Source organism: Dermacentor albipictus, chromosome 5 (assembly GCF_038994185.2).
Source record: "Dermacentor albipictus isolate Rhodes 1998 colony chromosome 5, USDA_Dalb.pri_finalv2, whole genome shotgun sequence".
In the NCBI taxonomy this organism is placed as follows: Eukaryota; Metazoa; Arthropoda; class Arachnida; order Ixodida; family Ixodidae; genus Dermacentor; species Dermacentor albipictus.
The window spans coordinates 39005418-39293775 of NC_091825.1; the positions used below are offsets into that span (position 1 = coordinate 39005418).

Sequence of the window (288358 nt, forward strand, 5' to 3'; positions counted from 1 at the left end):
TAACAATATGATAAAAAGCAGGTAATGAGGCTAGCATGGAACATAATCCTTCAGCTCTAAACAGTTTTTGGGCCCGCATCATTCCCTCATGACATAAGGAAACAACTTGATTGCAGTAATGGCTGCATATTATCTGAGTTGATTGAAACAAACAATACGTAAGGTTGCCCTGTATGTAATTTTATCAGAGTGCTTTTTAGATGTCCTGCTGGCGACCCTGGCTGCACGATGTTTCTCATGCTTTTTGGCACGATTCCTTTCTTTCCCACTCCACTCTTTTTTTCTGGTTTTCTCCCCTTTCCTTTCCCCTTGCGTAAAATAGCACACCTGATGTATCAAATCTGTTGAATTATTGTGTGTATCAAACCTGTCAACATGTGGGCTTGTCTTTGGTCTGTGTTGTATTTTTGCGCTGTACAAGTCAATTCAAAATGAAAGATGGAATGTCCCTGCCTTTAGTTTAATTTTATATGTATATGTATATCTGTATATATATATATATATATATATATATATATATATATATATATATATATATATATATATATATATATATATATATATATATATATATATGTGTGTCTCTCTCATGTTTTGAAATATATGTACATTCAGGAGTGCCTGCATGCTCTTCTCCCCTGCTCCAGGGACGAAAAGGAGAGCCTTTTTATGTACCATAGTAAAACATTACATAACTTATCATATGGAACTGTCACAATACAGAGTAGCAGTAGTCCATATTACTAACCCATCCCAACATAACTATAAATTAGCACATACCGACATGCTGTGAAACAGCTGTTGCAAAGCCGCTGGTGCTGGCAATTTCCGCAGCACTGCAGTGGTACAACCAAGTGCCACTTGTATAGTGACAAATGCATATGCATGTTAGTAACTCACTAGTTGCTGATAATTTCATAAGCTTTACACTACACAATAAAGTAATCTAGACAACTTTGTTGGAAGAAATACACATAATTAGGACACCATTTATACACTAACACGATTAATTGCCCCCAATCTCTCACTCACTAAGGGATAATACTACTGAAACATTGGTGGAGAGCTCAGAATAACACAGCCCATAAAGGACAAGCTTTCTTTGAGGAAAAGAGCTATAACAGCGGTAAGTTTTCTTGATCATTTTATGAGCTAGCTTTGATTTGAATGTCATGCAGTACTATGGCAAGCTTACCCACAATTCAATACTAACAAGAAAGTTCACTGCGGCATGCATCTAAGCTTACTAAAAGGCATAAACTCATTTTCGTGTATGAGGTGCGCAATGGAGTTCATTTTTGACAGATCTGACTACTGCTGCAGTTTGAAATCTAGCATTTGAGATTCTTGAAGGCATGTAAAAGTTGCAGTTAAACCGCAGTTATTCGTTTATTACACCAACCTATTGTTCTGTGTACGACAGACTGGTAACACGGAATAAAGCAACATTTTATTTTGATAATATTTCTCTACTAAAAATATTCAAGCGATAAAGACATTTTGATCTGCCATGCAATAGCAAAATACACACATTACGCTTGTAACCCCCAGAGGAAGGCTGATTTAGCTATTCATATGACATTATGCAGCCATGAATCAGTCCATGCCGAGTTGCAAAATACACGAGACTGGTTTGGTGTGCTCTTGTGTTTCCTAGTGTAAACACCAGCGTGGTCTGGTGTTACCTGGTGTACACACCAGAGGCCTGGTTTGTTGTGGTGTGCATGCCACAGTGGCTTGGTGCGCTGTAGTGTGCACATCAGAGGAGCTTGGTGTGTTGTGGTGTACACACCAGAGTGGCTTGGTGTGTTCTGGTGCACACACCAGAGCGCTTGGGTTGGTTCTGGTGTACACCCCAGAGCGGCTTGGTGAGTTGTGGTGTGCACCTCAGAGTGGTCTGCTGTGCATACGACGGTCTAGTCTAGTGTTGCTAGGTGTGCATGTCACTGCAGGGTAGATGCTGTCTGGCGTACTTGCTAGTGTGCTGTGATATAAACTTCAATTTTGCAGACCTGCCTCGGTGTATTCTTATTAATGGTTTGCGCACGTTGAAGTTTGTATAAATGCTAAATTGACTGCTTTCAAGTTAGCACAGCCATCAGATTGAAATTTATTTTCATTATTTATTTCAAGATTCTGTAGCGCCTAACGGCCATCGCAGGAACAATTCGTACAGAATGCAAACTTAGCAAGGAATAATAAAGCGAAAACAAAAACAAAACATGGTGGATGCAACTTCAGTGGCTAACGTATGCAATATTGAAGAATTCAGCATGATCACAAAGAATGGACATGGCTGGGTAAATCATTACGCAGTTGTATAGTGGGGACAAATATTTTAATGTCTCGCTGTGTTGATGAGAATACAAAATTAGTCAGGATAGTGTAAGGTGGATGTATGTCCACCAGTTGTTATGAAGCTGCTAAAAAAAGAAACTGTGGAGAGGTAATTACAGCTTGGAAAAACTTCCATGACTTAATGTGGTGTTAGGAGAAGAGAGTGGCAAGCTGAAGATTTAAAGGACGGTAACCATTACAATGGAAACTATTGCATGAGAGCTGCGCCTCCAACTAATGACAGAAAACGTGAAGCGAATTATGACATGGTGTGCACGAACACAACTTCTGAAGTGAAGGCGCTAAAAAGACGATGGACGAAGGAGGAACACCCCCACACACAGGGCGCCCACTCAGTAAAGAACTCCATGTACAAGAAATATACGAGTGTGTTCCGTCTTCGTTCATCGCCGTTCTAGCGCCTTCACTTCAGATCGTACTTAACCAACACGCCCAACTATCCATCCAAACACAAAAGCTTCAATGACCAGGTACACGAAGTTACGCATTTGCTTGCGAAATTCAAGCATACGTGACAAAGATGGTTTAGAAAATTCTACATGTCGGGTGTATGTGCATATATATATATATATATATATATATATATATATATATATATATATATATATATATATATATATATAAGGGGGTTGGTTGGTATGACATCGTTCTGCTTGCTGCGCTATACTGTTTATACGAAAGACAAAAAATATACAGGTGCACATGTGCGCACATGTATGCCTGTCCCTTTTGGTCATTCGTATAAACAGTATAGTGCAGAAAGTGGAACGATGACACACAGCGCATGGGACGCATGCGCACTGCAAAGATTCGTGAGCCGCAAGATAAATACACAAGGCACGGATGACCGGAGCGCAACCCAGGCACATGCAACACATGAACACAAAAGCGAATGCAGACAACATTGGTGTAACCTGCACCACACGAGCGATTACCCGTCGAAGATTTGATGTTTCTGACTGAAAGAGTTAAAACACGCGCAGAAACATCGCACACTGCACACGACAGCTGCAGCAAGTAATTTGAAACGAAGTGACGGCGCGTGTACCATAGGCAGGAGTGCAAAACGTCATGGAGGGGCTTCGAAACAAACATTCGCTCTCTACCGAAGTCAAATCGTTGAAATCATGGCCCGACGACGGCTTCCTAAGAATAACATAACCGTATCTCGAAAGTCATGGTTTTGCTAGCTGCATTTGTGAGAAGTTATTGAAAATCAGAAATACCTCATAGAACTTCTTTCTGTGCTGAACTATAGCGGACAATAAAGAAAGTTTGAGAGTCAATTTTGTATCGCAAAAGCATGGGTAGTGGTGCTCAAAACGACAAAAAAAGAGAGAGTTACTGGTTAATGTTTTAGGCATCATGGAGGCCACAACAACCGCACACGTCTACACAGCCCTGGGACCTGTTGGCAGCGTCACCCACCGCGCCATTTGAAACGAGATGCTACACGTTGATTCAACTGTCCTGTTCTCAGCATTGAACGTGCTGGATGATTGTGAATGCTGCTGCCACGTGTTTGTGTAATCACGTGGTTTTGCGTTTATAATGAAATGTGACTTAGTTCGTGCATACAAAAGTGTCAGAAGATAGCTTGTGTGTCTCTCTGGAAACTGACCGTGTGTGTGGCGCGACAGGCGAATGTGGACCAACAATTTTCATGCCATAGACCTTTGTCTCTGGTTTTCGTGAAAAGTTGGCTGAATATCGCAAGGAAATGCGTATTATGCGTAGGTCCTCCGAATACGCAACGGAATGTATCCTTGTAGTAACACCGCAGCACCGGCAACTTGGACGGCAATTTTCGAGTGCGTCGTAATTTTGAAAAGGTAAGCAATCGTGCTTGCTAAATACTCGCGTGTTGTGCCGGCTTTCCGTGTGTACGTGAGTGTCTTGCGAACGTTGGCAATACAACTCCCACGTAAACAGTGAAACGAGCACCTGCTGAGCGTTAGTTGTCAGAATTTTAGTTACGCATATTTATTTCCTCAATGCGAAATCAAAAAATCTTGATAAGTGTTTCCTTCCTGTAAGAAATAATACGTTCGCAAGTAATCGTGTTCGTAATGTGCTCCTTTAGCGAACTCCCGATTTTCTGCTGAAGTTGTATAACAACGACTCATCTGCTTTTTAACCGATTATTAGCGCTATGGCGTTTCCTCGCTTATGAATGCGTCGACGTTATAAATGATCAAAAGCGTGGCAGTTTGGGCGAGTTGGTATGTCATGACTGTTTTAGGCTTGTAGCGCAGCTCGGAAGAGCACAAAAGGAAGGAGGTAGGGGTAAACAAAGGGAACGGAAAACAGAGTGAGCGCTAACTTCCAACTGACAGTTTATTTCGTGACACAAGACTACTTATACACTCGGCAAACCATATGACATCAGGAGATAACAATGAAATGAAGCAACAAAACCGATAGTAGCCAAGTGGTAACATATTCAGACAACCTGTGGCTGCAGTCGGAGACACGCCAATTCATTGTTTGATAATGATAATGAAGGTGAGCTTACAAATGCATGGCCCAGACCATGGCCCAGCTCACAAGAGAAATCATCGAAGCAAAGGCTATTATTTAAAAAGGCTATCATTTAAAAATTATTAATAAATTATGGGGTTTTACGTGCCAAAACCACTTTCTGTATATGAGGCACTCCGTAGTGGAGGACTCCGGAAATTTCGATCACCTGGGGTTCTTTAACGTGCACCTAAATCTAAGTACACGGGTGTTTTCGCATTTCGCCCCCACCGAAATGCGGCCGCCGTGGCCGGGATTCGATCCCGCGACCTCGTGCTAAGCAGCCCAACACCAACACAGCTGACCACCACGGCGGGTGGTCAGGTATGTATGAAGTGAACGTATTCCAAAAAGTACTGTCTCGGTACCATTCGTGGATACGTTTATTGTCATATTTCCTTACACAGCTTAGTAAGCAGGCTAAATATATATATGCAACTTTACTCAACTTGCTGCTTATTTGTGTTCTTAGACGTTATGCGCACATTATACTGTTCTATAAAGAGGTATATCTAACATGTCCTGATGTTTACTATATTTTCTTGCATCAATTGGTTGGCTGCAAGTAAGTTTATTTTTGGATTGTACACTATATATATATCGTTTTTGAAAGTGTTATTTTTTGAAGCTGTTTTTTTTCTGTAGCTTTTATTGCAGCATTTTTTCTGTTTATTATGCTTGCTCATGTAAGAATTCAAAGTGTAGGGGCGAATTATGTCACGTGTCTAAGTGTACAACGTGCGTACCATTGTTTAATAACCTAGATGCAATTATTTGTGTGTTGTTTCCAGAATAGCTGCCACTGGCAATAAACATTTGGTAACCATGGATTCCTTGAAATCATACACGAAGGCCCGTGTTCACTGTGCTGCATTCACTACAGTAGAGAGGTTCCTAGTAGGCTCGCATTCAGTCGACGCTCGCGCGTCCTTCGCAATTTTGACCTCGATAGCACATTCTCCATACAATGAATATGCTCTGCGAGATCAAGTACGGGAAGTACGTGTTCTTTAACGGACATAGTACAGATTCCGCATACAGTCTTACATTTTCTGAATACGGGAGGAACCTGTATTTTAACTGTTATAGTGCAGGTTCAGCATACAGTGTGTTCCGTTGTCTGCATGCAAGAAGCACCTGTACTTTAGTGGTTTTAGAGATGGTTCAGAATACAGAGTCTGCCATTTTCTAGATACAAAAGCACTCGTATCTTCTATTACGGTCTGCCTTTCTCGGCTGTTCATTTTACGGAAATGACCGTTCTTTAATTACGGAAAAGTGTTCGGTGACACATTACCAGCAGATTTGCCGTAATACGAGGAAATTATTTTTACAGTATGCTCTTGCTGGCACTCCATTTTCCTCCTCACAATTTATGGCATATTCTCGTCCACTTTCCGCCGCCTGGTTGCGCTGCATCATAGAGTATCCTACAATTATTACTAAAGGGAACTCTGTTGCTGCAATAAATCCGCCAGCACTTCTTCCGGCTTTGTTTATTACGCTTTAAATGCTTTCAATGGAGTAAATATCTCAGCAATCTATACTTTTATAACTGCAGGAGACGCAGAGTACACGCAAAATCGCTTTTAATTGAGACGGTTAAGCTCATCGAGGTGGCCGAATCGAAACGCACCTATAGCGTCTCAGGGCACTGGCTTCTCCGCGATAAACTCATAAGGCTGTTTGTTGTCGCTTGTGAATGCATGCGTCCGTGGCATAATGGTTTCGTTATCGAGCCTCTTTTCATGGAGATCCTGTGCTAGAATCCTGCCATCGCAATATTTTAACAGTGCTTATATATATAGTTATTCCGCAGTACTGTGTCGAAAAAGACGAGTGTACAAAGTCATGAAGCCGTTCGAAGCCAGAAGGGCGAATTTTGGGCAATCTATGTACCTTCTGTATTTCACATGCTGGCTGAACCACCCGCATTGCAGCTCACGTACAGACTAGCCCCATAGTTTATTCTAATAATTATCGTATGAAACTCTATGAGCTGCAACCTCCTCCTCGCGTCCTTGATCCCCCCGCTGCACTCCGTGTTCGCTGTCACCTTTCGTTGTGCTAGTTCGCTCATTTACGCCGAGGCTGACACTCCACGCGGGAAGGGGGGCCTAGGAGCGGCGCTCTAGAATCGATAGATATATTAAAGGTGCTCAAGTGCAGCAAAAATACGATTAGCAATGGGAACGCCGCATTAAAGTTAGAAGGACAAGCAGGAAAGGAAACACCTGTTAAAATGGCCAGCCTCGCATTTTCCCGCACATGTATCGGGGACGGTGTGTGGCAGTATCACTATAAAAACATCTGTACTTTATTATTTTCCTGCAGCCAATCTGTCACAGTGCGTTTTAATGGATATTGGTATAGGTACCCGTAATATTTGTCATTGCCCTATTTTTCACCACATGCTCCCACGCACAGTTATTCGCCATCACCGAAGTATCAGTGCCCACCGTATTGGACAGTACTTGCGAAACTTTAATGCCGCAGAGTATTTCTGTACAGGTCTGTTTGCGCCAGCGCCACGTTTCCTAAAGCAAGTTGGGACCATAATTTGTTACCAGAACAATTGGTTCATTAACAGAAGCTCCTGAAACAATCGTGCGAACCAAAATTCTAAACAGGGACATTTTCCAACGACATTCTGCCATCTGAGTTGGTGGTACGTTTAATATGATGCCTATTTTGACAGAGTACGTTGTTTTTGTTGCCTTATAGGTATTCAACATTGGTCTCGGCCTGTACTTCTCCGTGAGAAGGAAGATGGGCTCAGCACGCACAAGTGCTGAGGTTTTTCTGGGAAGCCGTTCCTTGCGCGTGCTTCCGCTCGCCGCGTCGGTAGCAGCCAGCCTAATATCTTCAACTTCACTGGTGGGCCTCACGGGACATTTCTATGCCTACGGCTTTCACTTCATATGGACACGCCTTGTTGCCGTTCCAGTAGCGCCCGTAGCCTCTCGGGTGTTTCTACCGGTTATTTATGATCTCCGTGTGACTTCCGTGTTTCAAGTAAGTTGACTAACTTTCTCGATCCGCGTACTGTATATATATAACAGCCGCTTTTCGCAAAAAGTAGCACAAAAGGAGTGAGAAGAAATTGTTTCGTTTTTAGGCATGAAATGTTTTTATTTTTCTTCGGCGACCTTCAAGTTACCTTGAGCCATAAGCCAGAGCCGCTATCAGGGCACTCAAACATGAACCCCCGGGAAAGCTACGAAAATGAAACGAAATTATTCCGGCAAGCAGTCAAAACTTCAGAAAATGCGGTGCGTGGCCCCCAACCATGTTTACAGGACAGCGTTACTTAAGCTAGTGACTGCCCAAACGACTCACGGAAAATTTTTGCTTCTAAGTTCTTCCCAATATTTTTTCACAATATCACTCAAGCTGTAATTACCAGTAGGCCGAAGTTTTCATCGTGATTTCCAATAGCGACGTTCAGAAAGTTGATACAGAGCACCATACCTGTTCATTATCAAGCTGAGGGCATTGAAAGATTTGCATATGCGCGTTTGAACGCCAGTGTACCGCGAGTTCCACGGCGCAGGTTTTGCGTAACCTCAAGAGGTGGTGAAACGCTCCGTGAGCCCCCTGAAGGCGATTTCTTCTAGCTGGGCAGCACACTATATCTCCCTGGCATCTTTCGCTGCCTGTCGTGCCGCCTTTGGCGGGCTTTCTTCTTCTAGGTTGGCAGTGTCAATATGGACCAGGGCGCTATAACGTAAAACTATTCCAAACTTTTCTATTCCAATTCTGCTATCAGCCCTCCACGATTGGTCAAAAACATTTTTCGACCACCCCCACTTCACCTGTCTGTCACGCGACGTCACGAAAACCGCGATACCTCCCCATTGGATATGATGTGTACACACTGATTATGCATGATTTGACAGAAAAAAGAAAAACAGTTATTTCTGATTCGACCACTTTTCGCCATTAGCCCTCGGCTATTGGTAAAAAGTTTTCGGGCTGCACTCACTTCGCCTGCCCGTCACGCGACGTCACAAAACCACAAGAACTCACCGCGTCAAAGTGACGTGTACGCGATAAAGATGCATTATTATGCCGAACAAAACTGAATTTTCTTTGGAATAGCCGCAGGCTGCCCCGTTCCGAAAGGAATAGAAGATGGCTGCCGCCGATCGCCCAGACGCTGGCTACTCGCACCTGCCGGAGAGCATGTGTGTATTTGCGTATAATAAAGCTTCTTGCGTGGCCGTGTAACGTTTTCGAGCACTTTCGGCACGTTTACCCCCTAATTCTGCCAACTCTTCTTTGCTAAGGGTCCGTTTTAGCGTCATTCTGGAGCTTCCGTTGCATGCCCCCGCAATTTTCGACCAGCCACCGCAAGCTAAGCAAGGGAAAGCCGACCAATCGTAGACGCCGGCGCCACCCTCCTCGTCCGGTTATCGACTTTCAGTGTAGTGGCTCGGCCCCATCGAATCCCTCTCCACTTGAGCGTTCTCCTCGCCTCTTGTCAGCCAATTAGATACGACAAGCCGCTCAGTCTAGGCAATGTTATTCGTTTTTCAAGCAAACAAAAGTGACCTCCTATGAACGAGGAGAGCGTTTGATTGGTCTGTTCAAACAACCCTGCAGGTGACCGCCCGGTGCTTGCGTTGGCGGGTACGCAAATTTGACGTCAGGACATTGGAATAGAAACATATTGGAATAGTTTTACGTTATAGGGCCCCAGTGTACAGTATGGCATGGTGCTATGTTGTGCGGTGTGGTGTGGTAATTTCAGACTGTATTGATTTTGTGTTGTTGCCCAATCGGTGTGTAACTGGCGTATTACTGTATTGTACTGTATACTGTTTGTATTGTTTCCCGCTTGTTGTGTAACTGGCGTATTAGTGTACTGTGCTGTATACTGTATTCCTGTATCTTGCTGATGGAACGCTGTCGCGTTCCACTCTTGAAGGCGAAGCTTAAGCGTCCTCCAATTTTTTAATGTTGTGGCTGGTATCACCTCGAACCAATCTGCTTTGCCGGCCATCATTCATGCGCACATTTACTCTCGTATATGGGTGAGCCAGAAATTAGTATTGATTTATTGTACAACCATCTACTAAATAACTGCGCTGTGAAACCTCAATTGTCCTTGAACACTCACAAAAATATACATTGCTAAATGCAAAAAAAAAAAAAACTGCAGTGTGCCATGCATCGAATGCTCTTTAATAATCTCCAGGTGGTAAACATGTTACTACGGCACGCCTCATAAGCTTATCTTGGTTTTGGCTCACAAAACATTTGAATATAATTCTTAATTTTCACCCTTTTCACGTCACGAGTTAAAAACACTTGCCAAATGCTACGGCACCTCGGACGTAAAAAAAGGTGACTCATCATTTGAAAAACCCTCTTTGCGATGGCTCAGTGCAAACCACTCACGCGTGCAAACGCACTGTAGGCGCGGTGCCAAAAGCTGAGATTATGTGTTGGACGTGACTGAAGCCACTCCATTAGCTCACGCTTGTTTAAGTGGTTCCAACATTTGAGAACCCACCATTGGCGAGATCTCGTTCCGCTGCTTCCGATAGAAAGTTTCTGCACTGCTTTTTTCTACTGTGCCTTTTCCATGTGGATTCTGCGCTCGTCAAGAACACGCACGATCAAGCAATTCGTAGACATCCATGTTTCCCGAGCGTGAGTGCATTCGTAGACTGTCGCTCAGCCTCAAACGATCAATTAACTTCGTCGCTAGATGCTTTTGAATCGATCGCGGGGAATGCTATCACGGTGCTGCGTTCCTCGTTGCCCAACGCGTTCGAACACCTGTGAATCTGTTTTAATACTTTTTGGCAAGCATTACAAAAAGAGGACGGACGTGGGGCTGCCACGTATCGGACGACAACACTTTTTCGAAGACGTCCGGCAAGCTCTGCCAGGTAAGTACGGGACTAGTATGAAGGTGTGGCACGAATACGTTACGGAAAAAATTACGTTAGGCCGAATTCACACTGCCGTCAAACGCACCGTCCCATCAGTCACTGTAACGGCACCGCTTTTCATAATGGGAGAGTGTTTTGTCACCAATTTTTGTTCAAAAATAGCACCCAGGGCTCCTTGGTTTATGCTCCTAAAGTAGCCGGGGTCCTATTTTTGTAAAAAAAAATGGTGAGAAACCACTATTTGTGACAAACGCCAGCGTCGTTACGGGACGGGTCGTTGAACGGCTTTGTGTGTCTGGCTTACAGCTAGCGCAAAAATAAATAATGTGAAAGAACTGAGGTACGCTACATCGGCGATGCCGGTATGCGCAGGAATAAGTTAAGGGCACAGTATGAACACTAGCTACTGCATGTGAATCTCTTCCTTTTTTTGTGTTGTGTCACTCTGTCATCAGGAGCCAAGTGCACATAAAATCCGTGCATGATGTTATCTGCCATATAAACTTGCCCAAGTTTGCACAACTCACGCCGTATCATCGTGAGCGCTATACCTCAAAGGTCATTTTCGTAATTTTGCGAAACTGACATTAGATTTTTTGTGTGATATAAACATAGTAAGCACCCAAGTTTGTAATTTGTTCATACTGCCTTGGTATGCTAAAACCACAACATATAGCAAGTGATATTTGTCTTATCTTTCTGATACAAGAAATCATTCATAAAAAACACTGTGTGTGGTACATTCTTTTGCGGAAGCCGCTCAATTTCTTAACTATGGGTTTGTAATTTATTGGATATTATCTTTAGCGTAGGTCCTGGTAGAAACAGGTCTTTAGGCAGGATGGTTGACGCGCAAAGAGCTACACAAGCTCTGAACTTATTCAAGAAACTTGCCCAAAAATATTTACTCAGTAAGCCTAATTATATGTATTGTGAACTGCGTATGTATTATTATTAGCGGAGAATTTTTGGGCCTCAGCAGCGTCATGTTTGCCATAGGGTTTCACTTACTGGTACAGCATTGTGTTTGAACAGGTGCATCGACGTAAGTTCGCCATCTATCACTACACATAAGTGCCAGTTTCTGTAAGCAAATGTCTCTGCCCTAAGAGGAGGGTTTTCCGGTGGGCCACCTTCAGCCTGCAGTGCTTCTAAAACACGGCTCCAGGAAGCTCACGCGCACAACTCTACCTTCTCTTTTTCATCTTGTATCGTAGCAACTAGGCAAGCAGAACCCAGTGATGGTAAAACTGTAGCAACAAAGGACATTATTTTTAACGTTTATGTATATATCAAGAAAACTAATGGTTCACTTATGGCCAGGTACAGAAATTGAGCGTGTGAATATCATGGAATAATCGCAAAAAGTAAATGAGCAAGTTAGATTGGAGTCATCCTTTCGTAAAAGAAATAATAAATTATAATGTTTTTCTTAGCTCAGACTTTTACTTAGCTCTATGTTTAACTAATCTCCCTGCATTTGGAGGTGGGCATTAAAACAACTTTTCTCATGTAGCTGTCACTTCACATTGCTTCTAAGAGTTGTGCCCCCAGGTCCCACTTCCTCCACAAACGAGGCCACTGCAAGGTAACTAGCCTTGTCTCATACATATCTAGGTTAACTTGAATGCATCATGATTTGACGCATGGGTTGATAAGAATCGCCGCGTCTGAAAGTGTTGCCAACATTTGTATGAGTCAGTCCAGCTTCAACAACCCTCCATTATAAGTAACAGCTTGTCTGACACTCATTTCTGCTTTACGGCGCATAAGGTGTGAATATTCGTATTTAATTTTATTATTATTAGGTTCGTTTATTTATTCCTGCAGTGTGCCGCCGGCAACCCGCTTTCAATGTGCTGAGTTTCGAAATTTCAGATTCTATTGTTCTTAATCTCGGCCAGTAGCCGCTCTAGGAGCGAGTGACGTCACAGGCTGTATCTTGCCCAAGACATGATAAATAGTGTACACCCAGGGAAATAAGCACAGATACCACTTAGCCGTACTATACGATTCGGCCTATGCTACTTTATTCCTACTGTATACTCAAGTTATGTGCCATGCGATTTCTGAAACCTCTTTCATGTGTAGCTTTCAGCCCCCGATACTGCAAGCCTAACTGCTTGCCTGTCGTTACCTAGGCCATGCCAAAAGTTTTCCTTCGTATCCAATGTGTAACTTGAGCCAGCTGATTCCAGAAAAGAGAGAAGTGTTAGGTACAAGTCAATAACATTGTGCTATCACGTGCATTTTGTGTGCTTGTGTAAAAGGCAATAGGTATCACTAGGCTTATCTCCACATTTGTCAAGGCCTCCCACTCTGAGCCTAGCTGCCAGCTGATCATTGCTCAAGCCACGGGTGGCATCACAGGCTGCACCTGGCTCGAGGTGGGAGTGCGAGAGTACTGCCAGAGAAATAAACATGAATGGTGGGCACACGAAGCACTTTACTCAGGCTATGACACTTTATGCCTGTTATCTATTCATGCAAATTGTTATGCGAGTTAATTAGTCTACCCCCTTCCACGTGCGACTTTCAGTACCCAATAGTGAGAGCCCTACTGTTTGGCAGGTCTCTACTAAAGCAACGCCAAACGTTATCGCCTGCAGCCAGTGCATCTTATCAATACTCTGTCACAATGCTTACTTCGTATATATCTGAAGTGCCATGATGACTAAACGAGATTATGTGCAATGGATCCTAAGACCTGCAAATGTATTACTGTATCTGTTACACAGGATGCCGTGGCATTGAAGTAGTCTCCACCTATTTGGTTTTGCTGCCAAACTCACTTACAGTTCCAGTGTACAGCTTGAGGGACAACGTTTGCGAGGCAGTATGCGGCACTTGGCTGAAAGCTACTTATAGGTTTATATTAGGAAAATATTTTCTGCAGCGTTATACACGTATGTGTACGATCATGTCTTAAAAAGAAAATAGTATCTGTGCTACATTTTGATAACCAAATACTGACAATGAATCTGAGTGGAAAATAACAAACTTTAAAAGGAAGCTGTCTTGGGCGCATCAAAAGATCAGCACTCTGGCGGTAGAAAACAACAATTTCACAGCTGGTAGGCAGCGTAAATATAACGGATGCTATAGATTTAACTATTCTTTCATACAAGTATGACACTCTTTGCTTCATTGTGGCGCATCACTCGTGCAGGCACCCCCCAATACCTCAATCCTGAACAGGCCACCTGTTTAAAAAAGTGCACTATGTGGGGTTCACCATGGAAACATGCCACAGTTATGAAGACATTGAGGTTCAAACTTTCCAACCAGTCCCAAGGGTACAGTGTAGCTCTTCAGTGTACTCTCCAGTGGAACTCCAGTGTACTCCAGTGTAGTCTCCTGTGGGAAATCGAGGGGTTCAAGTCTGTCCATGAGATCCTTGCGGGAGCTTTGGATCTGCTTAAGATAAAGTGTGCCTGTGTTAAAAGAAGCTATGGAGATACTTGTATGTGTATTATATTTGCTTTTGTATTCAGCTAGATTGATTTTTACAACAGCATCGCCATGATGTATTAATGATAGATGAAATGCAATATGCCAAATGTTTAGCTTTTGATCTATCAAGAGGGATGTTGCTTGGTAGTGTTACCGTTCCGCTGGCAAGCAACACATTGCCGCAGCCATTACATGCTGGAGTGGCTCCTTTGTTGGTGTTATGTGGATTATTAACACGTTGGAAGCAGACAATTGCTTATGAGCACACTAGTCACTAATTCGATGCTGAAAAGAGTAAGGATAAGCTCGACACAATTATCGATGCCCGTGAAGCTGCAGGTGTGAAGATCTATTGCATTGCCAGCGACATGCCCCCATGCGATCGACCGTTGTGGAAACTAGAGAATTCAAATAACTATTACCAAGCGACATAGTCATGCGCTGGATTTTAGAGGGCAACTACTGAAGAATTTTAGAGGGCACCTTGGAAAGGGGCACGAGATGCACTTGCCTGCAGATGTAGTGAAAAAAAACAACCAATTGCCAACAGAAGGGTTTCTATTGCGAATCTCGAGCAACTGTGTGAGCTTCAAGAAGGCAGCGAGTGGTGCCTTGCTCCCAAATCGAAGAAATCTTGCGTAAGTGAAGCGCACTGCGATAAAATGAAAGTAGGTCCTGTCTTGCCTTTTCTGAACTATGACAGTGCCGTTGGCTTGTTTGTCATGCACAAAAATGAAGTTTGGACAAGAATACAGCGACAAATGTTTGGTTTTTGAGAAGATATATGCATGGTTCATGCTAGTGACATCCCAAAGACGCAAGCAGGCTAGAGACATTTCTGTGCTCAAGGAGACACTTTTTGATGGGCTTATAACCACTGTAAGTCGACGCGAGAAGTCAGGCACCGAGCCATACTTCCATGCATTTTCAACTTCTTGTGCACTAGCCTGTGCACATTATTCTTTCTCTACATCCTCCGACCCGAAGCAGTTGTAAGCCAAATCGAGTTGGTAGGTTTTCAGCGCTGGTCTCCACATGAACTTTTGATCTTCTCCTGACTCAACAGGCCCGCACTACACCGCATTCACCGGGAATATATCTACTCTAGCAAGGGACCAAACGCATTTCGAAATGTCTGGTTTTTTCACAAGAACTATGTAATCCACTTTTAAGTCATTGCTGGCACCCGATAGGTAGAGATGCAGTGAACGCAGCTCGAGGACGCACTCTTCTCCACCGTGCCCACAGGCGGTAAGGCAGTTTATGACGCTACCGCAAATTCTTGGTCAGATTGCCCATCGTTGCTTGCACCACCGAGCTTCATACTACGAGCTGTGTCTTCCTGCAGAAGCAATCAATGAACGCCCGACGGGATAATGGGCTGGGTATATTGATGAAGGCTTCGTCGCGCGAGTACGCCTGTAGATCAAGGGTCAAGATTGATCACAGCTACCATTCCAAGCCGTAATGTCCCAGTGTCTTCATTATGCAGGCAGATATTTTCAACCACTTGGCAAAGTGGCCTTGTTTAAGCGGGCCGAAGTCTCCCACCAACCTCCCAAACAGGGTGTTTCTGGCACAATGATTTTCCACTGGAGCTGATGTTTCGCGAAGAAGGACGCAAAAGGCTTTTAACATTGCCTTTATACTCTTAAATTCTATAATGCATTTCTGAAGGCCATTGTGATATCCACTCATAGTGTGAGCGGCACTCCTTTGCGAACTAGAAAACTTCGGAACGCTATAAGGAAGGCTTTCGTTGGGAGCCCGCTTTTCAATTTCAGGTGTACTGCTAAGGTGGGGGCGCATGTGACTGGCAGATTCCATCCTTTGCAGGCGGTTACTGCCAGTCCTTTCTGGTTATTGTGGAGTGGTTGTGAAAAGTCTACTCCAACTACTTCTAATGATATCGAAGAAACAGCCCTATGCAGTATCAGGCAAGCACACCACTTTTGCTGGATTCATGCGAGAGCTCGTACACAGAATGCAGGTATTGAAAACTCCTTCGATTTTCCTCCGAGCACGGATAAACCAGAAACACTGGTGATCTTTTATCACGAGGGTCGAAACACGTCTATGCACTGCACTACAGTGCACTTCGCTGATTACCAACGCGGTGAAGTCGTGCTGTCCCGATAAAATAATCTTTCAAGTCTTAGTGCTTATCAGCAGCATTCCCGTGCAAAAGTCGTTGTATATAGGCATTAAAGGCCTGCCCATAGGCACGAAAAATACAGAACGTTTCGACGTTGATGAGCTGTTCGGCTGATATTTTGTTCGTAGTCGCTGCTGCTGGCATTTTTTAACTTGGATTCAGAAATACTAAGAGCCAAGCTACGACGCCGAAGTTTTTGCATATCGTTGAACTTTCTGATATCAATTAGGATGTTAGCGTGACGTTGTGCCGGAAGACCAATACCATACTTGGTGGGTCACAAATTGGCTCGAAATCATGGTCGGGCCTATAAATTTCATATTGTTCTTCAGGTCATGCTACCTTCGGCTGTTGTAAACATGTGGGTCTGTTCCACCAGTTGCTGCTGTCACACAAGCCTCAAGCAGATATTCACCGAGTTTATAAGCAGGATGGATTGTGATCGCCTGGAAAGTCATGCCACGTCTCCGGCATTATCTTTGGCATCTCCGGTAGTGGCGCCTATTATTTCTGTCACTCTATGCTTGACAAATTGGCATAACTTACTGTATAACCCATGGATCCAGCCTAATACGATCAAGGAGTCCAACAATATCACATAGGACGGAAATCTTGAATACAGTGACCGGATAGATTGAGTTAGCCTTTCTCCAACGAGTGCTGCGATGAACTCAAGTCTCGGCAGTGTTAGAGCCTTTATCGATGCTATTCGTCATTTGGATGCTTCGGTCGACGTGACTGTGCTGCCAGGTACGTAGACTATTCTCATATAAGCGTAACCTGCATATGCTTTCAAGCAGGCGTCAGCGAAGATGTGAAGCTAACTAGTCTCTATATCTGCCTCCAGGCCAGCTCTTACACACCGTCGTATCGTCACAAAAGTGTGTTGGATTGCGTTTGCGCATCATTATTTTCACTGAGTCTTTATCTCCTCAGATAGCTCTTCTTACCATGAGCTTTTTAAGACCTAAAAGCGCTGAAACAGGAGCGTTGCTGTCCGAGGGAATGGTAAAAGTTTGCCAAAGGGATCGAATATTTGTAATTAGCTTTGTTAGAATGCGTTTCATATTGCCTTGGACTTTATTATATTTTTTTTGGAATAGGGAATATGCAGATAATTCACAGAGGTCGTGCCCTGTGTCTCAGGGCAAGCCTAACATGGACGTTTTTTGTGCACCTTCTGCTTCTTCATTGCGACGAGACACCTTTCGTTGTCTTTTGTCATTCGTTTTCCACTAAGGGAGATTCATGCTTGCGTCGCTGATGTTGTCCTTCGACCTCTTATAGTGGTGTTAACCTTCTTCAGTAGTGTTTGCACTCACAATTGTCAACATAAAAAGCTTTCTTCAGGACTGAGGGTAATGCAATGTGTTCACACCGTTCGGTGTCTAAGTGATGATGGATTGTCGCCATTAGCGGAAACGGACAAGATGTTGACAGAAAGCGCACCCTACTCTACGATGCCATTGCTCTGGCTACCGCGGACTGTATCGAACCAAAGTGAGCGCAATGCATCTACATCAGGCTCCCGCATCTCGATTTGTAGAAACGCCTTTTCTACGCTCGAGGTGACGGCTTTGAGTTACCACGGGAAGTGTATCAAACGTGCAATAGTACTGGATTCAGATTTTCGCCTTCGGCCAGGTCATTAAGGGGTGAGTGACCTTCTGCATGCGATGAGGCAGAATTCGGAGCTGCGTAGTCAGTGATTCCTTGCTTTTCACTTCCCTATGACACACATAGTAGGCAGCTCGTTCGTTAGGAATGCTTTAGGGCAGAGACTACGCGTGTCATAGCAAAGGGTATTCTCTTATGGCCATGTGGTATCTCTGTAGCTGTCCATCATGTAAGGATAGCATTTAACTAGCTTGCCTAGGCGAGTGAGAGCAGTACCACGGTTATCTCCGAGTGAATGCTGGCGCTCTTCTTTTCCTGGTCGCTCTACAGTATACCTGCTATTAGAGTTGCTGATCGTCTCGTGAAGTCGCTCCAGAGACTCGTATGTGGTTGAGTTGTTTCGATCAGTGATACGTATTGCTGCGAATTCTCAAAATGACTGCAAAATGTGCGAGGTTTCTTCGTCCTCAGAAAGAAACCGCTTGTTTACACAGATCATAAAATCAATACCGCGTTCGGTGAAGGCTTTGTATCGACTGTGCCCATGGAGTCTCCATCCGGTGGCAGAATTTATTACGACTAATCCTTCTACATTTGCACTTTGTTCGAGTTCTCCCGTCATTACCGTCCAGAGAGGATCTGATCCAATTAGGAGATCAAGTCCGTGATAGGCGTCTGCACCAAGAAAACAACGTTTATCTGCAATAAACTTGCCTTTAACTCGCAGCCATCTCCAAAAGTTGCTGTCATGGATAGTGCAGAAACGTCATGGCAGATAAATGCTACAATCTTTGCTGGCACCGTGCAGGCTTGAGTGTGTTGCTAGCTACCCTACAGAACTTGCACGATTTTACACTTTTCAGCGCATGACCAAGTCCTACTTGCAAAGGTCTGGAAAGCTATGTGTCTCCTAAGCGATCTTCAGTCGTAACCTTATCGCGAGATGTTCTTTGAGAAATGATCATTGGCTACGCCCATCCGAGATACCTGCAACATTTCAAGAGTTAGCATCGTGATCGGCTCAAGCACAGAAAAGGTAAATATATACTTCCTTGTCAACGCTAGAAATAATGCCCAAAGACTCATTACTTCAGAGTATGGCGTTTCACGAAGGAAATATTGTGCTGCCAACAGATCTCGCTGTAATGTCTTGCTTCTTGTAATTATGGTCACACAAGCTGGATGCATGTCTTCCGTGGCAAAAGGAACAATGAGATTTACCTGAGAAGACTTCGACTGGTGATCTCGTGACGTACACCTGTAGCAACGATCGTCCTTAACTAGCGGTGGGTTTTTCTCACCTAGAGAAAGCTTAGCTTCAAAGTTCCATGTGCAATGCTTATTCGATCTTAGAAGAAACACTTGCGTCCTGCCGAAAACGCGTTGTCAAGAACAGGAGCAGTGCTGCTGTATCGTGACTTGTAGATGTGTACCATTTGAACGTCTGCCCTAGCTGTGCAACACAAATTCTGGCTTTCTAGTTCTACCCCAGTGAAGTTGAGCAGGTCTATCGACTCAAGTTCTAAAGAAGTAGCTACCATCTTTTGTCGTGAACTATTTCCCAGAGGGTTGGCAATCGCAGATCCTCTTAGCGCCTCTCTCAACCTTTCGCGCACAAAAGCAAGTGCAATATTACATGGAAGGGTACCGCATGATGTCTACCAGCATGGCCTGAAAACTAAGGGCTGGCACGTTCAGTGCAGATATGAAACGAATATGCAGTTGCGTAGCATCGCACAACTTCCGGATCGCTTACACCGTTTCCTGATACGACGTGCGGAAGGTTTCTTAAGACAGACAAGTGATAATGTTTGATCTTTTTTCCGTCATCGATCCTTTCCGCTAGAAGCTCGACGGCGCCCGCGTAACAATATTCTGTGGTTGGTAACGCAGCGGTCACCCTTGCTGCCTCTCCCGCGAGGTAATTCCTCAAATAGTACACCTTGGTCGTGTGCGATAGTGTCTCATTGAGATGAGCAGTTTCCTAAAACTCTCCCAGAATCTTCTAGATTGGTGAATGTCTCCCCTCAAAGTCGGACTGTTGAGCTTAGGTAATCGTGATGCCGAATACAACGTCACCATGTTTCCGCCAGATTAGGTTGAGCAGAAATTACGTGTTGTGGCTTGCCTTCAGGTCGCCACAAGACGTGACACGTGTTGGGGCGACCTGAAGCCCGACACGGGTCCTCCTGCAGGGGCCTCTTGCATCAGCTTGCTGCTCTTGGCACATCGAGCTGCCCCCTTGGTTTTAAGGTAGCCCATCAGTGAAACCTTTCAGCTGTCACTAAAAAGTCGTCTGGCTTCCCCGGCGATGCTGAGCGAATCGGTCGCCTGTCTCTCGATCCTTGACATCTGCAACGTGAAATGGTCGAGTAGAAGTTCGCTGGAGGGCTCGGTTTGTTCCCGGGTTTCGGCAGCACAGTATAAGAAAACTATAAGACGACGCATGATGTCACACACAGGATCATGTTTCCTTGCTTTTTCAACTTCTTTTCATGCAGTCCTAGCCTGTGCACATTTGGTCTTTTTTACTGGGGTTATGAAGTTCTTTGAGAACTTGAATATCGCTGTAAATTATTGCGGTTGGAAACCTGTTCAGACACGAATTATGCTAACGACAGTCTCAATGATGCAGCTCCAAGAGCATTTTGAGGTAAATGAATGTTTTTCTTTTGTTGTTGTTGTTCTGCTTTCTCCTCTTCGCCAGGATTTCCTAGAGAATTTGTTTGGCATATACGAATGAATAACGCCGTCTCATTGCTTCGCACGTTCAAATATCGCTTAAGCAGACGTTCATTTTTGAAATACTTACGGCCGAATCCTTAAAAAAGAACTGCTTGTGCTAGGATGATGAGCTACTATTGGGATTTTTGGACGTGAAAGTGCATTCATGCTCCGGCGCTAAATTTCACTCAGCACCAAGTGGTGTGAGAAACATTGCTATTGAAGAAGGCTTTAAGTGTGTCTGTGGGTACGCAGTAAGCGAAGAACTTCAGAACATGTCATAACTGTGCAGCTGCTATTATTGGCAGCATCATAGACCTTCCAGAAAAAGACTGGCTGTTTCTCGAGTCTTACGTGGCTCATAATGTTGCACTTATGTCACATTCAAAGGCAGCCTTTAAGCTACTGAAGGTTTATGAGCTCTTTGTGTGCAATGGGGAAAACCTTCTGCAGGCCAGGGTTTCACTTGTGCAGATCAACAAAATTTCTTAAGGTAATGGTGGCCAAAGTACCTACCTGCCACAATGTACAGCGCAACCTCGTTACAGTTTTTCTGAGTTAACGAATCCAGATTTTACTTAGAAAGACGAACGAGGTCCCCTTTAAAGAGAGCCCAAAGACAGAATGCACAAGCCAATTCAACAGCATGCGTAAGGCCACCAAGACAGTTCTTTAAGGACGCACTATGATTGTTGTGGGTGAACAGTGCACACCATGCAGACAGTCGGTCTGTTCAAGCCTGTTTTAACTCTGGGCAATAGTCCGCATGGAATTTTGATGTTTGTTGACTAGCATACAAACAGTTCATTTTTTTCATCTACTGCATGTGTAAAAAGGCGTTTCACATGCGGCACAAAGTTATGCACCCACTCGTTGTCCTGCCGTTGACTGACATGCTTTTGTCAGTGATGCTACATCCCTGTTGCCGGTAATACTAAACCAATATTCATCATCATCATGATCATCATCGTCGTCCTCTTTTATGTCCACTGCAGGGTGAAGGCGTCTCCCTGCCATCTCGAATTGCCCCCGTCCTGCGCCAACTGATTCCAACTAGAACCCTCAAATTTCCTAACTTCATCGCACCATCTAGTCTTCTGTCATCCTCTACTGCGGTTCCCTTCTCTTGGTACCCATTTTGTCACCATGATGGTACAGCGGTATCTACTCTGTGCATTGTATGACCTACCCAGCGCCATTTTTTTCTTTTAATGTCCATTAGACTACCGTCTATACCCATTCGCTCTCTGATCGAAACCGCTCTCTTTCTGTCTCTTAAAGTTACGCCTGTCATTCTCTGTTCCATCACTCTTTGTGCGGCCCTTAATTTGTTCTCAAGCTTCTTTGTCAGTCTCCAAGTCTCTGCCCCATATGTCAGCATAGGTAAAATGCACTGATTTTATACCTTCCTTTTCAATGATAACGCTAAGCTTTCAGTCAGGAGCTCACGATGTCTGCCGTATGCGATCCAGCCAATTTTTATTTATCTCGGAATTTCGTTCTCATGGTCAGGTTCTCTGTGATTAGTTGACCTAGGTAAACGAACTCCTTCACCGACTCTAGAGGCTGACTTGCAGTCCTGAACTCTTGTTCCCGTGTCCGGTTGTTCATAATTTTCTTTGTCTTCTGAATAATATACTTCAACTCCACTTTCTCACTCTCCCTGTTCAGTTACTCCATCATTTGTTGTAACTCGTCTGCAGTGTTGCTAAATAGAGCAATGTCCCTGGCAAACCGAAGGTTGCTGAGGAATTCGCAGTCGATCGTTATTCCTAAGCCTCCCCAATTGAATGACTTGAATCCTTCTTCCCAGCAGGCAGTGAGCAGCAGAGCAGAGAGTGTGTCTCCTTGTCTGACCCGTTTCTTTATAGGTATGTTCCTACTTTTCTTGTGTAGAATTAAGGTAGCTATGGATATTTTCCAGGGTATTAACATAAGTGGTCTGCGCTCCTTGATTACGCAATGCCTGTATGACTGCTGGTATCTCTACCCAATAAAATGCATTTTCGTAATCTATGAAAGCCACATATTAGAGACCTCTGGTGCTCTGTGGAGTTCACGATAAGCTGATTAATGAAATAGATGCGATCCATTTGACAGTATCCCTTCCTAAAGCCAGCCTGTTTTCTTCGTTAGCTAAAGTCCAGTGTTGCCCTTATTCTATTGCAGATTATTTTCGTGAATTAATAATATGATACTCAGAGTAATCTAATGGGCCTTTTTATTTCTCAGTTATTTACCATCTCCTTTTTTGTGGATTAGAATAATATTTTATTTCATCCAGTTTTCTCGGACCGTTGCAGTCGATACACATTTTGACAGAGAGCCGCCAGTTTTTCTAGCATTATGACTTCTCCAAATTTGGTGAAATCAACTGTTATTCCGCCTTCTCCTGCCGCTTTTTGCCATTTCATATCCTGTAAGGCCCTTCTGATTCATCTCTAGTTATAGCAGAATTTTCTGTGTCCTGTTCATTATTGTTTCCAATGGAGTACACCTGAGTGTTCTGGCTACGGTAATGGTCAGTATAGAATTCTTCCGCTGCTTTTATTGTACCTTCGAGAGAACTGATTAAATTACCGTGGTTATCTTTCAGTGCATACATCTTGGTCTGTCCTATGCAAGTTTCCTTCTCCCTGATTTGACGAAACGTCAATTTTTACGGCTACTTCAGTCTTTCTCACGTTATAATTTCGACTGTCAGTTATTTTGGCCTTGTGGATCAGTTTTGACAGTTCTGAGAATTCAACCTTTTCTCTTGAGTGGATGCTTTAATTCTTTTTCGTTTCTTTATTAGGTTCTTTGTTACTTAGGGGAGCTTGCCTACTGGTTGCCGCGGTGCCTTGCCTCCAACTTGAATTGCTGGCTCTGAAGCCAGCCCAGTTACGGTTTCATTCATTACCTCTATGTCATCATCAGCATCTCTGTGTTCTAAGCCTACATATTTGTTTGCAAGTACCAGCCTAAATTTGTCTGCATTTAACCTTACGGCCTCTAAGATGACGTGTTTCTTCTTGAGGAATTTTACTCTTTGTCGGATCAAATTGAGGTAAGTCCTAGCCCTCACGATCCTATGGTGACTGCACTTTACCCTACCTATCACTTCTACATCCTGCACTATGCTGCGATTGGCAGGAAATATGAAATTATTTTCATTTCTTGTTTCACCATTAGGGCTTTTCCAGGTCCACTTTCTGTTGCTACGTTTCCTGAAAAAGGTTTTCATTATTTTCAGCTTATTCCTTTGTGCAAATTCTACCAGCACCTCTAGCGTTTCTGGAATCGACGCCGTAGTTAGCATTTGCCCGTTCCCCCGTCTGCCTGTTTCCTACTTTTGCATAGAAGTAACCCATTACTACTGTATACCGAGTTCGCCCTTTTCTCATTGCTAATTCAACATTTTCATAAAACTGATCTACTTCCTCATCGTCGTGACTGAATGTTAGAGTATAGGCTTTTACTAACTTTATTCTATACCTCATATTAAGTTTGATTATGACTACGGCTACCCTCTCATTAATGATGTGGAATTCGTCAATGTTGCTGGCTATGTCCTTATGAATTAGGAATCCTACCGTGTAATGCTTCTTATCAGGGAGACTTCTATAGCAGAGGACGTGGCCGTTAGTTGGCAATATATCAGCCTCACCAGCTTTTCTCATCTCACTAAGACTGATAATATCCCAAACAATGTGTACTAGTTCCCCAAAGGCCACTGCTAAGCTACCCTAACTCGATAGAGTTCCTCTGTAAAAGGTTGACAGGGTAAGCTTCCATTGGTGACCTCTCCGAACCCAGAGATTCTTAGCACCCTCTGCTGCATTACAGGTCTAACCGCCGCCTTGGTCAGGTTCACCGCCGCTGCTGGAGAGTGAGGGCCATTGGTTAATTGTAGATATCATCAGGGTGGTTGTGACAGAATAATGCACCAGTGATGCCAATTCCTGTGCTGGGGAGGGAGTGTCTTTGTTCAAGCTTAATGGGCCTTCCTAATTTGGTTGTACCAGGATTAGTATAGCCCCACTCGCGCTCGGCATCTTTTGTTGGTGTCAGGGGTCACTCCAAGCCTGCAGATGTAGTGCACTTGAGAATGTCAAATTCAGATATACCATCGTGAAAAAAGAAGTCCGGGAGGGGGGGGGGGGGGGCAGGTGGGCGGAGGATTTGAACTTCACGAATACCGCAAGCGAGCATGCGATATAGCTTAGTATGATAACATCGGAGACAATTTGTCGTCAAATTGCACAGGCTACGCTGCTGCCGAAAAGTACGGCCCATACGCACCTACATGCGGAAGAGATCCGCTGATTTGTCCGCCCTTTGCGAGTTTGCTTTGCAGGTTGCACGATGTGGTGTCAATTCTCCGTTGTCCTAAGCGCATGTTTCCCGACTCTCACGCATGCACGCAGTCTTGAATGTGCCTACCTACACGATATATTTTCGATGAATTTGAACAGCACTTAACACTGGTGTGTGAAAACACAGAAGGGAAAAGCTTTCAGCGCTTACCGAGAGGCCCTGAGTCACGTATGATCCGCTCGTCGCGTCTACTTGTCGCTTGGCGTCCGAAAGCTAGCTGGTTGCAATTCATTAGTGTGCTGGCCAAGTGAACTTGTGGAATAATGAATACTGATGTGTTAATGAGGGCTCATGTTTCCCAATGCGAAGCAAGAACTTTTAACGATCACAAAAAGAAACTGTTACCCAGCGAAAGAAAGAACGCAATGAGCAGTTGCTGTTTTGGGCCGCCCCATTGTGCGCAACGTTCCTAGTCTTTTAAAATCAGTTTGTCTTTCGGTGCTTCCTATTAGCATTTTAAAATGTTTATCTTGTTCTTGTTAACAGCGCTTTTGGAACCTTGTCGAGAAACGAGCAAGATGCATGCTGATTGGCAATAGGAAAGTGGTACAAATGGAGCACTTACATGAACTATTTTGGTGACAGAAAAAGAAGAGTGGTCTCCCGTACACCACAAGTTAGTGATAGCATGCAAGTACCGATAGAAAAGTAGTTCTACACGCGGGACGAATAATGGTTATTTGCACTGGTTATCTTGTTTATTCGTAGAGCGTTAAATTTATTGAAAATGTTTGCAAAGTCCGTTGAGTGTTTCCGCGCAATGTGGGGTAGCCGTAATTGTAGGAATAAATGTTGGTGTAACTGCTGCAGCGGTGGGAATGACAGCAGAAATACAATTTCGAGCTGATCTTTTAGCGATCGAGGATGAATCTGAATGGTTATCGGCCGTACACTAATTCTGGAGGTCATACATAGTTCGAGAGTAAAATCGTACATTATTGCGATTATTCTAGAGGAAGGCAAGACACTTTAGCGGCATACATACGAAAGAACATATACTGGGCATCAGCAACGGTAAAGCAAGCCACACAAAGGTAGAAAAACCTTGCAGCTACGGAGTCAGCTGCGCCAGTATTTTGTAGCGATGCCTTTTCCAATTCTATGCTTTTTCAGGCTCTTCGCGCTTGGCCAGTGGTCAGAGCAACGGTCTGCCCACATTATCAGCGGGATCAGGCGGCCGTGTGTGGTGGATGATAAGAATAGCATAGAATAAGGCATAAGGCATCGCTACAAAATAGCTGCCCAGGGGCCCTATAACGTAAAACTATTCCAATATGTTTCTATTCCAATCTCCTGACGTCAAATTTGCGTAACCACCAACGCAAGAACCGGGCGGTCACCCGCAGGGTTGTCTGAATAGACCAATCAAACGCTCTCCTAGTTCATAGGAGGTCACTTTTGTTTGCTTGAAAAACGAATAACATTGCCTACACTGAACGGCTTGTCGTATCTAATTGGCTGACAAGAGGCGAGGAGAACGCTCAAGGGGAGAGGGATTCGATGGGGCCGAGCCACTGCACTGAAAGTCGATAACCGGATGAAGAGGGTCGTGCCAGCGTCTACGATTGGTCGGCTTTCCCTTACTTAGCTTGCGGTGGCTGGTCGAAAATCGCGGCGACATGCAACGGAAGCTCAAGAATGACTCTAAAACGGACCCTTAACGAAGAAGAGTTGGCAGAATGAGGGGGTAAACATGCCGAAAGGGCTCGAAAAGGTTACACAGCCGCGCAAGAAGTTTTATTATACGCAAATACACCCATGTTATCCGGCAGGCGCGAGTAGCCAGCGTCTGAGCGATCGGCGGCAGCCATCTTCTATTCCTTTCGGAACGGGGCAGCCTGCGGCTATTCCGAAGAAAATTCAGTTTTGTTCGGCATATTAATGCATCTTTATCGCATACACGTCACTTTGACGCGTAAGTTCTTGCGGTTTGTGACGTCACGTGACAGGCAGGTGAAGTGGGTGCAGCCCGAAAACTTTTTACCAATAGCCGAGGGCTGATGGCGAAAAGGGGTCGAATCAGAAATAACTGTTTTTCTTTTTTCTGTCAAATTATGCATAATCAGTGTGTACACATCATATCAGATGGGGAGGTATCGCGGTTTTCGTGACGTCGCGTGACAGACAGGTGAAGTGGGGGTGGTCGAAAAGAGTTTTTGACCAATCGTGGAGGGCTGATAGCGAAATTGGAATAGAAAAGTTTGGAATAGTTTTACGTTATAGCGCCCCTGGTCTCTAAGATGGCTATTTAAGCAACTTTATTTTGTGCCTAAAGTGGTGTAGCTACTGAAATGGCTGACCTACAAAGCCGTTGTGTCAATCGAATGCTAAGGTAAACGCGACACAGCAAACCAGTCAATAACCTGCAAGCGGATAAGTTTCACTTTATCGAGCGCACCACGACAGCCGACGTATCGAGGGAGTGAGCTACAGATTAACATATCAGCTACACATTATCATTGAGGCACACATTGTCACTCATCAATGCGGCGCACATTAACAACCTACACTAGTAGTCCCGAGGGAACTTTACCGTAAACTGTTCACAACACGTCGATATCGCTCAGTTGCGAAATGACAGCGAACGTGCGCGAGTGTGTACTGAACCGGTTTAGCTTAGTAATCCTTTAAATTACTTAGCTTGAGATGCAACGGCAGTCTTAGCATAAGATGGCAGCGACCATTACCCAATGTTCCCCACAACTCTTCGCCATGGCCTACAGATTGCACAGCGCTATCTGCAAGCCATTTAACTGGTTATCTTACCTGTAGCACAAATGTAGCAGGTTGAAGGAATTATAGCAGCACTACCACCATTGAGAATCTTAAAGTGAACTTCTAAACGTTAAACACAGACTGTCTTGCTGTAAAAAACTACCAACAATACTATAGAAAATGCTTGAGGTTAGTGAAGATTTTGGTCATCTTTATTGCTGTTCTACGGTTCGCTACAATTTTACACTTTTTTGTTTATAGAGACGTAGTCTGTTGACTTTTCATTTTGCTTAAAAGAAACACTAAGATGGTTTTTCGTTTTTAGCCAAGAATAACCCTTTTTGCTCTATTCAGCTGTCATTTCAAGGCGAAAGGTGTTTTGGTTTGTTCTGCTCTGCGTGAAAATGCCATGGTTTGTGCAGTCATCGAAGGCTTATTGAAATGTGAAATTGGCTAGTCAGAATAAATGGCTATGAAAAGAACCGTGTAGCCATACATTTCTGAACAGCGCAAACGCGTGCAATTTTTTTTGTGTGATCTATTCTGAAATTCAAACGTCAAACACTTTCGCGCTTTGCTCAGACTTTGCCAACTTGGATCGCATGCAATGGCGGTGCCCTGATCTGCGGGGCGACGAAGACCGTACGTCGTCCACCGGAGTCCTTCTCTTGAAGCCCTACTATGGCCAGTCTAACAGGCCCATGGCGTGACGGCTAGTGCCCGTTCCGATGGACTTCAATAATTTTTTTTTCCATCCATCCATCTATCTATCCATCTGTGCGCTACACATTTGTGCAGCGCAGTTCAAATGTGTAAGCCTCTTTCAACACCATTACTTGTCAAAGTTGTTATTGATGTGTGTTTAGGCTCTGTAGTAATTTTAACTGTTGTTAATGTAACGCTGTTTACTTTTCAGCTTCTCTGTGTTAAATGTTACCTCATTTTAGTGTTTATCTCGGTGACATAGTTTTATGTATCATGCCTAGTACTTCTAAATTCTGTTGAAAGTGACATTTATGTAGAGTGGCTAGGAGAAATAAATGCATATTTTGAAGTTTTTGTACGAGTGTCACTCGTTTTTGCACCTAGCCGACCACCTGCATCTTATCTGGAATCCGGTGCCTAAAAGTGGTAACGAAGCCATACAATGACTCCTACGCATTACCTGTCCTTGTGCAGTGTGGTATATGGTACACGGCAGCGTATTTCGAAGCAGTCAGATAACACAGAAGGAAAAAAGGTTATTCTTGTTGGTTTATTCTGTATTCTCTCGTTGTTTCGAAGTGCGCTGAATATATTCCACGGCGACACTACAGTACAGTGAAGGTCTGTCCTCTCGCTGGCGATACTTCAATTAAAGCAAAAAACCAGAATTGAGCTACCAAAGCACAACCATGGCCCAAAGCTAGTTGTCTTGTGAGAAACGAAAAGCAGCGCAAGCCTGTTGGTTACGGCAAAGGCAACATGTACATAACTCTCACTAACATGTTCAATCACATGATGTGTGGTGTCAGTTTTTAAAAAAGAGGGACTTGCGGTATGTACGTCTTTTTGGCAACCACTGCTATCAGCTTTGCGCTAGATTTTTTTATAGCTTCAAAATGAGAAACACATACATTCTTTGAATCAGTGCAACAGTACGGACTGAATATCACCCAAAACCTCACTGGCTTGAAGGTCTGTGTGAAGCAGGCAAATGAAAGTGTCGCGCGCTTTTTATGTATTCATCACGCAAATTTCACTCACAGAACAAAACATAGCATTCGATGCCAGAACGCAAATGCGGTACGTATTACGCATGCATTGGGTTAATTAGCCGAGCAAAAATGAGCAGCATGGTCCGATGTCCAATGCACTAGCTGCGGAGGAGATTGAGGCGTTTCACCATTAGTAGTGCCCTAATGCTGACCTTGGTTGTTCACAAATTTATTGTAAATTATGTGATATTTCATGCTGAGACGACGATACTATTCTGAAGCACGCTGTAACGGGAAGCTCCGGATTAATTTTATAACACCTCGGGTTTTTCTACCACCACCATATGAACGGTACGCAGGCATTCTTGCATTTCTGCCTCACCAAGATGTTGCGGCTGCGGGCGGAAGTTACTCCCGCATCCTCGGGCTTAACAGCACAACACCGAAACGGCTAAGCTACCACACCAGCATCACGGGTTGGCTTGGTTGTTCACAATGCCTAGGTGATAGTATTTACGCATCCACGATGATAAAAGTACTTCACGTATTGCAGGAACAGCAAGCGAGATTAGCCCCTTCACGCCAAGCTATCACACTGGTACGCCCACTCACTCAGCTATCTGGTGCGTCCTTACATACAGCGTTGTCGTCTGCACCTTATCGACAGCGGCCCAATAATTTTGGTGCATCGCACAAACTTGCAACAACAATAATGAAGGAGGCGCAACATCGTACCGTGAAGTGCGGAACGCCTCTGCGGACGTAGTTGCAAACGATTCGCTCCACCAACAATTATTACTCGGCTGCAATGCCGCACATGCACTGCACATTATCTTCACTTTTTACGCAGTGTCAAAGAACTCCCTACATACAGCGCGACTCTACCTCAGGCTGCACAACTTTAGCGCCAGCAGGGCGCAACAAAGTTTTATCGATGCCAAATCACACCCACTCTTCAGCTTACGCGGCCACAACCGTCGGTGCGGAAGGGCTCGGTTACGGAGTAAGCGGTGGCGTCGGAAAGGCCGACAGAATATCGTGGCGGCACTTCCCCTACCGTTGGTTGGAGAAGGGTAAAAAAACTGGTGTAGAGCGAATTGAGAGTACTTAACTCCGGGTGGCGGTAGTAATATGGAGAGGGTATAGGCGGCACGAGAAGGGACACCATTGGGCGACACCCTCATTGTGTGGCCTTCGTTTACCTCACCGCACTGACTGGCCGGTTCCTGAGGTGTTTTGGGACACCGTATGAAGGTCAGTTTCGCATTCCATGAGGTGGTGAACCTCATTTTCCACGTGTGAATGTGCGCTGCGCTTGTGTCTCATTTTGAAGGCTTACAATAAACGGTGGTATGACTATTTACTTGTAGCGCTCTGCATTAATAGTGGGTTCACATCATATTTACGGAGGCGAAAGCTATAAAATACGCAACAAAGTGGCCTAGAAAATTTCAAGGTGAGGTCTTCTACAGTGCGGAGTAGCAAGGCTGTGTGTTCCGTCGACATACTGGGTGGCGTTATGAACTCTGGACCTAGGAGTAGAGTAACCTATGTCACTCTACCCAGGACCCTGGAGGCAGCATGGACCTGGGGGTTGGGAATTTGAGCAGCATGGACTGCAGGAAGCACACACGAAAAGGCGACGCACTTACCTAGTAACAAATCCGTTTAAATAAATCCGCTACGGAGCGGTCAGCTATACACGCTTCGTCTCGGAGAGCACACAATCAAGCTTGTCCAAAACCTCAAGGCTGGAGTCCGTTTGCGGGGGTGTCTTTTAAGTATTCTGGAACGCCCTGGCTCAGGAGAAGGAGAGAGCGAAGGCTCTCTAATTTATCGGCCTGCAGTGGCTTCATCAAGACTTCCCAATGGACTTTCTAACGGCCCCTGGCCCAACGCACAGAAAGGCCTTTCAATGCACACACGCACATACTCACAGACACCACCGGTGTCTCTGTAGACGAGTAGAACAAAGAGGGAATGCACACACCAAGCTTAAACGCCCTACACACCGAACGGAGGCAGCACTGGCGAGCCTAGACGCACACACCAGGGTGTCGCGCGCGCCATGGGGAAGGAACGAGAATGCGCGCACAAAGGCTAACGTCTATTCCTCGTGGTGGCATCCTAGGCGTGTCTTTCGTGGTTGTTGCGGGCTCGGCGTATTTACAACGTCCGCGCTTTCGCCGTTGCTTTGGTGGTATTTCATCAATTTTTCACCACAGAGGCCGCCGTAACAGTGGTTAGAACTATTAGACTGCGGTGTAGACTTCCAAGTGTCAGCAATGTAGACTGAGTAATAAATGCCTCGAATACGAACGAAATTAAGGCGCATACATCTTTTTTCCTAATCATGCAGAGCTCTAGCCAAAGCACTTGGTCCTCCTTACGCGAATTCAAGCATCATGCGCCCTGACCCATTTCTGCCATGTTATTTGCATCGGAGTAATATATTGAAAAGTCGGGTCGCTTGTAAAACATTTCAGATTATTTCTCTACAAATGGGGGAGCGGGTGGTAGTAGTCGTGTCACATTAGACAAGCGAGCACGTTGCATTTTGGTAGATGTTCTTCTGTATGCTGGACCCGTTCTGCCGCCAACGACTCCCCCGGATTACCTCCTAACCCTTCGCATCCCCAACACGCTCCCAAGCCCCCGTATTTCTTAAAGATTTCATTTTTCTCTTTCTTTTTCTTTCACCCCCCCCCTTTTTGTTGTGTCTTGGTACGGCCCTGGCACCCCCCTGCTTTTTTTTTTTCCTTCTTTTCCCCTTTTTTCTGCTTCTATTTCTTTTCTTTCCTCCCCGCGTGCCCACTCTCACGCTCTTGTCCCTTCGTCTTGAGAATGAGGCTCACAGACGTCGGACGGCAGCGCCTGTTCCCTCTTGTAATCTCTCTCTTTAAAACCAGCCGCCAGCGACAACACCCGCACGTGACGTCACTGCACTAACCCTTTAAAACTAACACGCCGAGGATGACGAGGCCGCCTTTGACGAAGATAGGTCCACCTATCGAAACGTTGGCCAGCCTGTCTGAGGTACTTCAACCCTGTTTTAAAAAAGTTTATACCACAGTGTGCCATTCCATCTGCCAGCCCCTTTCTTGTTTTTAGAAGACCAGAAGTAATCATTTTAGTAGAGATGTGTGCTACGTATATTGTCAATTTATTGAGAAATGAGTTTAGCTGTTTTGGCTGAAGGTAATTCTTTCTTCGGCCAGTAGTAATAAAGTAGAATTTGTAAACTCCAGCAATATATTCAATATTATTACACTGCTATAGTGTCCACGCGCAGCCAAGCATCAGACCCAACTTTGAGGCGTTTTATGAATAGGGCACTTATGTCATTTTGATACGGGTTAAAGCTCATGTTACGTTGCCAGTTGAGGCTTGCTAGTTAAAATATGGCAAAAGGAAAATACTAACAGTATCAGTATAATAATAACGCCAATGTATGTACTACATGAGGGAACAATGCTGGCATTGATATTAAAGTATGGTACGTGGTTTGTATTCCTTATACTATACCTCTTTTTCAGTGTATGCAATTGTCCAGCATTACGTGTTTTATATTTTCAGTATTGTTGTTAGATGCAAGCAATGTTTTATAGTGCCAAAAACAAATTCTCTTATTCCTTTCAGTACGTTAAGGTCCGGTTCAATTCATCAATTTCGCTGACTGCCTGCGCCATCTATGTTCTACTCATGGTAAGCAAGTCAATGCGTGAGATGCTACACCTCATTCTTCTAAACATGATGAGAAATTCACATTGCTTTAGTGGGACAGCATGGTGAAACAAAACATCAACGAGAAAATTGCGAGGAACGCTAACCACGCACAATTTATTGCTATGCCACTTCATACCTCGGTGGCCGCTGTAGCGAGGAATGAGTTCGGCAGACGGCGCCAGTGCACCGCGCAAACACGCCTCACGGGAGGCTGGTGACGATTGGCGATCATTTTTTTTTTTACAATTTCTCAACACCGGCAGAATCCAAAGTCGATGTTGCTTGCTAGACTACGGTCACCAAATCCGCTCTTTGCATGCGTTCCGCGCCTCCCGGTACGCACTATCACTCGTCACTCGACACCACGTGGGCTTTCCTTAGCACTCGAAAATGAAAATAGGAAGTGATCGTCGCCCAGACGCGTAGGCGAGCAGACGCCACTCCACAGACATACCACGGAGTGAATATTACTCCGCCTTTACAAACATCAGCGGTGTCTCTAGCAAGTGAAAATACCGGGAACCACTGCGACATCGTGCACGGCACTCCCACTCCCAGTTGGCCAGCGTGGGCAAATTATGATCATCGGCGGAATTCGAACTCTGCACTTACAAAACTGCGTTCTCCGAATCGAGCTCAGCATCCGTACCGGATCCGGCGGACTCAGTGACTCGTCACCTGACACTGCGTTGGCCTTCTGACCACTCAAAAACACAAGGAAAACCCAAGCGGTTGCCACCAGAACGCGCATGGCAGATGACCCCTGCGCAATACCCATATTTTTGGGGCAACTTTCAAATATACCAAACAAGCATATGGCCTTAAAAGACATATGTCATGGCATTCTTGAGTTGTATCTAATAGTAGGTGCCTCACATATATAAAAAAAGCTTCAGATATAATAGGTGGTGCCATACGTTTTCCCCAGTTTTGTTCAAGAAGCCCTTTACTCAATTTCGCTCGCAATATTTTCTAAATGTGGGAAAAGAAAGTACAAATTAAAGCATCAGGGTGAAAGCATTTCAGTAAATAAATAAAGAAAAGTCGTAACAGGCATTACTTTCAAATGTGGCATCCTGCACGAAACATAGTGACGAGCACATACCTTGTGTCAAAAACTCCGTCAGGTGTTGATACATACTAGTGGCCAACACGCCATTTACACGGGAATTCGCAAGAACCCATGCATCCATCCTCCTAATGGCCTATTAAAGGAAATTAAAAGGTTTTCGGTTCTGCAGTAGTTATACCTTGAGCAATAAAAGTTTGCTTGTTCTTTAGAAGCCATTTCGTTTATTTTTTCTTTACGTGTACGTATGGGCTGGAGCACAAAAAAGCAAGGCTGGAAGAGCCTGGTTGATTCTTTAAATCTGAATATTTCACTGCATCCAGTCTCGTTTCGCCTATGCAATACCGAAGAGTCGTTTGGAGTTAGCTCCACGGCGTCGGTACACGGATCTGCGTTAGAAAAAGCCCAAAGGAAGCACGAAACGTAGTGCCTGCATAGGGCCGGTCGCGATGTTTGGCATCGCCATAGGGGAGGGATTAAACAAAACAAGCAGTAAATGCGCGCGGAAGCACGGCACGGTTTTCGGCCAATGTAAGGGTCGAACGTCAAGAAAGCGCACTGGGAAAGAGTACGGCGGCACTCTGCAAAGTTCGCATTACTTTTAGTAGTCTGAGGGACGTTAACTACAACATGGCAACAGAAGCTGCCACTGCTGGCGTACACGCCTAGGATGGGCCGTATTGTAGATACATGTCTTTACATATTATATTAAGATCTTCTTTGGGCATCTTGTAGCTTTATTATCATAGATTTGCAAAGACGTGTAACAGTATCTGTAAATAAAATACATGATACTAAGTATTGTGTTCCACTAGTCAGAAGTTACGCTTATGACGGAAGTTAAGGTTTATTCTAAGAGATAATACCTTTGTGTGAACTTATTTTTCTAGTAATAAGTAAACACAATTGAGAAAGTTGAATTCAGTGCTGCAGTAGTAAAAGCAATGAATAATGTTTCATTACATTTTGAACTATAGTTATGAGGCGCAATACTCTAGCTGCGAAATGGCAGACAAGGCAGTGCTCATCACAAATACCATTTTGCTGAGAAAGCCTTGTTGGATGGACTTATTTGGAGAACTAGGTTCTGAACACATGTCATGAAATGAATTGGTGCACCACCTATAAGTTCAGTACAGCCTACAGAACATCGCTGGCGTTTTACTCCTTCGAATTAAAAAAAAAATCACCCGCTGTCAGTGTTATAATTGTAGTCATTGAGCTGGAGCACTCGAACGGGTGGCCATTACTTGCGCGAGAAATCAAGATGAGTTGTCAACTAGGTATGGGTGAGTTCAGTGTAGTTTAAAATTAGTCTACAACTAGCCTGAAGAGCTCGTGTCGTAAAAAATGCTGCTGGGTGGGCGCGATCTTAGAAGAAGGAACAACGGGGTGACGCAAATATTAAACTTTTACAAGTTTAATTGGCTCATTGTATTATCAGGTATGCACCGTTTTCGCGAGTGACATAACAGATGGTAATATATGTGTTAGAGCAAACGCATAATACTCATGCGTTCTCGCGTCTGCTTTAACACATACACTCACATTCCAAACGACACCTTCAGGCTTCTGCACCACGAAAATCATGTATTCACGAAGAAATAGAAAAATGAAAAACTGTGCTACCGCGAAAGCTATTCACCTTTAATTGACTTTGTAGCTGCTGCTTTTGTGGCTATATGTCTAACATAAGAAGAGTTCGACCCCTCACGATATGTTTATTATACATGTCGAAGAAAATTGTGGGGCTCTCGAAACAATTACGTCAAGCTCATCTGCGATAAAGTTCATCCTTTCTCGAGACCTGTGGCGCGCTCCTGACCTGTTTCACGCGCGAGAACTGCAAATAGGTTACGACCTATTTACCGGGAAAACACGGGGAAGGCGAGAGATGGATATACGAGATGATGAGCAAAACGAGAAAAACGTATAAGTGGAAACCAACGTTTCGGCAAGTGGACTGGTCCTTTTCAAGGCGACATATGCTTTCCTTGATATAGTATGTAAAGGTATTGTTATCCTATAGAGGAGGACGCGTAGGGCGGGCGGGTGCGGCAACGACCGAAGGAGAATCATACCTCATGTATATGTTCGAGACATTGCAATCAACAGGGATCAACGTTTAAAAGCGCGCTCTACAATCTATTCGATATGCAAAATTTCAAACTATAGGCAACAACACTTAGTCTTTTCTCATTCTTTCTTTCCCTGTTTTCCTTTCTTTCTTTATGTTTCTTTTTTATTTTATTTATATATTGTCACAGCCTAGTAGGAGACGGGAAAGCCGGCGTAGAGGACGTATGAAAGCACTTTATCAGACAAGTAAACGTGACGTCGCTCTCGTCTCTGTATTTCCACTCGCGCGCTACTTCACCGTCGTTCTCATCGCCTGGCACATACCCGCGGCGACCATATAGGATGTGGCATTTGCCCCCTCTTTGAAAAAAAAAAAAAAAGGCATCATCCCGTATCGCACAACCGCCGCAGGCTGTGCACAGGCGGTGCAAAGTTGAGGTCATGAGGAAATGTATGGCTTCATACGAAGCACGTGCACAACCTTGGGCAGATGCCGCCGGCGTTTGGAGCAGTTATGGCTGTCGGGGACAGCTTCATAGTTCACATCGCTGATGCGGCGCACAACTGTGTACGGTCCAAAGTATCTTCGCAGGAGCTTCTCAGACAGCCCCCGCCGACGAATTGGAGTCCAGCCCCACACCTGGTCACCGACGTTGTATGTGAAGGGTCTCGGCCAAAGATTGTAGTGTCGGGCATCGTAATCCTGTTGTTCTTGGATTCGCAAATGCCCAAGCTGCCTGGCTTCCTCTGCGCGTTGAGTAAACTCCTCGACACCAGTCACGTCGTCACCTCACTCGTGTGGCTGCATTGCTGCCAACATTATTGTCACTTCGCGTCCGTAAACGAGGTTGAAAAGCGTCACGCGTGTTGTCTCTTGGCGAGCCGTGTTATACGCAAACGTAATATGCGGTGAAATCTCATCCCAGTTCTTGTGTCCGACGGCGATGTACATACTCATCATGTCTGCTAGAGTCTTATAGAGTCATAGTCATACGTTCTGGCAGCCCATTGGTTTGGGGATGATAAGCCATGGTCTTTCGGTGAGTGGTACCACTTAGTGGCAACACGGTATCGAGAAGCGCAGCCGTGAACGCAGATACTCTGTCTGTTATGACCACTGCTGGAGCGCCATGCCTTAGGATGACGGCTTCGACGAAAAATCGCGCTGATTCGGCTCCTATTCCCAGTTGGATAGCACCTGTTTCGGCGTATCGAGTAAGATTATCCGTGCCGACGATTATCCATCTATTTCCGGCAGTAGACAGTGAAAACTAACCCAAAAGGTCCATGCCAATTTGTTCGAATGGCACTTGCGGTATCTGAACAGGATGCAGCAGTCCAGCTGGCTTGCTGGGTGGGGCTTTGCAGCGCTGGCAATCCAGGCATGTCTGTGTGTAACGTTTCACGATCTGCACAAGTCTTGGCCTACAGTACTTTTGCCTAATTCTTGCCAATGTGCGGGTGTATCCCAATTGACCAGCGGTCGGCTCGTTGCGGCAGGCATGTAGGACTTCGTCGCGAAGGGATGCGGGAATGACGAGTAGGTAGCTGCTGCCATTAGGTGAAAAGTTCTTTCTATAGAGAACGTCATGGCGTAAGCAAAACGAAGGCAGCCCTCTCGCGAATAACCTCGGCACGCTGCTTGTTTTTCCCTTTAAGTAATTGAAAAGAGAAACCAGTTCTGCGTCCTCGCATTGGTGGCGTGAAACGTCGACAGTATCTAGCACGCCTAGAAAACCCGCGTCATCATCGTCGTGGACTGCAGTCTCAATAGGAGATCGAGAGAGGCAGTCGGCGTCGGTGTGTTGTTTCCCAGATTTTTACACAACCGTGAAGTCTAACTCTTGGAGCCGAAGACTCCAGCGGGCAAGCCGACCAGCTGGATCATTTAAATTAGTCAGCCAGGAAAGTGCATGATGATCACTAACAACGGTGAAACTCCGACCATACAAATATGGCCGAACTTTCAGGATGGCCCACACCAGTGCGAGACATTCTTTTTCTGTAGCCTCCGCCCAAGATAGCGTCCTGCTGGCGTAAGCAATCACTCTTTTAGGGCCGTCCTGTCGCTTTACAAGCACTGCACCAGGGCCTACATTACTAGCGTCGGTATGAAGAATCGTAGGAGCGTCTTCATGAAAGTATGCGAGGACGGGAGGCGTCTGCAGCCGTTGCCGTAGGTCGTGAAACGCGCGTTGCTCGTCTTCACCCCACACGAAGGGGATATGTTCTCTGGTGAGACGTGTTAATGGCCATGCGATGCGCGAAAATTCCGCAATAAACCGTCGGTAGTACGTGCAAAGGCCCAGAAAACGTCGCACGGCCTTTTATCTGATGGCGTTGGGAAATTAGCAACGGTAGAGCTTTTATCAGGGTCAGGTCGGACACCTTCACGACTAATAACGTGACCGAGAAATTGAAGTTCTTCAAAGACGAAATGGCACTTTTCAGGTTTTAAAGTTAGACCAGCTGAGCGTATTGCTCCAAAGACCGTCTTTAGCCTCCGTAAGTGTTCCTCGAACGTGACGGATAAAACAATCACGTCCTCGAGGTAGACCAGACAGGTTTGCCATTTGAGGCCTGAGAGTACAGTGTCCATTAGTCGTTGAAACGTTGCTAGCGCAGAACACAAACCGAAGGGGAGCACCTGAAATTCATAAATTCCGTCGGGTGTCACAAAAGCGATCTTCTCACGGTCTCTTTCATCAACTTCTATTAGCCAGTAGCCGCTTTTCAAGTCCATCGACGAAAAGTAACGTGCGTTTCGTAGCCTGCCCAGTGAATCGTCGATACGCGGTAGCGGATAAACGTCTTTCTTTGTGATCAGGTTGAGTTTTCGGTAGTCGATGCAGAAGCGCAGGCTGCCATCCTTCTTTTTCACCAATACGACAGGCGAAGCCCAACGACGCTTAGATGGCCGAATAACGCCGTCCTCAAGCATCGTCTTCACTTCTGTTTGTATTGCCTTGCTCTCTTTCGGTGCTACACGATAAGGATTCTGCCGAATTGGTCTGGCGTCGGCTTCGGTGACAATACGGCGCTTAGTGAGCGGCGTCTGGCTAAGTGGTGACGTGGATGAGAAGCAGCTCTTAAACAGCAGCCTTCTTAAGAAGCAGCTCTTAAGAATGCTGCTGCGTTCGACAGGCGATAAGGTGGGACTGATATCAACCATAGGGGCAGGCATAGCCACGGTGAACATCGCGTGCTCTACTTAGAGGCAGTCCTGTATTGAGGTAAATTCGTCGAAGTACGCAACAGCTGTGCCTTTAACAATGTGTCGACGTTCCCTGGTAAAATGCGTCTGCAGGAGTTCAGCACGTCCATCGTGTACGTTAATTACGGACCTGGCGATGGAAATGCTTTGACTCAGTGCCAGTGCGTCGATGTCCTCAGCGACACCAGTCCCAGTGTTCAAAATGTTGCCGATTACAGGCACGAGGGAACAGCTTCGCAGCGGAAGCGTGACGTCGTCGTCGTCGATACGTAAGCCGGGTCGCTGGTGTTACGCGGCGTCGATGTCATCTGAACTCGTAGAAAATGTGACGACGAGGTCACGGACAGTGATCACTGCACCCTACTCTCTAAAAAAATCCACCCCCAATATAGTTCTTCACAACACTCAACGAGAATGACGATGGTGGCGATGAAGGTTGCGCCGGCGAATACTATTCTGGCTTTGCATTTTCCAATCGCCGTCATCCACTGGCCGCCGGCAGTTCTGATGTTGGGCCTGGTCCATTGCATCTTTACTTTTCGCAGCCTGTCGGCCAGCGTTTGACTAATTATCGAAAATCGGGAACCAGTATCGACGAGAGCGGCCACTTGGTGGCCGTCAATGCAAACGACAAGGTCGGCGCTGACGTCGTCGGTTACAGGGGGTGTGGTTGGAGTCCTCGTAATCTTAGAGTCATCGGTCGTCGATGATGGCGGCTTTGGGAAAGATAGGCAGTTTGCGACCTCACCCCCGAAGGTCGCTGCCTCCAGTTTCCCCGGCGCGGGCTAGGGGACCTGCCCCTAGAGACGTCAGAAAAATCGCGATGGGTCGGTGGTGTGTAACGAGCCGGAGAAGAGGAAAGCGATTGAGGCGTCGCTGAAGCTTCCGACCGAAAGTTTGCAGAATGTTTCGTCGCAGGTACATGCAGCATCAAACACAGCGTAATTGCAGCTGGGAAACCTTACATACTCATCTCCGCGGTAGTGCCACGCGTGGTAAACATGTCCAGCTTCGCCGCAATGAAAGCATAGCGGCCGACGGTCAGCGGTGCGCCACAAATCGGTCTTTCGAAGCGGGTAGCCGGACATGACGATTCTGGTAGACAGGCTAATGACGGGTAAGCACCTTATGACACATACCGAGTGGTAAGTGAAAGCTATTAAAGTAACAAAAAATTGGTAAATATATCTCACCATTCTTTTGTGTTCCTATCAGTGTGCCTAAAGGATGCTTGTGATTTGACAGCATATGTCCAGCTTTTATGCAGGAAGTTAATTTTGTTTTGCTTTGCGGACGTAAGGTGAGAAGGAGGGGGGACGTACCTGGTTACCATGCAAAGGTAAATGGGCCCATCCTCAGTTATCCTCAATCAGTGCCAAATAGCACCCGTACTCCATCTCACAAATCATTCGCAGGAGCGTGGGTGCTGCAGTACTCCTTAGCCGATAGGAAGGCCGACTGCCGCTCTAGATGTGTTCATGCGTGCCACGTCGTCTGTTGAGAGACTTCTGGATTCACGGTATACAAAAGGCACGCGCAGGAAATTTCTTAACATGTCATGTGTCACTGTAGTGTATCAGGTACAAACCGGAAACGAAACTGTGTAATCCTGCTACCGATAAGGCAGGTACGCTCGAATCTGTACCTGTGTGCGCATCGTATCTTTGGCAGTGCTGCAGATTACTTGTGAGATTGAGCATACTCACATCCACTGTCCCAAGTTGGCAATAAACGGCCAGAGGCTGACAAACCGCAAGGAATGGAGGGGGGACCAAAGCTGTATATTGTTTGAAAGTAGGTCACTACCGGTCCAGCTCGACTTCATTGCACTCGAATATTATTGGCGTTTCCAGATAAGCATTGGTGCTCTCTCGATCTTCGCAGCAAGCCTGGCAATTTTCACATGTAAGTAAAACGAAATGCTGTATCTAGATTTTATGTGCTTTCGTGGCAAGTTTTCTATTTAAGGAAACCATTGTAGGTGGTCTCATTGCATTTTCCCGTAGTAGCGATGCTGAATTGCACAGCAGTAAAACTGTGAATAACGAAGCTAACTTTTTATTGGGTGAAACTGTGCTTTTCAAAATCAAGTTACACAAACGGCGCAACGACAGCGGCGAATACTTCCGACAATCGTGCAAATATATTCTGTGGCTCAAGCGCGTCGGCTTTTATACATGAGTAATCAAAGGTTGCACGGTGACCTCTGATGTCCGCGTTTCTTCACAAAAGTACCACACAGTTCACGTCACGCATACAGTAGCATTACACAAAGTTTAATGACACCGGATAACGGATATAATCATCGATAATACCCGGAATACTTCCGATACAACCAGTCACCCGAAAAAGAGTTTGTCATTTACAAGTTTGTTATTAACATTTTGTTATTTGTTAGCAAACAAAAATAAGAAATAAAATTGTTATTTCCTATAAAAACCATTTTTGCCATTCCAGGTTTACTCCTAAAAGATTGCATGTCTTAATTTAAGCAATAGACTCTTTTAAAAAGATTTTTCGTTTGTATATTTTCATTCCGCGCAGTTTTTTCGATATTAATTACTGAGCTGCAGAATTATTTTCAGTGTTCCTTTTTGTCATTTCTTATTGTTGATTACGTGATGTAGACTTATATTCTCTATAAAGCTATTTCAATTGTATTTTATATACTAGCTTAGTTATTATTTTTATTTGCTCTTTTCTGTATATTCACTACAATATTGAATAACCAATTGCCCGTTACAGTCCTTGACAATCAGGCCCCGGTCTTTCTGTTTTATACTACCTGGTAACTTCTAAACTAACTCTAAAAGCATTCTGATTCTCGCACAAAGCAGCATGGGCGCAAATTCCACATCTTTGAAAATCAGTAAACGAGGTCTGCTGCCACAGCGCTCATGTAGGGTGCCTGTGAAAATTCAAAAGGATATTCCCGTTCAACCATAAGTGTCTTGCATAGGGTTTACCGCGACGTAAATAATCCTATAAAAGCCGGAATTCTCTGTGATTGCGGAGACATTGTACACTGGAGAGCACTTTACATACGTTATGGGACTTTACATGGCAAAACCACAGTTTGATGGTGAGGCACGCCACCGTGTGACTCTCGATTAGTCTCAACCCCTGCAGTACTCAAACGTGCGCGTAAATTTTATTCCACGACTATTTTCACATTTCCACAATGTGGCCGCCTTGGTCGGGATTGAACTAGCAACCTCCAATTCAGCAGCAAAAATCCATGGCCAATAAGCTGCCGCGTTTGCACAGGACAGAACTTTTACAATGAAAAGGCTCTTATATTTATTTTTATTTTCCTATCTGCATTACCGCTTGAAATGTATCGGTTGTTGGCTCACTTGAAGGTGCACCAATATTCTCATTGCAACAAATATCCACCTTCCAGTGCATAATTTCCGCAATAAGTGAAAGCTTTCGCTGCTGTTCTGCCAATATCGGTCGCTACTGCCTGGTTTGTTTTGCGCCGAGTAACGTGTGCCTCTCCCGGAGATAGTGCGATAAAGATAGGGCGCATCCCGGAGGCTATGAAATCTGCAGTTGCGTAAGTCGCGAGGGGTCGCATGGCAGAAGACTCCGCGGAGGGACAGATTGTAGGGCAGTCACATAATCGCCATGATGCAAAACATGGAATAAATTATAAGGATTTTTATAGCATCTAAATGAATATTTAGCGAAACGTTCGCTTCCCATAAAATGAAACACGTCCACTGGGTTTGTGTAATTATTGTCATTGCATGTTTTACTATTGTAACAAAGTTTCGGGGTCAACAGTTATGATTTGAGAAAGGAGAGTTTTCTTTCGCCTACGGGAGACACAACCTATAAGCTTCAAGAAAATTGGGAAGACATAAGAACAAGAAACCTGCACGAGCTTTAGTAAGTCAGGAAACATGTCTACAGCGCCAACTGCCATATGCTTGCCTAGAACCATGGCACTGTGATCTTAAGAGCAATAACCATAATGTGTATAATGTCAATGTGATGTAAGCATAACTGCGAGTCGGCGAGTGATGTAAGCGTCCGTCCTAAGCGATTGGGTGCAGTCGCCACGATTTGTCCCAAAAGTGTGACAGGGAAAGGGCAAACCAATCGCTGGGGCAAAGCCTGCAATTACTTCCAAACAGTGTTTCCTTTGTGAGTGTGTATTTCGGTAGTTTGCCAATAATTTTCATTCCTGCAGGCACCTGTAATAATAATAATAATAATATATGGGGTTTTACGTGCCAAAACCACTTTCTGATTATGAGGCACGCCGTAGTGGGGGACTCCAGAAATTTTGACCACCTGGGTTCTTTAACGTGCACCTAAATCTAAGTACACGGGTGTTTTCGCATTTCGCCCCCATCAAAATGCGGCCGCCGTTGCCGGGATTGGATCCCGCGACCTCGTGCTCAGCAGCCTAACACCATAGCCACTGAGCAACCACGGCGGGTTGCAGGCAACTGTAAAGGGTAAAAATGTACCGATTGAACCCGCTTTTACAGCTTAGTAGAAGCGCTTCAAATGTCAGTTAGGGCATGCTATGCGTACTTCATACAACACAGCATTCCTCGTTACCAAATCGACCTGCTGAAGAGTCCGCCACAGTTGGTCTGAATTCTTTGGCAGACAACATTTTGCCTGGGACTAAAGTCAGCGCCAAGCGCGACAGCTGATTGCTCATATTGTAAGATATTTTCATAGGAATTGAGTATCTGCAACAATGGCATTTTTATTTCTATGTATATTGTAGCCTGCGGTAAAAAATTGGAGGACGCTTAAGCTTCGCCTTCAAGAGTGGGACGCGATAGCGTTCCCGTCGACCCGCCAAGGGGTATAAGACAATGCGCTACGGCACAGCGATCACTTACGATGCGCCCCGCATCGGACTTAGCGCCCACCTATCACGCGGTGAGCGTCGAGCAACGCAGCGTTCGGCGCGGCAACGAAACATGCGCCTGAGCGAACGGAACGAACCAAAGAACTCGGTGTCTCGGAGGGGAAACGATCTACGCCAGCCAAACGTCGTGATCGGCACGGGCAGAGAGATAGATAGTAATCTAAACCGGGAGCACGGCGAAGCGTCGTCAGGGGAGAGGGAGTCCCGCGACGCGCCTGGCAGCGGTCCCAATGCGCGCGCGGCGCGCCTCCTGTCGGGGCAGCGCCGTACATTGAGAGGAGGGGGTCTTCTGTGTTTGCCGCAAGATGGCTCTGCGTGTGCGGAAAGCGCAGAAGAAATGCAGCGGAAACGCACTTCGCAGCTCGTGTAATTGTGACTTCTGTACGTTACATGTTCATAATTACCGATATACACCGCAGTATAACTTTCCACGGCTCGTTTCGAAGGCAACACCGCATTCACTAGAGGCGCGTTTGCACCGCTTGGAAGCATCGAACTCGTGGCTGAGTGGTAGCGTCTCCGTCTCACACTCCGGAGACCCTGGTTCGATTCCCACCGGGCCAATCTTGGAAGTTGCTTTTTATTTATGAAGCGCCTGCCGTGATTTATAGCTCACGGTCAACGCGGCAAACGCCGCAAACGCCGACGCCGACACCGACACCGACGACACCGGCTTTTCTGCGACACGAGCTCCTTAACGCTGTCGCGTTAAAAACTTCATTCAAATGAAAACGTAAATGCCTTCTCTAGAGCATAATTCTACAAGTAGCTTAGCTACCTTACCGTGCATAGGTAACAACAAGACGTGTTTGTCTGACAGCTTCTCGAAGTCCTTTCTGGAGGAGACACTGTTTCTGGGTAGAGCCACAACAGGCGGTAAATATGTGCGTTTGAAGCAGACGCGCCATACTTTTGGCAGTTGATGGAGTCTTCAAGTGTTAGGCTCAGTAAATGTAACAGCACATACGAGTCGTTAACCCCGTGCAGGTCGTAAGAGGTTTTACACTTTGCGGGCGCTAAGGAGTATGGCTACACAAAGCACCTTTGTATTGCTAAAATGACAAGCACGGCTTGCGCTCGGCTGTTTCATCCAATAAATTTACGTGCATGAAATCTAAAACTACATGCTATGATGTGCTTGCGAATTTATCATCAACATCATCATCATCATCATCATCATCAGCCTGGTTACGCCCACTGCAGGGCAAAGGCCTCCCCCATACTTCTCCAACAGCCCCGGTCATGTACTAATTGTGGCCATGCTGTTCCTGCAAACTACTTAATCTCATCCGCGCACCTAACTTTCTGACGCCCCCTGCTACGCTTCCCTTCCCTTGGAATCCAATCCGTAACCCTTAATGACCATTGGTTATCTTCCCTCCTCATTATATGTCCTGCCCATGCCCATTTCTTTTTCTTGATTTCAACTAAGATGTCATTACTCGCGTTTGTTCCCTCACCCAATCTGCTCTTTTCTTATCCCTTACCGTTACACTTATCATTCTTCTTTCCATGGCTCTGTGCGTCGTCCTCAATTCGAGTAGAACCATTTTCGTAGGCCTCCAGGTTTTTGCCCAGTAGGTGAGTACTGCTAAGACACAGCTATTACACTTTTCTCTTGAGGGGTAATGGCAACCTGCTGTTCATTATTTGAGAATGCCTGCCAAACGCACCCCAGCCCATCCTTATCCTTCTGATTATTTCCGTCTCGTGATCCGGATCCGCCGTCACCATCTGACCTAAGTAGAAGTATTCCCTTACCACTTCCAGTGCATCGCTACCTATTGTAAATTGCTGTTCTCATCAGAGACTGTTAAACATTACTTTAGTTTTCTGCAGAATAATTTCAAGACCCACTCTTTTGCTTTGCCTCTCCTGGTCAGTGAACATGCATTGCAATTGGTCTCCTGAGTTAATAATCAAGGCAACATCATCAGCGAATCGCAAGTTACTAAGGTATTCTCCATTAACTCTTATCCCCATTTCTTCCCACTCCAGGTCTCTGAATACCTCCTGTAAACAGGCTGTGGATAGCATTGGAGAGGTGTATCTCCCTGTCTGACGCCTTGCTTTATTGGGATTTTGTTACTTTCTTTGTGGAGGACTACGGTGGCTGTAGAGCCGCTATAGATATCTTCCAGTATTTTTATAAATGACTCATCTACACCCTGATTCCGTAACGCCTCCATGACTGCTGAGGTTTCGACTGAATCAAAAGCTTTCTCGTAATCAATGAAAGCTATATGTAAGGGTTGGTTATATTCTACACATTTCTCTATCACTTGATTGATAGTGTGAATATGGTCTATTGTTGAGTAGCCTTTACGGAATCCTGCCTGGTCCTTTGGTTGACAGAAGTCTAAGGTGTTCCTGATTCTATTTGCATTACCTTAGTAAATAATTTGTAGGCAACGGACAGCACGCTGATTCGTCTATAATTTTTCAAGTCTTTGACGTGCCCTTTATTATGGATTAGGATTATGTTAGCGTTCTCCCAAGATTCCGGTACGCTCGAGGCCATGAGGCATTGCGTATACAGGGTGGCCAGTTTCTCTAGAACAATCTTCCCACCATCCTTCAACAAATCTGCTGTTACCTGATCCTCCCCAGCTGCCTTCCCCCTTTGCATATCTCCCAAGGCTATCTTTACTTCTTCCGGCGTTACCTCGGGGATTTCGAATTCCTCTAGACTATTTTGCCTTCCATTATCGTCGTGGGTGTCACTGGTACTGTATAAATCTCTATAGAACTCCTCAGCCACTTGAACTATCTCATCCATATTAGTAATGATATTGCCGGCTTTGTCTCTTAACGCATACATCTGATTCTTGCCAATTCCTAGTTTCTTCTTGACTGTTTTTAGGCTTCCTCCGTTCCTGAGAGCATGTTCAATTCTATCCATGTTATACTTCCTTATGTCAGCTGTCTTACGCTTGTTGATTAGCTTCGAAATTTCTGCCAGTTCTATTCTAGCTGTAGGGTTAGAGGCTCTCACACATTGGCGTTTCTTGATCAGATCTTTCGTCTCCTGGGATAGTTTACTGGTATTCTGGCCAACGCAGTTACCACCGACTTCCAATGCACACTCCTTAATGATGCCCACAAGATTGTTGCTCATTGCTTCAACACTAAGGTCCTCTTCCTGAGTTAAAGCGGAATACCTGTTCTGTAGCTTCATCTGGAATTTCTCTATTTTCCCTCTTACCGCTAACTCATTGATCGGCTTCTTATGTACCAGTTTCTTCTGTTCCCTCCTCAAGTCTAGGCTGATTCGAGTTCTTACCATGATGTGGTCACTGCAGCGCACCTTGCCGAACACGTCCACATCTTGCATGATGCCAGGGTTAGCGCAGAGTTTCTGGTCTCGCCGTTCGGGTTCCTACACGTCCACTTTCAGCTGTCCCGCTTGCGGAAGAAGGTATTCATTATCCGCATGGTATTCTGTTCCGCAAACTCTACTAATAACTCTCCCCTGCTATTCCTAGTGCCTATGCCATTTTCCCCGAATGCCTTGTCACCAGCCTGCTTCTTGCCTACCTTGGCATTGAAGTCGCCCATTAGTATGGTGTACTTAGTTTCCACTCTACCTATCGCCGATTCCACGTCTTCATAGAAGCGTTCGACTTCCTGGTCATCATGACTTGATGTAGGGGCGGAGACCTGTACGACCTTCAATTTGTACCTCTTATTAAGTTTCACAACAAGACCTGCAACCCTCTCGTTAATGCTATAGAATTCCTGTATGTTACCAGCTATATTCTTATTAATCAGGAATCCGACTGCTAGTTCTTTTCTCTCCTCTAAGCCCCGGTAGCACAGGACGTGCCCGCTTTTTAGCACTGTATATGCTTCTTTTGGCCTCCTAACTTCGCTGAGCCCTATTATATCCCATTTACTGCCCTCTAATTCCTCCAATAGCACTGCTAGACTCGCCTCTCTAGGTAACGTTCTAGCGTTAATCGTTGCCAGGTTCATATTCCAATGGCGGCCTGTCCGGAGCCAGTGATTCTTAGCACCCTCTGCTGCTTTGCAGGTCTGACCACCGCCGTGGTCAGTTGCTTCGCAGCTGCTGGGGACTGAGGGCCGGGGTTTGATTGTTGTGTTCATATAGGAAGTTGTGGCCAAGTACTGCACCAGGGTGGTCAATTCTGCTCTGGTGAGGGAGTGCGTTACCGGTTCTGGTCACCGGGACTAGGCCACACTCCAGGCCTGTTTATGCAATTTTATCAACACGCGAATTTCTTTTTTTTATCCGGTGGGAAATTGCCGGCACCGGGATTCGAACCACGGACCTCTTTGCACGCGAGGCGGGTGTTCTACCTCTACGCCACTGCTGCACCAACAGTGCACCAGTGGCGTAATTTATGGCTCACCGCAAACCTTAATCTGTCGCTGCATACAAGGTGATGCCTTGTCCAGATCATGGCGGAGCTTTCTAGCGCAAATTGCCCTTGAGCTTCTGGGATTTACTGCCCTAGAATTGAACTTCTTAGAATGTTTTCTAACATATATATGCGCACTTCAAGCGTAGTTTTGCCGTCGCGGTGAAGCTCCGCATAACTTCAGGTATAGGTATGCTATATGCTACGTCCAGCTATCTTACGCGAGCTCTATGCGGGCTATGTTGCCAGACCATTTTATTCATAAAGCCGCTCATACTCGGGCTTATATTCCCGAGAATATTATAGCTCAGAATTTAGAGAAAGGCATGCCACAAATAAATTTCATGAAACAAAACACCGACAGTATGCGCATTTTATCCTAACTCTTCTCAGACTTTATTATTCAAAATGCTCAACCATCCCTGAGCTCAAACCTTAAATTGATGTATTACCATTGGCGCGGTTGTGCATTACCTCCCGGATCAGCCCATGAAAGAGGTTTGAAACATACCAGAGACGAAAAAGTGGTGACAGATTCGCTAAAAGAGCCGTTGGCTTTTATTATTACACATCGATCAAAATGTCCGATGGCTAGATTAAAACAAAGAACCCCCACCACAGCAGCTCGTTTTTACTTGGTCATCTTACGTTAATTTGAATTCATACTGCCACTACAGTTGCAAGTCTTACAGTTGGTGTACTATTCTAACATGCTGCTGTTGCATTTGTTATTTCGGCCTCACGTGAAGGCCGTGAATTTTATACCTACAATATAGTTAATATTTAGGTCTAACGAATGCGAAGTGCTAAACAATAATTACATTTCAAATGTATAACTTGTTTTTTATGATATGCTGCGTTTCTGGTTAAATTATTAAAATAGCGACAGTGCCAAAAGAAACATAATATGCCGTTTTTTTCAGTACTCGGTGTTCCTCTACTATGGTGCAATTTCGGAATCGGTTTATGCAGCACCGTATACACCGCACTGGTGAGTCCTCTTCTCCAGTACACTAACTCACTATCGATAGTCTGCTCTTGTCTCAGCGTTGTCCCCTGTTAGCCTATACACGCTATCGTCACCCGCACCTAGCATTCTCAAGAGCTCTGCGCTTATACGGTGAATCAGGTAATCCATTGCATGGGGCAATATTTTCAGCAGGCTTTACACCACGCTGTAGAGTATAATATTTACGATATATGGTGTTGTGAAAGAAGTGCGAATAATGAGTACATCGAAAATACTGACCATCACGGGCAATCGTTTTAGTCCGGTAATTTGATTATTCAAGGCAAAGTAGGCAAGGGCAGCGCACTTAAGGTAGCTTTAATTATACCCGCCGTGATTGCTTTGAGGCTATACGGGTGGGCTGCTAAGCACGTAGTCGCAGGATCGAATCCCGGCTACGGCGGCAGCATTTCGTTGAGGCCGAAATGCGACAACTCCCGTGTACTTTGATTCATGTGCATGCTAAGGAAACCCAGGAAGTCGATATTTCCGTAGTCCTCCCCTACGGCGTGCTTAATAATAAGATTATCGTTTTGGCACATAAAACCACCGAATTTATTTCCAACCTTTTTGACCTTGAATAACCTGAGACGTCTTTGGTCTTAAAATATTCGTTACTTGCCTATATCTGTCAGTATTTCCACAGTTATAATCCGAGAAGTTAAGGCTCTACGAGCAGGCCCACTTTAGTTAAGGCTTGAAATCCACAGTACAGTTTGAACCAAAAGAAGTTTTCCCTACTCAAGTGAGTAATATAGAGAATTTGTTCGAAATAAGACCAATGCGTTATAAACGCTTTAATTATTGTGCTCTAAAACATATATTCCGACACCAAATTTTGATCGGACAGTTTTCAGTACAACAATCAGAATTTTGGACACACGCTAACGCACAGTGCGAACAAGGATAGGCATAGATAAGGTTGCTCATGAAGGAATACTTTGTTTTCATTTGTCATATTACCTGCTTGAGTGACTGTTTTCCTGCGCTTTCTTTTTTTGACAACAAACAAGGGTGGGCTCCGAGGTGTCGTGTGGACAGATTGCGTGCAGCTGCTCTTCATCCTGCTGGGGCCAGCGACAGTCATTACCAAAGTGATTATTGACTCGTGGAATTCAACGAGCTCCATGCAGCCACTCAGTGATTTCAATCCTTCGCCGTACATCTTCAAGCAAGGCTATTTTTTGTATTTTATATAAGAGAACTGAATTAATGGCTCTTGGCTAATAACTCGTCGAAGTGTCGTAGGATTTTTTGGTGCTTGTAGTAATACGTGCATACTTTTGAGTCTGGATTTAAACCAACGTACAGTGGTCGTATCGCATATGCATCTATTCAACATTTTCTTGCGCTGGTGGCCACAGCAGATACCAAGCAATGCTGAGCACAAGAAAATGTCATACGAGTTCTATGGGAGGTCCATTCACCGAAATTGTCGTCAACTATATTGTACCAGGCGCGAATCGGTAACAATTTCCACTAATCATATAAACAGCCATAAGGGGAAACAATAATAGTAAGAAATTTGGTATTTGAACTAATTTACTTGCAGGGTAATGGTTCCTCCGAGATTTTTCAACAGATGGAGTAGAGTGTATTGTATTAGTTGCCAAAGGACCAGCGCGCCACAATTGCGCAAATGACTACTGCTATCTATGTTGGCGCCATCTATCTATGTGATTTTGTAAAAAAATAGCGAGATAGTCACCATGAGACCCATTAGCCTGTACAGGCCTCTGTAATAGACACCTCTGTCATGTGAAACGCAAACGTTCTACAACTCAGGTGACAGCTACATAGCAACAAACAACAATGTCACGTACCAAACATCAGCAGCAATAGCGGTAGTGTTGTATTACTGGATACGGCGACATAACGGATACGAAAAAAAAACTGCCATCATTTGGACTGGACCTTTCCGACAGCAGTTTATGAAACATAACCGTTTACTTTGAATGTTATGAGAAAGCCAGACAGGGAAATTGCGTAATAACTAATATTTATTTATCAGACTAAATCAGAAAAATTCCCTGTGGTATAGTACAAAACTATTGACGACATTTATCTCATGCGCTCGCGAATGTCGGAGTGAATGTAAAGACAAGCTTGACAGCTTCCTTCCAAGCAAAAATCGCCGATCATTCTATATCGCTGTTTTTTACAAACAGAAAGAGACTGCAAAGAACGGGTACGCTTTCGTCATTTGGCGGTTGATTCGTATTTCTCACTTTCACTGCAACTTTTACTTCTCCTATTGGAGTAGGTTTTAGAGCTTACTAGCACCCTGTCTAACGGAGTTACCACCGACTTTTATTGCACACTCCTTATTTATTTTATTTTATTTATTTATTTAGGCATACTGTAGTCCTCACTTGAGGGCCATTGCAGGAGAGGAAAAAAATAAAAATTTAAATTTCAACATTGACAATACAACGTTATACATCATCGTCAAACACAAATTACAGGCAGGATGAACAAATACACACAGAATATCAGTAAGCATGATCAAGTCTCAATTATCCGGTTGCCTGTTATACAATTCTAATAGACTATGAAATTCGTTAACATTTTGTGCTGTTACACTGCAGTCCGGAAGGCCATCCCATATATTAATAGACGAAGGAAAGAACGAGTATTCAAAACCATCAAGGCGTGTTTTATAAGGCTGTACACTAGCACTGTGGTTTAAACGCGCACTGTGTTTTAAAGGGGGGCGAATGTACGTTTCTTTGTTTATTATTATTTGATTTCTGGTTATCTGGAAAAATAATTTCATTCGTTGTTTTTATCGTCGCGTTTCTAACAGTTCCAAGTCACAACATTTCAACATGTGTGTTACAGAATCGGCTCTCCCATAACACGAACAAACAAAACGCACCGCGGTTCTCTGAATTTTTTTTAGTTTATTCTAGCAAGTAGAGTTGGTGAGGGCTCCAAACTGGGGAGGCGTACTCCAAAACCGGGCGAAGAAATGTTTTGTACGCAATGGGCTTCAAATGTGTTGGTGCATGCTGCAACTTTTTTCTCAAGAAGAACAGTTTCCTGTAAGCCCTAGAGCAGACCTCCCCCACTTGGAGGCGCCAGCACAAGTCATGATTAATGATCACCCCTAAGTACCTAAAGCTACGTACATTCAACAAAGAGTTATCACCAATTTTATAGTGAAAGGAAGGCACAGTTTTCTTTCTTGTTATATGAGCAAACATCGATTTCGAATAATTTTTTTTTCCATTTCACATTTTATGCACCAGCCATGTAAACCTTGGAGGCACCGATTAATTTTCCTTTGGTTTGTTTTATCTGCCACAGTCATATAAAGCAAACAGTCGTCGGCAAAAAGTTTCATTTTAACAGGTGATTCCAGAACACTGGAAATATCATTGATGTAAATCAAGAACAATATAGCAGCCCCAATACTGACCCTTGTGGAACCCCAGACAATACTTCTAGTGGATTAGACATGATGTTTTCAATCCGGACGGATCGTACACCACCACTCAAATAGGCTGCAATCCAGTTCACAATGTCTCGAGCAATACCTCCGTTCTAGATTTTAAAATGCAATTTACCATGTGGTACATTATCAAAGGCCTTTGCGAAATCTATGCAGATGACGTCACTTTGTTCGCAGGCATACCAAGCATACAAGATAAAAATCATGAACCGTCTCAATGAGTTGCGATATAGTGGATAATCCGCTTCGAAATCCATGTTGTGACGAAAAGAAAAAGTTATTGGCTTCAAGGAAAATAATGATATGCTTTGCTACTGCATGCGCTATAAGCTTACAAATCACAGAATTAAGCGATATGGGACGATAGTTGCTAACTTGATTTCGACTGCGGGGTTTAAAAACTGGAATCACAACACGGCTGCGCCAATCTTGAGGTAGTGAACTGGTTTCCAAGGATTTTCCAAAGATTATGGTTAAGTAAAATGACACCCATTCAGCATAACGCCGTACAAATTCACTTGGGATCCCGTCTGGCCCGCTTGCTTTCTTGGCATCAAGCGTAAGCAATTGCTGCAGTATGCCAGCCTGAGTGATTCCTAGTGGGCGCATTGCGCAGGCGCCCAATTCACGGCGCTCATTGTTTCCTTGCTCTGTTCTCGTCTTCGTAAATACTGACTGGAAGAATACGTTGAAGCAGTCTGCTATTTGCGTCATTTCCGTGACCATTTGAGATCCGCTTTTTATCTGGTTTATCTCTTCTTTTTTATCCCTTAAGTGCATCCAAAACTTTTGTGCATCCAAATCTTTTATTGATTCCCATAAGATTGTCGTTCATATCTTCAACATTAGGGTCCTCTTACTAAGTTTAAGCCGAATACTTGTTCTGTAGCTTGATCCAGAATTCCTCTATTTCCCGTCTTACCGCTAACTCATTGATCGGCTTCTTAGATACCAGTTTCTTCCGTTCCTTCCTCAAGTCTAAGCTAATTCTAGTTCTTACCATCCTACGGTAACTGCAACGCACCTTGCCCAGCACGCCCACATCTTGTATGATGTCATGGTAAGCGCAGATAATAAAGTCTATTTCATTTCTAGTCTCGCCATTCGGGCTCCTTCACGTCCACTTTTGGCTGTCCCGCTTTCGGAAGAAGGTATCCATTCTCTACATATTATTCTGCTCTCCAAACCCTACTAATAATTCTCCCCTGCCATTCCTAGAGCCTATGCCCTATTCCCCCACTGACTTGTCTCCAGACTGATTCTTGCCTATCCTGCCATTGAAGTCGCCCATCAGTATAGTGTATTTTGTTTTGACTTTACCCATCGCCGATTTCACATCTTTATAGATGGTTTTGACTTCCTGTTCATCGCAACTGGATGTAGGGGCGTAGACCTGTGTGACCTTCAATTTGAACATCTTATTAACTTTCACAACAAAACCTGCCACCCTCTCGTTAGTGCTATAGAATTCCTGTATGTTAACAGCTACATCCTTATTAATCATGAATCCGACTCCTCGTTCTCGTCTCTCCGCTAAGCCCCTGTAATACAGGACCTGCCTGCTTTTTAGCACTGTACATGTTTGTCTCGTCATCCTAAATTCACTGAGCCCTATTATATCTCATTTACTGCCCTTTAATTTCTGCCATAGCACTACAACATTCGCCTCGCTAGATAACGCTTTAGCATTAAACGTTGCCAGGTTCAGATTCCAGTGGCGGCCTGTCCGGTACCAGGGATTCTTAGCACCCTCTCCTGCGTCACATGTCTGACAGCCGCCGGAGTCAGTTGCTGTAGCAGTTGCTGCAGCTTCTTTAAACCTGTAGAATGTACACGACCGGTTGCAGAGGTAATAGGAGCGGTCTTGAGGTCCTCTGGAGTCCGGGTTTGATCCATTGAATGTTGCGATCGTAGTCCGGGCCAAGTTAAGGCACAGTTAGGGCACCAGGTGCAGTTAAGAGCACATGGGTTTTATGTGTACTTCCCTTTAACTGACATGATGATGACGATGACCTTGATGATGGCGTGATGATGACCTTGATGGTCAATCCCCGTGAGTGGGTATGCACTCACGGGGATTGGCCAATAGTTGATGATACTTTACATATCTGTTGAGGTATTGAATTTATAAATGTTTAATTATGAGGCATAAATTAAAGCGAGAAGAGCTCAAAACAATTCAGCAGACAGTTACTCAATGAAAAGGACGAAAAGTAGACATAATATAAATGAGGCAACAAAGGAGAAATGATATGAATATTGCGGTCAACAATAAAATCGGTTTGATTCAATTATGAATTTTTCTAAGGCAATGCATATATTTCTCTGCGAGTGTACAAGCACAGCCGCTCCGAAAGACAGCAGTACCGGAGAATTCAATGACAGGCCGAGCTGTTGCACTACTCGCTCATGTCTAAAAGCAGCGACGCGCCAGAAGAAGAAGAAAAATTTACAAAAGGTCGTATGTGATTCCAATTAGTATGTTTGGCAGTAGCATACAGTCAACCGCAAAAGTTTACGGACCACGCGATTTCAGGAAACATTCAATTTTTCGGCAGCATCTAACAGTATTCACTAAAACTGAACACCACAATGTTGTTCCCATATGCGGGTTGAGGCTGTAAATCGGAATACTAGGCTGTGTTGTGAGGCTGCGCAGATATTGAGCTCGTCCTCAGATCTCGTGCTCTGTACAATTTGTGGTTGACTGTACATGGCGAGCACGTCGCCTGGGGGGCGATTTAGGTAATCAGTCGTTTCGTTGGTTCGGGGTAGATATTGTTACGTAGGAAGACACCGACGAAAAGCTATTTACAAGTATATTTACAAGGCAATACGCCGCATTTGACCAAGAGGAAACAGCCCGCGCTAGCTTCCAATCGTCGTCTTCGTCTTCATCCTGCTCGGCTCTTCGTCATTGGGAATACTACCCCGTAGCACTACCCCCGGCGGCAAAAGCGCCGTCCCGGAGCGACTAAAGGCTGGACTCTGAAGCAGTGTAGTAGCTCTTGAGCCTACTGACGTGCACGACATCACTAGATGCCAGAGTAGATGACGAGGTTGAGCTCACAAGTGCAATTTCATAAGTCACAGGCGTCACCTGGCGCAGCACGCGGTAGGGCCCTGTGTATCGCGAAAGGAGCTTTTCGGAAAGTCCAACGTGACGACAGGGCGACCACAGGAGCACGAGTGCACCAGGCGAAAACTGCACGTCATGGTGGCGGGCGTTGTACTGACGCTGCTGCGTGGTTTGCGAGTCCGTCAGTCGAGTACGGGCAAGCTGGCGTGCATGATCGGTGAGGGCGATGGCGTCGCGCGCATACTCGGTTGTTGAGGTCGCTGCAGGAGGAAGTACCGTGTCAAGGGGCAAGGTCGGTTCGCGACCGTAGAGTAGATAAAATGGAGAAAATCCGGCGGTGTCGTGCCGGGAAGAATTGTAAGCAAAGGTGACGTAAGGAAGGGCAACGTCCCAGTCGTGGTGGTCCTTCGAAACGTACTTGGACAGCATGTCGGTAAGAGTACGGTTTAAGCGCTCTGTCAGGCCATTGGTTTGAGGATGGTATGAGGTAGTCAGCTTGTGTTGAATAGAGCAGGAACGCACAATGTCGGCGATAACTTTCGAGAGGAAGTTACGACCACGGTCAGTGAGCAGCTGTCGCGGGGCGCCATGCACTAAGATAATGTCACGCAAGAGAAAGTCCGCGACGTCAGTGGCGCAACTGGTAGGTAGAGCCCGCGTGATAGCGTATCGGGTGGCGTAATTAGTTGCGACGGCTACCCATTGGTTCGCAGAGGATGACATGGGAAAGGGACCGAGGAGGTCTAATCCAACACGAAAAAACGGTTCCACAGGGACGGTGATCGGCTGGAGATGATCGGAAGGTAGCACCTGAGGCGTTTTTCGACGCTGGCAGGGATCACAGGCAGCAACATAGCGTCGGAGGGAGCGAGCAAGACCAGGCCAATAGAAGCGGCGGCGGACGCGGTCGTACGTGCGGTTTACGCCAAGATGTCCTGCAGTGGGTGCGTCATGCATCTGAAAGAGCACAGTCTGTCGTAGATGTTTTGGCACGACAAGAAGAAGATCAGGGCCATCAGGGAGGAAGCTCCTTCGGTACAGAATGCCGCCCTGGAGGACATATCGGCGAACGGATGCGTCGGTAGGTGTAGAGCGCAGACGCTCGATGAGTACTCGCAGCGATAGGTCTCGGTACTGCTCATCGGCGATGTTGGCGAAGGCAGACACAGAGAAAATGCCGTCGTCGGTACTACTGTCGGCGTCGTCAGGCTCGTCTACCGGGTAGCGAGACAGGCAGTCAGCGTCCTTGTGTAGTCGGCCAGATTTGTAGGTGACAGAGAACGAATATTCTTGGAGGCGTAAGGCCCAGCGACCAAGTCTTCCTGAAGGGTCTTTCAATGAGCATAACCAACAAAGCGCGTGATGGTCTGTGATAGCGGAAAAGGGTCGGCCATATAGTATGGGCGGAACTTCGCAACCGCCCAAACTAGGGCCAGATACTCACGCTCAGTGATGGAATAGTTGCGCTCCGCGGGCGAGAGGAGCCTGCTGGCGTAAGCAATAACACGGTCGTGGCCACGCTGGCGTTGTGCCAGTACTGCGCCAATTCCGTGACCGCTGGCATCAGTACGGACTTCGGTAGGCGCAGAAGGATCGAAATGGGCCAGAACGGGAGGCGTTGTGAGAATATCGATGAGAAGCGAGAATGCAGAGGCCTCGTTATCGCCCCACTGGAAAGGGGCGTCTTTTTTCAAAAGCTCGGTTAGTGGTCGTGCTATGGCCGCGAAATTTTTGATGAAACGGCGGAAGTACGAGCAAAAGGCGATGAAGCTGCGCACATCCTTGACACACTTCGGAACAGGGAAGTGCGTAACAGCATGGATCTTGCCTGGGTCCGGTTGCACTCCGTTCGCGTCAACGAGATGTCCAAGGACGGTAATCTGGCGACGGCCGAATTGGCACTTCGATGCGTTGAGTTGCAGACCGGCTCGCCGAAAAACGTCCAGGACTGCTGAGAGGCGCTCGAGGTGCGTAGCAAATGTTGCGGAGTATACTATAACGTCGTCCAAGTAGCACAGGCACGTGGACCATTTGAAACCCTGAAGAAGGGAGTCCATCATGCGTTCAAAAGTGGCAGGAGCGTTACATAGGCCGAACGACATCACCTTGAATTGATAAAGACCGTCGGGTGGTACAAATCAGTCTTCTCGTGGTCGAGATCATCCACGGCAATCTGCCAATAGCCGGAGCGAAGGTCAATAGAGGAGAAATAGCGAGCACCGTGGAGGCAGTCAAGGGCGTCGTCAATCCGAGGTAGGGGATAAACGTCCTTTTTGGTAACCCTGTTAAGGTGCCGATAATCCACGCTAAAGCGCCATGAGCCATCCTTCTTTTTTACCAGCACAACCGATGACGCCCATGGACTACATGACGGTTCAATAATGTTCTTGGCAAGCATTTTGCTAACTTCGGTGTGAATCACTTGACGCTCAGCCGGTGATACTCGATACGGGCGGCGATGAATAGGAGGGGCATCTCCGTTATTATAGCGATGTTTACCTGATGTTGTTTGGGCCAAAGGACGATCGTTAATGTCAAAAATATCTTGGTAGGAAATCAGAACGCGGTAGAGCGCACGAGCGTGCTCGGACGGCATGTCGGGTGCAATCATTTTCTGTAGGTTGGCGATGGTACAAGTTGCCGACTGCGATGGTAGAGGAGGATCGGTTGAATTGTCGTCTACTCAAATCGATGCTACAGAGTGATCCTCCAATGAGCAAAGTTGGGCGAGCGACATCCCGCGTGGCAGCACTTGTGTCGTCAAGGCAAAATTGACCACTGGCAGGCAGACGCAATTCGCCGTAATAGATAAAATAGTATGAGGTAGTGCGATCCCGCGTGTAAGGAGGACCTCTTGCATAGGCGCCGCGATGTAGTGACCGTCGGGCACTGGTGGGTGACACGAAGTCAACGTAAGTCAGTGCCGAAGGTGGCAAGCGAGCGAAGTCGACAGAACTGAGGCAAGGAAGGTGTTGTTCAGCGTGATCCATAACAGGCCGGTCGAGGCGGAGAGTTCTGGTGGAGCAATCGATGAGAGCAGAATGTGCGGAGAGGAAGTCGATGCCGAGGATGATGTCGTGGGGACAGTGAGCAATGACTGTGAATAGCATGGTAGTGGAGCGAACGGCGAAGGAGACGCGGGCGGCACAAATACCAATTACGGGGGCTGTTCCGCCATCGGCGACACGGACAACAGGCGTCGTGGCGGGCGTGATTATTTTCCTCAGCCGGTTACGAAGATCCGCGCTCATTACCGACAAATGCGCCCCAGTGTCTATGAGAGCTGATACAGGAACACCGTCGACTTGCACGTCAAGAAGGTTCAGATGAGTGGGCAACGTCAGGAGAGGATTTGGCGGCGAAGGGAGCAATGTAGCGTCACCTCGAGGCGCTGCATCGTCTAGTTTTCAGGCTGAGAGCGGCGTCCGAAGGGAGTCGGTAAATAGGAACTACGGGGCTGGGGAGAGCGAGATTGTCGTTGTTGGGGCGAAGGCGAACGAGAATAGGGGCGGTTCGGCGCAGGAGAATCGGTGGCGGCATTATCTGAGCGGGCAGCATAGGGACGAGAAAGGCCACCTGGGGGGCGAGAGTAGGCAGTATATGTAGGCTGGTTCAGGGAACTCCAGCGACTGCGGCAGTGCCGAGAAATGTGCCCAATTCGATAGCAGTGAAAACAAATTGGCTTGTCGTCTGCAGTGCGCCATTCAGAGGGGTTGCGGAAACGTGGTGGGTAAGAAGGTGCGGGACGGGGTGGAATCGAAGATGCCGGGTGGGGATCAGGGCGATGGGCCGAGCAGATGGTGTGAATACCCATTTGGCGAACTCCTGGCGGAGAACTGCCTGGATCAGGGAAACAGTGACTGCAGGTGCATTGGAGGGGCTGGAGTTGAACGCAGCCGGATAGGCGGCCTCGATTTCACGCCGGACAATCCTGGTAACTTCGCCAGTGTTGTTGGGACGAGGAGCGTCGGCACATGAAGATGTCGCTGGGGTGTTGAGCAGACGGGCAAACTGTTGGTCGATACGTCGGCTTTTAGCGAATTCCAGGCGGCGGCACTCTTTTATAACTGCATCCACCGTCGCGACGTTGTTAAATACGAGCAAGTTGAAGGCGTCATCGGCAATGCCTTTGAGGATGTGGGAGACCTTGTCGGACTCAGTCATGTGTGCGTCAACTTTGCGGCATAGAGCCAAGACGTCCTGAATGTACGTGACGTAGGGCTCCGTTGACGTCTGCACACAACCGGAAAGCGCCTTCTGCGCGGCAAGTTGGTGACCGTAGGGGTTGCCGAACAAGCCTGGAAGCTTTTGCTTAAGCGAATCCCAACTGGTGAGCTCATCTTCGTGCGTCCGATACCAAACTCGAGGTGTGCCACCGAGGTAAAAGACGACGTTGGCGAGCATGATAGTTGGGTCCCACCGGTTATTGCGGCTGACGTGTTCGTAAAGGCTGATCCAGTCCTCGACGTCTTCCCCATCTTTTGCCGAGAATACGCCAGGATCACGGGGAGTGGAAAGGGTGATGTAGGTCGTCGAAGTGGCAGCAGGTGTCGGAGCCGGTGGAGTCGGGTTGGCGTCTCCGGGAGCCATGAAGGTAGGCTCGACGTACCATCCACTGCGAAGCTCCGTGACGAGGTACAGGGAACGTCCACCTCCACCAAATATGTTACGTAGGAAGACAACGACGAAAAGCTATTTACAAGTACATTTACAAGGCAATACGCCGCAGTTGACCAAGAGGCAACAGCCCGCGCTAGCTTCCAATCGTCGTCTTCGTCTTCTTCCTGCTCGGCTCTTCGTCATTGGGAATACTACCCCGTAGCAATATGCACGGATAGTGTGACGGACAACGCTGTATTCACGTAGAAGGGATACTACGGCTTTGGAGACGAACGAACGTTTGCGATCACTTGGTAGCTCACGAGGCTCACCGCGCCGTAGAATGAGGGGACGAAGGATGAACAAGGTGACTTCACATAAGGCGGCAGACGGAACCGCTAAAGTTTCGGCGTAGTGCGTGAGGTAGGTCCACCGCGACGACAACCAAGCGGTTGACACTTGGAGTATTAGGAAGGGACTCGTGCAAATTGATACAGAGATCGAAAGGCCGGGAGGGGCAGGGTAAGTGTTTTAAGTGACCGAGTGGGCGCATAGGAGGGCTGTTGTGACATTGGCATCGGAGCACGAGCTGATGTACTACCGAACCAAGCGTTACATTCCGCACCAGTACCACTGAAGCTGCAGGCATGCGTAGGTATTTAATATCCCGGCAGGGGCGCATTGAGGGTTCGCATGAATGTAGGCACCGATGCCTGAAGTAGACGACGAGGAATCACCAGCAACCATCTATACCAACACATAATTGTGATGGCACAGAAGCCCATCACGGATGGTAACCTGATCAGCAGTGGGGTTCGTGGTTCGCGGCGATGGGTCAGACAGGAAATTATAAGAGGCTATCCAAGGATCTTAGCGATTCTCGAATGGCGTGATGGCATATGTAAGGGAAGAAAAATTGTGCCTGAGAACAGACGCAGCATCAGATTCATGGGGGAGTGATGAGCGCGAAATGGCGTCGGCATGCGCATGTTTACGTGTGGACCTGTAGGCAACACGCGCATCATAGTATGGGATACATAATTCCTGACGAGTGAGGCGACCAGACGGATCCTTGAGGAAAGTGAATCAACACTTGTCAAAGGCCTAGTCAGGTGGATTTTAGTGCCGCCTTTTGCCTTGGCACCAAGAGAAACCGCTACTGAGCGTTGTTTCGTCAATAAACAAATAAACAAACAAACACAGGGCATGGTGATGAGTCACGAAATCAAATTGATGGCCATAGAAATTAGGTCGAAATTTTCCGATTGTCCAAACGATGGCTAAATTTTCTTTCTCCGTAACGAAATAGTTTGCTTCTGCTTTAATCAGGGCACGGCTGGCGTAAGAGATGAAACACTCGCTGAAGCCGGACTCATGTTGGGCAAGAATCGCGCCGAGGCCAACACCGCTAGCGTCCGCGTTGATTTCTTTAGAAGCGTCCGGGTCGAAATGGTGCAGAATAGGAGGGAAATTTAGGACATGGCCAAAAGTTGCAAAGTCGTTGTCGCAAGTGGGAGACCAAGCCAAAACGTCTTGGTTGTCAGTGCGAAAACCTGTAAAAAGTGCAATAATGGACATGAAGTTGAGGACGAATCGGCAAAAATACGACCGAAGGCCGAGGAAGCTGCAGAGTGCTTTCATTATATTCGCCATGGGAAACTCGGCATGGGCTCGAAGCTTTGCAAGGGTCGGAAAAGGACACCAAGCTTGCACACAGCTTAGGAGTCATTTAGCTGGACACTGTAACAAGTGTCAATGCACCCCCTTATTTGAAAAGACTAAATTCATAGGGAAAGGAAAGAGCAAGAAGGAAAGGGAGATAATAGAGGCCTTTCATATAAGAAAGGAAGGCGATAAATGTGTGAGCACTCCCTCTCTTGCCTTGTCGGGAAAAGAAATAACATTTTTGGAAAAAAGATTAAAATGATGATTTGCAGATGTTTTTGTGAATGATGTGCGCATGCCTATGCTGATGAAAGCTATAAATGTCCGGTGATTTTCAAATAAACTTCCAGTTGGCAGTCAGCGCTTGTCTGTGGTATTTGTTTCCTTGTGTCCTCGTCTTTTTCGCGCTGTTTCACCTCAGTTCTAAGCCATTTCATACCTCGAAGCAATTTGTCCATGAGTGGATAGAAAGTATGAGGCGCATTACAAAGACCGAGTGGCACTAAAGTAAATTTTTATAAACCGCCATAAGCTGAAAATGAAGTCTCGGGGCAGTAAACTTCTTCCATCGGTATTTGCCAGTACCGTCATAGAAAATCCATGTTAGAGAAAAACTCTGCTCCTTGCTGACAGCAGAGGGCGGCGTCGATGCGTGCCAGGGAATAAATATGTTTGCGGGTGATTTTATTGAAGTAACGCTAGTTCACACGGAAGCTGATGTTACCGTCTTTTTTCTTCAGCACTGCAAATGAGGAGGCCCAAGGGCTGCGTGAGGGCTATATCATACCACGGTGAAGCATATCCTCCACCTGGTCATCAATGACAAGGCGTACTGCGAGTGGGAGACGATACGTGCGCAGGTGCAGATGTGCATAGGAGTCGGTGTACATGTGGAGAATGATCACAATGGGCGGCCCAAATAAGGTTGGTGATGGTCAGAGGATATCCATAAACATTTAAGGAGCTTTAAGATCTGGGTGAACAGGTTATCGGAGAGTTGGGAATTAGTTGGCACGTTGAAGACGTCTGAGGATGACAAAGAATCTGAGCTAGGAGGAGTAAAGCTGGCGACACGTTATTCGGTCATGCCGTCAGGCAGTTTATGATAATAAACAGAGTTCATGTCTTTAAGTACACCCTGAGAGCCACCAAGGGCAAAAGTTGCTCATGAAGACAACTAATTCATAACATAAATGGCTCTTCAATAGTATTCAATCGTGAGAACAACCAAAGGAACAAGGAACTTTTTGCGAGAAGCGAAGGAGGGGGGAAACAGCAGTAGAATAAGCCACAGAGTCGCAAGAGGGAGGCCTGAGAACAGAAGATAAAGGAGGTATATAAGTGCCTGCAGCGACAATCACTGTGGGAAAAGCTGAAGAACACGACTCAAATGGGGCCTAACACATCGGCGTTAATGCATGTTCGGCACGCGCACAGTCCACAAAGGCATCTTATGTGAAAAGGAAGTGCCAGCTTAGATCGACTTCGTGTGAACAAGATGAAAAGATTACAAATTCAATGACATCCAAAGCATTCTGAGTGAAAAGCCGAGCCGTACGCGACACAGATACACGTGGTTGTCACATGCATGGAGACGTGCGAAAATGAAGTCGTAAACTTTCACCAATCTCAACATCGTTCACCACTGAGCACAGAGACAGCCGATCCGGCATCAGCAAGCACTTGTGAAGTGGCATCCTCAACATATACGATGATCTGGTTAGCAGGAAAAAACTGAGGCCTTGAAGCGATCGACACCAGCGCATTTCTTGCCTCCGGAACTGCAATGGTCAGTTTACCGCTTGGACCGACTGGGCTCAACGGAGGATCGGGGAAACTGAACGGCGGCGGGCATACGGCGGAGTGCGTGGGCCGAAGGCGCGTTGACCGGGCGAGATATATTTAGGTGCTGGGCCAGACGAAACCAGGTGTGGTAATGGCTCATGACGAGCGTATCCTTGATTTCGGTCGCGGTCACGTGCGCTGAAGTTGCGCCTATAGCAAAAGCGTGCTACATGGCAAGGAAAGTGGCATAAATAGTAGATTGGCTTGTTGTCCGCAGTGAACCAAGAGTGTTCAGGCGGTGCTGCGGGACGCACAAAGGGTGAGGGACAGCACGTATATGCGACTGCACCATGTGGTTGCCTGGTATTCGCGGCATATGAAGCAGGAGGCTTGCCTTTGATTTCAGCGTAGATAAGAGGGTCGGATACAGGTTTATGCTGTTGTACGATAGGCATTAGCCATTGGGTATGTGGCAGAACCTCGGAAAATTGAAGTTGGGGGACCTGTCGAACCGCTGGAGCAAGTGGTTGCGTAGGCCCCGGAATGCAGGTCACAAGGGACAATTGACGTGCCACTTCCTCACGAACTCACTGCTGTATTTGTTGCAGTAACGAACTGTGGTCAACAGAAGCATCACGAACAGCGATAGCCGAAAAGCTGACTGTATCAAAGTTAGAACGCCATGTTGAAGCTCGCCTTACCTTGGTCAGACCTCAACTACTCCGGCTACACTATGGGGTTTTTTGAAAATGAGCATGTGGTAGGCGTCGCCCTTGATTCATCTGATTATTTGCCTTAGTTCGTCAGTTTGCGACATGGCTGCATAAACGCGCCGCAGCAGTTTACGACATCCACAGTGCTGGCTGTAAATATGTCACCTAATTGCTGGCCGCGACCGCGCAAGCGCTCTATTTGCGGAGAGCTTGCGTGCAGAGGGTCAGCCGAGTACTTCCGCAAAGCTCCTGCCAAAAGACGACCAAGTTACAATGTTAGTTTCTTGGCTACGAAAGCTTATATGGGCCACATTGCTCAAGTAAAATATGGCATTGTATAGTTTCGCGGCGCCGTCCCACTTGTGCCCACTCACTTCTTCGTAGAAAGACAGCCATTCCTCCATGTCGTGGTCTTTGGTGCCGCTGATTATAACAGGTTCTTTCTTCGTTGGAACGCTGCAAAACATTACTTGTAGAGACTGGAGGTAAGTACGGTACGGAGTTCCAGCGTGAAGACGGAAATCAGCTGCCTCCACAAAATACAGAACACATTCAGTCAAGGCGTGATTTATCACAACGATCAAGCAGCATGAAAGCAGTCCGGTCAAAGGCAAAGCAGGGCGAGTGTCTTTAAAGGGACACTAAAGCGAAGCAATAAATCAGTTTAGGCGAATGAAGCATTGTCTGAGAATCCTGCGGGCAGTCATTTAAAAAAATAGTTTATTATTAGCTGAGAAAATGAAGGTCCAGGTATAAGTATTTGAATTTTGCGCCAAAACCCCAGCGCCGACACGTCAGCGTGACGTCAGGGATTCCGAAGTATGTTTTCGCATATGGGCCGCTTTGGCTCAATAAACGTTCCCGAAACTTGCCATGCTTAATATTTGGTTCTTTTAGAACATATTGTTACGTAGGAAGACACCGACGAAAAGCTATTTACAAGTACATTTACAAGGCAATACGCCGCAGTTGACCAAGAGGCAACAGCCCGCGCTAGCTTCCAATCGTCGTCTTCGTCTTCTTCCTGCTCGGCTTCCTGCCGAGAATACACCAGGATCACGGGGAGCGGAGAGGGTGATGTAGGTAATCGAAGTGGCAGCAGGTGTCGGAGCCGGTGGAGTCGGGTTGGCGTCGCCGGGAGCCATGAAGGTAGGCTCGACGTACCGTCCACTGCGAAGCTCCGTGACGAGGTACAGGGAACGTCCACATCCACCAAATATGTTACGTAGGAAGACACCGACGAAAAGCTATTTACAAGTATATTTACAAGGCAATACGCCGCAGTTGACCAAGAAGCAACAGCCCGCGCTAGCTTCCTATCGTCGTCTTCGTCTTCTTTCTGCTCGGCTCTTCGTCATTGGGAATACTACCCCGTAGCAATATTGTAGTCAATCGGTACCGCTATATATAATTAGTAGGCCCTAGAAGATGCCATCAATATCCACGACTTCACAACCCCCAGGTACGGGAACTTAAGCAGGCGTCACCACCCGTATTTCGTTCTTGCGCTTTTTCTGGCTTACCAAACGTCTTATCGTTGTAAGAGTGGTGTTTTTGGTGTTGAAGGACGGTAATTTACTGATGCAGAAGAAATCATTTTTCCACTTGAGGGTCCCTTTAACAGGGCTCATTACCATCTTTTGCAGGCTTTGTAAGTATGCTACACTTACTATTAAGGGTACTTTTTATATGAAGACCCTATATACGCCTAGTAGGTTGTACATACATGTGCAAAGCAAGCATATGTTCGCAAGAAGATGAAGGCTTCACGTTGCTGTAGTTTGGACTTTGTCTTCTCAGGACGTCGGCTCCCGCGACATTCCTTTATGGACCACTATTCAAGGACATCAGAGATTTTAAGGATTCTTTCGTTAAGAAAGGCTTGGCGCTGTCAAATATATCGAACTATTTTGCTTACTCAATAATAGGTCGAACATTTAGGTGAAGTAGAGGAAAAGAATGCCACAGGAAAGAAAAGAGTGCTATCTTGGAAACGTAATTCAAATTATGTATTCAAAAAACGGCATATTACTGGCTGGCAAGCATTCCAGGTAAGTATGCAATTAAGTGCGAGATAAATAGGGAAAGCTAGAGCTTGACAGCTCTTATATAGCTTGCAATCAAGCGATCCTCGATTACAACAAAAGGTGAATAGAGACAGTGGCTGTCTGTGGGGTGAAGGGGGCGAGCGCAACCTCCCCCCCCCTTTTATATACTTTTTGGTTATGCTATGTCACTTTAACTGTACGAACAAATGAACACAAGGAGCGTGTCGCGTTCGGAGAGAAAGATTTGTACAAAGGAATCATGCCTTGCGAGACAAGTATAATGGAATGGTCTGCACAGTCCGCTTCGACCCGACTTTAGACAGAAAAAAAACATTCAATGCGCCGGTGAGGGTCGGAGACTGGCGTGGGTTCCTTGCATCCATCGAATACTCCTGTTGTCGTCGCCACCTGCATTCATATTTTTCGGCGTGGATAGCCTCCTGTATAGCAGCTATGCTAGTATCGCATTACTAAGCACTTCTGGCACCAAGACTTTCCATGAAAGCTATGTGATGTGCAAGTGTCGTTAGAACATTGCGGTACCACCGCAGGCGCGCTTCCAGGGTTTTGTATACACAGCCGCAACACGTCACTCACTGGAGAGGGTTCTGACAGAACTATCTCAAGGGAAAACTTCCGCAGCGTGTTACACTCCTATAACATGTGAAAGAGAACTCCTGCTGTGCACTTGGTAATACGATCGGAGTGGTCAGATTTCTTTCAAGCCATAACGAGCCCCAATGTGAAGTAAATGTATGGCTAGCCGTTGTCTGCGAGCTTCGAACTCCGCGCTACGTTGCCGTCTGGCATCCTCGCATTTCTGCTTTCGCAGTTCGGCTTCTTAGGCTCGTCTTTCAGGCTTAACTTTTAAGTGTTGATGGCATCTTCTAGGGCCTACTAATTATATATAGCGGTACAGATCGACTACATATGAATGTACTTCATGCACTTGTATAGCCAAGTAAGTCTTGCGTCTACCACGTTTTCCTCTGATTTACGCTGCACCCTATCAGCAGGGGAAAGAAAGAGTCGTGGTTGAATGCCTTCCTGACGTAGCTTCGCCTGTCGCACCTTGTTTCTCGCTTGGCGAGCATCCTTGGCCGTAGCGTACTTCCAAGGGGTTACGTAATGTTTTAGTGATGGTTCAGATCACTCTTAGTGAGCGTGCTCTTTATAGAAGTGCGTACTGTTATATGTTGTATGGTTGATTTCATTGACCGTGTAGTGTTCGCTTTACATTGTAGCGCTTGTAGCATCTGCCTTAAATGGGTATGTGCCACTGCATGTTTAAAGCGAAGCTGGTATGGCTATGGTTACGTGCAACATTAATAAGCGCGAGCAAGACCAGTTATCATTACCAATGGCTCGTGCCACTGCTCGCGCGTTCATCGTCTTTTTCCACAGCTGGCTGTGTTGTCGCTGATCATGCCAGCATTCCCACACTACCCCTCGTGATCCTGCCAGTGCTCGCGCCATCGTCATTGTCTTCTTCGATAGCTCACTCCGATGGCACTCATCATCCCTGTCTTCGCAATTACTGCTCCTCCCTCTGCGAAGGTGCAGGCGGCACTGGCCCACTGCCAGTAGCAGTGGTGATTTCGGTGTGAAATTCTTAGCTTAAATGCGTCGCGAAATAAAAGGACGAATATATATAACGAATGGTTACAACGAAAGTATAGCACTAATGAGCGCAAATGCATATAAACTGTGTGTGCATACCCTTCATCAGACAATAGGCAAAAGACAATAGACAAAGACAGTAAATGTGTTCCTACTTTTGTCCAAATTCTCCCACCTCTTTGTCGTGTGCTACATAGTTTCGCTAGTCATCCACCTTCACAGAGTGGAAAGGCTGATGATTTCGCTTGCTTAGGGGGGCTACGAGTCATTTGCTTACAGGCGCATGAGCCATTGCTCGTGATGATAGTTCCTTTACCACTCGACCAGACGCCGCTTTTTTTTTTCTTGCGTGTGAGTGGTTGCAGCAAGCCACTTAAGGCTTTCGCACTAATAAAAGGGACTATTATTGTTTCCCTTTTAGCCGTCGTTCCCGTCAATGGAAGCAGAAGCCTAACATTACCCATACTTAACAGAATCCTCTACCATTCCACCTTGATCGCTCGCAGTGGTTTACAGACTACATTCCCTTACCAAGTGTTCCTTATCAATCACCCAGACTAAGAAAACATACTCAGAAAAGCTCTCGCCACATTGCATGCCGTCATATTTCCTTTAAACGTAACTGGTAAAATGGAATGTACCGTCCCCATTTAGTCGCCGTTACTCTGCCCTAGAACCCTGCAGTGGCGAGTCCTCGCCCACCACGCGGAAGGAGGTGCGTGCTCGCGCCCCTAGTTGAATGACTGAAACAGTTTTTTTTTAACGCGACAGCGTTAGGAACCCGGTGTCACAGAAATTTCGGTGTTAGTGGCAGCGGATATATTTAGGCATTTATATATAACACGTCTTGCCATATGAATGTACTACATGCGGGTAATATTGCCAGACTATTCTATCACTAAAGCTCCTCAAGCCTTGTCTTACTTTCTTGACAAAGTTCTTTCTCAGAATTTTGGGAATGGAAGTCCACAAACAAATGTCATGAAAGAAAACACCGACAGAGCATGCCTTTTATGTTAAATCTGCTGAGACTTAAGTATTCAAAAGTGCGAAACAGTAACAGAAATCGGAAAGTTACGTATATTTTTTGGCGCGGCTGTGCACAAACTCCAGAATCGATCCACGCGACAGGCCACGTTTCTACCAGAAAGCTCGCCTTCGTGCATAGAGTTAGCCGCCAGCGTTGCCAGGAAAACATTACGCTTAAATAAGCTGCAGCTGCCGGGAAACGTGAGAAGCAGTCACGCATCTGTGAATGCTATCCCGTTCCAGTCTTAAAGACGAAGTTTAAGCGTGCCCACCCCTCCTACATTTTTCTAGCTTATGGTCGGTAATATTTAGGTTTCAAGCGGATATTCTCCCGTATACGTAGAATATTTCTGAAAATGGGAGATTGACACCTGCCCACAGAGAAGGTGAAGAAGAACTTCGAGTTTTAACAGCGTGAGAAAGCGGTGACAACGAGGAAAACATACGTAAAAGAACACAGCGTTAGAATACATCAGTGCGTATGTGCTACTTTCCGCAGTCCTTTCCCCGTTAAGCATTAAACAAGTCGCACGAGCTTGGCCAAATAGAACACTCCTCAGCAGGCTCGACAGTAATTCTTGCTGCTGCAAAGTCCATCGTAACAAAACATCGGGGCACTCTTTGGAGCGGCAACAAATGCAGGCCAGCGGTTGTCAATAGACAGCCAGCTTCGCACTCACTTGGGGTTGCTAACCTTTATTTCATTGCGATAAGTTAATAGTAATGATAAGTTCTTGCGCTAGACTTCACTACAGTGTTTAAATCTGGCAGAAACATCTGGTGCGCAACGCAGGATGCGCGATTGAGTAATTAGGGATATCAACGATCGTTGAAACAGTGTTCACTATGGGGTCATCAAGTTGTGCACAAAATTTTGTCGTGTTTCTTGTTTTATTTTGCCAAAGAAATAATTTTTTTTACTCTTCTTCTATCCCTATCTCTCACCCCCTTCCCCTCCCCCCACCCCCCAAAAAGGCGGGGTGCTGCGTGAGGTGTCTTCAAGAAAAATAAGAGTATAAGTTATTTGCCCCTTTTACCCTTCTCCCCCTCCCCGTCCAAAACAACAACAGTCAGGCATTGCCGCTACTCTTCATTATTTTGTCACTTTGTTTTTTTTTCTTGCCAAAGAAAAAGCTTTCTACCCTTGCCCTACCCTCTCCGTAATTCGGTTTCTCTGGCCCCCTCCCCTCTAAAGAAAAAACGCAATGCCTGGCACTGCCATTGGCTGCAGACCTCTGGGAGAGCCGTTTTCCTTACAGTGAGATGAAAAAAAAAGACGTTTGGAATAGCGAGTTTGACACGGTCGACTTTCAGTTCACTGTGTGCTCTCGCCGCTTTCGCCGAAGGTGTCCTAACGGCGCCCGTCGTAAGAACAGTATTATAAGTACTTACAACGCGATTGCAAAAGGTGCCCTATCTGTTAGGTTAGATCATGTTTTCTTAGCCAAGCAAAGGAGAATTTGTATTCGTGCAGTGATAGATGTTCGTACTTCATTCTTTTATTTCGTTTTCTTGTGAAGAGTACAGGGATTACAGGGCCGCTATTTTGTAGCGATGCCTTATGCCTTATTCTATGCTATTCTTATCATCCACCACACACGGCCGCCTGATCGCGTTGATAATGTGGGCAGACCGTCGCTCTGACCAGTGGCCAAGCGCGAAAAGCCTGAAAAAGCATAGAATCGGAAAAGGCATCGCTACAAAATACCGGCCAAGAAGTGTTGTTTGAACGGGCATTACTAAGCGAATATTTCTCAGGCCATTGGCGGAAGCATTATAGCTAATAAAGTTTCTTTTTTGCAGAAGTTGGTAGTAGTGTCTGTGGTTTCTTTTTTTATTATAAGCACGCAGTTCGATCTCACCCACGACGAGAATGTATGGAACATTATATCTTCGACAACAGCATCTTTCTACCGAGTAAGCATGGATCAAGTGGTCGTTCAGAGATGCTTGGCTGCCAGGACGCTTGCCAGTGCACAGAGGTAAAAAAATCAATATGGAGTTTCAAATATGTAGTCTATAACTGTATTAAGATGCTCAAATTTATTGTTTGCCCTAAAAGTTCGTAATCTCTTTAGTGTGCGCTAATTTCAGGCTAGAGACTCATGTACTCGTACACTGGGCTGACGCGAGATATTTTCCAGATAGATTTCACACCACCTACCGAAACAAAATCTGACATTACGTATAGCCAGCCTAAATGAAATTCGCGGCACCATTATCACTTTAAAACATATTCAAATATTTGCCAGCATTCTAGCATTCCTACAAGAAACCCTGTTACAATGATTTAGGAAAATTTGAGTTGTGTCTTTTTAAACGTTATGTGGCAACGTCTCCAGAGCAGTAGCCTGCAAAACTGCTACAGTGCTTACAGATGCCCAGTCCCAGTTCTGGAGCACTTATTGTTTGTGCCGATTAGAGCGGAACACAATATGTCGTGTTTCTAGCTGGTTAAAAGACAAACATTACGTAGTTGCGTCGTGATTTACTTTTATCTATAGCTAGGAGTCAAATCATTCAATTGCCACACAATCACGAGAACACAAGAACGTCCACACTTCTAGCGTCAAACGTGTAATACACCTGACACCATGCAATTGTGAAAATGTTCCCCTACAAAAAAAATGGTATGCATAAAAGTACACCTTGTATCCTTAAGCGGTATCTACTAAACTTTTTTTAAGGAACAATGGAGTACAATAAAGCGATGCTGGCCAACGTCTACTCCCCAGTTTTAAGGTCATATCGATATTTTTTTTTACATGTCTTCGGCTCTCTAATAAAGATAATCATTTACGGCTTCACTGCCTTATGGTTTTCTCTGTTTTAGCGTTCTGCCAGTGCAGTCGCTTTTTTGCTTCCAGTTGCTCGTTGTCGTCGCGTAGAAGCGCGATACAGTTATTAAACGTTTGATCTTCTTTTCCACATAATAAGTGACTTATTGTGACTTCAGTATTATTCGTGCTTTAGCTAACTGGTTTTCTGATTAACGATTTGAAAAAAAATTGTATTGATTAACGACCATACACGTTCGAGCTCGGCGTCTAAACCCGGCCCGCTAATTTGGTACGAGAGTAGTGCAGCCGAATATCTTCCAGAGAACGACAGAAACACGATGCGCTATTGTGTGGTTCCATTGACAGGCGTCACGCGATATTCGGGGTGAAAATAAACAAGATTACTGCGCGATAATTGCAGTAATAGCTGTGTCTTACCAGTACTCACCTACGGGGCAGAAACTTGGAGGCTTACGAAAAGGGTTCTACTCAAATTGAGGACGACGCAACGAGCTATGGAAAGAAGAATGATAGGTGTAACGTTAAGGGATAAGAAAAGAGCAGATTGGGTGAGAGAACAAACGGGAGTTAATGACATCTTAGTTGAAACCAAGAAAAAGAAATGAGCATGGGCAGGACATGTAATGAGGAGGGAAGATAACCGATGGTCATTAAGGGTTACGGACTGGATCCCAAGGGAAGGGAAGCGTAGCAGGGGCGGCAGAAAGTTAGGTGGGCGGATGAGATTAAGTTTGTAGGCATGACATGGCCACAATTAGTACATGACCGGGGTTGTTGGAGATGTATGGGAGAAGCCTTTGCCCTGCAGTGGGCGTAACCAGGCTGATGATGATGATGAATTGCAGTACATTGAGCACAGTTAGCTGTGACATCGTAAGTGTTCCGCCGACTCCACCACGTTTCATGATATATGCTTCCTGTTCTTGTTTTGCATCTGTCCGTCGTCTTTGCTCAAGCTCTCTTACCTGATAATATGCCTTTTTGTAGAAAAGCGACCACTTGAATTCCCTGAACGCTCGCTCGAAGAGTAGCCATGTTTTATTGTGCTGCTCTTGACAGATTCGCTTTCTACTTTCAATGTTTTTGCCCATTTATCTAAGGGCCATAGTTCGGAATGGCTAACTAACTAAGTAACCATTTTTTTCCTACAATGACACATCTGCGCAGAAAGGGCAAAATCACGTTCAGTGCTGGCAATAAAAAGAAAAAGGCACCAAAGCATATTTTATGTACACTTTAGGCGCCATTATGGCTTCTTTATTAGGTTTGCACGGAATATTACAGCTTCATCAAACTTTGTTTATTCTTCGCAGGACTGCTCTCATAGGCTCCTTCCTATTGGTTGCTGCATATGTTATTCAGTTATCCATGTCAATCGCCTTGGTACTTTGGTTTCGGGGCTGTGACCCTCAACTTTCAGGTGCAGTCAAGAGCTACGACCAAGTAAGCACCGTTTTTTTTTTCAACCTACAATTCAGTAATCAAATTGGCATTATGGCTCTGCAACTGAGCTTCAAGGTTGGAAAACTGAGGTTGCCAGTACGAAAGCTGCTTACGGGAAACTTATTGTGGTGGTGCACAAAATTGCATTGCGTTATCTAGCAAATATAAACAAATGACTGTTTACGTTTTGTTTTTGTATTTTTTTGTTTATAAGTCGCGGTGAATGGTGGTTTTGCGTTGCGCTGCTAAGCTTGTGAGCGCTGGATCACATATCGAATGCGGCGGCCCCGCATCGACGGGGCCGAAATGCAAGAAGCGTCATTGTACCGTGCAGTGGGAGCAGGTTAGAAGCCCCAGGTGGTCAAAAGATTCGGGGCTTCCAGTGTACACCACGGCTCATAAAGATATCGTGGTTCTCCCATGTCAAAAAAAATCAATGAAATGTACTCGTCTTTTTACTCTATTTTTTGTTATTTAAAAGCATCTTACCGTTGGACATATTACAAAGTGGTCTTTCGCACGCAATCGTGGAACCAACTGTGCGTTTCCTGGCGCATGAATGAGTGCCTGCGTAAACACACAAATAAGGCCAATCAGCAAGGAAAAGATAGCCATCTGTCACTCCATTGCGTCGATAGGGGATGGGTGCTATTTGTGAAAGCATACGTCATACTCTCAAATCAAAATTATGAGCGAGCACCACTGAATTGTTCCACAGCCAGAAGAGTGGCGATGCTCGTGCAAGCATTCCATGAATTTCGCTCACCCTGACCGAGTATTCATGTATATCAAAATTAATTAAAATTGTGAGGTTTTACGTGGCGAACGCAATATCTGATTATGAGGCACGCCATAGTGGCGGACTTCGGAAATTCGACCACCTGCGATTCTCTACCATGCACCTAAATATCGAAAATATTACATCGTTTATTTCCACGCATGCTCCCTTCACGTACTTTCTTTTTCTTGCGAAGTGGCACCTATATAGGCACCACGAAGGAATAAACGTTTGGTTGTTTCTCTTTTCCTTCGTCTGTGACACTCTCACCTTCGCCTATGCGCTGTATCTGCTCAGGTACACACAAAGCTGTTCAATCTTTGCCGTTGGGTTCAAAAAGAGCTGCAGGTTTTCTGTAATTGAAAGCACTTTCCATGTCCACAGAATTCTGAGCGATAAAATTTGACAAGCTGTTAAGAAATCTTCTTATACTGTGTTCAGATGTGGGATTGTTTACGATCATATATGCAAACTAAAATGATTCAAATTTAGAGCAATTATCAAAGTTAGAGAACGCAGTTCATAAATGACTGAAAGAATAGTAATGAAACTCGCTTCAGAAAGATATTCTTTCTTTAGGTTTTACGGAACATGCGCAGTTAAGCCGTCGTCTGCTAGAAAATGGCCCATCACCACCTCCGACATCCCTCGAGAAAATAAAGCTTTGTTGCGCAACAGCAAAATATCCGATCCCCCCAATCGAGTTTCGGCAAGTCAAACACGTGCAATTCACTTACGGTGAACGATGCTTGCCTCACGTGAGACACTTAGGGTAGGTGGACTACAAATAGGAAAAAAAAAGTTCGGGTTACCTTTTGTTTTTACTAAAATGCTTAAAAACGCAGTAAGAACTTCTTCTGGCTCCATATTTTCTTGGCTAGCAATAATGACGACACTGAAGCTAGCAGACCTATTAAATAAAATATAGTAATACAATTAACAGCTCACTCGTTTTCTCTCAATGATTGAGGCAAATAGAGTCAGATGGGGGGAGGGTGGCAAAGTGAGTCAACCTCCGCGAATATAACAAACGACTACAAGCCAAACAGCACAAGTATTTCGGCCGCGACGCAGGTTGGCCGAAACACTGGTAAGGGTCAGCCAAAGTTAGTGCGTGCAATTCTCACAGAGACCCTCGCAATATCTTCCTCTACAACATCTTCCAAACTAAGCATCGCCAGTCGCTTTTGGTGAAAATGCCGTGCCTGTAGCAGACTTTGTTTGACGGGCTCAAGAACACAATGTTCTCTTTCTTCTTCGCTTTCTTTGGCCTTGCTTTTGAACTTCTGCTTTCTGGAGCATCGAGAATTTGACGAATCTGATCATAGTAGGCAGATTGCCAAAACAAACTTGGCCATGTAGAAGACATTGTAGGTAACGCCAAACAACCATCTCTCCATTCCCAAAATGTTGTCTATGAGCTATCTTTATGGGATGTTTAAAACCATGCGTCGTCCTAGTGTTTTCTTTTAAAGCGCTTGGAAATCACACTGAAGTACTCTTCCGCAAGCCACGACAACACCTCATGGCACACGAAAAGCTTACGTGTGCCATGCACGAATGAATCGGGGTCACTGTCATGAAGCTTTCAGCCCTCTCTGCAACTCATTTTGAACCCAAGAAGTCACGGATGTGTTTCTTTTCTCCTGCGCGTTGTGTGCGCGTTGAGACGCTTGGTGCGTTTTCAGTTGCCCTGATTTAGCCACATTCAAAATGAAGGCAAGAACTTTCGCTCACAGGGAGTGCACAAAAAGGAACATTTCACCAGAGGGATTATCACGCTCTCTCGTTTCAACACGTTATCACTCTTAAGTGTATGTGCCAAATTTTTGTACCCACGATTTGCACTAGGAGTGTAAGCTGGCTCCGCTCATGGTCAAGGTGGGGGATAAAATATATGATTTTAACTACAGGCGTCACACTGTACTAAGGCGGGAAATTAGACTCGCCAAACTAAAGTACTAATTTATGAAGAAAGAAATACTCATTATTAGTACCTAAAATTGATTTCGTATTCAAATATAACAAATCACTTGGGAGTCCAAGAAATTTACTCTAGATGACTGCAAATACAGTTCTGCGATAACAACCTGTAGAATGAGTGACACAGTATCGAAAGCCATACTTGACATCACGATATGTACACGAAAAGGGCACGTAGCTTTTGCAAGATACGTACCACCTGTGAGTGCACAATTGACAGATTCGCACGGCAACAGATCAGTGCACATGTAGCATAGCTCTACGGATGATCAGGTAATACAGTGTTTACAAGAAATAACATTGGACATAAGTAGTGGACAACACAATCTATGAACGTTACTATAATGCATGTTTTGTCTATATGTGAAGCACCCAATTATTTTTCTAACAGATTTTGCCGTTTTACGTTAAGACATACCTTGTGCATTTTCCTGGATTCACCGGGATTTTCCTCGCTGCCATTGTGAGCGCCGCCACAAGGTAACGTTGCTCAATAATATTTCGTCAATGTATTCATGTGTGCAAAATCTTTTTTCTTTCTTTTGAAGACTATTCAAAGAATGTTCTTTTTTATTTTTACAGCTCCATATCATCAATCATAAATTCTTTGGCCACAGTCATATATATGGACATCCTACCTGCTTATTTCAAGGAAAATTCACATATCCGCTTAGTAACGCAATCTCTAGGTGCGTAGGTATTAACAGTTTCTATTTGTTGCATATTGCATATATTGCAGATGTTATTTTTACAGGACAAGTCACTAAGACATGAAAACCTTTATTTTAGATTGTAAATAATATTATCTGCTAGATATATGTGAATTTCTTATTACTAAGTCCAGTGCATCTGACAGCCAGTATACAAGTGACATCAAGAAGTTTACACCGAATGTCAAGTTGAATACATTTACGCTGTACAGGATCATCATACTGACGGCTGCTTGAAGGAGATTTGAAAACTCTTGGGGAGCAGCCACTTGTAAAGATCAACAAATAAATACTATCGTAATCGCAAGCGCCGCTCTAACGTACTACAACATTAACTTTATTCAACCGTCCTGACTTCAACTCAATAAAAATGGTATTGCCAATTCGACGTTTATGGAAGGAGGGATGGCGCATGGACCTTGCTCCTGACTTCGTTTGCTTCTTTACACTCTTCGCACTTCGGAAAACGTATAAAATATGAATGCGCGATATGGCACATTGTTTGATGAACAGTGCGTACATGAGTGCACATTCAGAAAACGCACCGCTTTCGTAAGCGAATCCCGATGCCACTACAATCGTTTAGGCAAGGATGTTGCACTGGCTTTTTTCCCTCTCCTCAGAGGACACATCGCCTCTATTTGCAATTTAGCTAAGGTAATAGTGTAACCATATACATTGTTGTAATCTCCTGTCTAGTTCAATACGACTGGGAGAAGTGCAGGTTTGATTACGGGCTGCCTTCAATAGCAACGGTCAACGTTGACACGGGGTTTATCTGCGATACCGGCTTCGTTTGCGGTTGCCCTACAAAAGTAAGCCTATTTGTTTGATGTTAAGGAGACAAAAATTGAGCATTAAATAATTTTTATCAATAAGCGCATATTCAGAGTCAGATGCACTGATGGCGTCCGTAGAAACTGATATGACGTGTTAAACCTAAGTTCTGCTAGAAAGGGACACCTGCTCTTGCTAGGTGTGGACGGAAGGCTATTGTTGGCGTTCGATTATAGGAGCTCCCGGGCTTATTCACTATTCATTTTAATGCAAACAGGAAACTACATGCCCATTTATTCTTGCAGGCGGGTTTTTTGTTGTTTCACTCAGCGACTGGTTACAAGGATTGTGTTCGAAAGGCTGCTTGTCCCTAGGGTCATCATCGTGCTACGCAAGTAGATCGTAACTACTTGCAGTTATTGGGTGACACGGTGGCAATGCCGGCTAGGTGCCACACGGTTTGTCTACAGTTAGTAACGCGTATCGCAAACCTATAAATGACACATCACAATTACAGAAAAACTTGGTGAGGCTTATTCAAGAAATAAAAAAAATCACTGCGGGCAAAAAATGTCGATCTGAACTGAATTATTTCCTTGAAAGTTCTTAAGTTTCTCGTAGAAGCGGAGAATAAAATTACGAGGTGCCTCTCAGAATTATCTGCCTCCTCATAAAACTATGGCGCTACAGCGCTGACAGGTCAGGTTTGGTTACACATTAACCACGTGATCAAACACTTTTACTACACAAATCTTTGGTCACGGCCGCATACAAAAAAATAAATAAATGAAACAAGATCGAGGCCTTTCATAGACGCATGATCGATGCCACCTTTGTATCTCTACTAAAGGACATATTTATTTGAAAAGTCGAAAAAACAAATTGCTACGAATAAATGATTCAGCGTAAAGCAGTAAGGTTTGTCTTTCCGAAATATTGCACAACTGACTACCCAAGCCAGCTAGCAATTGAACACAATTTTCAGACGTTGCAATTAGAAAGCAATATCCACATACATCAATTTTTTTTCTTAATAAAGGGAAATTGTCTCTTTGTTCACAGTCTTACATACATCCACTTACCGCCAGCAGAACAAGGCATTGTCACTCTGTGTCAGTACCACCTTACAGCGCCAGAACGAGCGTTTTAAGATATTCTTCCTTTCTTCGCTAACACAATAAGACAGTGGTACTATCTACCCATTGAACTGACCAGGATTGACTCCACTGAACATATATCTAATAAAGCTGGCTTAGTTTTTCGCGTTTAATTACCCAGTTATTAAGCCTGCTGCCATATTAACACGGTATTGTTTGTCTTGGTGTTGTTTTGCCCGTTTATTTACTAGTTATACATTTTTACTACTGAAGCTGTGTTGCATAAAATGAGTTGCTTCATTGATTGCATGTAGCAAACTCATTTTATGCAACACAGCCCGCATCATTATGCAATTAAAATGCAACAGAGCCCACAAATCATTTTATGCAAGACAGCCCGCATCAGTCCCAGACTGATCCCTCAGGACCTAAATAAAGTTCTTGATACCATACCTTTGCTTGTATGGTGTCCCATTTTACTTCTCTAACGTGCTTGACGCAATATCTTTGTGTTTTACATTGATTCTATCTATTCTCTTTAGTACAGTACATTACCCCTCCTGCTTGGCCCTTCAAAGCCGACACTATTTCATGAATAAACTAAAAAAATAAGCTTATTTAAATTTTTCGAGAGAAAGTGTCATTGAAAAGAATAAAAACCATCCTGAAAAGCGCGCAAGTCAGCTTTCAGTTTCTGTATACATAAAACATTAAAAAAATGTTTGCAGTCTGAAAGAAACCCACGATAGCCCACAAAAGGTGCCGTGGGACTAGTATCGTGGTGCTTTAGGTATCGCGAGATTTATTTGCAATATATTGCAATGGTGCAATAAAAATAATTATTAAATAGTGTTGTTTCTTAATTCACCCATGTAGCCTGATGTTTTTATTATGTTCTTTTTCTCAAGCATTTTTTCTTGGTGCGGTCATGACAGTGTACAGCTGTATATGTGTAAAGATGTGATCGGTGACAAAGGTGAGTGCTTTTGGATAGTCTGCTGCCTGTAATTCAAAATTTCGTGAAATAATATGCACGTCAACGAATAACTTCTATATATATACCGGAACCTCTATCTGTGTTTGACAAGCGATAGCAGTTTAAAAAGCACTTTCTTGGCTCCACCTAGATGTGTGACTATTCCGAAGTGCTGCGTTCTTGGAGCCTGACTAAAAGAAACATTTGTGTTGAATAGGTCGTGCGGCAACTTATACATTGAACATGCCTGCGATGTAGCGAAAAGCCAAGCTATGAGATATTTTTTCAATTATATCCTTATTTCCATTCAGGAAAGTGTTCAGTGCACCTGATGTTCCCGCTTTTTCATATCTTTATACATGTATGCATTTGAATGCTGCTCTCCGATACATCAGGTAGAAAACTGAAACAGATGTTTTGGATATATCCCCGAATTATTAGTGAGAATAATAATAAAGTGCCTCATCACAACAATCTCTATTGAATTAGTAATGGAAGATGTTACACTTGCTTCCGACGGTGTACTTATGTTGTAAGAAATAATTTCTTCCACCAAAATTAGTCGTCAGCAAGCAAAGAATGGCGCCCCCTTCTCCTTCTCTATTTTAAAAGTTTTCTCCCAGATACTGAACCTCATGAGCGTATAACGTTTCCAGCGTCTAGATCACTACGAATGTCTTGATCACAATAATATGAGCCATGCGGCTGTAGCACCCGACGCATTGCAAGAGTAATTAGGTTTCAATCTTGACGTTTCCTTTGAACTGCCAGTATTCCTTTCTCCTTGAACATATCAATAAAATACGTACAACCTGAATGATTGAAATTATTTATTCTTACTGAACTTACAGTGCACAGCAAAGTAACGTTAACATATTCGATTCCCTGCACTTTACAACATGTCTGGAAAATCAAATACTCTAGGAAACGACTAGCTGCTTTCAACTCCGTTTTGCCACAGAGTAAAATAATGAAAATGCGTAGGAGCGCAACAGATAGGAGCATTGGTCACACGCACTTTCAATATGTAAATTGTAGTAAGGCTTCTAAAGAATAGTTTGACGGTGAAAACGCATACATTCTTCTGATGTCCCTGAGGTGAAGCACGCCCACATAACACTGTGTTCATTATTCAATATAATAAGACATATGAAAAATGAAAAGTTGAATTTTAATGCTGATATGGCATGGCTTGGATAATATGTATTCTCATGAAGCATATAGTCACGCTTGACTTCTGCCCTGAAAATGTCACCCACTACAAAAACAGCTCAATTATGATGTCCAATTACAGGTATGTCTAAGCCGCTGGAATTTTTTCTTAAATGTTTAAAAACATCGTACCAATCTTATTAATGTTTGACTATAGAATCACTGGATACCAAATGCCAGGAAAGGTCTGATCTAAAATATTTCACTCGTGCAGAGAGTATCACGGCAGTGACATAATGAGAATTGTGTGTAATGAACATGAAAGATTCCTACTAAGCTTTCTTCCGTCCAGGCTATGATTATGGTCCACTCCGCCGCGGCCGGTCCATTGTTGGGCCTGCTGATTCTCGCTGTCGCATTCCCATTTGTGCACGCCAAGGTACGTAAGGGTATTTCTCTACTGCACTCTCTCGCTAGCGCTACAAGACTGTGTACTTAGGTATCTGAGCCCTCCCTCAAGCAATTCGTTTTTTCTTCTGTTTAGACATCTTCGAGAGTTACTTTGTAAGGTACAAATTTGTAAAACAAGTATTTTGATGTATACCCCTTTGTAGAACAGTAATTGGTTAAAAAAAATGATCCGCTATTCTCACTCGCGAGTTCCGAACACATAACAGCGGCAGTGATATTGCTGCTTATGGTACATTACGCACAATTTTTATTTATTTAAATAATAACCTTCAGTTAACGGTTGTATATCATTCAGTAATGAGATTTTACGTGGGCACACCACGATCTGGCTACGTGGCATGACGTAGTGAGAGATTTCCAAAATTTGGACCACCTGGGTTTCTTTAACCTGCGCCTAAATCTAAGTACACGGGGGCTTTCGCGCTTTGGCGCAATCGAAAGGCGGCCGCCCTGGCCGGGATTGAATCCCTCGACCTCATGCTTACCCAAGACCATAACCACAAAGCAACCTCCACGAGCATATATATATATATATATATATATATATATATATATATATATATATATATATATATATATATATATTTATATATAAATATATATATATATATATATATATATATATATTTATATATATATATATATATATATATATATATATATATATATATATATATATATATACATACACTTGTATTGACGCAATATAATGCAACTGTAAAACTGTGAATTACAAAACCAACTTGTTATTGGGCGAACTTATACCCACAAAAGCAAGTTGCACTCCAGGCACAGCAATAGCGATGAGCGCGATGCTGAGTTGTGCGTATCAGTATGCTTGGTAAGGTGCTCACTAATCCGTGTAGGGCTAGACGGGGTCAGATTTTAATTACATATTTAAATCCTGCAATTGGCAACATCGGAATGTTACGACTCTAATTCAAAAGAAAATCAGTGACTCTGCGAAAAATTCAGAATATCGGAGCGTTTCTAAGTCCAATAAACGTCGTAGAGATTTCAGGCGTCTCCATTTGACCACAGCCGATATATATCGGAACATGTCACTCCACTTCATACTAAGCTGATCTTCTTCGTACATTATATTTGTGTTGGCGCTTCATCGTACAATAAAAAATTTGTTCTAAAGCAATACTAGGCACAGTTACCAGGATGTGGTACCCGCTACAGTTTTTATGGGCTTTAGCTTATGTATTTCACTTCTCGCCGTACATCGGGGAGCCTTCAGACACAAGCCGCAATGTACAGTGAACCTCCACAAACTGCAATGTTCGCGGACTTAAGAGCTCTTGCTATAAATTTATTTTGACATTAAACTGCAGACTTGACATGTGCATATCCTTGTATTGCCTTCCAGCTACCCGCTAGAACTCAAAAACTGTCATTTCTCATAGCAATATCAGTCTTTCAAGCTTCTGTTTTTCGGAAATCTCAGAAGCAGCTGTTGCTGATTCCAGAGACCATTAGCCGGCTTATCACATCTGGAATAGCGAAAAAGTCAAATGTGCCCGCCATCATTCGCACTGGCAGGCGATTTTCTACATTTATACAAAGACTTACACGTTACTCCTGTAGCCCCTCGCAACGCTGTCACTTAGTAATTGGCTACATTTCATCAGGTAACATAAGCTGACTAGCAGACTTCCGTGGCCATGGAATTAGTTGCCGCAGTGAAGATGTCAATTTTGTTCTTTGCAGACACAAGGTAAGCAAGAATCAATGTTGGACCAAAAACCGATTTTTCTAAACCTAAGAAAGCAAAAGCACTGTATTCAGGGTCGGAAGAGATCTCGGAAGAGTATACAGATAAGGCTCGCAGCATAAAAAAATGTTTGTCGCATATTACCTATAGATAAATCCAAGTGCTAGAAAAGTGCACTACAGTACCTAGATCGGGGAGTCGGTACATCTGCAGTATTAATTACAGAGCGCACTAAAACACGGACAAAGAGAGACGAAACACATGCGCTTGCCTTTCGTCTATCTTCTTTGTTCGTGTTTTCCCTGTGCGCTTTAAGTAGCAATAATAATGAAGATGTTTACATCATAAGCACGAGATAGGTTACCTGAAGGCTTTGCAAATAACTTTTTTTTTATTTTGCCGTTATCCTGGCAAGTGACAGTACGTTGTGTGGATTTCCCTAGGGCGCCGGAATATCGACAGTGCTCACGTTCGTCGGTCAGTTATTCTTGGTGTGGCAGAGATTACGCGGTGGAGTAAGGTCACCCCAAATGGAAGTCACGCTTGACTTCTGCCCTGAAAATGTCACCCACTACAAAAACAGCTCAATTATGATGTCCAATTACAGGTATGTCTAAGCCGCTGGAATTTTTTCTTAAATGTTTAAAAACATCGTACCAATCTTAATAATGTTTGACTATAGAATCACTGGATACCAAATGCCAATTACCTTTTCTGAATTTTCAAACCCAAAATTAGTGACCATATTGCTGAAAGAAGATAACTGCAAGGAAGTGTTACATCTGTCCTAAGGAGAGAAGACACATTCCAGAGGAATGGTGATGACTAAAAATCACGAAACACGCCACCACTCAGTTGGTGGCGCAAAGTTTTTCAATGATAGCTTTCTCTTCATAAAGAAATAAATATTCGGACAACATTATAGGTATTAGGAAGCGCTCTTCTTGCACGATAAGCGACTGCAGCAGTAATTGACTGCGCATTTTGATTTTTTCTGTAGATGACTAGCATGGTATGAAATGAAGCGTTCAAGAACCAGTCTGAAAGCGCAAGGTTTAAGTCCAGTTCTACTTCTTGATAAAATTCTTGTTGAAGTAAAAATATATATTTTGAGTACCCTTCAATTGTCATAATAACAACCGCTGTTATTGTGAGCTCGCTCAACATTAAAAAAACACAAATGCCTAGTTTTTGGAATCAAAGCATGCATAGAAAGAATTCAGAAGGCAAGATCGTTTTTAAATTGTTTATGATTAGTGTTGCTACAGTAGGTACAACAGTTACGGATCACCTGCTACTGAAAAGTTTCTTAAAATATTTCATAATTTAGGCTTCCTGAAGGTTACCTGAAAGCAGCCAGAAATCGCAGAATATAGGAAGAAAACCGCTAAGTTCGCATCAATGTCACACGATGATAATTAGGCAGTACATGAGCATTGCCAATGTCCCCTAATACTCTCACTAACTTTGTTCTTCCACCGAGAACAAAATTATGCCTTCAAAATGCAGCCATCTATAGGGCAAATGCTAATTCGAGAAAGAGAATTTTAACATACAGCAAGCACTGAATTTTATGTAGACTCCGAAGAGCCGCTCACAGGTTAAACTTCTTTTTTTTTTCTTGCACAGGTTGCAGAATGATGGGAACCTTTTTCTAGTGTCTCCTTTCTGGGGAAGTTTCATTGGTTCTTTTTCTACGGTCCTGCTTGGAGTGCTCGCAAGTCTCGTCACTGGTATGTGCAGAGTCCTGCTTTAGGAGCGTCTGGCTGCGCAGATTATTTGCTACTAGCATTTATTTGAGCTTTTATAACCCCAGCATTGTTATCTGATGACACAATTCCAACTTTCTTTTCAGTCTAAGCAAACATTTCCTAATCAGGTATTATGTTACTGGGAAGATTGTTTTCTTCATTTAGTACATAGCTGCTATATTCTCAGGGGCTGGTTACTGATTTAATGTCTTGGGTGGAGAGACAGGAGATGGTAGATAAGAAATGGAGAGGATTTTTTGCGTGTATATGAAAGGACAGCGATAGCGTGCTGGCATTTTAGTGTCTTTTACCATTTTCTCGCTTAATAGCTGAGATCACAGTAGACTTTGCTTTTGATGTAGCTGAGAGAGGTAGCGCTTTGAAGCGCGTCGGGGCTTATGATTACTTTGCGAGCTCTCATAAAAACCTCGCTCCCTCTTCCAACTTTTACGTTCCCAGCTTGACCTAATTAGGCCTACCCGATGTGCAAAATAATTTATTTTAAAACCACATCGCTAGTGGATCTCAAGGGCCTTTTAGAAATTATTTAGCGTCCTTGGATTATTTTAAATCATGACAATTGCTGCTTAAACTGAACAGCCATGCGCATGCGTTGCAAACAGTAAACTTCTGAACAATGTATTTCTGCATACTCAGGTCTTCTGCGTGAAAAGCCATGAATGAAATCAGAGTAAATACATATACCCTAATTCGTTCTATGCTTGGATATGGCTAATTCCGTTCGCTGATTGTGAGTTCCACATGCAGTTGGTGCTGGCCACTACAGGTGACATTGCAGGTTATTGTAATAGGAAAGGTTTTTGGACCTCTTGCACATTTTACCCTGCATGTAACGAGTGGTTATGTAAAAGTTCCATGCTGGTGTATTCCTGAGAACCGCAGGAACATCGTCGGTTATACTTGAGGCCCTTGTAACTACCATTTCTTTACGCACAATCTTATGCAAGAAACCTATTTCGGCAGTGTGTCCCACCAAGTAACTATTGCACTAATTTGGCTGTTTTTTTCTGGCATTGTTTACTTGATAGGTTTTCTTTGTGTGAATTTAAAAGGCTTGTAAAATCAGCAAATTTTGGAGAATATTTTAATGTAGCAACACGTGTTCTCGCGCTCGGCATTTCCAGGGCATGTTTAGAAAAGTTACGGCATGTGCATTTTTTATTGTTGGAGCCCGACGTGGTCGTCTTGTTACAGATTTATCAGTAGTATTATTGACGGTATAAGCACTAGTTAGCGAAGTTTATATAACACCAACTTTACTCGAAACACAGTTCCTTGTTTACTGTATCCAGATATGCACTTTTAGCTGCATCATGGGACGCTGTTCTTCGCCCGAAAGTGCAGAACTATCTCAGCATAACGTTAGGCTTATCTACTAATCTAACCACAGGAGCTGTGACATAACCGTGGTGCGGTGAAATTGTTTTACTGTTCACTCGTTCATTGGTGTAATCTTCCAAAGGAAAGCCACGTATTATTCGTGCTTGGGCACAAGTTATTAAAATGACAATTTTCTTGTTTGTCGGGTAGAGAGAACTGTAGCATACAAAATGATGTACCAATCCGAGGCGAGCTGCATTATCTCATGATGTGGTTAAAAGCAACGCTCTTCTAGCCTGTGAAGTGCAGCTAGTTTCAGCTGAGTTTGTAAGTCTGTCAATACGAGTCCTACTCGTTTAATCTTCTTAATATATTTGTAGACGCAGTGGCACACATTGCGGGGTATTTTATCCATACAGTGTGCGCTAATTGCGGTGCTCGTCGCGCACAAAGAAGCAAAATTCAATACAACAAAACAACTCAATACTGCCTTCCAAATTGTTCACGTTTCATTGTGTCAATTATCGTCCAGGCTATATTTCAGCCTTTTTTGGGTGCCTCAGAAGCTGTCGTGCAACTTATCTCCACGAGTTTCACTAATTAAGCACCCACTAAAAGATAATTGGTGCTTCGTGCGTAACTTTATGTATATGATGCACATTCTCGGGTCGTCACTAAGGTACGTTACTTGTTACAGAGCACTGTAGAACGGATTACAGCGGTGGCGAAATGTGTTTGCAAATATTATCTAACGTGAGTTCAAGATTGTGACTACAGCTAGCAGTCAGATGAGGTTACCCTAATAAGGGACACAAATGTAACCTCATGGCGTGCCTTGGATTATTTACGCAGGGGAGTGCCGGAGCGCCAGTAGAAACGTCCTGCACGTAAACCGCCGCTTCGCGATAATGTGGCAGAAGTTAGGATTTATCAGTTCAACTGAAGGTGAATGGGTAAGCGTACCCTTGTTTTGTTGCACCTGTCTTCCTGAAAGTCAAAACAACTGTTAAAAATAATTAGGGGCCCCATTTTTAATTTGAGCAATATACTTTGATGAATCCGGAAAACTGCTTCTCGCGTGATTACACATAAATTTCTTAAGCGTTTACTCTCATCTATTTGGATAACGTTCGCACTACATAGCCTATATAGCCTACATAGGCTTAAGTAGTCGTTGTTAAAAAATCTTCATGCGAACAAAAAGCATTTCTATCATTTATATTTCTCGTTATATATATTTTGTCTTTGTTCAATGAGATAATGCATACCAAAAAAGTAGAAAACGAAAAAGCCCTCCAGACTCATCGTTCCTTATCACGCCTTAAACATGCACTAGTAACAATCAGCAGTTGCATTTTTAAACGTGAATTTTTTCCTCCCGCTACACATGACATGAACAACCTGCCACGGTTCGCATGCCTTTCTGCTCTTTTTTGCTCCTTCCCACAGAGTTTCTTCCTACAGTATGTAATTTGTCGAGCGCCGTATTTATGATTGAAAAACTTAACCCGTTTTTATTACTTTTTCTGAGTTGCTTCTGCATTGCTCAATATGCCTACACAGCAATGCAGAATATCGTTGCTCCTTCAATAATATCGTAGTATCGTTACTCCCCTTGCACCCACAATGCCCTAAAGTACAAAAATCAGTAATGGTATATAAAAATGGAATTTACAAAAAAGAAATTCTGCGGCATCAACTCGGCGACGCGAGTTCCGAGAACATACCTTTGGGCCCTGCTTCTTCCCCCCGACCTCCTCGTTACCAAATGCTGTTCACATTTCCCGGCTGAAGCCGTATTGCCCTTATAGACCCTGACCTTCGTTGCAAGTGCCAGCACGGTAATTCCACCACCGAAGGTTGATGTTTTGGAGTTATTCATAAACGGATGGACGCCAGGTTTCCCAGAGCGACGAAGGCGACGATGAGGCCGCTTACACATGGCTCGAATCAGACATCGTCTCTTGCCCTAGCTTTCCTTGTAAATATGTTGTAAATATATCCTTCGCCTACATGTCACTGCCGTCACAGTATTGATGTAATAAAAGGTGAGCATGACTCATCTAATTAATTCATGCAGGCTAGTTGATTGCTTGCCAAGGTCCCGTTTTAAAGGAAATGCCATTAAATCGTCATCATCATCATCGTTAGCGTCGTAGCGTGCCACTTGTGATGCGAGACGCATGCAGCGTAGCGTATATACACCGTTTTTATGCGAAGCATATTACGAGAGCTCAACCCAGCTCCTCAGGCGCGGCGGTGTCGCCTTGAAACCACGTGACACCGTGACGTCACGACAGAGGAGAAGTGGCTTTGGCTCAACTCTTGCGTGACGGGCTGGGTGGGAATCGAACCAGGGTCTCCGGAGTGTGGGAAGGAGACGCTACCACTGAGCCACGAGTACGATGCTTCAAAGCGGTACAAAAGCGCCTCTAGTGAATGCGGTGTTGCCTTAGAAACGAGCTGTTTCTAAGGCGTGCGTCTCTTGCTCAGGCGCAGATTTCGTTGCCGCGCCGAACGCTGCTTTGCTCGACGCTCACCGCGTCCAATGCGGGGCGCGTAGTCGCTGCCCTGTAGCCCATTGTCTTACACCCCTTGGCGGGTCGACGGGAACGCTGTCGCGTTCCACTCTTGAATGTGAAGCAGTAATGCATGAGTTGCTTCTTCGTCTAGCCTAACCAAATATAGCCAAGCAACAGCAGTTCACCAGGCTAAACAGTGGTTCAACAACTAAAATAAAGGCTAGTATGCTTCGCATCCTGGGCTTAACCTTACCTAAGCCACAGCCATTTTTTTTTTCGTAGGCACCACCATATTGCTACGCAGTGGCGCCCTCTACGAGCAGTCGGCAGGCTTGCTTGGGCGAGCGCTCCGTTGTGCATGGCAGGTGTCTGTTGTCTGGTGTGCATGGCAGTGTCTGGTGTAGTTTTTGCGCTTGCATGGTACTTTTAGTGTGACGTGGCGTCTTCTACGTGGAAAACGATTCTGTGAGACGTACTGAAGTGCTTTAAGTCGGTATGGCCGGACTTTCTGCTGGCGGTGAGGCGGACGAAGCCAGCAGCGCGATTTGTGCGCGCATGTTTGAGCCTTCAATCAGCCTCGGAGGCCAATTGTGTATTTCTGAAAGTTCTATTCATTATTGTGACGTTATTGCAGTATTATCTGCTAGTTCTACGCTGTGGTTTAGGACCAACGAAACACGCGACGATCATAACAGCATGGGTACAGTTCTGCTACGTCAAGAGCTGTGCTGTGATACTTTTACAAGCGTTCAAAGTATTAGTTGCATATCAGAGTGCGTGAGTACTTGGTTCGGTGGATCAGGTACACATGAATAAAATAGTTTTCGTTAATACCTTTCAGTGTGAACTATACCTATCCAGCAAAGTGACCGTTTACAAACTGCCCGAGCCGAGCGTCCTCAGCAGTTGTAGGTGCTGGATTAAATATATATTTCTTCTGTATAGCACTTGGTCCAAGCATGCGGCATCAAATTTCATAGATGTATAATCGTTGTGCGGCGTGACTGTGCGAAGTTGTACTGCAGCGTTAGCACGTTTTCTCTTTCTTTTTCGAGAAAGAGGATGATAAGCAATTTTTTTTCGAGTTGTGTTTGTTACGTTCTCTACGATACATTCACACGTATTACGGAAATTCTGCCCTCAAAAATAGCCATCACATTCTTTTCATGTGATTCCACTCGAATATTTTGGCTTTACACTGCAAAAAGGCAATGCGGAAGCGCATAGCTTATATATGTATCATGCTGGTTCGCCAGCCGCAGTGATCGCTGTGTTGAGCAGCGGCATCGGCTTCATGCAGTAAGCTAACGTAAACTTATAGTAATTTCAAGTCTACTAGACTTTAAATGCTTGGGAACGATGCTAGTGTATCACAAATATTTGATAGCGCCTGCTGCATAGACGTTTCATGATTGCCTTAGGCTGGCCGGACATTAGCATGCGCTCTTATGTTGTAGTCCTGAACCAAGCGATCAGATAGTGAGCAGATTTATCACTTCATGCTGGCAATACAGAGACGCCGGTTCTCTGCGTTGAATTAACACGGATATACGCAAAATAGTTCACGACACATGCACACATCGAGGCTGATAATACCCGCCACATCTTCGCGCACCCAAGACATATTTTCGCGTATTGTAGTTACCAATGCACCGAAAGGCTTCTCTGACGACCTTATATGAACGGGTATTGCGTAAATATCACAAAGCACGAACTAAAACACCCCGAAATTCCTGTTCCGCAGCACACGACACTAATACTTTCAAGCAGATCCGCGCCGGATCGCACAAGCCAGAGAGGAAGAAGTATTATACTACTTTTATTTATTTATTTTTTATTTATTTAATAATACCTCAAGGGTCCAAAATAGGACATTACATGACGGGTGGGCATGTAAAAGGCGGGATTGATGATGTGGAAATTAGAAAGATGAGTGGGAACACTCAATGGCAGATCTAAAGCGTGCTGTATCGCGGATGAGTGCAGCTTGTCTGGGAAGGCCATTCCAGTCTCGGGCAGTTCGGACGAAGAATGACTGCAGGAACGTACTGGTGCGGGCTTGTGGTGGGATTACGGAGTTCGGATGGCCTGTTCGACGAACACGATGAGCCAGCTGGACCAGCTGGCTGTCACGAGGTATGGAATAAAAAAACCTGTGATAGAGGCATACTTGCATCAGTAGTAGCATTATTAGAGTATTACAGTATTTGCAAAAAGCCGTGCAATACATGGCGAGAAAGCCGGTAAAGCAGGCAGTACGCAGGGGGACCCCCTGCGTACTGCCTGCTTCCCACATCCATCTCCTCAAGGCAGATGAGGAGATGGATGAGAATAGAGAACGCGTCGAAGCAACCGGCACATAATGTGATGTTGATACTAGGCTGCATAAAATGGAGGCTTTCCAGGAAGAGCTTCTCAAATAGGTGCAAAAGCTCAAAAATGAGCTGAACAGAGAGTGTGATGCGCAGAAGGTAGTTGAAAAGAGACTTGAAGCAGCCGAGGAAAAGCTGAACAGGGCCGCCATTGTGACCGAGAATATGCGTGATAATGGAACGCAGACCCCAGACGTGACAGGCGAGCGAGGGCCAGCGAAATACGTGGAACGCACGCAGGGTGATGAAGGGTTAGCTGGAAAGAGCGACACCTACCTTGAGACCGCCACGCGAAAGAAGCGGGAGCCCAGATGACAATGCCCCTTTCGAGTCCGAATCACGCGGAAAGGACAAAGGGAAGCAGGGAAAGGTAGGAGAGAGTGAAAGGGTGATTATCGCTGGTGACTCAAACCTTGCTGGGTGCTTAAAAGCAATTGTGCAGAGGGTGAAAGGCGACAAAAGAGTGGAGGTAGGGACATTTCGAGGGCGGACACTGGGTTCGGTCTTGGAGCGAGCAAAAGAAACGCTTGCGGAAAATGCCCACGTGCGCAACCTTGTCATAGTAGCAGGTGGGTTAAATGACGTCCTAAACAGCAAAGGGCCAGGACTAGCCCAGCGCTTGGGGAAGGGGGTGGACGACTTGCGCGAGCTATCCCCTCAGGTGCAGATCTGGGTGTGCATGGTGCCGGAGGTGCCTGTGCGTGACAGTCACGTACAAAGAGCCGTAGTGGCTGCTAATGAGGCAGTATGGCAAATGAGCCCAGAGAAAGGCTTCGAGGTTGTCGAAGTGAAGAGGGAAGTGAGAAGTTGTGGTGGTTTTAAACGAGACGGAATCCACTTCAATTACAGGCTAGCACGAGAAGTGGGCTGGCGACTTGGAGGTCGCGCTGTTACTATTTAGGGGGCCCGCGGGTGCTCAGGAGGTCAGAGTAGATCGTAATGAAGAAGGTCCCCCAGGGAAACATCAGAAGAGGATCGCCATTGATAAGAGAAAAGCTGGAAAACAAGAAAAAGAGCTCGCCATGCAATAGGCTACATAAACATGCAGGGCGGCAGAAGAAAGGAAAAAGTGGGCCGAGATTGAGGAACACTTACATAGAGAACAAATAGTGGTGTATGTGGTTACAGAAACGCACCTGAGAGACTCAGAAGAGTCACCAGTCATTGAGAATTATGCTTGGGAAGGGTGCAACAGAACTAAGTCGGAAAGAAAGGGAGGGGGAGTCCGGAACGCTCATCCATCAGGGAGTCAAATGGAAAAGAGTAAATTCAAAATGTCAAGAGCATCTTTGGTTATCAGTTACAATGAGTGGGAAAAAACTTGGCTGGGCGTTACGTAGTTGTGGACCGGAAATAATTGCACAGAGAATAATAAATAGTTATTCGAACGCATAAGCGCAGATATTAACGGTTTCGGGTATGATGCTCAAATTATCCTATTAGGTGACATGAATGCCCACATAGAGGATTTGGATGGCTATACCGACAACAACGGGAAGTCAATGCTAGACCTTTGTGAACAACATAACCTCGTGATCGTGAATACAGGGCCTAAGTGTGAAGGACAGATCACTTGGAAAGTGGGAAACCGGCAATCGACCATTGATTACTGTCTGATGACAGAAGGAATTCATGATAAGTTGAGAGAAATGGTAATCAATGAGGAAGGGTTTAACAGCATAGGGAGTGACCATAAACGAATCATGTAGAAAATGGTATATGTACTTGGGAAAGAGAGCAAGGAGAGCAAAATGACCAGTCCAAATTTGAACGCTGAACAAATAGCAAATACAGTCACTAAAGTTCCGGAAGAACTTGAGAAATGGCCAAATAAAGAGTGGGAATATGTTAAGCTTCTAAGTGTGATAACAACAGAAATACGGAAAGAGAAACAACATGTTCGTTGGAAAGGAACAAAAAACCGAAAAGCTGGTGGAACAGGGAGGTACGAGAAGCGATCGCCGAACGACAGAAAGCATCTCGAGAGCACAGGCAGGCAAAGAACCAGTAAATGGGAAGAACCAGTAAATGGAAAGAACCAGTAAATGGGAAGAACCAGTAAATGGAAAGAACCAGTAAATGGGAAGAAAAGAACCAGTAAATGGGAAATATACCGGGAGAAAAAGTCCATGGTTCAAATACTGGTGCAAGCAAAATTAAAAAGTGAAAGTGAACGTTGGTTGTCAGAAATACGTGAGAAAAAAAAGGCCGCACCTAGAATATTTTGAAACCACATAAAATTATTAGGCAGGAAGTCAACAAAAATACAAGATATCCTAGACGAAGATTAAAACAGACTAGAAGGAGAAGCGGCAATAAATTACATCCGGAAAGCAACCGCCGAAACATTACAAGGCAATCACGAGGTTGTACTTGATGAAAAAAAGAGCATGAAAGAGACCCAAGTGCAAAAGGAGCTGGTGCTGACAAATTTAAACTGGAAGAAAGTGGAAGAAAATATTCCTAAGCGCACAGCCACAGGGCTAGACGAGGTTCCCGTTAGGCTGATCAATGAACAATCACCAAAAAGTAAGGAACCTCTGGTGAAAGCAGTGGAAGAAACTTTAAAACATAGACGAATACCAGACTAGTTGGCGATAAAGTAGAATGAATTTGATTTATAAAGGTAAGGGGGTGAAAGACAGAATTCACTCGTATAGACCGTTGACCATTACATCGGTAATATACAGGCTAGCAATGTAGGCAATCAAATTAAAGCTTCAAGCATGGGCAGAAAATAATGACATTTTGGGAGAGCTTCAGAATGGCTTCAGAATAGGTAGGTGGTTGGATGATAACTTGTCTGTTCTTACTCAGTCTATTGAAATACCAAAAGTAGAAAGCAGACCGTTGTATGTGGCCTTTTTAGACATTACAGGAGCCTACGACAACGTAGACCGCAACATTTTGTGGGATATTCTGGAAGGGGAAGGCTTAGGTAACGATTGTCTACAGCTTTTGCGAGAGATTTAACTAGATAATGCCGTTTGCGTTGAATGGGAAGGGATGAGGAGCGCGGAGAAAGTTCATGTCAACAAGAGACTGAGGCAGGGGTGCCCTTTATCCCCACTGCTGTTTATGATGTGCATGGTGAGGATGGAGAGGGCGCTAGAAAGATGTAATATCGGGTTTAATCTCTCATACAAACAGGCGGGTACAGTAGTTGAGCAGCAACTCCCAGGTTTATTTTATGCGGACGACATTGTGTTGCTAGCTAACAAACAAAGTGATTTGCAACGTCCATCTGTGGACAGGAAGGCAACAATTTAGGTTTGAAATTTAGTGTTAGAAAATCAGGTGTTATGGTATTCAATGAAAACAGTGAACAGACAGCGGATATACAAGGCCAAGAAATACCTCGGGTAACCGAACATAAATACCTTGGTATATGAATAAACGAAGGCAATGAATGTATGGAAACACAGGAAAAAACCATAACAGTAAAGGGGAAGAGAAATGCAGCCATAAGGAAGCACAGAGCGCTATGGGGATATAATAGGTACGAGGTCCTCCGAGGTATTTGGAAAGGTGTATTGGTTCCTGGACTTACTTTTGGAAATGCGATTGTGTGCATTAAATCAGGGGTACAATCAGGACTCGGCGGGAACCAAAGGTCACTGGGTCGCCTTGCATTGGGCGCTCACGGGAAGACTAGAAATGAGGCTGTGCAATGAAGTGAGAGAAGCTAGCAGTAAAATTGAGTATGAAGAGCGGCTGAAGAATATGGAGGAAAGCTAATGGGCTGGGAGAGTGTTAAGTCAACTGTAGAGGGAACACTTTAATTCACAGTGGAGGAAAAGAACTTGGAAGCTTACGAGCAAGTATGCGGCCTGTAGGTTGGGCAACACAGCAACAAAGAATGTCAAGCGGAAAGTCAGAGAGGCTGAATAATTCTCATGGGTGGCGGCAATGAAAACGAAACCTGTGATGAGTAACTACTTAAGAGGAAAAAACGAAATCAGGAAAGAAACCATTTATGATAAATCAAAGGGAAGCTCATTACTTTTCGGAGTGATATCGGGATGCCTTAGAACACGCACCCATAAAGCGATATATAAGAAGGAAGAAGAAGCATATGCTTGCTGCGTTAAAGGTCGGGAAACAACGGAGCATGTTTTATTAGAATGTGAAGACGTCTACCCAGCGGTCGATTTAGGCACCACTGGCCTCCTTGAAGCCCTTGTGTTCAGCGGGAGCAGTGGTAAAGCAAACATGTCCGCAATACACATTAGTAAGGGGCGATTGGTGGATTGCTGGAAGAAAAGTAGGGAAAGGACAAAAGACGGAGACGTACAAACGAACAGTTCGCAATAGGGGATCAGAAAATTTGGGCGTGGTAGTTCATAGTGTTTTGTTTTCTTTTTAATTGTTTAACCTAGGTAGGATATTAGGCAGTATAGTAGCAAGAGCTTGGTGGTGCAACCCACCGTCCCGTTCCAAAGGGGACGCTCTTAACATCCATCCATTCAACGATGGAAAGGTCCGAATGAGTTTCTTGCGCCGTCTTTCCCCTTTTCCGCGCTCCTCCCATGTACATGCACGCTCTGAACACACCCTCGGACCCGGAATGCAAGACAGCAATAGCAACATTGGAAAAGTCGAAGGAAGAAGCAAACTAAGCTTCACTTTAAAAAACGTTGTCCTAATTTGTTGGCGTAGAGCGGCGTGTCGTCGTGATACCGTCAGTCGAGACCGTGTCAGGACCACACGACTTCTTCGTGTCTGCGTTAAGGATTAGGTTTACATCCTCAGGAGTCTTATCAATCGTCGATTGGAAAGTACGGTTGAGAATCAAAAATACGGATTGCCAAGTTATCCGTCCTAAAGACAGAGTGGAAGTGGGTCTTAAAGAAGAAGCTATAGCCTGCGTATCAGAAATTGCAACATTATTTATTCTCAACGTGTCCAAGGATGACCCAGGTGGTAGGATAGCTTTGCGAAATTTACGAAGATTAGTCTTCATTGATTTCGCCAAGGTTACCTTGTAATAAAACGCTTTTTCAGATTGAATTTTACAACAAAGTTTTTTTTTGGATCCAAGGAACAGCATGAGTTTTGTTGAGTAGCCAGTGCGCTTTGACCGGCGTAATCTGGTCACATGAGGTGATGAATATAAAAGGTACGATGGAAAGGAAATTCAAGGAAATTCAGTGTTTGTTTTCTTTGTTTTTAAAGTATTGAAAAGGTTGATAGATTTAGTCACAATATTTTTGAAGGAGCTTGTCACGGTTTTAGTTCCACTGGTGGGACTTATTTGCTCAAAATCACCAAAAGAATCGCATAAAGCGTATGTTATTGCCAAAACCACAGTCCGGTTAAAGTCGAGAAATGTGCAGTAGATACAGCGAGACTTAAGACGACGCCTAAAACTGCAACTAACATAGCATTGTGGTCAGGTAGTCAATCAGTAACATCGCGTTCATAAGCGGCATTAAAAAATGGCTGTGGCTTAGGTAAGGTTAAGCCCAGGATGCGAAGCATACTAGCCTTTATTTTAGTTGTTGAACCACTGTTTAGCCTGGTGAACTGCTGTTGCTTGGCTATATTTGGTTCGGCTAGACGAACAAACAACTCATGCATTACTTCTTCGCCTTCAAGAGTGGAACGCGACAGCGTTCCCGTCGACCCGCCAAGGGGTGTAAGACAATGGGCTACAGGGCAGCGACTACGCGCCCTGCATTGGACGCGGTGAGCGTCGAGCAAAGCAGCGTTCGGCGCGGCAACGAAATGTGCGCCTGAGCAAGAGACGCACGCCTTAGAAACAGCGCGTTTCTAAGGCAACACCGCATTCACTAGAGGCGCTTTTGTACCGCTTTGAAGCGTTGTACTCGTGGCTCAGTGGTAGCGTCTCCGTCCCACACTCCGGAGACCCTGGTTCGATTCCCACCCAGCCCGTCTTGCAAGAGTTGAGCCAAAGCCACTTCTCATCTGTCGTGACGTCACGGTGTCACGTGATTTCATGGTCACCGCCGCGCCTGAGGAGCTGGGTTGAGCCCTCGTAATATGCTTCGCATAAAATGGATGTAAGGAAAACATGATCAAGGAAAGAAGTTTGACAAGTGCAATCCCGAACGATCTTGTGCAGGCGACAGGACGATGAAATGTGGACAAACTCCCGCCCGATAGCTACTTCGTGTCTGAAACATCAGTCGAACTGCAGGACGCTGTGCACGCGTTTCCGCTGCGTCGGACTATATTTAGGCATTTGAAAAACGCCACATTTATTACGGATGCAATAAAAGAATTATATTAAGTAAGTAAACAGAGGCCTCACTTTCTGAGGCTGTATGGTCATTTCGGACAAACTGCGTCAAGTGGAGGTCGACCCTTTCGAGCTAACAGCGCGCACTGAACACTTGCTGAAGAACAAGTTTCATATTTTTCACTATGGGTTCCCACCATGCAGAATTTGGAAATTTGTTCTGCTCGTTCACTTTACGCAGCGAAGCAAAGTCGTAGGCCATTGAAAAAATCAGCTTCCCACTGGTCACCTATTATGCCGCTATTTGGGAAACTATTTTGTCTCGTGCTCATCCAAAGAAACTCGAACCGCGAGAGCAGCACGCAAGGCTCCCCATGGACGCACGCAAAAATCACAGGCGTGCGTAGGTGGCGGCTCCGTATGCATTACATACCGTTCGTTTTGAGTTCTGTACATGAGCACTTTGCAGAACCTAGCGACCTTACGTACGCAGCGCCATTGCATGAGCTACATACGCAGTAGCAAAACTGTCTATTAATTTGCAAGACGCTAGGCTCCTTCAAGACCGAGGAAGCACGTACTCTCGTGTCAACTTAGAGCTAGATTCACGCCATGGAGCGGTTTGATACTTGACAGTAGAGAGAAAGAGAAAACTTGATTTGGTCGATTAAGGGTTTAGCGTTCGGTCTTCGTCTTCATCGCTGCAGACGCTTGACATTCTTAGCAGGGTTGGGCCCCTAGTCCAGGGCTCCACTGAGCCGCGCTGCTTCGCTTGCAGGCTGCACCATTGCCCTTTGAGTGGCGAACTCGCAGCTGGTGAGCCGGCTCTCCCATTGCTCCGCACTCGGGGTTTTGTGTTGGTGAAATGTGTAGTTACGTTTACACTACCAGGCTATATGGTAAAGCGTGGGGGTTACCCCGCACCACGGGCATGTGTTCCTAAATTGTGTAGGATACATCTTGCTTAGTATGTGTAAGTTAGAGAAGGTTCCCGTTTGCAGCCTCCGCCAACTAGCTGCTTCTTGCTGTGTTAAGGCTTTCTGTGGCGGGGAGTATCTAATTCTCTTGCCTCTGTGGTAGCTCAGTAACTCTGAATAGCCGATCTCCACGGTGAAGTGCTGTCCCAGGGCGTGCGGCCGCTCGACTCGGCACGTGATCTCGCGAGCCAAGCAGTCTGCCCTTTCATTTCCTTCTATCCCCGTGTGTGCCGGAATCCAGATTAGCTTATGGGTTGCGGTGTGTCTGAGGTGTTCTGCCTTGCTGAGGATAGCTAAGGCAGCCCTGCAGATTCTACCAGTTGTGTAGTTCCTGCATGTCTCTTTTGAATCCGTTAAAATGATGATTGATTTGTCGTTTCGATAGCCCTCAGCCACCGCCAGCGCAACAGCGACCTCCTCCGCTTCCACTATTCTGGCGCTACGTGTAGTTGCGCAGGTGATTAGCTTGCCTGCGTTGTCAACCACTATTGAAGCTTCCTTAATGGTTTTGTATGTCTCTTCCATGGATACAGCGTTGCAACCGTCAAAACCATGTTTTCTAGTTTGGGTAAATGCCTTTCTACATAATCTGCCCGCGCCTGCCTTCTGGCCACGTGAAGATTTGGATCCATGTTTTCCGGAATGGGATTGACTTGCTGGGTCTTACGGATCTCGTCGGGTATATCGGCGGATCGATCGAGATGCCTCCTTGCGTCGCGACCTTACCTTGTCAGGAGCGCTCTTCCCGTAGCCGTGTCTCTGAGTCGGTGAAACTGTGCTCCAAGCTGTGCTTTTGCCGGTTCGGCGAAGGTGTTGCTAATCCCTAGCTGTAGCAGCTTGTCGTTCGGTGTGTTTCTTGGTAGGTGGAGTGCCGTTTTGTAGGCCTTCCACAGGATTCTCTCTGCTTGTTCCGTTTCGCTCTTCCCGTAGCCGTGTCTCAGAGTCGGTGAAACTGTGCTCCAAGCTGTGCTTCTGCCAGTTCGGTGAAGGTGTTGCTAATCCCAGCTGTAGCAGCTTGTCATTCGCTGTGTTTCTTGGTAGGTGGAGTGCCGTTTTGTAGGCCTTCCACAGGATTCTCTCTGCTTGTTCCGCTTCGCTCTTGATCATGCGGTGGTATATGGCAGCGAGTAGGTTACCCTGCTGACTGTGAGGCTTCTGACGACTTTTAGCGTGTCGTCTTCTTTCATCCCATGCCTTCGGTGGGAGACTCTGGTTATCATTCTGCCTACCTGTTCAGCCGACTTGCTGAGCAGGCTGAGTGTGTGGCTGCATTTCCTGCTTGCTTGTAGCCACATTCCCAGGACTCTTATCGTGTTCCTCTCCGGGATGTTTTTTCCCCTCCAGTTTCACCTCGAGCGGTACAGTAACGATTGTCTGCTGGCTACCTACACACCATGCTTCTGTGCTTACAATGCTCCAACCGGGTTAGAGGAACTTTATAAGTCGCGATCACGACCAATCTTTTTTTTCTTGTAACCTGTGTGTATAACTTGTAGCTCATTGCAGGCTGCATGTTTAGCTCAGTGGCGACTATCTTTTGGGGAACAGTTCGGTTCAATGCAACTTAAATGGCGAAACAGAAGGTGCAACCTGACCTGCGCTCAGCTTTACCCCATTCGAAAATTTTCGACAGGGGGTTGTTTTAAGCAATGTTTGTTTATCGCAAAATCGTGTTTTGCAATTGTGAAATTTTTCTAATCTTTTTAATACCGATATGATGGAAAATTGTCAGTCCGGCTTTGTTCTGCGTGTTTCATTGCAGTGTTCATTTCCGTGTTGCAGGTGGAACCGCTTAGCCAACATACGAAGACCACGACTGCTTCAGTTTTGCCGGAAGAGCAGAATGCTGGGAATGAGTCCACAGACGTATGAATAAAAGAAAGTTGGAAAATTTACGCTATATTCTTAGATGTATGTTTGGACGTTACCAGCTGGTTTCTGTACAATACTTCTTAGGGAATGGAGCACGTAAATGACATGTGGATTTTAATTCTGGTTTATATGCACCTGCTTTTGCAAGACAGGAAAGAATTTCACATTACGAAGCTGAAACTCGCTACTTTTAACAGTAACGAATCCAAATACAATCAGAGGAATAACAAAACTATGCCACCTACTTTTTCAGTATGCGTATCTTTTGCTTATTTCTCGGAGTATACATCCATTTTTCTCAACCATGAAAAAATACCGGCGCTGGAAGTGTGGTTGAAGAAGTTAATACATGCCTGCTTTACGACCATGTGAGTAACCTTGCCAGTTACGCTCATTGTTTCCTCTACCACATACGTGATACGTTACGTAATACGTAACGTAATATACGTAATACGTAATACGTGTTACGTTACCGTGATCAGGTATATATACATTAGGTCCACTGCATGTGTGCGCCTTGCACCGCTATATGCGGGCCGCTACCATGATTTCGTAGCATGATTGAAGCCCGGACAAGCCCGGACCACCCGGTTTAACCTAAATTCACCTGTTTTACTTGCCCTCCACCATCTCAGCAAGAAAAAATGCTGAGAATGGGTTGTTGCGTACTGCGATATCACTCTGACGCCAAAGTATCTGCGATGCTTTGTCGTACGTATTCAGAGTATCTGCTTCGTGAGACGCTGCGAAGCCTACAGAAATGGCATATTTATTTATTATTTATTTATTTTGATTTATCAATAGGTCGCGTCTTCAGCAAACCCAAAGAGGGAGCGGGCTTAGATCCTCGTAGGCATGTAACAAGATAGAACAAGTTCCCCAAAACAACAGGAAGACATGAGGTAGATCAGAACACTTTTGAACAACAAGCACATCAATATTATATTACCTACATGGATACTCTTCCCGTACACAAGAAGACAATGTCTAGCATTATAGATCGTATGCTATACGTGAGAAAAATGTACAGACGGAAACAATACAACACTACAAGATATTTTCTGCAGTTTTACAGCAGGAAAAGTAGTTATACAGGCTGCATTACCTGCTCCACTAGTGAACAAAGCTGATCTGCATTTGGATTATTTACAGCTTCGCATGGTACCACATTCCTAGTGTTCACAGCGGGAGGGAAATGGGAAAACTTAAACGTATTGCAATGCGTAATAAAGGGCCGGATGCACTTATCGTAGTTTGCGCTACTAGACCAACGGCCAGGCGGATGAATATAGTCGTCTTTTCTTGTTTTGATGTGTCCGTTAAAGAAGAGATAAAAAAAAAAACTTCATACGTGCAACATGACGCCTGCAGCAAAGATTTCACAAATGCTCTTGATTGCGCACGTCCGTTGCACTGTCGTGCCAAGAATACTTTGTATAGATAATTCTAAGAGCCCTTTTCTGTAATCTTTCAAGGTTATCGCTAAGGTGCTTTTTATGACGGCCCCACACTATGCTTCCGTATTCTAAGATAGATCGGACCAGAGTTTTATAAGCAGTTAATTTTACAGCCTGAGGTGCTTTACTGAGTCTTCTGCGTAGAAACCCTAATTACTTGAATGCCTTGGCGCATGTATCGATAATGTGGTTATGCCATTTAGGGTCTTGCAAAATGTGACATTCAAGTATTTTGCTTCGTCGACTGTGCAATATTCAAGCCTTTAAGATTGTACGTAAATAAAGCTCGTTTTTTTCTTGGTTAGGCTGATGAACGCTAGTTTAGACGCATTTATTTCCATCCCCCACGTGTTGCACCATTGGGCAATGCCTTGTAAAGAAGAAATAAGCTATTGTTGGTCGTCAGTACTGCGAATTGCAGTATAAATGACAGACATCTGCGAAAAGTCGCAATGTTACACCTGGTTCTGCACAAGAAGAGATGTTGTTAACGCATATAAGAAACAATGTTGGTCCTAAAACAGACTCTTGGGGTACACCGGACAAAACGTTTAGGCAGTCAGAATATACATTGTTGAAACTTACATACTGGTACGATTTGTATGGTAAGCCGAAATCCATCTTATTACTTTGTTATTCATGCCAATCGATTCAAGCTTGGCTATTCATTTTGAATGAGGTACGCGATAGAATGCTTTCGCAAAGTCAGAGTATTGCGTCAGCTCTAAGTTTAGAATCAATTAAGCCAGCGAAGTCATGAGTAATTTCCGCAAGTTGCGTTACCTTGGACAGCTCTCCACGGAAGCCGTGTTGTTTAGGGTACAGTATATTGTTATACTCTAGTTAGTCCATGATGGCTTTGTTGAGGATATGCTCCATTAATTTGCAACAATAAGTAATTATTGATATGGGTCAATAGGTTTCCACAGAATGTTTGTTACCATTTATATGAATTTGGATTATGCTAGCGCGTAGCCAGTCTGTCGGAACTGCACCGATTTTCAGTGAAAGCGTAAATATTTTAGGGAAAAAAGAGGTAAGTTCTGCATAACGCTTTAGAAACGCAGTTGGGATTTTATCTGGGCCAGGGGATTTCTTATCATCTACTTGTGAAAGCAGGTTCAAGATACTTCGTTCTGTTATCTCGATTTCCGGCTAGCCTTCTCACGTTGAACGAGTGGTACATGGACTGGGAATGCTGAGGTGAAGACAGATGGGACAAAAGGAATCGAATGTGTTAACTATTGCGTGCGTATTTTCACTGTTGATTTCCATCTTACGGATTGGACTGTCCGGCTTAGCAAGGCAATGCGAAAGTTTTTTTTTTGGTTGCTTCGTTATGAAATTTGTGAAAGTGTGTCAAAAGAACTTATTTCTTTCTTGCCATAACAGGCCTCTAATTTCGTGGTAATATATATTCATTACTGTTGGATCGCATTTACGCTTCCGGATTCTCTTCAGCCTCTGTTTGATATGAACAATTTGTTGCGTTATCCAAGGATTCCTTCGCCTTGTACGTTTACTTTTCGTAGGAATATAAGTTTTTTTTTCATAATTAAAAATTGCAGTGGTAAATTTTAGCTACAAGTTCTCGACATCATCGGAAGGTACCGCGTAAAAATTGTTTTAATGCATTTCAGCTAATGAAGAATGCTTTAATCGTTTCCTCAACAATAATATTTATTAAATATATGTGAATTTTCAGTGTTACTTTTTGCCAGGCTAGGATTAGGAAAATACATTAGAATCAATTTGGAGTCACGTATTTCATCTTCCACCTTAACGTCGTTATCTACTGTGCAGGAAATCAATGAAATGTCTAAAATATTAGAAATAAGCCCTTGGATGCGTGTCGCTTTCGTTACACATTAGGATAACGAAAACTTAGCATGCAATCAAAAAGTCGGTCGACGCTGTTTGCTTCAACAGCGTCGTTGCAACAAGTACTAGCTTCAACAGCGTCGTTGCAACAAGTACTAGCTTCGTCCAATCACGCTTTTTCTCGAGGAGGTAGTTGTGGAATTCCATAAGGTAAGTTTCAGGTGCCCCAGGTCATCTGTATACTCCACCTATTAGTAGAGGTGTGCTTTCTAATGTGGCAGAGCACCAGTGACTCTCGTGGTTAGGTGTACTTGTGCCTCTTGGAACGTTATACTACGCCCATAAAGAAAGCAACATAAAGAAAGTCCTCCATAAGAAAGCAACAAAATCCCCATAAAGAAAAGCGTCAGGCAGGGAGATACGATCTCTCCAATGCTACTCACAGCGTGTTTACAGGAGGTATTCAGAGACCTGGATTGGGAAGAATTGGGGATAAAAGTTAATGGAGAATACCTTAGTAACTTGCGATTCGCTGATGATATTGCCTTGCTTAGTAACTCAGGGGACCAATTGCAATGTATGCTCAATGACCTGGAGAGGCAAAGCAGAAGAGTGGGTCTAAAAATTAGTCTGCAGAAAACTAAAGTAATGTTTAACACTCTCGGAAGAGAACAGCAATTTACAATAGGTAGCGAGGCACTGGAAGTGGTCCAGGAATACATCTATTAGGGCAGGTAGTGACGGCGGATCCGGATCATGAGACGGAAATAATCAGAAGAATAAGAATGGGCTGGTGTGCGTTTGGCAGGCATTCTCAGATCATGAACAGCAGGTTGCCATTATCCCTCAAGAGAAAAGTCTATAATAGCTGTGTCTTACCAGTACTCACCTACGGGGCAGAAACCTGGAGGCTTACGAAAAGGGTTCTACTCAAATGGAGCGCGACGCAACGAGCTATGGAAAGAAGAATGATAGGTGTAACGTTAAGGGATAAGAGACGAGCAGATTGGGTGAGGGAACAAACGCGAGTTAATGACAGCTTAGTGTTTAAGGGTTACGGACTGGATTCCAAGGGAAGGGAAGCGTAGCAGGGGATGGCAGAAAGTTAGGTGGGCGCATGAGATTAGGAAGTTTGCAGGGACGGCATGGCCACAATTAGTACATGACAGGGGTTTTTGGAGAAATATGGGAGAGGCCTTTGCCCTGCAGTGGGCGTAACCAGGCTGATGATGATGATGATGACTATTTTGTTTAGCGATGGCCACTTCGCCTCAACCGCTATCACAATCTTTGCAAATTAGGCTATAATCTTCTGAAATTATTTGTGAATCGTGGATAGAGCTAGGAAGCCACGTCTCGGTAATCACTAAAATATCAGGCTCGTATGCCAATAAAATGTCATCTACTTTATCTGTTTTGTTCACGTTGCTTCGAACGTTGAAACACAATGAAGATATTTAAAGATTTTTAATAAACACAAAGATATTTGAACTAATATCCTCGCGACCAGTCATCTCCGAACGAGCTAGTTTACGATGCATCCTCTTTTCCACGTGCTTATCCCATGCGTATAGCGTGTCATTTATTTTCAGCCTTTCCAAAAGAAGCAAAACCCTATCATCGCATGCACGGTTTGGTTTTGAGGATTCCGATAACTTCGTGCGCGTTTCACGAACTGCAAATGAAAAATCCTGCGACACCGATGAGTCTGTGCCTTTGAGCATTAAACAGTTGCGCAGAACTGTCATTTTTTCGGCAAAATAAAAAAACAGCAGTAGGACGGGTTGATGTCGATTAGCTAATCTTTCGCCAACGCGATGGACGCGTTCCACAGTTTTAACTTTTACTTTCAGGAAATTGTTGAAGATTTTGTTCTCGACATATTTCTTTAAAGATGCAAAACCTTTATTGTCACTTTCTGGGATACCATATATCACAATATTGTTCCGGTGGCTTCTGTTCTCGGAATCGTCCATATTATAGTATAATTGTGTGACTTGCTTTTGAACTGCACTATTAGTTGTTTCACACTTTCCAACTTTTTCTTTGCAGTCTTTGAGTGTTGCAAGCGTGTTCTCAATGAGAGACAGTCGTGTTTGAATGCCCTACATACCGATTTGAAGTTCAGTATGGAAGCCCTAATTTCTGTGACGGTATGTAAAATCTGTTGCAGAACTTCAGAATCAAGATCAAGGTTATCCTCTGCATAATAATCAGGACCTGGGTTTTCCTCTATGTCGCCAGACATAATTAGCAATAAGTGAACCATGCGAGACACATTCATACAACATGACCACAAACAGGCAGGGCTCGGCAACACCACCAGACATGTACAGCTAGTTCTACGACACTTCGTAAGACGATATTTTTCACCAACCTGTACACAGTAGAGCACGAAAGTTAGCATCGTGTGGAATCAGGTGTTGTCCCAATTTATGCAGTTCCTGGGAGGTCGCTAGAGTTGCTGGATTGCCGAAACATTTATCAAGATGGATCACGTTGGGCGTTGCAGAGTCAAACCGCAACAGCGATATGGTTGCAACAGGGGCCAGGTCAACTTGATACGATGCTGTCGATGTCACAGACGCTGTGTGTCGGAAGGGAGCCGGAAAAGAGGCATCACCGCGCAAACCGGGTCCGAGGAATACATGTACACAGTAGAGCATGAAAGTTAGCACCGTGTGCCTTGCGGTGCCACCGAGCCCACTTCTAGGTTATACGAGTGGCTAACAGCTTCGTACCACATTGGGTTTGTCACCGTTTTAACCACGTTTACAGTTTGCTTGCGCATGTTTCTTTCCCTTCTAAATGATGTCACGGAGATTCCTCGCAATACGGGCTTAAATGGTGTGAGGTGCTTGTAAAACGACATTCTAATAAAAAATTGCATTTTAATGTCAGTGCTCCGCTGTGTTGCTTGTCGTTATCTTTACCTTGTTTTTATTAGCCGTGGACTATCTTGTCAATAAAGGGCAATGGAGCCACATTGCGTAAGAAAAGGTACCGTATCACATAAAGCTGCTCCTTTAGCATTTGTTTGCAATCTGTTGAACTTGAATTTTTGTACCCGAAAAGCAAGCATAAAGTGGTGACTAGTAGCGTTGCCTCAAAAAGGCTAATCGAACGTCGTGTCTGCTTAGACGAGGTGACGTTTATGTGCTTTTCAAGAGAATATCGTGGCGCACCTTGAGAAGCGTTACCTGTCTGTTCGGCTGATCAGACACAAAGAGCGGGTTGTGGAGAAGGTGTTGGTAAGGCCACGCAAGGAAGTGAAGATAGATATCCAGGTGAGGAGAGTAGCGCCAATGTGTGGGATGCGTCCGTTTCCCTTTGCTCAGGTTGCTCTGGCTGGTCGAAAATCGAGATAGAGTGCAACGGGGAATTACAAATGCTCATAAACAGGTTCTAAGCGACGAACTGTTTGTAAGAGAAAGGCCATATATGTACAGAAACGTGCTGGACATGGTTATAATGCCACACAAGGAATTTTGTCAAGCACGAAGAAATTCATTTTCACCGGGAACTCCGAGTAGCCAGTGCCAGAGCTATCGGCGGGCAATCATAATTTTACAACGAAGATGTTTATGACTAGGGTTCCGTGCACTTATCGTGCCCATCAACAAACCTGTGTGAGCGAAGAGTATCATCATCCGCAATGACTCGTGCCACTACCCGACCACTCGGCGTCGTCTTCTAGCACAGCTGGCTCGTCGGCGCACCTCGGCGTAACTGCGCCGTTAGCTCCTGCGAACGCTCGCGAGTTTGTCGTCATCGTCTACTTCGACAGTTTGCTCCGTTGACGCTCATCATGCCAGTGTTCCCATATTGCCGTTCGCTCTGCGAAGGCGCTGACGGCTCTGACCCTCTGCCAATCGGTGCGGTGACTTCGGTCTTAACTTCTTTGCGTCAGTGCATGGCTCCAGCCTTCGTGGACGTTTTTGACCACTGGCTCCGATGCCCCTCACCATGATAGTGTTCTCAAACTGCCCCCTCTGTGAAGGCGCTGACAGCACTGGCCCACTGCCAGTCGCTGCAGTGATTTCGGTCCCAAGCTCTTTGCCTCAAAATTTCGCGAACTGAAAACACTAATCTATATAACGTGAATATAGCACGAATTACCACGAATGTATAAAATATGTGTCTAGGCACCTTTCCTCAAGATGACTACCGATCATGAAAATAAATGTGTTCGTACCTTTGTTCAAAATTCTGCGTGAGCTCTTTGTGATGTGGTACGCAGCTTCCCTGGTCATCCATGTTCACAGAACGGAATGTCTCACGTTGTCTTCTTTTAGGGATGACGAAGTCTCCAGTTATTAAAAAAAGTGCAGTTCCGCACTATACACATCGATGATAAATAGATTGTGACACCTTCTGATACGTTTGATACTCATAGATACACTGAAGAAATATTTTCGTGATGGAAGGTCATTTGGTAAGCTATGGTAAAAAATGTATAAAAATTACAGAATGATACCATTTCTGAACACAGCTTCTGGCTGGTATTAGCATAGAGCAATGTGACTCCATAATGTGTCAGTTTCATTTATGTCCCAGCGATGGAAAGAAGGATTGTAGAGTAATAAATGACAAATTGCACATAAAATACCCCTTTAACAAATTAATCAATAAGTCATAAAACAGCAATATATCGAAACTGTGAAAGGACACGAGAGCAAGTAGGAACAGCGTGGATTGCGTTATCGAGTGGCTGGTAAAACTTTTGACCAATCAAAATAAATAAGGCACATTCACAGCACTGACTAGAAAGTTGTATAAGATCGCACCGCCAGAGGCCCTTGCGTTGCTGAAGGACCTCACCCTTCTTGCGCTGTTATGTACCCCATTTTCATTCCGATGCATATACTTTGCGTAGTTTTCGAAGCCACGTCAGTTGCTTGAAGCTTGCCTCACTTCGCTGCAGCTTCCCTCACTGCCTGCTCGCTTCGTTTTAGCGCTTGAGAGTGTGTACAGCGAAGTTGTATATTGCTAACCAATTCGTCCATCCGTCAGTCCGTCCGTGTGTTGCTTGCAACCCAAAAACTCCTCCGGCGCAACCCGATGCACAGGCGCGCAAAAAACAACAACAAGGGATATAGAGGCGTGCGATTGGCTGCGCCACTAGTGACGTCGTTGCTTTCCGTGGCGGCCGAGTGCATGTGCAGCAGTTTCGTCCCAGCAACGAAATGGCTAAATCAAGCGCCCCACGTGCTCCCGAAGAGCAGACACCTTTTCATAAAGGCCGATCCACACGACGGACCAAATTGCTCTTTTGGACCGCGGTCCACGCATCACGTGATAGGACGTCACCAGTTCGTGCGTACGGCCGTTGGCCCGCGCAAGACCGCGGCCCTCGCGGTCCAACAAATCGGCGAGGCTCTTCCCGCTTCCGTTTTGGCGGCGGACCGCATGCAAACCGCAGCAATTTTGGCTTAGCCAACCAATGTTGTCCGGCAACAGAGTGTCTTCAGCAAAATCCAATATAGTTTTTGGCTCAGCAAAAGCCAGTCAAGCCAGTCGTTTCATATCCGCCGTTCCGCCTACACGTGCGTGCAGAAGATAATTTTTTAAACATCGTGTCCTCTTGGAGTGACGAGGAGGTTTTTTTCATTTTGTATGCCTCGTTGAGCAGTTCCCGGCTTTGTGGGACTCGAGCCGGAATGATAACAATGATAACACTCTGGTCGAGAGTGTAGCTGGTTGGTCTGCTCTGCCGTCTGCGATGGCGGTCCGCCGTGTGGATGTGCTCTGCGCCGGACTGGGCCGCGCCGGGCCGTGACGTCGCATCACGTGACCGAGCAGCCCGCGGACTTGGTCCGTCGTGTGGATCGGTGTTAAGCAACGCCACGAGCAGAACTGGGAAGGAGCTCGTCTAGGCCATGCCCATGCACCAATTCGGGCACAAGAGCAGGCCCGTGGGACTAAGCGCAAGCAGCAACTGCGTGCCGGGGTTCCAGCAGCCTACCAAGCCGTCGTTTAATGAACCGTCCGGATTAATCCAGTGATAAACACCGGAGCCGCACGTTTCAGCTTCACTGGTTTACCATCTGTACGGAGTGTTTAAGCGGTAATTTTTTGCCAACGGAATACCTCATGTATGCCATACGTAGAAGAAGCTGCGCTTGGCGAAAAAGCAACGGCCTGCACTAGCATCCGAACGTCGTTATCGTCTTCACGTCAATGGCCTATTTGTCGTGGTAAATAATGGTCTTGGAGTGACCACCAGCTACTTCGTTGTCTCCGCTTCTGGCAAATCCGGTTTGGCTCGGCGGGCCTCGCCGAGGGACACTGAGCCCTGCTCTTTCTTGGAACCAAGGTGGCTGCCCGACTGCGGCGCCAACACAGCCACCCGGAAAACCTGCTTGTACTCTTCAAAGCCAGTAGACTCTTAGACCTCAAGCTATCAAAACACGTATCACTTCCCTTCACGAAACCCCACTCCCAGCAGCCGGTAGCACTAGGAGCGGCAGAAAAACCATAACTCCGAGCGACAAACGGCTGGGATCCAAATCTAGCAATCCTAAAATTATAAGAATCATAAAGATACAGCCAACCAAAAACCCTACAAATGCTAAAACTAGGTACTCGATCAATCAAAAACTTCAACAATCATAAAGCTGCACGACTTCTAATACTCTATCAATGATAAATCTCCGACAATCTAAAAACTCTAGCAATCCTAAAACTAGCAATTCTAAGTCTTTTGCAATCGTAAAGCTCTAGAGAATCCTAGCAAACCAAAACTCCAGAAAACACTAGCAATTAAACTAATTTAGTAGTCCTAATACTCTATCAAATTCTTGCTATCCTTCATTATAACAAACTATAGCAATCCTAATCTTTGAGCAAACTAAAGAATCCAAACTCTAGCAATACTGAACTTCCAGCAAACTCTGGGAATCTTAAAAATGTAGCGAACTGTTGCAATTCTAAAACGCTATCAAACTTTAGCAACCATAACATTCAAAAATCCTAAAACTAAAAATGCTAAATCGCTAGCAAACTTCAGCAATCCTAAAACTCTAGCAAACAATTTGCAATCCTATTCTCTAGCATTAACAAGTAATGCGGAAACTGGAGCAAAATTCAAGCAACCTTTGAATGATAGGAAACTCTTGCAATCTTAAATTCTAGATATTCTAAAGCGCTAGTAATCCCAGCACTCTAGCAATCTTAAAGCTGTAGCAATCCTAAACCTCTAGCATTCCTAGAACGCTACCAACCCTTATACTGTAGCAATTACAAAACTCTGGTAATTGTAAATCTCTGACATTTATAAAAATTTTGGAATGCTAATGCTCTTGCAATCATGAGTTTCCATTAAACTAAAGCTCTGGCAATACTCTAGCAATGCTAAGGCTATATCAGTCCTAATACTCTAGCAAACTCTACAAATTCTTAAGCGCTAGCAAAGTTTTACAGTCCTAAAGCTCTAGCAAACTCTAGGAATTCTAACACTCCATCAATCAGTACACTCTAACAATTCTAAAGCTCTAGCAATGCTCAAACACTAACAACCTCTTCCAATCCATAGCGCCAGCAAGCTCTAGAAATCTTAATAATCTAGCAAACTCTGACAATACCGAAACTCTAGCAAACTCTAACACTCCAAAATTCCAGCAAACTTAGCAACCCTAAAACGTTAGCCAACTCTAGCAATCCTAAAGCTCTAGCAAACTGTAGCAATCCTATTGCTCTAGAAATCGTAAAATTACCACTCCTTATTCTGTAGCAATCCCAAATTGAAGCAAACTGAAGCAATCCTATACGCTAGCAACGCTAAAACTCTAGGAATTGAAAATTCTAGCAAACTAGCAATAGTGAAACATTCGCAGTCCTGTTACTCTACCAAGCTCAAGGAATCAAACTCTAGCGAGCTCTAACAATGGTCAAACAAGCAAACTCTGCCAACTCTCTAAATTTAGCAGTCTTACTACCCCAGCAAAATCTACCAGTCGTTTCACTCAAGCAATAATGAAACTCTAGCAGCCTCTGGCTAGCCGAAGTTCTATCAATCCACCAGAAAGCTTAAAATCTAACAAACTCTAACAATCCCGAGACAGCATATATTGTAAACATGTAGCAAACTGAGGTAAACTCTATAAAAAGCCAAAATTTCTGGCAATCCTTAAACTATAGCAAACTCCACCTTTCTTGAAACTAAAATTATGGGGATTTAGATGCCAAAACGCCTTTATAAATTTGAGGCACGCCGTACAGGGAGACTGCGGAAATTTTTACCCCATGGGGTTCTTTAACGTGCGCCCATATCTATGTGCACAGGTGTTTTCGCATTCCAGCACCAACAAAATGGCGCCGCCGAGGCCAGGATTAGATTCCGCGGCCTCGTACTTAGCAGGCAATCCTTAAATTATAGCAATCCTAAAACTCTAGAAGTCTCTAGCAATCCTTAAATAAAGCAATCTTAAAGCTCTAAAACTCTCTAGCAATCCTAAAGCTCTCGAAAACTGAATGAATGCTGAATCTTTGGCAAACTCTTACAAACTCAAGTAATACTAAAACTCGAACAGTCCCAAAACTTTTCCAATTCTAATTTCTAGTGCTACTAAAACTTTAGCGAAATGAAGCAATTCTAAAACCAGCAATTCCAAACATCTAGCATACTCTACAAATCCTTAAACATTAGAAAACTCTTGTCATCGTACAACTCCAGCCAGCTCTAGCAATCCTAAAATTCTAGCAATCCCTAAAGTAATGCAAATTGTAGTTTCATTTCATTTTATTACCCTAAAGATTCATGACGGGTATTACATAAGTGGTGGGTACATGTATTTTGGCGAACAAGTGTTAACACAATGAAACATGACTGGCAACATTATAGGCAAAGTTGGATGAGCACGTGATGGCTGCGATGTCGTTGGGTAGGCCCTTCCAGTCTGCTGCAGTATGGGAAAAAATGATGCGGCAAGGGAGTAGTTCGGGAACGAGGTCGGGAAACTTGAAGCGGATGACGAGCGCGAGGAGATATGCGGGCTGGAGGGATGATGTAGGGTGCGCGACCTAGTGAACTATGGAAAAATTTGTGAAACAACCAAATGCTGGCAATGCGGCGATGAGGTGATAAGGGCAATATGTCGGATTCAACTTTCAAAGCTAACACACTGATGCCGTAACAATATGATGAATGGGTGAATCTGTCTGCTCTGTTTTGGACTGATTCGAGTGCATTGATAAGGTAAGCTTGGTGCGGTTTCCAAATGGGTGAGGCATATTCTAATTTTGGTCTGACAAGGGATTTGTACGCTAATAACTTCACATGTTTAGAGGCTTGGCGGAGATGACGTCTTAAAAATCTAAGTCTTTTATTAGCGGATGAAATGATGTTCATAACGTGTGTACTCCAGGACAAGTCGCCACACAAGGTAATCCCTAAGTACTTGAATACTTTGTTTAGCGCAAAACGACAGACACAAGAAAGACGAAAGGACAAGGCGCCTTGACCTTGCGATAAATTACACAATCATCGGCGAACATGCGAATACTACTAGAGACATTCATTAGTAAATCGTTAATATAAATTAGAAACAGAAGCGGACCGAGGGCAGACCCTTGCGGAACACCTGACGTTACTGGGATAGGATTGGAGTTGTGGTGAGCGGTTAGTCAGGAATTCTGTCCATTTAAAGATATTAGAGGGGAGGTTCAAATATGAAAGTTTTAGTAGTAGGCCTTTGTGAGGAACCTTGTCGAACGCTTTTGCATAGTCTAGAAAAATAACATCGCTCTGTAGGTGAGAGTCAAGATTAGCATGCAAATTATGAATAAAAATGGCCAACTGTGTTTCGCATGAGAAGCCTTTTCGAAAACCGTGTTGCGCAGAATGAAAAAAGTTGTGACAATCGAGAAAGCTCATGACACTGGAGTAGATGACGTGTTCCATGAGTTTGCAGGGTACGCTGGTAAGGTAAATGGGACGGTAGTTAAGGGGTGAATTTTTTTACCTGATTTCAAGACTGGAACGACCTTACCGCTTTTCCACTCGCGTGATAGTTGATCTGATAACAGTGACTGTGAAAAAAGTAAGCATAAAAATTGCGCGCAAATATCCTTGTTATTTTTTAAAAGCTTTGGGTTAATATTGTCGATACTGGATGAAGATGAAATTTTCATGGTTTCAATTAGAGACGAAATGCCAGATGACGTAAAGACAACTGGCAGCATAGCATAATTTATCACTGAGGGTGGTGCTGGAAATGATGGCAGTATTTCAGTTTCTTTAGTAGATACGGATGAGAAGGCAGAGTTAAACATAGTAGAGCACTCAGCCTTAGTGAAAACTGTGCCTGACTCATCTGTGAGGGTTATTTCTGGTGCGTGATGCGGATTGATAACTTTCCAGAACTTTCTGGGGCTACTAGTTAGCATATTCGGCAAGTCCGAGGGAAAAAAGTATGCTTGGCATTAGAAATCGCAGCGAGATATGATCTTTCAGCTTCGGGATATTTCACGCATGCGCTATGCATCCCCTGAGACCTGGCTGAACGGTAAAGACGCTTCTTTTTGTTCTCCAAACGTTTCAGTGTTTTAGTAAACCATGGCTTTTGTGAATTAGAGTGAAAACTGGTTTGGGGGATGAGTCTATTAGTTAGATTTTCTAGTTTGTCTTTGAACAGTAACCAATTTTCTTGAACACTGCGGTATTGAAAACGTGACGAGAAGACTTTAAAAAACGCGTTAAGTTCATTATTTATGGCATTACAATTTTCTTTGTTTTAAAGACGGATGGTTTTATGGTATTTGCGGCGCAGGTTTGGCGTAAGGAGAAGGTTAGCGTGAATTACTTTGAGGTCGCTTATTTCAGGTTTCAGGTATTGGAGGAATTAGAGGGCAGTAAATGGAGATATAATAGTGCTCAGTGAAGATAGGAGGCCAAAAGAAGCATACACGGTGCTAAAAAGCGGGCACGTCCTGTACTACCGGGGTTTAGCGGAGAGAAGAGAACTAGGCGTCGGATTCCTGATTAATAAGAATATAGCTGGTAACATACAGGAATTCCATAGCATTAACGAGAGAGTGGCAGGTATTGTTGTGAAACCTAATAAGAGGTACAAAATGAAGATTGTACAGGTCTAAGCCCCTACATCCAGTCATGATGACCCGGAAGTCGAAAGCTTCTATGAAGACGTGGAATCGGCGATGGGTAGAGTGAAAACTAAATACACTATACTAATGGGCGACTTTAATGCCAAGGTAGGCAAGAAGCAGGCTGGAGACAAGGCAGTGGGGGAATATGGCATAGGCACTAGAATAGCAGGGGAGAGTTATTAGTAGAGTTTGCGGAACAGAATAACATGAGGATAATGAATACCTTCTTCCGCAAGCGGGATAGCCGAAAGTGGACGTGGAAGAGCCCGAACGGCGAGACTAGAAATGAAATAGACCCCATACTCTGCGCTAACCCTGGCATCATACAAGATGTGGACGTGCTCAGCAAGGTGCGCTGCAGTGACCACAGGATGGTAAGAACTCGAATTAGCCTAGACCTGAGGAGGGAACGGGAGAAACTGGTACATAAGAAGCCGATTAATGAGTTAGCGGTAAGAGGAAAAATAGAGGAATTCCAGATCAAGCTACAGAACAGGTATTCGGCTTTAACTCAGGAAGAGGACCTTAGTGTTGAAGATATGAACAACAATCTTATGGGCATCATTAAGGAGTGTGCAATGAATGTCGGTGGTAACTCCGTTACGCAGGACACCAGTAAACTATCGCAGGAGACGAGAGATCTGACCAAGAAACGCCAATGTATGAAAGCCTCTAACGCTACAGCGAGAATAGAACTGGCAGAACTTTCGAAGTTAATCAACAAGCGTAAGACAGCTGACATAAAGAAGTATAATATGGATAGAATTGAACATGCCCTCAGGAACGGAGGAAGCCTAAAAAAAGAAGAAACTAGGAATTGGCAAGAATCAGATGTATGAGTTAAGAGACAAAGCCGGCAATATCATTACTAATATGGATGAAATAGTTCAAGCGGCTGAGGAGTTCTATAGAGATTTATACAGTACCAGTGGCACCCACGACGATAATGGAAGAGAAAATAGTCTAGAGGACTTCGAAATCCCACAGGTAACGCCGGAAGAATTAAAGAAAGCATTGCGAGATATGCAAAGGGGGAAGGCAGCTGGGGAGGTTCAGGTAACAGCAGATTTGTTGAAGGATGGTGGGCAGATTGTTCTGGAGAAACTGGCCACCCTGTGTACGCAATGCCTCATGACCTCGAGCGTACCGGAATCTTGGAAGAACGCTAACATAATCCTGATACATAAGAAAGGTGACGCCAAAGACTTGAAAAATTATAGACTGATCAGCTTACTGTCAGGTGCCTACAAACTATTTACTAAGGTAATCGCAAATAGAATCAGGAACACCTTAGAATTCTGTCAAGCAAAGGACCAGCCAGGATTCCGTAAAGGCTACTCAACCATAGACCATATTCACACTATCAATAAGGTGATAGAGAAATGTGCGGAATATAACCAACCCTTATATATAGCTTTCATTGATTACGAGAAAGCGTTTGATTCTGTCGAAACCTCAGCAGTCATGGAGGCATTGCGGAATCAAGGTGTAGACGAGCCGTATGTAAAAATACTGAAAGATATCTATACCAGCTCCACAGCCACCATAGTCCTCCATAAAGAAAGCAACAAAATCCCAATAAAGAAATGCGTCAGGCACGGAGATACGATCTCGCCAATGCTATTCATAGCCTGTTTACAGGAGGTATTCAGAGACCTGGAGTGGGAAGAATTGGGGATAAAAGGTAATGGAGAATACCTTAGTAACTTGAGATTCGCTGATGATATTGCCTTGCTTAGTAACTCAGGGGACCAACTGCAATGCATGCTCACTGACCTGGAAAGGCAAAGCAGAAGAGTGGGCCTAAAAATTAATCTGCAGAAAAGTAAAGTAATGCTTAACAGTCTCGGAAGAGAACAGCAATTTACAATAGGCAGCGAGGCACTGGAAGTTGTAAGGGAATACATCTACTTAGGGCAGGTAGTGACGGCAGATCCGGATCATGAGACAGAAATAATCAGAAGAATAAGAATGGGCTGGGGTGCGTTTGGCAGGCATTCTCAGATTATGAACAGCAGGTTGCCATTATCCCTCAAGAGAAAAGTTTATAATAGCTGTGTCTTACCAGTGCTCACCTACGGGGCAGAAACCTGGAGGCTTACGAAAAGGGTTCTACTCAAATTGAGGACGACGCAACGAGCTATGGGAAGAAGAATGGTAAGTGTAACGTTAAGGGATAAGAAAAGAGCAGATTGGTTGAGGGAACAAACGCGAGTTAATGACATCTTAGCTGAAATCAAAAAGAAGAAATGGGCATGGGCAGGACATGTAATGAGGAGGGAAGATAACCGATGGTCATTAAGGGTTACGGACTGGATTCCAAGGGAAGGGAAGCGCAGCAGGGGGCGGCAGAAAGTTAGGTGGGCGGGTGAGATTAAGAAGTTTCCAGGGACGGCATGGCCACAATTAGTAAATGACCGGGGTTGTTGGAGAAATATGGGAGAGGCCTTTGCCCTGCAGTGGGCGTAACCAGGCTGATGATGATGATGATGATTTCAGGTAGGTATGTAACGGGCTGAACGCTGTCTGGGTGATTGCTTAATAAGAGATCTAAAATATTTGCGCGGTTCTGTGTTGCGCGGGTAGGTTCAAGTATTACCTGAGTAGGGTTGAGGTTATTGCAAAAATCTAGGAATTCCCTTGTTCCTCCATTGTTAGCTATAGGTGCGGGCTGGTTATGCCAGTCAATATACGGAAAATACAATCGCCGAAGAGGAAGATGTATGAATTAGGATGCTTTGCGGACAGTTGACTTAGTACGGTATTAAGATGACGGGAAAAATCCTGGCTACTATGTGGCGACCTCTATACGCCTAGTAAAACTGCGTTAGGTGCTGCGTGAAAGATTAGCCACAACATTTCGAGATCAGATAAATCTTTTATTAGACACATGATAAATCTTGGCTGACGGCAATGAGTACACCCCCTCCTCGTAAATCTTTACGGTATCTCCGAAAAACTTGAAAGTTTCGTAGATCAGTCAGTATTTCGTTGTCTGTCATGTCACTGTTCAGCTGAGTCTCAGTTAGTATAAGCAGGTTGCTGCTTGATGACGAAACAAGGCTAGAAACAATTTCACGCTCAGGAAAGAAACTACGAATGTTAGTGTATATAACGGAGAGCGAGAGGCTAGATAAAGTAGCGTTCTTGGCACGGTTCCCAGAGGGTTTGCGACGAGGTGATTGCTAATCTGATTGTAAGGGCCGAGTTGCTATTTCCTTGACTGTTTGCCTGGTTTCGTCGAACACGTAGAGCTTGGGACCCAATAAGTAGGGTCTTAAAATTAAAAGGAAACTTTGTTCTCTTTATTTAGCGAACGCGACTAGATGCTTTCGTGCATTTCATATTTTGAGGGCAAAGTCTTCGCCGACGCTGAAGTGAGTTTCCTTAAGCTTATGACCATTCGATAATAAGGTGTGTTTATTCTTAGATGAAGTAAACTTGACGATGATTGGAAGAGTGTGGTTAGATTTGTAACGCCCAAGGCGATGGGCGCGTTCAATGTTCTAAGGGGTAATTGTTATACTCAAGTTCTGAGAGCAATGGTTGATGACTGTTTCCTCAGAGCACGCAAAATTTGTGGATGGATTAGTATGAGCAATGTCATAGAATATAACATTATTGCGGCGCGAGCGATTTTCTGCATCCTCAATTCGCGCATCTAGAATGTCTAAATGTCGAGCAATCCCAGCACTCTCAGATTTCATTGCTTCGAAATCGGCTTGAAGATCTGCAAAAGCTTGGAAATGGGCCTCCAGATTGGTCAATAGCTCAGTCCAGCCGGCTATCGCAACTTCAGTGGTATTGATCTTAGTTTTGAGGTCTTGTATTTCGAAAATAAGCTTGGTTTGGCCAGCGGATGCATTTTTTAGTTTAGCGAGCACATGGTCGATAGTGTTAGGGCCTGTGTTAGATTCGACATCACCTGCCAAGAGCAGCAAGGCACGCAAAACATTGCCGCAATCAGCTACAAGAAAAACGCAGCAGTGCGGGCTCGGCAGCTGCACTAAGGAATAGTTGCTAGTTTTTTTTTGCAAACAGGGAATACTTGTTACCGACCTGCATGATGAATACAAGAGGATGAGTGACTTGTGCGGGAGCGCAGCCACCAAGCCCACAGAGAAGCGAAGGTGGTTACAGCAGTTACAGCACTTTTATATCAGCGGGTGATGACTGTGGTGATGCGGCTTTCCATTGGGCATCCAGGAATAGAAAACCCGGTAGTGGCGTTGTCGGACAGGGTGAAGCGTTGATGTCGGGCGGAAGCAGGAATGAGATGCCGTTTTCACAGCATCTGGGTGCTGTAGTCGACCCAGTGGCGGGGGAAAGGGCGAGATGAGCAGCGAAGAGGGCGTTGGCAGTGACGGCAAACACCTGCATGATGAATGCAAGAGGATTAGTGACTTGTGCGGGAGCACAGCCACCGAGTCCATCAATCTATAGCGATCCTAAAAATTTACCAGTCATAAAACTGTAGCAGACTCTAGCAAACTCCAAGAATGCGCAAACTGCAGTAAACTCTAACAATGAAAAACTCGATCAAACCGAGAACTCTAGTAAGCCCTAGCACCTAGCAATACTGAAAACATTGTTGCAGGGATGTTGCGATTGTGGAAAGACGATCTTCACTCTATGTATATATATATATATATATATATATATTTATATATATATATATATATATATATATATATATATATATATATATATATATATTGTGAGCATTATTCATACGCTTCATATTCTCACCTGTACATACTCATCATCACCGTTTTGGGGCCTGCTGGTGGGGCTCTGTCTCGGGAGAATAAAGAAGAGACTGGCTGCCTAAACCTCGTCTCACAAGTGGTGGAGTGTGCTGTCCGGTCCCTTCGCCCTCTCGCTCCCGGTCTCTCTCCAGCTTCACCTACGCTACATCCCTGGAGCTCCGCTCGGGTCGCCGCCTCTACCAACTGCACTCGACCATGTCGACTCCTGCGGGAACCCCTTCTTGGACAGTCACCACCCCTCAGAAGGATCCACCGGTATTTGCTGGGCTTCCAGGTGACGACGTTGACGACTGGTTGGAGCTATACGAGCGCGTGAGTGACTTTAACCACTGGAACGAATCAGCAAAACTTGCTCACGTCGCCTTCTACCTAACCGGAGTTGCGAAAACATGGTTTTCCAATCATGAGCTCGATTTGGTCACCTGGAGCATCTTTAAAAACCAGCTACGCCAGATTTTCGCAAACTCGTCTGTCCGCTCCGATATCGCTAAGAAGAAGCTTGCTGAGCGTGTACAGCACTCAGGCGAGTCCTACACTTCGTACATAGAGGACGTCCTCGCCCTCTGCCGCCGCGTGAACACCTCGATGGCAGAGAGTGACCGTGTACGCCACCTGCTCAAGGGTATTGGGACTGCGGCATTCAATGCTCTTGTAGTGCTGAATCCCACTACCGTCGCCGACATCATCAGTACGTGTCAGCGTCTCGATGACCTTCATATGCTCCGCTTACACCCTGACACATCTGATTTCAAGGCGTTCAACGACAGCGAGCTACGTGCTTTGATCCGCTCCATCATCCGTGAGGAACTGCACGCCCAAGCTTCGTCAAACCCTCCTGAGGTCGATCTGACGCCTCCTGGTGGCGGCCTACGCCATATCGTGAGGGAAGAGCTAGCTGCTGTGACCTGCCCGCAAATCACGAGCCCGCACCCTATCCATACGCCAACGTACGCTCAGGTTGCCTCTATAGCGCCACTCCCCCAGCAGCCACCACAACAGGCACCTGCACCGCACATGTCCCTGAATCCTATCACTGCAAGACCATCGCCTGTTCCGTCTTATAACGCATGGAGCCCACCTCGACCGGTTTGTTACTACTGCGGCATCCGTGGCCACATTTCCAGGTTTTGCTGACGCCGTCAGCAAGATGAAAGACGTGGCTATGACGGCTTTGAAAGGGATCAGTTTTCTGACCCTGTACCACGACGTCGGCGTTCTGACTACGTTTATTATCCACCACGTTCCCCATCTCCACAGGACTTCAACACTGCCAGTTCATCGCGTTTCCCGCGTCGTCGGTCTCCATCACCGATGCGGCGCTCTTCTTCCCCTCTACGACCGGCTACTTCGTCCTCCGATCACCGCCCGAAAAACTAAATGGTGCAGCTTCAGGAGGGAAAGCTGCATCTTTTGGACAACGTGAAACGCCTCCGGAGCGCCCGTCAAATGTACTTTTGGTGTTTGTTGAAGGTGTCCGAATCGAAGCCTTGGTTGACACAGGTGCATCGCTTTCCGTTATTAGTGCTGACTTGTGTTCTCGATTGCGAAAAGTGAAGACACCGTATAATGGCCCTCCCCTTCGTTGTGCTAATGCAGTTCTTGTTCAGCCCTCCAGTGTTTGCATTGCGCGCGTTTTCATTGATGGCATCCTCCACCACATTCAGTTCGTCGTGCTGTCTTCGTGCACTTACGCGATGATTTTGGGATGGGACTTCCTGTCCTCCGCCTCAGCTTTAAGTTCTTGCCGTCAGCGAACTATTCATATGACAGACACTGAATCTTCGTCCTCTGTCAATGATCACAGCCTGCGTTTTGTCATGTCTACCGACTGTTTCATTCCCGCGGGCACTGAGCATATTCTGACGCTGACTTCCGACACTATTATTAATGGTGATGTGTTCCTTGCACCGAGTGGTTACTGCATTTCTGGTGGGCTTAGCCTTGCTCCTAGCCTAGTACGGTTTCAGGACGGTAGAGCCTCAGTCGCTGTTCATAACCCTACTTCTTCCCCAGTTGTGCTCTCCCAGGGCTCTACTGTGACATGCTTTACTGACACCGAAACTCTTTCGCTGGTACCGCTTCACACCGAATCACCACCTTTGTCTACCACAACTGATTATCATACTGCTGCCGCTGCTTTAACGGCCGCGATAAATCCCGATTTGACCACTGCGCAGAAAGAAGACCTTCTGGCACTCCTGCACAAACACAGAGCCTTATTTGACGTCCACTCCAAGCTTCTGGGGCGCACTTCCGTCGCAGTACATCGCATCGAAACCGAAGGCAGTTCGGTTGTACGCCGCCGCCCTTATCGCGTGTCTTCCGCAGAACGGAAAATCATTGCGGATAACGTTGATGACATGCTCAAAAGAGACATCATTCGGCCATCCTCCAGTTCTTGGTCGTCTGCTGTCGTGCTGGTTCGCAAGAAAGACGGCTCCGTACGATTCTGCGTCGATTATCGAGCCCTTAATAAGATCACGCGCAAAGACGTATATCCGATGCCAAGAATTGACGATGCCATTGACTCCCTCCAGGGTGCGGAATATTTCTCTAGTCTAGACCTCCGATCCGGATACTGACAAATCCCCATGCACGAAGCGGACAAGGACAAGACAGCCTTTGCAACGCCAGACGGACTTTACGAGTTCAACGTCATGCCGTTCGGTTTATGTAATGCCCCTGCAACATTTGAACGCATGATCGACACAGTTTTACGTGGCCTTAAGTGGAAGACCTGTCTGTGCTATTTAGATGACATCGTTATTTTTTCTACAACTTTTAGTCAGCACCTTGAGCGCTTGGACGAAGTTTTCACTTGCATTTCCAACGCTGGCCTCCAACTCAACACCAAGAAATGCCATTTTGCCAGAAAGAACATCAAAGTATTGGGCCATCTTATCAGCAAAGATGGCATTCGACCAGATCCCGAAAAGGTTGCTGCCGTGCATCGCTTCCCTCGCCCTGAAAATCAAAAGCAATTACGAAGTTTCTTAGGCCTGGCATCCTACTTCCGCCGCTTCATCAGTCATTTTGCGGCCATGGCGTCGCCGCTACACAAGTTGCTCACGTCGGGCACTGCTTTCCCTTGGACAGATGAATGCGAACTTTCTTTCCAAGCCCTCAAGCAGGCATTAACCAGCGACCCTGTCCTCTGTCACTTCGATGACAACGCACCAACTTGCTTGCACACCGACGCTAGTGGCCATGGGATCGGTGCTGTACTTTTACAGCGGGATACCACCTCACGAGAGAGTTGTTGCCTATGCCAGTCGCGCACTAACACCTGCCGAAATGAATTACTCGATCACAGAACAGGAATGTCTCGCAGTAGTTTGGGCGATCCAAAAATTTCGACCATATCTTTACGGACGCCATTTCACGGTCATAACCGACCACCACGCCTTATGCTGGTTGTCGTCAATCAAAAATTTGTCCGGACGACTTGGTCGCTGGGTGGTACGCTTACAAGAGTACGACTTTGACGTTGTCTACAAGTCTGGGAAAAAGCATCAAGATGCCGACGCTCTCTCTCGCTGCCCGCTGCCATTATTAGCTTCGAGTACACCTCTCCATTGCTCGCCACTTGATGATGAGACTAAGTCGTCACTCCCGTTATTACCGTTATTACCTCTCACGGTTACTGACACGTTATCTTCCAATCGCCTCTCTCCCCTCGCCTCGTGTCAACGTTCTGACCCCTACTGCGACAGCATCATCCAACGCCTGTGCGGAACTACATCTGCACCAAATGCCAGATTACGTCGACAACTGCGACTATTTAAGCTTGACAACGATGTGCTGTACCGCTACATATACAACTCCGACGGACACAGCTGGGTACCTATTCTTCCACGCTCGATGCGCACACAAGTCCTTGAAGCCTTGCACGACGACCCATCTGCTGGCCATTTGGGATTCCACAAAACATACCACCGCGTTAGGAGCCGTTTCTTTTGGCCAGGCATGTCTACCTTTGTGGCCAAGTACGTCGCTTCTTGCGTTCAGTGTCAACGGCGGAAACGACCGACTTCGCCTCCTGCTGGGCTTTTACAGCCCATCCCATGTCCCGAGACACCGTTTGCCATCGTTGGGATAGACCTAGTCGGCCCTTTGCCCATAACGCCAGCGGGTCATCGATGGATCGTGACAGCTGTTGACCAGCTCACACGTTACGCAGAGACCGCTCCTCTACGCTCTAGTTCAGCCTCCGACGTCGCCACCTTCTTTCTCGATGCCATTGTGCTGCGCCATGGTGCCCCTCGTGTACTGTTAAGCGACCGCGGCAAAACTTTCATGTCAACAATGCTCGCAGAAGTACTCGGAGCTTGTGGCACAGTTCATAAGACGACATCCGCATATCACCCACAAACAAATGGCTTAACCGCGCAATTTCATCGCACACTAATAGATATGATATCGATGTATATCGGGCCAAACCACGACAATTGGGACAAACTTTTACCTTTCGTGACTTTTGCTCACAACACCGCTATCCAACGAACTACGGGATACTCACCTTTCTACCTAGTTTTCGGCCGTTCACCGACATTCACCATCGACGCCGCTTTCTTCAATGCTCCAACTAACACCTCAGACAGTATACCCGAACAGTTCGTTTCGAGACTTGAGGAATGCCGTCAACGTGCTCGTTTCAACACAGAAGTCAGTCAGCTAGATCGCAAGCAACGTTACGACAGCTCTAGTCGCGACGTCTCCTTTCGTCCCGGAGAGGAAGTGCTTCTTTGGACGCCTATTCGTGCACCCGGTTTGTGCGAGAAGTTTGAATCCCGCTTTCTTGGACCCTATATTATTAACGAACAAACATCCCCCGTGAACTATCGCGTTACTCCCGTAGACGTTTCTTCCGACCATCGTTGTCGTGGTTCGGAGATCGTTCACGTTTCGCGCCTAAAACGATTCGTTCGGCGTTCCCCTCCTGGCTAAGTCGCGGCCGGGCTGGCCGCTTGCGCGTGCGGGGAAATTAGTGTGAGCATTATTCATATGCTTCATATTCTCACCTGTACATACTCATCATCACCGTTTTGGGGCCTGGTGGTGGGGCTCTGTCTCGGGAGAATAAAGAAGAGACTGGCTGCCTAAACCTCGTCTCACAATATATATATATATATATATATATATATATATATATATATCATGGCATGCACTAGTTACGCTAGAAGTCGCGGAAGAAGTGTGCGTGGGAGCTGCTGCAAAAACGCACTGTAAACGGCCGTTCGCTTAGAACTGAGCGACTGGCTTTTCCTCTCGTGACACAGTGTTGGAGGTGCTGGGTACGCATCCATCGCATGTCTATGGGTCCTGAACCAGAAGCTACCGATGCCAGTACCTCGGGGACGGCAGAAATCTATCGAAGCAGCCGTTGCCTCCAAAGTCTTCCAATGCAATACAGTCCCCTGGAAAGCTCCAAGAGGAAGATGTCAACCACTACCGCAAGCCAAGCCGAAGGGATCCCAAGTGCTGCCGTATCATGCATTCTCAACGTGCCTCGCACGCCTAACCCGTTCCATGGCGACACCCTTGAGGACGTTGAATATTGGTTGGACCATTTCGACCGGGTCGCCAATTTAACGACTGGGACGATCGCCGTAAGTTGAAGAACGTCTACTTTTCCCTTTTAGACGTGGCGAGAGTATGGTACTAGAACCACGAAACCTCATTTACCAGCTGGCAGGAGTTTTATCCACTGTTTTGCGAAGCCTTCAGCACTCTCGAAAGGAAAGAAAGAGCCGAAGAGGCACTGTCTTCGAGGTTCCAAATACCAAACGAAACCGTCGCCATGTTCATCGAAGACATGACCCGATTGTTCCGTCTGGCCGATCCAATAATGCCAGAAGAGATGGTGCATCTGTAAATGCGGTGCGTAAAGGAACAGCTTTTCGCGGGCCTCGTGCGCAATCCTTCTACAAAACTCTCTCAGTTCGTTCGTGAGGCAACAGTCATAGAACATATGCTTCGGCAGCGGCTCTCGCAGTAGAACGCCAGACCACCATGGCTGCTGCATGCTCTCTCGTACCTGCAAATAATGAGAGGGAGTCCCTTACCGAGCTAATACGACAAATAGTTCGAGAAGAACTGCAGAAGTCCTATGCATCGGATCCGGCACCTCCCAGTGCCGCGGTTCTTACGGATGTCATTCGGGAAGAAATCAGCAAAGTGGTTCAGCCCTCGCCACCAACACGACCCAAACCTCCCGCGTTCTCGTACGTGGATGCTCTTCGGGCTTGCGCACCATCGACGGGCCATTTTTCGCAGCCGTCTGCTGGGATTTCTCAACGCACCCCAAGTCCGATCCATCGTACCCTTTCATCCTGGTCCGCGCAAGTATACAGTATGGCGCACCCCCGACAACAGTCCGTTGTGCTAACACTGCGGGGAGGCTGGTCACATGTATCGCGACTGCCAGTACAGGCGGATTGGTCTGCGGGGATACCATCTGGACGCCCGCTGCCCGCGCTCTGGTCAACGCCCACACAAAATCGAGCAATACTTAGAAAGTAACCGGCTTCCTCCTGCCCCACAGCGAAAACAGTCACGATCGCCTTCACCTCGTCGGTACGCGTCACCAAACCGTGCTCGACCCACCTTTGATTCCGCTGGAGTCAACGGTGGAAGTCCGCGCCGGGGAACCTGAAAACGGTGACCTCCGGGGGTGAGGCGGCTGTCATGCGAACCGTCAAATATCCACCGCCGACGCCATCCCCTCGCGACGTACCGCTGACGCCTTCATTCGAAACTGCAAAAAGAACTTCTGCTGCTATTACTGCTTCCATCGACGGTTCTCCGGTAACTGCACTTGTCGATACGGGAGCTGACTACTCGGTTATGAGTGTCTCACTGGCCACTCGGCTACGCAAGGTGCTGACAGCGTGGGACGGCCCACATCTGATTACGGCCGGAGGACACCACGTGTCACCCATTGGACGATGCACCGCCAGACTTGCAATTTCTACTTCGACTTTCGTAGTGTCTTTCCTTGTGCTGCCCAAGTGTTCTCGGCTAGTTATACTGGGCATGGAATTTCTGCAGGAATATTGTGCGATCATTAACCTTCGTGACTTGTTCGTGACATTTTCTAACTCTCTTTTTTCGGATTCCAGTGTGGAGGATGAACATGACCGCGTGGTTTTACGCGTGGTCGATGACTGCGTAACATTACCGCCTCGAAGTAGCATCTTCGTCCTCTTTGAGTGCCCCCAAGACCAACTAGGAATAGGCATCGCCGAATGTGACCTCACCATATTGCTGGATCGCGAAGTCGGCGTCGCACGAGGTCTCGTAGTGCTCCAACATAGGCAAACCACGATTCTAGTTACCAACATCAGTGGCGAATACAAGTACTTTGCGAGGCATACCGCCATGGCCTACTTTGAAACGGTGGCCGAGTCCGACACCTGTGCTTCGGTAACGACAATCTCCATTCCGGAACCCAGCGATGTGGACTTGACCAGTCACATCAACGTCAACCCACAGCTAGACCAAAACGAGAAGGAGAGGCTCCTCACTCTGCTATCGTCATTTAGCGACTGTTTCGCCACCATGTCGAAGGTCAAACAGACTCCTTTAATCAAACACAGAATCATCACTGAACCGACCGTCCAACCTGTTCGCCAGCACGCTTATCGCGCGTCGCAGAGAGAACAGGATGCTATTCGTCATGAAGTTAAACAAATGCTCGACGATGGTGTCATTCAACCATCGACAAGTCCTTGGGCTTCACCTGATGTATTAGTTCAAAGAAGGACGGTTCAGTTTGATTCTGTGTCGATTATCGCAAATTGAACAAGATCACGAAAAAAGACGTTTGCCCACTTCCTCGAATAGACGACTGCTTCGATCGCCTGCGACATGCCCGTTACTTTTCTTCAATGGATCTGCGTAGTGGGTACGGGCAAATTGAAGTTGATGGACGGGACCAGGAAAACGGTGTTTATAACACCCGACGGTCTCTATCAATTTAAGGTCCTCCATTTTGTATTGTGTTCCGCTGCGGCCACATTCCTACGCATGATGGACACAGTTTTATCTGACCTCAAGTGGAACTCGGGTTTAGTCTACTTAGACGATGTAGTTGTTTTTTCCACCACGTTTGAACAACACATCCAGTGGCTTGAGACGGTTCTTCAAGCTATCCGCACCACCGGTCTCTCCCTGAAGCCCGAAAAATGTCACTTTGGCTACGAGGAGCTCAAATTTCTACGTCATATTGTCAGCAGCACCGGTGCGCGCCCTTTCCCCGACAAAGCCATGGCAGTTGCTCTGTTCCCGATACCGAAGACAAAACACGATGTCCGCCGATTTTTAGGGATTTGTGCGTATTATTGCTGTTTTGTACCCAATTTTTGTGAAATTGACGAACCTTTGCAACGACTCATAAAGAACGACGTCACATTTGTTTGGGGCCCGGCAAAATCCGACGGCTTCCACGACCTTCAGTGACGTCTACAGACACCACCGATCCTTGGTCACTTTGACACCGAGGCTGACACAGAAGATCATACTGATGCTAGTAACGTTGGTCTCGGAGCGACACTCGTACAGTTTCAAGCTGGTTTTGAGCGCGTTATTGCGTATGCCAGCCGAACCTTGTCTGCTGCTGAAAAAAACTACTCAGAAACTGAAAAAGAATGTCTGGCAGTCATATGGGCTATCCAGAAGTTCCGCCCATACCTGTACGGACGCCCCTTCCGTGTCGTCAGCTACCACCACTCTCTCTGCTGGCTGGCGAATCTCAAAGATCCTTCAGGCCGTCTCGCATGATGGACCCTTTGGTTGCAGGAATTTGATGTGACCATCATCTATAAGTCTGGCCAAAAACACACTGACGCCGACTGTCTCTCCCGCGCCCCCGTCGAACCCGCACCCCTAGATACTGACGACGATTCTGGTTTTCTTTGTACCCTTCCGTCTTTAAACCTTGCTCAACAGCTACGCGAAGATTCCGAGCTCCAGCCCTTAATTGAATACCTTGAAGGAAGCCGACCACAACCCCTACGGCAGTTCGCGCGTCACTTGTCCTGTTTCTGCCTACGTGGCGACATCCTATACCAGCGGGACTTTCACCCTACGGCAACCGTTTTCGTCTAGTTGTTCCCGCTACTCTCCGCGACGAGGTTCTACGTGCATGCCACGACGAACCAACGTCCGGGCATCTTGGTTCCACGCGTACTCTCGCGAGGATCAAGCAGAAGTACTATTGGCGAAAACTCACAAAAACTGTGAAGCAGTACGTCAGAAGTTCTCGAGATTGCCAGCGCCGCACCGTTCCACCACTGAAACCAGCCGGTCTGCTTCAGCCTGTCCGACCTCCTTGTTTACATTTTGAACAAGTCGGGATGGATTTACTCGGCCCATTTCCTAAGTCCTCGGCTGATAACCGCTGTGTCGTTGTAGCCACCGATTAGCTCACTCGATACTGCGAAAGACAAGCCGTTCAGAGAGCTCCTGCGTCAGATGTTGCTAGCTTCTTTATCAAAAACATCGTCCTTCGACATGGTTCTCCCGTTGTCGTCATCACACACCGTGGTACGGCCTTCACTGCCCAGTTGGTCCCAGATATTCTGCAGATGAGTGGAACTACGCACTGTACGGCAACTGCGTATCACCCGTAGACTAACGGTTTAACTGAGTGCCTCAACAAAACGATTGCGGATATGCTTTCCATGTATGTTGCCACGCATCTTAAAAATTGGGACGAACTGCTCCCGTATGTGACATTCGCGTACAACACTGCCCTACAAGAAACCACCGGGTTTCCTTCTTTTCGGCTGGTCTACGGACGTGACGTCACCACTATGCTCGACGTGATGCTCCTACCAACTTCGTCTCAACCTACCGCGCCAGATACAGACGCCTTTGTTCAGCGTGCCGAAGCAGCGCGGCACCTTGCGCGGCAACGAATTTTATCCCGACAAAATCAAGATGCTCGTCGGTACAGCATATGCCATCGAGATGTCACATACAACCAGGGAGATTTTGTATGGGTTTGGACCCCTATACGTCAACGAGGCTGGTCAGAAAAACTATTGCGCCGATACTTTGGAACCTACATAGATTTGCGTCGTCTAAGTGCTTTCAACTACGAACTTATTCCAGCCGACACTTCACGCCACTCCCGTAGACCACGTTCCTCTGACATTTTTCACGTTACCAGGATGAAGCCCTACCATTCGCGCTGACTCTCATCCACAAGCATTGTGATGCGGCCCTTGTCGTCACGTCCGTTGTCTTTCTCATTTCTTTTATTTTCTCCTTGTGGCATTGAACACCTCCCCAACTGTATTTATTTATTGTTTTGGAGGGAGATGTAATGGCACGCACTAGTTACGCTAGAAGTCGAGGAAGAAGTGTGCGTAGTAGCTGCTGCAAAAGCGAACTGTAAATGGCTGTTCGCTTAGAACTGAGTGACTGGCTTTTCCGTTCGTGACAATATATATATATATATATATATATATATATATATATATATATATATATATATATATATATATATATATATATATATATAGGAGGAGTCACAGTAGTTAAGATGGCTCACCAACAACAACACGCAGAGCAGCCAGCGTCTCCGAACTTCCTCGGTCTTCTTTCATCATTCCTTAGCAGGACCCCCGTGGGGCGAAGCGCCGGCTCGGCGCATGGTAGGCGATGAATTGCCGGCGAAGTATGGCTTCAGCCGCAAAGCGTGCACGACGTCAACAGGCATCTGACTTGAAGATACATCAAAGTGCAGCGGCGAAATCTCGTAATTCACGTCGTTAAGTTGCGCAGGACTTCATAAGACCCTGTGTAGCGAGAGAGAAGCTTCTGAGAGCGGCCAACCCGATGACATGGTGACGAGAGGAGCACGCAAGCACCTGGCGCGAGCTTAACATCATGATGGCAGCGGTCGTAACGCTCTTTTTGTGTATGCTGCGACAGTAATAAACAAGATCCGGTTACTTGACGTGCCACGTGAGCACGACTGCTGACTTCACGAGCGTACTGAGTTGTAACACGCTGCACAGAAGGGAGGCTGGTGTGTAATGACAATGTGGGGCTGCGACCATACAAGAGGTAAAAGCGCGAGTATCCTGTGGTCACATGTCAGTACGAGTTATACGCGAACGTCACCTAAGCTAGCGTGGCGTCCCAGTCACGGAGATGGTTGGAGATGTACATTCACAGCATCAATGTGATTGTTTGGTTGAGGCCTGCCGTAAGACCGTTTGTTTGTGGTTCGTAGGCGGTAGACAGCTTGTGCCTACTGGCACAAGAGTGGAGGAGGTCATCGACAACTCGAGATAAGAATGAGCGGCCGCGGTCTGTAAGTAACGTCGAGGTGCACCATCGTGAATTATATCGTGGAGCAAATCAGCGACGTCTGTAGCGCAACTAGTCGGCAACGTCTTGGTTATCGCGTAGCGTGTCGCGTAATCAGTAGCGACGGCTATCGACTTATTCACTCTAGTCGTCATAGGAAAAGGGCCAAGCAGATCAAGGCCTACGCAAAAGAACGGTTCATAAGGAACTTCAATAGGACAGAGTAGTCCGACGGCGCTGACAATATTCGCAAGTTGCGTCATAACGACGCACAGAGTGGCAGAGACCCGGCCGGAAGAACCGGCATCGTACGAGGTCGTATGTACGCAAAATTTCAACGTGGCCCACCGTCGGTGCATCATGAAGTTGTTCGAGAACGACGGATCGCAGATGACGAGGAAAGGCAAGGAGCAACTCAGGACCTTCGGGTTTGATATTGCGGCGGTAGAAGCTACCGTTATGCAGCACGAACATGCGGCACGTGCTGTCAGTGCGGTCAGATTGCACTGCGGCGATGATGGACTGTAAGTTATGCGCCGCGTTGTTGTTCTGCGCGCTTGTCGGTCATTTCAGTCAAAGCCATCATGCAGGTCACCGGATCATGCGCAACAGGATTAAGATGATCCACGAGGTGACGCGAGAGACAGTCAGTGCCCTTGTGGAGGAGTCCAGTCTTGTAACGGACACTAAATTAAAATTCCTGGAGTCGCCAAGCCCAGCGACTAGCAGAGTGCTAATAGGGAAGACAGCCAGCAGAGTGCGTGATGGTCCGTGACGACCCAAAACGTGCGACCGTAAAAATGTGACCGGAACTTGGCCACAGCCGTAACTAAAGCGAAGCACTCCAGCTTGGTGATGAGTAATTTCTCTCGGCAGGTGATAGCAGGCGGCTTGGTGTAAGCTATCAGGCACTCGGTACCATTCTGTTGTTTGGCGAGCACAACGCGGACGTCATGGCCGCTTGCGTCAGTGTGGACTTTGGTCGGTAAAGACGGATCAACGTGGGCTAGTATGGAAAGTGTGGTCAGAAGCCCGATGACAGCGTTGAACGCGCGAGCCTGCTCCGGTCCCCATGAGAATGCATGTTCTTCTTTACAAGATCTGTCAAAGGCCGAGAAGCGTCGGCGAAGTTTTTGACGAAACGGCGAAAGTAAGAGCACAGGCCGACAAAGCAGCACACGTCAAAGGCAGAACTTGGCACAGGGAAACTGCGTACGGCGCGAAATTTTTCCCGATCTGGTCAGACACTGGATACGTCAACGAGGTGTCGCAACACGGTAACGTGACGACGCCCGAAGTGACACTTCGTGGAGTTCAGTTAACGGCCGGCTTTTCGGAAGACAGCAAGAATTGCAGCGAGTCGGGTAAGGTGGCTGCCGAACGTGGGAGAAAAAACAATAACGTCGTCGAGGCAACAAAAAGAGGTGGTCCAATTGTATCCTCACAGAACAATCCATCATACGTGCAAATGTGGCAGGAGCATTGCAGATGCCAAAGGGCATAATTTTCAACTAATTTAAGCCATCCGGTGGTTTGAAGGCCGTCTTCTCGCGGTCCATTTCATCAACTGAAATCTGCCAGTAGCCGGATTGGAGATCGTTTGACGAGAAGGATTTACCTCCGTGGAAGCAGTCCAAGGCGTCATGGTTGTGTGGTAGTGGGTAGACGTCTATCCGCGTGATTTTTTTGTGGGCTTAATTGACGCAACAACGGCAGGTGCCATCTTTCTTTTTCACAAGGACGACATGCGAAGCCCAAGGGCTGGCTGATGGCTCGATGACTCTTGGCCGAGCATTTTGTCCACCTCTGACTGAATGACTCGAAGTTCAGCATGCGATGCATCACACAGACGCCGACGGATAGGATTCGTGTCTCCAGTGTTTATACGGTGGTGAACAACAGATGTTTTGCCTAAAGGCCGTCACCGAAATCAAAGATGCCACTATACGATTCAAACAGCAGACGTATATCCATGACCTCTGCAGAGGTGTGGTTAGGTGCACTCATTTTCGCAGAGTAATCCTTTAAGATACCCGAGCTGTGAGCGACAATCGGCATTAGTAAGCCCTTCTCGGCATTCAGACTCTCAATGTCAAACTCAAAACCACCAGAAGCGATGGCCAAGAACATGCCGGCCAGAATCACTTGAGGGCACAGGCTTAAATTCAGAAGTGGTAGAACGACGTCGTTATTAGTAACTGTGACCAACTTATTCGGAACAGCAACATTCAGGTTCAAAAGCACGTCGATGATGGGGCGAAGCACGTATTCGCCGCCAGGAACCTGTGGCTGGGCGGTCAAAGTGCCATAAGTAACTGTTTCAGACGCATAAGTAACTGACAGACGCATATCGTGAAGCCCGCACAAGTGCGGTGGGGTGGTGCTCGGAGCATTGCTGAGTTAAGGCAGTTCCAACTGAAGGACGCCGGTCAAGCAGTGGATGAGAGTAGATTGAGTGGACAAAAAGCCCAATCCAAGGATAACGCCGCGAGGGCACTGGTCGATCACAGCAAATAGAACAGAAGTAGTGCGGTCGGCTACAATTACCCGGGCAGTACACATTCCAAGAACAACCAGCACGCCACCGTCGGCCATACGAAGCACTCGGTAGCTGCTGGGGTGAGTACCTTCTTTAAACGTCTACGTAGGCTTGCACTCACTACAGAAACGTGTGCTACAGTGTCGACGAGTGCTTGGACAAAGACACCGTATGTTTTAACGTCTATTACGCTTCTCCTTGTGGGCACAGAAAGAGGATTTGCTGCCGTAATATGCCATGCAGCACCACCTCCGAGGGCTGGAATACGAGGAAGTGGCTCTTGAGCGGAACCCCGTTTTGTACTGCACTCATTTTACGCGTGTTTTTGCGTGCTTTCAGGAGAAGCCGCTCCCGAGACCTTCGGCGATGGAAACGGAGTCTGATAGACGTCCGGAGGAGACAGACATCACGGCGGCAAGCTCTTCTAGGAAGCGCAACCACCCCATGAGCGACGCAGGCAGCGAGAACACCATGCTGTACTCTACTTCAGACGAGTATCTATCGGATGACGGTGACTACTTCACAGTTGTGAGAGAAAAAGTAAAGAGGAGAATCGTCACTGCTTCCTCGTCTTCAACAACGACGACGGCGATGGCAAAGAACAATGACGCGGCTCATAGCATGCTCTTCTTGCCCGAGACGCCAACCGACGACCTGAATCGGCTAAACAGGCAAGCCATATCTGTCACAGTGGAGGCTCTTGTTCCGAATGAGATTACAGATATGAGAATCAACTCCCGTAAGAACATTTTCGCGGTCGATGTCAGGGACAGAGCAGTGCTGGATGTCTTGAGAACACTGAAAGTGCTAGGAAAGATTAATGCTCGCACCATAATATCACAGGACAATGATAATCCATCAGGTGTGATTTATGATGTCGGCGAGTGAACGAGTGACAACGATCTGCCTATGTGGTTTAAACGCGCCAGAGCAGGTGTCACTATTGTTGAAATCCATCGCCTAGGTGAATCACGTTGTGCAAGGATAACCTTCAAGGGAGAAAGCTTGCCGTCACAAGTGAAAGTCAGATTTTTTTGTTATCCAGTGGTACCGTTCGTTCCATGACCACTTCAGGGCCGTAATTGTTTGAAGATAGGGCATGTGAACGGCATATGCAAAAAAATCGATCGTGTGCCCAAAATTATCTGAGCAGCACAGCACTGATGTTGCCGTGCGACTGATTTCAAGTGTGCGAATTGCTCTGGTCCTCATGAAGCATCCTCGAAAGACTGCCCGAGACACAAGACAGAGCTGAATGTCCTAAAACAAATGGTGAAAGAAAGCTCGTGCTCCCAAGACGCTCACCCACACCAGCAACGCGGCGTCTGGTGACGCATTGAATACGTCTACTGCAAACGTCTGGCCTGCACTGCCGACATTACGTCCTCCAGCAGAACAAAGATTGATGTCGGACTACCAACGCACCAATGACGGCACAGATCGCGTGCGAGTACAAGACAAGCAAGTAATCGGAATAATCAAGTCTCTAATGAAAGTCATTCGCGTGTTGATAAATTAAATGCAGACGTCATCTGCTCTGGGTTCACTGCAAGTGCTGGACGATTTGGACCCGGTTCTTTCTAGCCACCAATAGCAAGCACAATAGCTCTAGAGCGTAAGCCGTTCTTCAGACAAGTCAAGGAAGCGTCTATTATCCAATGAAATGCCCATGGACTGAAATGCCATATGGCTAATTTTCGCCAATACATTTTCACCAATGCATTCCCCATTATCGTCGTATATGAACCGAACCTGCAGAAACCTGTCCGGATCTCAGGCTATGAACCTTATGTGTCATCCACTTGTAATGACATAAGCAAGGTGATAATCTACATATGTGTGAACTGACTTACAATGTTCATCCAGTGCTGCCACATAGCAGTAATCAGTATGTCTGTTTGACTGTGAAAAAGCGCAAGCTTTCATTTACTCTAGTGGGCGCTTACCTGTCTCCATCAAGTCGTTTCGACAGACAGAGACTGAGTGGCATTATAGATGCGACTCCTGGTGCATGGATTGTTGTTTGGGACATTACCGCACATCATTCAATTTGGGCAAGCGTCAAGTTAAATTTCAAAGAAAGAAACCTCATTTTATTTGCCTGTGACCATGCAGTTTTCTGTCTAAACGATGGCAGTCCCTCGTTTCCGGGCGGCTGGATGTAAAGTAGCTGCTTAGACTTAGCTTTTGTCTCGCGATGCCTAACTCGCCACGTCCATTTGTTCGCAGACATATAAACTCACGGAAGCGACCACATTCCTACTTACCTAAAGATTAAAGACCTAACCAAATCGGTCCCATTCAATTTTAAACAAACAACAGGTCGGCCCGTGCTTAACTCACTTATGGAAGATGCATATCACGACTGCTTTTCGTCCACGCTAGAAACTCAGATCGCCATAGCTATGCAGGATGCTATGCGTTCATTTCGGCTATTGGAGAAATACACATATTTTGATGTGGAAATACAGAGCCTGCGTGCAATCCTCCGGCGAGCGGAGCGGCGGTACAGGCGGACTAAATTCATTTACGACTTTAGAGAGGCCAGACGCATTCAAAAGAAAATTCAATGTCGTCTTGCTGTGCTGCGAAATCAACGCTGGAAATCCTTTTGTGAGCCTTTCGATCCGCGTAAACCTCTGCCAGTTGTCTCGAAAAAAGTCCGCGGACTTCGAACAGCTCCTCAACAGCGCCGGTCATTTAAATCTCTAGCCTTCCATCAAGGATTCCGAGAAGTCAGCGTAGCCGAAGATTACTGCGCAAGGATCACGAGTCGGGAGTGCACCTATTCACCTTGCGCACTTATTCCTATTATTGTCCTCCCTTGCTCCCGAGATCCTTGTATGGACGCTCCTTTCTCCATCGAAGAATTGGAGGCCGCACTTGCTGGTTTCAGATGATCTTCGTCACCAGGACCCTATGACATCGCATACTCAGCGCTTGCAAACCTTGGTCAAGGGGCCAGATATGCACTTTTTGGCCTATACAATGCCTCATGGAATGACGGCCTGTTCATTACTACGTGGAAATCCCGTCCCCTTGTTCCACTCTCAAGCCTGGCAAGTCTCCACTGGAATTGTCATCTTACCGTCCGATAGCACTGGCCAGCTGTGTCTGCAAGGTAATGGAGAGAATGATCCCTACATGATTAAAATGGTACTTGGAGTTTTACAACTTCTATCCAGAGGCAATGACTGGACGTCGACGCGGACGCTCGTTAATAGATAGCGTTATTGACCTCGTAGCAAATGTATAGCCCCAGAAACATCTGAAGCGAATCACTGCGGCCTTATTCCTTGATAGTAAAGTTGGGTACGACAATGTCCATCATCATGCGATTCCACACGCCTTAGAAGCTGTATGGCTTGGAGGACACGCCTTTCGCTGGATACGCAGCTATTTGAATTGAAGATCTTTCTTTATTTTCAATGAAGATGGACCAACGCCGTCTAGCTATACCACTCATGGTGTACCGCAAGGCGGAGTACTGAGCCCGATCCTGTTCAACCTACTGCTCGTTGGTCTCACCGATTCGTTACCGCAAACCGTTCAGCTCACCGTATAAGCAGACGACATTTGCATATGGGCTTCAGGACGGACACATCGACAACCCCGTTCCCGACTTCAGAATGCGTCAATGGCCGCGTCAACATACCTAAGAAGGCAAGGCGTGGAGCTTTCCCCTGATAAATGTATACTCGTTGCCTTTAGCCGCAAAGCACTGGCCCCGTACGCTTTGCGGAAAAATGACCACACTGTACAGTGCAGACGAACGCACCGCTTTATTGGCATCATCACTGATAGAGACTTGTCTTAGAGCCCTCACGTCTCGTACATGACAAAGCGTTTGGCTGCCATCGTCGGGAAGGCGGGAAGTCCTGGGCACAACAGTGCCATCAACGTTGCAACTATATAAATCACTGTATTGGGGCTTCTTGTGGCACAGATTACCTGTACTATTAAATACTTGCACTACAAATATCTGCAAGCTTCAGAGTGTGCAAGCACAAGCACTCAGAACTTTTCTCGGTCTCCCCAAAAGAACGTCATCGATTGCCACAGTGGCCATTGCCGGAGACACTACTTTGGCAGTATACATAGATAGAGTTGTCCTGAGAGCGCACATCCGACACCTGACTCGGATTCCCTCAGACCATCTTGCTTGTTCGCCAACAAAGAGGCCACATTGTACTTTTGCCAAAAGTGTTGTAAGACATCACTCCTACTTGCCATCAGAATTTACGCCCGCTACACGTTTATGGGATCCATTGTGGTGTCTGCACCGGCCCCAAGCGTATTTGACAATTCCAGGTATCAGAAAGAAAGCTCCAGCGCTGTTGCAAGCTTTGAAACAAGCAATTTAAAACACATTCACCACGTACACAGATTCCGGCAACTTGTCTACACAGATGGTTCGGTAAAACTCAACAGCTCTGCTGCTGGAGTCACCACACCGGCAAAATCTGAAGAAATCAAATTAAAAACGTCCTGTTTGGCCGCATCAATGGGTGCTGAACTTGCGTATTCCTTGCTGCACTTGATTTCATTCATTATGAACAACCGCAACACTGGACAGTCTTTAGTGACTCCAAGGCAGCCCTTCAGTGCATTCAAAGCTGAATCAGCCAGAAACCCTATGAACAACTGGTCTCAAAAATTAGACACATGTATCATCACAGCCATGACAAGGGACACAACATAATCTTTCGATCGCTTCCAGAACATTGCAGCATCAGCGGGAATGACCACACCGGCGAAGCTGCCCGATCTGCACATGAAAGTTGTCAACAAGTCTTGATTCCGCTTTCGCGAACAGACGATGCGGCTGGACTGCGACTCATGTCCCGTGAACGTACTCAGCCTCTGTGGGACTCAAACGCTTTCACCGTGTGCCGTTTGCGTTCGCTGTCTCCGGACATACGGATGCACCTACTGCCTGAGTTACCACGACGTGAACAGACCACGCTGCTCCGTCTGTGGCAAGGCGTTGCATGTAGGAACTCGTATGCTTTCCTACTGGAATGGCCAACAGCCCCACATGCGTCACATGCAACATCTATGAGACGCTCGCACATATTATCTGTGTCTGCCCGCGATATAGTGCTCAGAAACAAGTGCTGTGCAGAGTACTGAACCAGTTGGACAACCGTCCACTATCAGAACTGAAAGCTTTAGGCCAGCACTTGCACAGAACATCCACGCTAAGGGCTTTACTCGCGTTAATAGGGTTCCTATGGTCTGTGGGGCTTCACGATAGACTCTAAGAACGCCGCCCCCTACCGCTCTGTAGTGTACGCGGATTGGTTGTGCTCATCTCTATTTCTTTCTACGTCCCCCTTCCGCTCTATTTCTCCTTTATCGCCCCTTCACCATTCCCCATGTGCAGGGTAGCCAACCGTAAATGCCTCTGGTTAACCTCCCTGCCTTTCTATGCATCCTTTCCTCTCTCTCTGTCTCCGAGGGCTGCATTTCTTAGTTTTCCGAAAGGGTGTGGCCAAACGCCACAGGAGACGAAAGGCGACGTGGCTGCAGGGAACGGAAAGATGGACAACGTGTTTGTTGTGAACGATACTGGTGTCCCCGCGGCCATAGTGAGCCACTGTACCATGTGTTCCTAGTAGAGTTGTCGGCGCTGTTAGATGCGGCGTTGGGTGAAACATTGCGGACATTTGCATCAAAATGGCTCAGGTTCGTTGGCGTGCAATCTGTTGCGGCCCAAGAGTTACGACAGTATCGGGCGACATGACCAATGCGGCGACAGGTAAAACTAATCGGCTGCTCTTTCACAGTTCTCCACTCAGTCGGGTTGGATAACACGGAGAAGCGTCGGGGTGGAGTAAAATTAGTAGAAGGGCATTCGTTAGCTCTGGGATTCGCGACAGCACATACAGAATGTAAACCAATGTTTTCAAGTTCCTCGCTAATGATGGATTGTACGAGAGGAACGCAAGAAGTGGTAGCATCAGAGCTACGCGAGCAGAAAGCTGCAGGTGCCATCGCACCCAGTTCACATAGAACGATTCGCATCACGTCCTCTGATGATGATGGAGGCTGCTGCGCGGGTTGATCTTCACACGTCAGTGTTGCGGCACTATTGCGAAGTCTGGCGAATGGGCGCAAGACGCATGGGCTTTTGGCCTGCTACAATTTTCGGCATTATTCAATGATAGCATCAACTGCAGAGCAGCTTTTGCACATGAGCAGATTAAAAGCGTTGTCAGCAATGCTCTTAAGCACGTGCCCGACCTTCACAGCTTCTGGCATGTCGTGATTGGCGTTACGACAAAGTGCCAGTGCGTCCTGGATGTACGACACATATGACTATCTGGGGGATTGGGCACAGGAGGCCTCTTCTTGCTTTGCGGCAATTTTACGGCCGGCGCTTTGCAAAATCACTCTGTCAACTTCTATTTGCATATGTGCCAGCTGGTTAGCACCTCTTTGTGGCTTTTGTCCCACACCTGTCCTGTGCCTTTAAGGCTAGCTAGCATTAGCGTAGGGTCCCATCTGTTGATTCCAATCACGCGTTTGTAGATAGCCACCCACTCTTCAACGTCAGTGCCATCGGTCCCACAGATTGTCCAAGGATCCTTGGGTTGCACAACCACAACCGAAGGTGACAGTGATGTAGCTGGGGATGGTGACGTTGAAGGCGGATGACGTTGATCCCGTGCGCTCATCGCTATTCACGGTGCAGACGGTGATGCGACGTCCACTGAGGAGCTCCGTTTCCAGCCGTGGTACGAAGCACCTCCCACCAATATGTTATGTGGATGTTGCGAGTATAGAAAGACAATATATATAATAAAATATATATAAAGTATGAGTCAGAGTAGTTAAGATGACTGACCACCAACAACACGTAGCAGCCAGTGTCTCCGATCTTCTTCCTTTCTCTTCTTTCATCTTTCCGTAACAATATAGTAAACTCTAGCAATCCTAAAGCACTAGCAAACTCTCGGAATGCTAAAACTGAAGCAATGATAAACTCTGGAAAATATAAAGCCTACGAAGCCTAACACAAGCGAACTGCATTCCTTAACTCTACCAATCCCAAAACTTTAGGAATGCTGACACTCTAGCAGCTTCTAGCAACCCAAAGCTCTAGCAAACTCTAGCAATCCTAATAATGTTACAAAGTCTACCATTGCTAAGTAGCTATGAAACTTTAGCAATCCTAACACTCTAAAAATCCTAAAACTAGGACAACTGAATCTCCAGCAAACTATAGCCATATCTGCTGGTGACATATTTACCTGTATTTCCGCGCATATGCCCAGTTATTTTAGCTTCGGTACGTTCCCTGCCGAACCTACCGCAGGTTCCCACCTGCGGCAAGTTGTTTTTCCATCCACTTTATTTCCATTAATTTACCGTTTCTTTATTTCATTTATTTGGCACAAGTAATTTCCTCAATGTTGTCCTTGGTGTCATTGTTTGTTGGCTTCTTTTGATATATATATATATATATATATATATATATATATATATATATATATATATATATATATATATATATTAGGGGGCTTCTAAATAGGAGAGGGGGGTGAGGTCGGTGCGTGAGGCAACCATCGAAGGTGTGTTAGCGGCGAGGATCTAGACCTGAAAGAAAGGTTTTGCTGATCATCTTGAAGTGTCGATCTCCCGCCATCCCCGTGCTTTCCCTTGTTACTGAGAAATAGCTTCGGTTTGCCTACCCAGCAGGTGGCGGTGAGAAGAACGAGGATATCCTGAAGTCGTTATACAATGTCTTTTTTTTCTTACTGCTATTGGTGCAGCTCTCACGCGTGAGCACACACGAAAAGAAAACAAAAAGGTGCCGCATTTTGTTTGAGATATTGTTCGTGAGTGCCGTCATCATCTACAACCTTCTCACTACACCATACCAGCAAATATCGCTCCGAGTCACGACATCACGACCATGCCAAGGGCGGCAGGTCCTCCGTTTCCAGGTCAACTTTAGTACCATGTTAAAATATATCAGATATGTTTGCCCCTACCTATGAAATTTTATAATTGATAAGAGAAATTAGCTATCGTGTGATTAGAGTACAGTTTGTACAACTAGTAAAATATGTCTTCACTCCTTTACGAATCTGCGAAACTTGGTTTGCTCAGTTCATTTGGTTACATCGTGCCGTTTACTTCGTCATCGCACATGCCGCGCTCTCAGCTTCACAAGTTTCCAAGTCTCACCACAAAGAAGTAAAACGAAGCTCTCCGCGAATATTGACAAGCAGGCTAGTTGCTTCATATTCATTTTAAGAGCTTTTTAAAGAGCAAGGAAAAGACGAAAGACAGGGGAGCGATGGAGAAAGCACTTACTCCCGACTGAAGAAATGAATAAACGTGACCTGTGCGCACGGAAACCCGTATACACATTGCAACATTTATAGATAAATAGAGATTGGTTCGACTTTGCCTACGGCTGCCACGATGTACAGTACCGCCAGTAATCATTACAATCGCATATGCCTATCCAGCCAAGATTCATGGTGTTACGGAAGATCTCAGAGCACACGTCAGGCACCTTGGTCGCGCCCCTTTCCACTATCAAGCCTAATTGCCGGAAGACCGACCAAGTGCTTCTTTTTGTCAGACTATAGTGCCTTATTGTGTATGCACTGATATCCATCAGATTATACAGCTGTAGCGAGAGTTTTCTCTCCTCTTTGGGGCTTGATTCAACCACAACTTCACGGGCAGCACCATGAATGAAAGCGAAGGCACAACTTTTAATATCAGCTCTCAAAAATTTCTGCTGCTTTTGCTGTAGGCAAAATAGAACAATCAGACCCATCTATGCACGGATGGTCCAACCACCTTGGTCAGCTCTACAAGATCAGGTATGTTTCCTACGAAAGCCACCACCTTAAAGCTCTAAGACATCCACAGCCACGGAACTTGCTTCTCTTCGTAGCACACTTCGCACAATTCTCGAGGAACCACCTCAAAAATTGCATGTGTATTCAGTGGCTCAAAGAAAGCTTTACATTGTTGGTTTTCTGTTTTACGCCGTGGACTCTGAACAACTAGTTCAAGAAATCGGCGAGCCCCTTCACCACCTCCTCGACCAAGGACACGACGCTACAGTTTAGTGGCTCCCTAGACACTGCGGCGTAATGGGCAATGAATATGCCGATTAAGCTTCTCGATCTGCTCATAACGAAAGCGTGAAGGAACCAATCTCGCTGTCAAGAGCAGATGCAGCACTGGGAATTCAAGAGGTTGCGAATTATGTCACGCAATCTTTGTGGGACACATCTACATTTCAGCCCACATATCTGCATCGGCTGGACCCTCATCTTTGACTTCGTCCCCCAACTGGACTACACCGACACGTGACAACAGCACTTCACCGACTCTGGCCTGGTGTCGTTTTCATATAATCATTTGATTTGCGCATCAAAAGGGAGGATAGTGCGACATGTAGCCACTGCGGTAGCGAGGAAACTGTGGAGCACGTTTTTTTGCTGCTCTGCCCGATACAGTGCACACAGGTAATAACTCGCGACCAAGCTGGCACTTCTTGACAACCGAGCACGTTCAGAGCAGACAGTCCTGGAACTCCGTCCTACAGAGTCATCACACCACAAGTGCGTCAAGGCACTCTTGAAAGTTTTGCATTCAGGCGACCTATTAGAGAGATAATATAGTTCTGTTGCCGTTCCCTACAACCGCTATCGTTTTATCGTGCTTTCACTTTTACTCCCCACTATTATTTCCGTCTTTAATTTCCCCTTACCCTTCACCAAGTACCGGGTAGCTAACCACAACCTTGGCGATTAGCCTCCACTGCCTTTCTCGCCCTGTTTACTTCTCTTCATAAACTTTGTCGAGAGAGTGACTGCTATCCCGTGTGTAAAGGAAAAAAAAGTAGATTTTAAAAATTATAACAGGTCATGCGAGAATTAGCAGATAACTTTCATACTAGCAAACAAGAGGAGATGCTTGCTTGAGCCATCCTTGTGTGATGTTGCATGTTAAAGTCTTTGCCTTTCCCAATTGCTAGCCCCCTTCCACGTCCAGCTTTAACTTTCAGGTTTCTTTACGATTACCTACCGCTGTATGGCTGTGATTCGCACACACGTGTATGCATATACATATTCTTATCACGCATCGCGTGCGCGATGTGTATATTCATATGCGAAGTTTCAGCAATAAAATCTTAGGTGACGAGTAAGCCACATTACCTGTCATTCCACTCCCTTCCGCTTTTTCGTGGTAAGCTAAAAAATAGCCGGGGATCAGAGCTTTCTCCGGCGCCACGGGCGGAGATAGAAGCCATAACATTTTAGCCATGTGCAGCGGCCAGCCAGGCACGCAAATCCCGATCTATCGCGAAACTTCAGCGTTGCCTAAATGTTTTTTAGACGTACATCTAACTGAAACCTCACACGTTGCAAAGCCATAATGGATAAAACGCGGCCATGCGTGTGTACTTATTGAACCTTTGGAGAGACCGAAATAAAGAAAAGTAATGAAAAACGGAAACAAAGTGTTGTGCGGTCACGCGAGAAGTGAAGCCTCGTGCTGAATCAATAACTCCTCAAGTCGGATAACACGGCGGGTTATGCCTTCTGCGAAAGTGCGCGTGTTACTACAGTACCTGGAGGTGCCACCCGGCTTACCTACCGTGCTCTGATTGATCGTTCAGGTTTAACATCTCAAGGCAACACAAGGTATCTTAGCAACACCGAAATGGAGAGCTTCCACACAAAGGTCTCAACTTTATTGTGGGGCAACCTGTATGTTTATCATATACGTGTACGAGTGCTGTACACAGACAGCACGGTTGTACTGCTGCTTCTGCCCAGAAGAGCGCCTAATTAGATAATTAGTCCTAATTATATATCGACTTCTCAAATAATATTATTACATGAAAAGTGTCAATGAGAAGATTGTAGAGCGTCATGAAGAACTCCCACTAGAGCTTTCTGTCACTCAATAGGTGCTACAAAATTGTTTCTCCGATCGTGAAAGATGTCCACATATGGATGGCCAAATGCCGCGTGACTGGCCACTCGATGCAATTTGCGTGTATTTGCGGGCCTCTTTAAAGCTTATAAAAAAACTTTTATGTAGCACGTATTGAGCGGCAAAAAGCTGTATGGAGAGTTCTTTATGTTGGTCTACAATTTTCTCATTGACACTTATCGTCTAATTCTAATCTTCCAGAAGTTGTATAATTATTTAGGAGTAATTGTGTAATTATGTAGAATAAAGAAATAATCGGAGTATCTCTAAGCGCCAGCAAACAACATTACCGTGGCTCTTTCCAGCTTCGTGGCATTCGCATAATTTTAAACTCTCGCTATAGTTAGCTGGGACGCCCTATATACAGTGTTCTATTAATCAGTTTTCTACCCTTTTTATTAGTTTTTTATCACTTTCACGGTGTCGAATAAAACACTGTCTTCTAGTCCTAGCTAACCGTCTCCTGATCGCTATGTCGTTGTTGTTGCTGTTGTAGTTTGACCTCATGTCGCAAATACAGGGTCTTCATTTAGCTGCATGGAATCTTACGAAAAGATTAGTTTCGTGAGGATATTTTCCGGTATTCTATCAGGTGATGTGGTTTTGTGACCACAAGCAATTCGGTGTTAGAGCCTACACTACTTTGGCAAAGGGGCCCAGTATGGAAGTACCGAAAGAAATATGAAATATTGCACCAATGACGTCGATATCACCATCCTCTCCATGGCGAGGGCAGATCAACAGTAGTGCAAGCTTTAGCTGGCACGGGCTTCATCGCGGCCTTATGTTTTTTTTTTTTTTTTGGAAGGTGAAGTCACGAATAGACGGGAAGCGTGTCCTATTCCATTGCCAATCTTGTGGCGGTAACGTACCTCGGATAATCACGTTTGCAAATAGCAGACAAAAAAAAAGGCTTTACGGATCGGAATGAAGAGAACTCGAGATTTTCATAGCAGTTGCACGCATGCAGCAGCGAAGCAGGTGGCATTTTTAATAGGGTGGAAAGATCAGCGTTCCTGACATGCTATTTTATTTTAGTTTGGGTTCAAGGCTGTCCACAGCCAAAACACTACACGCCGTATTACCGAAGACAATTTCAGTCAAGTTGTTGTTAAGTAACATATTACTGTCAGTTTTCAATTTCGCTAATTCAATATTGCGTCTAAAATCGCTAATTAAAATTTTATTAAAATATGTTGTTACTACTGGGCCATATTTTCCACGATGCCACATCTGTAGTCGCTGGCAAGCCTTAAAGTCTGACAGCAGATGTGCAAATGTGCTTATCACAAGAAATCAGTGCAGCAACAAGTGTTACTTTGTAAGCAAAAGAAAACATCGTGTATACTTGCTACATTTGCGATCTCTGGGAACGACAGTCAAGGGGGGCGGGGGGTGCATGCACGGTATCCAAGGCGGCTTTGCTGGGACTGCAACAACACCCCTCGTACCACCTCCCGGGAAATTTTCTTTAACGTCGCCTTCGTGACTACACCCAGGAGAGGGTGCGAGGGGGTTGACTGACGACCATGGGCCCTGGCTGCCAGACGACCTAGCTAAACCAATGACCTTCTCCATGTACTTGGAGGCTAGCGTTCTAATGTCGCAGCTATCAGGTGCGTGAGCCCGCAGCGCAGCGTGTTCTGAAAGTCTAGCCCCAATATCTCGATACTGGGGCGCTCCGAGATGGCCGACCTTAAGTTCAAGGAAGCGTCTCTCCCGGGGTATTTCCCCAGGACAGCTGCTTTTGTCAGGCTTGATCAACAGGTATTCGAATTTTTCCAGTGAGCATGTCAGGCCCCTTGACTCCGCATCAGCTTGTACGACGTCGACGCCGCGTTGAATTGTCTATTAGAAGAGTTTGTGGGTCATCCGCCGCCACCCAATACGTCACGTCGTCAGCGTAAAGGCTGTGGTTAAGCGTGGGGATAGAGCACAGCAGCTCCGGAAGCTCAGTCACCGTGGTAAAGAGAAAAGGGGAGATGACTGATCCCTGCGGCGTGCCTCGGCTCCCCGGCTCTATAATATCCGTTTCATGCTCGCCGACTTTGATCCGGCACCTAATGTTGGTGAGAGAGTTTCGGACGTAATGGTATGCCCGGTTTTCGACCTGCAGTTGGGTCAGGCCCTCGAGCACCACTGCATGGGCGTCATTGCGGAAGCCCTTCTTCAAGTCGAGGCCCAGGAGGCACCGGAATCGGCGAGCGCCCGCCTGACTTTTTAAGTAAAGGATCACATCTTGGGTGGAAAGGTGCGGCCTGAAACCAAACATGGAGTGACGGAACTCGTCGCCGTCATCTGCGTGTTCATTGAGATGATCCAGGACCACGTGCTCCATCAGTTTGCTGACGCATGATGTGAGTGAAATCGGCCTGAGGTTGTCCGTATTGAGTGGTTTGCCTGGTTTGGGTAAAAAGACAATCGAGGACGTCTTTTACTCTTCCGCGCTGACGCCCGTCTTCCAGCATTCGTTCATGATCTCGGTAAGCTGCTCCATTGCGGCCTCGTCCAGGTTGCGCAGGATATTGTTGGTCAGGCGGTTCAGAACCGGCGCCGAGTTCGTCCGCAGCTCTCTATTGTCTCAAATACACGAGTAACTACTCGCTTGGGCGCTAAGCGTACGCTAGTTTAGCTAATTGTCATGGCTTGTGCAATAAATTAAGAACTAAACAAAAAGAAATAAATAACGTAACGAATGACTACATAATGCACCTAAGAGCCGTGACTTTATTGAATGGCGGGCTGCTTGACAAAAATTATTAGTTACCACACTTGCTTAAAACATGCACAGGGGGACGACCACGCCGCTGAAACACAACCAAGTACTTTCCCGGTGATCATAGGCGTAGCAAGAGAGGGGGCTGGCTGTGGAGACGGGGGCATGTTAACATTTTGCCTTCAAGGTCTATGCATTACGCATGATTCGCTTATGTAGTTTATTGTTACGTGACCATTTTTTAAGTGCAATGCATGGAAAACAACTCCACATTCTCTCAAATACACGAGTGACTGCTCGCTCGGGAACTAAACGTACGCTAGTTTAGCTAATTAACTGTCATGGATCGGGCAATATCTCAAGAACTAAACAAAAAAAGAAATAAATAATGCAACTAATGAACACCTAATGCACCTAAGAGTAACGACTTTGTTCAATGGTGGACTGCTTGACAAAGTATTATTGGTTACCACACTCGCTAAAGACATTCACAGGCTGACAAGCACGTCGCTGGAACTCAACCAAGTACTTTCCCGGTAATCACAGGCGTAGCAAGAGAGGGGACTGGCTGGGGGAGGGGGGGGGGATGTTATGTTAAAATTTTGCCTTCATGGTCTTCATGATTCAGCGAACTTTCTAAATATAATAATCGTTTCCGGGGTTTCACTTTCTAAAACTACTATAAGGTTGGTTGGTTCGTTAGTTAGGGGTTATTGGTGCAAAGGCTACTCAGGACATGTTGCGGCAGTGACAATCCTGCAACGCAAGGCAAGGTAAAGCAGGTAAACCTGTCGTGTAATATAGTTGCTGTAAATAGCCCGTAGTCCCTAAATAGTCAAATGAGCTAGTATATGGCACTAGAGAATCATCTGCCAGCAATATGGCAGGGTGTAAAGGTATACGTAAATTATATATGTTTTTTAAACGCTTTCGTCTCTGTGTTTCAAAGTGTGGACATGTCATAAAGATATGTATTACTGTAAGAGGTTCTTTGCATTTTTCGCATGTCGGCGGGTTTTCTTTTCGAAGGAGAAAATTATGTGTTAGATGTGTGTCCAATCCGAAGTCGACACAGGATCACCCATAGAACCGTTGCTCGTCAGTGCACTACTTCCACTCGCCAATTGCGGGTTTAGTAGATGAAGCTTGCTGCTGATACAATTCTCTCATTCTTGGTGCCTTTTTGCCATCAAAGCCTTCCTAATTGTAGTGGTAGTTTTCTTATATGGAAGCGTTGTGCAAGCTGTGTATTCACGTGCTGCCATTGACGCACATCTGCTGCTTCATTACCCGGCATACCAACATAGCTCGGTACCCGCAAAACCTAATAGATGTGCCGTATGTGTTTGATGTTACTATGTTTAAAATATCCCCAAACAGGGGTTCAGATTCGGATTTCACCTGTAGAGCCTACAGTGTGCTTAATGAATCAGTGTATATTACTGTGCTTCCGTCTTTGTCAGCGATGGTCTTCTTAACTACAGTCCATATTGCGTAGACTTTGGCTGTGTAGAGAGAGGCATGTTGTGATAATCCCATATTTATTTATTACGGCCGCCAGACCAACGTGCTCTTTTGTTTTAGATCCATCAGTGTAAAATTCCATGTAGTTTTGGTATTTGTACGGAAGAACGCAGTATTCTCGTGTAATCTGTTCGTGTGGGGTGTCTTCCTTTTTTAAGCGTGTCAATGTCCAGTTACATAACGGTGCGAAATCTTACCATGGGGGCAAACGCTGTGACTTTCTGGCAACCTGGAGGACATCGCGAAGAATGTCATAATCCCGAACATATTCCTGATATCGCAGGACAACTGGCTTAATCATATTCGGTTTGTTTGAATACTGTAAGCCCAAGTTGCGCTATGTGACAATATTGAAACATAAGTGCTGTTGTGAGGACTGAATTCTGCGTACGTAAGAAAAAGTTGGCAGCCCTCTGCGCTGCTGTAAAGTAGGTTCATTACAGTCAACTTATAAACGCTCGACAGGCGATGTTCTGCAAGCGCCATTTGCGAGTCGTAGTCCAAGGTTATGAACTGGATCAAGTCATCGGATGTAAGACTGTCTGGCTGAACCATATATGATGCTACCATAACCCAATGTGCTACGCAAAAAAGTACGGTAGATGCGTAGCAGGCATTTGCGGTCAGACCCTAGTGTTTCCAGGACCGGACTTTGAGGATGTTAAGTGCATTGTTTGCTTTAATTTTAAGGCTATTTATGTGTGCGAGCAAGTTCAACTTTTTATCATAGAGAGGACCCAAAAAACTTCTTTTCTTGTTTTACAGGTAGTGCGGCTTCCTGTAGCTTAAGGATGGGATCCGGTTGTAGGCCTCTTTTTCGTGTAAAGACAACACTAATAGTTTTTTCCCTTGAGAAGCGATAAGCGTTTTCAGACACCCAGTGCGTTAGTTTGTTTAATGTAATCTGAATTTGACATTCGCAGGTTGCCAGGATCGATGCACGGCATGCAATTTGTAGATCATACACATATTATGAATACATTAGATGGAATTACATTATTGAATGAGTTCATTTTCACAAAAAAGAATGTTGTACTAATACGCATCCCTGTGGCACACCATTTTCCTGAATGAATACACGTGACAGCACCGTTCCTAAACGCACTTTGAATGTACGGTCCTATATGAGATCGGCAGGACATTTGAGCATTCTACTGCGGAATTCTAAATCTGCCAAGTCCCTTAAAAGGCCAAGCCTTCATGTTGTGTGGTACGTATTTTCTTGATCAAAGAAAACAGTGAGACAACATTGCTTGTGTAGAAAGGCCACACGTATATCGTGTTCTAGCCGGACTAGGTGATCTGTTGTAGAGCAACATTTCTTGTACCCACCCTGAAGGTCAGCTAGCAGATTCCCCGTTTCAATGAAATATGTCAATTTTATGTTTATAAAGGCTTCATAAGGCTTTGCAAGACAACTTGTGAGTGATATAGGTCTGTAGCTGGTTGCTCTTGTGGGAGGTTTTCCAGCTTTCAAGAAAGAGATAATTATGGCTTTCTTCAACTCATTCGGCATTGTTACCGTTTCCCAGATTATATTAAAAAAACGAAGAACGTTTTCAACTGTATTAGGAGCTAGATGAGCGAGCATTGCGTAATGTACTCTGTCCGGACCAGGTGCTGTTTCTTGTCAGTAGTGAGTTCTCTATTGATTTTCGGTAGTGTTACGGGGCCATTATACGATCTCTACGAACTTCCTGTGGTCTGAAGCTTTAGTTTTTCTGCTGAGTGCTTATATTTTAGAAGTGTAGCAGAATAGTTAATTGAGCTTGATATATCATGAAAATGTTGCCTTTATATGTCTGCTTGTTCTACTAAATTTGTTTGTGTGCGTATGGGTATCCTGTAAGCAGCCTAGTCACTTGTAAACTTAGGAAGTTGATCCTACATTCGTTGGGAAGTTATCGAGCTATTTTTGACGATACATAATTTTCAAGGACTGTCTTTCGCCTTGTCTGCGTGTGTACCTGGCTTTCGTTTTTACTTTTTTGAAAGAGCGTAGATAATCTTGTGTTGAGTAATGCCGAATGCTACCCCACGATTTGTTTAGCAGTTTTATTTTGTCTGCGTGCATTCCTTCGTCCACCAGGGTTCTAGCTTTTTTTAAACCAGAGGATTGTGGGATTGTCTGTTCTGCTGCAGCAAGTATACAGGCGATAACCATGTCATTAATTTCGTCTAGGGTTAACTAATCTGATGCTATCCAGAGCGGCCGTTCCAGTAAGGAGAGACCAGTCTGCTAGTCGGTTTTCCAATGGGGTGGTCCTAATGGTAGGGTAGGAAAACGAGATGTTTTTTTTTATGACAGCAGGCATGTGGTCACTACGATAGGGGTTGTCAATATTACTGCATTGAAAATTGCCAAAAAGAGATGGAGAGCACAGTGCCAAATCTTGGCAACTCATAGCCTCTGTGCTTGGGGAGTAGTAAGTTACCACACCGGTGTTTAAAAGGCATATGTCATTTGTTAGGATTAAATCTTCAAGTGTTTGACGCCTGATGTCAGTTGTTTTACTGCCCCATAACGCCTTATGTGCGCTAAAATCACCCCCTAATAAAAATGGTTCTAGTAGCTGGTTTAAAATAGACTCTAGATCTCTTACAGTAAAATGTGCATGTGGCGGAATGTACACTGAACAAACGGTGATAGTTTTGTGAGCTAAAATGGCGACAGAAACGGCTTCTGTGTGAGTGTTATTGGGAACTTCTCTAACTGCAATACCAACCTGCACAACAATGGCTACACCACCAAAACGCCGGTGCGCCTAAGTACGGTCGTGCCATACAACAGCGAAACCTTTGAAATGTATTTTTCTTCGCCTAGGTTTGTTTCCTGGACGAACAGCAGCACAAGCTGTGTAAGAGATATCTACAATTCCACTGGATAATGAAATCCATTATGAAATTGAAAGGTAGAAAATGGAATTAAGATAAAATAATAGATGAGATCTTAGATGAGATATTTAAAGAAGCCTAATACAAAGGAGTGATAACCTTTAGGTTATTGCTTTCTTATTTGAGGTGATTATTGGATACTTTGTCCCTCTTTGCGCGCTCAAGACAGCGTTTGCACTTCGGCGTCGAAGACACCGGAGTTTTTGAGTCGACCTCCATCGCTCTCTCTCTGAGGCGCTGGAAGACCGAGAGTTGGGCGCCGAGAGACGTGTCTCGGGCCTTGGGGTTCTTTCGATTTTAGGGCCTTGCGGGACTGGTGTCGGCAGGGCTTTCAAAGAGGGCGGATCGGCACTGGCTGCTTCTACCGTGGGGGTAGGGGGGGGGGGGGGGTGTCACTGCGGCACTTCTGCGAGTGGGCTCGGAGGGTTCTTAAGGCCTCTGCGACGCTGCCCCCATCGGCGTCGCTTCGGCATAACTTCTTCGCGGAAGGTACAATAGTCGCTTTCTGGCTTCATAGAACCACATTTTTTCTTTCACAGTTAGTGCAATTACTTCTTTTTCCTTTCCCGAGCAGGGGCAATACCGCGAGTAGGCTGCATGGTCTCCTTTATAGTTAATACGCTGTAGGGAAAAAGTGCAGTTGTCAGATTGATGATCATCGGAGCTGCATTTAGCACCGAAAGTGTGGCCTGAGCATGCATGTGAAGCGTGTACGAACATTTGGCCCTTGAAACATCGTCTGGGGTTCTGGATATATGGTCTTACATTGATTTTACCACAATCTGAATCGAGTGAGTTCGGCATTACGCTTGTTCCGAATGTGAGCATAACATGTTCGGTGGAAATTTCTTGGTCGTTTCGGCTCATTACTATTATTTGCACTTAAGTAACATTTTGCTGCTGGAACTTTTCCAGCAGTTTGTCATCGCTCAAGGCAATAAATATTTCTTAAGATATTACTTCCCTGCCTGCATTAAGTGTTCTCTCGGCTTAAACTGTCACTAACGCGTTGCCAATACTGGAAAATTCAGAGAGTTTCTCTCCTTGATCTTTATCATTTAGTTGTAGGAGGTGGTCCCCGCTAGACATTTTGGAGGCTTTGTATGTCGGTCCGATTTTGCCTTTCAGGCATTTGGCTACGAGGAATGGAGAGAGTTGTCTTACTAGCATGTTGCTTTTGTTGTGGACTACATATTACATGTAGCGGTGCAGCGGTGGCGTAGAGCTAGAACACTCGCCTCGCATGCAAGAGGTCCGTGGTTCGAATCCCGGTGCCGGCAATTTTCCACCGGATTGAAAAAAAAAAAAATCCGTGTGTTGGTAAAATTCCACAAACAGGCCTGGGGTGTGGCCTGATCCCGGTGACCAGAACCGGTAACACACTTCCTCACCAGAGCAGGATCGGCCACCCTGGTGCAGTACTTGGCCACAACCTCCTATATGAACACAACAATCAAACCCCGGCCCTCAGTCCCCAGCAGCTGCGCAGCAACTGACCACGGCGGCGGTCAGACCTGCGACGCAGCAGAGGGTGCTAAGAATCACTGGCTCCGGACCGGCCGCCATTGGAATATGAACCTTGCAACGTTTAACGCTAGACCGTTATCTAGTGAAGCGAGTCTAGCAGTGCTATTGGAGGAATTAGAGGGCAGTAACTGGGATATAATAGGGCTCAATGAAGTTAGGAGACCAAAAGAAGCATATACAGTGCTACAAAGCGGGCACGTCCTGTGCTACCGGGGCTTAGCGGAGAGAAGAGAACTAGGAGTCGGATTCCTGATTAATAAGAATATAGCTGGTAACATACAAGAATTCTATAGTATGAACGAGAGGGTGGCAGGTCTTGTTGTGAAACTTAATAAGAGGTACAAAATGAAGATTGTACAGGTCTAGGCCCCTACATCAAGTCATGATGACCAGGAAGTCGAAAGGTTCTATGAAGACGTGGAATCGGCGATGGGTAGAGTGAAAACCAAATACACTATACTAATGGGCGGCTTTAATGCCAAGGTAGGCAAGAAGCAGGCTGAAGACAAAGCAGTGGGGGAATATGGAATAGGCACTAGGAATAGCAGGGGAGAGTTATTAGTAGAGTTTGCGGAACAGAATAATATGAGGATAATGAATACCTTTTTCCGCAAGCGGGATAGCCGAAAGTGGACGCGGAGGAGCCCGAACGGCGAGACTAGAAATGAAATAGACCTTATACTCTGCGCTAACCCTGGCATCATACAAGATGTGGATGTGCTCGGCAAGGCGCGCTGCAGTGACCACAGGATGGTAAGAACTCGAATTAGCCTAGACCTGAGAAGGGAACGGAAGAAACTGGTACATAAGAAGCCGATCAATGAGTTAGCGGTAAGAGGGAAAATAGAGGAATTCCAGATGAAGCTACAGAACAGGTACTCGGCTTTAACTCAGGAAGAGGACGTTAGTGTTGAAGCGATGAACGACAATCTTATGGGCATCATTAAGGAGTGTGCAATAGAAGTCGGAGGTAACTCCGTTAGGCAGGATACCGGTAAACTATCACAGGAGACGAAAGATCTGATCAAGAAACGCCAATGTATGAAAGCCTCTAAGCCTACAGCTAGAATAGAACTGGCAGAACTTTCGAAGTTAATCAACAAGCGTAAGACAGCTGACATCAGGAAATATAACATGGATAGAATTGAACATGCTCTTAGGAACGGAGGAAGTCTAAAAACAGTGAAGAAGAAACTAGGAATTGGCAAGAATCATATGTATACGTTAAGAGACAAAGCCGGCAATATCATTACTAATATGGTTGAGATAGTTCAAGTGGCTGAGGAGTTATATAGAGATTTATACAGTAGCAGTGGCACCCATGACGATAATGGAAGAGAAAGTAGTCTAGAGGAATTCAAAATTCCAAAGGTAACGCCGGAAGAAGTAAAGAAAGCCTTAGGAGATATGCAAAGGGGGAAGGCAGCTGGGGAGGATCAGGTAACAGCAGATTTGTTGAAGGATGGTGGGCAGATTGTTCTAGAAAAACTGGCCACCCTGTATACGCAATGTCTCATGACCTCGAGCGTACCGGAATCTTGGAAGAACGCTAACATAATCCTAATCCATAAGAAAGCGGACGCCAAAGACTTGAAAAATTAATGACCGAAAAGCTTGCTGTCAGTTGCCTACAAAGTATTTACTAAGGTAATCGCAAATAGAATCAGGAACACCTTAGACTTCTGTCAAACAAAGGACCAGGCAGGATTCCGTAAAGGCTACTCAACAATAGATCATATTCACACTATCAATCAGGTGATAGAGAAATGTGCGGAATATAACCAACCCTTATATATAGCTTTCATTGATTACGAGAAAGCGTTTGATTCTGTCGAGACCTCAGCAGTAATGGAGGCATTACGAAATCAGGGTGTAGACGAGCCGTATGTAAAAATACTGAAAGATATCTATAGTGCCTCCACAGCCACCGTAGTCCTCCATAAAGAAAGCAACAAAAAAATCCCAATAAAGAAAGGCGTCAGACAGGGAAATACGATCTCTCCAATGCTATTCACAGCGTGTTTACAGGAGGTATTCAGAGACCTGGATTGGGAAGAATTGGGGATAAAAGTTGATGGAGAATACCTTAGTAACTTGGGATTCGCTGATGATATTGCCTTGCTTAGTAACTCAGGGGACCAATTGCAATGCATGCTCACTGACCTGGATAGGCAAAGCAGAAGAGTGGGTTCAAAAATTAATCTGCAGAAAACTAAATTAATGTTTAACAGTGTCGGAAGAGAACAGCAATTTACAATAGGCAGCGAGGCACTGGAAGTTGTAAGGGAATACATCTACTTAGGGCAGGTAGTGACGGCAGATCCGGATCATGAGACAGAAATAATCAGAAGAATAAGAATGGGCTGGGGTGCGTTTGGCAAGCATTCTCAGATCATGAACAGCAGGTTGCCATTATCCCTCAAGAGGAAAGTGTATAATAGCTGCGTCTTACCAGTACTCACCTACGGGGCAGAAACCTGGCGGCTTACGGAAAGGGTTCTACTCAAATTGAGGACGACGCAACGAGCTATGGAAAGAAGAATGATAGCTGTAACGTTAAGGGATAAGAAAAGGGCAGATTGGGTGAGGGAACAAACGCGAGGGTATGACATCTTAGTTGAAATCAAGAAAAACAAATGGGCATGGGCAGGACATGTAATGAGGAGGGAGGATAACCGATGGTCATTAAGGGGTATGGACTGGATCCCAAGGGAAGGGAAGCGCAGCAGAGAGAGAGAGAGAGAGAGAAAGTGATAAAAGAAAGGCAGGGAAGTTAACCAGGACTGAGCCCGGTTGGCTACCCTACACTGGGGAAAGGGAAAGGGGGACGGAAAGATGAAAAGAAGAGAAAGTCCACTGGAGATATCAGTCGGTCACTCAGTCCGAATCACAGGCGCTCACTCAATCCGGTCGCTTTCAAATATCGCAGCAGCGCTTTTGTGGCCTTTTGTAGCTGCGATATGCGAGGCCATGGTCCCAAGATCTTCTTCAAGGTGAACGGCTTCCCATCTAGCTGATTGAGAGCTGTGCAGAGGTCTTGCCTTTCGTTTTCATAAGATGGGCAGTAGCACAGTAGGTGTTCTATGGTTTCCTCGACACCGCAGGCATTGCACTCCGCGCTATCAGCCATTCCAATCAGAAATGCATAAGCATTTGTGAATGCGACTCCCAAACGTAAGCGGCACAGCATTGTTTCCTCATTTCGCGGAAGACCTGGTAACAGCCGCAGTTGCATAGAGGGATCGAGGGAATGCAAGCGGTGGTGAGTGAATTCAGATGTGTGCCACTTCTCCAATGTCAAAGAGCGCGCTAGCTTGCCTAAGTGTTGGGCTGCATCGGTCCGCGATAATGGTATTGAAACAAGGGTTGCTCCTTCGTGTGCTTTTCTAGCAGCTTCGTCAGCGAGGTCGTTGCCGGAGATACCGCAATGACCAGGCAGCCACTGAAACACGACGTCGTGTCCTTTCGCGATCATGATATGGTGCATTTCTCGTATCTCCGACACGAGTTGTTCACATGACCCGCGACGAAGAGATGCCAGAAGACATTGTAAGGCCGCCTTGGAATCGCAGAATATAGCCCACCGATTAGCCGGTTGGTTATTAATATAATCAACGGCACCTCGGAGGGCAACAAGCTCCGAACCAGTCGATGTTGTCAAATGAGAAATCTTGTATTGGATGCTTAGTGATCGTGATGGTATAACCACTGCGCTGGTGGAGCTGGTCTGAGTGGAAGAGCCATCCGTATATATGTGTATTCGATCAAAGTAGGAAGTGTGCAAACAATCCAGAGCTGCTTGCTTCAAGGCCAAGGTAGGCAGGTCGGTCTTCTTTCTTATTCCTGGAACCGTAAGACGCACTTGAGGTTGTTTTAAACACCACAAAGCTGAGGTTGAACGTGCAGAGGGTGTGAAACCCGATGGTAAGGAGGCACGATGGTTGCTGACCTTGTTGGAGAAAGACGCCTGTGGTCGTCGTTCCGGCAGGCACGCAAGAGCGCTTGACTGCATCCGTGAAACATCCGTGAAACAGCTGGAACCATTGTAACGGCTCAAGACCATCCGATCTCGACTTATATAAGTACCGAAACGCTTAGAGCCCATGTTCGAAGCCCAGCAGGGGGCGGCAGAAAGTTAGGTGGGTGGATGAGATTAAGAAGTTTGCAGGGACGGCATGGCCACAATTAGTACATGACCGGGGTTGTTGGAGAAGTATGGGAGAGGCCTTTGCCCTGCATTGGGCGTTACCAGGCTGATGATGATGATGATGACATATTACTTGAGGAAAGATAGAACGTTGCTCCGAAAGGACAATTGGAATGGTGCTTTGGAGCGCCATCTTGTCAGACGCCGATCATAGACAACAGATGTTTGCGCTGGCATCAGAAAATGTACATGTTCGGCAACAGCGCCGACCACCCACCACGGAGCCCGACAAGGGGAGGCGGCACAGCTTGTACACAAGCCTGCACGACGCCAGCCGTACGCCGTCATTTCAACCAAATACCGTGTGCCTTAGGTAGCACACCCACACCAGGTTAACCCTTGCGGCCAAGGAGAAAGGAAGTAAATGGAAGAAAGAAGATGACACGAAAGGTCAAAAACTGAGAGAGAACGATGAAGTTATGAGAAGAGAGAGACAGGAAAAGGCGATGGCAGGTTTCCTCCAGGTGCGCCAGTCTTGAGGTGCCGTCTATGCGAAGGAGAGGACAAAGGGGTGTGTTGCCTCCGCCGGGGGGCCTTAAAGGTTCAAACACCCAGCAACGGTCAACCCCAGGATTCCCCTTTCTCAGGCATGGCTAAGCCGCGCACGGCTACACGCGGGGGTTCCAACACTCATGTGCTCGGGTGCGTGTTGTCATCATCATCACCTACATCAACCTGGTTACGCCCACTGCAGTTCATAGGCCTCTCCCATACTTCTCCAAAAACCCCGGTCATGTACTAATTGTGGCCATGCTGTCCCTGCAAACTTCTAAATCTCATCCGCCCACCTAACTTTCTGCCGCCCCGGCTATGCTTCCCTTGGAATCCAGTCTGTAACCCTTAATGACCATCGATTATCTTCCCTGCTCATTACATGTCCTGGCTATGCCCATTTCCTTTTCTCGATTTGAACTAAGGTGTCATAAGGCGCGTTTGTTCCCTCACCCAATCTGCTCTTTTCTTATCCCTTAACTTTAAACCTATAATTATTCTTTCCATAACTCACTGTGTCGTCCTCAATTTAAGTACAACCCTTTGCGTAAGCCTCCAGATTTCTGCCATGTACGTGAGTACTGATAAGACACAGCTGTTATACACTTTTCTCTTGAAGAATAACGGCAACCTGCTGTTCATGATCTGAGAATGCCTGCCAAATGCACCCCAGCCAATTCTTATTCTTCTGTATATTTCAGTCTCATGATCCGGATCCGCAGTCACTACCTGTCCTAAGTAGATGCATTCCCTTAACACTTTCAGAGCCTCGCTACGTATTGTAAGCTGCTGTTCTTTTGCGAGACTGTTAAACATTAGCTTTCTGCAGATTAATTTTTAGACCCTCCCTTATGCTTTGCCTCTCCAGGTCAGTGAGCATGCATTTCAGTTGGTCGCCTGAGTTAATAAGCAAGGCAATATCATCAGCGAATCGCAAGTTACTAAGGTATTCTCCATTAAGTCTTATCCCCATTTCTTCGCAATCCAGGTCTTTTTATACCTCTTGTAAGCACGCTGTGCATAACATTCGAGAGATCGTATCTCCCCACCTGACGCCTTTCTTTATTGAGAATTTGTTGCTTTCTTTATGGAGGACTATGGTGGCTGTGCAGTCGCTATAGATATCTTTCTGTTTTTTTTTTTGCATACGGCTCGCCTACACCCTGATACCGTAATGCATCCATGACTGTTGAGGTTCCGACTGAACGAAACGCTTTCTCGTTTTCAATGAAAGCTATATAGAGGGGTCGGTTATATTCCGCACGTTTCTCTATCTTCTAATTCATATAGTGTGAATATGGTCTATTGTTGAGTGGCCTTTACGGAATCCTGCCTGGTCCTTTGCTTGACAGAAGTCTAAGGTGTTCCTGATTCTATTTGCGATTGCTTTAGTAAGTAGTTTGTAGGCAACGGACAATATGTTGATCGGTCTATATGTTTTCAAGTCTTTGGCATCCCCTTTCCTGCGGATAAGGACATGTTAGCGTTCTTCCAAGATTCCGGTACTTTCGAGGCCATGAGACATTGTGTATATAGGGTGGCCAGTCTTTTTAGGACAATGTCCCCACCATCCTTCAACAAATATGCTGTTACCTCATCCTCCCCAGCTACCTTCCCCCTTTGCATAGCTCCCAAGGCGTTCTTTACTTCTTCCGGCGCTACTTGTGGGATTACAAATTCCTCGAGAATATTATCTCGTCCATAATAGTCGTGGGTGCCACTGGTACTGTATAAATCCCTATAGAACTCCTCAGCAACGATATTGCCGGCTTTGTCTCTTAACGCTTACATGTGAGTCTTGCCAATTGCTAGTTTCTTTTTCATTGGTTTTAGGCTTCCTCCGTTCCTGAGAGCACGTTCAATTCTATTCATATAATACTTCCTTATTTTATTTTATTTATTTTTTATTTACAGCATACTGCAGGCCGTGTGGCCCAAGCAGGAGGGGCATGGTAACAAATAAAAGTACATGTATAAAAGGCAGTATTGCAAAAATATGAAATTCAAGAAATGAAACAATATAACACGAAACAGCAATGTTAGTTAGGAAATATTAATAATATGAGTTTGGATTGATTCAGGTGAGTTGAGATGATGGAAAGGGATGAGGTTCCATTCTTCTATGGTTTGAGGAAAGAATGAAAATTTAAAGAGGTTTGTCCTGGCAACGTAAGGGGAGAGAGCGAGGGGGTGAGAATGACGGGTTTTCCTGGATGCGGAAAGTGTTATGTATGGACTAGGATCTAAAGAAAATTTACGGTTTATCAAGGAGTAGAGGAACTGCAGGCGTATTATTTTTCTCCTCGTTTGAAGGGTGTGAAAGCCATTTGTACGCAGTAATTCAGAAACAGACTCTTCTCGGCCGTATTTGGAAAAAATAAAACGTATGGCTCTTCTCTGTATCCTTTCAAGGGCGTAAATGTTGGTTTTGGTAAACGGGTCCCAAATAACGCACGAGTATTCCAATTTGGGTCGAATAAATGTGGTGTAGGCTAAGGATTTCACTTCATGGGATGCATGTTTCAGCTCATGGCGAAGTAGACATAGCTTTCTGAAAGCAGCGGAGGCGGTAGCAGCAATATGGCTATTCCAATTTAGGTTGTTAGTAATTGTAATTCCAAGATACTTGTACTCGCTCACTTCGGCCAAGGGATCTTGGCCAATAGAATAAGAAAATTTTAGGGGTAGTTTTTTCTTTGTTATACGTAGAAGCACAGATTTATCTGAGTTAAGTTTCATTCCCCACTTGTTGCTCCACTCAAGAATGTTGTTTAAGGCTAAATGAAGAGATAGTTGATCATGAACTGTATTAATATCGTTAAAAATGATACAGTCGTCTGCGAACAGACGAATATTGACAGGGGCCTCTATTACATCTACTATGTCGTTACAGTAAATAAGAAATAGTAGCGGGCCAAGGACGCTGCCTTGAGGCACGCCAGAGGTTACAGAAAGAGAATCGGACTGCTGCCCATCAATCACTACGTACTGTTTGCGACGCGTCAAGTAAGCTGAGACCCAGGACAGGATAAAGGCAGGAAGACCAAGGAATTCTAATTTACAAATTAATTTGTCGTGAGGAACTACATCAAATGCTTTTTGGAAATCCAAAAATATCACATCCACTTGGCCAGCCTTGTCAAGGACAGAAGCAAACGAGTGAATGACTGTGCTTAATTGGGTGACTGTCGAGAGCCCCTTCCTGAAGCCATGTTGGAAAGGAGATAAAATGTTACGCTTGTTTAAGAAATCATTAATGTAGTCAGCAACAATGTGTTCAATTAATTTACAAGAAGAGGATAATATGGAAATCGGACGGTAATTTAGGACTGAGCTTGGGTCACCTTTTTTTAATATAGGGACAACACGTGCTACTTTCCAATCGAGTGGAAGTACCGCGGAATTTAGAGACGCCTGAAAGATTACTACAAGGAATTTACTTAAATGTTCCGCATAACGCCGAAGGAAGGTGTTGGGAATGCCGTCTGGACCAACAGATGATTTTACTTTTAACCGGAGGAGCATGTTAAGTACACCTTCATGAGAAATGTTAACGTCAGAAGAGCAGGATGGTGAAGTTTGGAAAGAGGGTTCAGTTGGTGGTGAGAAGACACTATGGAAGTGGTCATTTAAAAGGTTAGCAACAGCCTTGGGATCAGTTATTGGAATGTTATCATGGATAATGTTCGTTATGGATTTATTCCGTTCCTTAATAAAGTTCCAGAACTTCTGGGGATCGTCCTTAATAATATTTGGTAAAGTGTTGCTGAAATAAAAATTCTTTGCTTCTGCAATGGCCTCTGAAAGGGCGACACGAACACTGGTTAAATTGTCAGTAGCTGGGCCTTTCTTTCTTAGGCGTTTGGCTTTACGTTTTAATTGAATAGTGCGTCTATTCATCCATGGTGTATGTTTAGCAGGCTTTTTAAGTTTGTTAGGTATAAATTGATCAATGCAGAATAAACACATTGCTTTAAACTTTTCCCAAAGCTGCAGAACGTCATTCTGGCGAAATTCAGAAAGACAAGAGTCCAGATAATCTGTTATGCGCACATCATCAGCCTGCGCAAAATTTTTCACAATTGTAAGCGCATGCGTGCCATGCGCGCGGGTAACATTCAAGGGAAATGATACAACAATAAGAGCATGGTCAGACAGCCCAGGTTCGATAGATACAGAATAATCGGAAAAGGAGCGTTCAAGAAAGACAAGGTGAAGGAGCGAACCAGGGCCATTACCAAATCTGGTAGGTTCGCGAACTACTTGTACAAGGTTGTGGTCGAGCATCATATCAAAAAGCACATTAGCGTCGGTGACAGAACCGGCACTAGACATAATACGATCCCAGTCAATGCCCGGCAAGTTAAAATCCCCAACCACTAAAAGCTTATTTCTATTGAACTGTGCCATCTGTTCACTTATAGTAAATAAATAATCGGGGGAAGAGTCAGGTGGTCTGTACACCGCACATAAAATAAAAACATGACCATAAATATTCAGTTTTACGAACAAACTTTCGGTGTTGCTTGACTCTAATAAAAGAATGGCCTCCACGGACGACTTTACAATAACAGCTATCCCACCACCCCTAGTAGTCCTGTCTCTACGAATTATTTTGTAGGCGGGCGGGATTACGTCCTTGTCACTGATTTCGCTATGAAGCCAGGTTTCTGTTATCTCTAAGCGTTTCGGTACTAATATAAGTCGTGATCGGATGGTCTTGAGCCGTTACAATGGTTCCAGCTGTTTCACGGATGTTTCACGGATGCAGTCAAGCGCTCTTGCGTGCCTGCCGGAACGACGACCACAGGCGTCTTTCTCCAACAAGGTCAGCAACCATCGTGCCTCCTTACCATCGGGTTTCACACCCTCTGCACGTTCAACCTCAGCTTTGTGGTGTTTAAAACAACCTCAAGTGCGTCTTACGGTTCCAGGAATAAGAAAGAAGACCGACCTGCCTACCTTGGCCTTGAAGCAAGCAGCTCTGGATTGTTTGCACACTTCCTACTTTGATCGAATACACATATATACGGATGGCTCTTCCACTCAGACCAGCTCCACCAGCGCAGTGGTTATACCATCACGATCACTAAGCATCCAATACAAGATTTCTCATTTGACAACATCGACTGGTTCGGAGCTTGTTGCCCTCCGAGGTGCCGTTGATTATATTAATAACCAACCGGCTAATCGGTGGGCTATATTCTGCGATTCCAAGGCGGCCTTACAATGTCTTCTGGCATCTCTTCGTCGCGGGTCATGTGAACAACTCGTGTCGGAGATACGAGAAATGCACCATATCATGATCGCGAAAGGACACGACGTCGTGTTTCAGTGGCTGCCTGGTCATTGCGGTATCTCCGGCAACGACCTCGCTGACGAAGCTGCTAGAAAAGCACACGAAGGAGCAACCCTTGTTTCAATACCATTATCGCGGACCGATGCAGCCCAACACTTAGGCAAGCTAGCGCGCTCTTTGACATTGGAGAAGTGGCACACATCTGAATTCACTCACCACCGCTTGCATTCCCTCGATCCCTCTATGCAACTGCGGCTGTTACCAGGTCTTCCGCGAAATGAGGAAACAATGCTGTGCCGCTTACGTTTGGGAGTCGCATTCACAAATGCTTATGCATTTCTGATTGGAATGGCTGATAGCGCGGAGTGCAATGCCTGCGGTGTCGAGGAAACCATAGAACACCTACTGTGCTACTGCCCATCTTATGAAAACGAAAGGCAAGACCTCTGCACAGCTCTCAATCAGCTAGATGGGAAGCCGTTCACCTTGAAGAAGATCTTGGGACCATGGCCTCGCATATCGCAGCTACAAAAGGCCACAAAAGCGCTGCTGCGATATTTGAAAGCGACCGGATTGAGTGAGCGCCTGTGATTCGGACTGAGTGACCGACTGATATCTCCAGTGGACTTTCTCTTCTTTTCATCTTTCCGTCCCCCTTTCCCTTTCCCCAGTGTAGGGTAGCCAACCGGGCTCAGTCCTGGTTAACTTCCCTGCCTTTCTTTTATCATTTTCTCTCTCTCTCTCTCTCTGCTGCGCTTCCCTTCCCTTGGGATCCAGTCCATACCCCTTAATGACCATCGGTTATCCTCCCTCCTCATTACATGTCCTGCCCATGCCCATTTCTTTTTCTTGATTTCAACTAAGATGTCATACCCTCGCGTTTGTTCCCTCACCCAATCTGCCCTTTTCTTATCCCTTAACGTTACAGCTATCATTCTTCTTTCCATAGCTCGTTGCGTCGTCCTCAATTTGAGTAGAACCCTTTCCGTAAGCCGCCAGGTTTCTGCCCCGTAGGTGAGTACTGGTAAGACGCAGCTATTATACACTTTCCTCTTGAGGGATAATGGCAACCTGCTGTTCATGATCTGAGAATGCCTGCCAAACGCACCCCAGCCCATTCTTATTCTTCTGATTATTTCTGTCTCATGATCCGGATCTGCCGTCACTACCTGCCCTAAGTAGATGTATTCCCTTACAACTTCCAGTGCCTCGCTGCCTATTGTAAATTGCTGTTCTCTTCCGACACTGTTAAACATTAATTTAGTTTTCTGCAGATTAATTTTTGAACCCACTCTTCTGCTTTGCCTATCCAGGTCAGTGAGCATGCATTGCAATTGGTCCCCTGAGTTACTAAGCAAGGCAATATCATCAGCGAATCCCAAGTTACTAAGGTATTCTCCATCAACTTTTATCCCCAATTCTTCCCAATCCAGGTCTCTGAATACCTCCTGTAAACACGCTGTGAATAGCATTGGAGAGATCGTATTTCCCTGTCTGACGCCTTTCTTTATTGGGATTTTTTTGTTGCTTTCTTTATGGAGGACTACGGTGGCTGTGGAGGCACTATAGATATCTTTCAGTATTTTTACATACGGCTCGTCTACACCCTGATTTCGTAATGCCTCCATTACTGCTGAGGTCTCGACAGAATCAAACGCTTTCTCGTAATCAATGAAAGCTATATATAAGGGTTGGTTATATTCCGCACATTTCTCTATCACCTGATTGATAGTGTGAATATGATCTATTGTTGAGTAGCCTTTACGGAATCCTGCCTGGTCCTTTGTTTGACAGAAGTCTAAGGTGTTCCTGATTCTATTTGCGATTACCTTAGTAAATACTTTGTAGGCAACTGACAGCAAGCTTTTCGGTCATTAATTTTTCAAGTCTTTGGCGTCCGCTTTCTTATGGATTAGGATTATGTTAGCGTTCTTCCAAGATTCCGGTACGCTCGAGGTCATGAGACATTGCGTATACAGGGTGGCCAGTTTTTCTAGAACAATCTGCCCACCATCCTTCAACAAATCTGCTGTTACCTGATCCTCCCCAGCTGCCTTCCCCCTTTGCATATCTCCTAAGGCTTTCTTTACTTCTTCCGGCGTTACCTTTGGAATTTTCAATTCCTCTAGACTACTTTCTCTTCCATTATCGTCATGGGTGCCACTGCTACTGTATAAATCTCTATAGAACTCCTCAGCCACTTGAACTATCTCAACCATATTAGTAATGATATTGCCGGCTTTGTCTCTTAACGTATACATATGATTCTTGCCAATTCCTAGTTTCTTCTTCACTGTTTTTAGACTTCCTCCGTTCCTAAGAGCATGTTCAATTCTATCCATGTTATATTTCTTGATGTCAGCTGTCTTACGCTTGTTGATTAACTTCGAAAGTTCTGCCAGTTCTATTCTAGCTGTAGGCTTAGAGGCTTTCATACATTGGCGTTTCTTGATCAGATCTTTCGTCTCCTGTGATAGTTTACCGGTATCCTGCCTAACGGAGTTACCTCCGACTTCTATTGCACACTCCTTAATGATGCCCATAAGATTGTCGTTCATCGCTTCAACACTAACGTCCTCTTCCTGAGTTAAAGCCGAGTACCTGTTCTGTAGCTTGATCTGGAATTCCTCTATTTTCCCTCTTACCGCTAACTCATTGATCGGCTTCTTATGTACCAGTTTCTTCCGTTCCCTTCTCAGGTCTAGGCTAATTCGAGTTCTTACCATCCTGTGGTCACTGCAGCGCGCCTTGCCGAGCACATCCACATCTTGTATGATGCCAGGGTTAGCGCAGAGTATAAGGTCTATTTCATTTCTAGTCTCGCCGTTCGGGCTCCTCCGCGTCCACTTTCGGCTATCCCGCTTGCGGAAGAAGGTATTCATTATCCTCATATTATTCTGTTCCGCAAACTCTACTAATAACTCTCCCCTGCTATTCCTAGTGCCTATTCCATATTCCCCCACTGCTTTGTCTTCAGCCTGCTTCTTGCCTACCTTGGCATTAAAGCCGCCCATTAGTATAGTGTATTTGGTTTTCACTCTACCCATCGCCGATTCCACGTCTTCATAGAACCTTTCGACTTCCTGGTCATCATGACTTGATGTAGGGGCGTAGACCTGTACAATCTTCATTTTGTACCTCTTATTAAGTTTCACAACAAGACCTGCCACCCTCTCGTTCATACTATAGAATTCTTGTATGTTACCAGCTATATTCTTATTAATCAGGAATCCGACTCCTAGTTCTCTTCTCTCCGCTAAGCCCCGGTAGCACAGGACGTGCCCGCTTTGTAGCACTGTATATGCTTCTTTTGGTCTCCTAACTTCATTGAGCCCTATTATATCCCAGTTACTGCCCTCTAATTCCTCCAATAGCACTGCTAGACTCGCTTCACTAGATAACGGTCTAGCGTTAAACGTTGCAAGGTTCATATTCCAATGGCGGCCTGTCCGGAGCCAATGATTCTTAGCACCCTCTGCTGCGTCGCAGGTCTGACCGCCGCCGTGGTCAGTTGCTGCGCAGCTGCTGGGGACTGAGGGCCGGGGTTTGATTGTTGTGTTCATATAGGAGGTTGTGGCCAAGTACTGCACCAGGGTGGCCGATCCTGCTCTGGTGAGGAAGTGTGTTACCGGTTCTGGTCACCGGGATCAGGCCACACCCCAGGCCTGTTTGTGGAATTTTACCAACACACGGATTTTTTTTTCAATCCGGTGGAAAATTGCCGGCACCGGGATTCGAACCACGGACCTCTTGCATGCGAGGCGAGTGTTCTAGCTCTACGCCACCGCTGCACCGCTACATGTAATATGTAGTCCACAACAAAAGCAACATGCTAGTAAGACAACTCTCTCCATTCCTCGTAGCCAAATGCCTGAAAGGCAAAATCGGACCGACATACAAAGCCTCCAAAATGTCTAGCGGGGACCACCTCCTACAACTAAATGATAAAGATCAAGGAGAGAAACTCTCTGAATTTACCAGTATTGGCAACGCGTTAGTGACAGTTTAAGCCGAGAGAACACTTAATGCAGGCAGGGAAGTAATATCTTAAGAAATATTTATTGCCTTGAGCGATGACAAACTGCTGGAAAAGTTCCAGCAGCAAAATGTTACTTAAGTGCAAATAATAGTAATGAGCCGAAACGACCAAGAAATTTCCACCGAACATGTTATGCTCACATTCGGAACAAGCGTAATGCCGAACTCACTCGATTCAGATTGTGGTAAAATCAATGTAAGACCATATATCCAGAACCCCAGACGATGTTTCAAGGGCCAAATGTTCGTACACGCTTCACATGCATGCTCAGGCCACACTTTCGGTGCTAAATGCAGCTCCGATGGTCATCAATCTGACAACTGCACTTTTTCCCTACAGCGTATTAACTATAAAGGAGACCATGCAGCCTACTCGCGGTATTGCCCCTGCTCGGGAAAGGAAAAAGAAGTAATTGCACTAACTGTGAAAGAAAAAATGTGGTTCTATGAAGCCAGAAAGCGACTATTGTACCTTCCGCGAAGAAGTTATGCCGAAGCGACGCCGATGGGGGCAGCGTCGCAGAGGCCTTAAGAACCCTCCGAGCCCACTCGCAGAAGTGCCGCAGTGACACCCCCCCCCCCTACCCCCACGGTAGAAGCAGCCAGTGCCGATCCGCCCTCTTTGAAAGCCCTGCCGACACCAGTCCCGCAAGGCCCTAAAATCGAAAGAACCCCAAGGCCCGAGACACGTCTCTCGGCGCCCAACTCTCGGTCTTCCAGCGCCTCAGAGAGAGAGCGATGGAGGTCGACTCAAAAACTCCGGTGTCTTCGACGCCGAAGTGCAAACGCTGTCTTGAGCGCGCAAAGAGGGACAAAGTATCCAATAATCACCTCAAATAAGAAAGCAATAACCTAAAGGTTATCACTCCTTTGTATTAGGCTTCTTTAAATATCTCATCTAAGATCTCATCTATTATTTTATCTTAATTCCATTTTCTACCTTTCAATTTCATAATGGATTTCATTATCCAGTGGAATTGTAGATATCTCTTACACAGCTTGTGCTGCTGTTCGTCCAGGAAACAAACCTAGGCGAAGAAAAATACATTTCAAAGGTTTCGCTGTTGTATGGCACGACCGTACTTAGGCGCACCGGCGTTTTGGTGGTGTAGCCATTGTTGTGCAGGTTGGTATTGCAGTTAGAGAAGTTCCCAATAACACTCACACAGAAGCCGTTTCTGTCGCCATTTTAGCTCACAAAACTATCACCGTTTGTTCAGTGTACATTCCGCCACATGCACATTTTACTGTAAGAGATCTAGAGTCTATTTTAAACCAGCTACTAGAACCATTTTTATTAGGGGGTGATTTTAGCGCACATAAGGCGTTATGGGGCAGTAAAACAACTGACATCAGGCGTCAAACACTTGAAGATTTAATCCTAACAAATGACATATGCCTTTTAAACACCGGTGTGGTAACTTACTACTCCCCAAGCACAGAGGCTATGAGTTGCCAAGATTTGGCACTGTGCTCTCCATCTCTTTTTGGCAATTTTCAATGCAGTAATATTGACAACCCCTATCGTAGTGACCACATGCCTGCTGTCATAAAAAAAAAACATCTCGTTTTCCTACCCTACCATTAGGACCACCCCATTGGAAAACCGACTAGCAGACTGGTCTCTCTTTACTGGAACGGCCGCTCTGGATAGCATCAGATGAGTTAACCCTAGACGAAATTAATGACATGGTTATCGCCTGTATACTTGCTGCAGCAGAACAGACAATCCCACAATCCTCTGGTTTAAAAAAAGCTAGAACCCTGGTGGACGAAGGAATGCACGCAGACAAAATAAAACTGCTAAACAAATCGTGGGGTAGCATTCGGCATTACTCAACACAAGATTATCTACGCTCTTTCAAAAAAGTAAAAACGAAAGCCAGGTACACACGCAGACAAGGCGAAAGACAGTCCTTGAAAATTATGTATCGTCAAAAATAGCTCGATAACTTCCCAACGAATGTAGGATCAACTTCCTAAGTTTACAAGTGACTAGGCTGCTTACAGGATACCCATACGCACACAAACAAATTTAGTAGAACAAGCAGACATATAAAGGCAACATTTTCATGATATATCAAGCTCAATTAACTATTCTGCTACACTTCTAAAATATAAGCACTCAGCAGAAAAACTAAAGCTTCAGACCACAGGAAGTTCGTAGAGATCGTATAATGGCCCCGTAACACTACCGAAAATCAATAGAGAACTCACTACTGACAAGAAACAGCACCTGGTCCGGACAGAGTACATTACGCAATGCTCGCTCATCTAGCTCCTAATACAGTTGAAAACGTTCTTCGTTTTTTTAATATAATCTGGGAAACGGTAACAATGCCGAATGAGTTGAAGAAAGCCATAATTATCTCTTTCTTGAAAGCTGGAAAACCTCCCTCAAGAGCAACCAGCTACAGACCTATATCACTCACAAGTTGTCTTGCAAAGCCTTATGAAGCCTTTATAAACATAAAATTGACATATTTCATTGAAACGGGGAATCTGCTAGCTGACCTTCAGGGTGGGTACAAGAAATGTTGCTCTACAACAGATCACCTAGTCCGGCTAGAACACGATATACGTGTGGCCTTTCTACACAAGCAATGTTGTCTCACTGTTTTCTTTGATCAAGAAAATACGTACCACACAACATGAAGGCTTGGCCTTTTAAGGGACTTGGCAGATTTAGAATTCCGCAGTAGAATGCTCAAATGTCCTGCCGATCTCATATAGGACCGTACATTCAAAGTGCGTTTAGGAACGGTGCTGTCACGTGTATTCATTCAGGAAAATGGTGTGCCACAGGGATGCGTATTAGTACAACATTCTTTTTTGTGAAAATGAACTCATTCAATAATGTAATTCCATCTAATGTATTCATAATATGTGTATGATCTACAAATTGCATGCCGTGCATCGATCCTGGCAACCTGCGAATGTCAAATTCAGATTACATTAAACAAACTAACGCACTGGGTGTCTGAAAACGCTTATCGCTTCTCAAGGGAAAAAACTATTAGTGTTGTCTTTACACGAAAAAGAGGCCTACAACCGGATCCCATCCTTAAGCTACAGGAAGCCGCACTACCTGTAAAACAAGAAAAGAAGTTTTTTGGGTCCTCTCTATGATAAAAAGTTGAACTTGCTCGCACACATAAATAGCCTTAAAATTAAAGCAAACAATGCACTTAACATCCTCAAAGTCCGGTCCTGGAAACACTAGGGTCTGACCGCAAATGCCTGCTACGCATCTACCGTACTTTTTTGCGTAGCACATTGGGTTATGGTAGCATCATATATGGTTCAGCCAGACAGTCTTACATCCGATGACTTGATCCAGTTCATAACCTTGGACTACGACTCGCAAATGGCGCTTGCAGAACATCGCCTGTCGAGCGTTTATAAGTTGACTGTAATGAACCTACTTTACAGCAGCGCAGAGGGCTGCCAACTTTTTCTTACGTACGCAGAATTCAGTCCTCACAACAGCACTTATGTTTCAATATTGTCACATAGCGCAACTTGGGCTTACAGTATTCAAACAAACCGAATATGATTAAGCCAGTTGTCCTGCGATATCAGGAATATGTTCGGGATTATGACATTCTTCGCGATGTCCTCCAGGTTGCCAGAAAGTCACAGCGTTTGCCCCCATGGTAAGATTTCGCACCGTTATGTAACTGGACATTGACACGCTTAAAAAAGGAAGACACCCCACACGAACAGATTACACGAGAATACTGCGTTCTTCCGTACAAATACCAAAACTACATGGAATTTTACACTGATGGATCTAAAACAAAAGAGCACGTTGGTCTGGCGGCCGTAATAAATAAATATGGGATTATCACAACATGCCTCTCTCTACACAGCCAAAGTCTACGCAATATGGACTGTAGTTAAGAAGACCATCGCTGACAAAGACGGAAGCACAGTAATATACACTGATTCATTAAGCACACTGTAGGCTCTACAGGTGAAATCCGAATCTGAACCCCTGTTTGGGGATATTTTAAACATAGTAACATCAAACACATACGGCACATCTATTAGGTTTTGCGGGTACCGAGCTATGTTGGTATGCCGGGTAATGAAGCAGCAGATGTGCGTCAATGGCAGCACGTGAATACACAGCTTGCACAACGCTTCCATATAAGAAAACTACCACTACAATTAGGAAGGCTTTGATGGCAAAATGGCACCAAGAATGAGAGAATTGTATCAGCAGCAAGCTTCATCTACTAAACCCGCAATTGGCGAGTGGAAGTAGTGCACTGACGAGCAACGGTTCTATGGGTGATCCTGTGTCGACTTCGGATTGGACACACATCTAACACATAATTTTCTCCTTCGAAAAGAAAACCCGCCGACATGCGAAAAATGCAAAGAACCTCTTACAGTAATACATATCTTTATGACATGTCCACACTTTGAAACACAGAGACGAAAGCGTTTAAAAAACATATATAATTTACGTATACCTTTACACCCTGCCATATTGCTGGCAGATGATTCTCTAGTGCCATATACTAGCTCATTTGACTATTTAGGGACTACGGGCTATTTACAGCAACTATATTACACGACAGGTTTACCTGCTTTACCTTGCCTTGCGTTGCAGGATTGTCACTGCCGCAACATGTCCTGAGTAGCCTTTGCACCAATAACCCCTAACTAACGAACCAACCAACCTTATAGTAGTTTTAGAAAGTGAAACCCCGGAAACGATTATTATATTTAGAAAGTTCGCTGAATCATGAAGACCATGAAGGCAAAATTTTAACATAACATCCCCCCCCCCTCCCCCAGCCAGTCCCCTCTCTTGCTACGCCTGTGATTACCGGGAAAGTACTTGGTTGAGTTCCAGCGACGTGCTTGTCAGCCTGTGAATGTCTTTAGCGAGTGTGGTAACCAATAATACTTTGTCAAGCAGTCCACCATTGAACAAAGTCGTTACTCTTAGGTGCATTAGGTGTTCATTAGTTGCATTATTTATTTCTTTTTTTGTTTAGTTCTTGAGATATTGCCCGATCCATGACAGTTAATTAGCTAAACTAGCGTACGTTTAGTTCCCGAGCGAGCAGTCACTCGTGTATTTGAGAGAATGTGGAGTTGTTTTCCATGCATTGCACTTAAAAAATGGTCACGTAACAATAAACTACATAAGCGAATCATGCGTAATGCATAGACCTTGAAGGCAAAATGTTAACATGCCCCCGTCTCCACAGCCAGCCCCCTCTCTTGCTACGCCTATGATCACCGGGAAAGTACTTGGTTGTGTTTCAGCGGCGTGGTCGTCCCCCTGTGCATGTTTTAAGCAAGTGTGGTAACTAATAATTTTTGTCAAGCAGCCCGCCATTCAATAAAGTCACGGCTCTTAGGTGCATTATGTAGTCATTCGTTACGTTATTTATTTCTTTTTGTTTAGTTCTTAATTTATTGCACAAGCCATGACAATTAGCTAAACTAGCGTACGCTTAGCGCCCAAGCGAGTAGTTACTCGTGTATTTGAGACAATAGAGAGCTGCGGACGAACTCGGCGCCGGTTCTGAACCGCCTGACCAACAATATCCTGCGCAACCTGGACGAGGCCGCAATGGAGCAGCTTACCGAGATCATGAACGAATGCTGGAAGACGGGCGTCAGCGCGGAAGAGTAAAAGACGTCCTCGATTGTCTTTTTACCCAAACCAGGCAAACCACTCAATACGGACAACCTCAGGCCGATTTCACTCACATCATGCGTCAGCAAACTGATGGAGCACGTGGTCCTGGATCATCTCAATGAACACGCAGATGACGGCGACGAGTTCCGTCACTCCATGTTTGGTTTCAGGCCGCACCTTTCCACCCAAGATGTGATCCTTTACTTAAAAAGTCAGGCGGGCGCTCGCCGATTCCGGTGCCTCCTGGGCCTCGACTTGAAGAAGGGCTTCCGCAATGACGCCCATGCAGTGGTGCTCGAGGGCCTGACCCAACTGCAGGTCGAAAACCGGGCATACCATTACGTCCGAAACTCTCTCACCAACATTAGGTGCCGGATCAAAGTCGGCGAGCATGAAACGGATATTATAGAGCCGGGGAGCCGAGGCACGCCGCAGGGATCAGTCATCTCCCCTTTTCTCTTTACCACGGTGACTGAGCTTCCGGAGCTGCTGTGCTCTATCCCCACGCTTAACCACAGCCTTTACGCTGACGACGTGACGTATTGGGTGGCGGCGGATGACCCACAAACTCTTCTAATAGACAATTCAACGCGGCGTCGACGTCGTACAAGCTGATGCGGAGTCAAGGGGCCTGACATGCTCACTGGAAAAATTCGAATACCTGTTGATCAAGCCTGACAAAAGCAGCTGTCCTGGGGAAATACCCCGGGAGAGACGCTTCCTTGAACTTAAGGTCGGCCATCTCGGAGCGCCCCAGTATCGAGATATTGGGGCTAGACTTTCAGAACACGCTGCGCTGCGGGCTCACGCACCTGATAGCTGCGACATTAGAACGCTAGCCTCCAAGTACATGGAGAAGGTCATTGGTTTAGCTAGGTCGTCTGGCAGCCAGGGCCCATGGTCGTCAGTCAACCCCCTCGCACCCTCTCCTGGGTGTAGTCACGAAGGCGACGTTAAAGAAAATTTCCCGGGAGGTGGTAGGAGGGGTGTTGTTGCAGTCCCAGCAAAGCCGCCTTGGATACCGTGCATGCACCCCCCGCCCCCCTTGACTGTCGTTCCCAGAGATCGCAAATGTAGCAAGTATACACGATGTTTTCTTTTGCTTACAAAGTAACACTTGTTGCTGCACTGATTTCTTGTGATAAGCACATTTGCACATCTGCTGTCAGACTTTAAGGCTTGCCAGCGACTACAGATGTGGCATCGTGGAAAATATGGCCCAGTAGTAACAACATATTTTAATAAAATTTTAATTAGCGATTTTAGACGCAATATTGAATTAGCGAAATTGAAAACTGACAGTAATATGTTACTTAACAACAACTTGACTGAAATTGTCTTCGGTAATACGGCGTGTAGTGTTTTGGCTGTGGACAGCCTTGAACCCAAACTAAAATAAAATAGCATGTCAGGAACGCTGATCTTTCCACCCTATTAAAAATGCCACCTGCTTCGCTGCTGCATGCGTGCAACTGCTATGAAAATCTCGAGTTCTCTTCATTCCGATCCGTAAAGCCTTTTTTTTTGTCTGCTATTTGCAAACGTGATTATCCGAGGTACGTTACCGCCACAAGATTGGCAATGGAATAGGACACGCTTCCCGTCTATTCGTGACTTCACCTTCCAAAAAAAAAAAACATAAGGCCGCGATGAAGCCCGTGCCAGCTAAAGCTTGCACTACTGTTGATCTGCCCTCGCCATGGAGAGGATGGTGATATCGACGTCATTGGTGCAATATTTCATATTTCTTTCGGTACTTCCATACTGGGCCCCTTTGCCAAAGTAGTGTAGGCTCTAACACCGAATTGCTTGTGGTCACAAAACCACATCACCTGATAGAATACCGGAAAATATCCTCACGAAACTAATCTTTTCGTAAGATTCCATGCAGCTAAATGAAGACCCTGTATTTGCGACATGAGGTCAAACTACAACAGCAACAACAACGACATAGCGATCAGGAGACGGTTAGCTAGGACTAGAAGACAGTGTTTTATTCGACACCGTGAAAGTGATAAAAAACTAATAAAAAGGGTAGAAAACTGATTAATAGAACACTGTATATAGGGCGTCCCAGCTAACTATAGCGAGAGTTTAAAATTATGCGAATGCCACGAAGCTGGAAAGAGCCACGGTAATGTTGTTTGCTGGCGCTTAGAGATACTCCGATTATTTCTTTATTCTACATAATTACACAATTTCTCCTAAATAATTATACAACTTCTGGAAGATTAGAATTAGACGATAAGTGTCAATGAGAAAATTGTAGACCAACATAAAGAACTCTCCATACAGCTTTCTGCCGCTCAATACGTGCTACATAAAAGTTTTTTTTATAAGCTTTAAAGAGGCCCGCAAATACACGCAAATTGCATCGAGTGGCCAGTCACGCGGCATTTGGCCATCCATATGTGGACATCTTTCACGATCGGAGAAACAATTTTGTAGCACCTATTGAGTGACAGAAAGCTCTAGTGGGAGTTCTTCATGACGCTCTACAATCTTCTCATTGACACTTTTCATGTAATAATATTATTTGAGAAGTCGATATATAATTAGGACAAATTATCTAATTAGGCGCTCTTCTGGGCAGAAGCAGCAGTACAACCGTGCTGTCTGTGTACAGCACTCGTACACGTATATGATAAACATACAGGTTGCCCCACAATAAAGTTGAGACCTTTGTGTGGAAGCTCTCCATTTCGGTGTTGCTAAGATACCTTGTGTTGCCTTGAGATGTTAAACCTGAACGATCAATCAGAGCACGGTAGGTAAGCCGGGTGGCACCTCCAGGTACTGTAGTAACACGCGCACTTTCGCAGAAGGCATAACCCGCCGTGTTATCCGACTTGAGGAGTTATTGATTCAGCACGAGGCTTCACTTCTCGCGTGACCGCACAACACTTTGTTTCCGTTTTTCATTACTTTTCTTTATTTCGGTCTCTCCAAAGGTTCAATAAGTACACACGCATGGCCGCGTTTTATCCATTATGGCTTTGCAACGTGTGAGGTTTCAGTTAGATGTACGTTTAAAAAACATTTAGGCAACGCTGAAGTTTCGCGATAGATCGGGATTTGCGTGCCTGGCTGGCCGCTGCACATGGCTAAAATGTTATGGCTTCTATCTCCGCCCGTGGCGCCGGAGAAAGCTCTGATCCCCGGCTATTTTTTAGCTTACCACGAAAAAGCGGAAGGGAGTGGAATGACAGGTAATGTGGCTTACTCGTCACCTAAGATTTTATTGCTGAAACTTCGCATATGAATGTACACATCGCGCACGCGATGCGTGATGAGAATATGTATATGCATACACGTGTGTGCGAATCACAGCCATACAGCGGTAGGCAATCGTAAAGAAACCTGAAAGTTAAAGCTGGACGTGGAAGGGGGCTAGCAATCGGGAAAGGCAAAGACTTTAACATGCAACATCACACAAGGATGGCTCAAGCAAGCATCTCCTCTTTTTTGCTAGTATGAAAGTTATCTGCTAATTCTCGCATGACCTGTTATAATTTTTAAAATCTACTTTTTTTTCCTTTACACACGGGATAGCAGTCACTCTCTCGACAAAGTTTATGAAGAGAAGTAAACAGGGCGAGAAAGGCAGTGGAGCCTAATCGCCAAGGTTGTGGTTAGCTACCCGGTACTTGGTGAAGGGTAAGGGGAAATGAAAGACGGAAATAATAGTGGGGAGTAAAAGTGAAAGCACGATAAAACGATAGCGGTTGTAGGGAACGGCAACAGAACTATATTATCTCTCTAATAGGTCGCCTGAATGCAAAACTTTCAAGAGTGCCTTGACGCACTTGTGGTGTGATGACTCTGTAGGACGGAGTTCCAGGACTGTCTGCTCTGAACGTGCTCGGTTGTCAAGAAGTGCCAGCTTGGTCGCGAGTTATTACCTGTGTGCACTGTATCGGGCAGAGCAGCAAAAAACGTGCTCCACAGTTTCCTCGCTACCGCAGTGGCTACATGTCGCACTATCCTCCCTTTTGATGCGCAAATCAAATGATTATATGAAAACGACACCAGGCCAGAGTCGGTGAAGTGCTGTTGTCACGTGTCGGTGTAGTCCAGTTGGGGGACGAAGTCAAAGATGAGGGTCCAGCCGATGCAGATATGTGGGCTGAAATGTAGATGTGTCCCACAAAGATTGCGTGACATAATTCGCAACCTCTTGAATTCCCAGTGCTGCATCTGCTCTTGACAGCGAGATTGGTTCCTGCACGCTTTCGTTATGAGCAGATCGAAAAGCTTAATCGGCATATTCATTGCCCATTACGCCGCAGTGTCTAGGGAGCCACTAAACTGTAGCGTCGTGTCCTTGGTCGAGGAGGTGGTGAAGGGACTCGCCGATTTCTTGAACTAGTTGTTCAGAGTCCACGGCGTAAAACAGAAAACCAACAATGTAAAGCTTTCTTTGAGCCACTGAATACACATGCGATTTTTGAGGTGGTTCCTCGAGAATTGTGCGAAGTGTGCTACGAAGAGAAGCAAGTTCCGTGGCTGTGGATGTCTTAGAGCTTTAAGGTGGTGGCTTTCGTAGGAAACATACCTGATCTTGTAGAGCTGACCAAGGTGGTTGGACCATCCGTGCATAGATGGGTCTGATTGTTCTATTTTGCCTACAGCAAAAGCAGCAGAAATTTTTGAGAGCTGATATTAAAAGTTGTGCCTTCGCTTTCATTCATGGTGCTGCCCGTGAAGTTGTGGTTGAATCAAGCCCCAAAGAGGAGAGAAAACTCTCGCTACAGCTGTATAATCTGATGGATATCAGTGCATACACAATAAGGCACTATAGTCTGACAAAAAGAAGCACTTGGTCGGTCTTCCGGCAATTAGGCTTGATAGTGGAAAGGGGCGCGACCAAGGTGCCTGACGTGTGCTCTGAGATCTTCCGTAACACCATGAATCTTGGCTGGATAGGCATATGCGATTGTAATGATTACTGGCGGTACTGTACATCGTGGCAGCCGTAGGCAAAGTCGAACCAATCTCTATTTATCTATAAATGTTGCAATGTGTATACGGGTTTCCGTGCGCACAGGTCACGTTTATTCATTTCTTCAGTCGGGAGTAAGTGCTTTCTCCATCGCTCCCCTGTCTTTCGTCTTTTCCTTGCTCTTTAAAAAGCTCTTAAAATGAATATGAAGCAACTAGCCTGCTTGTCAATATTCGGGGAGAGCTTCGTTTTACTTCTTTGTGGTGAGACTTGGAAACTTGTGAAGCTGAGAGCGCGGCATGTGCGATGACGAAGTAAACGGCACGATGTAACCAAATGAACTGAGCAAACCAAGTTTCGCAGATTCGTAAAGGAGTGAAGACATATTTTACAAGTTGTACAAACTGTACTCTAATCACACGATAGCTAATTTCTCTTATCAATTATAAAATTTCATAGGTAGGGGCAAACATATCTGATATATTTTAACATGGTACTAAAGTTGACCTGGAAACGGAGGACCTGCTGGCCTTGGCATGGTCGTGATGTCGTGACTCGGAGCGATATTTGCTGGTATGGTGTAGTGAGAAGGTTGTAGATGAAGACGGCACTCACGAACAATATCTCAAACAAAATGCGGCACCTTTTTGTTTTCTTTTCGTGTGTGCTCACGCGTGAGAGCTGCACCAATAGCAGTAAGAAAAAAAAGACATTGTATAACGACTTCAGGATATCCTCGTTCTTCTCACCGCCACCTGCTGGGTAGGCAAACCGAAGCTATTTCTCAGTAACAAGGGAAAGCACGGGGATGGCGGGAGATCGACACTTCAAGATGATCAGCAAAACCTTTCTTTCAGGTCTAGATCCTCGCCGCTAACACACCTTCGATGGTTGCCTCACGCACCGACCTCACCCCCCTCTCCTATTTAGAAGCCCCCTAATATATATATATATATATATATATATATATATATATATATATATATATATATATATATATATATATATCAAAAGAAGCCAACAAACAATGACACCAAGGACAACATTGAGGAAATTACTTGTGCCTAATAAATGAAATAAAGAAACGGTAAATTAATGGAAATAAAGTGGATGGAAAAACAACTTGCCGCAGATGGGAACCTGCGGTAGGTTCGGCAGGGAACGTACCGAAGCTAAAATAACTGGGCATATGCGCGGAAATACAGGTAAATATGTCACCAGCAGATATGGCTATAGTTTGCTGGAGATTCAGTTGTCCTAGTTTTAGGATTTTTAGAGTGTTAGGATTGCTAAAGTTTCATAGCTACTTAGCAATGGTAGACTTTGTAACATTATTAGGATTGCTAGAGTTTGCTAGAGCTTTGGGTTGCTAGAAGCTGCTAGAGTGTCAGTATTCCTAAAGTTTTGGGATTGGTAGAGTTAAGGAATGCAGTTCGCTTGTGTTAGGCTTCGTAGGCTTTATATTTTCCAGAGTTTATCATTGCTTCAGTTTTAGCATTCCGAGAGTTTGCTAGTGCTTTAGGATTGCTAGAGTTTACTATATTGTTACGGAAAGATGAAAGAAGAGAAAGGAAGAAGATCGGAGACACTGGCTGCTACGTGTTGTTGGTGGTCAGTCATCTTAACTACTCTGACTCATACTTTATATATATTTTATTATATATATTGTCTTTCTATACTCGCAACATCCACATAACATATTGGTGGGAGGTGCTTCGTACCACGGCTGGAAACGGAGCTCCTCAGTGGACGTCGCATCACCGTCTGCACCGTGAATAGCGATGAGCGCACGGGATCAACGTCATCCGCCTTCAACGTCACCATCCCCAGCTACATCACTGTCACCTTCGGTTGTGGTTGTGCAACCCAAGGATCCTGGGACAATCTGTGGGACCGATGGCACTGACGTTGAAGAGTGGGTGGCTATCTACAAACGCGTGATTGGAATCAACAGATGGGACCCTACGCTAATGCTAGCTAGCCTTAAAGGCACAGGACAGGTGTGGGACAAAAGCCACAAAGAGGTGCTAACCAGCTGGCACATATGCAAATAGAAGTTGACAGAGTGATTTTGCAAACCGCCGGCCGTAAAATTGCCGCAAAGCAAGAAGAGGCCTCCTGTGCCCAATCCCCCAGATAGTCATATGTGTCGTACATCCAGGACGCACTGGCACTTTGTCGTAACGCCAATCACGACATGCCAGAAGCTGTGAAGGTCGGGCTCGTGCTTAAGAGCATTGCTGACAATGCTTTTAATCTGCTCATGTGCAAAAGCTGCTCTGCAGTTGATGCTATCATTGAATAATGCCGAAAATTGTAGCAGGCCAAAAGCCCATGCGTCTTGCGCCCATTCGCCAGACTTCGCAATAGTGCCGCAACGCTGACGTGTGAAGATCAACCCGCGCAGCAGCCTCCATCATCATCAGAGGACGTGATGCGAATCGTTCTATGTGAACTGGGTGCGATGGCACCTGCAGCTTTCTGCTCGCGTAGCTCTGATGCTACCACTTCTTGCGTTCCTCTCGTACAATCCATCATTAGCGAGGAACTTGAAAACATTGGTTTACATTCTGTATGTGCTGTCGCGAATCCCAGAGCTAACGAATGCCCTTCTACTAATTTTACTCCACCCCGACGCTTCTCCGTGTTATCCAACCCGACTGAGTGGAGAACTGTGAAAGAGCAGCCGATTAGTTTTACCTGTCGCCGCATTGGTCATGTCGCCCGATACTGTCGTAACTCTTGGGCCGCAACAGATTGCACGCCAACGAACCTGAGCCATTTTGATGCAAATGTCCGCAATGTTTCACCCAACGCCGCATCTAACAGCGCCGACAACTCTACTAGGAACACATGGTACAGTGGCTCACTATGGCCGCGGGGACACCAGTATCGTTCACAACAAACACGTTGTCCATCTTTCCGTTCCCTGCAGCCACGTCGCCCTTCGTCTCCTGTGGCGTTTGGCCACACCCTTTCGGAAAACTAAGAAATGCAGCCCTCGGAGACAGAGAGAGAGGAAAGGATGCATAGAAAGGCAGGGAGGTTAACCAGAGGCATTTACGGTTGGCTACCCTGCACATGGGGAATGGTGAAGGGGCGATAAAAGGAGAAATAGAGCGGAAGGGGGAGGTAGAAAGAAATAGAGATGAGCACAACCAATCCGCGTACACTACAGAGCGGTAGGGGGCGGCGTTCTTAGAGTCTATCGTGAAGCCCCACAGACCATAGGAACCCTATTAACGCGAGTAAAGCCCTTAGCGTGGATGTTCTGTGCAAGTGCTGGCCTAAAGCTTTCAGTTCTGATAGTGGACGGTTGTCCAACTGGTTCAGTACTCTGCACAGCACTTGTTTCTGAGCACTATATCGCGGGCAGACACAGATAATATGTGCGAGCGTCTCATAGATGTTGCATGTGACGCATGTGGGGCTGTTGGCCATTCCAGTAGGAAAGCATACGAGTTCCTACATGCAACGCCTTGCCACAGACGGAGCAGCGTGGTCTGTTCACGTCGTGGTAACTCAGGCAGTAGGTGCATCCGTATGTCCGGAGACAGCGAACGCAAACGGCACACGGTGAAAGCGTTTGAGTCCCACAGAGGCTGAGTACGTTCACGGGACATGAGTCGCAGTCCAGCCGCATCGTCTGTTCGCGAAAGCGGAATCAAGACTTGTTGACAACTTTCATGTGCAGATCGGGCAGCTTCGCCGGTGTGGTCATTCCCGCTGATGCTGCAATGTTCTGGAAGCGATCGAAAGATTATGTTGTGTCCCTTGTCATGGCTGTGATGATACATGTGTCTAATTTTTGAGACCAGTTGTTCATAGGGTTTCTGGCTGATTCAGCTTTGAATGCACTGAAGGGCTGCCTTGGAGTCACTAAAGACTGTCCAGTGTTGCGGTTGTTCATAATGAATGAAATCAAGTGCAGCAAGGAATACGCAAGTTCAGCACCCATTGATGCGGCCAAACAGGACGTTTTTAATTTGATTTCTTCAGATTTTGCCGGTGTGGTGACTCCAGCAGCAGAGCTGTTGAGTTTTACCGAACCATCTGTGTAGACAAGTTGCCGGAATCTGTGTACGTGGTGAATGTGTTTTAAATTGCTTGTTTCAAAGCTTGCAACAGCGCTGGAGCTTTCTTTCTGATACCTGGAATTGTCAAATACGCTTGGGGCCGGTGCAGACACCACAATGGATCCCATAAACGTGTAGCGGGCGTAAATTCTGATGGCAAGTAGGAGTGATGTCTTACAACACTTTTGGCAAAAGTACAATGTGGCCTCTTTGTTGGCGAACAAGCAAGATGGTCTGAGGGAATCCGAGTCAGGTGTCGGATGTGCGCTCTCAGGACAACTCTATCTATGTATACTGCCAAAGTAGTGTCTCCGGCAATGGCCACTGTGGAAATCGATGACGTTCTTTTGGGGAGACCGAGAAAAGTTCTGAGTGCTTGTGCTTGCACACTCTGAAGCTTGCAGATATTTGTAGTGCAAGTATTTATTAGTACAGGTAATCTGTGCCACAAGAAGCCCCAAAACAGTGATTTATATAGTTGCAACGTTGATGGCACTGTTGTGCCCAGGACTTCCCGCCTTCCCGACGATGGCAGCCAAACGCTTTGTCATGTACGAGACGTGAGGGCTCTAAGACAAGTCTCTATCAGTGATGATGCCAATAAAGCGGTGCGTTCGTCTGCAGTGTACAGTGTGGTCATTTTTCCGCAAAGCGTACGGGGCCAGTGCTTTGCGGCTAAAGGCAACGAGTATACATTTATCAGGGGAAAGCTCCACGCCTTGCCTTCTTAGGTATGTTGACACGGCCATTGACGCATTCTGAAGTCGGGAACGGGGTTGTCGATGTGTCCGTCCTGAAGCCCATATGCAAATGTCGTCTGCTTATACGGTGAGCTGAACGGTTTGCGGTAACGAATCGGTGAGACCAACGAGCAGTAGGTTGAACAGGATCGGGCTCAGTACTCCGCCTTGCGGTACACCATGAGTGGTATAGCTAGACGGCGTTGGTCCATCTTCATTGAAAATAAAGAAAGATCTTCAATTCAAATAGCTGCGTATCCAGCGAAAGGCGTGTCCTCCAAGCCATACAGCTTCTAAGGCGTGTGGAATCGCATGATGATGGACATTGTCGTACCCAACTTTACTATCAAGGAATAAGGCCGCAGTGATTCGCTTCAGATGTTTCTGGGGCTATACATTTGCTACGAGGTCAATAAGGCTATCTATTAACGAGCGTCCGCGTCGACGTCCAGTCATTGCCTCTGGATAGAAGTTGTAAAATTCCAAGTACCATTTTAATCATGTAGGGATCATTCTCTCCATTACCTTGCAGACACAGCTGGCCAGTGCTATCGGACGGTAAGATGACAATTCCAGTGGAGACTTGCCAGGCTTGAGAGTGGAACAAGGGGACGGGATTTCCACGTAGTAATGAACAGGCCGTCATTCCATGAGGCATTGTATAGGCCAAAAAGTGCATATCTGGCCCCTTGACCAAGGTTTGCAAGCGCTGAGTATGCGATGTCATAGGGTCCTGGTGACGAAGATCATCTGAAACCAGCAAGTGCGGCCTCCAATTCTTCGATGGAGAAAGGAGCGTCCATACAAGGATCTCGGGAGCAAGGGAGGACAATAATAGGAATAAGTGCGCAAGGTGAATAGGTGCACTCCCGACTCGTGATCCTTGCGCAGTAATCTTCGGCTACGCTGACTTCTCGGAATCCTTGATGGAAGGCTAGAGATTTAAATGACCGGCGCTGTTGAGGAGCTGTTCGAAGTCCGCGGACTTTTTTCGAGACAACTGGCAGAGGTTTACGCGGATCGAAAGGCTCACAAAAGGATTTCCAGCGTTGATTTCGCAGCACAGCAAGACGACATTGAATTTTCTTTTGAATGCGTCTGGCCTCTCTAAAGTCGTAAATGAATTTAGTCCGCCTGTACCGCCGCTCCGCTCGCCGGAGGATTGCACGCAGGCTCTGCATTTCCACATCAAAATATGTGTATTTCTCCAATAGCCGAAATGAACGCATAGCATCCTGCATAGCTATGGCGATCTGAGTTTCTAGCGTGGACGAAAAGCAGTCGTGATATGCATCTTCCATAAGTGATTTAAGCACGGGCCGACCTGTTGTTTGTTTAAAATTGAATGGGACCGATTTGGTTAGGTCTTTAATCTTTAGGTAAGTAGGAATGTGTTCGCTTCCGTGAGTTTATATGTCTGCGAACAAATGGACGTGGCGAGTTAGGCATCGCGAGACAAAAGCTAAGTCTAAGCAGCTACTTTACATCCAGCCGCCCGGAAACGAGGGACTGCCATCGTTTAGACAGAAAACTGCATGGTCACAGGCAAATAAAATGAGGTTTCTTTCTTTGAAATTTAACTTGACGCTTGCCCAAATTGAATGATGTGCGGTAATGTCCCCAACAACAATCCATGCACCAGGAGTCGCATCTATAATGCCACTCAGTCTCTGTCTGTCGAAACGACTTGATGGAGACAGGTAAGCGCCCACTAGAGTAAATGAAAGCTTGCGCTTTTTCACAGTCAAACAGACATACTGATTACTGCTATGTGGCAGCACTGGATGAACATTGTAAGTCAGTTCACACATATGTAGATTATCACCTTGCTTATGTCATTACAAGTGGATGACACATAAGGTTCATAGCCTGAGATCCGGACAGGTTTCTGCAGGTTCGGTTCATATACGACGATAATGGGGAATGCATTGGTGAAAATGTATTGGCGAAAATTAGCAATATGGCATTTCAGTCCATGGGCATTTCATTGGATAATAGACGCTTCCTTGACTTGTCTGACGAATGGCTTACGCTCTAGAGCTATTGTGCTTGCTATTGGTGGCTCGAAAGAACCGGGTCCAAATCGTCCAGCACTTGCAGTGAACCCAGAGCAGATGACGTCTGCATTTAATTTATCAACACGCGAATGACTTTCATTAGAGACTTGATTATTCCGATTACTTGCTTGTCTTGTACTCGCACGCGATCTGTGCCGTCATTGGTGCGTTGGTAGTCCGACATCAATCTTTGTTCTGCTGGAGGACGTAATGTCGGCAGTGCAGGCCAGACGTTTGCAGTAGACGTATTCAATGCGTCACCAGACGCCGCGTTGCTGGTGTGGGTGAGCGTCTTGGGAGCACGAGCTTTCTTTCACCATTTGTTTTAGGACATTCAGCTCTGTCTTGTGTCTCGGGCAGTCTTTCGAGGATGCTTCATGAGGACCAGAGCAATTCGCACACTTGAAATCAGTCGCACGGCAACATCAGTGCTGTGCTGCTCAGATAATTTTGGGCACACGATCGATTTTTTTGCATATGCCGTTCACATGCCCTATCTTCAAACAATTACGGCCCTGAAGTGGTCATGGAACGAACGGTACCACTGGATAACAAAAAAATCTGACTTTCACTTGTGACGGCAAGCTTTCTCCCTTGAAGGTTATCCTTGCACAACGTGATTCACCTAGGCGATGGATTTCAACAATAGTGACACCTGCTCTGGCGCGTTTAAACCACATAGGCAGATCGTTGTCACTCGTTCACTCGCCGACATCATAAATCACACCTGATGGAGTATCATTGTCCTGTGATATTATGGTGCGAGCATTAATCTTTCCTAGCACTTTCAGTGTTCTCAAGACATCCAGCACTGCTCTGTCCCTGACATCGACCGCGAAAATGTTCTTACGGGTGTTGATTCTCATATCTGTAATCTCATTCGGAACAAGAGCCTCCACTGTGACAGATATGGCTTGCCTGTTTAGCCGATTCAGGTCGTCGGTTGGCGTCTCGGGCAAGAAGAGCATGCTATGAGCCGCGTCATTGTTCTTTGCCATCGCCGTCGTCGTTGTTGAAGACGAGGAAGCAGTGACGATTCTCCTCTTTACTTTTTCTCTCACAACTGTGAAGTAGTCACCGTCATCCGATAGATACTCGTCTGAAGTAGAGTACAGCATGGTGTTCTCGCTGCCTGCGTCGCTCATGGGGTGGTTGCGCTTCCTAGAAGAGCTTGCCGCCGTGATGTCTGTCTCCTCCGGACGTCTATCAGACTCCGTTTCCATCGCCGAAGGTCTCGGGAGCGGCTTCTCCTGAAAGCACGCAAAAACACGCGTAAAATGAGTGCAGTACATAACGGGGTTCCGCTCAAGAGCCACTTCCTCGTATTCCAGCCCTCGGAGGTGGTGCTGCATGGCATATTACGGCAGCAAATCCTCTTTCTGTGCCCACAAGGAGAAGCGTAATAGACGTTAAAACATACGGTGTCTTTGTCCAAGCACTCGTCGACACTGTAGCACACGTTTCTGTAGTGAGTGCTAGCCTACGTAGACGTTTAAAGAAGGTACTCACCCCAGCAGCTACCGAGTGCTTCGTATGGCCGACGGTGGCGTGCTGGTTGTTCTTGGAATGTGTACTGCCCGGGTAATTGTAGCCGACCGCACTACTTCTGTTCTATTTGCTGTGATCGACCAGTGCCCTCGCGGCGTTATCCTTGGATTGGGCTTTTTGTCCACTCAATCTACTCTCATCCACTGCTTGACCGGCGTCCTTCAGTTGGAACTGCCTTAACTCAGCAATGCTCCGAGCACCACCCCACCGCACTTGTGCGGGCTTCACGATATGCGTCTGTCAGTTACTTATGCGTCTGAAACAGTTACTTATGGCACTTTGACCGCCCAGCCACAGGTTCCTGGCGGCGAATACGTGCTTCGCCCCATCATCGACGTGCTTTTGAACCTGAATGTTGCTGTTCCGAATAAGTTGGTCACAGTTACTAATAACGACGTCGTTCTACCACTTCTGAATTTAAGCCTGTGCCCTCAAGTGATTCTGGCCGGCATGTTCTTGGCCATCGCTTCTGGTGGTTTTGAGTTTGACATTGAGAGTCTGAATGCCGAGAAGGGCTTACTAATGCCGATTGTCGCTCACAGCTCGGGTATCTTAAAGGATTACTCTGCGAAAATGAGTGCACCTAACCACACCTCTGCAGAGGCCATGGATATACGTCTGCTGTTTGAATCGTATAGTGGCATCTTTGATTTCGGTGACGGCCTTTAGGCAAAACATCTGTTGTTCACCACCGTATAAACACTGGAGACACGAATCCTATCCGTCGGCGTCTGTGTGATGCATCGCATGCTGAACTTCGAGTCATTCAATCAGAGGTGGACAAAATGCTCGGCCAAGAGTCATCGAGCCATCAGCCAGCCCTTGGGCTTCGCATGTCGTCCTTGTGAAAAAGAAAGATGGCACCTGCCGTTGTTGCGTCAATTAAGCCCACAAAAAAATCACGCGGATAGACGTCTACCCACTACCACACAACCATGACGCCTTGGACTGCTTCCACGGAGGTAAATCCTTCTCGTCAAACGATCTCCAATCCGGCTACTGGCAGATTTCAGTTGATGAAATGGACCGCGAGAAGACGGCCTTCAAACCACCGGATGGCTTAAATTAGTTGAAAATTATGCCCTTTGGCATCTGCAATGCTCCTGCCACATTTGCACGTATGATGGATTGTTCTGTGAGGATACAATTGGACCACCTCTTTTTGTTGCCTCGACGACGTTATTGTTTTTTCTCCCACGTTCGGCAGCCACCTTACCCGACTCGCTGCAATTCTTGCTGTCTTCCGAAAAGCCGGCCGTTAACTGAACTCCACGAAGTGTCACTTCGGGCGTCGTCACGTTACCGTGTTGCGACACCTCGTTGACGTATCCAGTGTCTGACCAGATCGGGAAAAATTTCGCGCCGTACGCAGTTTCCCTGTGCCAAGTTCTGCCTTTGACGTGTGCTGCTTTGTCGGCCTGTGCTCTTACTTTCGCCGTTTCGTCAAAAACTTCGCCGACGCTTCTCGGCCTTTGACAGATCTTGTAAAGAAGAACATGCATTCTCATGGGGACCGGAGCAGGCTCGCGCGTTCAACGCTGTCATCGGGCTTCTGACCACACTTTCCATACTAGCCCACGTTGATCCGTCTTTACCGACCAAAGTCCACACTGACGCAAGCGGCCATGACGTCCGCGTTGTGCTCGCCAAACAACAGAATGGTACCGAGTGCCTGATAGCTTACACCAAGCCGCCTGCTGTCACCTGCCGAGAGAAATTACTCATCACCAAGCTGGAGTGCTTCGCTTTAGTTACGGCTGTGGCCAAGTTCCGGTCAGAATTTTACGGTCGCACGTTTTGGGTCGTCACGGACCATCACGCACTCTGCTGGCTGTCTTCCCTATTAGCACTCTGCTAGTCGCTGGGCTTGGCGACTCCAGGAATTTTAATTTAGTGTCCGTTACAAGACTGGACTCCTCCACAAGGGCACTGACTGTCTCTCGCGTCACCTCGTGGATCATCTTAATCCTGTTGCGCATGATCCGGTGACCTGCGTGATGGCTTTGACTGAAATGACCGACAAGCGCGCAGAACAACAACGCGGCGCATAACTTACAGTCCATCATCGCCGCAGTGCAATCTGACCGCACTGACAGCACGTGCCGCATGTTCGTGCTGCATAACGGTAGCTTCTACCGCCGCAATATCAAGCCCGAAGGTCCTGAGTTGCTCCTTGCCTTTCCTCGTCATCTGCGATCCGTCGTTCTCGAACAACTTCATGATGCACCGACGGTGGGCCACGTTGAAGTTTTGCGTACATACGACCTCGTACGATGCCGGTTCTTCCGGCCGGGTCTCTGCCACTCTGTGCGTCGTTATGACGCAACTTGCGAATATTGTCAGCGCCGTCGGACTACTCTGTCCTATTGAAGTTCCTTATGAACCGTTCTTTTGCGTAGGCCTTGATCTGCTTGGCCCTTTTCCTATGACGACTAGAGTGAATAAGTCGATAGCCGTCGCTACTGATTACGCGACACGCTACGCGATAACCAAGACGTTGCCGACTAGTTGCGCTACAGACGTCGCTGATTTGCTCCACGATATAATTCACGATGGTGCACCTCGACGTTACTTACAGACCGCGGCCGCTCATTCTTATCTCGAGTTGTCGATGACCTCCTCCACTCTTGTGCCAGTAGGCACAAGCTGTCTACCGCCTACCAACCACAAACAAACGGTCTTACGGCAGGCCTCAACCAAACAATCACATTGATGCTGTGAATGTACATCTCCAACGATCTCCGTGACTGGGACGCCACGCTAGCTTAGGTGACGTTCGCGTATAACTCGTACTGACATGTGACCACAGGATACTCGCGCTTTTACCTCTTGTATGGTCGCAGCCCCACATTGTCATTACACACCAGCCTCCCTTCTGTGCAGCGTGTTACAACTCAGTACGCTCGTGAAGTCAGCAGTCGTGCTCACGTGGCACGTCAAGTAACCGGATCTTGTTTATTACTGTCGCAGCATACACAAAAAGAGTGTTACGACCGCTGCCATCATGATGTTAAGCTCGCGCCAGGTGCTTGCGTGCTCCTCTCGTCACCATGTCATCGGGTTGGCCGCTCTCAGAAGCTTCTCTCTCGCTACACAGGGTCTTATGAAGTCCTGCGCAACTTAACGACGTGAATTACGAGATTTCGCCGCTGCACTTTGATGTATCTTCAAGTCAGATGCCTGTTGACGTCGTGCACGCTTTGCGGCTGAAGCCATACTTCGCCGGCAATTCATCGCCTACCATGCGCCGAGCCGGCGCTTCGCCCCCCGGGGGTCCTGCTAAGGAATGATGAAAGAAGACCGAGGAAGATCGGAGACGCTGGCTGCTCTGCGTGTTGTTGTTGGTGAGCCATCTTAACTACTGTGACTCCTCCTATATATATATATATATATATATATATATATATATATATATATATATATATATATATATATTGTCACGAACGGAAAAGCCAGTCACTCAGTTCTAAGCGAACAGCCATTTACAGTTCGTTTTTGCAGCAGCTACTACGCACACTTCTTCCTCGACTTCTAGCGTAACTAGTGCGTGCCATTACATCTCCCTCCAAAACAATAAATAAATACAGTTGGGGAGGTGTTCAATGCCACAAGGAGAAAATAAAAGAAATGAGAAAGACAACGGACGTGACGACAAGGGCCGCATCACAATGCTTGTGGATGAGAGTCAGCGCGAATGGTAGGGCTTCATCCTGGTAACGTGAAAAATGTCAGAGGAACGTGGTCTACGGGAGTGGCGTGAAGTGTCGGCTGGAATAAGTTCGTAGTTGAAAGCACTTAGACGACGCAAATCTATGTAGGTTCCAAAGTATCGGCGCAATAGTTTTTCTGACCAGCCTCGTTGACGTATAGGGGTCCAAACCCATACAAAATCTCCCTGGTTGTATGTGACATCTCGATGGCATATGCTGTACCGACGAGCATCTTGACTTTGTCGGGATAAAATTCGTTGCCGCGCAAGGTGCCGCGCTGCTTCGGCACGCTGAACAAAGGCGTCTGTATCTGGTGCGGTAGGTTGAGACGAAGTTGGTAGGAGCATCACGTCGAGCATAGTGGTGACGTCACGTCCGTAGACCAGCCGAAAAGAAGGAAACCCGGTGGTTTCTTGTAGGGCAGTGTTGTACGCGAATGTCACATACGGGAGCAGTTCGTCCCAATTTTTAAGATGCGTGGCAACATACATGGAAAGCATATCCGCAATCGTTTTGTTGAGGCACTCAGTTAAACCGTTAGTCTACGGGTGATACGCAGTTGCCGTACAGTGCGTAGTTCCACTCATCTGCAGAATATCTCGGACCAACTGGGCAGTGAAGGCCCTACCACGGTGTGTGATGACGACAACGGGAGCACCATGTCGAAGGACGATGTTTTTGATAAAGAAGCTAGCAACATCTGACGCAGGAGCTCTCTGAACGGCTTGTCTTTCGCAGTATCGAGTGAGGTAATCGGTGGCTACAACGACACAGCGGTTATCAGCCGAGGACTTAGGAAATGGGCCGAGTAAATCCATCCCGACTTGTTCAAAATGTAAACAAGGAGGTCGGACAGGCTGAAGCAGACCGGCTGGTTTCAGTGGTGGAACGGTGCGGCGCTGGCAATCTCGAGAACTTCTGACGTACTGCTTCACAGTTTTTGTGAGTTTTCGCCAATAGTACTTCTGCTTGATCCTCGCGAGAGTACGCGTGGAACCAAGATGCCCGGACGTTGGTTCGTCGTGGCATGCACGTAGAACCTCGTCGCGGAGAGTAGCGGGAACAACTAGACGAAAACGGTTGCCGTAGGGTGAAAGTCCCGCTGGTATAGGATGTCGCCACGTAGGCAGAAACAGGACAAGTGACGCGCGAATTGCCGTAGGGGTTGTGGTCGGCTTCCTTCAAGGCATTCAATTAAGGGCTGGAGCTCGGAATCTTCGCTTAGCTGTTGAGCAAGGTTTAAAGACGGAAGGGTACAAAGAAAACCAGAATCGTCGTCAGTATCTAGGGGTGCGGGTTCGACGGGGGCGCGGGAGAGACAGTCGGCGTCAGTGTGTTTTTGGCCAGACTTATAGATGATGGTCACATCAAATTCCTGCAACCAAAGGGTCCATCATGCGAGACGGCCTGAAGGATCTTTGAGATTCGCCAGCCAGCAGAGAGAGTGGTGGTAGCTGACGACACGGAAGGGGCGTCCGTACAGGTATGGGCGGAACTTCTGGATAGCCCATATGACTGCCAGACATTCTTTTTCAGTTTCTGAGTAGTTTTTTTCAGCAGCAGACAAGGTTCGGCTGGCATACGCAATAACGCGCTCAACACCAGCTTGAAACTGTACGAGTGTCGCTCCGAGACCAACGTTACTAGCATCAGTATGATCTTCTGTGTCAGCCTCGGTGTCAAAGTGACCAAGGATCGGTGGTGTCTGTAGACGTCACTGAAGGTCGTGGAAGCCGTCGGATTTTGCCGGGCCCCAAACAAATGTGACGTCGTTCTTTATGAGTCGTTGCAAAGGTTCGTCTATTTCACAAAAATTGGGTACAAAACAGCAGTAATACGCACAAATCCCTAAAAATCGGCGGACATCGTGTTTTGTCTTCGGTATCGGGAACAGAGCAACTGCCATGGCTTTGTCGGGGAAAGGGCGCGCACCGGTGCTGCTGACAATATGACGTAGAAATTTGAGCTCCTCGTAGCCAAAGTGACATTTTTCGGGCTTCAGGGAGAGACCGGTGGTGCGGATAGCTTGAAGAACCGTCTCAAGCCACTGGATGTGTTGTTCAAACGTGGTGGAAAAAACAACTACATCGTCTAAGTAGACTAAACCCGAGTTCCACTTGAGGTCAGATAAAACTGTGTCCATCATGCGTAGGAATGTGGCCGCAGCGGAACACAATACAAAATGGAGGACCTTAAATTGATAGAGACCGTCGGGTGTTATAAACACCGTTTTCCTGGTCCCGTCCATCAACTTCAATTTGCCCGTACCCACTACGCAGATCCATTGAAGAAAAGTAACGGGCATGTCGCAGGCGATCGAAGCAGTCGTCTATTCGAGGAAGTGGGCAAACGTCTTTTTTCGTGATCTTGTTCAATTTGCGATAATCGACACAGAATCAAACTGAACCGTCCTTCTTTGAACTAATACATCAGGTGAAGCCCAAGGACTTGTCGATGGTTGAATGACACCATCGTCGAGCATTTGTTTAACTTCATGACGAATAGCATCCTGTTCTCTCTGCGACGCGCGATAAGCGTGCTGGCGAACAGGTTGGACGGTCGGTTCAGTGATGATTCTGTGTTTGATTAAAGGAGTCTGTTTGACCTTCGACATGGTGGCGAAACAGTCGCTAAATGACGATAGCAGAGTGAGGAGCCTCTCCTTCTCGTTTTGGTCTAGCTGTGGGTTGACGTTGATGTGACTGGTCAAGTCCACATCGCTGGGTTCCGGAATGGAGATTGTCGTTACCGAAGCACAGGTGTCGGACTCGGCCACCGTTTCAAAGTAGGCCATGGCGGTATGCCTCGCAAAGTACTTGTATTCGCCACTGATGTTGGTAACTAGAATCGTGGTTTGCCTATGTTGGAGCACTACGAGACCTCGTGCGACGCCGACTTCGCGATCCAGCAATATGGTGAGGTCACATTCGGCGATGCCTATTCCTAGTTGGTCTTGGGGGCACTCAAAGAGGACGAAGATGCTACTTCGAGGCGGTAATGTTACGCAGTCATCGACCACGCGTAAAACCACGCGGTCATGTTCATCCTCCACACTGGAATCCGAAGAAAGAGAGTTAGAAAATGTCACGAACAAGTCACGAAGGTTAATGATCGCACAATATTCCTGCAGAAATTCCATGCCCAGTATAACTAGCCGAGAACACTTGGGCAGCACAAGGAAAGACACTACGAAAGTCGAAGTAGAAATTGCAAGTCTGGCGGTGCATCGTCCAATGGGTGACACGTGGTGTCCTCCGGCCGTAATCAGATGTGGGCCGTCCCACGCTGTCAGCACCTTGCGTAGCCGAGTGGCCAGTGAGACACTCATAACCGAGTAGTCAGCTCCCGTATCGACAAGTGCAGTTACCGGAGAACCGTCGATGGAAGCAGTAATAGCAGCAGAAGTTCTTTTTGCAGTTTCGAATGAAGGCGTCAGCGGTACGTCGCGAGGGGATGGCGTCGGCGGTGGATATTTGACGGTTCGCATGACAGCCGCCTCACCCCCGGAGGTCACGGTTTTCAGGTTCCCCGGCGCGGACTTCCACCGTTGACTCCAGCGGAATCAAAGGTGGGTCGAGCACGGTTTGGTGACGCGTACCGACGAGGTGAAGGCGATCGTGACTGTTTTCGCTGTGGGGCAGGAGGAAGCCGGTTACTTTCTAAGTATTGCTCGATTTTGTGTGGGCGTTGACCAGAGCGCGGGCAGCGGGCGTCCAGATGGTATCCCCGCAGACCAATCCGCCTGTACTGGCAGTCGCGATACATGTGACCAGCCTCCCCGCAGTGTTAGCACAACGGACTGTTGTCGGGGGTGCGCCATACTGTATACTTGCGCGGACCAGGATGAAAGGGTGCCTGCGGATTCGTACGGTGGATCGGACTTGGGGTGCGTTGAGAAATCCCAGCAGACGGCTGCGAAAAATGGCCCGTCGATGGTGCGCAAGCCCGAAGAGCATCCACGTACGAGAACGCGGGAGGTTTGGGTCGTGTTGGTGGCGAGGGCTGAACCACTTTGCTGATTTCTTCCCGAATGACATCCGTAAGAACCGCGGCACTGGGAGGTGCCGGATCCGATGCATAGGACTTCTGCAGTTCTTCTCGAACTATTTGTCGTATTAGCTCGGTAAGGGACTCCCTCTCATTATTTGCAGGTACGAGAGAGCATGCAGCAGCCATGGTGGTCTGGCGTTCTACTGCGAGAGCCGCTGCCGAAGCATATGTTCTATGACTGTTGCCTCACGAACGAACTGAGAGAGTTTTGTAGAAGGATTGCGCACGAGGCCCGCGAAAAGCTGTTCCTTTACGCCCCCCATTTACAGATGCACCATCTCTTCTGGCACTATTGGATCGGCCAGACGGAACAATCGGGTCATGTCTTCGATGAACATGGCGACGGTTTCGTTTGGTATTTGGAACCTCGAAGACAGTGCCTCTTCGGCTCTTTCTTTCCTTTCGAGAGTGCTGAAGGCTTCGCAAAACAGTGGATAAAACTCCTGCCAGCTGGTAAATGAGGTTTCGTGGTTCTAGTACCATACTCTCGCCACGTCTAAAAGGGAAAAGTAGACGTTCTTCAACTTAGGGCGATCGTCCCAGTCGTTAAATTGGCGACCCGGTCGAAATGGTCCAACCAATATTCAACGTCCTCAAGGGTGTCGCCATGGAACGGGTTAGGCGTGCGAGGCACGTTGAGAATGCATGATACGGCAGCATTTGGGATCCCTTCGGCTTGGCTTGCGGTAGTGGTTGACATCTTCCTCTTGGAGCTTTCCAGGGGACTGTATTGCATTGGAAGACTTTGGAGGCAACGGCTGCTTCGATAGATTTCTGCCGTCCCCGAGGTACTGGCATCGGTAGCTTCTGGTTCAGGACCCATAGACATGCGATGGATGCGTACCCAGCACCTCCAACACTGTGTCACGAGAGGAAAAGCCAGTCGGTCAGTTCTAAGCGAACGGCCGTTTACAGTGCGTTTTTGCAGCAGCTACCACGCACACTTCTTCCGCGACTTCTAGCGTAACTAGTGCATGCCATGATATATATATATATATATATATATATATATATGTATATATATTGTGAGACGAGGTTTAGGCAGCCAGTCTCTTCTTTATTCTCCCGAGACAGAGCCCCACCACCAGGCCCCAAAACGGTGATGATGAGTATGTACAGGTGAGAATATGAAGCGTATGAATAATGCTCACACTAATTTCCCCGCACGCGCAAGCGGCCAGCCAGGCCGCGACTTAGCCAGGAGGGGAACGCCGAACGAATCGTTTTAGGCGCGAAACGTGAACGATCTCCGAACCACGACAACGATGGTCGGAAGAAACGTCTACGGGAGTAACGCGATAGTTCACGGGGGATGTTTGTTCGTTAATAATATAGGGTCCAAGAAAGCGGGATTCAAACTTCTCGCACAAACAGGGTGCACGAATAGGCGTCCAAAGAAGCACTTCCTCTCCGGGACGAAAGGAGACGTCGCGACGAGAGCTGTCGTAACGTTGCTTGCGATCTAGCTGACTGACTTCTGTGTTGAAACGAGCACGTTGACGGCATTCCTCAAGTCTCGAAACGAACTGTTCGGGTATACTGTCTGAGGTGTTAGTTGGAGCATTGAAGAAAGCGGCGTCGATGGTGAATGTAGGTGAACGGCCGAAAACTAGGTAGAAAGGTGAGTATCCCGTAGTTCGTTGGATAGCGGTGTTGTGAGCAAAAGTCACGAAAGGTAAAAGTTTGTCCCAATTGTCGTGGTTTGGCCCGATATACATCGATATCATATCTATTAGTGTGCGATGAAATTGCTCGGTTAAGCCATTTGTTTGTGGGTGATATGCGGATGTCGTCTTATGAACTGTGCCACAAGCTCCGAGTACTTCTGCGAGCATTGTTGACATGAAAGTTTTGCCACGGTCGCTTAACAGTACACGAGGGGCACCATGGCGCAGCACAATGGCATCGAGAAAGAAGGTGGCGACGTCGGAGGCTGAACTAGAGCGTAGAGGAGCGGTCTCTGCGTAACGTGTGAGCTGGTCAACAGCTGTCACGATCCATCGATGACCCGCTGGCGTTATGGGCAAAGGGCCGACTAGGTCTATCCCAACGATGGCAAACGGTGTCTCGGGACATGGGATGGGCTGTAAAAGCCCAGCAGGAGGCGAAGTCGGTGGTTTCCGCCGTTGACACTGAACGCAAGAAGCGACGTACTTGGCCACAAAGGTAGACATGCCTGGCCAAAAGAAACGGCTCCTAACGCGGTGGTATGTTTTGTGGAATCCCAAATGGCCAGCAGATGGGTCGTCGTGCAAGGCTTCAAGGACTTGTGTGCGCATCGAGCGTGGAAGAATAGGTACCCAGCTGTGTCCGTCGGAGTTGTATATGTAGCGGTACAGCACATCGTTGTCAAGCTTAAATAGTCGCAGTTGTCGACGTAATCTGGCATTTGGTGCAGATGTAGTTCCGCACAGGCGTTGGATGATGCTGTCGCAGTAGGGGTCAGAACGTTGACACGAGGCGAGGGGAGAGAGGCGATTGGAAGATAACGTGTCAGTAACCGTGAGAGGTAATAACGGTAATAACGGGAGTGACGACTTAGTCTCATCATCAAGTGGCGAGCAATGGAGAGGTGTACTCGAAGCTAATAATGGCAGCGGGCAGCGAGAGAGAGCGTCGGCATCTTGATGCTTTTTCCCAGACTTGTAGACAACGTCAAAGTCGTACTCTTGTAAGCGTACCACCCAGCGACCAAGTCGTCCGGACAAATTTTTGATTGACGACAACCAGCATAAGGCGTGGTGGTCGGTTATGACCGTGAAATGGCGTCCGTAAAGATATGGTCGAAATTTTTGGATCGCCCAAACTACTGCGAGACATTCCTGTTCTGTGATCGAGTAATTCATTTCGGCAGGTGTTAGTGCGCGACTGGCATAGGCAACAACTATCTCGTGAGGTGGTATCCCGCTGTAAAAGTACAGCACCGATCCCATGGCCACTAGCGTCGGTGTGCAAGCAAGTTGGTGCGTTGTCATCGAAGTGACAGAGGACAGGGTCGCTGGTTAATGCCTGCTTGAGGGCTTGGAAAGAAAGTTCGCATTCATCTGTCCAAGGGAAAGCAGTGCCCGACGTGAGCAACTTGTGTAGCGGCGACGCCATGGCCGCAAAATGACTGATGAAGCGGCGGAAGTAGGATGCCAGGCCTAAGAAACTTCTTAATTGCTTTTGATTTTCAGGGCGAGGGAAGCGATGCACGGCAGCAACCTTTTCGGGATCTGGTCGAATGCCATCTTTGCTGATAAGATGGCCCAATACTTTGATGTTCTTTCTGGCAAAATGGCATTTCTTGGTGTTGAGTTGGAGGCCAGCGTTGGAAATGCAAGTGAAAACTTCGTCCAAGCGCTCAAGGTGCTGACTAAAAGTTGTAGAAAAAATAACGATGTCATCTAAATAGCACAGACAGGTCTTCCACTTAAGGCCACGTAAAACTGTGTCGATCATGCGTTCAAATGTTGCAGGGGCATTACATAAACCGAACGGCATGACGTTGAACTCGTAAAGTCCGTCTGGCGTTGCAAAGGCTGTCTTGTACTTGTCCGCTTCGTGCATGGGGATTTGCCAGTATCCGGATCGGAGGTCTAGACTAGAGAAATATTCCGCACCCTGGAGGGAATCAATGGCATCGTCAATTCTTGGCATCGGATATACGTCTTTGCGCGTGATCTTATTAAGGGCTCGATAATCGACGCAGAATCGTACGGAGCCGTCTTTCTTGCGAACCAGCACGACAGGAGACGACCAAGAACTGGAGGATGGCCGAATGATGTCTCTTTTGAGCATGTCATCAACGTTATCCGCAATGATTTTCCGTTCTGCGGAAGACACGCGATAAGGGCGGCGGCGTACAACCGAACTGCCTTCGGTTTCGATGCGATGTACTGCGACGGAAGTGCGCCCCAGAAGCTTGGAGTGGACGTCAAATAAGGCTCTGTGTATGTGCAGGAGTGCCAGAAGGTCTTCTTTCTGCGCAGTGGTCAAATCGGGATTTATCGCGGCCGTTAAAGCAGCGGCAGCAGTATGATAATCAGTTGTGGTAGACAAAGGTGGTGATTCGGTGTGAAGCGGTACCAGCGAAAGAGTTTCGGTGTCAGTAAAGCATGTCACAGTAGAGCCCTGGGAGAGCACAACTGGGGAAGAAGTAGGGTTATGAACAGCGACTGAGGCTCTACCGTCCTGAAACCGTACTAGGCTAGGAGCAAGGCTAAGCCCACCAGAAATGCAGTAACCACTCGGTGCAAGGAACACATCACCATTAATAATAGTGTCGGAAGTCAGCGTCAGAATATGCTCAGTGCCCGCGGGAATGAAACAGTCGGTAGACATGACAAAACGCAGGCTGTGATCATTGACAGAGGACGAAGATTCAGTGTCTGTCATATGAATAGTTCGCTGACGGCAAGAGATTAAAGCTGAGGCGGAGGACAGGAAGTCCCATCCCAAAATCATCGCGTAAGTGCACGAAGACAGCACGACGAACTGAATGTGGTGGAGGATGCCATCAATGAAAACGCGCGCAATGCAAACACTGGAGGGCTGAACAAGAACTGCATTAGCACAACGAAGGGGAGGGCCATTATACGGTGTCTTCACTTTTCGCAATCGAGAACACAAGTCAGCACTAATAACGGAAAGCGATGCACCTGTGTCAACCAAGGCTTCGATTCGGACACCTTCAACAAACACCAAAAGTACATTTGACGGGCGCTCCGGAGGCGTTTCACGTTGTCCAAAAGATTCAGCTTTCCCTCCTGAAGCTGCACCATTTAGTTTTTCGGGCGGTGATCGGAGGACGAAGTAGCCGGTCGTAGAGGGGAAGAAGAGCGCCGCATCGGTGATGGAGACCGACGACGCGGGAAACGCGATGAACTGGCAGTGTTGAAGTCCTGTGGAGATGGGGAACGTGGTGGATAATAAACGTAGTCAGAACGCCGACGTCGTGGTACAGGGTCAGAAAACTGATCCCTTTCAAAGCCGTCATAGCCACGTCTTTCATCTTGCTGACGGCGTCGGCAAAACCTGGAAATGTGGCCATGGATGCCGCAGTAGTAACAAACCGGTCGAGGTGGGCTCCATGCGTTATAAGACGGAACAGGCGATGGTCTTGCAGTGATAGGATTCAGGGACATGTGCGGTGCAGGTGCCTGTTGTGGTGGCTGCTGGGGGAGTGGCGCTATAGAGGCAACCTGAGCGTACGTTGGCGTATGGATAGGGTGCGGGCTCGTGATTTGCGGGCAGGTCACAGCAGCTAGCTCTTCCCTCACGATATGGCGTAGGCCGCCACCAGGAGGCGTCAGATCGACCTCAGGAGGGTTTGACGAAGCTTGGGCGTGCAGTTCCTCACGGATGATGGAGCGGATCAAAGCACGTAGCTCGCTGTCGTTGAACGCCTTGAAATCAGATGTGTCAGGGTGTAAGCGGAGCATATGAAGGTCATCGAGACGCTGACACGTACTGATGATGTCGGCGACGGTAGTGGGATTCAGCACTACAAGAGCATTGAATGCCGCAGTCCCAATACCCTTGAGCAGGTGGCGTACACGGTCACTCTCAGCCATCGAGGTGTTCACGCGGCGGCAGAGGGCGAGGACGTCCTCTATGTACGAAGTGTAGGACTCACCTGAGTGCTGTACACGCTCAGCAAGCTTCTTCTTAGCGATATCGGAGCGGACAGACGAGTTTGCGAAAATCTGGCGTAGCTGGTTTTTAAAGATGCTCCAGGTGACCAAATCGAGCTCATGATTGGAAAACCATGTTTTCGCAACTCCGGTTAGGTAGAAGGCGACGTGAGCAAGTTTTGCTGATTCGTTCCAGTGGTTAAAGTCACTCACGCGCTCGTATAGCTCCAACCAGTCGTCAACGTCGTCACCTGGAAGCCCAGCAAATACCGGTGGATCCTTCTGAGGGGTGGTGACTGTCCAAGAAGGGGTTCCCGCAGGAGTCGACATGGTCGAGTGCAGTTGGTAGAGGCGGCGACCCGAGCGGAGCTCCAGGGATGTAGCGTAGGTGAAGCTGGAGAGAGACCGGGAGCGAGAGGGCGAAGGGACCGGACAGCACACTCCACCACTTGTGAGCCGAGGTTTAGGCAGCCAGTCTCTTCTTTATTCTCCCGAGACAGAGCCCCACCAGCAGGCCCCAAAACGGTGATGATGAGTATGTACAGGTGAGAATATGAAGCGTATGAATAATGCTCACAATATATATATATATATATATATATATATATATATATATATATATATATATATATATATATATATATATATATATAGAGTGAAGATCGTCTTTCCACAATCGCAACATCCCTGCAACAATGTTTTCAGTATTGCTAGGTGCTAGGGCTTACTAGAGTTCTCGGTTTGATCGAGTTTTTCATTGTTAGAGTTTACTGCAGTTTGCGCATTCTTGGAGTTTGCTAGAGTCTGCTACAGTTTTATTACTGGTAAATTTTTAGGATCGCTATAGATTGATGGACTCGGTGGCTGTGCTCCCGCACAAGTCACTAATCCTCTTGCATTCATCATGCAGGTGTTTGCCGTCACTGCCAACGCCCTCTTCGCTGCTCATCTCGCCCTTTCCCCCGCCACTGGGTCGACTACAGCACCCAGATGCTGTGAAAACGGCATCTCATTCCTGCTTCCGCCCGACATCAACGCTTCACCCTGTCCGACAACGCCACTACCGGGTTTTCTATTCCTGGATGCCCAATGGAAAGCCGCATCACCACAGTCATCACCCGCTGATATAAAAGTGCTGTAACTGCTGTAACCACCTTCGCTTCTCTGTGGGCTTGGTGGCTGCGCTCCCGCACAAGTCACTCATCCTCTTGTATTCATCATGCAGGTTGGTAACAAGTATTCCCGGTTTGCAAAAAAAAAACTAGCAACTATTCCTTAGTGCAGCTGCCGAGCCCGCACTGCTGCGTTTTTCTTGTAGCTGATTGCGGCAATGTTTTGCGTGCCTTGCTGCTCTTGGCAGGTGATGTCGAATCTAACACAGGCCCTAACACTATCGACCATGTGCTCGCTAAACTAAAAAATGCATCCGCTGGCCAAACCAAGCTTATTTTCGAAATACAAGACCTCAAAACTAAGATCAATACCACTGAAGTTGCGATAGCCGGCTGGACTGAGCTATTGACCAATCTGGAGGCCCATTTCCAAGCTTTTGCAGATCTTCAAGCCGATTTCGAAGCAATGAAATCTGAGAGTGCTGGGATTGCTCGACATTTAGACATTCTAGATGCGCGAATTGAGGATGCAGAAAATCGCTCGCGCCGCAATAATGTTATATTCTATGACATTGCTCATACTAATCCATCCACAAATTTTGCGTGCTCTGAGGAAACAGTCATCAACCATTGCTCTCAGAACTTGAGTATAACAATTACCCCTTAGAACATTGAACGCGCCCATCGCCTTGGGCGTTACAAATCTAACCACACTCTTCCAATCATCGTCAAGTTTACTTCATCTAAGAATAAACACACCTTATTATCGAATGGTCATAAGCTTAAGGAAACTCACTTCAGCGTCGGCGAAGACTTTGCCCTCAAAATATGAAATGCACGAAAGCATCTAGTCGCGTTCGCTAAATAAAGAGAACAAAGTTTCCTTTTAATTTTAAGACCCTACTTATTGGGTCCCAAGCTCTACGTGTTCGACGAAACCAGGCAAACAGTCAAGGAAATAGCAACTCGGCCCTTACAATCAGATTAGCAATCACCTCGTCGCAAACCCTCTGGGAACCGTGCCAAGAACGCTACTTTATCTAGCCTCTCGCTCTCCGTTATATACACTAACATTCGTAGTTTCTTTCCTGAGCGTGAAATTGTTTCTAGCCTTGTTTCGTCATCAAGCAGCAACCTGCTTATACTAACTGAGACTCAGCTGAACAGTGACATGACAGACAACGAAATACTGACTGATCTACGAAACTTTCAAGTTTTTCGGAGATACCGTAAAGATTTACGAGGAGGGGGTGTACTCATTGCCGTCAGCCAAGATTTATCATGTGTCTAATAAAAGATTTATCTGATCTCGAAATGTTGTGGCTAATCTTTCACGCAGCACCTAACGCAGTTTTACTAGGCGTTTAGAGGTCGCCACATAGTAGCCAGGATTTTTCCCGTCATCTTAATACCGTACTAAGTCAACTGTCCGCAAAGCATCCTAATTCATCCATCTTCCTCTTCGGCGATTGTATTTTCCGTATATTGACTGGCATAACCAGCCCGCACCTATAGCTAACAATGGAGGAACAAGGGAATTCCTAGATTTTTGCAATAACCTCAACCCTACTCAGGTAATACTTGAACCTACCCGCGCAACACAGAACCGCGCAAATATTTTAGATCTCTTATTAAGCAATCACCCAGACAGCGTTCAGCCCGTTACATACCTACCTGAAATCATCATCATCATCATCAGCCTGGTTACGCCCACTGCAGGGCAAAGGCCTCTCCCATATTTCTCCAACAACCCCGGTCATTTACTAATTGTGGCCATGCCGTCCCTGGAAACTTCTTAATCTCACCCGCCCACCTAACTTTCTGCCGCCCCCTGCTGCGCTTCCCTTCCCTTGGAATCCAGTCCGTAACCCTTAATGACCATCGGTTATCTTCCCTCCTCATTACATGTCCTGCCCATGCCCATTTCTTCTTCTTGATTTCAACTAAGATGTCATTAACTCGCGTTTGTTCCCTCAACCAATCTGCTCTTTTCTTATCCCTTAACGTTACACTTACCATTCTTCTTCCCATAGCTCGTTGCGTCGTCCTCAATTTGAGTAGAACCCTTTTCGTAAGCCTCCAGGTTTCTGCCCCGTAGGTGAGCACTGGTAAGACACAGCTATTATAAACTTTTCTCTTGAGGGATAATGGCAACCTGCTGTTCATAATCTGAGAATGCCTGCCAAACGCACCCCAGCCCATTCTTATTCTTCTGATTATTTCTGTCTCATGATCCGGATCTGCCGTCACTACCTGCCCTAAGTAGATGTATTCCCTTACAACTTCCAGTGCCTCGCTGCCTATTGTAAATTGCTGTTCTCTTCCGAGACTGTTAAGCATTACTTTACTTTTCTGCAGATTAATTTTTAGGCCCACTATTCTGCTTTGCCTTTCCAGGTCAGTGAGCATGCATTGCAGTTGGTCCCCTGAGTTACTAAGCAAGGCAATATCATCAGCGAATCTCAAGTTACTAAGGTATTCTCCATTACCTTTTATCCCCAATTCTTCCCACTCCAGGTCTCTGAATACCTCCTGTAAACAGGCTATGAATAGCATTGGCGAGATCGTATCTCCGTGCCTGACGCATTTCTTTATTGGGATTTTGTTGCTTTCTTTATGGAGGACTATGGTGGCTGTGGAGCTGGTATAGATATCTTTCAGTATTTTTACATACGGCTCGTCTACACCTTGATTCCGCAATGCCTCCATGACTGCTGAGGTTTCGACAGAATCAAACGCTTTCTCGTAATCAATGAAAGCTATATATAAGGGTTGGTTATACTCCGCACATTTCTCTGTCACCTTATTGATAGTGTGAATATGGTCTATGGTTGAGTAGCCTTTACGGAATCCTGGCTGGTCCTTTGCTTGACAGAATTCTAAGGTGTTCCTGATTCTATTTGCGATTACCTTAGTAAATAGTTTGTAGGCACCTGACAGTAAGCTGATCAGTCTATAATTTTTCAAGTCTTTGGCGTCACCTTTCTTATGGATCAGGATTATGTTAGCGTTCTTCCAAGATTCCGGTACGCTCGAGGTCATGAGGCATTGCCTACACAGGGTGGCCAGTTTCTCTAGAACAATCTGCCCACCATCCTTCAACAAATCTGCTGTTACCCGAACCTCCCCAGCTGCCTTCCCCCTTTGCATATCTCGCAATGCTTTCTTTACTTCTTCCGGCGTTACCTGTGGGATTTCGAAGTCCTCTAGACTATTTTCTCTTCCATTATCGTCGTGGGTGCCACTGGTACTGTATAAATCTCTATAGAACTCCTCAGCCGCTTGAACTATTTCATCCATATTAGTAATGATATTGCCGGCTTTGTCTCTTAACTCATACATCTGATTCTTGCCAATTCCTAGTTTCTTCTTTTTTTAGGCTTCCTCCGTTCCTGAGGGCATATTCAATTCTATCCATATTATACTTCTTTATGTCAGCTGTCTTACGCTTGTTGATTAACTTCGAAAGTTCTGCCAGTTCTATTCTCGCTGTAGCGTTAGAGGCTTTCATACATTGGCGTTTCTTGGTCAGATCTCTCGTCTCCTGCGATAGTTTACTGGTGTCCTGCCTAACGGAGTTACCACCGACATTCATTGCACACTCCTTAATGATGCCCATAAGATTGTTGTTCATATCTTCAACACTAAGGTCCTCTTCCTGAGTTAAAGCCGAATACCTGTTCTGTAGCTTGATCTGGAATTCCTCTATTTTTCCTCTTACCGCTAACTCATTAATCGGCTTCTTATGTACCAGTTTCTCCCGTTCCCTCCTCAGGTCTAGGCTAATTCGAGTTCTTACCATCCTGTGGTCACTGCAGCGCACCTTGCTGAGCACGTCCACATCTTGTATGATGCCAGGGTTAGCGCAGAGTATGGGGTCTATTTCATTTCTAGTCTCGCCGTTCGGGCTCTTCCACGTCCACTTTCGGCTATCCCGCTTGCGGAAGGAGGTATTCATTATCCTCATGTTATTCTGTTCCGCAAACTCTACTAATAACTCTCCCCTGCTATTCTAGTGCCTATGCCATATTCCCCCACTGCCTTGTCTCCAGCCTGCTTCTTGCCTACCTTGGCATTAAAGTCGCCCATTAGTATAGTGTATTTAGTTTTCACTCTACCCATCGCCGATTCCACGTCTTCATAGAAGCTTTCGACTTCCGGGTCATCATGACTGGATGTAGGGGCTTAGACCTGTACAATCTTCATTTTGTACCTCTTATTAGGTTTCACAACAATACCTGCCACTCTCTCGTTAATGCTATGGAATTCCTGTATGTTACCAGCTATATTCTTATTAATCAGGAATCCGACGCCTAGTTCTCTTCTCTCCGCTAAACCCCGGTAGTACAGGACGTGCCCGCTTTTTAGCACCGTGTATGCTTCTTTTGGCCTCCTATCTTCACTGAGCACTATTATATCTCCATTTACTGCCCTCTAATTCCTCCAATACCTGAAACCTGATATAAGCGACCTCAAAGTAATTCACGCTAACCTTCTCCTTACGCCAAACCTGCGCCGCAAATACCATAAAACCATCCGTCTTTAAAACAAAGAAAATTGTAATGCCATAAATAATGAACTTAACGCGTTTTTTCAAGTCTTCTCGTCACGTTTTCAATACCGCAGTGTTCAAGAAAATTGGTTACTGTTCAAAGACAAACTAGAAAATCTAACTAATAGACTCATCCCCCAAACCAGTTTTCACTCTAATTCACAAAAGCCATGGTTTACTAAAACACTGAAACGTTTGGAGAACAAAAAGAAGCGTCTTTACCGTTCAGCCAGGTCTCAGGGGATGCATAGCGCATGAGTGAAATATCCCGAAGCTGAAAGATCATATCTCGCTGCGATTTCTAATGCCAAGCATACTTTTTTCCCTCGGACTTGCCGAATATGCTAACTAGTAGCCCCAGAAAGTTCTGGAAAGTTATCAATCCGCATCACGCACCAGAAATAACCCTCACAGATGAGTCAGGCACAGTTTTCACTAAGGCTGAGTGCTCTACTATGTTTAACTCTGCCTTCTCATCCGTATCTACTAAAGAAACTGAAATACTGCCATCATTTCCAGCACCACCCTCAGTGATAAATTATGCTATGCTGCCAGTTGTCTTTACGTCATCTGGCATTTCGTCTCTAATTGAAACCATGAAAATTTCATCTTCATCCAGTATCGACAATATTAACCCAAAGCTTTTAAAAAATAACAAGGATATTTGCGCGCAATGTTTATGCTTACTTTTTTCACAGTCACTGTTATCAGATCAACTATCACGCGAGTGGAAAAGCGGTAAGGTCGTTCCAGTCTTGAAATCAGGTAAAAACCACTCCAGACAGAATAGGTTGCTGAAAAATGTGCGCTAAAATTGTTCTTGAGCCATGTATTGTGCTTTTAAGAATTTTAGAATTGATTTCATCAATGTCAGATGAAGAAGTTAGTGGCAATGACTCAATCATTTTCAATACTCCGTTAGATTCAAACCTTAATGTTGCCATGATTATGATTGAAAACATCTTTATTCGCAAGATATTTGTAGAACTCGTGGCTGGGCTGCCTATTCCGGTAGCCCACTGGTTACTGCTGCTGCGCTGGCCCTCCACACCAGCCAGTGCTGACGGTCAGGATCATCGCTGAGCAGAATAGCCTCCCACTGCTCTTTTGAGGGATTTGGGATGGGGTCAACTATGGGATTATATTGTCAAGCCGGCATCATTTGGTAGAGGTTAGCTACCTCCCCACAGTGTGGGTATTACGAGGAGTATAGTATAGGGTAGCACTGGTGTAACTTAGCTGGAGTTGGCTATGTATTAATTGTAGTCTCCTAAGAGTGTTCTCTTCGAACTTATTGAGGCATTTATGTGGTGTTGGGTACTCCTTCCTGTCTGTTCTGTATGGTGCGAGATTGTCAGCATACCCTGCTAAAGCAGTTACGTCCCAGCACTCTTCACGGTCATCAGGTGGAGACGCCCGGTATAGAAGAGCTCGGGCATGCCTGTGAGCGGCTTCGTTTCCTCCTGGTAATTCCAGGTGACCGGGAAACCAGATGACTGAGGCTTGGCTGTGTGGATGCTTAGTCAGCAATGACAACCCTGACCTGTGAATTAATCCATTATTGAAGTTGCGACAGGAATTCTGGGAGTCAGTGAGCACCCGGGCCTTGGGGTTAGATGCTCTAGCTAATGCAATAGCTGCTTCGTCGGCGTGAGTGGGGTTGGATGTTTTCATCGAGGCGCAATTCACTATCGATCCTGAAGGCGTTGAGACGACAGTAGTCATCACTCCATTCTTTGGCCCTGCGGCGTCCACATAGAGGGTGTTAGGTTGCTCGTCCCATTTCTTCTGCAGGGCTTCCCCTCTTGCTTTTCTCCTTTCATGATGTCGCGCTAGAAGAGTGGGGTGTCAGGTAAATCGTTTTTAGGTTCACTGGTGAATACGGGGCAGAAAGATTTGTTCAGAATTTGGGCGACATCACCTTCTGGAACACGGTGGTAGTTCATCAGTTAACGACAACAATTTAGGATGACTGGGGTAATGGTCGCCCAGAATCGCTTTGCGCTGTTTCCTAATATATCTGATTAAGTGTTTGAAAAGTAAAACAGTTTAGGCTGGTGAGATAGCGCTGCAAATGTTTTATCTGAAGCAGGAGATTCGGCCCATGCGCATGGGTTGTTTGACTGTTTCGCCGACTGAAATAATCTTTTCTTCTGGTTACTGAGGCGTTTGAGTGACGCGTTTAACCAGGAGCATGAAGATTTTTGTATAACGGTAATAGTGGGAATGTGCTTCGTTACAACCTCTTGCATTTTCTTTTTAAAGATGGACAAATTACACTCAACAGAGCGCAGCGAAAAGTCTGTAAGAAACCAATCGCAGAATGTTGTTAGTTTTTCATTATTAAGCTGGTAATTTCTTTTATTGCAGAGGGTGATAGGTTTCTTATTTTTTTCTTATGTGATAACTTGAGATGAACTGTGGTGTAGATTATAGCGTAATCACTTAGGCCAGTTAGATATGTAAGTGGTGATATGCTGCCGGCATGCGAAGTTAGGATTTGGACCAGTATGTTTGGGTAAATACTGAATTCTCGAGTTGGCACAGAAACAAGTTATAACAAGTCAAAAGTTAAACTTGTGTCGACGAAATTACTTTCCACGTTGCATTTTCATGTTGAAACGGCGACATCATAGCAAGTTATCTTTGAAAAATTGAAGTCGCCGAGTATTAGCACGTGAGCACTGGGATTATATATGGAAAGTAGATTTAGGGCGCTGTAGAATTCTGCTACGAAAGAAGGATGAGCTTCAGGGGCGATAACATGCACCGATAATTAGGGGGAGGATAAGAATTATTGCACGTTATAAAAAGTAGCCCTAGGGGGTGGAAGGGTCGCACAGAGGACTGCAATGAAGTCGTTGGCGAGCTGCTATCAAAACAAAGCCGCCTAGTTTGGTCTCATGGTCAAGTCGAAAGATATCATAATGTGGGAAGCAAGAGAGCCATGTTTCTGTTAGTACTATTAGGTCTAATTCAGTGGTATCAATGAAGGAACAAAGGTCATCACATTTAGGCAGAAGGCTCCAAATCTTAGTGCACATTAATTGTAAGTGCTTACTGATTGAGTTTCCTTCAGAAAATTTGTGAACATGTGGCTATTGTGGTCGAGGGACTACTTTTTGCGTACGCAAATCAAAGATTTAAATGTTTTTCTCAATCAAAAGTTTGTCATAACGGAGATTGTAAGGTTTGTGCTGGAACTTGCCGAACTCGATGAGGTGTTTTTGCGAAAGGTGGGTGTCTGGTGAAGAGTCCTGACTTCAGCGTCTCGGCATTTGAAAGAACGTTTGATTTGTCTTTGTAGTGCGCGCAAAGCACGACGATTGGACGCTTTTTGTTTGGTTGGAACCAGGCTATTCTGTGAGCCTGCTCCCCACTGCTTGACTCGAGGGATAACTGGAGTGTTCGTAGTACTAATTCTTCGGATTGTGCCCATGTTTCCTTCATGTCATCATCGAAGCCACAAAATAGAAGGTTTGACCGGCGATCGCAGTTCTCGAAACTGTCAATCCTATCAGATAAAGTTTCAATAGAGCTGGCGTTTTTCACGGCAAACGTCTTAACGTCATCTACCTGGTTTCTAAGCTAGGCATGAGCGGAAGAGTCGTTTTCTATTTTTGTGAACCTTGAAATGATGTCGTCGAAGGTTTTTTTTCATTTCGGGACAGCTTAGAGCGAATGGAATTAATTTCATTTAGTATGGTTTCCTGGGAGGAACGTATGGCTTCTAGCGTAGACATGATATTACAGTATGTTTGTGGTGAAGTCAAGTGTGTCACGAACGCTCTGCTAATACCGCAGCTCAGGCTCGGTGTATCAGACTTCGCTGATCATCCAGGCTATGTGTCTTTAACATTGCCTGCCACGTCTCTTTGATGGCTTGTAGCGGTTCTGGGGCATCATCTTGACTGTCTTTCTCGCCATGCGGGCGCACCAAAACTATGTGCTGGAGGCTCTGGTGTACACCAAAATGTGGGCATAGGTATGAGAATTTGCTGGGGGCGTCCGGTGCATGGTAATTCCATTACCAAACGTATTCGTTTGTAGTCTACAGAGGGCGGGGCTTCTTCCTTGCCTAATTTTGTATGTGGTAGAGGACACTGTCTTCTTTTCCGTCGAAATGTTGCAATACTATGGCGTAGCTCATGGGGATATGCTCCACACTCTTCGCTTTTCGGAGACCATGTGGTAGGAAATTCCGGCTGATATGCTCGCCGACGACGGCATGTGCTGCTTCTTTTCCTGCCAGGTGTTCGTGGCCTGGAGTCCATGCGACGTAGGTTTCAGGTAGTTCATGGCGTCACGTTATCTCTTTTAGAACTTTCACTGCTGCTGGAGAAATTCTGCCTTTTGCTAGGTGCCTACATGCCGTTTGCGAGTCGTTCAAGATGGATGTTGTGTCTGTGCATGTGGCGATGCCGAGGACAATGGCCATTTCCTCTGCCGTTCCTGGATTTTTCGCTGGTATGGTAGCAGCAACTAGCTCATTCCATTGGCTGTTGGTCACGGTAATTGCGTATGCACTTCTACAGCATCTGTGTGTGTCGTGTTGGGGTTCTTTGAGTATTTCTTGCTGAGTGACCTAACTCTTGCTTGTCTTCTGTCTTTGTGGTGTGTTGCATATACTTTGCGAGGTATTGGAGCTACTGAGATAGAGTCACGAAGAAGTGGCGGCAATCGGGCTTTCGCGTTTGAGTCTGCTATGAGGTTTTCACTGTATGTGAGCTTGCGTAGTGCTGCTCGACCTTTTTAACTCAGTTTAAGGCATTCCAGCTTGCTGGCTCTGTGCGCTTCACTCACTTCTTCCCAAGTGTTATGAAGGCCAAGTTTGAGGAGTGTCGTGGTTGAGGTCGTACTGGGAAGACCTAGCGTGCTCCTAATGGCTTTTCTGATGACGATGCTCAATTTTTCAAGTTCAGCTTTCTCGAGAAGTAGACATGGGGTGCCATATCTGATCTGTGTTATAAGGCGTGCTTGGATTATTTAGGCGGTTTCTTGTTCTGCAAGTCCTCTTCTTTGGGTCGTTATACGCCGAATGAGATTACTTACTTGTGCGAGTGTCTTCTGAAGCTTCAGAAGTGTAGCTGTGCCAGAACCGTCTTTGAGCAATGTGAGGCCAAGGATGCGGAGGGAGCCACGTTGAGGGAAATCGATTCCATTGAGTCAGACGTTGGGATATGGGGCGACGTAGGCTGGTGTTCTTCCCCGGGTCCTTGTGTTGAGTATAAGTAGCTCTGATTTTTCAGGGGCGCACTGGAGACCACATTTTGAGAGGTGCTGTTCCATCGATTGCTTCTTGGAGAGTAGTTTGGGGTTTTCTCGTTCTGAACGCTTTTGACCATAACGTTATATCGTCAGCGTAAATTGCATGACTTAAGCCTTAGATGCCATCAAGTTGTTGCGGGAGCCTATCATGGCGAAATTTAACATCAAATGTGAAATAGCTGACTCTTGTGGAGTTCCTATGTTGGGCATTCTGAATTTGCCGCTTTCGACGTTGGAGATACCCACCGTAGCCGTGCTATCTTTGAGAAAGTCGTGTACGTATTGGTAGGTCCGCATTCCGTAGTTTGTGTCTTGGAGATTCTGGAGAATCGCTTCATGCTTTACATTATCGAAGGCTCCATTAAATTAGATGAGAGACGTTTTTATGGCGTTCTAGGTAGTCCAAGAGGTCATCCTTGAGCTGTAGGATTATATCTCCTGCTGAGAGGAGCTTTCGGAAGCGAAACATTTTGTCAGGCATGACTCCTGAGTCTTCGAGATATGGGGTGAGGCAATCGTGAACCATGTGTTCGAGAATCTTTCAAGCGCAAGAAGTAAGGGAGATGGGCCGTAGGTTGCCGATTTGTAGTAGCTTCTTGAGTTTTCGTGTCACAATGACTTCTGCGTGCTTCTATGTGACTCGCCTTTTTCCCAGCAGTTACTCGTATTCGAGGAGTCCATTCAGGATCTTATCTTGGAGGTTTCGCGGGATCTTTTTGGTCATGTTGTCATTTCCTGGCGATGTGTTACGGTCAATTTGGCAAGGGCGGCGTGGAGTTCAGGAAGCGTGAAAGGGCTTTCAAGGGTGAGGTTTGGTTCATCTTTGTATGGTCGGAGATCGGTGACCTTGGGGGCTTTGTTTCGGACAAGTTAACACTTCATTTCTTCCAAAATTAGTTTCTCAGTTCCTGGACTGGAGTGAACCATTTTTTGCGGTCGTGTCAATGTTGGGTCTTGGTTTTGGAGGTAGCTAGAAGGGCTCGCAATATATGGCGAGCTTCTTCGTGCTGAGTGCGCCTTGAAGTTGATCGCACGGCTTAGGCCAGTTCTGACTGCCGAGTTGATCTCCGAATTCCTCTGCCTGTTTTGTTATGTGAGCGATCCATTTCTGCAGCTTGCGGTTAAGTTTCATTTTTTTCAACGCCTCAGTAGTCCTCTTCAGGCATCCGAAAGATGTCTCCGTATGTCCTGCACTATTGCACAGATCTCCTGTATTGTTTGCAGCAGTAGTCCCAGCATTTATTTATGATGTTGTATACGACATGCAGTCCGTCGAAGTAGATGAGCGCTGTTGGCGATCTTCCCGCCATGCGTGCTGCGAGAACGTGTATCTCGGGGCTACTCGTAGCCCTTGTTCTTCGCTCATGCCTGGCGGGATGTTGTAGATTACGCCTTTGCTGATGCCATTTGGTGTCCTGACATGTGCTTTAACTTCGTAAACGGACCCTCCAAACTGGATGCTGGTGACCTCAAGACGCATGTCATAGGCTATGTCTTTCTTTGGTGTACTTGCGATGATTATATGCTCGACATGTTGCACTTTAATCTGGATGTTGTCATGGAAGTCGTTTTGGACAACTTGCTACCTCGGCCGATGGCATGTGTCACTGCCACCAATGTCCATTTCGAGTTGTAATCCCGCCTTAGGTTTGTAGATGATCTTCGTGTTGTCCGCTGGCAAAGGCGGAAGTCTCGGTTTTCTATAATGTGGCATGTTGCCCTCTATAGGTATTGTTGCTCTGGCTTGCTGCATGCGTAGTGGGTCTGCTTCCCCGGCTGTGGGTTTTATATGCACCTGAATTTTCTTCCCTCTCCTCTCCCATGGGTGCCATTTTCAGTGGGTGTTTATTACCTTTCTGCTTCTCTCGTCATGCACCCACTCCGCTTCCATTTGGATTGGATTGGAAAAACTTTAATAAAAGTCCTGCAGGACGCACGTCAGCGCGCAGTGGGCGTCTCCTACGCAGGGACCGACAGGGAATACCTGACGGCCGCTGCGCGAGCCTGCTGGACGGCCCATTGCTGGTCTTGTAGGAGCGGGCTTCTTAGGGTCTTCTCCCACCTGTCGGAGGTAGAGTCGGGCGGAGCGTTTCTGCACTCCCAGAGCACGTGTGCGAGTGTCGCCGTGACCCCGCACGAGGGGCACGCATCGTCTGGGTAGACGTCCGGGTAGATTATGTGTAAGGTGGCCGGGTTTGGATAGGTATCCGTCTGTAATAAGCGTAGCGTTAGCGCCTGCGGCCTGTTTAGTATGGGGTGTGGGGGCGGAAAGAGACGTCGTCCCAAGTAAAAGTGTTTGGTTATTTCATTGTAGGTTATTGGGGCATCCCTGTTCGCCTCGAACTCATCGAGACGTAGTTGCCCGGGGGTGACGGCGCGGTCGGTAAGCGCGCGCGCAGCGTCGTGGGCTGTCTCGTTGAGGTTGGGCGGGGCGCCCGGAATCCGACCCAGGTGGGCGGGAAACCAGATGATGGTGTGGTGTTTGAGGGTGCTTGGATCAGCGCCGCGGAGGATGCGGAACGCCTTGACGGAGACGACTCCTCTCTCGAACGCTTTGATGGCTGGCCTCGAGTCGCTGAATATTGTAGTTCGCTTATCGTCGAGCATTGCCAGGGCTATGGCCAATTGCTCCGCCACCTCGGGATCACGTGTGCGTACCGTGGCGGCGTTTAAAGTTCGTTGCGAGGACGAGACCGCTACCGCGGCGAAGGCTCGGTTGCATCGGTAGGCGGCGGCGTCCACGAAAGCGACGTCGTCCGCTCTCTTGTTTAATCGTTTGAGGAACGCGGTGGCCCGGGCTTGGCGCCTTGCGCGATTGTGTTCCGGATGGACGTTTCGCGGAATGGGTGCGATCGTGATCAGGTCGAGGAGCTCGCGGGGAACCGGCGTAAGCTCCGGTGGATCCTGGGTGTTCAGTGGGAAGTACCCGAGCTCGCGCAAGATGTGACGGCCGGTCTTCGTCATCGTCAGTCGAATCATCTGCGCTCTCTCCTGAGCCTCGGCGATCTCTTCGAGGGTATTGTGCACCCCGAGCTCGAGGAGTCGATACGTCGGCGTCGTGATCGGGAGCCCAAGGGCCCGCTTCACTACCTTTCGGATTAGTGTATTGAGCTTGTCACGCTCCGATTGTTTCCATTTATGCATTGCTGCGACGTAGGTGAAGTGACAGAGGACGAACGCGTGTACGAGACGCAACAGATTGTCTTCTTTCAGGCCGTGGTGACGGTTGGCCACCCTGCGTACAAGTCGTATTGCGTTCTCCGTCTTTGTCGTCAGCTTGTGGACCGTTCGGATGTTGGATCCGCCTGCCTCGATAATCGTTCCCAGTACTCGGATGGAGTCAACCCTGGGGATTGGGCGACCGTCTCTGGTGCGGACAGTGATGTTGCGCTCGGTCGGTGGTTTCCATCCATTAGGCCTTTTGCCTCGTCGTTTTGGGCTGTACAACAACAACTCCGATTTGGCGGAGGAGCACTTCAGGCCCGTGTGGTCGAGGTAGGATTCGGCAGTTTCGACTGCCTCCTGCAGAGCGGATTCGATAAAGCCATCCGACCCCGCGGAGCACCAAATGGTGATGTCGTCCGCGTATACCGTATGGTTGAGGCCTTGTATTTTCGACAGGCGTTCGGAGAGCCCAATCATCACCAGGTTGAACAGCGTCGGCGAGAGGACGGAGCCCTGGGGGTGCCACGCTGTCCGAGCTCGACTTCTTCCGACGTGAGGTCTCCGACACGGAGCACGGCCTTGCGACGGGTTAGGAAGGAGCGGGCGAACTCGTAGAACCGGCGCCCGAGCCCTAAGGCCGTGATCGCCTTTAGTATTGCCGAGTGCTGGATGTTATCGAAAGCCTTCTCCAGGTCAAGGCCAAGTATGGCGCGGGTGCCCCAAGCAGCCCCGGCGTCTATGATTTGGTGTTTCAGGAGAAGCATCGTATCCTGAGTCGAGAGCCCGGGTCGGAATCCGATCATGTGGTGTGTGTAACAGTCCTGGTCTTCGAGATACCGGCCGACTCTGTTGAGTACGACATGCTCGGCCACCTTACCCACGCACGACGTTAGCGAGATGGGGCGAAGGTTATCGACGCCAGGCGCCTTGCCCGGTTTCGGAATGACGATCGTCTGGGCTAGTTTCCAGGCATCAGGTAACTCGCCCCGCCCCCACACGTCATTGATGGCGTCCGTGAGGTACACGACCGAGGGGTCGTCTAAGTTCCGCAGGAGCTTGTTGGTTATGCCATCGGGGCCTGGGGCGGAACGGCCGTTGAGTTCATGGAGAGCCCGGCGTATCTCTTCGACGGAAAAATCGGCGTCTAGGAGACTGTTGTCGGTACCGGTGTAATCGGGATGTAGGGTCGGCAGGCCTTTGGGTATCGGCAGGTACTTATGCACAAGCGTCTTGACGATGTCATCCTGCGAAGCGGTGCCTTTGGCCTGGTGAAGGACTTTGGTGAGCGAGTGGCGCTGGTTTGTGCGAGTGTTGGTGTCGTCGAGCAGGTGTTTGAGGAGGTTCCACGTCTTCCCGTTGCGGACCTGTCCGTCGACGGAGTTACACACCTCGTCCCATTGCTGTTTGGATAGGGTGCTGCAGTGTTCCATTATGGTCTGGTTCAGTTGTGCAATGCGTTTGCGGAGCCTGCGGTTGAGAGGCTGACTCTTCCATCGTGTCATTAGAGACTGTTTGGCTTCGAGCAAATGGGCGAGGCGGCTGTCCATCTTCTCGGTTTGCATATCCGTGCTAAATGTTTTCGTGGCCTTAACGACGTCGGCCTTGAGCTGAGCCGTCCACGTCTCGAGGTTCGGGGCAGTGTCTGGAGGGAGTCGTGAGGCGCGAGTTTTGCGAAAGAAGTCCCAGTCGACCCACGTGTACGACTTCGGCTTCCTGGCGATGCTGGGTAAGTGCACGGCCAGTATGAGATGGTCGCTGCCAAGATCCTCCGCAAGATTGGACCAGCGGGCATCGGCTGTGTTCTTCACGAAGCAGAGATCTGGAGTGGTGTCTCTGTGCGTGGATGTGCCGATACGGGTAGGGAACGCCTTGTCTGTCACTAGGGTGAGATCGAGCTCGTTCGCATGCTGCCACAGCGCGGTGCCCTTGGGGGTGTCATATACGTAACCGCAGGTGCGATGCGCAGCGTTGAAGTCGCCAGCAATGACGAGCGGGTTTGAGCCAGCAAGACGTATGGCTCTCTGGAAGAGGCGTCGGAAACGGTGACTCGTTTGTCTGGGGCTGCTGTACACGTTGAGTATGTACACACTTTCTCGGGATGCGTCGCTTGGGAGAATCTCCGTCATGACGTTGTCCACCTCGGACGTGCCGAGGTCATGCGCGAGGCAGGTGAGCTTTTTAGAGACCAATGTGGCGGTACCACGTCCTCCCGCGAGGCCTGGTAACCACTGGTAACCGGTAAACGTGGCGGTGTGTGTTAAAGTTTCTCGCAGAAGGATTACGTGGGGCTTAGCATCGTGGCTACGTAGGTATTGCTGCAGGGAGGCTTTCCGCGTAGTGAAACTCCTGCAGTTCCACTGCCAGATGCGGAACGCTTCATCTCGCCTGGCCATCTTGATGCTTGTGGGGGTCGGCCCGGGCGCTTGACGGTTGGAAGGGGGCCGCGTGTGTGGGTGGATTGAGCGTGGGGTGTTGTGTCGAGACCGGCTTAGCAGTGGCAATGGCGGGGGCTACGACGTTTTCGAGATAATGTTCGACTGTCCCCAGCCGATTACCGTGGGCCGCGAGGGTGGACTGTACGCGGGCCATATTCTCTCCGAGAAAGCGGAGGCTCTCTTTAATTGCCGACAGCGTACTTTTAATCTCTTCTAACTCGGGTTTCAGTTCTGGTATGGCGCGAGCTACGGCGCGTTTCTTGGGCGCGCTCTCCCCGTCCGCGCTATCAGCGCTAACAGGGTGTGGCGGTGGTGACGGGGCTACTGCCTTCGCAGCGTTTTCGGCGGCGGGCATAATGGCTGCGCGCGCGCTCCTGTCGTTCTGTAGTTCAGCAATCGCGGCCGTAAGTTTGACGATTGTCTCTTTCATAGCGGCGTTTTCGCGTTTGAGTAATGCTATCTCGGATGTGTTGGTGTTTGTAACGTGCTCTGGGAGGGAGCCCGACCCTACCTGTGATGTGGTGTCGTTTCTTCTTCCCCGGACGACATCTGTCCAGGTGAGGGAACCTCGTTTCTTGTTGCTTGTTGGTGGTGCCGGTGAGCTTGGCAATCTTTGACAAGAGGGCCCGGAGCGGGATCCGGAACGGGACCCGGGCCTGGACTTGGAGCGAGAAATGGAGCGGTCCCGAGATGCGCCGCGCGGCGCACCACGGGAGCGGGCCCGTGGTCGGCTCCGGGATGTCGATGCCCGCCTGGAGCGGCTCCGAGATCGGCCCCTGGATCTGGAGTGGGATCGGTCGCTGTCAGCGGCCCGGGCACTTCCAGGGAGTTGCGGGTAGGCATTTGTAGTTGCTCTTGTATCATCTTCATGTGCGTTTCAATGCTGTTATGTTCCTGGTTCAATTCCCATGCTGTTCTTGCTGCTTCAGACACGTCCGTCATTTGTACTCAGCAGCAGCGCCGAGTCACTCTCGAAGAGAGCGAGCGGCGGCTTGGGAGCACTCAAGCGCCATGGGACATGCACCGCAAATCATGGGTCAGGCGCATTCGGTTGGCCGCTTACTCTTGCATGGTTAGCTCCGTTAGCGTAAGATGAAACCTTCGAACGGCAAAAAATAATGGTGAGTCCACGTACCGCTCATAAAATTGATATCCTCCGGTTTCACTTTCATGCCGATTCTGTTGACGCCACAGTTTCGATTAATAAAAGCAGGTATCGAGAAAATTGCCGAGAAATGCAGGCACCCATGCGAAGTGCATCGGCACTGCATAACCTCCTAGCAGGCAGTTTTTGAATAGCAGTACGAACATTTAAATTTAATAGAAACATTTCTATTGCAATGATGGCAATTTAATGGAAACACACATGCCATCATCGTGCGGTATAAATGCTTGTTAGTTTACGTAACAATCCTACATTAGGCAATAAATTACGCTTACAACTATCGAACTGGTGGGCCATTTGCATATGATAGGATAAGCCAAGTTACACGTTACAGACAAAAAGGAATCACGAATTATATAACAAGGTTGTTGTAATAGTTCAAATTTCCCATAATATATGCGCAACCGGCTGGGCCAGTAATAGTTATATATTTATTTCAATCTAGAAAAAATATACTTGTGTATAAATAGAAAATTTTCTCTAAGGCGGCGGGGCCGGACAAATACAGATGCAGATGTAAGATTGAATGCTTCTGGCGGGTGTACCTGACGTCTCCGCATCTTATCGCCTCCAGACCACGCTCCCGTCTCGCTTCCCATGGGCCTATCATACGTAAATTAAAGCTCCTGTTTTTTTAGACATCCGCTGTAATTTTATTAATGTCGCCTCAGCATTACGTCATCACCTCCAGTCTCCTAACCTTTCTCGCTTATCACATTGACCTAACATACGCCGCAATGTCGTCCTCCAGTTGCATCACCACTTTACTTTCTTTAATTATTTCCTTACTTTCTCTGTTCTCTTTGCTTATTCCGTAGTTAAGCGCCTCCACCGCATCGCTAGTCATTGCATTATTGCATCAAGTCAGAGCAAAGTGTACTCACTGCACTTCTTGATAAAGGTGACGCAGGTAGCGCAATGCCAGATAAACATGACATGAACGAAAGGATGATAGAAGAAGGCAACTTGCCCGGTGCAAAACCGGACCGTACCGAACGCGTGTCTCAACTAAATAATGAAAACCTCATTTTTTTACATTTGCGGCTGGCTATGTGACGAGGTTGTCTGTTCTGAAAACAAAGTGTGAACACTGTCGCGATTTTCTACAAACCATGGAAGAATAAGTTCATCAGCTGAGGGCAGCTGGCTACACATTTCTAATTGCGGGATAAAGGAGGCTTGCTGTAGCCGTCTGACCGTCTCTTTAAATTGAATTTAAACCTGTTCACAAGTTGTTTCAGTACTAGGGAACTTCGTAACGTAAGCGTGATGGACGCTATTCAACAAGCGAATAGTCCATGACCTAGCACATAACTATAATACTTGTGGCCTAATGGACATGATTTTACTTCATTTATTAAAGGTCTTAACTTAAAAGTGTAATCGGAAGCGGAATGATATTTCATTGAGAAAAGATCTGTGTAACCGCTGAAAATTTGTGCGTTTCGAGGGCGGTAAACCAAAACAGCCCCCTCTAACCTTTGGAGTTCCGCGAGTACCACTATTGCTTTTATTCTTCAGAAATTATATTACAAAAAAATGACGGTACAGCTATCGGCACACGTCTGAATTAAATATATATATATGTGTATGTATATAAATTGACAGCGTCGCAGACCACCTAAAAAGTGGCCGCATTCATTCGTTCGTCAGTGAACGGCAGCGCCAAGCCGCGCATGTTCATTATTCAGAAAAAAATCCGGAACCATTGCAGCAACACCTCAACAGCACCCGTCTAATTTTGCTTACATTATCAGTGGCATACCGCGAGCGAACGTGGCACGTATGTATTTAGACCTTATGTTGAGGTCTGCCCACAGATGGGACAGAGAGGTTGCCAAGGTTACGGCAACCGCACTACGTAAGCTGCTCTATATAATAAGATGTTATATAGAGGAGCTTATTATATATAATAAGAGCTACTAGCCTACACTACGTTCGCAAGACCAGTGTTAACCTATCTTAACACGGCATCGCTCCTTTGTTCGCTAGCTCGTAAAATAAGATTCGAGTCAGTACAGCACACATCCTTAATATTTGTATCATCATCATCATCATCCTCATCAGCCTGGTTACGCCCACTGCAGGGCAAAGGCCTCTCCCATACTTCTCCAGCAACCCCGGTCATGTACTAATTGTGGCCATGCCGCCCCTGCAAACTTCTTAATCTCATCCGCCCACCTAACTTTCTGCCGCCTCCTGCTTCGCTTCCCTTCCCTTGGGATCCACTCCATAACCCTTAATGACCATCGGTTATCTTCCCTCCTCATTACATGTCCTGCCCATGCCCATTTCTTTTTCTTGATTTCAACTAACATGTCATTAACTCGCGTTTGTTTCCTCACCCAATCTGCTCTTTTCTTATCCCTTAACGTTACACCTATCATTCTTCTTTCCATAGCTCGTTGCGTCGTCCTCAATTTGAGTAGAACCCTTTTCGTAAGCCTCCAGGTTTCTGCCCCGTAGGTGAGTACTGGTAAGACACAGCTATTATATACTTTTCTCTTGAGGGATAATGGCAACCTGCTGTTCATCATCTGAGAATGCCTGCCAAACGCACCCCAGCCTATTCTTATTGTTCTGATTATTTCCGTCTCATGATCCGGATCCGCCGTCACTACCTGCCCTAATAGATGTATTCCCTTACGACTTCCAGTGCCTCGCTGCCTATTGTAAATTGCTGCTCTCTTCCGAGGCGGTTAAACTTTACGTTAGTTTTCTGCAGATTAATTTTTAGACCCACTCTTCTGCTTTGCGTCGCAAGCTCAGTGAGCATGCATTGCAATTGGTCCCCTGAGTTACTGCGCAAGGCGATATCATCTGCGAATCGTAAGTTGCGAAGGTAATCTCCATCAACTTTTATCCGAAATTCTTCCTACTCCAGGTCTCTGAATACCTCCTGTAAACATGCTGTGAATAGCATTGGAAAGATCGTATCTCCCTGCCTGACGCCTTTCTTTATTGGGATTTTGTTGCTTTCTTTGTGGAGGACTACGGTGGCTGTGGAGCCGGTATAGATATATTCCAGTATTTTTACGTATGGCTCATCTACACCCTGATTCCGTAATGCCTCCATGACTGCTGAAGTTTCGCAGAATCAAACGCTTTCTCGTAATCAATGAAGGCTATATATAAGGGTTGGTTATATTCCGCACATTTCTCTATCACCTGATTGATGGTGTGAATATGATCTATTGTTGAGTAGCCTTTACGGGATCCTGCCTGGTCCGTTGCTTGACAGAAGTCTACGGTGTTCCTGATTCTATTAGCGATTACCTTAGTAAATAGTTTGTAGGCAACGCACAGTAAGCCGATCGGTCTATAATTTTTCAAGTCTTTGGCGTCCCCTTTCTTATGGATTAGGATTATGTTAGCGTTCTTTCAAGATTCCGGTACGCTCGAGGTCATGAGGCATTGCGTATACAGGGTGGCCAGTTTCTCTAGAAGAATCTGTCCACCATCCTTCAACAAATCTGCTGTTACCTGATCCTCCCTAGCTGCCTTCCCCCTTTGCATATCTCCCAAGGCTTTCTTCGAGTTCCTCTAGACTACTTTCTCTTCCATTATCGTCGTGGGTGCCACTGGTACTGTATAAATCTCTATAGAACTCCTCAGCCACTTGAATTATCTCATCCATATTAGTAATGATATTGCCGGCTTTGTCTCTTAACGCATACATCTGATTCTTGCCAATTCCTAGTTTCTTCTTCACTGTTTTTAGGCTTCCTCCGTGCCTGAGAGCATGTTCAATTGTATCCATATTATACATCCTTATGTCAGCTGTCTTACGGTTGTTGATTAACTTCGAAAGTTCTGCCAGTTCTATTCTAGCTGTAGGGTTAGAGGCTTTCATACATTGGCGTTTCTTGATCAGATCTTTCGTCTCCTGCGATAGTTTGCTGGTATCCTGCCAAATGGAGTTACCACCGACTTCCACTGCACAGTCCTTAATGATGCCCACAAGATTGTCGTTCATTGCTTGAACACTAAGGTCCTCTCCCTGAGTTAAAGCCGAATACCTGTTCTGTAGCTTGATCTGGAATTCCTCTATTTTCCCTCTTACCGCTAACTCATTATTCGGCTTCTTATGTACTAGTTTCTTCCGTTCCCTCCTCAGGTCTAGGCTAATTCGAGTTCTTACCATCCTGTCGTCACTGCAGCGCACCTTGCCGAGCACGTCCACATCTTGTATGATGCCGGGGTTAGCGCAGAGTATGAGGTCTATTTCATTTCCAGTCTCACCGTTCGGGCTCCTCCACGTCCACTTTCGGCTATCCCGCTTGCGGAAGAAGGTATTCATTGCCCTCATATTATTCTGTCCCGCAAACTCTACTAATAACTCTCCCTTGCTATTCGTAGTGCGTATGCCACATTCCCCCCCTGCCTTGTCTCCAGCCTGCTTCTTGCCTATCTTGGCATTAAAGTCGCCCATTAGTATAGTGTATTTAGTTTTCACTCTACCCATCGCCGATTCCACTCTTCATAGAAGCTTTCGACTTCCTGGTCATCATGACTGGATGTAGGGGCGTAGACCTGTACAATCTTCATTTTGTACCTCTTATTAAGTTTCACAACAAGACCTCCCACCCTCTCGGTAATGGTGTAGAATTCGTGTATGTTACCAGCTATATTCTTATTAATCAGGAATCCGACTCCTAGTTCTCTTCTCTCCGCTAAGCCCCGGTAGCACAGGACGTGGCCGCTTTGTAGCACTGTATATGCTTCTTTTGGTCTCCTAACTTCATTGAGCCCTATTATATCCCATTTACTGCCCTCTAATTCCTCCAATAGCACTGCTAGACTTGCCTCACTAGATAACGTTCTAGCGTTAAACGTTGCCAGGTTCATATTCCAATGGCGGCCTGTCCGGAGCCAGTGATTCTTAGCACCCTCTGCTACGTCGCAGGTCTCACCGCCGCCGTGGTCAGTTGCTTCACCGCTGCTCTGGACTGAGGGCCGGGGTTTGATTGTTGTGTTCACATAGGAGGTTGTGGCCAAATACTGCACCAGGGTGGCCAATCCTGTTCTTGTGAGGGAGTGCGTTACCGGTTCTGTTCACCGGGATCAGGCCACACTCCAGGCCTGTTTGTGCAATCTTATCAACACGCGGATTTTTCTTTCTTTTTTTTTAATCCGGTGAAAAATTGCTGGCACCGGGATTCGAAACACGGACCTCTTGCACGCGAGGCGGGTGTTCTACCTCTACGCCACCGCTGCATTCCTATTTGTGTACAACAACAATATTTGTGCACAACAACTCTAAACGCGCGGCCTCTCGCACGAACCTTCTGGCTTCTTCTGGCATTAGGACAATGTCCAGTGGGACAAAGCAAGCACATCTCAAGTTTTCTTTTTATGTCCTGCTGCATTATCGCCGTAAATTAGATGTGTCTATGTCGTATTTTCAGAGTCGCGGCTGACGCTCCATAAGCATAATTAGTTATTGACAGGGTACTCTTTCAACAAGGGTTTCTTTGGCCAATCGTGTTTTTGCGCTTACAATGCCCCAATGGAATTGGTTAAATCTAGATGCAACAGTCGTTTAAATATTACCCGCCTTCACCGCAATACTAGAAAATACAACTAACTTGTAGTACCATCGCCATTACCACACACACTCTCTCATTTTAACGATAGTTTTGTTTTTTTAGATTCCTGTACTTATACATAATATTTCCTTATATTATCATTTGCTTCTTGTGAGCGCTCGAATGTGTATCGGCTTTCTTGCCTTCTTGGCGAACAAGATTGCTTATGACACTGCACACCACTTCGTTCTTGTAGTACCAATTGTTTTGTGTTTTATTACAATTTCATTTTGTGCAAAAGAAAAATCCAATTGTGTGCCGATTTGTGCTTCACTTTTTATTTTTTCCGCATTATTTCTCATTTTTGCACGTCGCGCATGACTGATACCGCGTTGATTATCTTTGCTTGGTAAATTGGTTGCAAACCTTCCTCGGCGGTTACACTACATGTCATGTGCGCAGCATGCTTCTCTCGAAATGTTAATTTCAATTTGTATGTGTGATTTTTGTTTAAGTGCTCTGTATAGAAGGTTACTTTATTTCTCGAATAATTTGCTGTTTACTTGTCTTGTTCGCAGAATGTGCTTAGACCACATAGACCACATGAATTGCTTCAATCCTACCCTGGTGGATATGCTTCGCTTTTTTTCGTTTTTGTATTTCTGGATAGTTGTGAGTACAGTGCACATGATTCGAAAATGTGGTTTCCTTTTTTCTTGAAAACACAATTATGTATTTGTAATGCCCACCTTTTATGCTCTCAACAGAGGGTGGCAGTATTGAGAAAAAGTTGACAGTCACTTTTGCATACGCTAAAGAGGATGATGCCGGAAGCCTGCGCGCTCCCGACACATACATTACACAAGCTGAAATCTTCACTCAAACACGTTACTACACATTACTTGTTTTCTCCTACCGTAGTTCGTGGGTTCGACTGCCCTAAATAAATATACCCTAATCAACTGTGCCTTAACGAACTTCACTCTATTGAACATCAATGGTCGTGTATTCGGCCATCGATGGTGGCATCGTCAAGTTTGGTGCCATTGAATGTTGGTCCCTCCTAAGGTCGAGGGTTCGAGTGCCATAAATTTTGGTGCTGTAATGCCGGAAGGTCACTTTTTGGATAACGCCGGGTAACCAACTTTTTGACCCATGAAAATTTAAGGCTTTCGCCTTAGTAAATAAAATATACGGTACTCTTATGCAGCTTCAAATTTTTAGAACACGACAGTGGCAGATGGCTGAGTTCTAGCTCTTCATTTAAATTACTCAATGGGGCACTTTTACGAGAAAGCGAAACGCCTATTGGACCATTCAACATTAAAACACTTATTAACATTTCAGTTATTTTACAGTATACGTTTCAATCGATGAATTCGCAAGGCATATTCACTTGGAATGAATAACACCGGATTCGAGGTCACGGTGTTAAACTTGCGGTAAATATTCAGTACGGTTGCACTGCATATTAAGCGCAAGAAATGTTATTTTAAGCATTAAAGCAAAAAAAGTGATCGCAACGCCTCTGAATTTCATCGAACACTTACAAAATTATTATCTCGCAACTGATGTGGTCTTGAGGATTCGTTCGATGTGAGAAAGCACTATGTAGTGGACCCTCTTTGCATTGGTGGCTGCCAACGCTGATAACTTTCCTTTTGCGTCCCGGAAACTTAGTGGCACATGCTCAGTTACCTGACCCAAGTTGGCGAGAGGCTCATCGAAGAGCGACACGTACCCAATGCATTTGTGGCTAAGCTTACTAACCCATCGTGTTGCCCAACTTGAGGAACCTTTGTGACGTTGCCTCGATCCCGCTCAGCAAATAAACATTTTATGGGATATTTTTCGTAATTCTAGACCAGCGCATTCTCACTGGCCCATATTTGCTTACCAAAATTGGCACCACAGACGTTCATTGAAGAGCGGCACCCGCCTACTGGAGCTTGCCCAGTGTCCTAAGTTGACATCAAAGCGGTTCATTGAAGACATTGGCACATACCCAGTGCTCCAAGTGACTTAGGTCAGCGTGAAAAAAAATTAGTTCAAGAACAACACGCATGTACATTTTGCCACATACTCTGTGACATAAGTTGGCTGATTTGGAATCCTGTTACCGCAGCACATCAGCCCGATGGACTAACCATTCAACCACGGGCTACCCCGGGACCCAGGTAAGCGGAGAAATGGTGAGATGCAAACATACGCAGACAGATAAATAGATGCAAACATAGGTAATTCGATACCAAGAGTCTTAGCACATTGATAATACTTCATTACAAACCGAGATTTAACAGTTACAACATAAACTCCTTCCAATCAGGCACAGGACATGAAAGGCAGCTCCTGGAGACCAGCAGTCAAATCACTGATAATCAAGCCATAGCACGACGAAAGGAAAAAAAATGTGTATTCACATAATCCATAGATAGGTAATAGCGTTGGTTTGCAAGAATGTTACAGATATTGGCAAAACGCACAACCCACACTAGACAAAAGATAACATGAAGTACAAAACGAACACGGACGTCGTTGGGCGTCATTCCTGTAGAGCGGCAAAATAACACCAAGGTGACACTACGTAAGTGACCGAACATTTACCCGAAGCACCTCTAGAAATAACAATAGATTAGAGATTAAGGTGCCGCAGAGCTTTTCTCAAGCTAATCATAGTCGTTACCTGAAGAACACTGCTACATAGATTATTCAAATATTACGGGAGAGGATAACGACGTGATCGGAAACCATATTTTGTGGAACAACGAGGTATCATGTGTCGTTCATGAGGTTTGAGGTGAAAACTGGTCTAACAGCCAATTCTGAAGTTATTTGTCCAAAGGCGTCTTTTTATGGCAGTTTCGAACAGCATAAAATTGATCTAAAAGAACTCAGGCATTTTAAGCTAGTGTCGATCAGAGTCTGGGGAAATACAGTCACTAGTATTTTCAGTGTGTAACCTAAAATAAAACGTAATCTATTCGAATCTCTAAAATAACAGCTATCGTAGACAGTTAGTTATTATGTAAACGCATAGCATTAATAAAAATGCAATATTAGAAAGGCAATATTAGAAATACACGTAATATATTATATTGTAAACTGAGTGCTGCACGAAGTTTAAAACAAAGATGCGGGAAGTGTGAATTACGCGAGAAATCGCAGTCATAAAGTGAACAAAAATTTTATCGTCGAGGTGTATTTCACAAGGGTGCCGAAACAGGAAGGAGCAGACGCAATTGTGCAGATGAAGTAGTTAGAAATTTACCATCCTTAAAATGTTCTAAATGCAGATTAGTTGTCTTTCGCAGGCGCTCAAATCTGTTACATTTGCCTCCATCCCGTTCATCAAGTGATTGGTTGGCTTTTCCCAAGCAGAGTCTACGACAGAAATTGTTTTTAATGGAATGAAATGACAGCATCTTCTGCCCACTGAAATACGTAAATGTAGAGAGCACAGAAATGAAACAAGAACAAAACAAACATCGGTTTCATATTGAACGATAAGGTACGTCGCCTTTTAGAAAGGAGGAATTACTAGGAACGGAAATGAACCAAACGGAACCGCAGCCTGTATTGAGAGAGGAGCGCTGAGCTAGAGAAAAGTGAAGAGCATTTTGGGAACAAAATATTGACGAAGCTAGTTTAGCGCCAGTAAATAACGTACAACGCGGCATGTGGCTACATTGTTTTTATGTGTTGCGTTATCCGAGACAAGGAGGAGATGGGTCACAGGTAACCTTACTTGCTAGTGAGGTCAATCGACGTTACGGAGAAACTACAAATAACCTCATCAAGAAAAAACGCGCTTGCTAGTTGTTTGGCGGGGAGCTAGGGCACGCTGTTATGGTCGGTGTCCATTATGCATAACCTACAAAACATGTCGCGTTAGCCGAGGAATGAATGTGATGAACCACCAATGCATTACCCTCAACATTACAGGCGCCTTCCGTAATTTTTCACTGTTTTATTTCATAACATTTATCTGTTTGCGTTAGGTTGCGTAACTATGCCTGTTGCAATTGTAGCATTTTCCCTATGTATGTAACACGTCTATTTCGCTGCGAAACATCATTTTGTGCCTGCAGCCAATTTGTGCCGGGCGAGCCTATCTCGTCGTTTTTGTAGGCCTATCCTGCTGAAAATCCATTCTAATGTGCCAAAGGATAGACTAGATATTTACCAATTGGTGTGTGCAATGTGCCAATGAGAATCTTATATCATAACTACTATTACAGTCTGCCTTATTATCAACGCTACAGCGTACAATTTCTATATAAGCGTTTGCTGCCCAGTCGTAACATTTTTCACACAACCGTTTTCTGCAACTCACGAATACTTCGCATTATGCGCACGTCAGCAACCGATGAGAAAGGCATTCCCTTCTCTATGCTTTTTGGTCCTAGTTTGCTGTGCATGTTTACCAGCTTTTTGTTTATTTTTCCTGTCAATTTTTCATCTTACTCTTCATTGTGCTGTCCCTTCCAGCTGAAATTCCGTCTTGGTACTGGGGAATCTAAATAGTTAGGTACAGTAAAAAAAATAAATAAACAGATAGATAAATCAACAAAATACTTCATTGACCTTTCCGTCAATCAAATTGAATTTTGATGACAGCCACCTCGAGTACATTAGAAGAAGAATCGCCGATGTCCAGTGCTACATGTTGAATTTCTCAGCGAGCATACAGGGAACTGTTTCCATCCGGAAAGGTAACTGATGGCAAAGTTCTTATTGACTACATAGAGCAGCGTACTGGGAGAGCCGAAAATCGGAGGGTCTGTTAAAGCGGCGCGAAACCACTTTTTATCCAAATGGAGAATTGAATTTGAATGAAAATAACCTAATAAGGAAATACTCCGCCACAAGAAGTACTTTAGTGCGTACAGTAGAAGCGGAGTTATTCGTAATCACATAGGCCCTTCGTGGTGCTTCCGCTCCTTCGACGCATTTAACGGCAAAGGCTACCGCATGCCGAGCGGGCCTGTAACGCTCCGCCTACCGAACGTCATCATGGCGCGCAGTTCAGATTTGATTTTGCAAGTCAACGTAGACGCCATTACTTCACATTTGGCACTTGCGACGCACCAAACGTAAGCCGAACCCGGTTGTCATCAGCCAGCCGCAGTGCACTTAACCAGTGGACTCGTCACGGCATGCATGACCGGGCTTCATTGCGTACCGGTGCTCATATGCTTCACTTTGACCGTGCTACATGGTGTGGACCGGCTTCTCCTTCAGCATCTTGAACGACCGATAACCGCATAAAACTTGCGCATTTTGAAGCGCTGTTAATAAGTCTGCCAATGCGTTTAACCACGAGTGGACAGGAGCAGCGTGCGCTGGTAAGCGTGTGCGTGGTCTGACCTTAGGGTGCGCGTGTTTCGAGGCTAGTTCAGCGTTCAAACCTAGCCAAAATTAGCGAGACCCGACGGCTAGGATGCCGATGAGCAGACTGGGCACAGTTTGATTCCTACGCTTGCGCCATGGCCGAGAGTGAGAAAATGATAGTCGGCTTCTTCTGGAAGCGCGGATTAATGAAAATCAAAGCAGTTTTTTTAGTACTTCAGCCTGTTTAATAAACTTTGTCAATAAATGTACACAGCAAGAGTAGGAAGAAGCGCACTCTTCCAAACACCCTTCTTGATTGAGGTCATGTATTGGCCAATAGCGGTGGCATTGGGAAACTTAGAAATAAAGCTTACAAAAAAGAGTGAGGAGCAGGCTTCAGTTGAAAAGAGACCGTTTGAGAAAGACGTGATTTTGCGATCGACTTGCCATCTTCAAGCACGTCTTTAAAATTTTTCTGAGACGTTCACATCAGTGTATGATATTCCCGAACTGTTTTTTCATCAAGCCCGATGGATGGTTCGGGACCCCTTATAAGGAAGGTCTAGCTCAGCTTAATACAACAATCAGGTGACTAGAGCTGCAACGTTTTACAACGCTATGGCACACTTTTGACTGACTACGGTGACATGATCGATAAGTTGGTGCAATGATACACACTGGAGGGTACAATATTTTGCTCGTGGACTTGTACCTTATATCAATAATGGGCGAACAGCAGGGACTCGGCGGCTGCCTTCTGCGACAGGGTTCCGCCAGTCGGCAGAGTTCCGTCGAGGCTGCGCTTTACGCTTTCACCATCGAGGCAAGGGCCATTAGCCTTCACTGAAAGAGCACAGCACGACCACAGAGACTTCTACAATCCTCAGTTAATTATATGACATTCCCCTTTCCTCGTCTCCTTATCTATTACTCATTTTCACATTTGGGCAACACAGCCGTCATTAAACTATAAATTCTGCATCCCTCCCCCCCCCCAATTCATGCATCACTTTTCCAGTTCATTTTCACAATTGCTTCTGCATGGCGGTTGATTCCTTCTCTGAGACCACGCACATAAGCCCAAGAAGCATTTCACTAAGAAGGCACGAACAAGAGTATTTCTTTGGCAGTCCGCCGAGTGCTTCTGCGATGGATGATCTTCTCCAGTAGAAATGCCACGAGCGCTACTATAATTCCCTCGCAGCACACCTAGAAATAAGGTTCCAAAACTTCTAGGGATAACACCGATACGTGGTTTATAATTGCCATTGTTTGAGCCTCACGGGAGTATCGCCACTTGAAGTGTTCCATCGCCGTGGTGGCTTCGAATAGTCCCCCTTCAAATGAATTAGCAACAGCCTTCTGAAGCTCGACTCTGAATGGTGACCTTTAATGAACTATTGGTCCTCAAACCCATCTGACTGTCTTTTTATTCAGAACTGCGTACCCCAGCGTGTCCAGCTTCTGCGAGATATTTTCCGTCAGCTCTACGGGCAAGTGACCAAGGGCGTAAGACACTTTTGAAGTGGGCTTCCCGTAGCTACGGGTAAATCAAACAGCCGTAGTGCCCGGAATCTTGTACAACAGGTTTTCGGTCCCGTAGTCACTGTCGTCGCCGCAGAACACAAACGTAGTGCTGTATCTTAGTTTGTGCTTGTCACTAATCGTGGTGAACACGGGAAGTTCTCCGACGAAAGTTATAGTTCCCAGCATGCTAGTAAGGGCACCCTTGAACACGCTAGACATCAACAGAGAGAGGAGAAGCCATAAGCCCACGAGAAGGTGCACCAACGTACGACGTCCAGTGACGTCGATTCTTCTTGAGTTCTGCTGAAGTAGGCACGACAAAAGCCAAAGGGCGACGCGCGCCGCGGCTCCTTTTCTGTGACCCCGGACACATAAGTGCGCAGTGAAAAGACACAAGAAGCACACACAGCTGCCGAAAAAGGCGAGCCAAAGCGGCCATTCGAAAGGCAGAGTGAGTACCACGGACTTCGAGGTTTGGGGTAGCTTCTTCACTATCTGAACGTCGTCAACGGCTGCCACGGAGCTCAGAAACATGGCGTGGGGGTACATCCTACGAATGGAACGTGACGAGCGGAGGTCGTTGGCCGGGTTGTAAAGCACACCATCAAGACCCATAGATTTGACGAAAAATCGTGCGAAGCTCGACGACCGGTCGAAGTATCCGTGCCGAATCAAGCTGACCGTGGCGTTCACAGAGCGAAGCGCGTCTATAAACACCCCGATACTTGGCAATAGACACGTCGTAGGATAGAGACAGTGGATGGAGAGCGTGGCACTGTTGAGTGCTCGCTGAATGAGCCACGATCTTTCGTCACCTCTTTGTACATTAAGGGGAACGCAAAAAGAACAACGGATATTTTCTACACGATGAAGCACCACATGCCCTCTCCAAAACTGCAGGATGTACACATCGACTCCTTTGAGGTAAACGGACACTATACCATCCGGTGCAGTGTATAGGTGGCGAGTTCGGTTTGTTGGGTCGACTATTACGTAGCTGACGTATTTTGGTGGTCTTCGACCTGCTTTGGCGCCAAAGGATGAATTCCCGCAATCCAGGAAAACCATGAATCTGCGGCACACTTGGTGCTCGAAGCTCTCGTTGACTGTGCTGTCGCTATGGCAGGCTGGCGGATCATCCAAAACACTTGAAATGTTGGTGAAAAACATCCTCGGAGGCAACTCTCGATTACGGAGGAATTTCTTTATAGTTAAGTAATGTCTTTCTAGACACGCCTTAGGGGTCACAACGTGCAATTCTAAGTTTTCTGAATAAGCACGTACAAATGACAGAAACAAAGCATCATTCAAAATAGCGTCGAGTTCATTGCTGATTTCCTTTGAAGATGTTGCGTAGAAGCAAAACAGCCAAATGAGGTAACACTTAGCGCAGCGCAGTGGCAAATACATCTCCAGTGTGTGCCTGCGATTAATTCAAGTGGACTTTGATTTTCTACGAAGGAACCTTTGGCTCAACTCTCCCCGTCAAGTTCAGCTTGTACTGCTTGATCGTGGGGCTCACGGAATATCAAGGTACTGGTGAAACTGAAACAGCTTTTAATCAATTTTTCGCACGACCTTCGCCATTTTGGTAGCAACCACGAAAGCTTTTACTTGCCATCTCGAAACATACAGCAGTATGCAATGTTATTTTGAACAGCAGTGATAGTAGGGAATAGTATAGATAGTGGGGAATAGTAGGGAATAGCAGAATAGTAGGGAGCGGACTTCGTGGACTTGCGTTTTTTTTTTGTTGACAACTTTGTTTTTGCTTCGCTACATTGCATGATAGCTTTGATGTATTGTGGGGGTGATATTGTGCAGTAGCTGTGGCAATGATTTTTGCTGGCACAAACCTCGGACCGATAAAGACTCTCACAAGATGCAAACACATAGTAAAGGTGTGCAGTGTCACGGCATACAAAGATTAACGCAACATTAAGGAAGTAACGGTTATTTTCATGCACTTCCGATGCAAGACGTTATCGTAATATTGTACACGGCAACACGGTCACCATGGCCACGTAGCACGACATTTCATGAAACATGACATTTAATGGGTAATCATATGGTGGCGCACGATAAAACAAGTACCGGAATGTTTATATACTCTTGTCGCGTTATTCCAAGTGCCTCATGCGCCGAACTCTAACGGCTACTTCAATGAAGAACATGTATTTTTTGTAGAATGAATACCTTGTTTTCAAAAAGCATGATTAGCGCTGGAGGTGTGATAAGCGCGTGATAATGAATAGATATATCTAATGATGGGATGGAACTATTCATATATATTTTATAAAGGAAACGAAACAAGGTCCTAGGCGAGATATTCACTTCGAACAGTCTAACTTACAAGAACGAAATGATTCAGCAACACGTGTTCCTGTTTATCCTTTTATTGTAACCGCATTTAACCCACTGACAGGGTAAATTTATCATCGGCGCATGATGCGCCTGCATCATTTGGAACTCACCTGGATGTTATCGTTGTTTCTATCTGCTGTGCATGTTCATGCTTAGCCTCGCGCATGCGCGATGCAAATACTGGCTTACTTTCTGGAAAGTATGCGAACACCAGCAAATTCGCTAGAACCTTCGAAGAGTCAGGTTTATTGTAAAGGCTGCCAAGCTTGCTCGCAGATCAGATTTTCCAATACCGCCGTCTGTGCTCACTGCTATCATTGCGTTTTGAATGAATTCATTCTGGGGTTTTACGTACCAAAACCACGATTTCATTATGAGGAACACCACAGTGTAGGACTCTGAAATAATTTTGACCATGAGAAGGTCTAACAAATCCAAGTGGGATCTCCTTAAGCAAGCCACAACTGTAAAGTCTTTTCCGACGATACAAAGGCTGCTTTTCGACGCCATCAAGAAGTCAACAAACACCACTTGCTAAGCATAGCATTATAACTGAAGAATGCACTCCCGAATATGGCCAGATCCTCTACTGAGTTTCCACACTGGAACGAGGTGCCATAAGAAAGCGAGACGATGAAGTGCTCCGAGAGAAAATCATCCAGCGTTCGAAGAGCCATTGGGCTCTTCCTTTAGTCTTGGTGAGGGAAATTGTTGGAATATAACTGTTCTGCATCGGTTATCGGCGGCTGAACAAGATCAGAAAGCAGGACTTATACCCCCTCCCACGGATAGACCACGCATTGCACAAACTCTGCAACGCTAAGTACTTTTCGTCTATAAATCTCAGGACTAGCTACTACGAAATAGAAGTGGACTAGATCGATCGCGAGAAGGTCACCTTCATTCCGCCGGATGGTCGCTGCGAGATGAAGCTCACGTCATTCGGGCTGCGCTCAACGCCAACGATGTTCGAGCATGTAATGGATACGGTGATAAGAATGCTGAAGTGGCAGTCTTGTCTCGTCTACTTGAGTGATGTCCTCATCTTCGCCGGGAATTTTGACGATCACCTTACGCTGCTTAGGACAGTGCTAGAGGCAATCAGATCATCACGCCTCATACACATTTGCTTACGGTGACCTTATATTCCCGGACGACGTCGTCAGCAAATCTGGATTCGATCTCGATTCACAGAAGATATCTGCTACTACTAAATATCCAAAGCTCGCCATCAAGAAGGGAGTACGCAGATTCCTTGGTCTGCGTGCCTAATATAGGCCTTTCGCCAATGATATTTTTCGTATCAGCGAGCCATCAACCTATCGCACTAAATCATAAATCGACTTGAAGTGGCACGCGCCGCAAGCAGAAGCATTCCAACAGCCTAAACAACACCTCCAGTCATCACCAATGCTTGTCATCTTCAGCGAAAATGGCGTTATTTAAATGCACAGCAACGCAAGTACCATAGGCATCGGTGCCGTGTTAGTCCAAAGGAAAGACTACCTTGAAATGGCCATAACTTGCACTAGCAGCTTACAAAAACTTCGGTTGGAGCTAGTTGATGCATATTTTGAAGATAAAAAATTCAGCGCCAGTACTAGTCTTCTTTGTCGGTTGTCATGTGTTTTGCGCTATATTTCTAACCTTCAATATAGCAGCTCACTTTTCAAAGTGGAAGTCAATTATGTTATCACATATTGGATTGGATTGGTGACAACTTTATTTATTTATGGCTCGCTTATGCGAAAAATGTTACCACAGAAAATATTTGCGTATTGCACCCAATGCGGGAATCAATGCAAGCGAAGATTTGGATGCTGATTGCTTTAACTGACGATAGTTAGCGGTGATGTTCGTGGCGAATGTGCAATTTCTTCAGCGTTTAGTCCAATACGAGTGTGGTGAGTTGATGCTAAACATTACCTTGCGTGCACCACTGCTGTTTGTATGCGTAGCCCACAGAACATGCATGGCGACGTGCTTGCTCGAGGCATTGTTGCACGTCATTGTTCAAAATCTCGGAGAGTTGAGCATTATCATTGCCTCACATGGCGCATCGCATGGTGGAAGAAGTATTAAGCTTTATTTGAATGCTGTGACTGTAGGTAAGTCAATTTCTTATTATAAATAAGGAATGTAAACATTGTAGGAATACAATGGCTGTCTGCACCATGATTCACTGCGTAGCGCAGACGCTTCTGTTCTGCGAGATCCTTCTTTTGACCCTGGCTGTTCTCGACAATGAGTGCAGGCTTTGGAGCCATTTTTCGGGCGCGAGTTCACTTGCTCCTTCTGCAAACGTGACCACCACGCTGATGAGACGCCAGCTCCAAGCGCTTGAGCGATTGTAATTTTTGTACTATCACAGCCAAGAACGCCACCTCCACAGCCCAGCACCTGTGTTTTTGTCGCAAAGGAAAGCAAGCACATCACATGCCATAAACTGAAACTTCACATCCCGGCCCGCGTCGGCGCTGGCTGCGTTGCGCAGAGACGAGCGCCGTCTGGTGGTATTGCTAGAAACCCGGTGGCACGCACGGTAGGATCATCACGGCGCCCGGAAAGCCGGAATAAGAGGCAAAGGAAGCTTCTCTTTATAATAACAGCTTCTCATCATTAGCGCTATAGCAAAATTTCGAGCGTACCTCTACGGTTGGCCCTTTGAAGTCGTTAGTGAGCGTCATGTACTGCGTTGGCTGGCAAATTTAAAGGATCCATCAGTACGCCTAGCACGGTGAAACCTCATATTGGAAGAATTTGACGTAACTCTGGTTTAACAGTCCGGAGTAAAGCACTCTGATGTCTACTGCCCCCATGGACCCGCCACCGTAAAACGACCAAGACGAGGGCATCTTCTTAGGGACCATGCGCAGACGACTTCGCGGAACAGCAGCGAGTAGACAAGGAAATAAAACTTCTTGCTGTGTACTTGAAAGGCCATGACGACTTTGTCCCGAGGGTGCTCCCGCGTAGATTGTAGTCGTTTTCACTATAGAACGACATCCTCGAACTAACGCCCTATTTCCTACAAGCTACCTTCTCTTCGTGCCCGCAACAATGCGGCCAGAATTCCTCCACGCCTCGCATGGCAATGAGACAGGCGGGCACCTCAGGTTTTCTCGTACGTTCGCAAGGATACAGGAGAAGTGATATTCGCGGTGCCTGACCGCGGACATCGCCCGATAAATCAAGACAAGCCGAGATGGTTAACGACGCAAGACACCATCCACAAGGCAAGCAGGATTGCTCCAGCTTATCGAGCCTCTCTCTCAACCATTCCAGCAAACCAGAATGGACTTCTTGGGCCTTTTCCCACATGCGGGAGTGAGACAATCGTCATGGCTACCACCTGCCTTACCCGGTACTCCGAAACAAAGCCCTGCCTAAAGCTAGTGCGGCCGTAGTGGCGGCATCACCCATCTAGAATATCCTGCTAGGAAATGGCACCCCGGAGCGGTTCTTCACCGGCTGATGAACGGCTTTTACAGCGGAGGTTATCCTAGTGATTCTAAAATGCAGCCAAACAAGCCAAAGGAGGACAACCGCCTACCACCCACAGATGACCGACCTTACTGAGGTTGAACAAAACTCTCAACGACATTTTAGCGATGCATGCCGACGTTGAACATGACTTGGGCTGCGTGTCCTTCCATTTACAACCTTCGCTTATAACACGGCGGTGCCAAATGACTCTGTTCAAGCTGTTTTATGGAAGCAACCCGGCGACGACGCTCAACGGTATGAGACGTAATCGACCAAGGCAACCTTGACGCCGCTACCTATCTACAGTGTGCTAAAGAATACCAACAGCTCGCCCGTCTGCGCCTCCACAACCAGCAGACGACGGACAGCCGACGCTACAATCTTCGACGAAGTTCCGTGGAGTACGAGTCCGTCCCCCATGTTTGATTGGAACTCGAATACGCGGACGAGGACTTCGAAATTTTTGGGGCGCTATCCCGTCTGTACAATATCATCCGACGTATTGACCTTCCTTAAGCCCTTCCATCAGCACCAACGAAGTCTGGGACTTTGTTTCCTTATTATTTTTCTTTACTAAGTGGGTTTAAGTGCAGAGCATAGGCACGTGAAGGAATGAGACAGAACTCATCATTTTCATAGAGCAATTCCCAAATACTTTTGACGTTGTCGTGAACCGAGATATTGCAATGGAGTGCCAGAACCAGAGGACCAGCTTAGCAGGCTCTTTGATCGGACTAGAGCGTCGTGTGCTTGCGCCGCAATCACGGGTCGCGCAACTTTATTTTCCTCATCTTTCGCGATGCCGACCGAGGGCGTCAACCTTTAGCGGCCCCACGTAGCGTCGTCGGTGGGCGCGGCAAGGCCCTCCGCCAAGACCGAATGATGAAATGTTCTCGTCCACCAAGTGGAGATGGTCCTGTCTTGGTTAAAGCCGGATGCGCGCATACACCGGCGACATCCGCGGAGAGCTCCGCGATAGGTGTCTCGGGTAGGCTGGTTTGTAGCGGTCTGATGAGACTACCTCTTTTCGACCAATTATTAGGGTAGTGGCGGCCTTCGACGTCTTGCGTAGGACATGGTACGGCCCATCGTAGGAGAGTGCAAGATCTGCTTTTACAGCGTCTCTTCTGAGACAAACGTGGGTCGAAGACGCAAGTTCCTGATGCAGAAAGATGCTGTACTCCGAAGATCGAGGTGAGACGGGGCGCAGTTGCCGAATGCAGTTCTGTAGGCATAGAAGGTACTGCAGCGACTTGGGCGACGGTTCCCAAGAAATGAACAACTCTCCAGGAACACAAAAGGGTGCGCCATAGATGAGTTCGGCCGGAGAACAGTCAAGGTTGTGACGGAGCCCAGGCTCCGGAATTTCTCGTAGGGTGCAGAGCCCCATCTACCCGCTCTCCCGGCGATGCCGAAGCCTCCCCCGTGACCTCCCCCCCCCCGCACACCTTAAAGGTCATTACCATAGTTTCGTCCCCCACATCATTTTAGGTTTCATTGCCTGGCCTCGACTATTTCGCTTAAAATTTGATTATGGCTAACAGCTTACTGCATCAATGTTGTAGCTTACGTACATGGCTTTTAATTCATACGTGCGCTTTATTTCTGCAAATACTGACAACAGGAGGACAAGTGCAGTAGACGCGGCTGTCTCGTCCGCATTTTCTGACTTCAACATTCTTCCTAATTTCCACTGTAAATATTATGCACATATACCATATATTTAAATATATACAAAGCGCGAAGTTTATTGTATTTATTTAAAGTAAGGAGGTAACCCATGAAAAGTTATTTCTAATAGTATGAATAGCTTATGCCTACAAAGTCCACATCTTGTATGATGCCAGGTTTATCGCAGAGTATCAAGTCTATTTCATTCCTAGTATCGCCATTCCGTCTCTTCCACGTCCATTTTCGACAATCCTGTTTGTGGAAGAAGGTATTCATTATCCGCATATTATTTTGTTCTGCAAAGTCTACTAATAACTCTCCCCTGCTATTCCTATAGCCGATGACATATTTAACCGATGCCAGCCTGCTCCATGCGTACTCAGGCATTGAGGTCGCCCATAGGTATACTGTATTTTCTTTTGACTTTACCCATCGCCGATTCCACGTCTTCATAGAAGCTTTCGACTTCCTGGTCATCATGACTACATGTAGGGGCATAGACTTGTACCACCTTCAATTTACACCTCTTATTAAGTTTCACACCAAGACCTGCCACCCTCTCGTTAATGATGTAGAATTCCTGTATGTTACCAGCTATCTCCCTATTAATCAGGAATCCGACTCCTAGTTCTCGTCTCTCAACTAAGCCCCGGTAGCACAGTACTTGCCCGCTTTTTAGCGCTGTATATGCTTCCTTTGTCCTCCTAACCTCACTGAGCCCTATTATATCCCATTTACTACCCTCTAATTCAACCAATATCACTGCTAGACTCGCCTCACTAGATAACGTTCTAACGTTAAACGTTGCCACGTTCAGATTCCAATGGCGGCCTGTCCGGAGCCAGGTATTCTTAGCACCCTCTGCTGCGTCACAGATCTGACCGCCGCCGTGGTCAGTTGCTTCGCTGCTGCTGGGGACTGAGTGCCGGGGTTCGGTTGTTGTATTCATAAAGAAGGTTGTGGTCAATACTGCACCAGGGTGGCCAATCCCGCTCTGGTGAGAGAGTGCGTTACCGGTTCTGGTCACCGGGATCAGGCCGCACTCCAGGCCTGTTTGTGCAATTTTCTCAACACACGGTTTTTTTTTTTAGTTTTCCGGTGGAGAATTGCGCGGCACCGGGATTTCAACCACGGTCCTCTTGCACGGGAGGCGGATGCTCTACCGTCCTCGCAGGAGTTAAATAAAAAAAACTAAATTATGGGGTTTTGCGTGACAAAACCACTTTCTGATTATGAGGCACGCCGTAGTGGAGGACTCCGGAAATTTCGACCACCTGGGGTTCTTTCACGTGCACCTAATTTTAAGTACACGGGTGTTTTCGCATTTCGCCCCCATTGAAATGCGACCGCCGTGGCCGGGATCTGATCCCGCGACCTCGTGCTCAGCAGTCTAACACCATAGCCACTGAGCCACCAAGGCGGGTCCCGCAGGAGTTGTACGCCTCATTTAACCTACAGTCGTGCCCTATTTGATCAGTCAAGGCGGACCAATCTGAGCTCGGTTATACCGCACGGATGGCACTCGGCTAGAGAAGCTGGTATTTATGACCTGCACATATGTGGCCATAAATAATTGAGGATATATATAATTTTTTAGGAGGGTTCCCGTACAGTGATAAAATAATGAAAAAGACTATAAAAGAAAGAAAAAAGAAAAAAAGGGGGGGGGAAGAAGGAACATATTAGGTGATTTGAACTCGTGACCCTTAGATGTTGCCTGGAAAGATAGCTCAGTCGGTTGGTTCGTCAGGCCCCAGGTTACTTTCAAGCGCAATAGCTCCTGCTCTGAGCCTCATACTTACGTGGAAAGGGACTGATGTTGTCCGGTCTCTTGTCGGTGATGTTGTCCAGACTGATGGTAGGCATATTTTCCAGGAAAAATGGCCGCCCGAGGAGAAGAGCGAACTTGAGCGGCTTTATAGACTAGGAAAACTACCTTAAAATATTTAGACTTCAGGGAAAGCTTCGTTAACAAACTATAACACGGCAATCAGCACTCGAATACGACGGGAGAAATTATTGAGACGCGGAAAATTTCCTTGAAATAAATATGGTTTGCGAGACAAATGCTTGTAAGTATTGAACCTTTTAAAAGATGAGGGCGAATATGCGCTCACCGAGAGGGCATCGTCCGCACGAGACCACCACCAGGCACCTGACTGACACGTGGAGGGCTCTGCGGCCGGAACAAAGTCTCCCTTGTCCGCCGGCCAAGAGGGGAAAACGCGCTTTCCGACCACTCAAGGTTGCACGGACATAGTATAACTCTAGCGTCTAGGAAAAGCTTAAACAGGTGCGAGGGCGGCACGCATAGCGTGGGAAGCTAGCCGCCAGAATAACTATCTCAATGACTGCTGCTGACGAGGGCGAAATACCTTCGTGTAATTATAATAACCCTAATAGGACCACACGGTGCCTAAATCCAAACTAAATCTCTCCTTCGAGAGAATTCCGTATGGAAGTGTACAGTCCACCGCAGCTGCTTGCAAGCACTGCCTGGCACAATTTACTCTGCCTGACACAGGGCACAAGAGCGCTGTGCCCGCTTAATACGGCACGTCCATCAGTAGCAAAACTGCGGCCAATCGCATCCTCATCAAAGTATTGAACACGTGCAAGGGTGACGGCCGCAGGCTCCAGGAAGACCTGAACGCGGAGTACCTAAAGATAGAGAAGGGCCTGTACCCGGTGCCCGAGAGGTACGAAGGACACGACAACGAAGAGCTGGACCTGCCATTTAACATGACGGAACTGTGGACAGCGATAGATGAAAGAAACAAGAGAAGTGCACCCGGCAGGGACGCCATAGCTCGCAAACTACTCGGTAACATGAGTGATGCAGAGGCCCGCGGCCTCCTAGAGCACATCCACGAAGCCTGGGAGCGCTCGTGGTTGCCGCAGCAATGGAAGGACGCCGAGGTATGCTTCATTCCAAAGCCCTGCAAGACCCTCACGATAGACAACATGCAGCCAATCTCCCTCGCGTCCTGCGTGGGGAAGCTCATGGAGCACATGGTCCTTCGCCGGCTGCAGAAGCACCTCGAAGGAACGAATCAGATGCCGGAGACGCTGTATGGCTTCAGGCAACTTCTCAGCACAAAATACGTGATGATCCAACTCCACGAACTGGTCGCCAAGCCGGCAACGAGGCACGCGCCGCGCGGGATACTCGCCCTCGACCTGCAGGGGGCGTTTGACAACCTGCCCCACGTGAGCCTGTTGCAGAATCTGAACAAAACCAGGTGTGGCCGAAAGGCATTCAGCTACATAAAAGATTTTCTGTCAGACCGAACGGTGAAAATCAGGATAGGGGAGGGGAAGGCGGACCCTGTCGAGCTCTGCGATAGAGGCACCCCTCAGGTCTTGCTGCCCCTGTTGTTCAATCTGGCCCTCCTGCCCCTGCATTATCTACTCAAGCAAACCGAAGGCGTGCAGCACGCGTTTTACACCGACGGTATCACGGTGTGGACGGCCCGAGCCGGGTATGACGCCTGGACGGAGGAAGCCTTTCAGCGTGTGGCAACGACCGTGCACGAGTACGCAAAGTCGTGTGGACTCAGCTGCGCTCCCGCGTAATCAGAGCTGCTCATGATCCAACCGGGAAAATCCAAGAAGGAGCTGCCGCCGAACGTGATCACCATCGACCGCACGGCCATCGAGGTAACGGCCCTCAAGCCAACACACCAGGTGAGAATTCTCGGCCTACTACATCAGAGCGAAGGGAAGGCACACGCCGCCGTCACAAAGAAAAAGAGTACAACCGAACAGATACCTAATATGATTAAGACGGTATCTAACAGAAGCCGAGGCATTAAAGAAGACGATGCCAAGCTCCTGCTACGCGCGTTCGTCGCGTCGCGGGTTACCTAATCCGCCCCGTATCTCCAGCTGACGAGGGAGAATAGGGACACCTTAAACACAATGCTTCGTAAGGCAACGATGTAAGCACTGGGCAAGCCCATATACTCGTCCACACAAAGACTGCTAGACATGGACGTTCACAACACAGTGGAGGAGCTCATTGAAGCCCACCTCCCTAATCAGAGAATCTGGCTCAGTCCCACGGAACACGGACGAGCCGTCCTACGCAAGATAGGATTGCGGATCGAGCCAGTACCCATCAAGGCGACCCTTCCGGAAGACCGGAAGATGACCATTCAGAGCAAACCCCTTCCCCGGAACATGACGCCGGGCAAGGACGAGGAGAGGCGAACCGCGCGGGCCATAGGCATAGCCCGGAAGCTGGAAGAGAAACCCAGGGTCCTCTATGTGGACGCTTCGCTCCGAAAACACAATGACCGTGTAGCGGTGGGGTTTACACGTAAAGACAGATCGTCAGTGCGTCCCTGAAGACAACAGCCTCCGCAGGTGCCGAAGAAGCGGCCGTGGCCATCGCACTCGCACAGCCGAGAGTGGACACCCTAGTAACCGACTCAAAGACAGCCTACGGAAGCTTCCGTAGCGGGGTAATCTCCGCCGCGGTCCGAGTCATTCCATCCAAGCACAAGCTTCCGGGAAGAGCCATAGAGCTCGTGTGGTTTCCGCTCACTCATAGGTAGCAGGCAACACCATCGCCGACTACCATAATCGAGAAATGGCATTTCGGGCTGAGCACGAGCCGGAAGAGCGCACGCGGCTACCAGCTTGTGGGACATTACCCAATTCTACCGAGAGGAAAGGTGAAGACTGCTAGAACCGCACCCCAAACTCACCAGGCAACAACAGACGATGCTGCGTCGAGCGCAGGCGGGATCGCTTGCGCATCCCGTACTGATGAACCTCATGTACCCTGCCAAACACAATATGACCTGTCCTTTTTGCAAACAGGAAAAGGGCACCCTGCCCCACATCTTGGCAGAGTGCACATAACTCAAAACCCCCTCCTCCCCTTACCACCAACTACCCAATCCCCAACCCCTTGAGCGATGGGAGACCTTGTTAATCAATCCCGCCCTACCGATTCAGCTCTCACTGACGGACAGGGGCCAGGAGATGCTGGGAACATATGGGCCCCGTAACTAGGGAACCACCCCGTCTGGTGCCTGCGTGTACCACCGATATATTTCGGGCCCAATAAATGTTGACTCATCATCATTTATAGCATACAGTCTGCACGTGTTTCTTTAAATATTTGACATCCCACAAGTAACGCCGGAAGAAGTAAAGAAAACCTTGGGAGCAATGCAAAAGGGGGAGGAATCTGGGGAAGATCAGGTTACAACAGACTCGTTGAAGGATGGTCGGCAGATTGCTCTTGAAAATCTGGCCACCGTGTATACGCACCGCAAACATAAGCTTAACCCATATAAAAGGGGACGCCAATGACTTGAAAAATTATAGACCGATCAGCTTAAGGTCCGTTGCCTACAAAATACTTAATAAGGTAATCGCAAATAGAATCAGGAACGCCTTAGACTTCTGTCGACAAAATGACCAGGCAGGATTTCGCAAAGGCTACTCAACAATAGACCATATCCACACTATCAATCAGGTGATAGAGAAATGTGCGGAATTTAACCAACCCCTATAGATAGCGTTGAATATTTACAAGAAAGCGTTTGATTCAGTCTAAACCTCAGCAGTCATACAGGCATTGCGGAATCAGGGTGTAGAGGCGCCAAATGTAAAAATACTGAAAGATATTTATAGTGGCTCCGCAACCACCGTTGTGCTCCATGAAGAAAGCAAGAAGATCCCAATAAAGAAGGGCGTCAGGGAGGGAGATAGAATCTTTCCAATGCTATTCACAGCGTGTTTGCAGGAGGTATTCAGATACCCGGATAGCGAAGAACTGGGGATAAGAGTTATTGAAGAATAACTGAGTAACTTGCGATTCGGTGATGACATTGCCTTGCTTAGTAACTCAGGGGACCAATTGCAATGCGTGCTCACTGACCTGGACAGCCAAACCAGCAGGGTGGGTCTAAACCATTATTCTGTAGAAAACTAAAGTAATGTTTAACAATTTAACAGTTCCAACAGCATGCTCGGGAGCAGTAGCAGACGACAACCCTTTGCAGGAACGATGGCTGCAAAGGGCTGTCGCCAGAAAAGATGGCTGCAAAGTTAGCGACCGCAATTTCTCTTTTGTGCGGGTATCAGACTGCTTCTTCTGTGGTGTATGCCGTAGGGAAGACGCTTGCCTGTGTGGGACCGTGTATAAACACAATGTTACCGGGGTATGGGACCACCTGCTCCCCATACGTGCTACGTGCGTCCTGCATACAAACGCCATCAACACCATTTGCACTAAGTGGAGCTCATGTTAACTAGCCACTAAATTTTGTTGAGTAACGCAGTGCCTTGTTCGTCTTTTATAAAAATTCTATCCTTGCCGTAATGCTCCTCCAGTACCTCAGTAAAACCACCTGTCGTTTATGCATATTTATATCCCAAACAAATCCGCACAGTGCCACGTGTGCACATGCCGTTTTGGTCTATATACCGATGAATACATGTGACATCACCGAAATAGTGGAGTCAAAGCCGCTCAAGAAGAGTCATTTCAAATTTATTGATGGAAACGCGTACGCTGGTCAACGAAGTCACCAAACGCAAGGGTTAATAAGAGTGCGTGTTTGCGCTGTATGACCGATGCAATTCTGCTCCATGTGTCGATGAATTGCCATTCCCGCGGCCGTTCTTGCAATTTTAAATTCCCCAAGGGAGCTGCTTGGAAATGTACAGAGCTAAAGTCTGGCTAACCATTCAGTGCTTTTTTATCGTTACTAGAGAGAGACGCCATACAACATATTCAAGGGCAGAGCAGCACCAGTCAAAGTAGATGAGAGCTGGCGGCAAGGCTGCTTTAGTCCTCGGCGGCGTAAGCACAGTAATAAATAATTCAATTGAGTACAAAATTCACGTGCAAAAAGGGACTACGTTTTGAACCAAACAAATCACTCGGCTTGGTAAGTCTGCTCAAACAGCGTCAAGGGGCCCTATAACGTAAAACTATTCCCAAATGTTTCTATTCCAATCTCCTGACGTCAAATTTGCGTAACCACCGACGCAAGCCCAAGGCGGTCACCCGCAGGGTTGTCTGAACAGACCAATCAAACGCTCTCCTCGTTTATAGGACGTCACTTTTGTTTGCTTGAAAAACTAATAACATTGCCTACACTGAGCGGCTTGTCGTATCTAATTGGCTGACAGGCAGCATACAATCGTACATTGATCCTCAAGAACCACCGACCGATGGGTGCAAACCTCTTGAGGATCGATGTACGATTGTTTCCCGTGGCAGCACGCAGCTCATCCGTGAGATATCTGAAGCGCAGATGATCGCAAAATTGGGTGATGCATGTGTCAGCTTCCCGTCCCTGGCTCTCACAGAAAAAGAATTACGTTACTTGGACGCGGCATCACACGACACGTAACCATGTTACATGATTTCGCACTTCATTTCCTTGTAAGCGCATGCGCGATCTACGTTGCCTGCAATGTATAATATGACGCAGTGGCACAATAAACTCAGTTGAAAGATTGCGCTTGGTGTGTCATCTTCTTTCACGTCCGTGTCGTTTTTTTATGTCGCGCAATATCATTTAAGCATCTTTATCGCGTACACGTCACTTTCACGCGGTGAGTTTGTGCGGTTTTGTGACGTCGTGTGACAGGCAGGATATGTGGGTGCAGCCCGAAAACCTTTTGCCAATAGCTGAGGGCTAATGGCGAAAAGGGGTCGAATCAGAAATAACTGTTTTTATTTTTTCTGCCAAATCATGCAAAATCAGTGTGTACACATAACATCAGATGGGGAGGTATCGCGGTTTTCGTGACGTCGCGTGACAGGCAGGTGAAGTGGGCGTGGTCGAAAAAAGTTTTTGACCAATCGTGGAGGGCTGATAGCATAATTGGAATAGAAAAGTTTGGAATAGTTTTACGTTATAGCGGCTAAGGTGTGATGACTTCCCAAAGATGACGCGAATTTTTCAGCGAGAATGAGACAAAAGTACCATATGCGGCAACTATTAGCAATTCTTGGCCTCAGTTACCTATTTTGTAAACGCATTTCGCATAAACGACAATATCTAAGATGCCCTTAGGCGAAAACAATAGCGCAGTTAAAGAAGCACTTGCCTTGTATCATCCCGATAAGACACAACGTGATTTAGACCCTTCACAAACGAGGCAGGGTGAAAACTACCCACCTGAATAAATCAACCACAGTTATGCATGAAGCAACCAGCAGCAGCTCAACAAATGCGAAGCCACACACAAAATAGAGGAAAAACACGAAATACGCAACAGCTGGTGCCAGGATTTACCGGGAAGTATAAAACCAACAATTTCAGCTCTTGCAAGCTTGACAAGCTTTAACATAAAACAAAATGCGCTCGTGCAGTAGTGCTCCCTAGTTAGCGCAACGCGGTAAAGAAGCGGCAAATAGGAGAAACGGCAAACGGCATTCGGGACTTTAGTGAAATGCTTTAAATGCACATGCGGCACTGCAGACGAACTTCGTCGCTTACATGTCTAAATGTGGTCGAGGGGAAAATGCCCTGACCCGACAAAGAAAAGGAGGAGAAGAAGACATTTTCCGCCGAAGAGCCGTGATCCATTGCTACGGTTGCAGGCGCTGATGACGCTTTGCGGTTAATGATTAGAACCATATCGCCGGCACAGTTTCGCTGGTATTTGAGCACTCCACCGTGCAACAATTCTTCTTCGACATTTCTTGAAGGTTTAGAATCCACACACATGCGAAGGGTGTTGCTTATTTTGCTTTAAAAACGTGAATAGGACAGAGGACCACGATCAACGACGGAGCAAACTGCGGCACGAGGCTGGCTCCTTTCCAGAAAGTTCTGCGGAAGGCTGGCACTAGTGGCTCGTCCATCGGTGCGCACTAGGTCCATATATTTTAAAAGAGCTGAATTGTCCTTTTGACTACAGTCGCTCCGGTAACCCAGTGGCTTTATCGCTTCAGCTCCGGATGTTTGTTTTATCGCTTCAGCCCCATCGTTTGGAAGCGGGTCAAGTAACCCCAGAGGGTCACCATTAATCCCGAGCTCTCCAATACTGCATCCCTGGCAATCGCTAGCAGTCTCGAGATGCTATTCCAACAATGTAATTTCTTTAACGACGCCTCAATTTCTTCCCTCACTTCATTCTCTTCACCTCGACGGCACTGCAGGTATGGCCATGGTAGCTAGTCGCAACGTCCCATGCACCCAACAGGTACCTTGGTCAACATAATATAGCGTGTGCAAAGCAGTCAATCTTCTTATATTTCCCATACAGCTACGGTAGGCTCACGAACGGTGATACTGGCGTGCCTTGCTACTTCAAAATAAACACCAAATGAATAGATAGCTTTATTTGGACGTCCGCAGCAGCTCCGCTTATGCAGGAAGCCCGCGGAGGCGATAGTACGCATGCAAAGTGACAGAATTAGCCACACAAATGATCGAAACTGCTACGTCGTCACTAGAGGACAATCCGACCACGCAGCATACCATTGCTTTCTCTTCGCTAGCACACCCTCCTCTAAGTTCTCTGTGTGACGGCCCAGACCCGTGGAACACCGTCGCACTCTATCTTGTCGTCCACGAAGCCGTAGTTGCAGTAGATTCCGACGGCCAGACATGATATGCTCACGCTTACTAACATCTTGTATTTGCTATCAACGGCGTTTTCGGAACGGCGCTTGCAAAATTCCTCGCCCTTGTGTGAGGCACGGACGCAGAGCGGCTGACGTCTAGCGGCGGCGAGTGGTCTGGCCCATCCTGCACGTCGTGTTTTCTACACAATGAAGATTCACAGGACATTAGTTTCTGTTCCCCACTGTAATCGCTGTAACCATAATTACTTCTCAGCGCTATATCTCAAAGCGACACGTGTGTCTTGTTTTGAAGGCGTCAGGTGCACCAGGATTATGCAGTTATCCCCACACTCCATCAAACTGAACCTTCCTTCACAATTATGGCCTCCTTGTCGACGTAAAAAAGCCGCTGTCTCATCGACAATGTTACACAACTGACAGCTCCCGTCGTTTCTGCATCCGCCGCGTCCCCGGTTGCGGCGCCTTCTGCCACGGTGGAAGCGCCGTTCACTCAGATGCTCCGCGAGCTTTCCATCTTGAAGCGACAACCAGTTTTGACACAACCACTGCCACATGAAGTATGCCACCACTTCATCATTCCGGCACTCGGCTCCATTTAGCTTGCCGTCGCTTGATTCCGGAAAAACTCCATATCGCTCGCACCAACTTGAAATGCACTCTAGAATTCGGCATCAACCGTCCTTCCTCCAGCAATTAGGTTTCGTCACTTCACATTCTCCTTAAGAAAAGAGACCGAAGCCCATGCGATAATTACCAGGAGCTTATATAAATGAACTTTATATTGTCATCTATGCGGATGATAGAAGTCTGTTTTCTGCCGGTAATAACATTTCCGAACTATTGATCAATGCAACATTTCAATGAAAGCCCTCGAGGATCGGCCCGTAGATAATTCAATGGAGATCAACGAGGGTAAGACTAAGGCTGTCATTTCCAGACCGAAAGATAGGCTTATTATTTTAAATTCACGTGTTGTGGGAATAGAGCAGTTTAAACGCGTAGAGGTTATATTTTCTTCCAATAGGTCATGGGATTACAACGTTAATAATGACTCAAACAAAATAGCTCAAATCACTGGTGCTATAGGCAGTTTAAAAAACAACCTTCCTACACAAACTAAATGCTGATTTACAACTCAGTCTGCAACTCGCATTTCAATTATTGCCGCTTAGTTTGGGGTACCCCAACGTTCACTAACCGTTAACGCATTCACCTAATCCAAAAAGGGTATCTCCGACATGTGTATAATTCGTCGTACCGACATTCAAGTTGAGCTTTAGTTAGTCATTCTAGAGTATTCCTCTATAGATATCGCCTTAGTGTCATCTCTACATCTGAACTTAGAAATAATATAAGCAATCTTAGGAAATTAGCAGAACTAAAGAAAAAAATTTTAACCTATCCATCAAGACATGACGAGGAATGGAGAGTACCGACACCTCCGCTCAAACTTGTACAGGAACGCCTTAACTAAATTCTTCCGTCTCTTCATAATGGCTATAGTGGTTATATAATATTTAAAGTCACATATGGTTAGTCACGTTATTCACAATATTCACATATAATGCTTATAGTGAAATTAATTTCGATTGGTTTTCTTGTTTGCGCAAAGAGCTTCATACTATGTATTTAAATAATGTGGCTTAAGTTTACTTATGTGTGCATATAGATGATTCGTGTATACTTCAGTGATGGTTTCGTATACTCATCTGTCTTTTTAATTGTGGAAGTTCCAGAACTGCCTCCCTGCTGAACGTTAGATTTGTAGATTCGTCCCGCTGCCCTGGTGTGGCTTTTTTCTGCAACCGCTTCATCTGTATTGCAATATGGGAAAATAAAATTGAAAATGAATACCAGAACAGTTCGCAATCACTACCCCTCCCGAACACTCAACACTTCACTGTAGTGCTGCACGGCGCTACTATGCTTTGTTATATCGATCTTGTCTGTGCCATATTCAGTTACCTGTCGTTGAGGAGAGCCCCAAAACCGCCACCACCACACCATATAGTATTTTAAAATTCCATCGGATGACCTTTGGCGTACGTGTCGCTGTCCAGTCATTACAGGTTTTCATTTACTTCATCAACCCACGCCAGCCTTACGCATTTCGATACATTGACAACCTCCACATCGCAAGTTCTTTCGTTCAAGCACATCTGGAACACTTGCGGTTGTTCGTTGCTCGCCTTGCTAGTCGAGGAGTCGTTAACGCTGCAAATAGCCAATTGCGCCATCCGGTTGTCAAGATCCTTGGAGATTTGGTCGATGCCAATGGCATTCCACCATTTCCGTCCAAGGTTCGCGTCATCGAAAACTGTCAAATACTCTGTGATCCATTAATCAAAGGAAAATCAGACATCCTCCCATTCGTAGCAATTGCTACAACGGGTGGATGTGTCCCTTAATTAATTACTACTCTCCACCTTGCGGGTTTCCGCAGAACTATTACGTCAAACTCGGTGATTCATGTTTGTCCGATCGTTAGTTTCGAAACCTGTTCCCTGAGCACAGAAAGCTGATGCACTACCAATTCGCCCAAAAACTACCCATGGCCCAGCTATGCACGAAACGGTTAGATTTAAATAGACGTGCATAGAAACAGGGGCGTTAAGCACCATGTGCGCAAAATTTCTTAATAGGCTACATTCCAAGCTTCCAATATTGAGGTTCGATGTTTATTCTTTTAAGACTGCTTTCTTTTATTTTTTTATTAATAATGAGATTTTAATACAATAGCGAGCTCCACGCTAATAGAATTGCTACGCATCACAAAATACAAAGGTCTTTACAATCAAGAAATTTCTCTGGGCAACAAAATATTCCATAGCATGACGCCTCAGCAAAGCTGCTATTCTAGATTATGTTGAGAAATAACTTCTTTAACTGTACAATTAGGGTTTATGCATCGGCGTTCCTGCGTCCAGAGCTTTCAATAATGTTCACAATTTTTTTCAAAGAGGAATGTGCACAGATTTTAAGGTTCCCGGTTTATGTTGGCCTGGCTTATCCTATGAAACGAAGATTATGAAGAAAATTCGCTATATAAATTTGCGGGCTCACGCGTAATGTAAACTCTTGTAATTTGTTGCACTGTGACAATGAGTATTCTGCAAGTATCCACCTGTTTGACTGTCCACTTCGTCAGTTGCGGAAATGCTTATCGGGGTGGCTCGGGGCACGGGCGAGAAAAATGCAGTTTACTCCAGCCTCCCTTGCTCGCTTGTACAGCTCCAATTCCATCAGCGGGGGCCTGAAATGAACAGTCTCCTAAGTGGACACCTACAGAATACACCCTCAAGTTGACAATGAGACGAAGGGCTTCCCTTTGATATATAGGTTGTTGTATGTCCACATATATGCAAGTTCTTTCCAATTCATACAAAAATGTGTTAATGTAATGGAAAAACATTAAAATACTTTGTTAATTCTTGGAGTTCGAAATGACGACAGAGAGAGAGAGAAAGCAATTGATAAATGAAAGCTAAGGAGGTTGAGCACGACTGAGCCCGGTTGGCTACCCTACACTGACGAAAGGGAAAGCGGACGGAAAGATTAAAAGAAGAAGAGAAAGTCCACTGGGGATGTCACTCAGTCCGGATCACAGACGCTGACTCAATCCTGTAGATTTCAAATATCCCAGCATGGTTTTTGTGGCCTTTTGTAGCTGCGATATGCGAGGCCATGGTCCCAAGACCTTGTTCAAGGTGAACGGTTTTCTATCTACCTGGTTGAGAGCTGTGCAGAGATCTTGTCTTTTATTTTCAAAAGATGGGCAGTAGCACAGTATATCTTCTATAGTTTTCTCGACACCACAGGCATTGCACTCGGCGATATCTGTCATTCCAATCAAAAATATATATGCATTCGTGAATGCGACGACCAAGCGTAAGCGGCACAGTATCGATTCCTGATTACGCGGAAGCCATGGTAACAGGCCCAGTTGCAAAGGTGGATCGAGGCAATGTAATCGATGTAGAGTGAAATCATGTGTGTGCCACTTCTCTAATGTCATACGGTGCGCTAGATGCCTAAGTGTTGGGCTGCGTCAGTCCGCAAATAAAGATATAGAAACAAGGGTTGGTCCTTCGTGTGCTTTCCTTACACCTTCGTCAGCGAGGTCCTCTCAGAGATACTGCAATGGCCAGGCAGCCCCTGAAACACGACGTCGTGCCCTTTCGTGATCATGTGATTGTGCATTTCTCGTATCTCAGACACGAGTTGTTCACAGGACCCGCTACGAAGAGATGACAGAAGACATTGTAAGATCGCCTTCGAATCACAGAATATTTCCCACCGATTACCCGGTTGGTTGTTAATATAATCAATGGCCCCTCGGAGGGCAACAACTCCGAACCGGTAGATGTTGTGAAGTGAGAAATCTTGTATCAAATGCTTAGTGATTGTGATGGTATTACCAGTGTGCAGCTGGTCCGGGTGGAAGAGCCATCCGTATATATGTGGACTCGGTCAAAGTAGAAAGTGTGCAAACATTTCAGAGCTACTTGCTTCAAGGCCTAGCTAGGCAGGTTGGTTTTCTTTCTCATGCGTAGAACCGTAAGACGGACTTCATGTCGTTTTAAACACCACAAAGCTGAGGTTGAACGTGCTGACGGTGCGAAGCCCGATGGTAGGGAGGCACGATGCTTGCTGACCTCGTTGGAGAAGGACGCCTGTGGTCGTCATTTTGGCAGGCAGGCAAGAAAGCTTGATTGCATCCTTGATACATGACGAACATAGGCCCTAAGTGTGTCGGTGCTGATGTAAGTCATGATCGGATGGTCTTGAGTCATTATAATGGTCCCTACTGTTGAGGTGCTCCGCAGAAAGGCTAGGCGAACGCGTAGTACCTGTGCTTGCGCGCTCTGAAGTTCTCGAAGATTTGACTTGCATGTTTTCGCAAGCACGCGAGAACTATAGCGTAGACTTCCGAGAAAAAGTGCTCGATGAAACTGTAGGATGGAGCCCACTGACGATCCCCATGTTTTGCCGATGATGAACTTGAAGACGTGAACAACAGATGTGAGCCTCTTCATGAAGTGGTTAACCTGAGGGCTCCAAGAGAGGTCCCGGTCAACAATGGTACTCAAAAACCGATGATTTTTCTTGTAGCAGATAGGCAGATAGTAGCAGATACTGGATAACCAGACATCGCTTTTCACGTAAAAGCGACTATAGCACATTTTTCTGTTGAAATGGTAAGGCCTTGTGTGTAAAGATACTCAGATACCTGTGTTGCTGCTTGCTGTAGCCTTGCGCGAAGCTGCAGGCGAGTGACCGCTGATGTCCAGATGCAGATGTCGTCGGCGTAGTTTGAAACACTTGCTGTTTCCGGTTGGGAATTTGTCAGCCTAAGAAACGCTAGGTTGTAAAGAATAGGGCTTAGAACACCGCCTATATCAGTCGAACTTCTACTGATATAGAAGTAGAAGTTGACCTAATATTCATGCTTCATAATGCTTGTTTTTACTTACTTTATATTACATTAAGCATTATGTGAGAACCAGATTTCAGCAATATGAACGGGAGAACGGGCTGATATTTACTAAACACAAACATTGTGCTTACATGTGGCTTGGCAATTGTGTAACTCAAAAAATTGGAGGACGCTTAAGCTTCGCCTTCAAGAGTGGAACGCGATAGCGTTCCCGTCGACCCGCCAATGGGTGTAAGACAATGGGCTACAGGGCAGCCATCACTTACGAGGCGCCCCGCATCAGACGCGGTGAGCGTCGAGCCATATGGTCGAGCAACGCGGCGTTCGGCGCAGCAACGAAACGTGCGCCTGAGCAAGCGGAGCGAACCAAAGAACTCGGTATCCCGGAGGGGGAAATGATGCACGCCAGCCAAACGCCGTGATCGGCACGGGCAGAGAGATAGAGAGATAGTGATCTAAAGAAAGGAAGGACGCTAGATTCTACAGAGGGAGCCAGGCGAAGCGTTGTCAGGGGAGAGAGTCCGAGCAGCGCCTCCTCTATAGAGGAGGCACTGGTCCGAGCCGCGACAGCTCCAATGCGCGCGTGGCGCGCCATCTGTCGGGGCAGCGCCGTACATGGAGAGGAGGGGGTCTTCTGTGTTTGCCGCAAGATGGCTCTCCGTGTGCGGAAAGCGCAGAAGAAATGCAGCGAAACGCACATCGCTACTCGTGTAATTGCGACTTCTGTAAGTTACATGTTCATAATTACCGATATACACCACAGTATAACTTTCCACGGCTCGTTTCGAAGGCAACACCGCATTCACTAGAGGCGCGTTTGTACCTTTTGGAAGCATCGAAATCGTGGCTGAGTGGTAGCGTCTCCGCCTCACACTCCGGAGACCCTGGTTCGATTCCCACCCAGCCCATCTTTGAAGTTGCTTTTTATTTATGGGGTGCCTGCCGTGATTTATCGCTCACGGTCAACGCCGCAAAACGCTGACGCCGACACCGACGCCGACACCCGACGACACCGGCTTTTCTGCGACACGAGCTCCTTAACGCTATCGCGTTAAAAAGCCATATATGTTCGCTCAGTAAGTCTGTCATTTAACAGTAGTGTGACATAAAAGGCTATTTTCTAGTGAGCAGATCGCTTCTCATGCCACGTTCTGTACCATTGTCCCGCCATATGCATATAAGCATGCCACATACAAAATAATTTAGTGGTCAAGCTCACAAGATAGTTTGGAATCATATTCTTTCATCACAGGCTTAAATAAATTTTTGCTTCATATCTTTCAAATTCCATGCAATAGAAGAATCAGATTTTGTGTATGCATATATATATATATATATATATATATATATATATATATATATATGTATATATATAGATATATATATATATATGTATGTATATATATATATATATATATATATATATATATATATATATATATATATATATATATATATATATATATATATATATATACTAGCATACTATACATGGTACAGTATATAGTATTCCTGGTTTCATGTCGAAACGGTGCAACGCATAGTATTCAATAGTATCTCACAGTGTCTTTTAACTCGAAAAGCCAGCAGTGCGCCTATGAAAATATTGTATTTGGAAGAAATCTTATGATGAAATTACATAGGCTACTTCAGATGAGCAAACAACTGCATCATCTTTAACATACTGCAAGGCCCTCCACAATCAGAACATGCTGAGATACTGGCGCATCATAGTAAGGTTCAGTTACTAGAAGAAGTTGAAATATTTTGCTTTATAGCTCGATGTGCAGAGTTGGATTGCTAAGATCTTGTAAAATTACCACTGACTGCAATTTCGAGCCGAAAAAGCCGGATTGAGTAAACCACACAACAGATGTTTTTACTATGAAGCAAGAACATCTTTAAAAGGACACTCATTGAAGCAGGCAAACAAGACACAACATTACAGATTAACAATGCAACGTCATGGAAACGCATTCTAGTTTCTATCCCAGATGCAGGCAAATAAGACATGAAGAAACAAAGAACCCTGCATGTTTTCGGCTGCATGCGCTCGCTGGAAGGCGCTGCAGCAGTTGGCTGCAAACAGATCATACACCGCCGCATGTTTGGGGCAGACAATAGAACTGAGGCTGGAGCTAGTTGGTATGGCATCGTTCTGCTATCTGCGCTATACTGTTTATATGGAGGACAAAAAGATATAGAGAAGTACATGTGCGCACACGTATGTCTATCTCTTTTCGTCCTTCGTATAAACAGTATAGCGCAGCAAGTGGAACGATGACACACAACACATGTGACGCGTGCACACTGGCGAGATCCGTGAGCCACACGATAAACACACAAAGCACGGATGACCGGAGCGCAACCCACGCACATTAAACACACCGACACAATAGCAGATGCAGACAACACGGGTGTAACCTGCGCAGCACGAGCGATTAACCGTCGTAGATTTGATGCTTTCTGACTGAAAGGGTTAAAACACGCACAGAAACATCGCACGCTGCGCGCGACAACTGCAGCAAGCCATTTGAAACGAAGTGATGGCGCAGGTAGCATAGGCAGGAGTGCAAAACGTCACGAAGGGGCTTCAAAACAAGCATTCGCCTTCTACCGAAGTCAAATCGCTGAAATCATGGCGCGACAACGGCTTACTAAAAATAACATAAGCGCATATCGAAGGCCATGCTTTTCCTATCTGCATTTGTGCGTAGTTATTGAAAATCAGAACTACCTCATAGAACTTCTTTCTGCGCTAAGCTATAGCGGACCATATAAAAAGTTTGATGGTGAGTTTTGTATCACAAGAGCATGTGTAGTGGTGCTCAACACTACAAAAGACGAGAGTTACTGCTTAATATTTTAGGTATAACGCTGGTCAGAACAACCGCGCAAGTCTACGCAGCCCTGGGACCTGTTGGCGGGGCCACCCGCCATGCCATTTCAAAGGAGACGCTATTGCGTTCATTCATGTATGCTGTTCTCAATTTTGAACGTGCCGGATGGTTCTGCATGCTGCTGCGACGTGTTTGTGTAATCACGTGGTTTTGCGTTTATAATGAACTATGACTTGGTTCGCGCATACAAAAATGTCAGAAGGGAGCTTGTGTTTCTCTGGAAGCTCCCCGTATGTGTGACGCGACAGGCGAAAGTGGATCAACGATTTTCATGCCGCGGATCTTTGTCTCTGGTTTTCGTGGAAAGTTGGGTGAACGTCGTAAAGAAATGCATGTTATCAGCTGGCCTCAGGTCCTCGGCTACGCAACGGCATGTATGCTTGGAGTAAAATTGCAGCACCGGCAACTTGGAGGGTAATTTTTGAGCGCATCGAAACATTGAAAAGGTACGTAATCGTGCTTGCTAAACACTCGCGTGTGGTGCCTGCTTTCCGTGTGGGCATGAGTGTCTTGCGAACAATAGAACTCCCTGCGTAAACAGTGAAACGAGCGCCTGCTGAGCGTTACTTGTCAGAATTTAGTTACACACATTTATATCCTCAATGCGAAATCGAAAAATCTTGATAAGCGTTTTCTTCTGCTAAGAAAGATAACGTTCGGAGGTAATCGTGTTCGTAATGTGCGCCTTTCGCGAACTCCTGATTTTCTGCTGAAGTTACATAACAACGACTCATCTGCCTTTTCACCGATCATTAGTGCAATGGCGTTTCCTCGTTTATGAATGCTTCGACAAAATAAATGATGTTTGCTTACAAGGTTCTTCGGTTTAGGGCACCTTTAGGCGAAAAAATGTAAAAAAATTGCAGATAGCTACTAGTCCAGCTTACATTCTAGGACAAGCTTGTTGACACAAATTTGACCTACCTAATCCTGACAGGGCAAAATTTGTTAAGCTGTCAAAAGAAAAAAAACTATTCTTAAGTGAACAAACATTTCTTTGTAATGTGCTCTTGCTGCGTGTGTGTTAAAATTTTGTGTGATGAAGGGTTCCTATGATGGTGACATTCATCAGTGACTTCTACCTTTTTCTCCTTTCTCTCCCTGCTCTAATGTAAACAATGTTTTCGTGACTATTTTAGGCACTCCTTGCATGCGTTCATAATGTGACCACTGTATGTGCCACTGCCTTAAGATCAAATAGAACTTCTACTGCAGCGGCGAGGCCGTTACCGACAACAGTGTCCACATAGCAGAGGAGCCCCCAGAAATGTAAAAGCACGACACACAATCTGGATGGTCGGGTCGGGTATGTATGAAGTGTACGTAGTCCAAAAATATGGTCTCGGTACCATTCGTGGATACGTTTATTGTCATATTTCCTTACACAGCTTAGTAAGTAGGCTAAATATATATATGCAACTTTACTGAGCTTGCTACCTATTTGTGTTCTTAGACGTTATGCCCACATAATACTGTTCTATATAAAAGTATATCTAACGTGTTATGATGTTTACTATATTTTCTTGCATCAATTGTTCGGCTGTAAGTTATATATTTTTTTTTGCTTTGTACACTGTATATATATATACATATCGCTTTTTGAATGTTTTATTTTTGAAGCTGTTTTTTTGCTGTAGCATTTACTGCAGCCTTTTTCCTGTTTGTAATGCTTGTTCATGTAAGAATTCAAAGCGTAGGGGGCGAATTATGTCACATGTCTAAGTGTTCAACGTGCTTACCATTGTTCCAACACACATATGCAAGTATATGTGTGTTGTTTCCAGAATAACTTCCACTGGCAAATAAACATTGGGTAGGCATGGATTCCTTGAAATCATACACGAAGGCCCGTGTTCACTGTGCCGCAGTCACTACAGTAGGGAGGTGTTTTCTAGCAGAACATTCAGTCGACGCTCGCGCGTCATTTGCAATTTTGACCTCGCAAGCACATTCTCCAGACAATAAATATACTCTGCAAGACCAAACACGGGAAGCACGTGTTCTTTAACGGAGATGGTGCAGATTCATCATAAAGAGTCTTTCGTTTTGTGAATACGGGAAGCACCTGTATTTTAACTGTTATAGCAGGTTCAGTATACAGTGTGTTCCGTTGTCTGCATGCAAGCAGCACCTCTACTTTAACAGTTTTAGTAAAGGTTCAGAATTATGAATATGCCGTTTTCTAGATATAAAAGCACTCGTATCTCACATTACGGTCTCTCTTTCATGGCTGTCAGTTCTAAGAAAATGACCGTTCTTTTATTACGGAAAAGCGTTCAGTCACACATTACCAGTAGATTCACCGTAAACCGAGCAAATTATTTTTAAAGTATGGTCTCGCTGGCACTCCATTTTCCTCCTCACCATTTTTGCCATACTCTCGTGCACTTTCCGCCTCCTGGTTGCGCTGGCCGATAGCGATTCCTACATAAATACTAAAGGGAACTCTGTTGCCGCAATCAATCCGCCAGCATGGAAATGATGGAAAGTACATGGATTTGCCTGAGGTTTGTGATTCTGACCTCGGACTTCTGACGGCTTTGTTTATAACGCTTTGCATGCCTTCATTGGAGTAAATTGCCAAGCAAGCTATACTTTTATAACTGCAGAAGATGCAGAGAACGCACGCAATTGCTTTTAATTGCAGCGGTTAAGCTCGTCGTGGTGGACGAATCGAAACACATCTCCAGCGTTTCAAGGCACTGGCTTCTACGCCATAAATTTATAAGGGCGTGTGTGGTCACTTGTCAGTGCATTCGTCCATGGCATACTGATTTCGTTATCCAGCCTATTTTAATAGAGATCCGGTGTTCGAATCAAGCCATCGAACAATCTGAACACTTTTATATATATATATATATATATATATATATATATATATATATATATATATATATATATAAAGCTATTGCGCAGCACTCTGTTGTTAAAGGCGAGTGTACAAAGTCACAAAGCCGTTCGAAGCGAGAAGGGAGACGTTTGGGCAATCTATGTCCTTCCTATATTTGATGCGCTGGCTGAACCGTCCGCATTGCAGCTCACGTAGACACTATCGCCGTAGCTGCCTCTAATTATTATTGCATGAAACTCTATGGGCTAGCTCCTCCTAGCGTCCTTGATCCCCCCGCTGCGCACCGCGTTCGCTTTCATCTTTTGTTGTGCTAGTTGGCTCGTTCACGCCGAGGCCGGCGCTCGACGCGGGAATGGGGGCCTAAGAGCTGCGCTGTAAAAAGGATAGAAAGAAAAAATTGCTCACGTGTAGCGAAAATACGAATAGCAATGCGAACGCTGTACAAAAGTTAGTAGGGCAAGCAGGAAAGGAAACACCTGTTAAAATTGTCAGCCTCACCTTTCCCGCACATGTATCGGTAACGCTGTGTAGCCCTCTCAGCATAAAAACATCTGTACCACTTTATTACTTTCCTGCGGTCAGGCTGCCATAGTGCGCTTTAAGGGAGATTCTTGTAGGCACCCATAATATTTGCCATCACCCTATTTTTCACCACATGCTCGCACGCACAGTTATTCTCCATCACCGAAGTATCAGTGCCCACCGTATTGGACAGTACTTGCGAAACTTTGGTGCCGCTGAGTATTTCTGTACAGGTTTGTTTGCGCCAGCGCTGCGTTTCCTAAAGCAAGTTGGGACCAGAATTTGTTACCAGGATAATTGGGTCATTAACAGAATCTCCTGAAAGAATCGTGTGAACCAAAATTCTAATTAGGGACATTTTCCAACGACATTCTACCATCTGAGCAAATGGTATGAATTCGTTAAAAATGATGCCTACTTTGACAGAGTACGTTGTTTTTGTCGCCTTAATGGTATTAAACATTGGTCTCGGCCTGTACTTCTCTGTGAGAAGGAAGATTAGCTCAGCACGCACAACTGCAGAGGTGTTCCTGGGAAGCCGTTCCTTGCGCGTGCTTCCGCTCGCCGCGTCGGTAGCAGCCAGCCTAATATCTTCAACTGCACTGGTGGGCCTGACGGGACACTTCTATGCCTACGGCTTTCACTTCATATGGACATGCCTTGTTGCCATTCCGGTAGCACCTGTAGCCTCTCGGGTGTTTCTACCGGTTATGTACGGGCTCCGTGTGGCTTCGGTATTTCAAGTAAGTTGGCTAACTTTCTCCATCAACGTATTGCATATGTATAACAGCCGTTTTTCGCAAAAGTAGTATAAAAGGACTGAGAAGACATTGTTTCGTTCTTAAGCATGAAATGATTTTAGTTGTCGTCGGCAGCCTTCAAGTTACCTTGAGCCAAAAGACAGAGCCGTTATCCGGGCACACAAAAGAGAACACCCGGGCAAGTTGCAAAGAAAAAACGATATTATCCCAGCAGGCAGTCAAAACTTAAGAAAATGCGGTGTGTGGCCTCCAATCCTTTGTACAGGACCACGTTACTTACGGTACTGACTGTCCACACGAGTTACAGAAAACCTTTTCTTCTAAGTTCTTCCCAATATTTTTTCACAATATGACTCAAGCTGCAGTTACAAGCAGGCGGAAGTTTACCTCGTAATTTCCAATACCGACGTTCAAAAGGCTGATACAGGGCACCATACAGTACGTTGTTAAGCTGAGGCGATGCAAGGATTTGCATATGCACGTTTGAACGCCAGTGTGTACCGCGAGTTCCACGGTGCAGGTTTTGCGTAACCTCAAGAGGTGGTGAAACGCTCCGTGCAGCCTCCTGAAGGCGATTTCTTCTAGCTGGGCAGCACACTATATCTCCCTTGCATCTTTCGCTGCCTGTCGTGCCGCCTTTGGCGGGCTTTCTTCTTCTAGGTTAGCAGCATCAATATGGACCAGTGTAGAGTATGGCATGGTGCCAAATGGTGCGGTGTGGTGTGGTACAACCATTTTAATGTTGTGGCTGGTATCATCTCCAATCAATCTGCTTTGACGGCCGTCATTCATGCGTGCATTGACTCTCAGTTACGGGAGAGCCAGAAATGTGTATTCATTTACTGTATAGCCATCTACTAAGTAACTGCGCTGTGAAACCTCAATTGTCTGAGAACACACACAAAAATATACATTGCGAGATGCAAAAAAAAAACTCCAGTGTACGATGCATCGAGTGCACATTAAGGAACTCCAGGTGGTTAACATATAATTGCGGCGTGCCTCATAGTCTTATCTTGGTTTTGGCTCACAAAATTCTTGAATATAATTCTGAATTTTTAACCTTTTCATGTCATGAGCTAGAAACACTTGCCAAATGCTACGGCACCTCGGACGTGAAAAAGGTGACTCATCGTTTGAAGAAAAAAGCCTCTTTAGGGTGTCTCAGTGCAAACCACTCACGCGTGCAAACGCACGGTCGGTGCGGTGCCAAAAGTGAGATTCTGTGTTGGACGTGACTGAAGCACCTCCATTATCTCACGCTTGTTTAAGTAGTTCTAACCTTTGAGAAGCCACCATTGGCGTGATCTTGTTCCGCAGCTGATGGTAGAACGTTTCTGCACTACTTTCTTCCGCCGTGAATTTTCCATATGGACTATGCGCTCGCCAAGAACACGCATGATCAAGCAGTTCGTAGACATCCGTGTTTCCCGAGCGTGAGTGCATTCGTAGACTGCCGCAGAGCCTCAAAAGATCAAATAGCTTCGTCGCTCGATGCTTTTCAGTCGCGGTGAATGCCACCACGGTGCTGCGTTCCTCGTTGCCCAACGCGTTCGAACACCTGTAAGTCTGTTTTTATACTTCTTGGCAAGCAATACAAAAAGAGGATGGACGTGGGGCTGCAACGTATCGGACAACAAGACTTTCATTCGAAGAAGTCCAGCAAACTCTGCCAGGTAAGTGTGGGATTAGTATGACGTTGTGGCACGAATACATTACGGGAAAAATTACGTTGGGCCGAATTCACACAGCCGTCAAACGCACCGTCCCATCAGTCGCTGTCACGGCACCACTGTTCATAATGAGAGAGAGTTTTATCGCCAATTTCTATTCAAAAATAGCACACAGCGCTCCTTGGTTTATACTCCTAAAGTAGCCGGTCTCCTATTTTTGTAAAAAAAAAAATGGGTGAGAAAAGATTATTTGTGACGAACGGCAGCACCCTTACGGGACGGGTCGTTGAACGGCTGTGTGCATCGGGCTTATCACTAGTGCAAAAATACATACTATGAAAGAACTGAGGTACGCTAGATCGGCGATGCCGGTATGCAAGAATAAGTTAAGGGCACAGTATGAACGCCAGCTACTGAATGTGAATCTCTTGCATTCTTTTTTTGTGGTGTGTCAATCTGTTGTCAGGAGCCAAGTGCACATAAAATCTGTGCGTGATGTTACTTCTTCCATATGAACTTGGAAAAGTTTGCACAATTCACGCGATGTCATCGTGAGCGCTGACATTAGATGTTTTTTGTGGTATAAACATAGTAAGCACCCAGCTTTTCAATGTGTTGATACTGTCTTGGTATGCTAAAACCACAACATATAGCAAGTGATATTTGTCTTATCTTACTGATAAAAAAAATGATTCACACAAAACTCTGTGTGTGGTACATTCTTTTGCGAAAGCTGCTCAATTTCTTAATGGGGGGCTTGGAATTTATTGGATATAATCTTTAGCGCAGGTCTGGGTAGAAACAGGGCCTAAGGCAGGATGGTAGACGTTCAAAGAGAAACACAAGCTCTGCATATATTCAAAAACTTGCCCAAAATATTTACGCAGTAAGCATAATTATATGTATTGTGAGCTGCTTATGAATAATTATTAGCGGACACTTTGTGGGCCTCAGCAGCGTCGTGTTTGGGATAGGGTGTCACTTACTTGTACAGCATCGTCTTTGAACAGGTGCATGGATGTAAGCTCGCCATCTCTCACTGCACATATGGGACAGTTTCTGTAAGCGAATATCTTTGCCCTAAAAGGATGGTTTTGCGGTGGGCCACTTTGAGCCTGCAGTGCTTCTAAAACACGGTGCCAGGAAGCTCACTCGCACAACTCTACCTTTTCTTTTTCATCTTGTATCGTAGAAACTAAGTAGGCAGAACCCAGTGATGGTAAAACTGTAGCAACAATGGACATTATTTTTTAATGTTTCTGTAAATAGCAAGAAAAGTAATGGCTCACCTATGACCAGGTACAGAAATTGAGAATGTGCACATGATGGGACAAAACGAAAAGGAAAATGAGCAAGTTAGATTGAAGAGATCCTTTCATAAAAGAAATGATAAACTATAATTTCGATCTTAGCTCAGACTTTTACTGAGTAGCATGTTTAACTAATCTCCCTGCATTTGCAGGTGGATATTAAAACAACTTTTCTCGTGTAGCTGTCACTTCACATGGCTTCTAAGAGTTGTGCCCCCAGGTTCCACTTCCTCCAAAAACGACGCCACTGCAAGGTAACTAGCCTTGTCTCATACAGATCGAGGTTAACTTGTATGCATCATGTTTTGAAGGATGGGTTGATTAAAATCGCAGCGTCTGAAAGTGTTGTCAACATTTGTATGAGTCAGTCCAGCTTCAGCAACCCTCATTTAGGAGTAACAGTATGTTTGACATTCATTTCTCTTTTACGGCGCATAAGGTGCGAATATTCACATTTAATGTTATTTTTAGGTTCGTGCATTTATTCTTGCAGTGCACCATTCGCACCGGGCTTTCAATGTGTTGAATTTGGAACTATCAGATTCTATTGTTCTTGATCACTGCCAGTCGCTGCTCAAGAAGCGACTGACGTCGCAGGCTGCAACTTGCCCGAGACATGATAGCTAGAGAACAGCCAGGGAAACAAGCACATATAGCTCTTAGTCAAACTATACCACTGGGCCTATGCTACTTTATTCCTATTATAAACTCAGTTATGCGCCATGCGATTTCAGCAGCTTATCCTGCATGCGTAGCTTTCGCCCCCAATAGTGCAAGCCTAACTGCTTGCCTGTCACTACTTAAGCCATGCGAAAAGCTTTCTTTTGCAGCCAACATGTAACTTGAGCCATCTTATACGAGAAAAAACAGAAGTGTTAGGTACAAATCAATAACGCTGCGCTATCAGGTGCATTTTGTGTGCTTTTGTAAAAGGCAATGTGTATCACTAGGCTTATCTCCACCTTTTTCAAGGGCTGTCTCTCTGAGCCTAGCTGCCAGCTCGTCACTGCTCAAGCCACGCGTGGCATCACAGGCTGCACCTGGCTCTAGGTGGGAGTGCAATAGTACTGCCAGAGAAATAAACATCAATGGTGGGTACACGAAGCACATTGCTCAGAATATGTCACTTTATGCCTGTTGTCTATTCATGCAAATTGTTTTGCGAGTTCATAAGCCTACCCTCCCTTCCATGTGCGACTGTCAGTACCCAATAGTGAGAGCCCAACTGTTTGGCAAGTCGCTACTGAAGCCACGCCAAACGTTTTCTCCTGCAGCCAGTGCATCTTACTAATACTCTGTCAAAACACTTACTTCGTATACGTCTGAAGTGTCTTGACGACTAAATGAGATTATGTACAATGGATCCTAAGACCTGCAAATGTATTACTGTAGCAGTTACACAGGATGCAGTGACCTGGAAGTAGTCTCCACCTATTTCGTTTTGCTGCCAAAGTCATTGGTAATTCCAGTGTAGAATCACAGCGCCTGGAAGTGTTGCCAACATTTGTATGAGTCAGTGCAACTTCATTGGCAATTTCAGTGTACAGATTGAGGGACAATGTTTGCGAGGCAGTATGCGGCACATGGTTGAAAGGTACTTTTAGGTTTCTATTGCGAAAACATTTTCTGTAGCGTTATACACCTAAATGTAATAACATGTCTTAAAAAAACAATCTCTATGCTACATTTTCATAACCAAATACTGACAATGCATTTGAGTGCAAAATACCACACCTTAAAAGGAAGCTGTCATTGGCGCATCAAAATATCACCACTCTGGAGGTAGAAAACAACAATCTCACAGCTGGTAGGCAGCGTAAATATGGCGGATGCTGGAGATCTAACTATTGTTTCATACAAGCATGACACTGTTTGCTTCATTGTGGTGCATAACTCCTGCAGGCATCCCCCACTACCGTAATCCTGAACAGGTCACCTGTTTATTAAAGTGTACTATGTGGGGTTCACCATGAAAGCATGACACAGTTATGAAGACATTAAGGTTCAAACTTTCTAGCCAGTCTCAAGGGTACAGTGTAGCTCTTCAGTGTACTCCCCAAGGAACTCCAGTGTACTCCAGTGTAGTCACCAGTAGAAAAGCGAGGGATCCAAGTTTGTCCATGAAATCCTTCCGGAAGCTATGGATCTGCTTAAGATAAAGTGTACCTAAGTTTAAAGGAGCTATGGAGATGTAATATATTATTTTACTTCTTTTTTGTATTTAGCAAGATGGATCATAACAACATAATCTCTATGATGTATTAGTGATGGATGAAATGCAATATGCCAAATGTTAAGATTTTGACACGTCAAGAGTGAGGTTGCTCGGTAGTGCCACTGTTCCCCTGACAAGCAACACATTGCCCTAAACCTTTACGTGCTACAGATGCTCCTGTGTTCGTGTTAGGTGGACTATCAAGACGTTGAAAACAGACAATTGCTTATGAGCACACTAGTCACCCATTCGATGCTTAAAAAGTAAGGATAAGCTCGACGCAATTATCAATGTCCGGGACGCTGCAGGTGTGAAAATCCATTGCATTGCCAGCGACTTGCCCCCATGCGATCGACTTTTGTGGAAACTGTAGAGAATTCATATAACTATTATGAAGCGACAGTGTCATGCGCTGTATCCAAACCATGCTTTAAGATGGTTCTACTCTTTTGCTGACGCACCCCACCTCCTGAATAATTTTAGAGGGCACCTTGAAAAGGGGCACAAGACGCACTGCATGCAGATGTAGGGACAAAAAAAGGTGAAATTACCAACAGAAGGAGTTTCTATCGAGATTAGTGAGCAACTGCGTGAGCTTGAAGAAGGCAGCGAGTGCTGCCTTGCTCCCAAATCGAAAAAAATCTTGCGCAAGTGCAGCGCTCTACGATAAAATTAAAGTAGGCCCGGCCTTCTCTCTTCTGAACCATGACAGTGTGGCTGGCTTGTTTGTCATGCACAAAAATAAAGTTGGGCAAGGACATGGTGAGAAATGTTTGGTTTTTGAGAAGATAAATGCATCGTTCATGCTAGTGACATGCAGAAAACGGAAGCAGGCTGAGAGACATTTGTGTGATCAAGGCGACCCATTTTTGGTGTGGTTATAGGAACTGTAAGTCGACGCGAGAAGTCAGACACCGAGTCGTATTTCCATGCGTTTTCAACTTCTTTTCATGAAGTCCTAGCCTGTACACATTATTCTTTCTCTACATCCTCCGACCCGAAGGAGTTGTGAGCAAACTCGAGTTAATAGATTTTCTGCGCTGGTCTCCACACGAACTTTTCATCTTGTCCTGACTCAAAAGGCCCGCACTACACCGTATTCACCGGGAATATATCTACTCCAGCAAGCGACCAAACGCATCTCGAAATGTCTGGTTTTTTGACGAGAACTAAGTCATCCACTTTTAGGTCACTGATGGCACCAGGTAGGTAGAGATGCAGTGGACGCAGCTCGAGGAGGTGCTCTTCTCTGTTGTGCCCATAGGCAGTCAGAAAGTTTATGACACTACCGCAACTTCTTCGTCAGATCGTCCGTCGTTGCTTGCACCACAGAGCTTCATACTACACGCTGTGTCTCCCTGGAGAAGCAATCAATGAACGTCCGACGAGAAAATTCGTCGAGTATATTGATGAAGGTTTTGTCAAGGGACAAGATTGATCAAGGTTCATGATTGATCACAGCTTCCACTTCAAGCAGTACTGTCTCAGTCTGTTCACTATTCAGGTAGATCTTTTCAACCACTTTGCGTCGAGTGGACTTGTATAAGCGGACCAAAATCTCCTACGACCGTCCAACACAGGGTGTTTCTGGCACAATGATTTCCCACTGGACTTAATGTTTGGCGAGGAAGGACGCAAAAGGCTTATAATATCACCTTAGTCTCTTAAATTCCCTGTCGCATTTCTGAAGGCCAATGTGATATCCATTCATAGTGTCAGCGGCACTCCTCTGCGACCTAGAAACCTTCGAAACGCTAGAGGTAGGCTTTCCCTGGAAGAGAGAATTTCAATTCTAGGTGCACTGCTAAGATGGGGGCGCATTTGAATGGCACATTCAATCCTTTGCAGGCAGTGACTGTCAGTCTTCGGTTATTATAGAGTGGTTGTTTAAAGTCTACTCCAACTACTTCAAATGATCCCGAAGAAACAGGCCTACTGAGCGTCAGGGGAGCCCACAACTTTCTGATATCAATTAGGATGTCAGCTTGACGTTGTGCCGGAAGACGAATACTTGACGGGCCATACATTGGCTCGAAATCCTGGTCAGGCCTATACATTTCACCTGGTTCACCAGGCCATGTTACCTTTAGCTGTTTTAAACATGTGGGTCCATTCCACCTGTTCCTGCTGTCATTCAAGCCTCTTGCAGATATTCACCGAGGTAATGAGCAGGATGGATTGTCATTGCTTAGAAAGTAATACCGCGCCTCCGGCATTATCTCTGGCATCTCCGGCAGGGGCATCTAATATCTCTGTCACTCTATTCTTGACAAATTGGCATAACTTACAGTGTAACCCACGGATCTAGCCTAATACAATCATGGAGTCCCACGATATCACACAGGGCCGAAACCTTAAATCCAGTTACCGGATACATTGAGTTAGCCTTGCTCCTACGACTGCTGCCATGAACTCTAGTCTCGGCAGTGTTAGAGCCTTTATCGGTGCTATTCGTGATTTGGCGGTTGCAAGTGCCGTGAATGTGCTGCCAGATACGTAGACTACTCTAAAATGAGCGTAAGCTGCATATGCTTTCAAGCAGGTGTCAGAAAAGATATGAAGTTAACCAGTCTCTATATCTGCCTCTAGGCCAGCTCTTACACACCGTGCTATCGTCACACAAGAGAGTTGGATTACGTCTGCACCCAAATATTTCCACTGGGTCTTTATCTCTTCAAATAGCACTTCATATCTTGGGCTCTTTAAGATCTAAAAGTGCAGAATCAGGAGCGTTGCTGTCACAGGGAATGGGAAAAGTATGCCAAGGTGATCGAATATTTGCAATTAAATTTAGTACAGAACGTTTCATACCGCCTTGGACTTCATTTTTTTAAAGGAGAATTTGCAGATAATTCACAGAGGTCGTTCGCTGTGTCACAGGGCATACCTAACACGGACGTTTTTTGCGCACCTTCTACTTCTACTTCATTGCGATGAGACATATTTTGTAATCTTTTGTCATTCGTTTTCCACTTATGGAGATACATGCTTGCGTCGCTGATGATGGCCATACACCTCTTGTAGATGTGTTAACTTTCTTCAGAAGTGTTGGCACTCACGATCATCGACATAAAAATCGTTCTTTAGGTTTGAGGCTAATGCAATGTGTTCACCCCGTTCGGTGTCTAAGTGATGATGGATTGTCGCCATTAGCGGAAACGGACAAGATGTTGACAGAAAGCGCACCCGACTCTACGATGCCATTGCTCTGGCTACCGGGGACCGTATCGAACCAAAGTAAGCGCAATGCATCTAGATCAGGCTCCCGCATATCGATTTACAAAACGCCTTTTCTGGGCTGAGGGTGACAGCTATGAGCGGCCAGCGAAAGTGTATCAAGACCTGCAATAGTTCTGGATTCAAATTGTCGCCTTCGGCCAGGTAGTCATTAAGGGGTGGGTGACCTTCTGCATGCGATTAGGCATAATTCTGAGCTTCGTAGCCAGTTATTCCTTGTTTATCACTTCCCTATGAGACACATAGTAGACAGCTCGTTCGTTAGGAATGCTTTAGGGACCTAACTACGCGTGTCATAGCAAAGGGTATTCTCTTATGGCCATGTCGTATCTCTGTAGCTGCCAGTCATGTAGGGAAATCAGTTAACTAGCTTACCTAGGCGAGTGAGAGCAGTATCGCGGTTATCTCCGAGTAAATGCTTGTACTCTTTTCTTCCAGGTAGCTCCACAGTATACATGCTATTAGAGTTGGTGATCGTCTCATGGAGTCGATCCAGAAACTTGTACGTGGTTGAGTAGTTTCGATCAGTGATACGTAGTGCGTCGAGTTCTCAAAACGACTGCAAAATGTGCGAGGCTTCTTTGTCGTCTCAAAGACACCGCTTGTATCACACAGATCATAAAGTCCATACCGCGTTCGGTGAATGCTTTTTGTATCTACTAAGTCCTTGGAGCCTCCATCCGACGGCTGAATTTATCGCCACGAATTCTTCCACATTTTCACTGCTTTGCATTTGCATTTGCAATCTTTTTGATTGCTGAATGTCTCCCCTTAGAGATTAGGCACTCTTAATACGAAATACAACGTCGCCGTGTTTCCGCCGGATTAGGTTGAGCAGAAATTACATGTTGCGGATGGCCTTCAGGTCACTCCAAAGCGGCGATCTGACAACCCCATTCGCCCAGCATGCCTGTGGGCTAATCGTTGTAGTCTGCTGCAGCACCATATTCTGCTTCAAGTTCGTTGTCCGGAATGTTTTATTCGATAGCATGCATTACGACTTGCAAGTTCGAGATTGCTGGAACTGAGGCGGTTGAGAATACGTGTGAGCTTGGCGATGTCGGCATTCAAGTAGTTCGGCAACGTTGGGGCCTCCTGCAGCAGCTTGCTGCTCTTGGCACATCGAGCTGCCCACTTGGTTTTAAGGCAGCCCATTTGTGAAACCCTTCAGCTGTCACTAAAAAGTCGTCCGGCTTCCACTGCTATGATCAGCGAATCGTTCGCGTGTTTCTCTATCCTCGCCATCTGCAACGTGAAATGCACAAGTAGAAGTTCGCTGGAGGGCTGGGTTTGTTCCCGGGTTTCGGCAGCACAGTATAAGAAAACTATAAGGCGACGCGTGATGTCAGACACAGGATCATTTTGCTTTTTCAACTTCTGTTCATGCAATCCTAGCCTGTGCACAATTGTTCTTTTTGTACTGGGGTGATCAAGTTCTTTGAGAGCATGAATATTGGTGCAAATTATTGCGGTTGGAAGCCTGTTCAGACAGGAATTATGCTAACGACAGTCTAAATGATGCAGCTCCAAGAGCAATTTGAGGTAAAGGAAAGTTTTTTTTGTTGTTGTTGTTCTGCTTTCTCCTCCTGGCCGGGATTCCCTAGATAATTTTTTAGCAAATACGAATGAATAACGCCATCTTATTGCTTCGCAAGTTCAAATGTCCGCTAAGCAGAAGTTCATTTTTCAAATACTTACGGCCAAATCCTTAAAAAGCTGCTTGTGCTAGCATGGGGAGGTACTAGTGGGGCTTTAAGGACATGAAAGTGCCTTCATGCTCCGGCGGCATATTTCACTCAGCACCAAGTGATGTGGGAAGCATTGCTATTGAAGAAGGCTTTATGTGTTTTTGGGTACACAGTAAGCCAAGAACTTTAGGACATCTCATAACTGTGCAGCTGCTTTTATTGGTAGCATCATAGACCTTCCAGGAAAAGACTGGCTGCTTCTCAAGTCTTACGTGCCTCATAATGTTCCACTTGTGTCACATTCAAAGGCAGCCTTTATGCCACTGAAGGTTTATGAGGTCTTTTTTGTGTGCAATGGGGAAAACATTCGTCAGGCCTGGGCTTCACTTGCTCAGACCTAGAAAATTTTTTAGGTAATGGTGGCCAAAGTACCAACCTGCCACAATGTACAGCACAAGCTTGTGAAAGTTTTTCTGAGTTAACGAGTCCACATTTTCCTTAGAAACAAGAACGCGGTCCCCTTGAAAGGGAGCGCCGAGACCAAGTGCACAAGCCAATGCAACAGCATGCGTAAGGCCGCCAAGCAATTCTTCAAGGAGGCACTATGATTGTTGTGGGTGAGCAGGGGACACCATGCAGACAGTCAGTGTGTCCAAGCCTGTTTTAACACTGGGCAATAGTCAGCATGGGAATTTCATGTTTCTTGGCTAGCATACAAAGAGCTCATTTTTTTTTCATTTACTGCCAGTGCAAAAAAAGCTTTTCACATGCGGCACAAAGTTTATTCAGCCACTCCCTGTCCTGCCTTTGACTGGCATGCTTTTGTCAGTTATGCTAGATCCTTGTTGCTGGTAACACTAAGCTAAAATTCATCATCATCATCATCATCACCATCATCATCATCATCTTTTATGTCCACTGCAGGACGAAGCCCTCTCCTTGCGATCTTCAATTACTTCTGTCCTGCGCCAACCGATTCCAACTAAAACCCCCAAATTTCCTAATTTCGTCGCACCACCTAGTCTCCTGCCGTCCTCTACTGCGCTTCCCTTCTCTTGGTACCCATTCTGTCACCATGATGGTCCAGCAGCTACCTAATCTGCGCATTATATGACCTTCCCAGCACCATCTTTTTTCTCTTAATGTTCATTAGAATATCGTCTATACCCATTTGCTTTCATATGCAAACTGCTCTGTTTGTGTTTCTTAAGGTTATGCCTGGCATTTTTCGTTCCATCGCTTTTTGCGTGGTGCTTAATTTGTTCTCAAAGTTATTTGTCAGCCTCCAAGTCTCTGCCCCATATATCAGCACAGGTAAAATGCACTGATTGTATACCTTCCTTTTCAATGATAGCGGTGAGCTTCCATTCAGGAGCTAACTAAATTTTATTCTTCTGGGAAATTCCTTCTCATGGTCAAGGTTCCCTGTGACTAGTTGACCTAGGCGAAGGTACTCCTTCAAAGACTCTAGAGGCTGACTGGCGATCCTGAAATCTTGTTTCCTTGTCCGATTGTTCATCCTTACCTTTGTCGTCTGCATATTATGCTTCAACCCCACTCTTACACTTTCCCTGTTAACGTACTCAATTATTCTTTGTAACTCGTCTACAGTGTTGCCAAATAGAACAATGTCATCGACAAACCGAAGTTTGCTGAGGTATTCACCGTCGATCGTTACTCCTAAACTTTCCCAATTGAATGGCTTGAATCCTTCTTCCCAGCACGCAATGTAGCAGGCAGCAATGTAGCAATGTAGCACGCAGTAGCATTAGAGAGATTGTGTCTCCCTGTGTGACCCCTTTCTATATAGCTGTCTTCCTACTTTTCTTGTGTAGAATTGAGGTAGGTATGGATATTGTCCAGGGTATTTATAGTTGCGGTCTGTACTCCTTGATTACGCAATGTCTCTATGACTGCGGGTATCTCTACTGAATAAAATGCCTTTTCGTAATCTGTGAAAGCCATATATTAAAGGCCTATTGTACTCTGCGTAGTTCATGATAACCTGATTAATGACATGGATGTGATCCAATTGAAAGTATCCCTTCCTGAAGCCAGCCTGTTCCCTTGGTTGGCTAATGTGCAGTGTTGCCCTTATTGTATTGCGGATTATTTTCGTAAATTATTGATATATTACTCGCAGTAAGCTAATGGGCCTTTTTATTTCTCAGTTATTTAACGTCGCCTTTTTTGTGGATTAGTATATTATTTGCATTAGTCCAGTTTTCTGGTACCGTTGCAGTCGATAGACACTTTGTACAGACAGCCGCAAGTTTTTCTAGCATTAGGTATTTTCCAACTTTGGTTAAATCAACTGTTATTCCATCTTCTGCTGCCACTTTTCGCCATTTCATGTTCTGCAAGGCCCTTCTGATTTCATCTCTAGTTAGAGGAGGATTTTCTGTATCCTGTTCTTTATTGTTTCGAATGGAATACTCCGGAATCTTCTGGGTACTGTATTGGTCAGTATAGAATTTTTCCGCTGCTTTCATTATACCTTCGAGATTACTGATGATATTACCCTTGTTATCTTTCAGTGCATACGTCTTGGTTTGTCCTATGCCAAGTTTCCTTCCGACTGATTTGAGGATGCGTCCATTTTTACGGCTTCTTCTGTCGTTCTCACGTTATCATTTCGACTATCACTTATTTTTGCCTTGTTGATCAGTTTTGACAGTTCCGAGAATTCAACCGTACCTTTTGAGTTGGACGCTTTAATTCTTTGTCGTTTCTTTATTAGGTTCTTTGTTACTTTGCAGAGCTTGCATACTGGATGCCGTGGTGCCTTGACTCCAACTTGAATTGCTGGCCCTGAAGCCAGCCTAGTTACGGTTTCATTCATTACCTCTATCTCATCATCATCATCTCTGTGTTCTAAGGCTGCATATTTGTTTGCAAGTACCAGTCTAAATTTCTCTGATCTTACCCTTACAGCCTCTTAGTTGGCCTGTTTCTTCTTGGCGAATTTTACTCTTTGTCTTTTCAAATTGAGGTGAGTCCTAGCCCTCACAAACCTATGATGCTGGGATGGGTAGGAAATATGAAATTATTTTCATTTCTTGTTTCACCAGTAGGGCTTTTGCAGGTCCACTTTATGTTCCTACGTTTCCTGAAAAAGGTGTTCGTTATTTTCAGTCTATTCCTTTCTACGAATTCTACCAGCATCTCTCCTCTAGCGTTTCTAGAATCGGCACCGTAGTTGGCATATGCGTGTTCCCCCGCCTGCTTTTTTCCTACTTTTGCATAGAAGTCACCCATTACTACTGTATACCGAGTTTGCACTTTTCTTGTCGCTAATTCAACATTTTCATAAAACTGATCTACTTCCTCATCGTCGTTACTTGAAGTTGGAGCATAGGATCTTACTAACTTTAATCTACACCTCTTATTAAGTTTAATTACGACTACTGCTACCCTCTCATTAGTGCTGCAGAGTTCGTCAATGTTCCTCGGTATGTATTATGAATTAGGAATCCTACCCCATATGGCTTCTCATCAGGGAGACCTCTGGGGGGTGTCGTGTCTGCCGAAGGACGAATCCCAACATAAAAACGTAACGCTTCTTTATTCGACTAGCGATGGCAGCGGACGGGTATACCAACGCTACGTTCGTCCCAGTAGCGGAAGGTAGAAGGCGGCTTTTCTCAGACAGGCAGCCTCTTTTTATAGCCACCGTCGGTGACGCATACCTCGGGTGACATGGCGGTGGCGCTATGCTTTATCGACCATGCAGTCCAGCGTGCAGCTGTGTTATGCTTGGCCAGATGTTAAGATGGAAGGTGCGCAGAGTGTGTCGCCACATCACCCCCCCGCGGAGTGGAGAGCCCTCAGGGCTTGCAAAAATCAGGGCAGCGTACGCGACGTCCGCTCCGTGTAGTGACAGAAGCAGGCTGCGATGTCGGCGGTCGTGGATGGACGTCTGTGGGTGTACTGGTATTCCCTGGTTCGGCGGAATCGGTGTAGGCCGGCTTCAGCCGGTCGATAGAGGCGCGGATGGCGTTCGCTTTAATGCGCAGGGTGAAGGTGTTGTCGTCGCGACGGATAACTGGGTAGGGTCCGCTGTAAGGTGGCTGTAAAGTCCGGCGGACGGTGTCGTCGCGGAGGAAAGTGTGCGAGCGCGTTGCCAGATCCTTGAAGACGAAGGGCGCGGTGTTAGAGTGGTGAGCTGCAGGTGACGGGCGGAGGGTAGCGATAGTGCGTCGGAGGCGGGCGATGAAATCGGTGGGATCTGACGTCATGGTGGTGGATGGCGGTGCAGCGATAAATTCGCCTGGGAGGCGGAGAGGTTCCCCGTAGACGAGCTCTGCGGGTGTAGCCTGAATGTCGGGCTTAAAGGTGGCGCGAAGACCTAGGGTGACGGCTGGGATGGCTTCAGGCCAGGTTGAGTCCGGGTGGCACAAGATGGCTGCTTTGAACTGTCGGTGGAAACGTTCGATCATCCCGTTGGCGCATGGGTGGTAGCTGGTGGTCCGCGAGCGTTCGAACCCGATGGTCAGCCTGAGCAGCCGGAAAAGGTGGGATTCGAACTGTCGTCTTTGGTCGGTGGTGACGCGGCGAGGGGGCCCGAAGCGGGCAATCCAGTCGGCGAAGAAGGCCGAGGCGACGTCTTCCGCAGTGATTCCCTCGAGGGGCCATGCCTCAGGCCATCGAGTGTACCGATCGATGGCGTTGAGACTGTAGCGATAGCGTCCAGCTGGAGGCAAGGGCCCTATGATATCAAGGTGGACGTGTTGAAACCGATCAGAGGTCTGGGGGAATGCGCCATGTGGTGAAGTGACATGCCTGGTCACTTTAGCGCGCTGGCACTGAATGCAGGAGCGCGCCAAAGTGCGGCAATCCCGCTGCATGGAGGGCCAGACATAGCGGTCAGCCACGAGGCGTGCAGAGGCGCGTATGCCGGGATGGTTGAGATTATGTAGCTGGTTAAAGAGGCCACGGCGATGGGAAAGGGGCACGTAAGGCCTGCTTCGTGCTGTTGACATGTCGCAGTAGATAGTCTTTGGCGATTCAGGTATGGGGACTTGCTGCAGTTTTAGCGAGGACCCGCCCTTAAGAAGCTCCTGCAGTTTAGCGTCCGTAGTCTGAGCCTCGGCGAGGACATCAGCTGTTATCTGTGAAGGGCTAATAGCTGCCACACGTGAAAGCGCGTCGGCGACCACGTTGTCCTTCCCACTGACATGTTGGATGTCGGTGGTAAACTGGGCGATGAACGAGAGGTGGTTCTGCTGAACCGGTGGGAGTTTGTCGCGGCGCTGAGAGAAGGCGTAGGTCAGAGGTTTATGGTCGGTGTAGATAGTGCAGTGTTGTGCTTCGAGAATGTGGCGAAAGTGCTGAACTGCTTCGTATATCGACAGAAGTTCTCTGTAGTAAGCTGGCGAACTGGACGGCGCGGGGGTCGTGGTTTTGTCGGTAGGACTGGCAGCAGAAGGGGTCGTTTTGCGAGCTGAGAGTTTCTTGGAGAAGAACGCCAAGGGATGCCAGGTGTTGTCTACGTGCTGCATAAGGGCGGCGCCTATGGCGATGCTAGAGGCATCCGTGAAGAGCCCCAAGGGAGCGTCTGGAACAGGATGGGAGAGAAGTGTGGCGGTGCAAAGAGCAGCTTTGCATTTTTCAAAAAGTTCTGTTAAAGCCGGTGTCCACGTGATGGGTTGGTTTCCTCGTAGACCAGCCAAGGCATCATGGAGGGGAGCCTGGTACTCGGCTGCGTGTGGCAAGAAACGCCTGTAAAAGTTCAGCATGCCGAGGAAACGGCGACGGACTTTAGCGGTGGTTGGTTGAGGGTAATTTTGCATGTCAGATGCGTTCAGGTAAGGGTCGAGTTCCCTCTGATGAAACTTCATGGCAGAGGAAGCTGACGACTGAAGCGCCGAGCGTGCTCTTTGGGACATTGACGAGAAGGCCGTGGTCATCGAGGCGTTGGAAAAGCAGACGAAGGTGCCTGTGGTGTTCGTCAGCGTTGCGGGCAAAGACCAATATGACATCAAGATGGACGAAGCAGAAGTCGAGGCAACGGACGAATTCGTCGATGAAGCGTTGAAAGGTTTGTCCAGCGTTCCTCAGGCCATAGCTCATGAAGGGAATCTCGAACAATCTGAAAGAAGCAATGATTGCAGTTTTCGGGACGCCGTCCGGATTGACGGGTTTCTGCGTGTAAGCCTTGACCAAGTCTAGCACGGAAAAAAACGTGACAGCCGGAAATGCGATGTGCGAAGTCCTGTATGTGGAGAACGGGGTACCTGTCCGGAATTGTGCGGGCGTTGAGGGCACGGTAGTCCCCACAGGGCCGCCAGCCTTCGGTCTTCTTAGGGACGAGGTGAAGTGGTGAGGCCCATGGCCCGTCGGAGGGGCGGGCGATTCCCTCCTGGAGCATGGCTTCGAACTCTGCTTTGGCTATGCGCATGCGGTCCGGGGCAATGCGACGGGCGCGACAGAAAACCGGGGGCCCTGGGGTGGTCCGGATGTAGTGCAAGGTGGTGTGTTGCATGCCGCGTGGCAACCCGCTGGGGCGCGTCAAACCGGGAAATTCGCCGAGGATGGCGTGGTATGGTGAATTATGTTCGACGCTGAGTACTTTGATGCTTGGCTGGTGGGTAGTCGTTCGCTGTCCTGGCGCAGAATGTCCCGTTGTCGCGTCGATGAGACGGTCGTGGCGGCAGTCCGGAAGGAGGTTGTAGTGCGCCAAAAAGTCTGAGCCGATGATTGGCTCGGTGACGTCGGTGATGACAAAATTCCAATGAAGGTCAAGGCGTAGGTTTTGAAGCTGGACGTGCAGGCGGAGCGAGCCGTAAGTTTTGATAGTGGACTGGTTTGCCGCGCTGAGCTCGAAAGACGTAGAAGGACGGGCACCTTGAAGATGGGCTCGCGGGTAGCAGCAAATGTCGGAACCGCTGTCGACAAGGAACCGCTGCTTTGTAATTTGGTCGGTGACGAAGATGCGATGGCCTCCAGGTTGGCAGCTCGCAGCCATGGCTACGAGCTGCCGTTGGCGTTTCCCTGATTTCTAGCGGAGCAGGGCGGTCGACATTGCCGTGCTCTGTCCCCGAAGCGTCTATGGTAGTAACACCGGTCGTCGTCACCAGGCTGCTGCGATGGGGTAGTGTTCTGGCCACGGCTTTGCGAGTGGCGCGTCGGCAAGTGTTGATCCAGGCGTCTTTGAATGAAGCTGAGCTGTTGGTTGATATCATCGATACGCCGCGCAAGCTCTATGGTGTTCAGCGGTGCGGCGACAGCCTGGACGGTGGGCGATAACGGCGGCAAAGAGACCTCGATGACGCGATCAGCGATCCCGGCCAGTTGGTCGAGAGGTAGCGTAAGCTGAGCCTGCAGAATTGCCTGGACGTGCGGTGGAAGTCGTTGAAGCCAAAGTGCTCGCAGTAAGGAATCCTGGACTTCCATGTTGCCCGCGAGAGCACGCATGTGGCGGAGGAGCTGCGAAGGCTTGCGCTCAGCAAGTTCTGCGGACTGAAGTTGTCGCACCTTCTGGTGGTCCGAGAGTGACAGGCGGCGAATGAGTTCTGTCTTGAGGTGTTCGTAAAGGTTGGCCGTTGGTGGATTGGCAAGGATATCCCGGATCTCGCTGGCGTAGCGGGCATCGAGGTGGGCGACGACATAGCCGTAGCGGGTCCGGTCTTGTGTGATGTGCGCAAGAGAGAACTGGGCCTCGACTTGGGCCAACCATACCTCGGGCGAGTCGGCCCAAAACGGCGGAAGCGTGACAGCGACACGGCAGACGCCGTGCGGGACAGCGTGCGGGATGCCATCAGGCGGAGCCGGCAGGATGCTGCTGCACGGAACCACTGAGCTGGTCGTGCCGTTCCTGAAGCTGTTGCTCTTGCCTCTGGATCACCTCTTGATGCGTGTGAAGCTGTCTGTTGAGAAGTTCCAGCTGTCGTTGAAGGGCGTCTTGTTCGTCCATGGCGATGCGTTGTTGTTCGTTGTCCGGGTCACCAAATGTGGAGATGTCGTGTCTGCCGAAGGACGAATCCCAACATAAAAACGTAACGCTTCCTTATTCGACTAGCGATGGCAGCGGACGGGTATACCAACGCTACGTTCGTCCCAGTAGCGGAAGGTAGAAGGCGGCTTTTCTCAGCCAGGCAGCCTGTTTTTATAGCCACCGTCGGTAACGCATACCTCGGGTGACATGGCGGTGGCGCTATGCTTTATCGACTATTCAGTCCAGCGTGCAGCTGTGTTATGCTTGGCCAGATGATAAGATGGAAGGTGCGCAGAAATATGCGCAGAGTGTGTCGCCACACCTCTATAGCAGCGGACGTGGCCGTTAGTCACCAATGTATAAGCCTCACCAGTTATTCTAATCTCACTAAGGCTGATAATATCCCAAACAACGTCTATCAATTTCTCAATGACAACCGCTAAGCTAGCCTCACTCGACAGAGTTCGTCTGTTAACGGTGGACAGGGTCAGTTTCCATTGGTGGCCAGTCCGAACCCAGAGATTCCTAGCACCTTCTGCTGCATTACAGGTCTGACCGCCGCCTTGTTCAGGTTCTCCGCAGCTGCTGGGGACTGAGGGCCATTAGTTAATTGTAGATATGATCAGGGAGTTTGTGGCCGAATACTGCACCAGTGAAGCCAATTGTTGTTCTGGTGAGGGAGTGTCTTTGTTCAAGCTTAATGGGCCTTTCTAATTTGGTTGTACCTGGATTAGTATAGCCCCACTCGCTCTCGGCAGCTTGCGTTGATGTGAGGGGTTCCTCCAAGCCTACTGATGCAGTGCACTTCAGAATGTCAAATTCAGATACACCATCGTGAAAAAAAAAGCCCCCCGGGGGAGGGGGGGGGGGAGGATTTGAACTTCACGACTACCGCAACCGAGCATTCGATGTAGCTGATTAAGAAAGTTGCGCAGACAATTTGCCGCCAAATTGCGCAAGCTACCTTGTCGCCGAAAAGTACGGCCCAGACGGCCCTACATGCGGAAGAGATCCGCTGATTTGTCCGCCCTTTGCGAGTTTGCTTTGCAGGTTGCATGATATAGTCCTAAGCGCTTGTTTCCCGACTCTCACGCATGCACGCGGTCTTGAATGCGCCTATGTACACAATAAGTTTTCGCTGAATTTGAACAGCACTTAACACTGGTGCGTGAAAACACAAAAGGGAAAAGTTTTCAGCGCTTACCTAGAGGACCTGAGTCACGTATGATCCGCTCTTCGCGTCTGCTTGTCCCTTGGCCTCCGAAAGCTAGCTTGTTGCAATTCATTAGTGTGCTGACCAAGTGAACTTGTGGAATAAGGAATACTGATGTATTAGAGAGGGCTTATGTTTCCCAAAGCGAAGCGAGAATGTTTAACGATCACACAAAGTAACTGTTACCGAGTGAAAGAAAGAACGCACTAAGAAGTTGTTGTTTTGGGCCACACCATTGTGCGCAACGTTCCTAGTCTTTTAAAATCAATTTGTCTTTTCTGCTTCTTATTAGCATTTTAACCTGTTTATCTTGTTCTTGTAACTATGAGTAATGTCCCTCGCTCCCGAAGTTCTTTTTTTCTGTGTTTATTGTTCCAGTATTTAAATGGCCCCGTTAATACTTGATGATTGCATGCTGAACTGCATCATCCCTGTAGCTCACCATGAAGGTTCAAATTGCGCCTGGAAAAAGTCATTTTAACAGCGCTTTTGGAACCTTGAGTAGAAACGAGTAGGCTGCATGCTGATGGGCAATAGGAAAGTGGTATAAATGGAGCTGTTACACGAACCCATTTGGTGGCAGCAAAGGAACTGATTTCCCGTGCACCACAAGGTGGTGATAGCGTGTGAGTAACAATACAAGGTCATTCTACACACATGACGAATAATTATTATTTGCAGTGGTTGTCTTGGTTATTCCTAGCACGGTAAAGTTATTGCAAATGTTTCCAAAGTCTGCTGAGTGTTTCCGTGCAATGCGACCAACCGTAATTGTAGGAATAAATGTTGCTGTAACTGCTGCAGCGGTGGGAATGACAGCAGAAATACAATTTCGAGCTGATCTTGTAGCAATCAAGGATGAATGTGAATGGTTATCGGTCGGACACTAATTCTGGAAGTCATACATAGTTCGAAAGTTAAATCGTGCATCATTGCGATTATTCTAGATGAAGGTAATACACTTTAGTGGCATGCTTACAAAAGAACATATACTGGGCGTCTGCAACAGTAAAGCAAGCCACAGAAAGGTACAAACACCTTGCAGCTACGGAATCAGCTGGTCTGCAAGATGGCTATTTAAGCAAGTTTATTTTATGCCTAAAGTGATGTAGCTGCTAAAATGGTTGAGCTACACAGCCGTTGCCTCAATTGCATGCGAAGGTAAATGCGACACAACAAACAAGTCAATAACGTGCAAGCGGGTAAGTTTCACATTATCGAGCGCACCACGACAGCCGCCGTGCCTAATGAGCGAGGTAAAGATTATCATATGAGGTACGCTTCCATATCTCTGGTACGAAGTATAAATGCGGCTCACACCAACAACCTACGCTAGTAGTCCCGAGAGAACTTTACCCTAAACTGTTCAGAACACGTCAATATCGCTCAGTTGCCAAATGACAGCGAACTTGCGCGAGTGTGTTCTGTACCGCTTCAGCTCAGTAACCCTTTAGATTACTTAGCTTGAGATGCAACGGCAGTCTTAGCATAAGGTGGCAGCGACCATTACCCAATGTTCCCCACATCTCTTCGCCATGGCCTCCAGATTGCAAAGCGCTATCTGCAAGCGATGGAACTGTTTATCTTACCTGTAGCACGAATGTAGCAGATTGAACCAATTATAGCAGCACTACCACCACTGTGAATCCTAAAGCAAGCTTCTAAGCATTAACCACAGGCTCTTGCTGTAAAAAAGTATGAACAATACTAGAGAAAATGTTTAGGGTTAGTGAGGATTTTGATTACATTTGTTGTTATTCTATGGTTCGGTACTATTTTAGACTTTTTTTTATAAAGACGTAGTCTGCTGACTTTTCATTTCGTTTAAAAGGAACATTAAGACGGCTTTCGGTTTCAGCCAATAATAACCATATTTACTCTATTCAGCTGTCACTTAATGGCGAAAGGTGTTTTGTTTGGTTCTGCTCTGCGTGAAAATGCCATGGTTTGTGCAGTCATCGAACGCTTATTGAAAGGTGCAATTGGCTAGCCAGAATAAACGGCTATGAAAGGAACCGTGTAGCTATATATTTCTGAACAGTGCAAACACCTGCAATTTTTTGTGTGATCTATCCTGAAATTCCCACGTCAAACACTTGCGCGCTTTGCCCAGGCTTTGCCAATATGGATCACATGCTGTGGCGCTGCCCTGCGTTTTGACGAAGACCTTACGTCGTCCTACGGAGTCCCTGCTTTGAAGCCCAACTATGGCCAGTCCAACAGGCCCGCGGCGTGAAGGAGAGGCTAGGCCTTTTTGTCCCGACGTGGGTGCATACCAGTACGTGGTAGTGCCCGTTCCGATGGATTTCAATAAAGTTTTTTCCACCCATCCATCCATCTGTCTATCAATCTGTGCGCTGCACATTTGTGCAGCGCAGTTCCCATACGTAGGCTTCGTTCAACACAATTACTTGTCAAAGTTGCTAGTGATGTGTGTTTAGGCTCTGTAGTGTTTTAACTGTTGTTAAAGTAACGCTGTTTACTTTTCAGTTTCTCTATAATAAATATTCCCTCACTTTAGTGTTTATCTCAGTGACATTGTATTATGTATCATGCCTAGTACTTCTATATTCTGTTGAAATTGACTTTTCTGCATAGTGGCTAGGAGAAATAAATGCATATCTTGAAGTCGTGCTACAATTGTGACTCGTTTTTGCACCTAGCCCACCTCATGCTGCTTGTCTGGAATCCTGCGGAGAACGTTAATCGGCTTTCACCAACAGATAATATATTTATCAAATACAGACTAAACCGCGTAGATAAATTATACGAACATAGATTAATAGAAACGATTTACTTCTCATACGTATATGTTAAGAATTATTTTACATCCCTTGCTCAGCTAGAACTCTGCACTCCCACGAAACATATTACAGGAAACCCCGATGTATGGAGGGTACCATGGTTTCGAAACAATTACAGCCTACAGCCCTTAACACATAATATACCGACTGTACTAAATAAATATAAGTACACAGCTACACTAAATAAAAATGGTTTGCGTGACAACTTTCTTTTTTTAGAGCGACGCTTTAGTATATTGCATTAGAGTGTAAAAAGTCATTTTATTTTTATGCCTACGTGGGATGTGTAATGTTTGTTGTGTATAAAGCCTTCAGTGTGTATATTATGTGAGTGCTACTGCCATGTAAAGGATCCTGGGCCTCCCTCAAGCTGCTGCGACAGCATTTTGCCCCGGTATCCCTCCCGTTCCTCATGTTTCTGGTAGATAAATTGGTTGGTTGAAAAAGTGGAAACGAAGCCATACAATGACTCCTACGCGTTACCTGTCCTTGCGCAGTGTGTTATATGGTACATGCCAGATGGTATATGGCAGCGTTTTCGAAACAGCCACGTGCCACAGAAAGAACAAACAGTGTTTTTGTTTGATTATTCTGTGTTCTGTCGTTGTTCCGAAGTGCGCTGAAAATATTCCACGGAGATACTGCAGTACAGTGAAGGTCTCTTCTCTCGCTGGCGATACCTAAATTAAAGGAAAAAAAAAATGGCTGTGGCTTAGGTAAGGTTAAGCCCAGGATGCGAAGCATACTAGCCTTTATTTTAGTTGTTGAACCACTGTTTAGCCTGGTGAACTGCTGTTGCTTGGCTATATTTGGTTCGGCTAGACGAAGAAACAACTCATGCATTACTTCTTCGCCTTCAAGAGTGGAACGCGACAGCGTTCCCGTCGACCCGCCAAGGGGTGTAAGACAATGGGCTACAGGGCAGCGACTACGCGCCCCGCATTGGACGCGGTGAGCGTCGAGCAAAGCAGCGTTCGGCGCGGCAACGAAATGTGCGCCTGAGCAAGAGACGCACGCCTTAGAAACAGCGCGTTTCTAAGGCAACACCGCATTCACTAGAGGCGCTTTTGTACCGCTTTGAAGCGTTGTACTCGTGGCTCAGTGGTAGCGTCTCCGTCCCACACTCCGGAGACCCTGGTTCGATTCCCACCCAGCCCGTCTTGCAAGAGTTGAGCCAAAGCCAATTCTCCTCTGTCGTGACGTCACGGTGTCACGTGATTTCATGGTCACCGCCGCGCCTGAGGAGCTGGGTTGAGCCCTCGTAATATGCTTCGCATAAAAAGACAGAATTGAGCTACTAAAGCACAACCATGGCCCAAAGCCAGTTGTCTTGCGAGAAATGAAAAACAGCGCAAGCATGTTGGTTATGGCAAATGCAGCATCTACATAAGTCTCACTAACATGTTCAATCACACGATGTCTGGCGTTAGTTTTCTATGAAAGAGGGACTTACGGTATGTACGTCTGTTTGTGCCAACCAGTAGTATCAGGTATGCGCTAGATTTTTCATAGCTTCGAAATGAGAAACACATACCTTCATTTGAATCAGTGCAACAGTACAGAAAGGATGTCAGCCAAAGCCTCACTGGCTTGAAGGGCTGTGTGAAGCAGGCAAATTGATGTGTCCCGCGCTTTTTATGTATTCATCACGCAAATATCACACACGGAACACAATACAGGAATCCGACGCGAGAACGCAAATGTGGTACTGATTACACATGCATTGGGTTAATTCGCCGAGCAAAAATGTGCAGCATGGTCCGACGCCAGATGCAGTAGCTGCAGAGGAGATTGAGATGTTTTACCATTAGTAGTGCCTTAATGCTGACCTTGGTTGTTCACAAATTTAATAAATATTATGTGATTTTTCCTACCGAGACGACGATACTATTCTGAAGCACGCTGTAACGAGAAGCTCCGGATTAATTTTTTAACACCTCGGGTTTTCTACCACCACCCAATGAACGGTACGCGGGCATTCTTGCATTTCTGCCTCACCAAAATGTTGCCGCTGCGGGCGGAATTTCCTCCCGCATCCTTGGGCTTCACAGCACAACATTGAAAAGGCGAAGCTACCACACCAGCACCACATGTTGGCTTGATTGTTCACAATGCGTAAATAATAGTATTTACGCATCCACGACGATAAAATTACTGGACGTATGGCAGGAACAGCAAGCGAGATTAGCCCCTTCACCCGAACCTAGGACACTGTTACGCACATTCACTCAGCTATCCGCTGTGTCTTTACACAGCGTCGTCGTCTTCACCTTATCGACAGCGGCACAATAATTTTGGTGCATCGCACAAACTTCCAACATCAATAATGAAGGAGGCGCAACATCGCAAAATGAAGTGCGAAACGCCTCTGCGGATGTAGTTGCAAACGATTTGCTCCACCAACAATTATTACTCGGCTGCAATGCCGCGCATGCACTGCTCATCATCTTCGCTTTTTACGCACTGTCTGCACCCCCTACACGCAGCGCGAATGTACCTCACCTATGCACAACTTTAACGCCAGCAGGGCACGACAAAGTTTTATGGATGCTAAATCACACCCACTCTTCAGCTTACGCGCGCACAACCGTCGGTGCGGAGGGGCTCGGTCACGGTGAACGCGGTGGCGTCAGAAAGGCCGACGGAAATATCGGGGTGGCACTTCCCCTACCATTGGTTGGAGCAGGGTGAAAAAAAAGAGGAGTAAAGCGAGTTGAGGGTACTTAACTCCGGGTGGTGGTAGTAATATGGTGGGTTTATAGAAGGGAGAAGAAGGGACACCGTTCGGGCGACAAGCTCATTGTGTGAACTTCAATTACCACACCGCGCTGACTGGCGGGCGCCTGAGTTTTTTGGGACACCATATGAAGGTGGCTTCCGCATTCAGTGAGGTGGTGAAACTCATTTTCCACGTGCGAATGTGCGCTGTGCTTGTGGCTCGTTTTGAAGGCTAACAATAAGCGGTGGTATAACAATTTACTTGTAGCGCTCTGCATAAATTGTGGGTCCACATCATATTTACGGAGGCGAAAGCTATAAAATACGCAAATAGCGGCCTAGAAAAATTCAAGGTGAGGGCTTCTGTAGTGCGGAGTAGCAAGCCTGTATGTTCCCTTTCAAATTCAAATTTTATTTTGCCACCATGGTACAGATGATGGCGGGGACCCGTAGTAAAAGCTGCCGTTGGACAGCTTGACAAGGCCACGGGCCCCCACTTTGACAGCAATACAGTGGTTGTTTTTCTTTCCCTTTTTTTTTTTCACACACATGAAAAAGAAAAGAAAATACAGGAAATACAGATAACAAAGGAGAAAAAAAATACATATAGCAGAGTTGTTATCCGGTTACAGTAGTCAGCATAAAATCAACAGCATTGTCCTGGCTGGAAAGAAAACTTACAATGATGGTGAAAGAAAGAAGAATTGGGTAGACAAATCACAGAAAAAAAAAAAAAGGTTAGGTGTAGTGTAAAAAATACTCGAACAGTTTGTGGCGTGTTGTGTTTTGGAGATCAATATCGTTTTGTGCGAGTTTGTTAAGAAGTCGTGGTAGTTTATTTTCTAATGTTTGATTACCATAGAAAGTTCTGTATGTTTTTACGTTCCATTGTGCTATGTTTCTTGTGCTGTACATTGCATCTCGTTTTTCTAAACCAGCTAATTTTGATAGAAAAGATATGTTCTTCAACACCTCGTTTTTCACACACTTGCTCAGACGATAGTCGTAAAGTTTAGTAATTGGTAGTAAGTTATACTTTAAGAAAAGTGCGGCCGTATGGTAGGTATGCGGAACATTTTCAACAATTCTTAGAAATTTTTTCTGTAACAAGTGTAGTTTCTGAAGATTGCCTGCTGTTGTTGCACCCCAGGTTAAATGGCGATAGCTGAAATGCGATTGTATCAATGAATGGCATACTTGGTGGTGTTATGAACTCTGGACCTAGAATAGAGCAACCTATGTCACTTTACCCAGGAACGTGGATGCAGCGTGAACCTGGGGGTCGGGAATTTGAGCAGCATGGACTGCACGAAGCAGACACGAAAGGCAATCCACTTAACTAGTAACAAATACGTTTATTTGAACCGTTACGGAGCGATCAGCTATACACGCTTCCTCTCGGCGAGCAACACAGTCAAGCTTCTTCAAAACCTGAAGGCTGGAGTCCATTCGTGGGGGCGTCCTTTAAGTATTCTGGAACACCCTCGCTCGCGAGAAGGAGAGAGTGAACACTCTCTGCGTATCCGGCCTATATTCTAACGGCCACTCTACCAGCGCAGAGAAAGCTTCTTCAGTGCACAAACGCACATACCGAGTAGAACAAAGGTATGCACAAAGTAAAGTAAAACAAAGGTATGCACACACCAAGCTTAACCGCCCTACACTGGAACGGAGACAGCACTGGCGAGCCTATGCGCAGACACCAGGGCGTCGCGCGCGCCTTGATGAGTAACGAGGTTTCGCGCATAAAGGCTAACGTCTATTTCTCGTGGCGGTCTCCTAGGCGTGTCATTCGCAGTTGCGGGTGGCTCGGCGTATTTACAACGTCCGCGCTTTCGCCGTCGCTTTGGCGGTATTTCGTCAATTTTTCACCACACAGACCAGTCGTAACAGCGGTTAGAACTATTATACTACGGAGTACACTCCCAAGTCTCAGCAATGTATACTGAGTATTAAAGGCCTAGAATGCGAATGAAACTAAGGTGCATACAACGTTTTTTCTTAAACAGCCTGAGCTCCAGCCAAGCAACTTGGTCCTCCTTACATGAATTCAAGCATCAAACGCCCAGGCCCATTTCGGCCATACTATTTGTACCTGTGGAATATTGGCGGCGAGAAGCTACGGAGTCGCCATCTGTCGGAAGCGCCTCCCTTGCGTAGTATAAGGGATCACGCGGCGCGCTCGTCATAGGTTTCGCTTACGGCGCTCAATAAAAACACCACGCGGCAGCCCTCCTGGACATTTATGTAGGTACACACAGAACGAGGGAAGCTTTTGACTGTCGGTATAATAATCCTGGACAAACTGAAAGCACAGAATCGTTTACAGACGCTATCTCTTTACCGAATACGTACAGTGAATACCACTGCGTGCGGTCGCCGCTATGGAGTCTCCCGCACCGCCTTCTTGCGTGAAAGGTAGCCAAAGGCTGAGAGTAAATTATGTGAAATAGGTTCTTATAGTGGGCTGTCTGTATAACCAAATGGGGCATAACAGAATGGAGCCTCAATACAGCGATCGCACGGGTTCGCAGCGACCGACTGCGCGTCTGCATGCATGTCCGCGCACAATGTTTTGCTTCCGCTGAGTGCGTTTTCGCACCATGCCGTGAGTTTTAGGCCGCAGCATATGAGCATTTGACAGTACACTAGCAACCATTTTTGCATGGACGCTATCAGAACAGTTCAAGAATAATGCCGTTATAGAGACTTCAACGCTAGCTACGGCGACTGTGATGTGCATTTGCGACGATTCAATCTTTTTTTGTCTTCTAAATTCTTGGACATTTCAGTACCGAAGTGTTCCAACAGTATCCCAGGGTTCGGTGATGGGTCCATTACTTTTGTTAATATATATTAATGACATCATATCCAACATAACATCAACAACACGACTATTTGCAGACGACCACGCAATTTACCCTGTAATATAGAGCCCTTGCGACATCATTGCTCTCCAGACTGGTCTTGCTGAGCTAACTAATTGGTGCGGCAGGTGGCGAATGGTGATTAATGCAGATAAAACTAAACATCTCAAGTTTGGTTCCACGGCTAACACGAGTCCTAATGCCTACACAGTTAATAATACTATCATTTAAACTGCGGCGTCGGTAAAATACCTCGGTGTAAATTTTAGCTCTAATGTATCCTGGAGCACTCATATTGAACTGATTACTACCAAAGCCCTAAAAAAACTTGGTCTTCCCAAATACCAACTACACCAAGCCAACCACGACACAAAACTTCACTCATTAAACATGCTAATCAGGCCTGTAATTATATACGCGTCAGTGATCTGGAATTCCCATTATTGCTATCTTATTAACATGTTGGAATCTGAACAAAACAAGGCTGCTCCATTCATCCTTTCCCGTTACTCTTGGTATCAAACTGTAACAGCACTCAAAATATCGCTCCATCTCCCGCCTTTGATCCTGCGCAGAAAATTCAGCCGTTTATCCTTTTTCTATACACATTACCACAGCAACGCACCATTTGAAAGTTCACATCTTCTACTGGCACCGCACGCATCGGCTCGGGTAGATCATTTTCGCTCGGACAGAACGACACAAATAGTCACCTTTAGTCCTGGCTATCGAAGCGTGGAATTCGCTTCCTTCTAGCATTGCGGTTATCGCTGGAACATCATCATTTCAAACAGCACTTTGGTGATACTTTGAAAATTCCAATGTAGAATGATGTGCGTCGTTTTTATTTTTTTAGGGTGTGCTTGTCGGCCGTAACGTTGCGGGAAATGTTAGATTTCATGTTTCGTAACTTCTGAAGGTGCGATTTTCGTTTTGTTTTGTGGGATTTGCTACATGGGAAAATTTCCGTTCCTGTTTCTAGCCTTATTTTTTACCCCATTAACTTGTACCTGGCTTCATAACTTGTTTATTTCGTTCTTCATCCATTTATATTTTGTGTTGTATATTGTTACCTTTTATTTGATGAATCCCCCCCCCTATGTAATGCCCTCAGTGGGTCTTTAGGGCATTCAAATAAATAAATAAAT

General features: G+C 46.1%; 1 protein-coding gene and 1 long non-coding RNA gene across 2 annotated transcripts; both read left to right on the top strand.

Moving 5' to 3' along the window:
* Window positions 1-66258: 66258 nt before the first annotated feature.
* LOC135909525 (uncharacterized) lies at window positions 66259-173162 on the top strand. The gene is made up of 13 exons (XM_070539366.1): window positions 66259-66321; window positions 71714-71851; window positions 73984-74113; window positions 77266-77354; window positions 77457-77563; window positions 80367-80434; window positions 81939-82025; window positions 84221-84384; window positions 85407-85510; window positions 87722-87822; window positions 100725-100808; window positions 134168-134499; window positions 173024-173162. Exons 7-13 carry the CDS (start codon window positions 81942-81944, stop codon window positions 173160-173162), a joined length of 1008 nt encoding a protein of 335 aa, XP_070395467.1. The 5' UTR covers window positions 66259-66321; window positions 71714-71851; window positions 73984-74113; window positions 77266-77354; window positions 77457-77563; window positions 80367-80434; window positions 81939-81941.
* An 87791-nt stretch (window positions 173163-260953) lies between these two features.
* Window positions 260954-263616, top strand: LOC139060421 (uncharacterized). The gene is made up of 3 exons (XR_011514801.1): window positions 260954-261225; window positions 262685-262786; window positions 263505-263616. It is a non-coding gene; the product is annotated as an uncharacterized lncRNA (long non-coding RNA).
* Window positions 263617-288358: the final 24742 nt, after the last annotated feature.

Bases quoted from the DNA above. Each gene is read 5' to 3' on its own strand.
- LOC135909525 (XM_070539366.1), top strand. From the start codon at position 81,942: ATGATTATGGTCCACTCCGCCGCGGCCGGTCCATTGTTGGGCCTGCTG. The intron at 84,385-85,406 runs GTATGTCTAAGC...TTTCTTGCACAG, and splicing joins ATTATGATGTCCAATTACAG to GTTGCAGAATGATGGGAACC. The intron at 134,500-173,023 runs GCAAGCCATATC...TTGAGACAATAG, and splicing joins GACCTGAATCGGCTAAACAG to AGAGCTGCGGACGAACTCGG.